Source organism: Pangasianodon hypophthalmus, chromosome 16 (genome assembly GCF_027358585.1).
Source record: "Pangasianodon hypophthalmus isolate fPanHyp1 chromosome 16, fPanHyp1.pri, whole genome shotgun sequence".
In the NCBI taxonomy this organism is placed as follows: domain Eukaryota; kingdom Metazoa; phylum Chordata; class Actinopteri; order Siluriformes; family Pangasiidae; genus Pangasianodon; species Pangasianodon hypophthalmus.
This window is the reverse complement of record NC_069725.1, coordinates 15,670,347-15,938,504: the sequence shown is the minus strand read 5'-3', so window position 1 is coordinate 15,938,504 and position 268,158 is coordinate 15,670,347. Positions and strand designations below refer to the sequence as shown.

Below are 268,158 nucleotides of genomic sequence, written 5' to 3'. Positions count from 1 at the left end.
AAAAAAAAAAGCACCTCCCCAACAGAGTTTTGGACTGATGGTATTCCTAGTTTGTGACCTAGCGAGCCAATATCAGAATGTATTTTTGATAGACTTCAAAGTACTATTGTAAGTCACTTTGGATAAGGGCATCTGCCAAATGCCATAAATGTAAATGTAAATGGGATGTTGGGAAATAGTTCCATGTTGAAGCCTATTTTTGGCGGTACATCAGAAAGGACAAAGTTGTTCTTATTTTTATATTGCTTACTGGGACCATCTGACCAAAAGTGCACAGTGGAGCAGCTCTGAAAGATTCCCACTGTGCAAGTTAAGTTTCATGTTGAAGCTGATCCCATTAGCCATTTCTTCTTGTACTCTCTCCCACTGCCTCCATTCAGCATGGATTCCACCTTGTTCTGGGGTCAGAACAGTGTGTTTGTTTAAGCACCGTAAACATGTGTGAAGGAGGCAGACCTCACTTGCTGCAGAGCAACAAATAAAATTGAAAGCTGTCCTCTAGTTTAGTGAACGTCACAACACTCGATGATCTAAGAACCTGAAACATTAAGCATGCAATTTCATCATAGTGACACAGACATGCCTTCCTATCAGATATCTTTGGTGCTTCCTGATTTTCTCTATCAAAGCTTTTACTTCCCTCAAATGCCTTTTCCTATTTTTTCCTCCTCTCCCTCTCACTTGCAAGCTCCCGTCTGCTCATAGTTGACTGTTCGATACTGTGGTCTAGTGGATTATCAGTGGGGGGTCTACTTGCTGCTGCACTGCCCTGCACTGTCTGGACCTTTTCTGAGCATCCTTCCAATACCTTCTCCGATACCTCTGCTCCCTAGCGTCCAATTCAATGATTTGTCTCACTTTTTTGTCTTGAACCCTCTTCTTTGTGTTTCCTTCTCTAGAATCTCCCTTCTGCTTTCTGGATCTCTGTTTAATTTCTCTCTTCTCTTTCTTTGATACTCCCTATTTCTCCTTCTTTGCTCCTCCACTGATAGTTTTCCTTCTATTCATTCCTTCTAGTCATTCTTGCCTATTGTACAAATCAATAAATATGAAATCTTATTAAAAATCTAGAAAAGCTCACTCTGAAACTATACAGCCCAGTGTGTGTGTGTGCGTGTTTGCATGTATGCAGTAGATGTAAAGATGTTATGTATACAACTTATGTAAATCAGGCCAAATATACATGTAATTAAGATCATGAAACAAAATTAGAATATTTCCCCAGATTCAAAATGATATTATATCACTATATAAAGAGTTTTTGTGAGCACTTGACAACTCTGCCAGCTTGCAAGTCAACTCCAACAGAAATAAAACCTGACGGAGTTGACATCTGACGGAGTTGACAAAATTGAACATTTTTCCATCTTAACCATGTGTTGTACAGTGGAGCCATTTTGTTTTTTTTCCTCAGTTGCAGCTGCCTCAATAAACCTAACTAAGATAACACGCCAAAATGTATCCCACAGTTACTGACAGAACCTATCAAAATGGGAAGACTGTGTTGACGTTAAAGATGTAACCGCAGAGACTTAAATATTGTTTGTTTAAAATATAAAAAAATAATCAAACTTACCAAACATGTGTTACATCCACCATGAACAGGTAGTGGGAAAGGGGTCCTCAAAGTTATAGCTAACCATGACATTGCCTGATTTATTCAGGATTATAAAAAAAATATGTCTGAGATTAAGCTAAGTGATGACACAATTCATAGGCAGTATTTTTAAATGGAAAATATAATTTAAGATTTACTTTATGTGTTGTTTTATATCTCTGCCTTTCATTTTTATGAATTTGTTGCATTTTTAAACACTTTGGCAGTTTGACATTGTGACCTCCTGCCAAGAACAGGTTAAATTGCATGTGTTTTCCAAGTACAGAGCATGCATTTAAAAGAATTCTAAAGAAATTATTTAAAAATATAAGCAATGAATGCCCTGAGTATATAGATTTCCTTTGGATTTAACTTTTAAAGTATTCTTATTTTTTATGAATTTCTTAATTTTTGACATAAAAAGGACTTTTGTATGTAGGACATGTTTTGTCCCCTATCTCAAGAATCAGTAACATACTATAATGGAATATTTACTCTTAAGTTAACATCACAAAATATTAGCCTTTTTTATATGGAGGATTAGAGTCTATTTTGGTCCTACATGTTTGTGTTGCAGGTAAGATCTCCAATGCTTTTAGTATTAACCCTAATATTGTTACCTTCTACTTTGATTCTACCCCTCTGTTGCTTGTTAGGCAGCCTTAGCATAAGGCATGAAGGTGACACTGCGGTTCTCTTTAACTATTAAAGTGTTTGAAGAAATAAAAAATAATCAAAGCTTCAAAACAAATGCAGCATGGATTGTAATTTATGTTGTCCAGTCCTTCTAGCTTTTAAGGTTATTGGTAATTATACCATCATTGTATTGAAGTACCATCCACGGCTGCTTTGGGTGTCAGCCCCCTTGAGTGTGATGATGAATGCACAATGGCAGTGCAAGACACATGTAAATGATTATGGTATGTAGTTCAATGACTATATTTAAATTTTCACCAAAATGGTTTGTGTGATGTTTAGCACTGATATTAGAGAGTAATATCTCTGGGCACAAATATTTGCTGGATGAGCTGGAAAACTCATCCAGACCTTGTTGTAGCCTATGCCCACTGTATAGTATAGCCCTAATTTCCTAATTGAGCTTGCCAAATCAGTCGCACACATGAATAGTCACATTCCACTCTGCTGCTTTATTTTTCCAAACTTCTCCCAAACAATAGCTTTCCCCTGTCATGCCCCCTGCCTAGGTGATGTTATTATTTCAACTTAAAAGAACATATCCCAACATATGACATTCCCCCATTACTTAGACACAAGCTGATGATTACATAAACAAATGACAAAAAAAGACTGTATCTTTGTCCAAGTTACATAAGCAAACTTAAAATCCTCAAGGCTTTGCATCATTTCCTAACCTTTCTTTACTAAATTAAACAGGTTCAATTTCAAATAGCTTTCCATTACCATTGAATTGCATACCTAACAGATGAACATATATCTCAACAAATCAAAGTCCTTTAGCCTTTGAGGTAGTTTTTTCTGCGTTTGTGGCCTTATTAAAAATTTTGTCAAATTTCTGTAGCCAAGCTGTGGCGCACAGCTTTCTGAGCAGTTTATGGGTGTTTGTGTTGGAGTGTGTCTCCTGACATACGTCAGCATTGTCTCTGATCTCAAGTTCCAGTTTGTCTGTCTTTTCCTCTGTACAGTCTTTCTTGACCAAAGTTGTGTTGTGGGTGTATTGAATGCCTGTGCAAGATTCAATTGTCACTTTGTTCCCAGTTCTGTCCACTACTGTGTGGTGTTTTGTTGAACAATGTTGTGAATTTGTCTGGTCTCCAATAGCCACATCAGAGTATTCAACTTTGCAATGTTCATCTGCATACAGTTTGTATTTCCCTCTCTGTTCTGCATCCTTGTCATGCACCTCCAAATCCACATGTTCAGGTACAGTGGATATAAAAAGTCTACATACCCCTGTTAAAATGGCAGGTTTTTGTGAAGTAGTAGAATGAAACTAAAATAAATCATGTCAGATCTTTTCCCACCTTTAATGTGAAATAGCAAAGTATACAAATAAAGTGAAAAACAATCAACTTTTTTAGGAAAAAAGGAAAAAATAAAAAACTTTGTTGAAGTACTTTTTGATTTTATTACATCACTCAGTCTTTTTGGGTAAGAGTCTATCGCCGTGACACATCTTGACTTGGCAATATTTTCCCACTATATTTTGCAAAAATATTCTAGATCCATCTAGATCCCACTGTTCAGGTCACCCCACAGATTTTTAGTTGGATTCATGTCTGGGCTCTGGCTAGATCATTGAAAAACATTGATCTTCCTTTTGGTTAAACCATTCCTTTGTTGATTTGGATGTATGCTTTGGGTCATTGTCATACTGAAAGGTGAAATTCCTTTTCAGGAATTCTTCAGCTTACTAGCAGACACCTGAAGTGTTTGTACTAAAATCGACTGTTATTTGTAGGTATTCATGATTCCCTCCACCTTGACAAAAGCCCCAGTTCTGGCTGAAGAAAAGCAACCCTAAAGCGTGATGCTGCCACCACCATTCTGCATCGTGGTTATGGTGTTCTTTTGGTGATCTTTTGGTGCTTTAGTTTTTTTTTTCCCACTAAACATACCTTTTGGAATTCTGGAATTATTATACGTTTTGGAATAGGTCTTATCGGACCATAACACATTTTGCATGGCTTGGGGTGATTTAGTTGAGCGTGGATGTTTTTTTTGTGAGAAAGGGCTTATAAATTTTGAAGGGATGTCCTGTTCTTGGTGATGTCACTGGGGTGCTCCATTTTCTTTATTTGATGATGGTGGTGTTTATGGTGTTCCATGGTATATCTAATGTTTTGGAAATTCTTTTATACCCATCTCCTGATTGATACCTTTCAACAAGTGAGATACTATGCATGCTTTGTAAGCTGTTTGCGGACCATGGCTTCACCAGTCGGATGAACCCAAGAAGATGTAAAGAAAATCCTACAAAAACAGCTGATGTTTGGGGTTAATCAGAATAATTTCACTGATGACATCTGTATGATAATTACGTTTCAACATAAGATTGAATGTGATTGGTTCATTCTGAACACAGCAGTATACCCAATTATTATGTAACTTTTAAATTTTTCTTATTTTTCCCTAAAATGTTTCTGATTGTTTTCCCCTTGATTTCTATATGTTTTAATTTCACATTGAGACTGGAAAAAGTTCTGACATGAACATTCAGATTTTTTTACATCACAAAAACTTGCCATTTTAACAGGGATGTGTAGACTTTTTATATTCATTGTGTAAGCTTTGGTAGCCTGCCTCTGATCCTTTGGTTGAACAGCTACTCAGTAGGACTCCTACCTGTGGTGTTGTGCATGATTCCTCTGTACACTGTGACATACTTCCTGAATTCCTTTTGTCAGTCAAGCCCTGCGGATGGTACTATCTGTATACCTTTCATGATTGAAGCATTCTGGTGCTCCACTTTGCCATTGGCTTGAGCCCGCTTTGGTGTGGTCCTCAGATGTCTGATTCCATTTTCAGCACAAAAGTCTCTGAACTCATCTGATCTAAACTGAGGCCCCTTGTCGAATTTAAATGTGACTGGAAGCCTGTGTCTGTAAATACTGACAACAGACTGTTAATCACTTTTGTTGCAGTTATAGATGTGAACACATCATATTTATAATATCTGCTGTAGTAATCAACCACAACTAGAATGGAATGTTTTGAGGACAAAGGCCCCAGTAATCCTACAGCTGGATCCTGCCAAGGTCCATCTGCCAATGGTTTTGGCCACAGAGGTTCTGGTACTTCTGAGCATAACACAATCTGATAACCATGACAGGTTTTGCAATGTCTGCCCTGTCCAAACCAATTCACCATAGTTCACCATAACTCCTAAGTGTCCCTCATGAGCCAATGTGAGTGCTCTTGCCTGTAATGCTTTTGGCAGTACAGTGTACTAAGTACTATGTATACATATCTCACAGGCTATGGGTCCATATGCCATGCACTTTTCAAAATGTCCCCTGTCAGTGGATTTTCTCACCTCAGTCAGTTCTGGATCTGCCTTTGATCCTCTTCTAACTCATGGTTAAAGATTTAGGGGTAGCACTGACAGCAACAAACCTCACATTCTTCTGAGCCATGTCTGTGTTTTATCTCCACTGCAGCCATGACAGTGAGTTAGCAATGTTCACTTTTCCTGCTACATGTGGAAATTGTATGGTTGTAGGCGCAATATCCCCCACTCGATACAGGGACAGGATTTCAAGCATGGATTATATATGGATAACAATGGTTTATGGTCAGTTATTAGGTCGAACTGTCTGCCATACACATAGGGATGTACTCTCTCACAAGCCCACACGAGAGTTAAAGCCTCTCTTTCTGTTTGGGAGTATCTCCTCTCACAGTCTGTCAAGTTCCTACTGACATAGCACACAGGAAATGTCTTGCCTTGTTGATGCAGAACTAGCACAGCTCCTAGACTGACTTGCATCGGCAGTCACTTGTGTTTGGGCATCCTTCTCAAAAGTAAGCTAGTGTTCCAGCCTTCACCAGTCCATCTTCCCACAATGGCATCCCAATGTTATCAGTGTCCTCTGCAAACAGACAGTCTCCAGCATCTTGTCTGAGCCTCGTAGCGAACTGTTGCACAGGATATGTGGATATGTCCAATGATGTAATATGCTTTGGCCCCATCCCAATGCGGCGTGGCGATGTAGCTTACAGCAGGTTATGGTCACTGTCCAGGTGGTGCTCTGAAAACAACATTTGGCAAGGCTGGCCTGTTAGGGCGGGACGGTATCCATCCCACTTGGGAAGGTGCTGCTCTCATTTCTTGCAGCATAGCACATAGTCTCAGAACAGGCCTAGTTAATCGGTGATAATCCAGGGCCAAGGCCAGGGAGCAGACAAGCAGGCTAAACCGACCGTCTGCTAGCTGCCTTGAGTCTTCAATCAGCTTCCACAATATTGAGATTGTGTCTGTTCCCCGAGCTAAACAAAATTATAGACATACTCAGACGGTTTGTTTTAGTAACCTAATTAACATAAAATTGAATCAAACCGAATGCATAGCCAGCACCCTTGATCTGAAGCTAGGACTGTTGAATATTAGATCTCTTACGTCTAAAGCGCTTATTATTAATGAAACCATTACTGATCAGGAGTTTGATGTGCTGTGTTTAACAGAAACGTGGATTAAACCAAACGACTTTGTAGCATTAAATGAACCTAGGCATCGCAGTCATCTATAATGATAATCTAGGCATCACACAAAAACCTAGTCAGAAGTTCAACACATTTGAAGCTCTTTATACTAACATAACATACGTAGCCACTAAAAATAAGTCTACCCAGGTGATTCCAGTAATTATTATTTACAGACCCCCAGGGCCATATTCGGAATTCCTATGTGAATTTGCGGATTTCATCTCTAACCTTGTTGTTTCTTTAGACAAAGCATTAATTGTTGGAGACTTTAATATTCATTTTGATAATCCAGATGACCCTCTAAGAACAGCAGTTGTGTCCATTCTTGATTCAGTAGGGGTTAATCAGAATGCAGTAGGACCCACTAATAGTGGTGGTCACACTCTTGATTTAATACTAACATTCGGATTAAATATAGAAAATATAGTCTTATTTCCACAGTCTGAAGCTATCTCAGATCATTACCTCATCTCATTTAAAATGTGTCTTAATCATAATATATGCACCTTGCCACGTCACCATGTCAAACGTACATTCACGTCAACAACTGCACAGAGTTTTTATCAGTAATCTCCCAGATTTACTAACTATGATTAGATCACTGTCTGATCCCAGAGAACTTGACCAGGTAACTGAATGCTTAGAATCAACGTTCTGCAACTCGCTAGATAAGGTAGCTCCACTTAAAAGAAAAATAATTAGGGAGAAAAAGTTAGCACCCTGGTATAGCGATCACACAGGAACTTTAAAACAGACCACTCGAAAACTAGAACATAAATGGCGTCAAACTAAATCGGTAGTATTTCAAATAGCATGGAAGGAGAGCCCTTTGAGCTATAGGAAATATAATATATCTCTATAATATAATGTATCTCTCTACCCTAATTGAAGATAACAGAAATAATCCTAGATTCTTATTTAATACTGTAGCAAAATTAACTAGGAATAAGACCACAATAGAAACACGCACACAATCATTATATAGCAGTGATGACTTCATGAATTTTTTCAATGGTAAAATTGAAAATATCAGGCAAGAAATTCAGACTATTAATATAAAACCGGACAGTTTTATAACTAACCCTGTAGACGATAATATAATAATATCAGATCAACAATTACAATGTTTTACTCCCCTTGAAGAGACAGAACTAATTTCACTAATTTCATCATCAACCTGTATACTAGATCCTTTACCTACTTGTTTCCTCAAACAGATAATTCCTGAAACAATTAAACCTCTTTTAAAGATAATCAATTCTTCCCTTAGCATTGGCTATGTACCTAAATCTTTTAAATTAGCAGTTATCAAGCCCTTGATTAAAAAACCTGACCTTGACCCCTTTCAGCTGTCTAACTATAGACCAATATCAAACCTCCCCTTTATCTCCAAGGTCCTAGAAAAGGTTGCAGCACAGCAACTATGCTCATACTTACATAGGAATAACATTCAAGAAATGTATCAGTCAGGATTTAGGCCTCATCATAGCATAGAGACAGCACTGGTTAAAGTTGTAAATGACTTACTGCTGGGAATGAGAATCAGGGTTGTGTCTCCTTGCTTGTGCTGCTTGACCTTAGTGCAGCTTTTGATACCATTGATCATGGGGCAGTCGTGGCCTAACGGATAGAGAGTCGGACTTGCAACCCGAAGGTGAACCTGAAGGTTGTGGGTTAGAGTCTCGGGTCCGGCAGGGATTGTAGGTGGGGGAGTGAATGACCAGTGCTCTCTCCCACCCTCAATACCACGACTGAGGTGAGACCCTTGAGCAACGCACTGTACCCCCAATTGCTCCCCGGGCGCTGCAGCAAAAAGGCTGCCCACTGCTCCTGGTGTGTGTTCACGGTGTGTGTGTGTTCACTACTGTGTGTGTGTGCACTTGGATGGGTTAAATGCAGAGCACATATTCTGAATATGGGTCACCATACTTGGCCACAAGTCACTTCACTTCACTATTCTCCTCGATAGACTGGAAAATGTAGTAGGCATTAAGAGAACTCATGTAGATAAGATCACTAGGATTGCTTTCTTTCATCTCAGAAATATTGCTAAAATAAGAAATATATTGTCACTACACGATGCAGAAAAATTAGTTCATGCTTTTGTTACCTCTAGGTTGGATTATTGTAATGCCTTACTGTCTGGATGCTCCAGTAGATGCATAAACAAGCTCCACTTAGTCCAGAATGCAGCAGCAAGAATCCTTACTAGAATCAGAAGATATAACCACATCACCCCTATCTTATCCACACAGCATTGGCTCCCAATCAAATTTTGTATTGATTATAAAATACTACTATTGACCTATAAAGCACTAAATGGTCTTGCGCCACAGTACCTGAGTGAACTTTTGGTCTTTTATGATCCGCCACGCCTACTCAGATCAAAAGGTGCAGGCTATTTGTTGGTACCTCGAATAGTGCATGCTACAGCTGGGGGTAGAGCTTTCTCTTACAAAGCCCCACAGTTATGGAACAGCCTTCAACTTAGTGTCCGTGGCTCAGACACAGTCTCAGTGTTTAAGTATAGGCTGAAAACATATTTGTTTAGTCAAGCCTTTAGTGAATAGTTTTTTCTTAGGTACAGGGGCAGGTCTGGAGGGTTCACAGGCATAGAGTGTTGTGGTGACCTGGGATGTTTGGATGCTGTCGCCCCCCACACTCACGCGTTCACTCAGGTTTGTCGACGGTGGAGTGGCTGGCTGCCTTATGTCCCAGGGTGCCCTCATGTCTTTGTTAGCTTCTGGCTCTCCCTCTTAGTTATGCTGTCATAGCTAGTCTTGCCGGAGTCCCTGCTTGCACTCTGCACGCAAAGTACATTGTCCTTAACCATTAGAAGACAAAAGCTTACCTAACAATCTCTCCCTCTCTCTCCATCTCTCTCTCTTCCTCACTCTCTGTCGAGCTACACATGCTACTTCTGAGATGCCAGTGATCCTGACCCCTTCTGCTCCTCCTCGCTGCCTGACCCATCCTGATGCACCTTCTGCTCTTCCTGCTCCTCCTCGCTGCTTGGCCCATCCTGATGCCCTACTTCTGGTTGGAGTTCACATCGGATGAGTTCCCTCGCTGCTGCTGGGGGTGGCCCCATATGGATGGCCTGAAGAACCATTTGGTTTGCTGGGGATAGTGCCACCTGGGGGCTGTGGAGTTGGCTTGGGGATCACATATGGGAAGCCGTACTGTAATGGCTTGGGACTGCGATTGCTCTAGTGGCTTTGGGGCTGCGGTTGCCACGAGCACCTTCGTACTCAGGACTCCATCAGTGGACAGCGGATAGATTTTAACCAATCTGACTTCTCACAAAAACTGTGATGAATTTATTGGTTGCACAATTGCACTGTTTGTCCATATAGTACACAATAATAGAAGGGATTTATTTATAATTACACTATCCGTTAGGGATAAATTCACAGGGATAAATTCACATATTTACTGTATAATATATTTACTACTGGCTGCACAAAATAGTTTACAACAACAGAGAAATTATGGATGCCTTTCCAGTGGAGGACCATGCCAGTGATCTAAAGGATCTTGATTTTAGTGCTGATACTTTACCTGTTCAGTGCAGTCTTCCCTTCAGGAACTTCAACATTTTCTCCTGTTCTGAGGCCAAACTTAGAGAGCTTTGTGTATTTGCGTAAACTTCTGTCCAGGCAATAGCTGCTGTTGCCTACTTGAAGGTCCATCTGGAGACTATATCACTCAGGTTTCATCCTGGGTAAAGCAAAGCTGGCTTCATGCCAAAAACTCACTATTCCACGGCTAGAGCTTTGTGCTGATGTGCTAGCTGTTGACAATGTGGAATTCATCACAGAGATTGACACAAATAGCTTCTTTACGGTTAGTAAAGTAGTCTTGGGATACATCTTCGATGAAAAGAGAAGATCCTTTGTCTTTGTCAGCAATCGAGTCCAACGAATACCCACTGTGCACAGCCCAGCTGACATGGCTCACTAGGCCTGCATTCTTAGGACAGCCTAAGAAGTTCACATATGACTCGTCCTTAAGTAGGAACATTTAGTACTACAATTAGAAGTGATCAAACTGGATCTAAATGATTCAAGCATTTCTCCAGCTGGAGGTCTCTGAAGCGTGCTATAGCATGCCTTGTCCATATTGTCTGTCTGTTCAAGAAAGGGGCAGACGATCATCAAGGTCATTGCAAAGGCTGGCATCTCTGTCATATCAAGCTCATTTAATGTTCACACAAGAGCGGAGATAGTCATCATCCGAAGAGCACAAGAAGGAGCCATTGCAAAGAAGCTTCACTATATCAGAGAGGAAAGAAGCCTTCCAGAAGACAGTCCTCTCAAGCTGTTTAATTCTTTCATCAATAAGGATGGCTTAATAAGGGTAGGAAGCCATATCGGTGAATCAGATGTTGGATGGCATGATGAGACCCCACCACATTGCAACATTCCTTGTCCTCCATTTCCATGAAAAATCACATCAAGGGCATCACATCAGTGACAGTGCCATCTTCACAGCAAGTTTTTGATCCTGGGTGCCAAGAGGTGTGTAAACAGCTTTATCTTCAAATGTGTTACCTGCCATAAACTCCGCAACCAATCCTCCAATCACACATTTTGGCTTAGACGTGTTTGGGCCTTGGACTGTGTCCTCACACTGTACATGAGTTGGTCTTGCAAGAGGTGGGCAGTTTATTGAGCAGTGGCAGCCATGGTGTCCATGAACACCTCAAGCTTTATAAATGCCTTGATAAGATTTTTTTTGCTGTATGTGGGCCAGTCAAGACCATTAGGTTAAGGAACAAATTTTGTTGGAGCCTGTCACGAATAGAAAATTCCTTCCAACCCTGGGGACAAAGCAATAGAGAGATTTCCTCTTGGGGCAGGGCTGCTCATGGATTTTCAGTCCTCCCCATGCTTCATATATGGGTAGAATGTTCGAGAGGATGATAGGAGTTACGCTGAGAATTCTGGACACCCTTTTCTTAAAATGTCGATGTCATTTACGCAGTACTCAGCCATCTCTTTCAAGAAAGACTTCACTAGACACTGTTCTGTACCACTTGAAAAATTCTTCCTTGTTTTTTGCCATTATGTTGTCTACACTGTAATATTTGGGGTTGGGATATTGACCTACATAGTTCTGATGTTCTGCTGTGTTCCAGAAATGGGGGAAATAGCCTTTCTTTTGTTCCATGAGTTTAATTGGTAGAAACGAAAGACTGTCAGTGTAGGACTGATCAGAATCAGTAAAGCACAAAATACCTTGTACTGCGATATCAAGCACAATCCCTTCCTTCACTAAATAATTTAACAAAACGTATGAATCATAACCTCTTGAATTATGCGTGATGAACATGTAACCGTAATATTTATTACGGCGGTGCTTCTTGAAAAAAGCACTGATGGAAGTTTCACTTACACATATATGCTCAGAGAGATAACCAATCAAATCACAGAGGAGGTGGAGTCCAAGATATTAGCATTAGCTTAGGTAGCATCATAACAGCTCTTCTCACCACGGAACGTGTTGGGTTCCAGCTGACTGAAGCACCGACACAAGTTTAGATGATAATGACTTAAATCTGAGGGAGTGAAGTCGAGCGACTGGTGCTGGAGTGACAGAAAGCCGAAATCGAATGTGTTCTGTGGTGTGTATAGCTGTTAGCTGTAGCTGAAACACTGTTTTGCTTAGTTTTTCTGCAAAGAAAACAGTTTTGCGAATATTATTAATTCCAATGGGTAGCATTAATTTGATGTAGGGTCTTGGGGCAAGAACACTGTTCTGGGAGCATTATTATTTCCAGTGGTTAGTGTTAGTGGTGTAGGGTAATATAGCTGCTCTTGGGGCAGGAAAACTGTTCTGTGAGCATTATTATTCCCAGTGGTCAGTATTAGTGTGGTGTAATGTAATGCTGCTCTTGGGGCAGGACAGCTTATTATATTTTAATATTTGATGCTTTTCTAAGATTGTTACCAATGTTATTTTCAATGTTATTTTCAATGTTATATTTTCACACATATGTGTGTGTGTGTGTGCGTGTGTGTGTGTGTGTGTGTGTGTGTATATATATATAGGAGGCAAGGGAGGCAGTGTCTCCTCAAAAAATTGGATGAGAAAATAATCGATATTGCAAAAAAAAAAAAAAACGACGCAAATATTACTAAAAATAACATTAAAAGTATAAAAGTCACTCGTTTTTATAAAGTAACACTGTCCAACAGCGACACCCGCAGGTAAAGTTACAGCGGAGGCTTGCCTCCCCTCAGCCCATTGACTTATAACAGAGACCCCATAACGTGTCGTGGGTTTAGTGGGGGGTAATTGAGAATGAATGGGGGAAGTCACGTGAGAGGAGGCCATCGCGCTATAATTGGATATGATCGGTTATGATTGGATGTGATAGGTTCGTTCGATAAATCCTGCCTCTTGTTTTCGTGCGAGCTCTCGGCCTGAATGGACAAAATGATGGCGTTACTGACTAATTATAAAGTAAGTAAACAACTCACCCGCTTAGATATCACTGCTTTGTGTCACGTCAAAAATGAAAACTTGAAATGGCCTGAAAACGTGATGACTTAGTTTTTAGTGAGCATTCAGCTTGATGAAATGAAAGATATATCTTCGTGACTGTGTTTGTGTTTACAGAGCTTTTATGACGATGACCCGAAAATAAGTTGACTATTAAAAAAACAGCTGAACATCAGTTCACAAATAAAAAAATATTAGTAACACTTTACAATAAGGTGTCATTTGTTAACATTAGTTAATGTGTTAACTAACATGAACAAACAACGAACATTTATTACAGTACTTATTAATCTTTGTTAACGTTAGTTAATAAAAATACAGCTGTTCATTGTTAGTTCATGTTAGTTCACAGTGCATTAACTAATGTTAACAAACACGTTTGATTTTAATAATGCATTAGTAAATGCTGAAAATAATATTAAATAAGATTAATAAATGCTGTAGAAGTATTGTTCATTCTTAGTTCATGTTAACGAAAGTAGATAACTAATGTTAACTAATGAAACCTTATTGTAAAGTGTTCGTTACCCATGCAGTCTTACAAACTATGAAGTCTGGAGGACTGCAAAGAAGGCATACCAAAATTGGAAGCATTGGACCCTATCCACCGTACAGGGAAAGTTTTGAATCCCTTGTAGAAAGCAACAAAATATCTGATGTGGTAAGTTCTTTGGATAAAATTGTCAGAGAAATACAAATGTAAGGCATCCGGAACTCCAGCCTACATTTTCAGTGTTCTTCCCTCTTTTCACAGTTCACCATTGCTCCTCAAAAAACACGCTTTTCGAAAGCCTGACCTGACCTCACAACATTCTTATCTGCCCATATAAGTTTACTCGCATGCCACTCTCACTTTTAGTATGGGTATTTCAATGCTTTTTCCAGACTGTTTTTTTCTTTGTTCTTTGGATGATGCCTCCTCAGATCATGGATGCCTTGCTCCATGATGTATGGTATGGCAATAGATTTTTAACTAAACTACTATGAACATTTTCTATATAAAGGGAAGACAACCATCTTCCTCGAGTGCTGTCATCCTATATAGATCTGTGGTAACACAAATCTAACACCTCTGAGTGTAGGCGTTGTCAATATGACAACATTTTATCATTATCATGATATCATATATCATGAAAATGTCTTCAGGTATTGTGATATATTTTTGCTATGTAGTCCACTCCCTATCTAGGAGTTCTCTACTTGAGCATGACATTCAGAGAGACTGTGGTATTGTAATGAGCTGCAATAGGCTTGTCACTGTTTAATAAGCAGAAAAGCCTGCATGCCCTGTGCACTCCAGGAGGAGGGTTGCCTACTTTCTTTACTAGCTCACACACATTTGTTTCATGTGCACTTGTTTAATAGATTTGGAAGCCCTGTAGTAATGATTTGGAAAAATATTGTAGTTTGGAATAACTACACCCTTTTGTTGTCTTTCGTTTAGAGGTGACCAGATATTGTGGCAATTAATACCCATACCCTGACTCATATTGTAGGAGGGTGAGCAAGGGCAAGGAGCCATTATTTTATCAAGGTAAGAATTACCCCAACAAAACTTTATTTGCCAGTACTTACCAGTGTTATAGGTAGAACCAATATAGGCAAATATTCCTTGTTGCTCTCACAATAGTTGTTAGTTTGCTCATACTAAATTAAAGAAATTACATATAGTTTACTTTTACATTCATAATTTTTTCTCTCCTTAAGAGGAACATCTTTGAAAATAAAAGGGAGATTGTTGGTCCCTATTTGGAGAGCGGGAATCATTGGACTTTTTTTGTAAGTCACTCACTTATATTTTTGTGGATTTTCATGGACTGAAAACCTGAAAAAATTCTGCCATGAGTAACTGTGTGCATGATATAAAAATTTCAAGCATATTGGCTCCCACTGTAATGTATCATGCATATATCTTACCTTATTCATATTTGCTGTCGATATGTAATAAAATATCTTTTTGTTTGTTTGTTTGTTTGTTTTATTCTAGCACTGCAGTATTGTGAGTATAATGTACCTAAAATATAAACGTACCTTGAGGAACAGGACGAGCAGTATTATAAAATAGTAGAAAACTGGAGGTAGGGACAAGGTTTTTTTTTTAATATGTTTTTTGTCTTTCTATACAAGCTTAGTTTTGTACATCTACTTTACACATATTTAAATCTTTACCTACATTTCAGCACATTTGTTGCATCAAAAAGCTATCATGGACCATGGAACAGGACAAAGAGGATCCATACCCTTCAGTATGACAATATTTCCTGTGGTGTTTTCACAGGAGTGGTAAAATACTACTTCTTCTTCTTCTTCTTCTTCTTCTTGTTGTTGTTGTTGTTGTTGTTGTTATTATTATTATTATTCAGCAGAAAAGACAAATCATTGTCATTTTTGAGGGTCATGACACTGTTGTGCAATTTCTAATGATATTGTAGATTCCATATGGTCAGTTGTTTTTATGGATTTAAGATAGTATGGTCTTTTCAATCTACCACAAAATTCTGGTTGATTATGGAAGTGAAGGCACTCAATACACTTTTGTAAGTGAGGCTAAACTAAAGTAATTTTGCTGATGTGACATTGAATTGATCATTGAATTCAAAGGAATTCAAACTAAAGGTTTTTGGAACTTTAGTTTGCTGAGATCTTCCTAGAAGGCAGATATGTCTCTCAAAAGATGGTGTCTAGGAAGAACAAGGCAAGTGATGCAAATGAGATTTAAAAAATTTAAATCTACAATTAAAGAGGCATTCTACAATTAAACAGAAGATTCTCCAATTCCAGTCCTGTAAACTCTGCCAGTTTTGTGCTTTTTTTTTTTCTTTTTTTTTTTGCCTTTCAAGACTGGAATTGAATAACTTTAACTTAACCATTTCTCCTGCAATCTAGGAAAAATGCTCAACTTGTTTAGCAAATATCCATACAAAATAACCATCTGGGAATCAAAGAGGGTAAATTTTTATTTATTTTTTGCCAAAGGTAGTGAATTTTGGAATGAATGGCCCTTGTGCAACATTGCAATATAATTATTCTAACTTTCTTATATTTTTCTTTGGAAAGTGAGCTTGTATGAGAACGTCTAATTCGGCACACATTCATAACATCCAAAAACTGTAAATGATCTGCATAAACATGAATGGTGTATGTTCCTAAATGAGTGAGCATTAATGATGATTTTGAATTATAACTGCAGCTCCAAAAATGACATAATGATAGTGTTCCATAAATGGTTCCACATGCCATTCATGACCTTCACATGACCTTTTTTTTCTTTTCTTTTCTTTTTTTTTAAAATCACAATAGCATTCAGGCCTAGAACTGAGTTGTGCATGATCACACTGGATGTTGACATATGTACAGTTAAACCTTCCAATATTGCATAATTTAATGTCATTTTATACTTTGAGAGACTGATACTTTTATAGAATGGCACTAACAGACAGTCTGTTAATATTATTTCTAAATAAATGAATTCTGGGAGAAGACAGCTCAGGAGAAAGTAAACAAGATAACAAAGGAATTGAGGGAGAAGACAGTTCAAGAGAAAGTAACCGAAACAACACAGGAATTGAGGGAGAAGACAGATCAGGAGAAAGTAACCGAAACAACACAGGAATTGAGGGAGAAGATAGCTCAGGAGAAAGTGACTGAGACAACACAGGAAACAACAGCGTAAGACAAAGTACTAAAGAATATGCAGGAGTTCAAGGAAAAAACAGCTTAGGACACAGCCAGGAAGATCAGACTGGAAAATGTTTAAATAAGATCTTAGAACAAATACACTAACTTGTCTAAAAGTTTGCAGACACCTTATTATCCTACATGTAAATTTCATTTTGAAATCAAGAGTCTTAACAGTGAGTTAATCTGCCCTTTGCAGGTGCTATATAACAACTTTCACCTCTGGAAAGTATTTGCAAAAGATGTTAGCACATTTCTGTAGGAATTTGCTTCTATTCCGCTATAAGAGCAGTAGTGAGTTCAACCACTGATATTAGGTGATCTAGTCTAGCATGCAATTGGTCATCCAATTTCCTTATCTTAACCATGTTCTTTTTGTGTAAAGCAGTCTTTATATTTGGTGTTGACTGATGTTGTGTACTGTATGTCTCTGTGCTTTTTCTTTATATAGACATATAGACACTTACAGTGTCTTACTTCAGTAATTGGAACATTGTAAAAATGGTCATTCTACTGATCAGAGCTTTAAGTGCTTTAAATAAATTCTAGCTGATATTTTTAGTATCAGAAATGAAATTTGACAAAATATATATATTTCATTTGTTTGCCTAGTAAAGCCAGTTGTCACTGAAACACACTGTATTGAATCAGGACGAAGACAATTCATGAAACTATAGATGAGGAGGCTAAGGAGAGCACAATGCATTGAACAGTCTTGATCAATAGACATAGTAATTAATTTTCATCTAAATTAATGCATACTATGCTTTTCCGATTGGTACTTTTACTATTTTAGTTCCACCCTTGCAGGGGGATTCCTGGTGGAAATCCCCACCAAGCAAAGAGGTAAGAACAACAATATTTAATGAAATGAGTTTGAAATAATGGCAAATTATGCTGTAGATCAGTAGCTGCTTGGGATTTTTCAGTCCCATTATATTTTGAAAAGAAAATTATTAAATTATCTTATTGCCATGGTTCATGTCATGCTTAATTCTCTACATCTTTGCATCTAAAGATGGTTTTTAAGATTATAACATGCCATTTTATAAAGCGTCTCAGCCTTTTCAAGATCATTATAATGTACAGATATTATGCATTGATATTTCAGATACCTGGTCACTTCAGATGAACCACGGAGGAGATGGACTCTACTGGAGAGCTACCCTGCAAACGCTGTAGTGGCTTATCTACAGAAGGCCAAGGGACAAAAAAGACAAATTGTAGAGAAGTTGGAAGAGTTGGAAGTGAAGCCCTCAAAGTGAACAAAGTTAACTTCACAGTGGTCCAAAATTTGTGAAGGTAATAATGGAATAGGAGTAGGAGTAGTAGAAACTATAAAAGGAATAATGACACCAGTGTCCTTGTTTTGTGGTTTTGTATCATAAAATTGTCATAATACACCATATATTTGCATTATTTTCAAATACTTTTTTTTGTTTGTTTGTTTAAGTACACTGTTCACCAGTACAAGAAAAATAAAGAGATGACAAAGAATTTCATGGTTTATTTTGATCTGCTTACAGTTACAGATGCTTGAAACCTCACTACACATACTTAGAGCTTGCTTATTGCATTTTTTTCCCTAGGGCTGCAAAAAAATTATTCTTTTTATCCAGTTGTTCATGTGAATTAATTTGCAAATCAATTAAACAATTAAATCAATTAAGCTTATCTCTGAAACAGCTTTTCAGCTAAATAAAACAAAACTGATACACAAAAAGCTTACTTTCCTTACAATGGACACCATGGTGCTATTCAAACCTTAATGATATAAGCTTGTCACAATTTCAAGTTGTTTTCAAAATCATTAAATGCATTCTTCAGTTCTACACATCACATACTTGACATTTTTAACAGAGAGAGACTCATTACAACTTGCAACAAGTAAAAAAAAGCAACAAGTAGTTCATTTATAGATTTCATTATCATATAAGAAATTTTTGCTTCTTTTTATATGCCATTTATGACTAGCAGATGCCAAGGACAATTTACATTGTGAAAATGTTTAGCCTTTTTTAAATACTATCTACTTAGATACAAAGCTTCTGTAATTTCTGACTATGGTATTTATTAGCTTACTACAGCTTAAACCAAATGAAATTGATGCTTTGTGTAGAACTCAGTTGCTAAAGTTTCAGTAAAGCCTCACTCACAGTTAAGAATTCAGAAAGGTTTGAACTGTGACACTACGTACTGCATTCGATTCAGTACCTTACTGTACTTTCCAGTATGAGCAGTAGGTACTGAGCAGTACTCAGTACCTACTGCTCATACTGGAAAGTACAGTGGCTTAGGGGTTGGCACTGCAGCCTCTGTTGCCCTGTTCTTGCAGAGTTTGCATGTCCTCTCCATGATTCAGGAGTTTCCTCTGGGTACTTTCCTCCCCCAGTCCAAAGATAAGAGCTGTAGGCTGACTGACATTTCTGAATTGTCTGTAGTGGGAGAATGTGTGTGCTTGTGCCCTGCGATGGGTTGGCACTCCATCCAGGGTTTCCCCTGCCTTGTGCCCCGAGTCCCCTGGGATAGACTCCAGGCTACCCCGCGACCCTGTGTACGGAAAATAGATGGATGGAATACACACACCCACACACAGGCCTTCTAAAAAAAAAAAAGGAAAAAAGGACATGAAAGTAAACACTGCCCTCTTCTGGGCCTGCTGTAGCAACGTCGTCACCATCATTCACTGTAATACACTCTTATACACTGTAATATCACTTTCATGCAACATTAAAACCAAAGATGTGCATCAGAATGTTAGTCACTTCAAAAAAAAAACAAAAGAAAAACAATGACAAACTCCAAAAACCAGACAACACAACAAGCCTACTACAATGACAAACTCAAAAACAAGCAGGGTTGGGAGGGTTACTTTAAAAATGTATTCTGTTACAGTTACACACTATCACTGCTAATCGCTTTTGAATTACTTCAAGGTCACATATGTAAATAAAGTCAAGAGAAAAGCAATTTGAACATCAGCAACATCACAAAAGCATTTCAGAGAACAACTTTTGAGTTTCAGCTGAAGTTATGATGGAAATGAGAAGTAACAGTGGACCACATATCTGCAATGGCAGTGACCAATTGAAAATTTGAAGATTTAAAATATTATTAATACTCATAATTTTTCAACATGATCTTAGAGGCTTTGTTATATAGTATGTTCTTACTAAACATGTTTGTATTTGTATGTTTGCATTATTTGTTTAAAAGTTTGATTCAGCAAAAAAATCCAGTTCTTTGTACATTTTTTGTACATTTTGTTCTTATACATTCAAATTTCTTTAACTAATGTTAACAAGGGGGGTTGGCAGGAGTTCCCCTTACTGGGTTTGACAGTAGGCATCCCGTGTACCAGGAACGGATGGAGCTGGGTGATCGTGCGGGAGAGTCATGTTAATTTCTACCAAAATACAGGATGTTCCCAGCTAATTCAGCATAGCTGGCAACCTTACCCACAACTGTAATCATGCAAACCAAGGAATCTCAAAGCACTAACTAACACTAAATAATTTTAGATAACCTAGCTAACATGATTTCCATGCTTCAATGAGTCCTTTGATAAAGACAGCATCTTCACAGCTGGAAGGCATAGTTTGCGCTGTACTGTGATGATGATGTTTCCATTTTCTCCTTCATAGATAAAATAATTTTGAAATTTCCATGACTGTAATGAATTTTTTCCAGTGGGCATCATCGTGATAAACAGTCATTTCAACTTGCCTCTAGCGCAGAATTATTAGAGACAGAAGTTAATTGCGCATGCACAGGTAGGTTGCTCACATGAGTCACAAGTGGCAAGAGAGAACCAGTACTATAATCAAGCAGCTGTCTATATTGCGTTATGTCAAAAGATTAATTTCTTTGGTTTTAAATGAGAAAATTGTAATCCTGAAAGTTTTCCCATTTTTTTTAACAAAATGGACCTGTAATCTGATTACATTGTTTTTTTGATGTAACTGTAACAGATTACAGTTACATTGTATCCTGATTACATAACACTGTTACATATCTCCCCAAGCCTGAAACCAAGACGACTCAACAAACACAATACAATGACAAACTCAAAAACAAGTCAACACAGTGACAAACAATAGGCCTTTTATGCAGACAATATAAATTCTGCCCACTGAGCGAAACCCGTATAAAGACTTTTCTGGAGTAGAAACTATTGAACTGCACACGGGTGTTCTGATGTCAGGAATTTTAAACACCTGGGTCCACTCAGGAAGTGAGGCTATTTATCACTCCTGTTCCTCACCTCTGCCTACAGACAATGAACCTATTTTACAACACCATCTGCTTACCTTTGTCTTATCAACATAAACAACACAACAAAATACAAACACACAACAAAATACAAACACAAACCCTTTATGCAGACAATATGAATTCTACCCATTGTGTTTAACCACCTGTGTCTACTCAGGTAGTGAAGCTATTTATCACTCCTGCTCCTCACCACTGTGCACCGTTTGTGCACCTTTGTTTTTTATCAGCACAAACAACACAACAAAATACCAACACAAACACACACAAACATGAGGCCTTTACGCAGACAATATAAATTCTACCAACTCAGCGAAACCTTTATAAAGCCTTTCCTGGAGTAGCACAATGCATAAAATTATGCATCATATGTGTGTATATATACTGTATATATACACACACACACACACACATACGTGTGTGTGTGTGTGTGTGTATAGTCAGTAGAAAGTAGGTCCATCCATGGCCCTATCCATTAACAACAACACAGTTTTCATGGTGAGGAGTCTTTTTAATGTAATTGAGCTTAATTATGGGCCACTATGCCATAGTCTTATAGCAAGGTGGTCCAATCTACCACCATTTTTAAATTGCCTAAGAGGTAGACATAAAATATTTAGACATAAAATTAAAGTTGGCCAACTTTTAAGAAAGTTTAAAAAATTAAGTTCCTAGTTTGAACACTGAGGGTCACTATCATGCAAGAACAAATATGAAATTATGGCTACATTAAGCTACTGGCAGTACCACAGACACAAAAGAATAGAAAGCAAATCCAAAAGACTTCAGGCACCCTGGCAAAATTGATATTTTTCACTGAATTCTGAGGGAGGTTTGTTTAGTTTGTCAGCAACCAGTTGCTGTAATGAAGGAGTATAATGTTAAGAGAAGTGGTAGCTCAGTGGTTAAGACATTGGCCTTCTGATTGGAAGGTTGTGCGTTTGAATCCCAGCACCACCAAGCTGCCACTGCTGGGCCCTTGAGCCTCAACTGCTCAGTTGTATAAATGAGATAATTGTAAGTCGCTCTGGATAAGGGCGTCTGCCAAATGCTATAAATGTAAGAGACATTATGAAATCCACAGTTTAAGTCATACACTGGAACTGAACAAGAACAGAAGGTGAAATAACTGCAGCTAGCCTCTTAGCTCAAGTTTGGCTCCACATATACGCAAGCAAACATTTTTTACAGCAATTGCTCACTCCCAAACAAACAACACTTGACAGCAATTGCTCACTCCCAGGCACGTCACTGCTTCCATTAGATTTATTACTTTGTGAGTGATACCTTTATTTACACAACTCTGTCAAGCTTTCACCATAAAGTGCACAAAACCCACCTACTGAGGTGAACAGAAATTCAAAGTTATCTGCAAAAGGCCGGTGTGGCAAAGGTTTTTATGGCAGGTGTACTCCTGTTGGAATGTAATGAACACCTTCAGCCACACAGATAAGATTTGATTCCCCTGATCAAGATTATCCACACAGTAGTGATATTAATATAACTGCAGAACCCATAATGAAACCCATCCCACATTACTTTATCCATCAGTCTAGAAATAGCTCAACACAACCTGTAAAATTATAAACAATAACTAAGACATGGAATACATAAATAGGTGTGTAATGATACACAAAACTGAATACATTTCCAATTTTCCCATTTTCCCCATATAGAAACGTACTCAGTTACTAACGTAACCTCGGTTCCCTGAGATACGGGAACGAGTACTGCGTCACTAGACGCTATGGGGAAAACTCCTTTTTCTCCGATGACTGAAGCCTTTACAATCACTTACAATTTACTATGGCAAGGAAGCCTGCCGGGATAGGCGGAGCCATCTGGCTATATAAACGAGCATAGCGCCATAGGATCTCAGGTCAAATCGACTGAAGCGACGACTCTGAGCTGTGCAATGTCATGGCACGGCCTGCAACGCAGTACTTGTTCCCGTATCTCAGGGAACTGAGGTTACATTAGTAAACAAGTACATTCCCTTTCGATAGTACACTCGTACAGCGTCGCTATGAGGAACCAATACAATCACGCCGTGCCATGAAAGTGGAACAATTGGCATGAACCGGCCTTGAGCAATAAGGCTCAGAGGGACCAGCTTAAGAAAGGTTAAAACCACAGGAGGGCTGAACTCCCCGAGGACAGCCCAGCCTAAGATAATCGTTCCAAAATAATCCTGTGTTGTCTCAGCACTTTTTAGAAAGGGCCAAGAATGCACAAGGAATACGCCTGTCATGAACAGGCGCGTGCCCCTCAGGCAGATAGGATCCGAGCCTGGCAGATAGGATCCGAGCCTGCAAGGCCAAAATGTCCAGGCTATAGAACTTGGCGAACGTGGACGGTGAGGCCCAGCCAGCTGCCGCATGAATGTCTGCCATGGACACCCAGCTAGACCATGCCCTAGCATGCCCTAGCAAACGCCGCGGGTTTCAGAGGCAGGAAGCGCACTCTGAGTGGCCGTCGTCAGCGTGCAGGGCGGTTCTGCACGAGCTGCAACAGTGGCGCGACATTTGTAACAATGCTGCTTTGCTCTTTTAGAGGAAAAAAGGCTCTTTTAGCTCTTTTAGCTCACCGGATGGTGGCAGGGGACGAGCTGCTATCTGTGCTGGACGCTGACGGCGGCTCGAAGCTCGGCGGGAACAGCGGGACGGCGCAGGCGAGTAGCTCTTGTCCGCAGCGAGGCGTGTCAATGGCGAGCGGCTTCAAGTCTCGTAGCTCAGCGGAGAGAAGATCTTCGTCGCTGAAGGAGAATTGATCTGAGATCCTATGGCGCAATGTCCGCTTATATAGCCAGATGGCTCCGCCCATCCTGGCGGGCTTCCTTGCCATAGGAGCGTGCAGTTCTGCTGACGAGCCATTGGTTTGCTTTATTGCACTGCACGAACCAATGGCCATGCAGTTTCACTGAGTGATTGTAATCTTCAGTCATCGGAGAAAAGGGAGTTTTCCCCATAGAGTCTAGCGAAGCAGTACGAGTGTAGTATCGAAAGGGAACTTGGCAGTAACTGGACTGGCTAATTTAAATTGGCATAGGTGTGTGAATGTGTGTACAGTGCCCTGTGAGGGACTGGCATCCCATCCAGAATGAAACCACTGTTACACATGCGTACACATTTTATTATGTTTTACATTTACCCGGTCTGTACTGAACATGTGCATCATTTCACCACCTTACAGCACATTTTGAGTGGTCATCGGGTGCATGTCCCCTACCCGATTTCCTCCGCACATGCATTAATGGTGTATGGCTCATTTCAATCAGCAAAAACATCACATTATGAAACTTGAGTGTCAAGGTTATAACGTACAAATGCAAACCCCACAATAAGAACTTTTATCATAATGTAAAAGGCATAATGTTAAAAAACTGTTATTATAAATAGGATTGAGTATGGTGGTATAAACTTCTGCCATTTTGCTTCCTTGAAATACATTTAAGATTAACTGAGAGAATTTTCATCTAGCTCTTACTTCATATGGAATATTATTTATAATTTTGTATTCAAAGTGAGGGGTCTCCAATCTTTTCATTAGGTAATTACAACATATCCAAACTACAAATTAAGTAATTAACTAATTATCTAATTTCCATATACGAACATTTTATTTTTATTCAGATTTTTTAAAAATCAGTACAATATTCCAATCACTAAAAGAGACTTTGCTGTAGTAATTGATGCTGTTAATATTACAGATAAAAATATAATGACAGAGCTAATATATTTTTATGTACCGTGTACCGAGTTATTTCGAAATGTCACAAACTGTGCTGTAGTGTCGTGAAATGCAAACAGTTGGTGGGTGGAGTGAGTAGTATAGCATAAAAAAAAATGAGTGTGCATGAACAAACTGGTCAGGGAACATGTCTCGGATGACCATACACAAAGTTTTTCTTCACTGTGATCACTCAAAGGTACAAAAACATGCTATTTTTGTTTTAAATACTATTTTAGCAGTGGTAACAGGTAGGACAAGTACTGTTTATGGTTGCATAAATAAAATTAACATAATATATTGGCTAGCAAGTTAGCATTGACATTAATTGGCCATATATACTAATGATATGGTATAATATTTAGTGGTGCTTTTAAACATTTAGTTAAACCAGATCCCCTAGAAATGGTAAAAAAAAAAATCCTCAGTATAATATGGCTATGTGAAATGACTAGCAAAGATTATCTAAGCAAAATATGGATTACAGCCATGTTTGATATTAATTTGTAAAGTAGGTTCTGTTTAATTTAAGCACCTGTAAAGTAAGCCAGCTACAGAATGGCTTAAAGTAAGCCAGCTACAGTATATCCCATGACAGATTTCATTATTATAATTGGATTAATAGAGTTTCCCAAGTTAGCTTACATGATTAAATGAATCCCAGGGCACTCATACCTGACATTGCCATGGCTACAGCAACTTCATTTAGCGCAGTGCAACATTCACTGACTAGTTGTGATGTCCCATTTTCCTGGGACAATCCTGTATTTCAACCTGTATCCCAGTGTCCCAACTTATTTTTAAAGGACGTACATTTGTCACATATGTCAAAGGCAATGACAAACTGATTTGTGGGAAAAAAAAAAAAAACGCTGCCGAAGACGCTTGCATTCATGCAATGAAGGGATACACCAATTATGCATATAGGTTGTCTGTGTACACATCTAACCATGACATGGCCAATCACGTTTGCTGATTTTGCAAAATGCCTAATATAATTCAGCCAGTTATCAGCCACCATACATTGGTATGACTAACTAGATTTAGCCTCACTCTGTATTAGAAAGAAAATGTCATCAGAAAAGGTGTACCATGCTAAGTTTGCTTGCGCTTGCACCAACTCTGAGGCCATTGTCTGCAATGGGCTAGCTCTGTTGTTGGAGGAAGAAGTTCATAGTGATTTACAAAAGTGCTCATCACTATAAGTGTTGATGCATCAAACCACAAAACCATTAAACTCTTCCCCATATTAGTGCATTATTTTCTACCATCAAGTGGAGTAAACACTAAAATTATAGAATTTGCTTCTTTGCCTGGAGGCACTGGATTCGCAAGTGGAATATCTGCCAACACTGATCGAGAAACATTCTCTCAGTGAAAAGATTGTTGGACAGACAGCACAAATACAAATTCTGGCCGGAATGATGTGGACAGTTTTACACTGAAAGTTTACAAGTACTTCCACGACTACACAGTGTGCAATGAGGAGCTAAAAGACTTTTGGATTTTGCTCAGGTTGAGTAAGCTAACCTTTTACAACATTGCAGCACAAGCTTTCTCTCTTTTCTTTTTAGGGCCTGCTCTTAAGAGAATTTTACTGCTGTTTGATGGACTAAAGGCATAATTAATCTCACAAGTATTCCGCTATGTTAAGACAGTTTTTCACTGATCTATGCACAAAGTTGTGGATTTCTTTTGCTATACAGCAGACAGCTACACTTAAGCATACTGGATGTATTATTGAGAGGAACAACATCTCTGTCACTGAGGTTTCACAACACATTTGTAATCTCAAATGCATGTTAATTGAAAAATTGAATTTTTAATTAAATAATAAAAAAATTGTCACAACTGACATTCAGACACAGTTGGGCAGTTTGGTTGAGGTTGGCAACATCAGAGCAGAAGACTTCTTCAGTCCTGTTAACACATTTTATTCAACTGTTCTCGAGTACCTGGACCATTGGACCGGATTATTGGAATGCAATGAGAAGCTGGAGTGGGCCTTGCTTGGGAGCACCCACTGTGGAGCAAGATTCAGTAGAGCCTTTCCTACTTCAGTTCAAGAATACCAGCTCTGTGTGATTGATGAAAATGCAGCTTCTGATGAATATACCAATGCAAAAGAAGTGATCAGATGAAGCATTCCTGAGTGGAATAAACAAAATACTGCCATCTCTGACAGATGGGAAGAGATTTTGTGCAAAATGGACAAGGATAGCTTTGGCTACTGCACTCTGTCTAAAGCCGTGCAGTTCTTTTTTTTTTTTAACACCTGGAATGTCAGCTCCAGTATTAAAAAGTGTAGCAAATTCTATGAGAAGTTTCTAAAGGATAAACGCACCCTGTGAATGATTACTTTGAACGAAAAATGCCTCAAGTCTGACAGCCTGGCTGCTTCATAAAAAGAATAACCAGCACTTTCAGCTAACTGTAAGTAAGAAACAAGCTAATGTATTTGAACAACTACAGTGAATGTTGTCTGATTCTTATGTACCTTAGTCAGCCAGCTAATGTATTTCACAGTACTGACCATAAATGATTATACAACTGTTATAAAGTAAAATTATACCATGAGGGAAAATGGCGCTAACAAACTTATTAAGATAACTAAAAAAGAAACTAGCTATCAAACAAAAATGCCCATGGCCCTTTACGGGCAAGGTGTGGGCAGTGTGGGCAAGGGGTAACCCATACGAATCCCAAAATGGCCCAATTTGTGTTGTCTGTGGGCCATCCCATGCAGGACCACTGTGGGCTAGGCCATATTGGGCCAATACCTATTTTACCCACATTGGCCCAACATGAGTTTTCTGTCAGCAGCCGACACTTTGGCATACCCACAAAAATCCCATTGTGGACCACTGCGGGCTAGCCTGCATTGGGCCAATACCTATTTTGCCCACATTAAGTGAAAGTGGGTTTTCTGTGGGCAGCCTGCACTTTCTTCTTATAGGATTCACTCAAGGCAGAAAAAATATACAGCCTCCTAAACATAACTCACAACATTGTTGGAGATCACAGCATATGAGGCGATGGATTAGGTCTGGGCCTGTTCCCAGCAATTTTTTGGAAAAAGCCCCCCATGCAAGAGTTAATCCAAAAAAAAAAAAAAATCCCACACCTTAAGAATTTGTTCATAACCGATGCAATTTATAATCTTCTATTTATACATATCTTTTTATCTATGTATACAGTATATTATTAGTCTAATCTGGTTCAATGCAAAATATTGCTTAATTTAAAGATAATCTGCTGTTTTTTTTTTAAATAAATATTTATTTTGTTTATTTGGTAAGTGTACCCATTAAGCCCACCAAAATCTATTTTCAGATATCTTTATATTGGTTCGATTTTTTATGACATACATACTGTTAATGTAAAAAAAACTGTGTCTTACTTAAAGTTTTATAAATTAATTCACACACCTTTTAAAATATAAAATATAAAAATACTGAAATTTGTCTGACACGGGCTTGAATGGTACAAAATGCACCACAAACATGAACATCAATCCATTCATTCTGATGGTCCAACCCCAATCAAGCCAACGGTAAAAACATTAGTAAGAAAAAGATTTTAGCTTGTACCAAACTCAACCAGAAATAGATTTTGTTTTGTGTCATTTTTAACTTCATTCTTTTCACTGTTTTCAGTCGATTTCACAGTTTTCAGTTTGTAAGGCCTTCACTTGGATAAAAAAAAAGTACAGTACTTGCAGAGAATGAACCTCCTTTTCTCATCTTCTGCATTTTTGTCAAAGATTTTGTGAACACAGTCCCTTTCCACAGTCCCTTTGGCCACTACAGTCCTGCATTACGGACTCTTATTTTCTGTTTTTTTTTGTTTGTTTGTTTTGTTTTGTTTTTGTTAATTTGAGTGACCTTTATGTTCAGCAAATCTCAACAAATCGCAACTTTTGTTTTTTGCAGGCTACCTGCAGATAGTCTAAAAATTTCCTCTTTATAGCTAAACTTATCACACCTCGCACGGCACCACGATCCTCTAGCACTGCTCGACTGGTCCCACCATTCCTCAGCATGCATCGAGACTCTTCTCTGTTCTGGCACCAAGGTGGTGGAATGAACTTCCCCTAGATGTCCGAACAGCTGAGTCACTGGCAGTCTTCAAATGACGTCTAAAGACTTACCTCTTCATAAAGTACTTAAGTTAGTGCTTACCCCCCGCCAAAAAAAATAAAGATAAAGGCGTCTGCCAAATGCCACAAATGTAAATGTAAATAACCTCACACTAGTACAAATTGGCTATGGTCCAAGAATACCATAAAGGCATAACTGTCATGTAAATCCCCCTTCACCATGCGCTATGGTTTTTAGCACATGCTGCGTGGCTTCCAGCGTGATTCAGCACTTCTGTGTTTTGTTCCTTGTGAGTTTTGTTTTGATTGTAGTCATGTTTCAGCCCTGTCTTTTGATTTTTTTGAGTTTTATTGCCCTAGTGTGTCATTACTGTTCACTTGTTTCCAGTTAGCTACCTTCTAATTAGTTCATCTATTTAAACCTGTCTGTTTCTTTGCCTCATTTGCCAAGTTTCGATCCACTTTATTCACGTTTCTGTTATCGACAAAGTGAAATTTGCTGTCTCATGCCTGTTTCCATCCAATTGGCATTTTACTGATAAAATGGTGTGCGCGGTGATGTCATCCTAAAAAAACTGTCGCGCAAGTTTTGGTGTATCATAAAAATAATCTGCCCTTGAGCCGTTTCCATACATAATTTTGTGGATATCGCAAATTGTGTACCTTTTGTGTTCCGCATGTCCTCAAATATTTGTAAAATGGAGAGAGTTTCGAGACAATTAAATGAAATTTGCCAGTTTAATTTTACACAATTTTACAAATAATTGCAGTTGTACGAACTATCAGAAGACGACATCAGAATGGAGCAGTTGCTCGGCTGATAGGGCTCCAAGTAACTGCCCTTATGCAATGAAGCCCATGGGTCTGGGAGGTAGTGGTGGAGAGCTGTGCCCATCGAAGGTTGCCACCAACCACTGGCTCCGACTGGCTCTGAAAGGGGATTGCCATTGCCCTGCTCAAGCTGGCAACCTGCACCGAGCACAGAGTAGTGGGGGAAACTTTCAGGGTTAGTAAAATGACCGTCCATCGATGTGCTTATGCTGTGTGCACAGCTATTAAAGAAAAATTATTGCGGCGTTATATTGGGCTGCTGAGTGTAGCAGAGGCCAATGAAACTGCATACTTTAATTCCTTGGCGCATCTTGTGCCACAGGTTTACAGTGTGCTGGATGGAACGCACATTTTTTTTGCGAATGCCATTTTTCTCAACAAAAACTGTTTCCAAACTATTTTTTCTCAACATTTGAAGTATCGACTACACGAAAAAAGATAATGTCGACACATGAAATTTTTCGCAAAAAAATCCTTGGATGGAAACATAGCTATTGTGAAGTCTTTTTCCCTCATGTTATTAATTTGTGGCCGTGATTTAATGATCTTGATCCCACGACTGTAAATCCTGGCCAACTCATAGGCATACAGTCCCCTCCAAAAGTATTGGAACCTTTGGATTTGAGATCAAAAGACGAAGATGAGATGATAGATAAAGATTTCAGCTTTCATTTCATGATATTTACATCTAGATATGTTAAACAACTTAGAACATGGCACCTTTTGTTTAAACTCACCCATTTTTCAAGTGATCAAAAATTAGTGTAACATTTGACTGACAGATGTTTCTTGTTGCCCAGGTGTGCCCTGTTACATTGATTCTTTAATAGCTCTGAATAGCTCTGAATGTCTACTCTTGGGTAGTGTCATGGCATGGACTTGCATGGCTTCTTCTGGAATGGGCTCACTAATATTTTTGATGAACTCATGATGCTAAAAGCAGAAACCTTCTGTCTGCCAATTTACAGAGAAATGTATTCAGTCTAATTGGGAGGAACTTCATCATGCAGCAAGACAATGAACCAAAACACACTGCCAACACAACAAAGAACTTCAGCAGGGGAAAAAAATGGAAAGTGTTAGACTGGCCAAGTCAATCAGCAGACCTTAACCCTCTCTTTTAGTTATGCTGTCACATCTAGTCTTGCCAGAGTCCCTGCTTGCACTCTATACATATTATTTAACCATTATGTGACACTTAGCATACCTAACAATCTATCTCTCTCCCTCCCTCACTCTCTCTGTCCCACCAGATAACAGTGATCCTGACCCCTTCTGCTCTCCAGATGTGCCTGGTCCATACTGATGCCCTACTTCTGGTTGGATTTCTCATCATTTGGAAACCTGTGCTGCTGAGGATGGCCCTACATGGACAGACCACTTAGAAACAATGAAGATGGCTTTGGACTTCAACTGATATGAACAGTTTTGCTATGATGGCTTAGGACTATAATTGCTTTGGTAGCTTTAGGACTGCAATTCCCACGAACAAGTTTTGCACTCGAGTCTCCATCAGTGTACAGTTGATAACTTCAACAAAACAGACTTCATTTGTAAACTATAATGAACTTTTTTGGTTACACAATTTCACTTTTTTTTTTGAACAAGGTTTTTTATTTGTTTTCAAATTATACAGAAAGAACAAAGGTATACAAAACTGAACTCCCCTATCCCCCAAACACCAGACATAGCATAAGGATACTATACATGATCAGATGTCCATAAACAAAGAAAATAATAATAATAATAATAATAATAATAATAATAAATAAACAATATGAAGTAAATATGAATAATATTCCCCCACCCTCTTTCTTTTACAGTACCATATTGCCTGCTTTCATTTCTTCAACAAAAGTTAAGAAAGGTTGTCAGATTTTATAAAATGCCCCAGCAGACCCTCTAACTGTATACCTAATTTTCTACAGCTTAAGATGGTACATGACTTCCCTTGTCCAGTGGCTGAATGTCGATGGAATAGGGTCTTTCCATTTAATCAGTATCAGTTTCCTAGCCAGAAGGGAACAGATGGCCAATATTTTAATTTTCCTTTTACTAAAACTAATATTTTCCGGGGCCACACCAAACAATGCGATAAATGGGGATGGCTCTACTACCTCTCCAAATAGCCCAGAGAAGGTCTCAAAGATATTGGTCCAGAACATGTAAATTCTTGGACGTGTCCAAAATATATGCAGCAGAGTTGCAGGAGCCTGCCTGCATCTATCACATGTGGGATCTATATCAGCTTTAATCTTAGAAAGTCTGACTTTAGACCAATGTAAACGGTGTACAATTTTAAATTGTATTACAGCATGTCTGAGGCAAATGGATGATGAGAAAATACCCTGTATTATTTTGTGCTAGACTTCCACTGAAATTAGTTCACCTAAATCTGTCTCCCAATTATTTTTGATTAGATCTAAAGGAGTTGAATCATACATGCTGAGTAATTCATAGATCCTGCTTATAGCCTGTTTTTGGACTGATTTACATTCAAAAATTGACTCTAATAAAGAAATTGGAGGGCATGATGGAAAATAATTAGAATTCAATGCTACATGTGCTATGGTTTTTGCAAATACCTATAAAAATGTGATGTGGGAATGTCAAATTTCTGTACCAACTGTTTGAAGGACGCAAGAGTTCCATCAACATAAAGTTCAGACAGTGAGACCAAACCCTTTCTAGCCCAAACCTCAAAGGCATTGTCCATCATTGATGGAACAAACGTAATTTCTAGCAATTGGTGCAGCCTGTGATACCTCTTTAAGGGAGATCGATCGTCTAATCGTTCCAGATTTTAACTGAATGTACAACAACTGGATTAGAAGTCAAGCTAGAGATTGGTTGAGTGAATGGTATTTCAGAAAACAGTAAAGCTACTAGAGAGGTGGACCCAACCGAAGCCCCCTCCAGAACTGTCCAAACAGGGGTAGTGATGTCATTCTTTAACCAGAACATCAATGCTCTTATGTTGGCTGCCCAGTAATAATACATGAAATTTGGAAGTGCCATGTCTCCATTTGAACGAGGTCTCTGCAGTGTACTTCTTTTGATTCTTGGCATTTTTTTGTTCCAAATAAAGGTCGATATCTGATTATTTAATTTGGAGAAGAAAGATTTTGTCAAAAAAAAACGGAAGGCACTGAAAGATATACAAAAACTTGGGCAGTACACTCATCTTTACTGTATTAATTCTTCCACCCAGTGAGAGATGGAGGTGGTCCCAGCACTCAAAGTCTTGTTTTAGATTAAATAAGAGAGGTGGACAGTTGGCCCCATATAAATCTTTATGATCATGTGTGACCCAAACCCCAAGGTATTTGAATTTTTTTTAGGGCTAATTTTAAAGGGAATTGAGCTTGAAGATAACAGACTGACCCTATCACCAACAGGCATTAGTTCACTTTTCTGAATATTGACTTTATAGCCAGATATTTTGCCGAATTCTGTATAAGGTATAAGGTATAATAACATGTTGTCCGCATAAAGCGAAACCTTATGTTCCAATCCTGCCCGCTGAATGCCTTTGATATCGGCTCTTTGTCTCAGAGCTAAAGCAAGTGGTTCCATTGCAACTGCAAATAGAAGTGGGGACAAAGGACATCCCTGCCTCGTGCCGCATTGAAGCTCAAAATAAGCAGATATATTATTATTAGTGCGCACAGCAGCCATCGGAGACGTATATAAAAGTTTGATCCATGATATAAGCTTATGACCAAATCCAAACCTCTCCAGTGTATTAAAAAGATAGTCCCACTCCACCCGGTCAAATGCCTTTTCTGCATCCAGTGAAAGCACTACCTCCTGCCTGCCGGGTAGAGAGGGGCTATAAAGAATATTCAAAAGTTGTCTAATGTTAAAGAAAGAATAACGATTCTTAATAAAACCTGTTTGGTCAGGTGATATGAGTGCTTAGCAAGCACTTTAGCATCAGTATTAAGAAGGGAGATTGGACGGAATCAGCTGCACTCGAGAGGGTTCTTGTCTTTTTTGAGGATTAATGGGATAACTGCCTGACGCATGGTTGGTGGCAGGGATTTTGATGAAAGTGACTCTTCAAAAACTGATAACAATAAAGGGGAAAGCTGTGACTGGTAAAAATTTTTGAAACATGAACTAATTTTTAAGCTGTCAGTATTTTTTAATCCCTGCTCATCATTGATTACAGGAATGGACTGATTGGCAATCCTTTGCCTCAGCTGATGAGCAAGTATTCGCCCAATCTTGTCCCCATGCTCATAGCACACATGCCGTGATTTAGAAATGAGATACTCAGCCTGCCATGTTGACAGGAGATCAAACTCAGTCTGCAATAGTATACGCTTTTTCATTGTATCTGCAGAGGGCAAATGACTATATAGCCTATCTAGTTCCAGTATATCATCCGCCACCTCTTTAAGACGTGCAGTGTTGCTTTTATTTTTATTTGCGCAATATGAAATTATCTGGCCTTGTAAATAAGCCTTAAGTGACAATTGAAGAAGACACCCCTGGTGTTTGGTTGATCTCAAGAAATTATGTAATCTCAGAGGAGATGAATTTAGTAAAAGTTTCCTCTGATAGAAGCAGAGAGTTAAGTCTCCAGGAACGGTAACTGGACTGTGTATTAGGAATACACATTTTCATAATTAGGGGACCACAATCAGATATAACTATAGCTCCATAATCACACTCAGTAATGAGAGGAAGAAGTCTTTCTTCAGAAAAAAATGATCTATACGGGAATAGGCCTTATGGACTGAGGAGAAGAAAGAATATTCCTTGGAAGTAGGGTTGCGAAACCGCCAGATATCAGCTATGCCATATGATTTAAGAAAAAGTTTAATTGACCGCGCCAATTTAGGCAGGGGAGCTTTTTTGAGCGAGCTACGGTCTGAGACAGGGGAGAGTGTACAATTCGTGTCACCACCAAGAATAAGGTGGTGTGATGTCATATTTGGTAACCGAGAAATTTTTTTTTGAAAAAAACACAGGGTTATCCCAGTTTGGCCAGGATGACTGGAAAAGAATAAAGCTGCCCCACCACAATAACATATCGCCCTAAGGAATCGGCCTCTACATTAGACATAGTAAATGGCGTATTTTTCTTGATAAGTATGGCTACACCTCTAGCCTTTGAATGAAAATTGGAGTGATATATCTGTCCTGCCCAACTCCCTCTAAGTCGAACATGATCCATTGTACGTAGATGGGTCTCCTGAAGGAATGCAATATCTACATTAAGTTGCTTTAAATGTGCAAATATATTTTTACGTTTCACTGGATGGTTAAGTGACTTAACGTTCCAACTCATAAAGTTGACTGAACAACCATCTAACCCTTTGGAAGTATTAATGACAGTTATATTAAGGGGAAGTAATTGTATATACGAAATCTCACAATTTCACTTTTTGACCATATAGTATACAGTTTAGAAGGGAATTATTTATAACCACACTATCTGGTGTCACCCAGATGATGATGGGTTCCTTTTTGGGTCTGGTTCTTTTCAAGGTTTCTTTCTCATATCGTCTCAGGGAGTTTTTTCTTGCCACCGTCACCTCTGGCATGCTCATTAGGGATAAATTCATAAATTTAAAATTTATATTCTGAATTTATATATTTCTGTAAAGCTGCTTTGCGACAATGTCCATCGTTAAAAGCACTATACAAATAAAATTGAAATTTCCATGTTCTATGTTGTTTAACACATCTAGATGTAAATATCAATAAATGAAACCTGAAATTCCGATCTATCGTCTCATACTCATCTTCTGATCTCAAACCCAAATCTTCAGTGTGTAGCAAAAACAAAAGAATTGGCCTTGCCATTTCAATACTTCCAGGGGACTGTATGTCTCAGCTGCAGTTCAAACTGAAACACTCTAATGCTAAATTAATTTTGTGTGTGTGAATCATTTTCGATGTGTGGAATCGAGTTTTAGTTTTCAATGCTTGGAATCAGTCAATCGACTTCTTGGGTTCGACTTCATTGTGAACTTAAGTCAGGATGGAGACTTAACATTTAAAAAATTTTTAAAAATATGTATAATGTACAATGATATTGGGACACACAAAATTGCATTCAGTGGTCATGTAGGTACAGTGTGTCCCTGTTTTATTTTGCGTGTGGCTTGAGTTGCAAGCATCAAAGAAAAAGTCACCCGAAACCGATTTAAACTTCATTTATGGATGTGTACAGGACTTTCAGATTTAATTGCTTGCTGGCAAAACATTTATTTCAACTAAGGTAGCTATGTAGTGAACGTTTACCTCCTGACTACATTTTCTTCAGGCCTTTAGACATTAAATAGATGCATAACCAACAGAACAATTGGAACTGAACTCAAATATATAAATGTAATTAAGTTTGCCAGCTGATAGTGCAGGTATTCATGCATTATTCAGACATCAGTACTTATTGTTTTTATAGTGGTCACTTCAGGTTATTTAAATGTCTTCTTTACCTCTTTTCTGTCTTCCAAGTAACTGAGTATAGGAAACAACATTGGAGAGCTGCTGTATCTTCTGATTTGTTTTGGAGTCCTTGTGCTCTTCTAGATACCTGCTTGCAAAGTATTCTGCTGCATTTTCATTCAAATATTAATAACAGAAGACAAACATTTCACATATTTAGTTTAATTCAGAGCACTTGCTCAAACATCTCATTGAGATATAAGGAGACTCTCAAATCACTCACCCTCAGTTTTGGTGTATAGCATAGAAACATATTGCTTTTTGCAATTTATTATGAACATATGTTTGACAAGGTTCCTTTTCTTTTGCAACTGTAATGATTTTCTGTTATTTTATCATGATGCCTCCGTGTATTTGGCTCATTCAATACTACCACACAGAGGTAAAATCTTTTTCAATTGTATTGTGCTGAAAGTGTGCAAGTGATTGACTCATGGTGTCTTGCTATTTATCAGAAAGTAAAAAGAAAAAAATAATAATTTGTAGTCAAACCCCCTTAAACATAATAGAATAAAAGGTACTCTATCTATTGTGCTCTAGCTGTAACTGTCAGTCTATGGTTTGATCCTTGCATATACTCAGATTACTTTGCCAGAACATCTCTGCCAATTACAACCTGAAATATCCAATAACACTGTTTTATCTATATGTTTTGTATGTATGACCAAAGAAACATATTGAGCTGATTATGGTTGGTGAAAGAAACAGAGATGCTATTTTTCATCTCATTTATAGGTCACGTGTTTAACAATTTACCCATTAGGTCAGGCATACAGTCATCCCATACCGAAGAAAACATTTTTCATTTAGAACTGAAGGTATTAACGATATTATAAATATCGTTATGTGTTGCCTTGAAGGTCATTTCATTTTTATAATAAGGCTTCTGGGCACAATACTTTAGAACAGTGATTAATTCTGTGTCGTAGTGCTGCATGCTTTAGCAACTTTATAATAAGTTCAGATATGAAGTAACAAAGTGCAGGTGTGTGTCTCGCGCAGACGATTCCATTCAGTGCCGTGGAACACAGGAAGACATACACGAGTCGGGCTGAAGTCGATCACCAGCTTCAAACTGATGCTGTGTGTCACTGGGTCAGAGTGTGACTTCCTGCCAGCTCTGTGCCGAACTCGCTGTGTGATAACGACTCCGAGCAGAGTCCTGCACATCTGAAAACTTTGTTGTTGTTGGCGATTTGGGTGGGTCCAACATTTGATTTTTTTCCCCCTTAAACCCGTCCCAACTCCCGCCCTTGTCCACAAAGTTCTGCCACAGGACCTGCAGTGGGTGGTAAAGTTCAGCTAGATTTACCAAGTTCAACTATCATAAGGATTAGTATTATCATCATTAGGCACAGCAAAAGAATAAGGAACTGTGAAGCTGTCTCTATACAACAGACAACTTTAATTACTTATGCTTTACATTTTACCCAGCACACAGTTCTTATATAGAATTAGCTGATAAAGCCAGAAGCATACCCAACTAGTTAGTTGGAGGAATGTTAGCATTTTAGCCTATTATGATTAATGACTATTAGATTTCACTTATCTTGAGTGACATAACGCTACACAGGTACTCTGCTTGTTACAGCAACTAGCGTCGGAGCTCTGTGTCTCCATGGCTAATTTTAACATGTAGCTTTGGCCCATTTTGACATTCAAGTGCTTGAAAGCCAGGTTATAGCACTAAAACATATGAAATTCAGCTCTGTATGATTAATGATGATTAAATTTTCATACCCTGAATAACTTATGTTACACAGGTACTATGCTTGTTACATCAGCTAGAATAGGAGCTCTGTGTCTCCAGTGTGCTGAGTGGATGATGCTAGCATTTTAAAATTTTACTTTTTTTTGCCCATTTGGCCATTCAGCCATAAAAGTTGTAGCACTAGAAATAAGTGAACTCATACTGATTTATGAGGATGATTAAGAGTGCCTCTTAATGTTGATAATTTGATAACTTCTCAGTGATTTTCAGCTGAAAATATTAGCATTATTATCACTATTACTACTATTGTTAGCATAGCTACATGATTATCTAACATTACATACATTGCATTGTGGTTATCTAGCATATGTTAGCATCTCCTTATCCAGCTCTCTAAATGATAAAACCTTATTTACTGAATTTATTATGTAAAGAAGGCCACTGAAACAATTCAAAGCTTTATACTGATTGCATTTACAGACCTGTCCAGGAGCAACATTGCTAATTCCCTATGTCCAGCTTCATTCCTTCATTGGTAATAAAAAATACTCCATATTGGAAAGACACTGCCAGCAAGCTGTAGGGGGACGGAGTGAAGGGACATTGGGGAGAGTCTATAAAATGACTGACACAAGGTCCAGCCAAACAATTATACTTCTGGATTGAAGTGTATTTGCATTTTTATAAATGTTTTTTCTTTCTTTCTTTTTTTTTTCCAGCCACATAATACACTCGTGCTTATGCCATGGCTTAAACCATTATTATTATTATTATTATTATTATTATTATTAGTAGTAGTAGTAGTAGTTTACATATACTTCATGTTATTGTTCATTAGAAAAAATCTGTTGCTCCTTTAAGCTACAGTGACGCTGGTGCTTGTCCAGTCACTGTAGTTTCATTTTGACTTGGGACTGCCCTGCACTGTCACATGTAATGTGTCCCGTCATAACAAAACAATGAGGAAATGCAACATCAGGCATTTCTAACCCACATCAAAATAAAAGTAACCAACTCATAAAAAACATTACTTATGATATTTAAAATTCAGATTAAAGTATAGGTTTTAAAAATACAGGTAGTAAGTAGACTTATAACTACTGTAAAGTAGTGGTTATCAGGCTGGTCCTCAGAAACATGACTGGACAATTCTTCAATAGCATTCTGGTAATGTAAATACAATTATCTGTCTCCATATTCAGAAGATTCACCCGACTCACTTCCGTCATACTGATCAACAGGTCTTTCATTGTTTAGATTGTGGCTTTGTCATCTCTATGTGGTTTGTGCTCAGGTCATGGGTTTATGGGGTGATTTTCTCTTCTCTTGTGATTTGTCCTCTCACAGCTCCACCTCTATCATCAAGTTTGCTAATGACATAGTGGTTATGGGCCTCATCAACAACAATGAGGCCACCTACCTTGATGAGGTGGGGAAACTAGTAGCTTGGTGCCAGGCTAACTATCGCTCTCTGAATGTCAGCAAAAACGAGGAGCTGGTTGTAGACTTCAAGAAGAGGCAGCAGCAAAACTACACCCCACTCAAGATTGGCAGAACCCCCGTGGAGAGAGTGAGCAGCTTCAGGTACCATGGAGTACACATCTCTGAGGACCTGACCTGGACTCAATAATTCCTAGATTATGTGGTCTGCGCCATTGGATTTATTAGATTATGTTTTGAGCAAATAATGATCAAGTGATGTAACGCCAATGACAAAAAACATAGATAGATAGACAGATAGATAGATAGACCTTTATTGTCATTGTAATGCACATGTACAGTACAATGAAATTGGATGGCTATCCTTAGCCAGTGCAAATAGCTTAAAAATACTGTTAAAAATAAATAAATAAATAAATAAATAAAAATAAAATGCAACCAAGCTAAAACACTATAAAACTAAGATAAAAATACACCCACACTTAAAATACTCAGATAATACACATCCACATCCAAAATACACATCCATATTAATGCACAGTTATTGCCGTTCAAGTTCAAGTGTTCATGTTTATTGCCATGATGGCTCTTGCATAAAAACTGTTTTGTCTGTTGGTTCTGGATTTTATTGTCCTGAATCGCCTTCCAGAGGGCAACAGTTCAAAAAAGTGATGACCAGGATGTGTGATGTCCTTGAGGATGCTGCAAGCTCTTTTGAGACAGCGTGATCTGTAAATATCCTCAAGGGAGGGGAGAGAGTGGCCAGTTAGTTTTTCCGCAGTGGAGATGACCCTTTGGAGTGCTTTCTTCTGAGTTGCTCAGCAGCTGAAGAACCAAGCAATAATGCAGTAGCTCAGTACACTTTCAATAGAGCACTGTTAGAACGTCACCAGGAATCTGTCATCCAAGTTGTTCTTCTTCAGTAACCTCAGAAAATGGAGACGCTGCTGTGCCCTCTTTACCAGTGCCGTGGTGTTAGTGTTCCAGGAAAGGTCATCATCCACATGCACACCCAGGAGCCTGAAGTTCGAAACCCTCTCCACGCAGACTCCATTTATGTATAGGGGGTGTGGATCAGCTTTTTTCTTCCTGTAATCAATGATAAGTTCTTTAGTTTTTGAAGTGTTCAGCACCATGCCGCTAGCCTCTGGACCTCATCTCTGTATGCAGTCTCATCTCCTCCAGAGATGAGACCCACCACAGTTGTATCATCAGCAAACTTAATAATAGCATTACTGGGATGTGTGGCTGCACAGTCATAGGAATAGAGAGTATAAAGAGGGGGCTCAGCACACAGCCCTGAGCAGAGCCAGTACTGAGTCTAAGAGCTGTGGAGAGGCCTACTCTGACTCTCTGTGTGAGATTTGACAGGAAGTCACTAATTCAGGAGCAGATGGAGTGTGGCAGTCCTAAGTCCAATAATTTGTTAACCAGTGTGCTTGTAATGATTGAATTAAATGCAGAGCTAAAGTCGAGGAAGAGCAGCCTTGCATAGCTCCCCTAATGTTCCAGATGGGTCAGTGCTATGTGGAGAGCGGTGACAATAGCGTCTTCTGTCGATCTATTTGCTCTGTATGCGAACTGGTATGGGTAACAAATGACATATTTGTTATAAAAAATTAAAATAATAAAATAAAGAACAAAAATCAATTTGCCCCATATGATTAAAAATAATGTCAAGATGTTAATAAAATCTTACCATGAACTTTTATGGGTAAAACGTGAATTGAGTAATTTGTAGTGTCAGAAAATCACACTATTTTGAGAAGGACCCACATATAGGTCAAGAGCTCCAGCTAATGTTGCGATGCTTTTCGGCTCACCACTGCTGTAAAAAGTGATTATATGAGTTTCTAGATCCTAGCTCGAAACAACCTAGCCATTTTCCTCTGATGTCTCTTATCAACAAGGCATTTCCACCCAGAGATCTGTTGCTGTTTTTTGTTTGTTTGTTTTTCGCATCAGTCTGTATAAATTCTAGAGACTGTGTGTGAAAATCCCTGGAGAACAGCAGTAGCCGAAATACTCAAACCTGCCCTTCTGGTACCAAACAAGCACACACATACACACACACACACACACACACATATATATATATATATATATATATATATATATATATACACACGCACGCACACACACACACACACACATTATGTCTGCAGACGTACACAGGACTGACGGTGTCCACCAGTACAACCTGATTATGTTGGTGTAGCCAGCTAGCTGGTCACACATTAGCCTAGCCCTTTTCGTCATGAGCAGACGGCATTACGTCGAGCCGCATCAAACGCCTCCATTCAGAGCAGGCTTTTATTATGCAGAAACACGAGTTTTTTATTTTTCCCGATACAATACGACCGAACAATAATAACGCAAGAGTTTATAAGTTACCTCCAGTTTTGCAGCTTCAACTTCCAAAAGGTGGAGCGGATAAGCGCATGAGCCAGCAGCTGTACGGTAGGCTCGTACAGTACGCGGCTACCAAGAGAATACCCGTAGAAAAACAGGCACAATCCTGAGGTAAGGAAGCGCACACGGCACCTTTGCCATCGTGTGCCATCGCTTTAACGTATTTAACCCTCGCTAGCACTCACGCAGATGCAGAACATTACCGGAATAAAACCTCTTTTTATGTTTGCCTTTCGCTACAGCGCGAGCTTTTTTTCCCCTTTACTCATCCGACGTATTCGCCATTTTGCTTCACTGCCTATAAAAGCTTTATGCATTGTAATATTTTCCCTGAAGTGTAAGAGACGTCTGTTGATCTGCTTGTCGTTTTTTCACCCGTCTTAAATTCGGTTTTTAAAAGGGGAGGGGGGTGTTAAGCGGGGTTAACATGTTTCTTTTAACATGTTAAGAGAAACGTAGGGTGGCCCATAAGCTGAATGCGTTCTGGTCGGTTAACTTGCGTTTGCTTTTCCGCCTCTCCCTCCTTATTCTTCATCCCTGCTGCTCATTCTTTTATTCCTCGTTACTGGACTGGGGCTAGCTAGCCGCACAAGACCAACGGAAAACTCATGTGCGACTGCCATGGTAACCCAGACAGGAAACGCGTGACCCCCGCCCCCTTACTTACTTACTTACTTATACACACACACACACACACACACACACACAGCGCGTGCAAGGTGATAGGGATCACAAGCTTTCTTAACACGCTGGTGAAATGAAACATATACAATTAACATAAATATATAAATTGCAGGATAAAGAGGCTTTCAAAAAGGAAAGCAAGGTAAATCATGTCATATCTTGTTCCACCTATAATGTGATATAGCAACCAACAAAGTGAAAAACAAATAGAAACGCTTTAGGAAAAAAAAGAAGAAAATTGACAATAACCTGGTTGCATAAGTGTGCACACTGTGTAAACAGCCAAAATTACTGCTGAGTACCTTTAAGAAGTGCTTATGTCATATACGTAATGTATTGTGTATGACGTCGCCTGCAGACGATGATATATGACGGGAATAGGGCAACACAGATGAAAACACTGGATCCAGCTCTGTTATACCTGGTCGATGTAGCTAATAAACAAACCATTTGGAATACTGTCAGTCAAGTGTGCCCAGCTTGTTCTCATCCACCATGTGCTACGTACTTAACTTGGCCCCCCAAGGCCTGACACTGTCCAGGTCTAAGCATGTTTAGCACCAAAGCTGCATTACAGTTGGTGCCCAAACATTTGTGTACCAGTCTCATTTGTGGAGTTAGAAAATGTGCCCAATTTTTTTTTTTTTTAATTGTCCAATCTGCCGCATCACCGTTGGCTCCCTGCCATTGACCTTAACTTTTATGAACCAAAGTGGAATTGGACCCATGCGGGAACTAACTTTTTGTTTTCTATTGACTGGGTTTTTTTTGTGTGAAGCTGAAAATTGCAGCAGATTTAGGGCCGGACTGAACACTCCAATGCATTTGTGGATAAACTGAACTTCTCATCGGATTTGCAGATGAAACAGAATGGACATCTGAGCAAAAAGAATGGACTCTGTGTGGCGATTGCGAATGATCAGAATTCTCGATCGAGCTTGTGGATTAACTGAATAGCAGCAGCCTTGGGGTTAAACTGAATTTTTCTCTGGATTATCAGGTGACCTGAACAGCACATTACAGTATGCAGGATTCACAGGACTTAAAAAAAGGTACTGAAGATATAATCTTGGGTTATTGCTCTTGCTACTGATATTTGTGATATTTGATTGTACCACTGCATTGACAGACCATATTGTGGGTTTTTCTCAGCTAATGTTACTGGTGGTAATTTTGTTTCTATTAAATCTCTAGGTTTTTGCTAAATTGCAGTTCTTTGATCTATATTAATGTGCAGAATCGGTGCTTTGGGGTTTGCATTTATACGGCAACTTTTGAAAGTTGTTGAGCATACTGATTGCAGTGTGTTGCTCCAGTAAGTGTCCATTAATAGCCCATTACAGTGATACTGTTTTACATGCAAAATGGTGGCACATCCAGGCTTATGGACTTATTTCTCTGACTTGAACATTGATTTTAAGATTGTGCCTAGATGTAGATAATTGCAGCAGGCTGCTGTAGGACTAGAAGCACAAGTTCAAGTCCTAAAAATGAACTGGCTATATTAAAAGATTGTGTCTATGAAAACCCTTGATTTTGCAATCTCAGTACATGTTCCTTCTACTACTAATAATACATGCACTACTCCAGTAGCTACATGCATTCTGCACTGTCTTACCTGATATAACAAAGCACATGTCCCCCTCCCATCCCCGCCCCCCCCCCAAAAAAAAACAGCACAGGCAGTAATGGGGATCCTCATAGCACAGCCACCCTCCGTCCACATTGTTCAGTGGAACTAAGCCACAATGCAAGGGCCCTTACAGCAGTCCCTCACCAGACTAAGCTTGAGCCCCTGTGTTTGGTAGTGATGGTAAGGTACAGCCTGATAAGCAGTTCCAGTTGGTAAACATCTATAAGTCCTCCCTTGACTTGACTGATGCTCAGATACTCCTTGAGCTTCCTCATTTCCTTCCTAAAGAACAAGGGGTAGGTGATATTGCCAAAAACCAAAAAATTTAGTTTTTTTTTTTTTCTTCAAATTAATGAATAATTCTCCATTACAGTTTTGATTTGTTTAGTTCTTACATGATCCAATTGAAAAATAACACAATTTATTTCAAAGTTTTTTTTTTTTTTTATTAGAACGGACTTGGAAAATGCACATGTGCAACAATATGTAATAACACCACCATCTATAGCAACTAGTGCAAACAATGGTTATTTTAAATTAAGGATATTTAAATGAAGGATATTTAAAATAACCATTATTTGCAATATTTTCTACAGATGGTGCTGTTACTATTTTTGCACAACTTAATGAACCCTTCTTTGTCAACAGAGTAAATGGTCACCATGTCTTTCACGATGTGAAATGCCACCACATCAATAATTTCTTTCTCCTCTTGTCATATGGACCACCACTAGAAAATGTCTCAACTTGTAAATTCCAGACTCGAACCAGTAAAAGCCAAAGAAAACACCCCCCCAACTTTAAATTCCTACTTGTCAGCTTGGGGTGGTCTTCTCAGCTACGAGTTCCTTACACATTTATGGAGTGATGTCAAATCAACATAGCTGCTCAGAGCATCAGAAGTAAACAAAGTAGCACTTCTTATCTTTAAATGAGTTATGCTGTATATACATGTATTTGCTTTAGAGCAATGTACAAACATATTCGCTATCTAAAACTTTGACAATAAAGTTCGCTAGTTGAGGAGGATAATATACATCACTCATCATAGTTAGTTGGCTAACTTGTTGCTAACAAAAGACACACAAGGAGGTGTCCACTTTTTCCACTTCTGTCAAACATGCCGAGGTCTAAAAGGACATAATTCCAACCAGCGAATTACCACTTACAAGGTAAGTCTAATATACCATTATCTCTTACAATTGTTCACTGTTCTATGAAATTGTCTCTGTAGTTATATTTCCACCTTTATTTGCTATGAGCTCATTCCTCAGTGAACTGCTGCCTGTTTATATTGGCAGTGTTTTTTTTTGTCTACTTGCGTGCATTGTTTGGGAGTATCGCAGGCTGTAGGATAGGTTTATCAAGTTAAGAAGGCTGTGTTTTTGCTTCATATTGGTTTAAAATTTTGAATAGCATTTATAGATTTTTTAAATTAAAACATTTATATGTATATACAGTCAGGTCCGGAAGTATTTGGATAATGACAGAGTTTTTGTCATTTTGTCTTTTTATGCACCACCACAATGGATTTGAAATAAAACAATCAAGATGTGACCGAAGTATAGACTTTCAGCTTTGTTTTAAGAGGTTCCACAAAAATTTGGCATAATTGTAAATATAACCATAATTTTTAATATAATATAAATATAGCCATAATTTAATCCATCAAATTAATGGATGAAAATCCTTTGCAGTCAATGACTGCCTGAAGTCTGGAGCTCATGTTCTCAAAACTCAAATTATGAGTTTTCTCCCTGGAGATGCTTTGCCAGGCCTTCACTGCAGCCACATTCAGTTACTGCTTGTTTGTGGGTCTTTCTGCCTTCAGTCTTGTCTTCAGTAAGTGAAAAGTATGCTCTGTTGGGTTGAGATCAGTTGACTGACTTGGCCATCGAAGAATATTCCATTTCTTTGCCTTCAGAAAGTCTTGAGTTGCTTTCGCAGTATGTTTAGGGTCATTATCCACCTGCACTGTGAAGCGGCGTCCTACCAGTTTTGTAGCATTTGGCTGAATGTGAGCAGAATTCATCTTGCTACTTGTGTCAGCAGTCACATAATCAATAAACACCAGTGAGCCCGTTCCATTGGCAGCCATACATGCCCATGCCATAACACTGCTTCCACCATGTTTGACACATGATGTGGTATACTTTGGATCATGAGACGCTCCTTTCTTTCACCATACTTTTCTCTTCCCATCATTCTGGTACAAGTTAATCTTGGTTTTGTCAGTCCAAAGAATCTTATTCCAGAACATGGGAGGCTTTTTTAGATGTTTTCTGGCAAAGTCTAATCTGGCTTTCCTGTTCTTGAATGTTACCAGTTGCACCTTGTTGTAAACCCTCTGTATTTACATTCATGAAGGCGTCTCTTGATTGTAGATTTTGACAATGATATGCCTACCTTCTCCAGAGTATTCTTGACTTCTGTTGATGTTGTGAAGGGGTTTTTCTTCACCAAGGAAAGAATTCTGTGATCATCCACTTTAGTTATCTTCCGTGGTCTTCCAGGCCTTTCAATGTTGTTGAGCTCACCAGTGCTTTCTTTCGTTTTAAGAATGTACTCAACTGTTAATTTGGCCACACCTAAGGTTTTTGCTATCTCTCTTATAGATTTATGTTGTTTTTTCAGCGTAATGATGGCCTCCTTCACTTGCATTGAGATCTCCTTGGACTTCATATTGGTAGCTCCAGTCGAACAGCTGCCAAATGCCAACTCAATACCTGATATCAACTCCAGACCTTTTATCTGCTTCATTTGTCTTGAAGTAACGAGGGAATGGACCACACCTGGTCAATTAACTTCTTGTCAGTCAATTGTCCAAATACTTTTGAGCCCCTGAAAATGGAAGTACTTTGCTTAAAATGGCTGTAATTCCTAAATGGTAAATGCCATATTTTTGTGGAACCTCTTAAAATAAAGTTAAAAGTCTACACTTTGATCACATTTTGATTGTTTTATTTCAAATCCATTGTGGCGGTGTATAAAGGCAAAAATCATAAAAACTCCAAATTGTCCAAATACTTCCGGACCTGACTGTATATGTAAACAAGCCAAGTCAAGTGGAGTTTATTGTTATTTCAACCATTTACAGCCAGTTAGTACATAGTGAAATGAAACAACCAAGGACCAAGGTGCTACATAAGAAAAAACACAGAACAACACAGAACTACAAGGGACTACATAAATTTATACATAAAGTGCACAAGTGCAAACGTGCAGACAGCACAAGACAGTACAATGACTACTGGGATAGACAATGGGCAGAGTAAGTCCCAATGCAGCGCCGACCAGTACACAGTTCTGTTAGAAAGTGAATCCAGTGACAATAGTGCAAAGACTACAAATAAGTTGTTGGACAATCTCAATAGTAATAAAACATTAATTTGAATTAACCAAATTAATTGTAAAGAACCAAGAAAATTGTTCACTGTGCTCAACACATCTCACTGCACACCGGTTCATCTCACTGCACACCGTTAATCCCCCACAGAGAGTTCTCATTGCCACCAATGGGGCAGTCCTCCAGTCTCAGATGTGGTAATGCTTGGGAGGAGAAAAGGAACAAACAATCAAGCAGACAGACAGGAAACTTCAGGGAAGTTTCACAGACGCAATCGTCCCTCCAGAAACTAAATGTGCCTTACCCAGTTATTGAACCTCCACATGACCAGCACATTCTTGGTCCTGTTGAAGACCACACTTCTAATTCATTATGGAACACCCCATTCAGAGTAAAAGCTAACCTCAATGCTAAAGGCAACACTGGACACTAGGGCTGGGTGATATAACATCGTTCACAATAGTACCGGTATATTATTAAATTTGATACTATTTTGGCATATCGCAACGTATCATGACATAAGCAAGTGCATGTCAATTACATTCATGGTACGTAACAGTACACAAATGTCCAACAACGTATAGAGCAGTATAAGAGCCAACACTGAGGACAAATTAGTTCCTAAAAGGGGACCTACCTCAGCAGTGTGGAATTTTTTTCAGATACAGAAGGTCAGACTCCAAACAACAATAATTTGCAAATCGTGCAAAAATACTGTGACTACACTGAGTATTATGAGTATCGGACATGGCATGAGTCTGAGGATTTAAATGGCTTGTTCAGAAGATAGTCCCATATTACAACATCCCAGGAAGGAAATTTTACCTGCAAAAAGCTTTGCCGCAAATTTAGTAGAATTTGTACTTAATATTGGCGAATTACCTGCAAAATAAAATGTTTTAAAATGAACTTAATTTCTAGAGCATTTTTTAAATATATATCACTAGTGAATATCGTTATCACAGATATCCACAAATATCATGATATTATTTGAAAGCCAAATCTCCCACCCCCACAGGACACAGGTGCTTCGCTATCAGCGGTGAGAGCAGATCTCATTCATCAGAGTAACGCAAAGACTCAGCTGTGGTTTCCCCCACCCATATAAATGCTGCCTGCGACCCTACAGGTGTGACATGGTTAGCTATTGGCTTTAGCTATTGGGAAGTGTTTCTACCACCGCTTATCACTATCCCCACTCTCTCTGCTGCATTGAGCTTGTTATGTTATGTGTCTCAGTCACCCAGACCTGTAGTACTGACTGATAGGCTTCCATAGGCTTTGATGAAGATGAGTATGACAACTGTGCAGTGAATGAGTTTGAGGGTAAGAGTCTAATGTTACTTGAGGTCCCATTAATGGCCATAGGTGACAAGGTAGACAGTACCTGTCAGACAGAGGAAAAAAGGCAACTGTTGAACTGCTTGAAAAAATTTGGAGATCTGTTTATTGGTCAACTAGGCCATACATCCCTTGCATGTCATTGACACAGCTGATGCTAAACCTGCCAACCTGGCACCCTGTTGAACCCCACTTGCAAGATCGACCAGATCAAAAAAATGTTACAGGAACATATTGAGCCAGCAACAGGACTAAGGTATGCTTCTGTGGTAATTGTGAAAAAGCCTTGTAGTGAGGTTTTGTGTGGACTTTCGTGGTCTTAACCAGCTTACAGTTAAGACTCATATCCTCTTGCCAGAGTTGATGAATCCCTAGATTTCCTAGCCTGGGGGAAGTTTATCACAACTTTGGACCTAGCCCATGGCTACTGGCAGGTTTCTTTAGAGAAATATTATAAACCTGAGACAGGTTTTATCACCCATCGAGGCCTTTTCCAGTTCAATGTTCTCCCTTTTGGCCTCTGTAATGTGCCTGCAACATTTCAAAAGCTCATGAACACTGTACAGGCTGGTCTAAATTAAAAGTGCTGTGCAGTATACCTAGATGACATTCCTAGATGGTGGCATTGTGGCCGACATCTGAACAACATTTAGCTGACCTGAAGTTTTGACCAGGCTTAAGTCAGCTGGTCCTTTCCTCAAATTGAAAAAATGGCAATTCTGCCTCAATGAGCTCACCTTCCTTGGCTACTGTTTCACTCCCTTAGACATCCTATGATGTGGTTGACTTTGAAATGCCCAACAGTGTGAGGCAGGTAAGTTTTTGGGACTGACAAGCTATTACTTCATGCATGAATATGCCTGTCATGCTAACTCCCTCTTCACACTCACAAGAAAGGACACAACATTCATGGGGTTGACAAATGCCAAGCTGCTATGGAATTCCTGAGGTGCTGCTTGATGTCAGCACCTATTCTGAGGTTCACAGAGTTTAATCATCCATTGTTCATTCACACTGATGCATGTGATGTAGGTCTTAAGGATTAAGCATTAATTCAGTGGAATGATGATGGCAGAGATGTTGCTATTGCTTATGCGAGTTGGGCCATACACAAAGCTGAAACGCCATACTCCACCCCTGAGAATGAATGTTTGGCTATTATTTGTGCTCTGGAGTAATTTCAGGCTCATGGAACCATCTTCACCAACCACAGCAGTCTCAAGTGACTGGTGTCTCGGCCTAATCTGTCAGCTAGGCTAGCAAGTTGACCTCCGGGACTTTGATTTCAGTGTAGTCCAACTGGAGCCCAAAACAAGGTAGCTGATGCTCTGTTCTGTAACCTACTGACTAGTAAGGGATATACTCCCTGATGCAGTCATTCAATTCCTAGATACACTATATTGCCAAAAGTGTTGGGACATCTGCCTTTACATGCACATGAACTTTAATGACATTCCATTCTTAATCCGTAGGGTTTAATATGGAGTTAGCCCACCCTTTGCAGCTATAACAGCTTCAACTCTTCTGGGAAGGCTTTCCACAAGGTTCAGGAGTGTGTTTATGGGAATTTTTGACCATTCTTCTAGAAGTGCATTTGTGAGGTCAGGCACTGGTGTTGGACGAGAAGGCCTGGCTCACAGTCTCTGCTCTAATTCATCTCAAATGTGTTCTATTGGGTTGAGGTCAGGACTTTGTGCAGGCCAGTCAAGTTCCTCCACATCAAACTCGCTCATCCGTGTCTTTATGGACCTTGCTTTGTGCACTGGTGTGCAATCATATTGGAACAGGAAGGGGCCATCCCCAAACTGTTCACACAAAGTTGGGAGCATGAAATTGTCCAAAATGTCTTGGTATGCTGAAGCATTAAGAGTTCCTTTCACTGGAACTTTCAGTCCAACCCCTGAAAAACAACCCCACACCAAGAAACGTGATTGGTCACTCCAGAGAACAAGTCTCCACTGCTCTAGAGTCCAGTGGTGGCGTGCTTTACACCACTGCATCCGACGCTTTGCATTGCACTTGGTGATGTAAAGCTTGGATGCAGCTGCTTGGCCATGGAAAACCATTCCATGAAGCTCTCTATGCACTGTTCTTGAGCTAATCTGAAGGCCACACAAAGTTTGGAGGTCTGTAGCTATTGACTCTGCAGAAAGTTCTGCAGATAAACGACTTCTGCGCACTGTGCGCCTCAGCATGTGCTGACCCTGCTCTGTGATTTTATCTGGCCTACCACTTCGTGGCTGAATTGCTGTTGTTCTCAATTGCTTTCACATTGTTATAATACCACTAACAGTTGACCATGGAATATTTAGTAGTGAGGAAATTTCACGAATAGACTTATTGCACAGGTGGCAACCTATCACGGTACCACGCTTGAATTCACTGAGCTCCTGAGAGCAACCCATTCTTTCACAAATGTTTGTAGAAGCAGTCTGCATGCCTAGGTGCTTGATTTTATACACCTGTGGCCATGGAAGTGATTGGAACACCTGAATTCAATGATTTGGAGGGGTGTCCCAATATTTTTGCAATATAGTGTATCTATGCTATACCTCCAGTCATACTCCTGGGTCAAGCTCACCTAAGGCAGCTACAGCTGGAAGACCCAGTGACTGACAAGTTGCTGAATGACATTGAGAAAATTCTCAATGAGAAAAGTGACAACCAAAAATACTGTGTCCATGGTGGCCTTCTTTACCTTAACGACCCAAAAGCAAACAGGACCCTTCACCCAATGAAACAGCTGAAGCTTTTTGCTCCTTCTGCCTTAAGGAGTACACTAATTAAATATTACCATGGTCACCCACTCACAGGACACTTGGGTGTCACAGAAACACAGGCAATGCCTTTGTCTCAGATTTTTTGTTTGGCCAAAAATGGCCTCAGACATCAAAAAGAATGTTGTTCCCTACACAGTTTGTCAGCTCACAAAGTTTTTTAGAGTTTTTAATGTAGTTAATATGCAGCTATTCTACATGTGGGAGACAGCCACTTCCAGCCAACATACTGAACCCTCACATGAGGAAACAGGGCCTGTACACTCAGAGGGACTGGAAGACAGTTTCTCCCACTACAGAGTGAGACCTAGACATTTTCCTAGGATTACTTCAGGGTGGACAGTATGGACTAACCCTTATCACACACACACAAAAAATTTTTCGATTTTTGAGTGCCCAGATAAATGCTTTTTGGGAAGATAAAGAAAAACTGTTAAACTGAAAAAACTGTGCATTAAAGATTTATTTAAATAAGCTGAGACATTTATGTTTTGACTTAGGGTCAGAAAAAGTTTTTGGAATGTTTGGTTATATACGACCAAAAATTCCTCCTCAGTCTCAGTAGACCATAAAACATTTTGTCACATGTTTTGGCACTTGCTGATCCTAGCTTTAATAGTGTTCCTTGATACATTTAATGTTTTGGAAATTCTTTTGTACCCCTCTCCTGTTCAGTAAATTTCACACTGAGGTCCTGTACATGCTTTGTAAGTTGTTTGCAGACTGTGGCTTCAGCAGTTGTTTGAAACCAGGAAGATGCCACAAAAATCCTACAGAAACAGCTAATCTTTATTTGGGGTTATTCAGAATCACTTACTTGATGACAGGTGTATGATAATTACTTTTTTGAGTATAAATGTGATTGGTTAATTCTGAACACAGTCACATGTCCCATTATAAAAGGGTGTGCACACTTATGCAACCAGGTTATGGTAAGTTTTTCTTTTTGTTCCTTAAAACATTTCTATTTGTTTTTCACTTGAATTTTGTTGGTTGCTATCATATTAAGGGTGAAAAACAATCTGACATGATTTATATTTCATATTTTACATCCTGAAAACCTGCAATTTTAACAGGGGTGTGGATAATTTTTATATCCACTGTACCTAATCATGTAATATAACTTCCATTATACTGAAATGTGTGTTTGGGGTGTACCTTTACAGGCATGGACCCCTCCAGTGTTTCCCGTTTGGTTAAGCCATCCTCAGGCATGTTCAAAGGACGCCCACCCAAACAGTCTCACCCCTCGGAGACAGTACAGATGGACCGTACTGAAAATGACAATCATGGTGAATATAAAGTGTACTGCATGGCTTTTGAAACCTGATTCATAACTGATCTAGTGCCAAGCAGACACACACAATAATTCAGGTTATAAGTCTAACAATGTATTTAATACCCAACTCAAAATGTCTTTAAACATGTCTTTTCTTTTTTTGACCCATAAAATTTCCAGCTCAGTATTTTGTTATCCATCTTATAATATATTTTGTTAATACTTTAATTATTTAATGAAACCTATACTCACAAGAGTGAGGAATTCAAGTCTGAACTGGCTAATTAATTCTGATTGGTTCTTCAGCTAGTGTTTTTATGTGATGATTGAAAAGCAAAGCAAGTGGGCTTCTTACAGGAACAAGTAAATGTAATTAAAGAAATCAAGTGATTTATTTTATAATTGCTGTACACCAGTTATTGCGTAATATGTTTAAAAGCTCTGTAATTGGCTTTAAATATAATAATTAGTTAGCCCTGCAATGAACTGGTGTCCCATCCAGAGTGTATTCCCTCCTCACTCCCAGTGTTCTAAATCCACTATCCTGAGCAGGATAAAGCAGTTACTGAAAATGAGTGAGTGAATATTTAGCCTAATTGTAACAGTCTGATCTGTAATACAATATTCCATGTCTTTTGTGCATTGAAAGTCTACATATGTTAGATATTAATCAATGCTTAAGTTTTAAGTCACCTGCATTGACAGAAAATTTAGAGGTGCCAACATCTTTAGCCATAGCATTTATGAATACTATGCTTTTCTGCTTTTTCAGCTAAAGACCAAATGTGTTCTGGAAAAGGAAAAAAAAAATAGTGAATCTGTTTAAATTAAACTGTAATTGCCTTATTTTTAATTAAATCTATTGTGGCAGTGGCCATAACATTTTTATGTTTAGTAAAACTTTTGATGTCTTTCCAAATGTTGTCAGGTTTTTCTAGTGTCAGTGAAAAACATTCCTCTTTATAAATTAACACATGCTGCATATGTAAGGACAGGCTCTGCAGTAAATGTAAATGCTTTTAGTGTAGCTCTTTCACAAACAGTGTGGAGTCATTTAGCTCAACTGATTTTGCACTAACTTAGATAAAGAAAGAACGTTATCAGAATTACCTTTTCAAGAACAGCTGTCATCATTTGGACTTAATGATAATATGTATCAAAATAAAAAATGAAAACATTTATCAATCTTTTAGTAAAGTTGTGTGTAAATGTTTGCATAAGCCAAACCGTATTAAAAATTCCGCTGGATTTACAAAAGTTTCAGAAATGCTGATTTTCTTCATACTTGTGTGCATATATTGATGAATACCAAACACCTGTAAATTACCAGGCCAGAAATCCCTTGCACCCTCCCTGATGCCCTCTGGAAAAGCAGGAAGCGGATAGTCCACAGCACACTAGGGAATATATGGCACATTGCAGCTTGAAACATACCAGATCGGGGATTTGTGTCTTAGTGCTGGCTCTAATAAAGCATTAAAAGAAGATGCTGTGGCAAACAGCTGTAACTTATACACCGCCTGATCCAATGCAGCCTATGCTCCTTTTATACAGCACCATTTCTTCCTTATTGAATGACTGGTCTTATTTTCCTTAATTCTTGGATTTGTGTTGGCTTACTTTATTTAATTTTTTTTCATATTTAAAATGTATATAGTTAATGCAGTTCATATAAAATGACTGGATTTCACAAAATATTTATTAAATTTGTGTGTATAGTTGAAATACATGAGCTATTTGAACTTGACTGCATAATTCAGTAACTCATCACAAATTACACCGATCAGCCATAACATTAAAACCACTTGCCTAATATTGTGTAGGTCCCCCTTGTGCTGCCAGACCAGCTCTGACCCATTGTGGCATAGACTCCACAAGAGCTCTGAAGGTGTGCTGTGGTATATGGCACCAAGACGTTAGCAGCAGATCCTTTAAGTCCTGTAAGTTGCGAGGTGGGGCCTCCACGTCTCCATGTCCAGACTTGTTTGTACAGCATATCCCACAGGTGCTCGATCGGATTGAGATCTGGGGAATTTGGAGGCCAAGTCAGCACCTTGAACTCTTTGTCATGTTCCTCAAACCACTTCTGAACAATTTTTGCAGTGTGGCAGGACGCATTGTCCTGCTGAAGGAGGCCACTGCTATTAAGGAATACCATTGCCATGAAGGGGTGTACTTGGTCTGCAACAATGTTTAGGTAGGTGGTACGTGTCAAAGTAGCCAAGGTTTCCCAGCAGAACATTACCCAGAGCATCACACTGCCTACTCCGGCTTGCCTTCTTCCCATAGTACATCCTGGTGCCATCTCTTCCTCAGGTAAGTGACACACATGCATCCGGCCATCACATGATGTAAAAGAAAATGGGATTTATCAGACCAGGCCACCTTCTTGCTCCATGGTCCAGTTCTGATGCTCATGTGCCCATTGTAGGTGCTTTTGGCGGTGGACAGGGGTCAGCATAGGCTGACTGGTCTGCGGCTACGCAGCCCCTTACACAGCAAGCTGTGACGCAGCGTGTGTTCTGACACCCTTCTATCATAGCCAGCATTAACTTTTTCAACAATTTGTTCTATAGTAGCTCTTCGGTGGTATAGGACCAGACGGGCTAGCCTTCGCTCCCCATGCGCATCAGTGAGCCTTAGGCTCCCATAGCCCTATTGCGGTTCACCGGTTGTCTTTCCTTGGATCGCTTTTGGTAGGTACTAACCACTGCATACTGGGAACACCCCACAAGACCTCCCTTTTTGGAGATGCTCTGACCCAGTTGTCTAGCCATCACAATTTGGCCCTTGAAAGAGTCACTCAGAACCTTATGCTTGCCCATTTTTCCTGCTTCCAACACATCAACTTTGAGAACTGACTGCTCAGTTGCTGCTTAATATCCCACCCCTTCACAGGTGCCATTGTAACAAGGTAATCAATGTTGTTCACGTCACCTGTCAGTGGTTTTAATATTATGGCTTATCGATGTATATGATTTGAAGCCAATCAGTTGAAGTTTACTTTAGTTAGTCTTCTAATGTGAATATTTACACACACTTAGGAGCATGAGTAGAACATTTTTCCGAAATTATGGGATTTTCATGGATATGCTCATATGAACGATTTATGAATAAACCTGTTCATATCCAGCTTGATAAATGTTGGAACATATTTATTGGTTGGAGGAATTTGTGAATTTATTCTGCAGACTTGATTTGGGGTTTAATAGATGGAATCAGAAATTCGGTTTGGGCAGATGGTGAGTGCAGAAACTCAGTCATGAGAAATGAATGGAAGAGATGGCAATTTATAGTAGGGGTGTAACGGAATGCCATTGTCTGTATCTGTTTAGTGCTCAAAATATTTGTAACTGTTTTCGTGCTCGGATTTAAACCAGAGGGATTTTTTTATGTGTGAACCCTACCACTATGCCCTGGAAACAGTGGAAAACACTGAAAAAAGAGGACTGCTGGAAAAAAAAGTTATTTTTCTTTTATGAATTATAACAACAAATAGCAATTTCTTGAACTAGATTCCTTTGGGAAATTTCTGACAGGCTTTCTATTTTCTATCTAATCTGACTATGTAACAAAAGGCTAACTATGTTTCAGAGCAATTATGTCTTTCCCAATTTCAGAAACTGTTATTTACTAATATATTTATCCAATTTACTTCAGTTTTTGTGTTTGTTACATTCCAGAAAGATGAGAAATGTTTGCTAGACATGCTAACAGAATCCACTATAAAGCTGGGAAGCACTTGCAGTGTTGCTGTGAGTCAAAATATGGTTGTTTAAGCAGCATTGCATTACAATATCTGTATAGTATTCCAGGATCTGTATAGTATTCCAGGATGATGAAATATGGTTGTTTAAGCAGCATTGCATTACAATATCTGTATAGTATTCCAGGATCTGTATAGTATTTCAGGATGATTTTCTTTTAATAATGATGGAGAATGTTCATTTAAAGATGACAAAAACATGCACAATTACTATACAAGTTAATATTTTAAATATTTGAATGATATTTCAGAGAACCGATGCCCTGTACACAGCTCGCAATCTGTGTGAGCTATATGGAAAGTGACAGATCTACACTATATTACCAAAAGTATTCGGTCACCCATCCAAATGATCAGAATCAGGTGTCCTAATCACTTGGCCTGGCCACAGGTGTATAAAATCAAGCACTTAGGCATGCAGACTGTTTTTACAAACATTTGTGAAAGAATGGGCCGCTCTCAGGAGCTCAGTGAATTCCAGCGTGGAACTGTCATAGGATGCCACCTGTGCAACAAATCCAGTCGTGAAATTTCCTCGCTCCTAAATATTCCACAGTCAACTGTCAGCTTTATCATAACAAAATGGAAGAGTTTGGGAACAACAGCAACTCAGCCACGAAGTGGTAGGCCACGTAAACTGACGGAGAGGGGTCAGCGGATGCTGAAGCGCATAGTGCAAAGAGGTCGTCGACTTTCTTCACAGTCAATTGCTACAGAGCTCCAAACTTCACGTGACCTTCAGATTAGCCCAAGTACAGTACGCAGAGAGCTTCATGGAATGGGTTTCCATGGCCGAGCAGCTGCATCCAAGCCACACATCACCAAGTGCAATGCAAAGCGTCGGATGCAGTGGTGTAAAGCACGCCGCCACTGGACTCTAGAGCAGTGGAGACGCGTTCTCTGGAGTGATGAATCGCGCTTTTCCATCTGGCAATCTGATGGACGAGTCTGGGTTTGGAGGTTGCCAGGAGAACGGTACATTTCGGACTGCATTGTGCCGAGTGTGAAATTTGGTGGAGGAGGAATTATGGTGTGGGGTTGTTTTTCAGGAGTTGGGCTTGGCCCCTTAGTTCCAGTGAAAGGAACTTTGAATGCTTCAGGATACCAAAACATTTTGGACAATTCCATGCTCCCAACCTTGTGGGAACAGTTTGGAGCGGGCCCCTTCCTCTTCCAACATGACTGTGCACCAGAGCACAAAGCAAGGTCCATAAAGACATGGATGACAGAGTCTGGTGTGGATGAACTTGACTGGCCTGCACAGAGTCCTGACCTGAACCCGATAGAACACCTTTGGGATGAATTAGAGCGGAGACTGAGAGCCAGGCCTTCTCGACCAACATCAGTGTGTGACCTCACCAATGCGCTATTGGAAGAATGGTCAAAAATTCCTATAAACACACTCCTCAACCTTGTGGACAAGCAGAGGAAACCTGGCTGGGGACACTGTGATGAGAAAATGTTTCTGGATGCAGGCACTGGAGTAATGTAGGCAGAAGAAAGAAATAGCTGGAGGTGGAACTTTGTCCAGCAAAGCAGAGACTTCCCAATGCTGAGGCTGTGATGTGTGGTGGCATAGTCGAGCTGTTATTTATATTTCTTCTAGTTCTATTTTATGAAAATATTGCAAGGTCCACTGACATTTATGGAGAAACTAATGCAATTCAAAGAAATGAGCTTAATTTGGAAGTCACCACATCCAACATGGCAGTGGATGTAGGGATTTTTGGTCCAATGAGTGTCTGCTGCTTGGTGGGTTTGAGTTGGAAATAAAAGAGCAGCTCTGAAATGTTGGAAGTTGGCAGTTTGAGAGCACGGTTGCCTGACTGGGTGTGCGTAGTTGGGAAAGAGTAGTTTACCACACGGTATGGTGTTGTTGTGCCTCTGCCACTAGGCATTGGAGGCATTATTGGCTTGTCCATGCTTCCGTCTACCTGTCCATTCATGCATCCGTCTGTCCGTGCATCTGTCCAAGATTAAACCTAATTGTCATAAAAAAAAAGTGAGTCGAATTTTGCATATTGTTTGGCTTTCAAACTGCTTAATGGCCAGGTGGACAAAAGTTAAATGCTAAAATGCTAACATCAGCCAGTCCACATACTGGAGGCTTTGATGCTTGCTGCATTGACAGGCAGAATACTTGTCTAACATGACTACACAATAAATTATTCAGGATAAGTGAAATGTAATGGCTATTAGTCAGCAAAGACAATAAATCAGCACCTACAAAAAGCCAGTTATGTAGTTATTACAAATGCTTGTAATGATAGCTAACTTCCATGAAGCTATGCTACACTATACGGCCAAAAGTATGTGGACACCTGACCATCACACCTATATATGGGCCCTCTCCAACCTGTTGCCACAAATTTGATAGCACACAATTGTCCAGAATGTCTTTGTATGTGGTAGCGTTAAGATTTTCCTTCACTGGAATTGGGGCCTAGCCCAAACCTGTTCTAGCATGACAATGCTCCTGTGCACAAAGCGAGGTCAATGAAGACATGGTTTGTCAAGGTTGGTATGCAAGAACTCAAGTGGCCTGCGCAGAGACCTGACCTCAACCCAACTGAACGCCTTTGGGATGAACTGAAATGCCGACTGTGCACCAGGCCTTCTCACCCAACATCAGCACCTGACCTCACTAATGCTCTTGTGGTTGAATGGGCAGAAATTCACACAGCCACACTCTAAAATCTAGTGGAAAGAATTCCCCAGAGAGTGGAGGCTGTTACAGCAGCAAAGGGGGACCAACTTTGGAATGGAATGTTCATCAAGCACATATGGGCGTGACTGGTCAGGTGTCCATATACTTTTGGCCATATAGTGTAATAATGTTAAGGACTAGGTTCAGCTGAAAATTCACTCACATCTTATTAAAAAATACAGGGCAATGAAGGCACTTCTGACCATCCTCATAAATGATTATGAATCAGATTTTGTGCATTTCTAGTGATTCTAGGAGCTCTGATGCTTGCTACTGTAACAAACAAAGTACTTTTGTAACACGAGTAGATGATAAGTCACTCAGGAAAAGTGAAATCTAATGCTTATTAATCAACAAATGCAATAAATCAGCACCTGCTGAGGGTTATTTGAGATTTCTGAAAGCTAAGCACAGCCATCCTTTATAAACTAGTCTATAACCATGCTATTCACTGCTGTGACCAGACAGTGAAATTGTTGTTTTAGCTATAAAAAAGGACCACATGTGTAGCATTGTCCATCATTGAGGCGTCAAGTGGAACAGATTGTATGTGCTAAATCAAGTACTATTTTTTAAGCTGCCAAATACTGTGGATGGACACCATATTTGCAGTAATTAAAGTGATGATTACAACTCGGACTACTCATCTAGCAATATATTGGCAATATGCTAGACTCCTCTTAGATTTTTATTTCAACACTTGCCATCTTATCAATCATATATCATTATATTAGACTTTTCATATTTTTAAATTCTCTCTTGCTCTACAGCCCCTGGCAAAAATTATGGAATCACCGGTCTTGGAGGATGTTCATTCAGTTGTTTAATTTTGTAGAAAAAAGGCAGGTCACAGACATGACACAAAACTAAAGTCATTTCAAATGTCAACTTTCTGGCTTTAAGAAACACTAAAAGAAATCAAGAAAACAAATGTGGTAGTCAGTAACAGTTACTTTTTTTAGACCAAGCAGAGGAAAAAAAATATGGAATCACTCAATTCCAAGGAAAAAATTATGGAATCATGAAAAACAAACAAACAAAACAACACTTCAACACACCACTAGTACTTTGTTGCACCACAATTTTACATTGTATTAGTGGGGTTCACACAATTCCTTGAAGTACATAAAAGTGATTGAATGTACCTTTTTTGAAAAGAATTTTTCATTCAAAAGTGATGAAATGATGTAATGAAAAGCTAATATAAATTTACATTTTACATGCTCTGTGTGCAACTTTAAATACTCAACAAACTTTAATGACAATTTTTTTCAGTGGGTTCTCATAACCACATTTAAGGTGACTGAAATCTTAACTAGCTACATAACAACTCATAAACAATTGCCTAGCAACAGTCAAGGTAAATTTCCCCACATGATTTTGATGTAACTTTTGGATGTAACTTTTAGTCACCAACACTGAATATAGCCCAATATGTGTTATTCAGTTCTACTCAATTTTATTTGTACAGTGCTTTGAACAACAGACATTGTCACAAAGCAGCTTTACAGAAATAAATAAATTCCAGATATAAATTTTAAATTTATGAATTTATCCCTAATCCCAGAGGTGACGGTGGCAAGGAAAAACTCCCTGAGACGATATGAGGAAGAAACCTTGAGAGGAACCTCAAAAAGGAACCCATCCTCATCTGGGTGACACTGGATTGTACAATTATAAATAAGGGATAATTATAAATAGAAGGGGGCAGGGGGGAAAGAAACAGCGAGAGAGAGATTGTTAGGTATGCTTATTGTCACGTAATGGTTAAAGAATATGTACATTGTGTGCAGAATGCAAGCAGGGACTCTGGCAAGACTAGCTATGACAGCTTAACTAAAAGGGAGGGCCAGAAGTTAACATAGACATCAGGGTGCCCTTCCAGCCACTCCACCATCAGCATGCAAACATCCCAGTTCACCACAACACACTATGCCTGTGAACCCTCCAGATCTGCTCCTTTACCTAGAAAAAACTATTCACAAAAGGCTTGACTAAACAAATATGTTTTCAGCCTAGACTTAAACATTGAGACTGTGTCTGGGTCCCGAACCTTAATTGGAAGGCTGTTCCATAACTGTAGGGCTTTGTAAGAGAAAGTTCTGCCCCCTGCTGTAACCTTCACTGTTCGAGGTACCAACAAGTAGCCTGCACCTTTTGATCCAAGTAGGCGTAGTGGACCATAAAAGACCATTAGTCGTTCAGGTACTGCAGCGCAAAAATATTCAGTTCTTTATAGGTCAAAAGTAGTATATTATAATCAGTGCCAAATTTGATTGGGTGCCAATGCAATGTGGATAAGATAGAACTGATGTGGTCATATCTTCTGGTTCTAGTGAGGACTAGCTGCTGCATTCTGGACTAACTGGAGCTTGTTTTAAGCACCTACTTGAACATCCAGATAGTAAGGCATTACAATAGTCCAACCTAGAGGTAACAAAAGCATGAACTACTTTTTCTGCGTGTAATGACATTACATTTCTTATCTTAGCAATATTACTGAGATGAAAGAAGGCTATTCTAGTAATGTTATCTACATGACCTTCAAATGAATGACTGGAGTTAGAAGGAAGTTAATAAGCATCCAAGTTCTTTACATATTCCTCAACTTTATTAAGCTGGGGTATCTCATCTGACTTTGCTGAAACATACAACTGTGTGTCATCAGCATAACAGAGGAAACTAATACCATGTTTACGAATAATTTTGCCCAGAGGTATCATACATGAAAAAAGAGGAGTGGGCCTAAAACTAAACTTTGCGGCGCACCAAACTTTACCTTAGTATGCAAAGAGAAGTCACCATTTATATGGAACAAGAACTGATAGGGCCGTTCCCTTAACAGCAACAACATTTTCTAATCTATCAAGGAGAATAGTATGACCAATGGTGACAAAAGCTGCACTAAGTTAAAGCAACACAAGCAAGGAGACAACTATGATCAGAGGCCAGTAGTAGGTCATTTACCACTTTAAAAAGTGCTGTCTCTGTGCTATGATGAGGCCTAAATCCTGACTGATACATTTCATGAATGTTATTCCTATGTATGAGCATAGCAACTGCTGCGCTACAACCTTTTCTAGCATCTTGGAGATTAAGGGGAGGTTTGATATTGGCCTACTGTTGGGCAACTGATGGGGTCAAGGTCAGGTTTTTTTAATCAAGGGTGTGATAACTGCTAGTTTAAAAGATTTAGGTACATAGCCAATGCTATAGGAAGAATTGATTATTTTTAGAACAGGTTCAATTGCTTCTGGAAATATCGTTTTGGAGAAAAATGTAGTTAAGGGATCTAGTATACAAGTTGCTGATTTTGCTGAGGAAATTAGTGAAATTAGTTCAGTCTCTCAAATGAGAGTAAAACATTCTATTCGCTGACCTGTTATGAAAACATTATTATCTACAGGGTTAGTTATCAAATTGTCTGGTTTAAAATGAATAGTCTGAACTTTTCTGTCTGATGTTTTCAATTTTATCATTGAAAAAATTCATGAAGTCATCACTGCTACATATTGATGGTGTGCATGTTTCTGTGGTGGGCTTATTTCTAGTTTATTTTGCTACAGTATTAAATAAGAGTCTAGGATTATTTTTTGTTATTTTCTATTAGGGTGGAGAGATACATTGATCTAGCGGCACTAAGAGCTTTTCTATAGATCAGGAGCTCTCCCTCCATGCTGTTTGAAATACTACCAATTTAGTTTGATGCCATTTACGTTCTAATTTTCGAGTGGTCTGTTTTGAGGTGCATGTGTGATTATTATACCAGGGTGGTATTTTTTTCCCTCTATAATTATCTTTTGTTTAAGTGGAGCAACATTGTCTATCGTGTAGCGAAACATTGACTCTAAGCATTCAGTCGCCTGATCAAGTTCTGTGGGGTCAGACGGTGATCCAATCATAGTTGATAACTCTGGGAGATTATTAATAAAACTCTGTGCAGTAGCTGAAGTGTATGTACGTTTGACAAGGTAGCGTGGCAAGATGCATATATTATGACTAAGACACATTTTAAATGAGATGAGGTAATGATCTGTGATAGCTACAGACTGTGGATATGTGACTATATTTTCTATATTTACTCTGAATATTAGTATTAGATCAAGAGTGTGACCACCATTATGAGTAGGTCCTATTACGTTCTGATTAACTCACTGAATCTAGAATGGACACAACCACTGTTCTCAGAGGGTCTTCTGGATTATCAAAATGAACATTAAAGTCTCCAACAGTTAAAGCTTTGTCTAAAGAAACCACCAGGTTTGAGTTGAAATCCAGAAAATTCACAAAGGAGTTCAGCCTTGGCCTTGGCGGTCTGTAAATAATAATTAGTGGAATTGACTAGGTAGACTTATTTTTGTGGGTAGCGGAATTGACTGGGTAGACTTATTATTCGAGCATGTTGAATTTATGACTAGGTTTTTGTGTGATGACTAGATTATCATTATAAATAACTGAGACACCTCCTCCTCTACCAGTTAGACAAGGTTGATGTATATAATTGTATCCGGGAGGAGTAGGCTAACGTTAATGCTATATACTGATTTGGTTTAATCCATGTTTCTGTCAAACACAGCACATTAAACTACTGATCAGTAACAGTTTAATTAACAATAAGCGCTATAGATGTAAGAGATCTAATATTTAACGGTCCTAGCTTTGGTTCAAATGTGCTGGGTGTGCATTCAGTATGATTTAATTTTATGTTGATTAGATTACTAAAACAAACTTTCTGAGTATTTCTACATTTTTGTTTAGCTCAGGGAACAGACACAGTCTCAATATAGTGGAACCTAAGTGACGACTCAGTGCAGCTAGTAAATGGTCAGTTTAGCCTATTCGTCTGCTCCCTCCTTGGCTCTGGATTGTCACCAATTAACTAGGCCTGTTCTGAGACTATGTGCTATGCTGCAGGAAATAAGAGCAGCACCTTCCTGAGTGGGATGGATACCATTTACACACCTCTACAATGTTACTCTTAGTAACCTCTGATGGACAAAGGTGTATATCATTAGCTCCTACATGAATAACTATCTTTGAAAACCTATGCTTGCCTAAGACCGTAAGATTACCTGCTATGTCTGGTGCCCTGGCTCCTGGTATACACCTAACTAAAGCTTCTGGTGCCCCTAAAGGCCTAGCTAATTTCATGTGCCTTAAGATAGAGTCTCCTATAACTAGAGCTCTTTCAGGTTTGTTAGTGGGTGCTTCACTAAGTAGAGCAAACCTGTTAGACACGTGAGGTGGAGATAAGTGATGCTCCCTTGGGCGAACGTTAGCGTTAGCTTTGGCTTTGCGATCATGTCGCTGAGTCATCACCCATTTGCCCCGCTGTGAGGGCTCTAATGCTCTAATGGAGTTGGGGGATTGCTAAGTCCACCTAAGGCATCCAGACTTTCCCCTACACAAGGTACATTGCTCTCACTCTGATCGGATGGAAGCTGACTTCCACCCTGGTGTTATGTTAAGCAATCCAGCTAACATAGGCTCAGTATTGATCACTGCACTGTAGGAGCAGCGCGGGAACCAACTTGTCCATGCTAATGGTGTTTTGCGCCCACTACTCTGGAGTCAACAGAGTATGGGGAACACACAGTGGGAGGACCCAACCTGGCAAAGAAAGTGAAGGGCGAATTGCAGGAAACCCAACTCCAGGCCAAGTGCTTTGTATTAGGGGATCTAACCAACAAAGCAGATTCAGTAGCGATTCAGTAGTGTGTGGTACAATGAAGGAAAGCTACTTGACCATGTTAGCAGCATAGCCCCACAGTCCGGCCACTTGGTTAGAAAATAGCAGGTGGTGTAGAAAATACTATGAGCTAATAATGACAAGGAAGTACCCAACCTGGCATTGAGATAAACATAGAATAAAGGGAACTCCAGCCCCAGCTACCTTAGTAGGCACAGGGAGAAGGCAAGAGAGTCCATCTGAACCATGCTAGAAGCAAGTATGCACAAGCAAGTATGCACAAGTGAAGCACCCTAATCCTGGATGTCTGAAGAGATGCATATCCTCATTATAGCAGCTTAGTTGTGTCTGGGATGAATGTGCAACACTCCTTACCAATAATTGCAGTTCCCCATTTTTCTGTCATTTCACAAACTGCTGCGAATTCTGAAGATACACTATATTACCAAAAGTATTCGGTCACCCATCCAAATGATCAGAATCAGGTGTCCTAATCACTTGGCCTGGCCACAGGTGTATAAAATCAAGCACTTAGGCATGCAGACTGTTTTTACAAACATTTGTGAAAGAATGGGCCGCTCTCAGGAGCTCAGTGAATTCCAGCGTGGAACTGTCATAGGATGCCACCCGTGAAATTTCCTCGCTCCTAAATATTCCACAGTCAACTGTCAGCTTTATCATAACAAAATGGAAGAGTTTGGGAACAACAGCAACTCAGCCACGAAGTGGTAGGCCACGTAAACTGACGGAGAGGGGTCAGCGGATGCTGAAGCGCATAGTGCAAAGAGGTCGTCGACTTTCTTCACAGTCAATTGCTACAGAGCTCCAAACTTCACGTGACCTTCAGATTAGCCCAAGTACAGTACGCAGAGAGCTTCATGGAATGGGTTTCCATGGCCGAGCAGCTGCATCCAAGCCACACATCACCAAGTGCAATGCAAAGCGTCGGATGCAGTGGTGTAAAGCACGCCGCCACTGGACTCTAGAGCAGTGGAGACGCGTTCTGAATCACGCTTTTCCATCTGGCAATCTGATGGACGAGTCTGGGTTTGGAGGTTGCCAGGAGAACGGTACATTTCGGACTGCATTGTGCCGAGTGTGAAATTTGGTGGAGGAGGAATTATGGTGTGGGGTTGTTTTTCAGGAGTTGGGCTTGGCCCCTTAGTTCCAGTGAAAGGAACTTTGAATTCTTCAGGATACCAAAACATTTTGGACAATTCCATGCTCCCAACCTTGTGGGAACAGTTTGGAGCGGGCCCCTTCCTCTTCCAACATGACTGTGCACCAGAGCACAAAGCAAGGTCCATAAAGACATGGATGACAGAGTCTGGTGTGGATGAACTTGACTGGCCTGCACAGAGTCCTGACCTGAACCCGAAAGAACACCTTTGGGATGAATTAGAGCGGAGACTGAGAGCCAGGCCTTCTCGACCAACATCAGTGTGTGACCTCACCAATGCGCTATTGGAAGAATGGTCAAAAATTCCTATAAACACACTCCTCAACCTTGTGGACAGCCTTCCCAGAAGAGTTGAAGCTGTAATAGCTGCAAAAGGTGGACTGACATCATATTGAACCCTATGGGTTAGGAATGGGATGGCACTTAAGTTCATATGTGAGTCAAGGCAGGTGACCGAATACTTTTGGTAATATAGTGTAACTACACAAGGGACTTAGCAGTGTCATTACCAATATGCTCCATAGTATGAACAATTTTTCGAATCTCATCAAGGGCTACTGTTACACTTCAGAATGATCTTGGTTGCTCATACTATGAGTAAGAATAATAGGAGGAATAATAGGGATCTCATTGTCTCATGTCTATGTTAACTCTTGAGTAACTTTGTAATTTATCTTATCATTATTGTCTCTTCGAAAGCACTCACCACACTCAGAAATGTTACTGTATACTTTCACTTTCTGCATGCAAATGTAAAACTTAGAAAATACACAAATAATCCATCCATTTTCTGTACTGCTTATCCTACACAGGGTTGCAGGGGAGCCTATCCCAGGGAACTCAGGGCACGAGACACCCTGGGCGGGGTGCCAACCCATCCCAGGGCACAATCGCGCACACATTCACACACTCTGGACAATTTGGAAATGCCAATCGGCCTACAACGCATGTCTTTGGATTGGGGGAGGAAACCGGAGTACCCGGAGGAAACCCCAGAAGCATGGGAGAACATGCAAACTCCATGCACACAGGGCAGAGGCGGGATTCAAACCCCCAACCTCGGAGGTGCGAGGCAAACGAGCTGACCACTAAGTCACTGTGCCCCCCTACGCAAAGAATTGCACATAATATTGGATATTCTTCCATTAGAAACATTCAAAAACACCCTTATGTGATTATTCTAATAGAAACAACTTCTACAGGACTATGCAATATAAGTGTTTCTACACAACACCCTATAACTCTAAGACTACATGAAAAATAAGAATGGATTAAATGTTGTGATAGTGTTACTCAGTCTCTGAAAATTCTGAGTCCTCTTTCTTCTGGCCTGTTTATGACTTTGCGTGTAGAACAAGCATGCATAGGCCAATCAGGAAAGGTCACCAGTACTTCACCTGTTTGACTTGTTGTCTTGTTGCTTCTTCTTTTCAGCTGGTTCATCAACCAACTTCACTTGTGTGGCATGAATCCACCTTGGGTTCCCTTCAGTGACAAGGATAATCTGATACGGTCCCTCAAACTTTGGCTCTAATGGTGTTTGCAAGTGCTGTGGCTTGGTGACAAGAACCCACTGTCCTGGAACCAAGCTGTGACCACCAGGTCCAGGTGAAATCAAAGCATCAATCATTTGCTCACTGTTTGAATTGAGACTGTAAGTTGAGACCAGTACGTTAGCAATGCATCACTAGTCAAGTGGACATCAGCAGTATGCAAGTCACTCGTTCCTGGCAATGATATTGGTTGGCCAGTGTTGTTTTGTGGGTACTGCATAACACAATGTGAAATGCTTCTGGAGGTGATGCATTTTGGCCAGTCTCTCTTTGATGGTTCGGTTCATTCGCTCCGCCATTCCCAATTACTGAGGATGATTTCCATTCCACACCCATCATTTTGCACACTTCCTTGCAGACTCCTCCTGTAAAGTGTGACCCCTTGTCTGAGACTATGACCTCTGGTATGCTCCAATGAGGAATAATGTCTTTGACCAGCACTTTTGCAGTATGAGTAGCTGTGCCTCTTCTTGTTGGAAATGCTTCCACCCACCTTGTGAATATGTCAGCCATGACTAAGACTTCTGGGCAGCTGTGTATTTATGTCATGGTTATGTAGGCTGCTTTCAAATGCTGGAACGGGCCTGGAGGTACTGGAGTTTTTGTCCCAGGAGTTTTGGGTCTCCTCCTGGATTGTTTTTTTAGACAGATATCACACTGTCCAGTCACACTTTCAGCTTCTTTCCTGAATGCTAGGTTCCACCATGTAGACCATCTTTTCCACTCCAATGTGACCCTGAGAATGTATCTGTGTGGCCAACTTAAGAGGACCTGTCTGTACACAAAACAAATTTTGGGTTGTGCAGAGGTTCTTCCTTGAGCTATCTTTGCTCTTCTATCATCTGAACAATTTCGACACAGTTGTGATTGTCCTCTTCAGTCTGTGGTTCTGGTAACAATGTTGCTGGGTTCACAGGACATGCTTTCTCTTGCTAATGACAGATGACATCCCTGGAGCTTCTCTCAGAAGATGGTGGAGTGCCATGTGATAAACTGTGGGACTGTTGTGAAGACATTGAGGTAATCTCGTAAAGGTATACTGTTCTTCATTCATTGTGAATGACAGCCATGGCCGTACTTCCTCAGCCAATGGCACAGACCAGAAACCATTTGCCATTTCAATCACAGTAAACCACTGATGTTCTGGCTTGAGAACATTGAACAATGTCAGTGTTTGCTTGTCAGTGTGCTGATTTACAACATGGTAATTCACCATTAATCTCCATTTGCCTGAAGCTTTTTTCACTGGGAAAATGGAACTGTTAGACATGCAGTGTGTCTTTATCAGAATGCCTCTTTCTTCCAGCTGCTGAATGATGGGAAGAATTCCATCCATTGCTGTCTTCCTGAGGGAATTTTTTTTTTGTGTTAGGAGGAACCCAGCCTGTGAACGTCACTGGTTCCATTTGTAAGTTTCCACAATCATCTTTATCTGTGGATCAGATTGGATGATTTTCTAACTGTGACTTTTCCAATTGTCCCAGTTTAAAGACAACCTTGCCTTGTTTGAAGTCCAGGCTGCCTTTGAGTTATAGCAGAACATCCCGGCCTAAGCGTGGCTCTGTGACACCACCCATCCTGATGGATTGTGAAGTAATTTTTTGATTTTCCCCTCAATAAAGATGCAAGCAGGCACAAATTGGAGAAGAGGAATAGTTTTTATTGACACTTACTGTACATACACACAGGTCATATCTCTTCAATTTTCAGTCCTCAACTAACCACATACACATACCAAAGAGCTCTTTTCCAAAACATCTTAATAGGCTGCTAACCCAAGGTCAGCACACAGACAAAACTGTCTCCAAGGCCCTGCAAACACATTCCTGTTCACAATATATGATCAGTGAGAAGGTTTTCATTAGCAAATGAATCTTGACAAATCTTTACCATGCTCCAGTAAGTCTGACAATTACATACTATGTTGATAGTATCATAAGGCAAGAAGAGCTATAATGAAAAACCATAACTATTCTTCAATCCACACTGGAACACTGATGAATCTCGGCCCAAATGACAAGTTCATTGGTTCACTTTCTTGGAAAAAAAGATGTAATCTCCTTCTGCCCTAACAGCTTGATTTCTTCTTGCTGTTAGTGGAATTCTTGCCAGCTTTGTGGGAATGCATGTTAGCTCTTCTCTTGTGTCCAATAAAAAGTCAGGTTCTTTTTGTCCATTCACATTAGCGCACACATATAGGCCATCTGCTCAATAGTTACGTTTCCATTCAAAAAAGGTTCAGTGCATTGAAATATGTAGCTGATGGAAATGCAAATTATCGATAAAATTTCACAAATGTCAATGTAATCTTTTTTTGTTTAACTTCAGTGCATAAATACCATGTTGATACTTCAGATGCTGTGAAAAAATCATTTGAAAACAGTTTTTGTCAAGAAAAATGACATTCATGCAAAAATAATGTGTCATATGGCAGAATTTATAATAGATGGCCACAACAGATTAATGTAATCGCAGTAGCCATTTGTTGGGGGAAGAACAGGGATGTGCATGCCACAAAAAGTTTCCCCCACTACTCTGTGGGCAGGGTGCCAGCTTGAACAGGGTAATGGCAGTCCGCTTTTGGGTCGGGACCAGCGGTCGGTGGCAGCCTGCGATGGACGCAACATCAGAACCAATTAATTGGCAGAGCATCATAATTTGGTGCAGTAAATATGGGCTGTGACATTTTAAAATGTTGCAGCCAGAGACTTTCTGTGAAGTGTCTCTCCACTACCTCCCAGAACACCCTTTTGAGTGGTCTCTCCCAGACTCATGGGCTTCGTCGCATAAGAGCAGTTACTTGATATTTGATATGTTGTACAATTGCAATTATTTGTGAAATTAAAATGACAGTAAGCTGGCGAATTATAATTAATTGGATCAATACTCTCTCCATTTTACAAAGATTTGAGGACGTGTGGGATGAAAAAGGTACACAATTTGCGATATACACAAAATTATATATGGAAACAGCTCAAGAGCAGGCGTTTGTGAGCTTATAAGCATTGATAATTTGGTTGTGGTTCCATTCAGAAGAGCTTGTTTCAATGCTCCTGAATTGCCGTTGTCCATATTGTCAGCTCTGATTTTATTAGTGCCTATATAATTCAACAAAATTTCTTTGAAGTCTGCTTCATATATTGCAAATGATTTGTTTGCATTCTGAACACAGCTTATGATTTTCTCCCAGCAGCCATGGGCATTTGCTTGATTGGGAATTCACTCCTCTAGTGCAGCCCATGCAGCATCAGTTTTTTTTTTGTCTTCACCTATGGCTTCAGGCAAGGTTCTTGTGAGTGTAGCTTGTTCTCATGAGGTCATTAAAGCATTCAGAATCATCACTCCATCATATGGAGGTAGATTGTAGACCCCTTTGATTCAATATAGTTCATGCCATGTTTTCAACTCATCTTCTCTAGGATGTCTTGTGTCTTTGCTCCACTTATCAAAGTCAGCTGGCCCAGAAGCTTGATGTTAATGAATCATTGCTCCACCGCTGACCCTTGTTTTCAGAGGTCTCAGCTGCATCAATTCAACTCAATTAAATGTTATTTGTATAGCACTTTTAACAATGGACATTGTCACATAGCAGCTTATAAATATATAAATTCAGGATATAAATTGTAAAATTATAAATTTATCCCTAATGAGCAAACCAGAGGCGATGGTGGCAAGGAAAAACTCCAAGACACGGTATGAGGAAGAAACCTTGAGAGGAACCAGACTCACAAGGGAACCCATCCTCATCTGGGTGACAAAGGATAGTGCAATTATAAATAATTCTCTTCTATAACTGTACTACATGGTCAAAAAGTGCAATTGTGTAAAAAGGAAATTCATAGTTTTTACATGGCGTCTGTTTTGTTGAAGTTATCAACTGTTCACTGATGATGACTTGAGTCCAGAACTGTTCGTGGCAATTACAGTCCTAAAGCTATCATAGCAATTGTAGTCCTAATCCATTATAGCAAAACTGTTCATAATTGTTCATCAATTGCAGTCGAAAGCCATCTTTATGGTTTTAAGTGGTACCATCCACAGAAATCTCATGTATCTTTTGGCTGTCTGTGTGGGGCAATCCTCAGCAGCAGTGAGTGATTTCCACTTCCTCTTGTTCTGATTCACTGAAACTTTCACTCTCATCCATCTCTGGTCCAGAGTAATGTGCCATCTCAGACAGCAGGTTACAACCTTATTCTATTTTTACTTTTTCCCCAAGATTATTGCAGTTTGCCAGTTTTGCCTCTCCAGGGTGACTTTGGTGTGGCCTCACCTAAGAGTAAGGCAAGGCATTAGGACTGGCATAAGGAAAGGCACTCAGGAGAGTGGGGAGGCTCATAGAAGCAAAACCAATGTTTTCTGAATTTTGACTCAAGCTGTTGCCCAAGTTGCTGTTCCAAACTCACTTGGGACTTAAATTGGTTTTCAATTTGTAATTCCAAACTCACTTGGCACTTGAACTGGTGTTCTAGTTGTAATTCCAGGCTTGCTTTGGACTTGAGCTGTTGTTTAAAATGCTGTTCAAGGTTTGCATTTAACTCAGTTTCTACATAAACAGCCTTCTCAGTGCCCTCGTGCATGCTCCTCTCATTTTTGCCATCACTCAAAGCAGACAAACGGCCTTCGTCATCTTTGATTCTTTTGTCCATCTCAGACTTTGTCTGTATGTCTTTGTGTCAGCATATATCCGATAGAACTACCATTGCTCTCTTGATCTTTTTCTGCTTATTGCCAGTGGCTTTTGTTTATCGTATGTATTCTTGATTTCCTCCATGTTCCATAATTATTTTCTAGCTATGACAGCTCCTCTTTAGCTCACATCAACTGAGTTGCATCTTTGATAATGTTATTTATCCTAATTAGCATTAGGATTTTCTTCTGCCATATCTCTTATTCAGGTAGCCAGTTCACACACGTTCACAGAGCTACCTCACACACCTCAGACGTCTTCACTCACACACAGTTGAAACATAAAACAGAACAGAGACATAGACATAAACATGTCAACACACTTTTTATACACCTGCAGAAATTCACTTTCAAGGCCTTTCTGTTGTAGAAGCACCCCAGCAATATCTGGGCAAAAGCATGAGTGTAACGTAGGGGGGTCGACAACGGAGTTGGGGATCCAAATGCAAGGCTTTATTTACTAGCGTGGTCAAAACAGGCAGGGTCGAGCACCAGCAAACAGTATAATCCAAGGCAGAAGCAAAAGAGTAATCCAGAACACAGGCAATGGTCAGGGCAGGCAGCAAACAATCAAAAACATGGAAAACAGTCCAAGGGTCAAAAACACAGGTGAACTAGGAAACACAAACTCGGAAACTCGGAAACTATAACAATCACAAACACAAAACAACAATCAGCAACCTAGGAGCATGGGTGAGCAACTTTTATATAGAACAGGGAGAACACATGACAAAACCAACCAGTGAAAACATGACACATGAAACAAAGGAACCAATCAGAACATGACACACAAACAAGGGTAGCACATGACACAGGTGGGGCAAGGAACACATGGGAAATGGAGCCCTGAGGACAATGGCAAGAGTCCGGGGTGGAGTGCCCTCTAGTGGAGTTCGTGGGCACTCCAGCTGGTGATCGTAACAATGAGTAAACTGACTGTTTTTGTTAATAAGCCGAATAGAGCCTTGTATAGCTCAACTCAATAAATATGAAGGTTCTTCTGTCAAGTCAAGGGGTTTGTAATGCAATGTGCTTTATTGTCTGCAAGCACTTCCTCCCTTTCCCCAGAGATGTTGATAAAATCAGATAGGTACTCTCATTGCTCACTTGAACAGCACTCACCTGGGTAACCACTAAGTTTGACCAAACAATGCTATATCAAACCATCACAAATTAAAGAAGGAGTTTTGTGAGTTTTTGTGCTTGCATCTGAGGTATTTGATCACCCTATATTTGCAAAAGACTGAGGGGAGACGCTACTAGCACTTTAACAAGGAAAACACTCTCGCTGCAAAAACCATGTGGAATGAACAGGCTCTAAAATCTGTTTTCCACCAGGGTCTCACTGAGGTGCTTCCAAACTGAGCTTGCATGTCATGACAACACTCCCTTTCACACAGATCTTTCAACTAACCATCCATACCGATAACCTGATTAGAGTATGACAGCCAAGCGCCTCATCCAGAACACCATCAGAACACGTCCACAGAACCAGTTTCATCTGAAGTCACACAAGAAATGGGAACCCATGGAAGTAAGACATGTCAGTCTCTTGTATGAGAAAAATGTGCCACAGACAAGGGGGGCTGTGCTTATATTAGGCTAGACCTGGCCGAGGACTTCAGCAAAACTGCCAAAGCTGCCAAACTACCTCCTCACCATCATTGGGACTGTGCTATTGACCTCCTGTCCAGTTCCTCTCCCTGCAGAAGCAGAGCATATTCCCCCCAGAAGCAGAGAATACCCCCTCTCCATTCCAAACTAAAAAAGCCAAAGCCTTGAATCCAAAGACATGGAGAGGTACATCAGGGAAGCACTTGAACAGGGGTACATCTGTCCTTCAACTTCTCCCTCAGCAGCAAGTTTCTTCTTTGTGGAGAAAAAAGATGGAGGCCTTCAGCTGTGCATAGATTACCAGGTCCTGAATTCCATCACCAGTAAGTACAGATATCCTCTCTCTTGTACCATCAACCCTGGAACATGTAAGAGGAGTGAAGATTTTTGAAGTTCTTCCGCATCAAAGGGTTTGATAAATGTAGAACTGCATTCATCATGATGTCAGGCCACTATGAATATTTTATCATGCAATATGGGCTAGTGTAGAACTTGGTGTGTGAGGGTGAATTCCACCTGAATCGGGAGGCAGGTGGAATTTTAGCAGAGCTCCGGGCTAGCTTTTATTCAGTCCATGCTTTTCAGCACACTTTCAAAAAAAAGGGTCCATCACGGACTTGTGTCTTTCGCTCCGTCCAGTTCAAGTTCACACTGCTTGGCATGTATATAAGTGTGTGTGTGTGTGTGTGTGTGCATACATGCGTGTCTCGCATACTCCGCTAGCTATAGCACACACACTCTTTCTCTCTTGCCGGTTACGGGGGTCACTGAAAGCACAAAGTAATAGAAATAAGAAGATTGTTGATAATAAGATACAGATGAGAATCATCATATGTCACCTGCCAGTTCAACCTGCCTCCTCTCTGTCTGCATTTGACTCTTAGCCATGTCCCTGCTGCCACACACCCCCACCACCCAATTCAGGCCAGGGAGCCATCTACAGCTGACTCCCCCTCCTGGCATGAGAGGTAATCCGCCACCACCATCTGTGCTCCCGGCCTGTGGACCACCTAGAATTAAATGGCTGAAGTGCCGGGTACCAACGAATGATCCACACATTGGTATCCTTTATGCTGAACAAAAGGGAGAGTAAAGTCAGGAGAATGCAACAGCGGGCCCCCGCACAAAACTGCTTTTACCTGGCAGAAAGCCCGCTCACACGGCTCCGTTCACTGGACCGGATCCGGCACACCAAAGTGGAAGCCCAGATACCATACTTCCACCCATCCAATTGCACACTTCTTTGGGTTTGCTGTGATTTCTGCACTTCTCACAGATTTCAGAACAGCTCTTAGATGTTGTAAATGCTGCTGCCAAAATGATTATAAATGATAAGAATGATTAGAAATGATTGTCATCTAAATACACAGTGGCATATGCATTGTGTGGGCAGAGTATTTAACCCATGAGATGTTGAAACATTGCTGGGGCTTCAGACAAACCAAATGGAAGGGTTACAAATTGGTGTAACCCAATCAGAGTGGAAAAGGCCGTATTTTCTCGAGATATTGGAGGCCAGAGAATCTGCCAGTACCCTTTGGTTAAGTCCACTGTTGAATAATAGAGTGCCACGCTTACCTGATCAAGCGGTTCATCAATGCGAGGCATTGGGTATGCATCAAATTTAGACACAGCATTGACTTTTCTGAAGTCCACACAAAAACAGACTGACCATTCGGCCTTGGGCACCAAGACCACTGGCTACTCCAATCACTGTGGGACACTTCAATTGCTCCCATGCCTAGCATAGCCTTGAGTTCATTCCGAACCACATTTTCAGGAAACTGGTATGGATGGCTGCGTACAACCAAACCTGGAGGAGCCTCAGTGTGGTACTCTATGAGGTCTGTGCAACCAGGTTGAGGTGAAAACACATCAGAAAATTCCCTTTGCAACCTGCCAACCTGTGCTCTCTGGGATGGAGAGAGGTGGTCTCCACAGGGGACTGAGATGAATTGGGCCACACTTTTTAGACTTCCCTCAGGTCCCAGCTCCTCCCTCTCTGGAACCACCATCGCCAGAGCCACAGGAACTGCCTCTGTCCACGGTTTCATGAGGTTGAGGTCTCATATTTGAAGTGCATCGTCTTTATCCGTTCTCGGGTCCAGAACATACTGAATTTAATTTTTGCTGTTAGAAGGTTCCTCCTCACAATTTTCTCTGATGGCGTCTAAGATGCCACCAAGCTTGCGCACGTACAGTAATTCAAATGGAGAGAACCCTATGGAGGCTTGCGGGACCTCTCATACTGCAAATAACATGAGCTTGAACCACTTATCCCAGTTTTGTGCATCCTTGTGAACGAACTTAGGAGTCATGTTTTTTTAACATCTGATTAAACCGCTCTACCAGGCCATCTGTTTCCAGATGGTAAACACTGGTGCGAATAGATTTAATCCCTAATAATTTGTAAAGTTTGCGTAGTTTCCGTGATATAAACGTAGTGCCCTGGTCACTCAGAATCTCTTTTGGGATCCTGACTCAGGAGATTACACAGAAGAGTGTGTCCGCAACACTGCATGCTGAGATGTTGCACAGAGGCACTGCTTCCGGATATTGCATTGCATAATCCATCAGTATTAACACAAAGCAATATCCTCACATGCTAATGGCCCGATGAGGTCCATGCCAATTCTTTTGAAGAATGCCTGGCCAATAAAAATGAACCATTAAACAATTGAGTGCTTTATCCTGCCTAGATGCCCTGCTATGTGATTATAATGAACCACCATTTCCCAACGGCTCTTTGGTACCAACAATTGGATCATTTCTTCAAGTGTCACGTGTCCAGTGTCACTCAATATAAGCTTTACGCTGTCTTTAATAACTAAAAAGTAGGGGTAGGTGAGTGCAAGTTCTGGCTGGCTTATTTGACCATTGATTATTTTCACTTGGTCAGAGGCATGGCAAAGAGACTCTTCACATGCCTTCCAAGGGGAAATCCCCAAGGGGAGCCGTCCCCCCTCCAAGTCGTCATGACGCAGCCATGGCCTCAGCATCTCCTCCCCGGCCAGAGCTGCACACACCCCACACTTGGCTACGCTGTGGCAGGAGCCATCCACCATCATAATTTCTGACATCTTCTTAAACCTCAGCCAATTTGTTCCCAAAATAAGTGGATGAGTGAGGCATGGACTAACTGCCACCCCCACATTAGACGTTTGGCCACAGAAATTTATTAATACAGGCACCAGCTAATATTCATGATATCCCCATGCATATCCCCATGCACACACCTCACCTTCACCAAATGTGCACTTCCCAAAGCCTTGCATTAAATCAGGCTTGGTGGACTGAGGTCTGATTACACACCGAGTCCACCACGGCCTGATGTGTATTCCCTTGTATACTCATCGGTATGTGGTATGTTCCTGCTCAATCAGGGGAGGCCTGAGGTGCATCAGGGATCCGCAGTGTCCTGCCTACATGTGGGAAACACTGATCCCAGAAATATTAGGCTTCCCTGCAGTGCCAACGCACCCACTCGGGCTTTGCCCCAGCTCTCCAGCTCTGGTGGGCACGGGATGTTCCCCATGTGGAGAGAGAGACAGAACATGGGGAGAAGTTATAGAGGCAGGGGAGAAAAAGTGAGGTGGAAACCAGGTGTCTGTTTTGGTGCACTGGCACCTCTGTTCTGGGGAGCTGGAACCGGGGAATAAGAGGAGAGAGAAGAGAGAGAGTGAGAGAGACTAGGGACACCTCGACTAGGAACCGGATGCACAGCTTCGTCCAGGGATGCAACCAGGTGGCACTGGACCCACGCCACTGTTCCTTTCAGGATTTCAGTGGCAAATTGATCCAGTACCAGCAGCTCAATGATCTGTTCCGCATCCCTCTCCTCTGCCATCAACCATCAGCGACAGGAGTCCTGCAGCTGCTGCATGTCCGTTAAGGGGCGGCTGACCTTGAGGAGCTGCAGCGTCCAGAAGCATTGAGGTTGCTCCTCCTGACATGCTGTCTGGCTGACGTGCTGCAGGACCGCCCTCTTTCAGTGTTCCAGCCATTTGTGAATGAGAGTCTAAGAAGTCCTGAATCAGTTTATTATTTTGTACATCAGTTTGTTATTTTGTACAGTTGGATGCTGTGACATCTGGCCACAACTCTGAACCATGAAAGAACTACAAAGATTCCTGAGGTTCACCAATTTCTATTTATGCATAGGTTAAGCTTCTTGGCTGCCCCTTTAACATCCCTCCCTAAAGTGAAGCTAAAAACTCGCAAGTGGACAGAGGAAGCCATCTGCACCTTCAAAAGTTTAAAGAAACATTTCACAAGTATTCCCATCCTTCACCACCCAGACCCCCTCACTCCCATTCATGGTCAAAGTGGATGCTTCCAAGAGTGGTATTGGGGCAATATTAAGCAATATTATGATGGTGGAAATTGAAAACTGCTGACGATCAAAGCTGCACTGGGGGAATGGCGACATGGGCTGGAGGGGGCTGAATAGCCCCCTATTGCTCCTGTGATCTGTAATATCTTCACAGATCACAGGAACTTAGAATATATCAAATCATCCAAAAGTTTGAATCCCTGTCAAGCCAGATGAGCCCTGTTTTTTATGCTTCAAATTTATTCTAACCAATAAACCTAGATCTAAAAACCCTAAAGCTGATTCCTTGTCTCACTTCCATGAGGGCACAAAAGCAGAAAGTCTCCTCAATGCATTGTCACTCCAAGCAGCTGGCTGATCATGGATGACAACAAGAGGACACAATGAGGACCCATTCCCACCAGAATACTTATGTGCCTCAGAACATATGAGAGATTGCTGTCCAGTTCTGGACATCCTGGCATTCAATATACTAGAAGGTTAGTTCAAAACAAGTTCTGGTGGTGGTCCATAGCAAAAGACATCACAAAGTTTGTCAAAGCTTGTACTCTCTGTGCACAATCTCACACCACAAGACAACTACACATAGTCCTCCTGGAACCTCTACCTATCCCATGCGCACACATCACAGTAGATTTCATCTGATGTCTCCCAAAGTAATAATACAATCTAACAATCAATCAATCAATCAGTTCTCTAACGTCTGCCGTTTGATTCCTTTACCCAAGCTTCCCACAGCCATAGAGACAGCTGAACTAATCTTCAAGGAAGTATTCAGACATTATGGTATCCCAGAGGACATTCTATCAATTTAAAAATCAATGTCAATCTTTCCTCAGAGTACCATCTGTAATCCACCAGCCAGGTGGAAAGCCTAAATAAGAAAATCAGGAGGTTCTGTGAACCTACTGTAGCAACAACCAACACAATTGGAGCTGCTATTTCCCATGTGCCAGGTATGCACAGAATGTACTAATGCACTGATCCACAGGACACATTCTATTTCAGTGTGTGCTCGGTTACCAAACACCATTTTTTCCATGGTCTAGAGAACCCTCAGAAGTCCCAGCAATCAAGGCGTGGACAAGAAGCAGCAAGTAAATCTAGGAAACAATGCACGTTATAAAATATCACCACCTTCATCCACAACTACAACCTGGACAAATGGTCTGGCTCTCTACTCGAGACCTGAATCTATCACATCCACACAGGGCATTTCACTCTGATCCAAATTCTAGGAGCACTTCTTCAGTTGTCATGCTCACTTTATGGTCCTCAGAATATATAAAGCACATGGAAACTCATGCGGATTGTGAAACCTCGCTATTTGTTACTATTCATGTAAGTTCTGAGCCATTATTCAGTATTCTTCCTTGATGTTTGTGTATGACCATTGCATATTCCCCTGTTTTTCCCCTGGCCAAGTGCATTTACTAATTTAGGTCCTTTCCTGGCATTATTTGGCATACAAGTTAATATACCATACAGGCTAAGATTATGCAACGATGCATTGAAAAAAACACAAGGTGATTCCAGGAGAACCACCTGGATGCTGGGTGTTCCAGGTGAAACAGACAACTGCATATTTCTTCACATGACTGTGCCCAAAGAATTTAATGCACTTTTAGACTAATCAAGGTAAAAATCATTTGTCACTCGCAAAACCAGCAGTTCGTTTTCAATAGTTGTCAAAGATCAAAGTGGGAAAGATCATTCAACTTGATAAAATACTATATAGCAAAAATGGTAAGGATGTACTTGGGTGTTGTTTAGCTAGACAGTTTAAAACTTTGTGTCACTCATTGGCTGCACACAGGGGACAGACTGTTTTCACTTAAACTAGTCAAAACTTTGAATCATGCAAAACAGTGATTCCAGAGTGGAATCTGGAATTGACACTAAGCAGCTTCTGCAAATTGACATATGATTTAATGGAAGATGCAGACATATTGTTGTATTTACTTACAACAGTTTTTTACTGGCCAGATGAGTAGATGAATTGCATGCATTATCAGGTTTATGTTTATGTCTATGTCTTATTTTAGGTCTTTAGGTATGGCTTTTGGGAAGCATCATAGAAGGGATCTGCTGTTTATAGACAAATTAGCCCATTGGGCAAAGGAAGTTATTACACTAGCATACTTGGAAGCAGGTGAAGAAGGGCAATTTTTCCAGGTTTCTGTCAGGAATACTATGGCTACCTTCTGAGTGGCACTAAGAGAAATAGGTATGCCTACATCAAATATACTGTACTATGCAAAATTCTTAGGCACCCTATTTTTTTTAGTACAAATTTCTACATTATCAAGTCAGTACAAAAACATTTTAGATTTCCAAACATTAGTTTTTCACCACAAAATTAAATGTTACAGAAAAAATGTTTGCATGTCAGTAAAGAAAGCACCATATTAAGAGACCACTTGTCAGACAAAAAAACATAATGAAGGCTGCTGGGTTATGCATGCAAAAATTTGAAGCAAGTGCGACAGTCAAAGTGTCCAGAAAAACGTTCTGCAAAATGCTTAATAAAGTTGATTTCCTTATAAAACTGCACAAACTATACCTGAGACTAATTTTTTAAAGTGCTTATTTTAAGTTTCATTCATTACTGTTTACTGCTCTTTATAGTATTTAATGTAGAAACATTTAGTTTCATTATTTTTGAAGGCATCATTGCTCTACAGCATTTCTTTGCATGTGCCTAAGACTTTTGCACAGTACTGTACAGACTGAATGTTGCTTTGTCAGAACCCATGTGCTCTGTGGTGATTCTTACCCTCAGTAGAATACAGAATTAAGACTCTGAGTGATTCTTGTCCTCAAAAGAGTACTAAAACAGCATCTGAATAATTTTCCCTGTCAGTAGGGAGTAGTATCATAATGTTGAAACTGTTATTCTTATCTTCAGTAAAGAATAGTTGCATGCTTAGGAGAAAATAGAAAAAACAGGGCTGCTGGAAAAAGAAGTCATTTTTTATTCACAAATTATAACAACAAATAGCAATTTGGAGATCATCGCTTCATTCAACTCTTGAACCAGACATAATGTGAAACTTTGTGGCAAGCTTTCTATATCTATCTAATGTGAGTAAGCAAGCTATCTATGTTTCTAAGCAGTCATGTCTTTCCCAAACCAAGAAACTGTTATTTACATTTGACAACAATGTCAATCTAATAATATTTTTTCAGTTTTACTTTAGGTCTTGGGATTGTTACATTTCAAAAACATCAGAAAAGTTTGGTGGAGACACAATCAGAATCTACTATAAAGCTGGTACACTCGTGGTCCTTCTGCGAGTCAAACTGGGGCCCTTTAAGTGGCATTTCATTATAATGACTCAATATGGACTCAGTTCTTTTGAGGATAATAATGTATTCTCTTAAGGAGAATGGAATGACGATTTGTGGACAAGTCTCAGCGTGTTGGGGTCACAAATCCAACATTGCTCTCTTCTCACTCTCTTCTTGTGCAAAGCCACGAGCAGCTCTTAGGAATGTATTGTCTACCGCTAATTCAGCGTGCTCCTCATACACTTCAAAATGACCTTGACTGCTAAACACTATGAACAAGAGAACAATTAGGGATCTCATTGAAATGTCAAATATGATGACTCTTAATTAAATATGTGATTTATCTTACCGTTTATAGTTTCTCCAACAGCACTCACCACACTCAACAGTGTCAGTGTACACCTACAGGTCTTCTCTTCCTGTATCTTTTTAAACTCAGAAAGTGCACAATTAATAACACATAAACACTCAAATTAAAACAACAGTTATAAGCGATATAATGGATTAGCATAACATCTAAGACTACATGAATAATGTGGATTATATGTTGTGATAGTGTTACTCAGTCCCTAGAAACACTGTGAATCTTCTTTCTTCTGGCCTGTTTATGACTTTACGTGATGTAGAACAAGCATGCGTAGGCCAATCAGGGATAGGTCACCAGTACTTCACCTGATAGACTTGCCGTCTTGTTGGAAATGCTTCTTGAGAATTTGTCCAGAATGACTAAGACTTTGGAGTAGCCGTGTGACTTTGGCATGGTTATATAGTCAACTTGCAAATGTCAGAAAGGGCATGGAGGTGCTGGAGTTTTCATCCCAGGAGTTTTTGTTCTTCCCTCTAGGTTGATTTTTAGACAGATGACATACCTTCCAGTCACACTCCAGGCTGCTTTCCTGAACCCTGGGTTCCACCATGTGGTTCTGAATCTGTAGACCATCTTTTCCACTTCAGTGTGACCCAGAGAATGTATCTGTGTAGCCAGATATGGTAGCCAGATAACTTTGCAGGAGCATCCAGGACCATTTCTCCTCTTGACTACTTCCTTCTTGTAGTTCTTTGATGTCAGTCAAAGTTCGTGCTTGTAGAGCTTTCAGGTTTGTTTTTGTCTCAGTCATTTGATCATCTGCCGCTTTATTAACCCCTTCCTTGGCGGCTAACTTTGCGGCCCCGTCTGCTAGCACATTTCCTTTTGCTTCTTCCATGTTTTGTTTCATGTGTGCTTTGACTTTAATGATGGACACTTCTTTTGCTAGATCCATTATGATGGTCAGTGCTGCCTCTACAGCCTGTCGTGTGGCTTGAATTGCTCTTAGACATGGCCCCATCCTTGTGTCACTTCATCCAGCTTTGCTCAAGAGTACAAGACTGGCCTGTTCATCTCTCCATGTTCTTGGGTCAAGACAGCTGTCATGTACCCATCATACAGGACAAAGGGTCGATTGGTGTCTGGAATTCGAAGGGCTTGTGCTTGGCACAATGCTTGCTTGAGGTTCTTAAATGCTTCCATTTGCTCATTGTTCAACTGTAACTTTTCTTTGGAGTCTTTTCTTCCCTTCAGCATGTCATTCAGTGGTTGGGCCACGATTGTGTATGAATCAACCCATGCTCTAAATTACAAAGTCCAAGGAATTATCATATCTCATGAACTGTAGTGGGTGGTTTGGCTTCACAGGTTGCCTTTGTTTGATCAACAGTCATATGTTGTTTCCCTTGTTCCATTTTTCCCTTTTCTCCAAGATTATTGCAGTTCACCATTTTCATCTCTAGAGGGTCTGAACTCATCTCAGAGAAGGAGGGGCACTGGGTGGTGCACTGGGAGAGCGGGGATGCTCGCAAAAGTGACACCAGTGCTTTTCAGCTTTTTCTTTGTTTTCTTTGACAATTTCTGCTCCAACTTGGCCACTCTATTATTTAACCCCAAAAGCGGTTGATCTGAACTCACTTTCACATCAAGCTGTTTTATGAGGCTTTAACCTGATTTCTGCATAAACAGCCTTCACAGGGCCCTCTCCCATGTTCCTCTCATTTCTGACAATCACCACTCAATGCAGACAAGCGACCTTCATAATCTTTGAATCTTCTTTCCGTTTCAGAATGTGCACCTGCGAATATGCGACAAAACCACCGTGGCTTTAATTCTCTCATATGCATTCTTGATTTCCTCCCTGTTCCACAAAGATTTACAAGCTGTGCCACATTTAAAAAATTTTTTTTTATTTAACATATCAGCTCAGCTGCACTCTCCATAATGTCACAGAGTTCACTTGCCATATCAGGATTTTCTTCTGCCATGACTCTTAGTCACTTGGTCAATTCACAATAGTTCACAATTCTCACCTTAGACGTCCTCACTCACACACAGTTGAAACATAAAACAGAACAGAGATGTAGACATCAAACGTAGACAGAAACATTCAGATTAGCATCCTCTCTGTCTGACATGGTGGTCAGTAACAGAGAAGCACCTCAGGGGACTGTCCTGTCTCCATTTTTGTTCACTTTGTACACCTCAGACTTTCAGTACAACTCTGAATCATGCCACCTGCAGAAGTTTTCTGACGACTCTGCAGTGGTGGGGTGTATTAGTGATGGACAGGAGTCGGAGTACAGGGGACTACTGGATAACTTTGTGGACTGGTGCACTAAGAATGACCTACTCCTAAATGTGACAAAGACCAAGGAGATGGTGGTGGACTTTAGGAGGACTAAAATTTTGATTAAGCCCATAACCATCATGGGTGAGGAAGTTGGAAATGTTAATAACTACAAGTATTTGTGTGTACACTTAAATGACAGACTGGACTGGAGGACCAACACTGATGCTGTGTACAAGAAGGGAATAAGCAGACTCAACTTTCTGAGGAAGCTCAGATCTTTCAATGTATGCAACAAGATGCTGGAGTTCTTCTACCAGTCTGTGGTGGCGAGTGCCATTTACTGTGCTGTGGTCTGCTGGGGGGGGCAGCATCAGTGCCAGGGATACCAGCAGGATTAACAAGCTTATTCGCAAGGAGTCAGTGAGGAACAGGAGGTCACTATACAAACTGCTCTCCATCATAGACAATCCATCTCACCCACTCTACAACACACTACGGAGACACTACACTAGACAGCGGAGCTCATTCTCCAAAACACTCATTCAAATTCGTTGTCGCAGAGAACGTTACAGGAGTTAACTTACCATTCGCAATAACATTGTACAACAGCTCACCTGTGTGTGACAGATGATTTCATCTTTCAAGATTCAAGATTCAAAGATTCAAGATTCAAAGCGTTTATTGTCATGTGCACAGTGAGGAAACCAAGTTTCCCTGCACAATGAAATTCTTTCTTTGCTGTCCACATTGAATGCCAAGATAAATGCAAACTATTTTAAAAATTTTTTAAAAAATAAATAAAAACAGACATACACATACATACAAACAAAGTGTAGCTATGTTGCAGAAGTAGAAATATAGATTGTGTATATAGAAATATAGACTATGTACATCTGTATGTGTGTGTGCAATGTTAACTTGTGCAAAACAGTAGTACAGTAACGTGCAATATTGACTTGTGCAAAACAATATTACAGTACATGTAGTAACAGTAATGTGTTCACATGTAGCAGTCATATGAAGTATATCTCTATGTGCAATATTGACTTATGTACAAAACAATAACACTAACAAATACAAAAACAATAGTACAGTAGCCTGTAGCAAATTGAGTGCAACTACACAATAACAATAGCAGCTGTCACATTTAACAATATGCAAATCAAAATGAAGCTACTTGATAAGAAATAGCAGCAGTAACATTTACAAATGTGCAAATTGAGCTGTAGCAGTTCAGTCCACTTATTCTATGAGATATGTGAGACTAGTTTGTGTCCTTAAGGATGGACGCAGCTCTCCTGTGGACTCTGCAGTGGTAAATAGTCTGCAGAGAGGGCAGTGGAGTCCTGATGATCTTCTCAGCAGTCTTTACCACTCTCTGCAGTCTTTACCACTCTCTGCAGACATTTGCGATCCCTCATTGTAGTGCTGCCATACCACACAGTGATGCAGCTGGTCAAGACCATCTCAACAACACAGCTGTAGAAGTTGTTGAGGATCTTAGGTGGTCTTAGGTGAATCTTGTTCACATTACACTACTACAAGAAAGCTATCATTTAGAAAGCTGTCATTATATTCTACATTCTCAAGGTTCTTCATATTCATTATTCACTGCCAGTTTTCACAAGTGTACTTATGTAAATACTGATGTAAATCTGGTTAAATCTACAACTGTGTTCCATATCTGCACTACTACATTTAATTTAACTTATTATATTTTATATTTTATATTTTGTACGTGTTGTATCTTGCTACTGACCATGCTGCTGTAACACAAGAATTTCCCTCAAGGGGTCAATAAAGTCTGTCTATCTATCTATCTATCTATCTATCTATCTATCTATCTATCTATCTATCTATCTATCTGTCTATCTGTCTATCTATCTATCCCATTCTACCCATCTATCGTGCACATATATCATCCAATATATGTCTTTTGCAGTGTCACTTGCAATCACAGCTCTCTCCACATCACACCAATTCAACATTCAGCAATCCAACATTCGCCACTACCGAATCCAGATTCATTCACTGAATCTTCACCAGGAAAGCGTTCTCATTTAAGATTTTTCCAATGCACACAGTATAACATCCACCCAAAACTTGCTTGCAAACTTTACTTGGCTTTACTTCACGTCACAGGTTACTCTGATATGGCCTGAGGCATTAAATGTTCGACAGCAGGAAATAAGGAGGATTGACGTCTTACCTCCGTAATGTGCGTACTTTGTTGTTTCATGTTGAAAAACACTCACTGGATCTGAGTCATATCCTGCCGACAACGCCACTTGTTGGACTGTGATTTTCTGATCTTCTTTTTAATAAAGATGCAAGCAGGCACAAAACCGAAGCTTCATGTACATACACAGGTGTTGTCCCTCCAAGGTTCATTCCTCAGCCAGGTGTTGTCCCTTCAATGTTCAGTCCTCAACTCACTTCCCTACATACAAAAGCCCTTTCTTAAAACATCTTACCCAGGCTGCTCACCCAAGGTCAGCACACATATAACGCACACAGATAAAACTGTCTCCTAGGCCCTTGAGAACACATGCTCTGTGAGGAGGTTGTCATTAACACATGAATCTTGAGAAGTGATTAACATGCTCCAGTAAGTCTGAAAATTACATACCATGCTGTTAATATGAACAGTATGAAGAGCTATAATGAAAAACCGTAACTATTCTTCAGTAACATATGTATGTGGTTCTATCTTTGTATTTATGTGGTTCTACAATTGAGTGGGGGACCACCAGGGCCACCTGTGACACTCTGGTTGATGAGAATGGCCAGAAGATGAGCTTGATATAATTGGGGCCTTCATAGGCAAGGCGATGACCTTGCTTTAGTACTTGTCAAAGAAAAGTGCAAACAGGAAAACTCCATTACTTCTGAAGGTAACAGCCCTAGTAGTCCTCTTCTCAGTTGTATTAACATGATAACATCCATAACCTTCTGTTTTTCTGTCCCATTATCACAACCCAATTTTACATAGTAATGTGCAAAATTATATTTATAAAATAACATTTTAACATGCATGTTTCACCATGTTTTGCCATCAAAAATCGTCAATAATTTTAACTCTTTACTACGAGACATGACAAATCTTAAATGTCCAGTGTTTCAAATACATAGAAGTTTATCTGCATTGATAAATATGACACCAAATTGACAAAGTTTTGTGGGAGAAAAAACATTTTCTTTTTTTTTTCTTTTTCTTTTTTTTCTAATAAATTTTTATTCATAAGAAAATATGGGGTATAATAAAACAAAAAAATCATTACAAGACTTGGGTGGGGTGGTCATTTCAGAATTTTGAGGAAGGGCAGAGTAATACAGGTACAACACATAATAAATATAACAGATCAGGCCAATGGTTTAGATTAGTCTAAAGGTTGTAACAACTGAATGTTACTTTGTCTAATGCCACACAATGAAAGACACAGCACATTTGTGACTACACACTTTCTACAAACTCTAAATTTTAAAGGCCATTGCAGAAAGCATCATAAGTATAACATGAAAGAGACTTGAATGAACACGAAAAGGATAGAATTGAAGTCTGGTCTGTCACCAGGGGGTCTGGTGATTGACTTGGCCAGCCTAAAGCCTTTGACTTTTTTGCCCTGCTGTAGTCCTTTGCTGTGTTGGCAGTGTGTTTTGGTTCACTGTCTTGCTGCATGATGATGTTCCTCCCAATTAGATTGGATGCATTTCTCTGTAAATTGGCAGACAGGATGTTTCACCATTGTGCTGCTACCGTCATCAGTATCGACATCAATAAAGGTTAGTGAGCCTATTCCAGAAGCAGTGGATATAAAAAGTCTACACGCCCCTGTTAAAATGGCAGGTTTTTGTGACATAAAAAAAATTAAACCAAGGTAAATCGTGTCAGAATCACGTTCCATCCTCAATGGGAAATTACAACATATAAAAATTAAGTGAAAAACTATCAAACATTTTACGGAAAATAGGAAAAATAAAAAACTTACAATAACCTGGTTGCTTAAGCGTGCACACCCCTAAACTAATACACTGTTGAAGCACCTTTTGATTATATTACACCACTCAGTCTTTTTGGCTAAGAGTCTATCAGTGTGGCAGATCTTGCAATATTTGGCAATATTTTCTCACTCTTTCTTGCAAAAACATTCAAGATCCATTAAAATATAATGGCATCTCCTGTGCACATCATGCTTCAGGTCACCCCACAGATTTTTAGTTGGATTCAGGTCTGGGCTCTGGCTAGGCCATTCAAAAACAGTGATCTTTTGGTTGAGCAATTTGTTTGTTGATTTGGATGTATGCTTTGGGTCATTGTTGTGCTACAAGAGGAAATTCCTTTTCATCTTCAGCTTACTAGCAGACACTTGAAGGTTTTGCACTAAAATCGACTGGTATTTGTAACTATTCATGATTCACTCCACCTTGATAAAAGCCCCAGTTCTGGCTGAAGAAAAGCAGCCCTAAAGAATGATGCTGCCACCCACCATGCTTCACCACGGGTATGGTGTTCTTTTGGTGATGTGCTTTTTTATACACCAAACATAACTTTTGGAATTATGGAATTATTCTACCTTTTGGAATTGATCTCATCAGACCATAACACATTTTGCCACATAGTTTGAGTTTAGTTGATTTAGTTGAGCTTGGATGTTTTTTGTGAGAAAGGGCTTCCATCTAGCCACCCTACCCCATAGCCCAGACATGTGAAGAATATGAGAGATTGTTGTCACATGCAGAGAGTAATCAGTACTTGTCAGATATTCCTGCAGCTCCTTTAAGGTTGCCATAGGTCTCTTGGCAGCCTTCCTGTTACGTTTTTGTCTTGTCCTTTTATGAATTTTTGAGAGACATCCTGTACTTGGTGATGTCACTGTGGTGGTCCATTTTCTCCACTTGTTGATGATGACCTTCACGGTGTTCCATGGTACATGTACCTGGTACAATCCTATAGAAACAGCTGATCTTTATTTGGGGTTAATCAGAATAATTTAATTGATGACAGCCACATGATAATTACTTTTGAACATGAGATCATGGTGTCATTCTGAACACAGACACATCCCCAGTTATAAAAGGGTATGCACACTTATGCAACTAGGTTGTTGTAAGTTTTTATTTTTCCTATTTATCCCTAAAATGTTTCTGATTGTTTTTCACTTAATTTTCATACATTGTAATTTCACATTGAGGGTAGAAAAAGTTCTAATATAATTTATCTCGGTTTCATTTTTTACATGACAAAAACCTGCCATTTTAACAGGGGTACGAAGACTTTTTATATCCACTGTATGCAAGCCCAAGCCATGGCACTACCTCCACCATGCTTGACTGATGAGATCATATGTTTTGGATCATGAGCAGATCCCTTTTTTCCCACACTTTGGATTTTCCATCACTTTAGTAGTTGAGGTTAATCTCAGTTTCAAAACTTTTGTGGCTCATCTTTATTTTTTTGCAAATTCAAATCTGGCCTTCCAATTCTTACTACTGATGATGTGGTTTGCATCTTATGGTATGGCCTCTATATTTCTGCTCTCAAAGTTCTCTTTTCAATTCAATTCAATTCAATTTTATTTGTATAGCACTTTTAACAATGGACATTGTCACAAAGCAGCTTTACAGAAATAAATACATTCAAATTAAATTAAATCAAAATAAATTGTAAATTTATCCATAATGAGCAAGCCAGAGGCGCCGGTGGCAAGGAAAAACTCTCTGAGACGATATGATGAAGAAACCTTGAGAGGAACCAGACTCAGAAGGGAACCCATCCTCATCTGGGAGATAATAGTGCAATTATAAATAAATCCCTTCTATAACTGTGTACTACATGGACAAATAGTGCAGTTGTGCAACCAGTAAATTCATTACAGTTTTCAAATGAAGTCCATTTTGTCGAACCTAACAACTGTCCGCTGATGGAGACCTGAGTGCAAAACTGCTCGCAGCAACCGCATCCCCAAAGCCACTACAGCAAATGCAGTCCCAAGCCATCACAGTACAACTTCCCATATGAGATCCCCAAGCCATCTCCAGAGCCCCCAAGTGACATCATCCCCAACAATCCCAATGATCATCAGGCTGTCCATGTGGGGCCACCCCCAGAAGCAGTGAGCGATCTTCAACCGATGAGAACTCCAACCAGAAGTAGGGCTGGTTCAGGATGGATTAGGCAGGTCCGGAGAGCAGAAGGGGTCAGGATCACTGGTATCTTAGGAGTAGCATGTGTGGCTCGACAGAGAGAGAGAGAGAGAGAGAGAGATTGTTAGGTAAGCTCTTTCAAATGGTGGCTTGTGATACCTTCATCCCTGCGCTGTTGAAGTTGTTGTTGATGTTACTGAATGTTGTGTTTGCGTTTTTCCTCACAGCTTTGACAATGTTTCTGCCATCAACTGTTGGTTTCCTTGGCCGACCTGTTTGTTGTCTGGTTGTTAGTACACCAGTGGTTTCTTTCTTTTTCAGGACATTCCAAATTGTTGTATTGGCTATGCCCAATGCTTGTGCAATGTCTCTGATCGATTTTCCTCTTTTCTTAGCTTCAAAAGTCTTGCTTTTCTCCCATAGACGGCTCTCTTTCCTTCATGTTGGTTTATCCTTTTTAACAACAAATGCAGTCTTCACAGGTGAAACCCAGGGCTCAAACCAAGAGTAGCCATTCACAGCTATTAATTGTTTAAACTAGCAATCTAACTGGGCATGCTTGGGCAACAAGGAACACCTGTCAGTCACATGTTACAATATTTTTGATCACTTGAAAAATGGGTGGGTTCATACAAAAGGTGCCATGTTCTAAGTTGTTTACCATACCTAGATATCTAGTAAATATTGAGAAATGAAAGTGGAAGTTTTGATCTATTGTGTCATATTCATCTTTTGATCTTAAACCCAAATGACTTCAGTGTATAGCAAAAAAAAAAAAAAAAAAAGAATTGGCCTTGCTGTTCCAATACTTTTTTTACAGAAAACCAAGATGGCGGGGTGGTCAGACGCAGACTTCATCTCCAAATAATCTCACTTTACTGCTAATTCATAAGAAAAAAACTTCAAAACTCATCTATGATCGCCAAAGCCTTTTGGAAATCGGCAGTGCGTACAAACACCAACTCTCGCCGGCAGCTACTGAGAAGCTACGAGGCCTTTGTCTACTGCTGAAGCCTGACCTCGAAACCGCAGCCTCGTCCACTGTCGCTACCTGCACAAGGCGGCGTCGAAAGAGGTGTGAGGGAGGATGGAAAAGCGGTAAGCGCGGAGGTATACGAGCTAGGCTAAGGGCTAACCCCACAAGACCGGCTCTTCCAACACTTATGCTCTCAAATGCTGTCTTGCTGGAAAATAAACTGGACTTAATTCAACTCGGTCTACCCAGCGAGAGACAAGGGATTGCTGTGTTTTTATCTTCACTGAAACATGGCTAAACAACAACATCCCGGACTCCGCCATTCAGCTGCACAGACTAACCTGCTACCGAGCGGACAGAGATTCATCATTGACTGGTAAGGCTCACGGAGGAGGCTTGTGTGTGTGTATCAACAAAGATTGGTGTAACAATGCTGCGGTAGTATCAAAACACTGTTCATCGCTGGTGGAGTTTATGTTTGTGAAGTGTTCACAGCGATCGTCATTGTTGCTGTTTACATTCCCCTGTGTGCAAACGCTAAGGACGTGCTTCGCGAACTGTACAGCGCTATCAGCGAGCAACAAACAAACAACTCTGATGGCTTTTTCATTATAGCTGGTGACGAAGTTCTACCAGCATGTGAACAAAGGGGGCAACAAGGGGAAACAACACACTGGACCTTGTTTATACAACAGAGAAAAATGCATACAAGGCTGCACCCTGCCCCCACCTCGGATACTCAGACCACATGTCTGTATGGCCAGACGATGCTACCTCAGCACTGCAGGACTGCTTCCAGGACACAGACTGGAGCATGTTCAGAGAGGCAGCCACCTACAACAATCACACAGACTTACAAGAGTACACCTAAACAGTGACTGCTTACATCAAAAAGTGCATAGATGATGTGACAGTCACCAAGACCATCACCACACGGGTCAACCAGAAGCCATGGATGACAGCTGAGGTGAGGCATTCAGATCAGGAGATAAGCCAGCTCTCAAAACAGCAAGAGCCAATCTGTCTCATGGCATCAAGAAGGCAAAACATCAATATGCTCAAAAAATCAACAATAACTTCAGTGACAGTAAAGACACCCGGACCCTGTGGCAAGCCATTCAGAGCATCACTGGCTACAAGCCCTTGCCACAGGCCAGTGACAATGACACATCCCTACCGGATGCACTCAACCACTTCTACTCACGATTTGAGATACAGAACGGCACACCTGCACAAAAACTACACACGACCAGTCTCTCTCTAGCCGACTATGTCTTTCTCCAGCTGACGTAAGAAAGACCCTGTCCAGGATCAACCCATGTAAGGCTGCGGGCCCTGACAACATACCTGGCCGTGTACTAAGAGATTGTGCTGCACAGCTGACGGATGTGCTAACAGATATCTTCAACACCTCGCTGAGCCAGGCAGTCATCCCCACGTGTCTCAAATCCACCACCATAATTACAGTACCAAAGAAGTCACCTGTGTCCTGCCTGAATGACTATCATCCCATAGCACTGACCCCAATATAATGAAGTGCTTTGAGAGGATAGTCATGCATCACATCAAGTCCAGTCTCCCAAACACGCTGGACCCATTCCGGTTTGCATACCGTCCAAACCGTTCCACGGACGATGCAATATCCTCCACTCTCCACCTAGCTCTTACTCACCTGGAACAGAAAGACTCTTATGTTAGAATGCTGTTCATCGAATTCAGCTCAGCATTCAACACAATGATCCCTCAGCAGCTTATCAACAAACTAAACTTGCTGGGCCTCAACTTACCCCTCTGTAATTGGATCCTGGACTTTTTAACTGACAGACCTCAGTCAGTCCATGTCAGCCGCAACACCTCCAGCACTACCACGCTGAGCACAGGTGCCCCACAGGGCTGTGTGCTCAGTCTGCTGCTCCACACACTGCTCTTCACGCTGCTGACTCACGACTGCATTGCCAAGTTCAGCTCCAACCGCATCAAGTTTGCTGATGGCACAACTGTGGTAGGCCTCATCAGAAACAATGATGAAACACACTACAGAGAGGAAGTGGCACAGCTGGCTGAATGGTGCGGTGTCAACAACCTGTCCCTCAATGTGAGTTAGACAAAGTTGGTTGTGATGGACTTCAGGAGAAACTCTGTTGACCACCCCCCACTGACGGCTCGGCCGTGGAGAGAGTCAGCAGCACTAAATTCCTGGGAGTGCACATTACAGAGGATCTCACCTGGACCACCTGGATTTGATGTCTACTTACTGTAGTACAGTGCAAGTATTCACCCTTATGATCTGAGTTACTGTCCTGAGCCCATTTTCTTAACTGGTTTGGCTTTTGAATAAGAGCACCAACTCAAAAATTTGTCAATCTCAAAAATATCTGATCCTCAATAATTATCAAGAACATGGCCACCACATACTAATCAATTCTTGAATGGTGAAACTTATTTACTCATTCAGCTATCACATGACATTTTAAATGGACTCTAAAAATATGTGTAAGGCGGGGGAGACGGTGACAGTTGCAAGTTAATACTCTTTATTAGACCAAAGGCAAACAAATCCAAAATGTTAAGCAGATTCAAGGTCAAGGAACAGGCAGATGTCAGGCAATGTACAAAGAAAGATACTCGGGAAAGAGATAAAGACATAAACAAGTAACTTAGTCGTAACCATAAACACTGTAGCATAGAATCAAAGGCTTGGTATCGACAGGTACAGGACACTGAGCATATGTTTCACAATGTGTGAGTGAACTGAGAGTCCTTAAGTACTGTGTGGCTGTGATAGTGTGATTGACTCCAGGCATGTGTGATCAGCATGAATGTGAATATGAACGTGATAGAGTGTTGTAGTGGGTGTTGTAGTCCTCGTTGTTCATGGCTGTAGGTCACTCTGTAGTCTGGGAGTTGTAGCCGATGGCCATGTTTGTAGGCCTCTCGATGTTACCTGTTATGGAAAGCAATGCTGTTTCCAGCATTGACAGGACAGAACCCCTCCCTTAAGAGCTCATTCTGGGAGAAGGGTTCGTTCTGGGTCTCCCAGTGGGGCATGGAGCTGGTTCGTCAGGGTGTTTGGCATGTTCTTGGCAAAGTAGTGGGTCAAGAACATCCTGGGCTGGGACCCAGCACCTTTCCTCAGGTCCATATCACTCCCAGTCACTGAGACATTGTAGTCTAGAGTCTAGAATCTCCTTGACAATGTAGGGCAGCTGTCCGTCAATGTCCAGAGGAGCTAGGGGGTGTGGAGGGGGGATGTTTTTGGCTAGGGGACCTGGGGTGAATTTTGAAGGGGCCAATTTAGCAGTGCGTTAGTTTCCTGCATCCATGTGTGACTCGGATGTCTTTCATTAAGAGTCATACTCTATCCCCAGTTTTGTGGTTTGGCATTTTGACGTCTGTCTGCAAATTCCATGTTCCTCTTGGTTGTATGTTCCAGGTGTTGATGTGCAACCTCCCACACTTGTTCACTCCTCTTGAAACATTCTTTGATTGCAGGGGACTCAGATGGGTTGGCGTTCCATGGGAACAGGGGATGTTGGTAACCTTGAACACACTACAACTTAGTTGCTTGGCTGAGTGATGGAGTCCTGGGTGTATTCTGCCCATAAAACTTCAGGAATCCCATAGTGTCTGAATACATGGGTGAAGGTGAGATTGGCAGTTTTGAAGGCCGAGGGGAGACGAGGTAGGGGAAGCAGACAGCGGGACTTCATTAAGCTAGTGTCTCTCATCTGGCTTTGCTGAAACATACAACTGTGTGTCATCAGCCAAACAGTGAAAGCTAATACCATTTTTACGAATAATTTTATCCAGAGGGAGCATCTACAGAGAAAAAAGCAATGGCCCTAAAACAGAACCTTGTGGAGCACCAAACCTTACCTTAATATGTATAGTTAATATGTAAGTCACCATTTACATCTAATGTACACTTATTACATATAAAGCTAGTACAATGGAGGAAGAATGACTAACTATCCTGCACGACACACTGAGCAAGCTAAATGTTTGCCATGTTGAATGTTCAATGTACCTTACTGGAAGCTTTCTGGTAAAGTTTTTAGGCAGATCCGACATGGATGGCCTCCATTTGCTGCCTTTAAAAAACCAAACAAAAAGCATTCTTCAAAAAACTGAGAAGCAGCAAAAAAGGGAAAGTGAAAAATACAGCAGATGAAAACAAAAGCACTGAAATTAATGATAATAAAATGTTTAGTTTAAACGCCAACGCAAACGATTGGAAAACAGGAACTACATCAAGGAGACATACTGGCAGCACCCAGCTCAGCCAGGTGAGAGGTGAAAGGAAGAGTTTGTAATGTTAGTAAAGTTAATAAGCATTTAATTTGTTAATTCATATTTGACATTCAGGAGTAAGTATGCTTCGTTTGTTGAAACTAACATACATTGCACATATTATCCATCAGTAAAGCAGATACACCGATCAGCCATAACATTATGACCACCTGCCTAATATTGTGTTGGTCCCCTTTTGCTGCCAAAACAGCCCTGACCTGTCGAGGCATGGACTCCACTAGATTCCTGAAAGTGTGCTGTGGTATCTGGCAAAAAGATGTTAACAGCAGATCCTTTAAATCCTGTAAGTTGCGAGGTGAGGATTGGATTGAGATCTGGGGAATTTGGAGGCCAAGTCAACATCTTGAACTCTTTGTCATGTTCCTTGAACCATTCCTGAACAATTTTTCCATTAGGGAATACTGTTGCCACAAAGGGATGTACCTGGTCTGCAACAATGTTTAGGTAGGTGGTATAAGTCAAAATGGCACCCACATGAATGCCAGGACCCAAAGTTTCCCAGCAGAACATTGCCCAGAGCATCACACTGACTCCGCCAGCTTGCATTCTTCCCATAGTGCATGCTGGTGCCATCTCTTCCCCAGGTAAACGATGCACACGCACCCGGCCTTCCACATGATGTAAAAGAAAATGTGATTTATTGGACCAGGCCACCTTCTTCCATTGCTCTGTGGTCCAGTTCTGATGCTCACCTGTCCATTGTAGGCACTTTTGGCAGTGGACAGAGGTCAGCATGGGCACTCTGACAGGTCTGTGGCTACACAGCCCCATATGCAGCAAGCTGCGATGCACTGTGTGTTCTAACACCTTTCTATCATAGCCATAACTTTTAATCAATTTGTGCTACAATAGCTCTTCTGTGGGATCAGACCAGACGGACTAGCCTTCACTCCCCACGCGCATCAGTGAGCCTTGGGCGCCCATTACCCTGTTGCTAGTTCACCGGTTGTCCTTCCTTGGACCACTTTTGGTAGGTACTAACCACTGCATACCGGGAACACCCCACAAGGCCTGCCGTTTTAAAGATGCTCTGACTCAGTCATCTAACCATCACAATTTGGCCGTAGTCAAAGTCTCTCTAATCGTTACGCTTGCCCATTTTTCCTGTTTCCAACACATCAACTTTGAGAACCGACTGGTCACTTGCTGCCTAATATATCTCAACCCTTGACAGGTGCTATTGTAATGAGATAATCAATATTATTCACTTCACCTGTCAGTGGTCATAATGTTATGATTGATGTATGTTATGTATGTTATGGCATAATGTATATAATGCCTTTACTCATCTTCTAATGTTGCTAATATTAAAGACCACTGAATAACGGCACAAGAATGAATGGATTTATCAACATTTGTTCCTCCTTGTTTTAATGTTTCAACATCCTCACTAAATGGCTGACAAAAACACTGAACTTTACTGAGTTCAGTCCATGTCCTCATTTTCAGAATATTAGTTTGATGCCCATTGCATCACAAATCCAACTTCACAAAAAATCTCTCAGATGAACTGTGTTCTTATATCACCATTTTATTGTAGAAGGAGTGCATTGTAATTAAAATACAAATGTGCAGAACACAAACACTGATTGCAATTTTGAAAGTTATTTGATTTAAAGGATTATTAAAAGAATATTAACTCACTTTGTTCAAACAGATAAAAATTTCATTCAGATTGGCCTCAACTGCTTTACTCTATACTGATTGATTACATTTACATGTAGCCTAATAATCTGTTAAATAGAATAATAATAACCATGTAAAGTAGGCATGGGGGAATTTCGTTGTCTTGAATTTCATAATACAAAATACTGGTGAGATGAATTTAGCTTCTCTGAGGTGCATCGCAATATTTTAATTTAATATTCATTATTCGCTCTACCTCTTGTTAAACACTAGGCAGCACCACCAGAGGTAGTCACATATAGAGCACAAAGCTTGTGAGTGTAAACCAAAATGCCTCAAAGTATGCTTACTTAATAGTCCAAAAAGTTAAACTAATCAGAAGGAAGCTTAATATATATTACAGTGTGCGTATAACATATACAGTCAGGTCCAGAAGTATTTGGACAATGACAGAGTTTTTGTGATTTTTCCTTTATATACCACCACAATGGATTTGATATAAAACAATCAAGATGTGATCGAAGTGTAGACTTTTAACTTTATTTTAAGAGGTTCCACAAAAATATGGCATTTACCATTTAGGAATTACAGCCATTTTAAGCAAAGTACTTCCATTTTCAGGGGCTCAAAGGTATTTGGACAATTGACTGACAAGAAGTTAACTGACCAGGTGTGGTCCATTCCCTTGTTACTTCAAGACAAATGAAGCAGATAAAAGGTCTGGAGTTGATATCAGGTATTGAGTTGGCATTTGGCAGCTGTTTGACTGGAGCTACCAATATGAAGTCCAAGGAGATCTCAATGCAAGTGAAGGAGGCCATCATTACGCTGAAAAAACAACATAAATCTATAAGAGAGATAGCAAAATCGTTAAGTGTGGCCAAATCATCAGTTGGGTACATTCTTAAAAAGAAAGAAAGCACTGGTGAGCTCAACAACATCGAAAGGCCTGGAAGACCATGGAAGACAACTAAAGTGAATGATCACAGAATCCTTTCCTTGGTGAAGAAAAACCCCTTCACAACATCAACAGAAGTCAAGAATACTCTGGAAAAGGTAGGCTTATCATTGTCAAAATCTACAATCAAGAGACACCTTCATGGATGTAAATACAGAGGGTTTACAACAAGGTGCAAACCACTGGTAACATTCAAGAACAGGAAAGCCAGATTAGACTTTGCCAGAAAACATCTAAAAAAGCCTCCCATGTTCTGGAATAAGATTCTTTGGACTGACGAAACCAAGATTAACTTGTACCAGAATGATGGGAAGAGAAAAATATGGTGAAAGAAAGGAGCAGCTCATGATCCAAAGTATACCACATCATGTGTCATACATGGTGGAGGCAGTGTTTTGGCATGGGCATGTATGGCTGCCAATGGAACGGGCTCACTGGTGTTTATTGATGACTAAGTAATTACTGAGGTTGAAGCTTTGCTGAGTAATGTGACACCAGCATTGTGAAGATATAGCAAAAATCTTTGGACAAATTCTCAAAAGCAGATTTTGCATATTAAGCAAATTATCATAAATTAGGCTCTGCCTCACTAGACTTGATTCCCATGTTGTGGCCATTTTTTTTTAAAAATGTGGCCATGGTTTTAAGAATTATTGAAGGGCAAACTACCCTGAGTAGTATGCCACCAATTGTGTGACGCTAGGACAAAAATCTAGGTTAGGACAAATTCTCAAAAGTAGATTTTGCGTATTAATTTATGCAAATTTGCTATAAATCTAAGTGGGCAGAGGTAAATGGTTCTGGAGACTTATTTAGAGAGAACCCAAGGAATAAGTGGCAAAATGAAATTTCTCTGTATGATTTTTCTGAGATTTTATCTGAGCCAAAATGTAAAACACTCTGCTATAGTGCCAGCATTAGGCTAATTAACCTCATCTGTCATGCCTGAGTAGCAGGAAGGAGTACTACCTACTGACCAAATCTCACATTTGTAAGAACTACTGTTTGGTCTCCATGATCTGTTTTAATGGAAAACAATAATAAATTAATAAATAAATAATAAAAATAGACACAAGTGGTGATCTCCGGGGACCAAGCACTCCCCATTGGCCAGTTCTTGCCAAGATACAAAGAACAAAAGAGCCTATACGTGGAGCATACTTGTCAAAAACCTTGAGAGGAACCAGACTCAAAAGGAAACCCATCCTCATCTGCGTGAGTGGTATTCTGGTGATAAGAACTCTAACCAGAAGTAAGGCATCAAGATGGATCAGGCAGGTCCGGAGAGCAGAAGGGACAAGATCACTGATATCTGAGGATTAGCATGTATAATTCAACAGAGAGAGAGAGACACAGATTATTAGGTATGCTCATTGTCACATAAGACAGTGTACAGTGTGGTCAGAGTGTGTGTGTGTGTGTGTGTGTGTGTGTGGGGGGGGGGGGGGGGGGGGGGGTTTGGTTGACAGCATCCATACATCCCAGTTCACCAAAACACTCTATGCCCATGAACCCTTCAGATCTGCTCCTTTACCTAAGAAAAAAATATCTTCATATCTTCTGGCTCTAGTAAGGACTCTCACTGCTGCATTCTGGACTAACTGGAGCTTGTTTATGCACCTACTGGAACATCCAGCCAGCAAGGCATTGCAATAATACAACCTAGAGGTATCAAAAGCATGAACTATTTTTTCTGCATAATGTAGTGACATTACATTTCTTATCTTAGCAATAAGAAAAAGACTATCCTAGGAATATTATCTACATGAGCTTCAAATGAAAGACTGTAGTCAATAATCACAACCTATTTATTGTATCATTAGATGCAGACAAGCATTTCATAGAGTTGAGTGGAACAATTTATTCACAGGATACAAATTATTTCAGAGGATAATAGTGTTTCTGGTTATGTTAAATGGTTATATTAAATTAATCTGTCCAAATCTCTGGCACTTCCTCTTAATATATTCTCTTTAGCTTCTGTACTACACTCCTACACTCGTTAGAAAAAGAAAGTACACCTTTATATCTCTGAGCATTAAACGGTCTAAGCTTGGACTGAATTTGCTGGGACACCTACTCTTGGACAGATTGGCAACCTGTCTTGAAGGCTCAAAATTTGTAAACAGTCCTTCTCACTGTAGAATTATATGGTTCAATTTGTTTTGAGATGGCCTTATAACCCTTCCCAGATTGATGAACAGCAACAGTTGTGCCTCTGAGATCATGGCTGATGTCCTGTTTCTTGGCATGATGTAGTTGGGTGTACTGGTGCTCCAGAACACCAAACTGTCAAAAGTTCTGCTTTTATAGTCACACTTCCTGATGGTTAACTAATATTGTTCATTTCATTAGTAACACCTGGCTGCTAATTACTCTCATAATGATTATGGAAGTAGGAAGGGTGTACTTTTTCCCACCTGGTTTCTAATTGTTGGTTTACTTTTTGGGGAAAAATTACTACATATTGAAATCCGATATGTTTTATTGTTGTCATCTGAGATTAATGTTGTTCTTTAGACCTTGATAAATAAAAACTTAGAACTGAAGGAGGGTGTACTTTTTCCCCCATGACAGTATATTCACATTTAGGTTAGCTGTAGACGGTTTTAAGTATTTGGGCATTTTTAGAACTCCCCCGCTTTTTGCAATCTGTTAATGTAAACTATTTTACCTTAATTAAGAAGATAAGGGAAGAATTGAATGTGTGGTGCTCACTCCCTCTCTCGTTTTTCAGCAGAATAAGTGGGTCATTAATGCTGAGGTGGATATTTAGGAATCCAATCACCACAGGTGCTGGAACCCTATTCTAATTGTTAAGATCTTTCTTTCTTTCTTTCGTGCTTGCTTGCTTGCTTATTTCATCATCATTAATAGGGGTCCAAGCACAGAATAGGGTTCTGAGCTGGAACACTATTGTTTTTGTGTGGATTTTTCTTATCTGAGCTGTTTGTATCCCTATTGGAATTGTTAGGATTTTTCTTATTATTCTTATTCTGATTCCTTGTTAAAACGCGATGGGCAGCCTAATTCTCAAATCATAGAGACATGTAACTTGGATAATAGATAGTACTCCTTCCCAATACTCAGGCAAGCGAGATGGTCCCAATCGACCAAATGGTGGTACTATAGTGCAAGCGTTTACATTTAATGTAAATGTAATGTCCAATATGTCAAGAACCATAAGTCCGTAAGTCAAACTACTCAACAGGTTATGAATCTCAATAATTATTAAAAACATTTTGTTTATATATTTATTAACAATATGGCCACCACAGAGCAATCAATTTTACTCAAGCAGCTATAATTCATGAGTGCGTAAGTGTATTCACATGAAACTCAAAAGGCATATAGAGGAAATGATTCTGAGGTCATCTGCAAAGTTTGGGGCATGCTCCTGCAAAGGGGGTGGATCTAAAGTCAGATATCTCTTTGGCAGGAACCGAAAGTCAGTTTGAGCAGAAATTTGGTAGCTTGCATATATGTGCTAAACTGCAAGTGGATTTTATATGATGACCTGTTTACATAAAAAATATGGCCAACATTGGACAATCAGTTTTCAACAGAGATTTGACTGGGTTGCCATTGAGCTATCATCACAAAACTTGAGTGGCAGGTTTGGGTAGGGACCCCCTACTATCTGATGCAATCTCATGCAAATTGAATACTGGGGGGTACTATTCATATTTGTGCACACAAAAACATGCATTTTTGAGGTTAATTTTTTCCTCACACTCTAAAGAAATCCATTTTAAGACACTTAGTGCTGCCCAATTAACCCTGTGATAATTTGCATAAAATTTGCAAATTAGTCCTAGGATTTTGGATCATCTTCACAATTTTGGTGGGAAACTACTAAGCATACTATGATTCTCAATAATTGTCAAAAACATGTTGAGATTTGTAAACAATATGACCACCATATGTCAATCAATTCTTCTTCTTCTTCTTCTTCTTCTTATTATTATTATAAATATTATTATTAGGGGGCCAAGCACATAGTGCTTTGAACCCTGTTGTTCTAGTTAGGATTTATCTTCTTCTACTTCTCATTATGTATCTTCTCAGTATGTTCTCAATTTGTTCAGTATGTAGTGCTCCCTGCCCCTACTCAGCCAGTAAGTAGTGAGCTATTGTTGCAAAACTAGGAAGTGTGGTCCCTCTAAGGACCCTCTAATTGCTGATATAGTCTTACTCTATTTGGCCTCTGGAGGGGCGCTATTAATGTTTTGCACTCTTTTGTAAAATAAGGTTAACTTTGTTTTCCCCATGCTCCTTACTCTATAACAATTTGCCATTTGGAACATTTAGTTCTGTCCAGTCAGTTTTTTAAATAATTTGCTTAATATGCAAAACATACTTTTGAGAACTTGTCCTAGGATTTTGTGGTCAAACTACTCAGCAGAATGTGACCCTCAGTAATGGTTAAAAACTTTTTGACAATTATAAACAATATGGCCACCACCTGTCAATCAATTCTTTCAAGTTGGAGGCTAATTTAATTAAACAGCTATAAGACAGGGTTATCATTGACAAATACCCACCAAATTTGGTACTTGCATCCCACTCCCTACTCAGCCAAATAAAATAAGAAATATCAACCTGAATATAGGGGGTGCTATAATAAATGAATTTACCTTTTGGTTGATATATTTACAACAATATGGAATGGACTAAAACTTCAGCAGAATTTAATAACTTTCTGCCATATTAAATTTTCTTAGAAAACCCTTCTTTTTTAAACTAGTCCTAGGCTGTTCATCCTATCAGCATAAAATATGAAATCTAACAATTAGAGAGTCTGCTGACAAAAATATACTAAAGTAATTTTATATATTTATAGGTCTATGAAATTTTAGGCCATTGCATGTATGTACTAAAAGAGCCATATCTTCTGTATGCAAAGTCTGGATGCCATATCTTCTGTATGCAAAGTCAAATTTCTATGAACATTACAATACATAGTCAGTAGGACACTCTCTGGCCATCCCTCAAATTTCATAAGAATTGGCCAATATGGGGCGCTTTATCACAAAAAATGCATATATCTCCTCAACCCGCTATTTCTGAGATATTTTAATGGGACCAATGCCATATTGTTTGGTCTGGTTGGGAAAGGGGTGCTTGTATACAGCTTTTTAATTGGTCATGCGGTTCCATTCGAAGTCATTTTTTTCTTTTATGAATGAATGGAAAAAATATTTTGAAGGACATGCAGACCAAAATGTTTGTGCTATAGACATGAAGCTTGGCAAGTATTGTATTATTCACTCCCTCTACTCAGGCAAGAGAGAAGAATCCGATCAGCCTAATGGTGATGCTAAAGAGCAGCATAGCACCACATTTTAGTTTTTTGGCCATGTCTCAAGTACTGTGAGGGCTAGAGACAAAATTCTTTTCTTTACTGATTCCTTCGCTACTTCTGAACAAATTTGCAATTTGAACCACTTAGCTCCCCCACTTCGATTTTTTGCTAATTTGCAAAGCCTAATTTTGGGAACTAGAATTTTTGTCCCATCTTCACAAAGTTGGGGTCAAATGAGTTTCTCTCTCCATACTGGTTAAAAGCATGTTGAGATTTATGCCATCTATCAATCAATTCTAATGGGGCAGAGTCTAATTCACTGAAACAGCCGTAACTTATGATTCTTTGTATGCACTTGAACAAATCTTGACAGGCTCCTTCAGGAGCCTGCGTTTTGGATGTGATTATCAATTGGGTGGAATTAAGTTCAGAAATGTTTCTTAGGAACCATAAGTCCAATTGAGCTGAAACTGGATATTCTACATCTTTATCCTAATTGGTAGTACTGTTAATGACAACCTGGTCACTAAGAAAACATGGCCAGCGTTGACCAATCAGCTGTTGATGGTGTTAAATCATTATGAAACTTGAATGGTAAGTCTCTCTCTAGCAAACCAGAAAAATAAGGTGGACAGGGAATATTCTTTTTTCTTTTGATTCAGTCACTTATGCAACAAAAATGTGCTTTCTGGAACATTTAGCCCTGCCCACTAAGATTTTTTTCTAATTTGCATAATATGAAAAACCTACTTTTGAGAACTAGTCCTAGAATTTTTGTCCCATCTTCACAAACCTGATGTCAAATGGCTCAGGTGAGGTTCTCCATCCACAGTGGTCAAAAACATGAGATTTATGAACAATATGGCCACTCCCTATCAAGCAATTCTAATGGGGCAGAGTCTAATTCACTCAAACAACTTTGTGTTCTTTGTATGCACTTGAATCTTTGTATTCACTTGAACAAAACTTGAAAGGCCCCTTCATGACAAAGTCATGAGGAAGTCTGCTGAGTTTTGGGTGTGTTCATCAATAGGGACGGAGTTAAGTTCAGAAAACTGTTTCTCGGGAACTCTTTGATGGCAATCAATTCTAATGAGACAGAGCATAACTTACTTAAACAGCTCTAACTCATGACATTTTGCATGGATTTGCACAAAACTTGAAACGTATATATATACAGGACAAGATTGTGAGTTCATTTGCAAAGTTTGGGGTGTGGTCATGCAAAAGAGGCAGAGCTACAGTCAGATAATGGTTTCTCAACAACCGTAACCATTACAGTAACCGTTCTTTGCCACACTTTGTGACTGTTCATTAAAGTACATCTGGCTTGGAGAGATGTTTCTTAATAGCCCCTCTATTTTAACTTTAGGCTCATTAGTTCTAGGTTGAACAACACCTTGACCACCATGAAGAGGAGCTAGATAATGTGTGGGCAATGAGTCCATATGAAATGGCATTTGCCATTGGTAAAGCTGTAAATGCTGTTGGACATACTCACTTGTGCTATGGGCTGCACTCAGAAGCGCCTCTTGGGCTTGTGGCTCCCTAGAGAATTCACCACTTTTGATGTTCTCTGCTTCTTCATAAACAGCTGCCTCTGCATTGGCAGCAGCAACAGCTTTTTGGCTGTGGATAAGATGTAAAGCTTTCTCTCTCATCACTGTGGATTTTCCTGTTCAGCAAAGGACAGCTGAGCTTGAGCTGCCTCTGCCTTCTCACGAGCTCTTATTGCAGCAGAACTTGTTGATGACTGTTTGCTATTTCTTGATAATCTAGAATGCATGGATTCATTGTCAGTACTATGTGGTTGTTTACTTTCATCTGACTCTTCCATTCTTTGTTCTGTAATCACCATCCTCTTGTAGTGTCTGTGATGTGAGTTGATACTGTTTTCCTGAGTGAAGACTCATGGTTGGTTGGTATATTCTCTTGTGCTTGCAGTAGCCCACTGTGATCTTGTCTTTTTACTATGCTGCCCTCCCAGTCCGTTTCTATGCTGCACAGCTAGTGAACAACTTCTCATTCCCCAATAAAGACCAAGGCATGACTTTTTTAATTTTACAGAAACAATGATTTAGTTGTAAAATGAAAAATACAAACAGAATACAAATACACATCAATATACATGACATTTGTTTAGACTAAACTGATAACTGACATGAGAATCAGCTTATGCTAACATGCTAACTCGCATATGCTAATGTTCTCTTAGCCTACTGTATTTTACCAAAGATGACAGTTTTACAGCAACATTCTACCTTGTTATTTATCTTATTCTTTGTCTGCAATTTATATAATTGACAATAGTTATATAATATATTATATAATAGTCTCCAAGGCTCTGCATATAAGAATATATCACCAAGACAGCAACATTTGTGTTAGCCAACAATTGTTATGAACTGAATGTAAACAATGAACGTCTCTTACTATACAGGCAGCAGTACCAAAAAGCACCAGTAGTCAGCAGTATAACACTAGAAATAACAAGTCAAAATTACTCCATATCATGGGAAAGGCATCACAAAGACTGCATGGGAATCCAGGCTTCCCCTAAAACTTCATTAAAATGCAGCAATGAAATGTTTTCCAAAGTGTCTACAATATTCATCAATCTTGGTCGAATTCAATATTTTAGTGAATAAAATGATCAAATAGCTCACAGCAATATTGCACTGTTCAGTCATTAAACTCGGGAATGTATGACTGACATGTCAAACGTAAACATATCTGTCCCAGATGCAATCGCTTAGAGCCTGCTGTAGGTGTAATTTGTAAATATCCTAAATAAACTGTAAGTATAAAGTTCTGTTTGATTATATGCACTATTTTTTGTTTATAAATCTAGCTAGTAAGCTGTCACCTCCTTCTTCAGCTAGCAGCTTAGCTGCTTTTTTCTGGATGAAATGGCAGACTATGGCTGCTAATGTTGCCTTATTTTAGAAAAGTTTTTGATGGTTATACTTATGAGGAGAGATGGAAAATTAAAGAAGAGGGTAGATCAGTGAACAAAATTTTAATTCAGAAGGGTCCTATTAACAATCTTGGTACAGTAAGATCGACCGGCTGTGTTTATTGTTAGTCTTAGATTCCAAATACCTATGAATGAGTGATAACCTATCATTCATGTTACATATATATATTATATAATATGATCATGTGGGTTGGGAGCTATAGTCCATGAAGGCCATTTCTGTAGGCCATGAAGTGTGGGAACTGTGGCTCTTGGCAGCCATGTATGTAGGCTGTGATGCCTCTTGAGGGTTGCAGTGTAACATCGATTCCAGCATTGATGTGACAACAATAATAATAATAAGTATGAGGAACACTTCTGGAGTACAAAATACAGTGCTTTTCAAGCACTGTAATAATAATAATAATAATAATAATAATAATGATAATAATAATAATAATAATAATAATATGTTATATAAATTGCATAACAATAGTTAGTACTCAGTGGGGTATACATCAGGCCTTGATGGATTCAGGCAGTGTGCCGATCCTGATCTACCAAACCTGATTCAAGACAAGGCATTGGAGAGGTGAAGGTCAGGTACATACTCAGAGATGTGCACAAATATTCTATGATGCTGGTCAAAATTGAATATAAGGGACAAACATATAGCATAAAGGTGGCATTTATTCCCCATCTTTCCCACCCAGTAATTTAGGAAACCTAATAGCTTAGTCAGTTAGCTGCACATTTAGGACTGAGTGGGTTCAGGCAATTGGGTCCTGGCAATTAAAGCAGTGTAATGTCTGCCATGCCTTGGCTACTGACACTCTTCTGGGTACATCGCATGACACTAACTAGGTGGGGGTGAGTGGTGAGACAGTGGGACCTCCAGCAGTTTGAGGTACCACCTCCTCTAGCCATTTGTCTTGCCATTTGTCACAGAGACTCACAGAGACAAAGTTGACTCCAAAGTAATATGTTTATTCCCATCACAGCTGGGGAGAAGAACTCGAAAGACCAAAGTGTTATATGCAAAATAGTATATATTTGTATGTGTGTGTATACATATATATATATATATATATATATATATATATATATATATATATATATATAGTACCCGTCAAAAGTTTGGACACACCTTCTCCTTCAGTGTTTTTTTTTTTTTTTTTTTTTTTTCAACATTGTACATTAATACTGAAGACATCCAAATGAAAGAACACGTATGTAATTATGTAGTAAACAAAAAAAGTGTTAAACAACCCAGAATATGTTTTATATATTGTCCAAAGTAACTACATTTAGCTTTGATGACAGCTTGGCACCCTTCTCTCATCAGTTAAGTAACGAGAAAAGACAGTCCATCATTACTTTAAGAAAGGAAGGTCAGTCAATCTGAAAAATCTCAAGAACTTTGAATGTATCCCCAAGTGCTGTCGCCAAAACCATCAAACACTATGATGAAACTGGCTCTCATGAGGACCGTCCCAGGAAAGGAAGACCAAGAGCTACATCTGCTGCAGAGGATAAGTTTATTAGAATTACCAGCCTCGCAAACCGCCGATTTACAGCACCTCAGATTACAGCCCACATAAATACTTTTAGGAGTTCAAATGGCAGACATATTTCAACATCCACTGTTTAGAGGAGACTGCATGAGTCAGGCCTTCATGGTCGAATTGCGGCAAAGAAACCATTACCTTGGAAGAACAACAAGAAGAAGAGACTTGCTTGGGCCAAGAAACACAAGGAATGGATGTTAGATCAGTGGAAAACTGTCCTTTGGTTTGATGAGTCCAAATTTGAGATTTTAGGTTCTAACCGCCGTGTCTTTGTTAGACGTAGAGAGGGTGAACGGACGGTTCCTGAATGTGTGGTTCCCACTGTGAAGCATGGAAGATGAGGTGTCACGGTGTGGGGGTGCTTTGCTGGTGAAACTGTTGGTGATTTAGTCAAAATTGAGGGCATACTTAACCAGCATGGCTACCACAGCATTTTGCAGAGACATGCCATCCCATCTGGTTTGCACTTAGTGGGGCCAACAGGACAATGACCCCAAACACACCTCTAGGTTATGTAAGAGCTATTTGTCCAAGAAGGAGAGTGATGGACTGCTGCATCAGATGACCTGGCCTCCACAATCACCCGATCTAAATCCAATTGAGATGATTTGGCGTGACTTGGACCGGAGAGTGAAGGAAAAGCAGCCAACAAATCAACACCTCTGGACACTCCTTCAAGATTGTTGAAAAACCATTTCAGGTGACTACCTCATGAGGCTGACTGAGAGAATGCCAAGAGTGTGCAAAGCTGTCATCAAAGCAAAAGGTGGCTACTTTGAAGAATCGAAAATATAAAACATATTCTGGGTTATTTAACGTGTTTTTGTTTACTACATAATTCCATACATGTTCTTTCATAGTTTGGATGTCTTCAGTGTTAATATACAATGTTGAAAACAATAAAAATAAAGAAAGACCATTGAATAAGAAGGTGTGTCCAAACTTTTGACTGGTACTGTACATATATGTATATATATATATATATATATATATATATATATATATATATATATATATATATATACACTATATTACCAAAAGTATTCGGTCACCCATCCAAATGATCAGAATCAGGTGTCCTAATCACTTGGCCTTGCCACAGGTGTATAAAATCAAGCACTTAGGCATGCAGATTGTTTTTACGAACATTTGTGAAAGAATGGGCCGCTCTCAGGAGCTCAGTGAATTCCAGCGTGGAACTGTCATAGGATGCCACCTGTGCAACAAATCCAGTCGTGAAATTTCCTCGCTCCTAAATATTCCATAGTCAACTGTCAGCTTTATCATAACAAAATGGAAGAGTTTGGGAACAACAGCAACTCAGCCACGAAGTGGTAGGCCACGTAAACTGACGGAGAGGGGTCAGCGGATGCTGAAGCGCATAGTGCAAAGAGGGCGTCGACTTTCTTCACAGTCAATTGCTACAGAGCTCCAAACTTCATGTGACCTTCAGATTAGCCCAAGTACAGTACGCAGAGAGCTTCATGGAATGGGTTTCCATGGCCGAGCAGCTGCATCCAAGCCACACATCACCAAGTGCAATGCAAAGCGTCGGATGCAGTGGTGTAAAGCACACCGCCACTGGACTCTAGAGCAGTGGAGACGCGTTCTCTGGAGTGATGAATCACGCTTTTCCATCTGGCAATCTGATGGACGAGTCTGGGTTTGGAGGTTGCCAGGAGAACGGTACATTTCGGACTGCATTGTGCCGAGTGTGAAATTTGGTGGAGGAGGAATTATGGTGTGGGGTTGTTTTTCAGGAGTTGGGCTTGGCCCCTTAGTTCCAGTGAAAGGAACTTTGAATGCTTCAGGATACCAAAACATTTTCATACCAAAACAATTCCATGCTCCCAACTTTGTGGGAACAGTTTGGAGCGGGCCCCTTCCTCTTCCAACATGACTGTGCACCAGAGCACAAAGCAAGGTCCATAAAGACATGGATGACAGAGTCTGGTGTGGATGAACTTGACTGGCCTGCACAGAGTCCTGACCTGAACCCGATAGAACACCTTTGGGATGAATTAGAGCGGAGACTGAGAGCCAGGCCTTCTCGACCAACATCAGTGTGTGACCTCACCAATGCGCTTTTGGAAGAATGGTCAAAAATTCCTATAAACACACTCCTCAACCTTGTGGACAGCCTTCCCAGAAGAGTTGAAGCTGTAATAGCTGCAAAAGGTGGACCGACATCATATTGAACCCTATGGGTTAGGAATGGGATGGCACTTAAGTTCATATGTGAGTCAAGGCAGGTGACCGAATACTTTTGGTAATATAGTGTATATATATATATATATATATATATATATATACACAGTCAGGTCCATAAATATTGGGACAGTGACACAGTTTTGGTAATTTTGCCTCTGTACACCACCACAGTGGATTTGAAATGAAGCAGTCAAGATGTGACTGAAGCGTAGACTTTCAGCTTTAATTCAAGGGGTTTAACAAAAATATTGCATTAACCATTTAGGAATTACAGCCATTTTTTACAGAGTTCCTCCATTTTCACAGGCTCAAAAGTAATGGGACAATTGACTGATAAGCAGTTTCATGGCCAGCTGTGGCCTGTTTCCTCCTTATATCATGATAAATTAAGGAGATAAAAGGTCTGGAGCTGATTCCAAGTGTTGAATTTGCATTTGGTAGCTGTTCATGGGAACTCTCAATATGCCGTCCAAAGAGGTGTTGATGCAAGTGAAGGAGGCCATCGCTAGGCTGAAAAAACAAAACAGACCTATCAGAGAGATAGCAGAAACTTTAGGAGGGCCAAATCAACAATTTGGTACATTCTTAAAAAGAAGGAATGCACTGGTGAGCTCAGCAACACCAAAAGGCCTGGGAGACCACAGAAAACAACTAAAGTGGATGATTGCAGAATTCTTTTCTTATTGAAGAACAACCCCTTCACAACATCTAGCCAAGTCAGGAACACTCTGGAGGAGGTAGGCCTATCATTGTCAAAGTCTACAATCAAGAGCCACCTTCATGAATGTAAATACAGACGGTTTACCTCAAGATGCAAACCGCTGGTAACACTCAAGAACACAAAGGCCAGATTAGACTTTGCTAAAAACCTCTAAAAAAAGCCTGACCAGTTCTGATGCAAGATTAACTTGTACCAGAATGATGGGAAGAGAAAAGTATGGAGAAGGAAAGGAAGGGCTCATGATCCAAAGCATACCACATCATCCGTCAAACATGTGGAGGCAGTGTTATGGCATGGGCATGTTTGGCTGCCAATGGAACTGGGTCACTGGGGTTTATTGATAATGTGGCTGTTGATAGAAGTAGCAGGATGAATTCTGAAGTGTACAGAGCTATACTTTCTGCTCAGATTCAGTCAAATGCTGCAAAACTGATAGGACAGCGCTTCACAGTACAGATGGATAACAACCCAAAACATACTGTGAAAGCAGCCCAAGAGCTTGGAAATTAAATGTTCTTAAATGGCCGAGTCAGTCACCTGACCTCAACCCAACTGAGCTGCTTTTCACTTACTGAAGACAAATCTGAAGGCAGAATGACCCACAAACAAGCAGCAACTGAAGATGGCTGCAGTAAAGACCTGGCAAATCATCTCAAGGGAGGAAACTCAGCATTTGGTGATGTCCATGGGGTCCAGACTTCAGGTAGTCATTGACTGCAAAGGATTTACCTCCAAGTAATAAAAATATTCCTAATATTTATGATTATATTAGTTTGTCCCATTACTTTGAGCCTGTGAAAATGGAGGAATTCCTAAACGGTTAATGCAATATTTTTGTTAAACCCCTTGAATTAAAGCTGAAAGTCTACGCTTCAGTCACATCTTGACTGCTTCATTTCAAATCCACTGTGGTGGTGTACAGAGGCAAAATTACCAAAACTGTGTCACTGTCCCAATATTTATGGACCTATATATATATATATATATATATATATATAATATATATATATATATAAATTTAGCATATTCCCTCTTTTGGACATATCCACACATTTAATTTCATACTTATTTGGTCTGTGTTTGTATTCTAAATTCTGGGCTAGGTCCCACCTTGTTTGCAAAAGATGTTAAACAATGATATCAACTGGTCCTGTATGTTCAATCTTTGTTTTTGCCCCTTTTTACCATGATTTCTTCGTGGCATAGGAAAGGAAACTAAAAATAATTTATTAAACCAATTAAATAGAATTGAAATTGGTCTGCATTTAGATGTATTGGTTAACTTATTCTTTTTCCTGCTACAATTATAATATTCAGTCTAACAGTTCATAGGAACATCAAACAAATGAGCAAGGAAAATAATACATATGGATATGCAGTGAAATTTAGGTAGACAAATTCTTCTTTTTTAGCTGCAATGTTGGTCCCCCTCGGTTCGGGGATGCTCTTGCGCTTTACTCCCTTGTTGGTTCCCCTCAGTGCGGGAACGCTCTTGAGCTTTCACTCATTGTTTTCGGTTACACAAGATGGAGCAACCTTCCTGCAGTGTGAGGCATGAATCCATGTCACTCTCTCAGCATCACAAACAGCAGACGTGGTTGTCAGCATCACTTGCCAGGCTCAGTCCCACCTTGATTTATGCCACACCTTCCTGCGATGACTCTTGACCACAATCCAGTCATCAACCTTTAGAGAGTGTAGAGGACCCTCAGCACCTGTTGGCAATGCTGCCTTGACCTGTGAACGGCTAGACTGCAAGCTTTGCACAATCCACTTGTATTTTATCATGCAGTCATCTATTTGCTGCAGAGACCCTTCACCATGCCTATAAGAAGAAAGGATAGGAATCCGAAGTGCAAAACCACACACTACTTCTATTGGGCTTAATCCTGTTTGGCAGTTTTGTCTGCCCCTGATATACACAAAGACAGTTGGCAGTGCTTGCACCCAGTTTAGACCTGTGTCTGCTGTTACCTTTGATAATTTTTGCTTAATGGTCTCATTCAAATGTTCTACTGCCCCTGCAGGACGCCAGATTGAGGGATCAATTCCCTGAGCAAACTCTTTGCTATGGCTTATGCATCCTGTTTCCTACATGGCAAACATTCTGGGTATTTACTGAACATATCAATCACAGTTAGACACTATCAATAACTCTGACAGGGTGTCAATTCCATGAAATCCAACATATGTTTAAATGGAAAGTCTGAAGTGGGATGTGCTAATTGTACTCCCTGTGGTCTTTTACCTATGTTTGCCAAATACAAATTACAAAGGATCTGCAAAAATGGTCAGCAGATACTGAGAAGTCAGGTGCAAACCAAATTCTGCCAGCATGCCCTCCTTTGATACATGGTCTGACCCACGCATCAATTTTGCCAAAAAGGGAAAGCACGTAGATGGAAGTACTGGATGTCTATCAGAATCACACCAAGAACCTGTGGAGGTATCTTTAACACAGTTAGATTTCCAACATTGCAGTTCTTTAGCCATTGCACATTGCTGTAATTTAACGAGATTGTCAGGGTTAGTCAGCGAAAAAGATCACAGATAACATGGTTGGGATCTGTGGACTTGGACATCTGCAGTGCTGGTAGGAAAGCATGCAATGCTGTGTCCTTCACCACTGAATCAGCATGGGCGTTACCTACAGAAACAGGAGTTATTAGTGTGAGCCATACATTTACAAACAGCAAAAAAGACAGGAGTGTAATTGCATCCAATAAATTGGAAATCAATGTGGAATGAGTGGTTGGTTTTTCTGAAGATGTCAAAAAACCTCTGTGTTTCCAAAGTTTGCCTGTAACAGAGAACCCATAAGTGCTATCAGTGTAGACGGTGAGAGAATGGCCCTCTGAATGCTCTCGTGAATGCAAATAATTTAGCTGCTTGTGCTGAGAGATGTGAAGGAGTTTGTAAGACTCAACCACACCAAAATCACCAACAATTGCATATGCAGTAGAAAGAGTACCATCTGCTAGCCACAAGAATCACCTGTCCGCATAAAACACAAAGTCAGCATTCAGGTCAGGTTGACCAGTTAAGTCTGAACGTGGTTTAGATATAATGTCCAAAACAGTCAAATAGTCAACACCGATGTGGTACAGAAATTTGTGCACTGCTACAACATCAGAACTAGACAGGATGGCTTCGGCCATAGCTGCCAATGATCTCACACATGGAGGGTGATCTCAAATCACTGGATCTAAATGCTTACAATAATATGCAACAGGCTTGTTTTTTCTCCGTGGTTTGTGTCAATACAGCAGACTTGAACCTATTATTTTCATTATAATTTGGATTATTCAGACATGGAGTGGACTGTTTTTAGTAGTTCAAAAGCAGTGCCGGCCTCTGCTGACCATTGGAAATGGTCATTCAATGCCAAATTATGGCTTGTAACGGCTGGAAAATTGTTGCGAAATCAATAATCCAAGGTTGGCAATAATTAAGCATGCCGAGCCAACTGATCATCTGTCATTTTGTTGTGGGCTTTGGTGAATTGAGAATGTTAGCAATCCTATCTGAGTCACTTTGTCACCCTTCAGGTGTTAGGACATGTCCAAAATATTTTACTTTAGGTTGGACCAACTGCAGTTTAGATTTGGAACATTTATGGCCATTCTCAGCTAAGAACGTTAACAGCGTTTTGGTGTCCATTTCACATTGTTCCCTAGTCTCAGAACAAAGGAGCACATCATCTATATAAATTATGAGAGTGCTGCCACCTGGTGGCTGAAATGATTCTAAATTTTTTCGAAGCTCTTGAGAGAAAAAAGTTGGAGAGTTACAGAAACCCTGCAGCATAAAACACCACTGATAGCTTTTGTCCTTAAATTGTCAAAGCAAACCAATACTGGCTGTCCTTGTGCACAGGGATATTGAAAAATTAATTTGCCAAATTGATAACAGAGAAAAAGTTGGAATTTGAAGGCATATTTGACAAAATATTAGAGGGATTTGGAACAATTGGAGCTGTCGGATGTACAGCAGAATTTACTCCCCTTAAGTCTTGCACGAGATGCCAGCAAAAGTTTGATTTTCTGATCGCAAGACGTTGACTTTGGATGTATATCTAATGGTTTAGCATTTTTCATACAGCCAGCTCGAAATGGTCAAAAGGATGACTTTGGATGTATATCTAATAGTTTAGCATTTTTCACACAGACAAAGTCATACTGTGATTTAGCCCACAAAGGGTCAGGAATGTCCTTACGCAAAGGATGCTCTTCTGCTATTCTGAGCTCACGTCTTTACCTTATACTTTATACTTAGCTTGATGTCTAGTTCTCACCACAGAGGAAAGATGACAGAAAGGAATGCAATAGAAGGGGGGCATGGTTTCTTAGTGGTTAGCACATTTGCCTTGCACCTCCTGGGTTGGGGGTTCAAATGCTGCATCTGCCCTGTGTGTGTGGAGTTTGCATGTTCTTCCCATGCTTCGGGGGTTTCCTCCAGGTACTCACAGTGGGCCCCCAAGAATGAAGCTGAAACACCTGCTGAGTGCGATATTGGGAGTGCTGCTCGTTATGTGGTGGAAGATATTACCTTCTGAAGCCAAATAAATAGTTAAACTCACAAAGACTCAAAGTAATAGGTTTATTGTCATCATGGCCAGGGAGAGGATCTCCAAAGACCAAAGTGTTACATGCAATTAAATAGTTCAATATACAGGTCTAGTGTTTCCTGGTAGACAAAGGACTTCATGCTTATTGGTCAAACAAAGATAAAATTAACATGAATTACAATAAATGACTATACGATTAACAGGAAAGGAAATACGGTGAAAGTCTAATATAACACTAGGACTGCGAGAATTCCTTTATTTCTTCAAGGTCCCAGGCCTATTATATTCATCATGCATAGGAAGACATGACCGCAACTTCATTTCTCACGGGTGTCTTAAATCAGATGGAGTAGGCCTCCCTCTATGCCTTAAATCAGGCCTCCTGCTTTCTCACACACAAGCCTAAATAACAAGAAGCAAATGTCCTAGACTGATTACCAACATAAATGTGTAACTACAGAAAATAATGAAGGATTAACTAATATTAAAGAATTAACTAATGGATAAATTATTAACATATTAATAAAGATATGAAATTAAATCATTTACCATACATACAATATGCAAACTTAATGAATGGTGGAGAATTAAAGCAAACCAAATAACATCACCCTCAAATCGATGGGTTAGTGGAGAGATTCAATGAGACACTTAATAACATGATTTATGAGTTTGTGCATGAGGATAGTTGCATTTGGGATAAATGGAAGCCATTGTGGAAGCCACAGTAGTATTTTCCCAATTTTAGATATTGTATGGGGGCTTAGTGGTTAGCACTGTAGCCTCACACCTCCGGAGTTGGGGGTTCGATTCCCTCTTCTGCCCTGTGTGCCCGGAGTTTGCATGTTCTCCCCATGCTTCAGGGGTTTCCTCCGGGTACACCAATTTCCTCCCCCAATCCAAAGACATGCACTGTAGGCTGATTGGCATCTTTAAATTGCAGTTGTGCCCTGCAATGGGTTGGCACCCCATCCCCTGCCTTATGCCCCGAATCCCCGGGATAGGCTCCAGGCTCCCTGAGACCCTGTGTAGGATAAGCGGTACAGAAAATGGATGGATGTTGTATGGGTGGAAGCTCTGGCGTATGTTGAACACAATTATAGAAAACTGTGAGGATGGTCCAGCACACAATAAATAATAAATGATGTTTAGTACATTCTGAACCTGGGAACAAAGCTACACACTCACTTATCATAGGAGTGTTTGCTCCAGGCTCAGAAGAGGCAACAGCTCTATAATAGCTGCTCCCAACTAAGGCAGTTTCCACTGGGAGGAGTCCTCACACATCTAGCTCTAAATTACTTGCCAGGTGGCAAGTCCCCTTTGAGGTCACATTGAAAATCTGGGTTTTTTTTTTTTTCATTTAAATTGATAATAAACAGAATGTTTTAGAATTTTGAAATATTTTAAGCAAAGAAAGTAAATGTTCAACATCTTGAATATTCTGCACTATTTTTGGTCCCCTTTTAATATAACAAATTTGTGATATCCATGCCAGCCCAAGTGCACACTGTCATTAAAGCAAAAAGAGGACATACCAAGTACTAAGAAACTCTGAAATTCATGTCAATATTTCAGAGTCTACTTTTCACTCTTTCAACTTTTCAAAGTTGTTGTCAGTAATATTATAATTTGTAATGAGAATTGTTGTATTAGATTAGAAAAGAATGCAAAATAGAATCATTTTGACCTGTGGTCTCAGACTTTTGGACCCCATAGTATACACACACGCACGCACATGCACACACACAAATTTACATTGTGGATGCCATCACACTCACATGTCCTTATGTGGGAATTCCCCAAACTGTTGCCACAAAGCACACAAATCTATACAATTTCTTTGTATGCTGTAGCATTAGAATTAGCCCTTCACTGGAACGAAGGGATCAAGGCCAAACATGTTCCAGCATGTCAAAGCGTCTGTGCACAAAGCGGGGTCCATGAAGACATGATTCACTAAAGTTGCACAATCCTCCTTTTGCACTGAGATGTTAGTTGCTTGGCTATAGTCATGACGGTAAATTTGCAGCAAAAGAAATGTAATTCTGAAGAAGAATCCAGGAAGTATCTGCAGTTTACTTCTGTACAAATGGTGAATGTAGTAAAAATTAAGCATAGTACTAATTAAGCCTTTTGTCAGAAGTCCAAGCATAGTGCGCCGATGTTGTAAGAGGTTGATTAACCATTAGATATTCAAAATGGTTGAGGATGCAACAGCTGTTGTCAAAATATGACATTCATTCCATGGGGTTCCAAAGCTTTGAGAGTGCAGATGAGATCACTGTTGAAGTTTAATGCCAGTGGAAATGAGAAATACTTTATTCTTATGGTTCAAGTGTGCTCCACAAAATGGTCAGCTAGTCTCCTCTTGGTTTCTCCAATGTACAACTGGAAATTGAAAAATAATTAAAGGTGTCCAGGAAGATTTAGTTATATTTAGAGTTAACAGGGTTAGCCTTAACTTCAGGAAATCTGGATTGTGTATTATGGCTATTTCTACTAAAATGAGCAGGAACGATGAAAAAATCTTTACTGTTAATTGCAGTGAATTCATTGGGGATGGGTCTGGTATATATTAAAGCCTTTGGATAACATAAATCACTCTGTAAAAGGCGATTCTGTATCTCTGGAAAAGGTGACAACATTTTGATGACTTGCAAAGGCAGGTGAATATTGCAAGGGCAGGTAACTATATTTTTGTATAGTTGTGTATATAAGTACTCTTGAGAGCAGCAAGTTTCTTGTTTTTACTATTTTCTATAAGCAGAAAAATGTCCGAATTAATCTGGTGGATGAAGCCATGGCATTTGAAAAGGAGATCATGGTCAGCACACTGTCCATGTTTCAATTCGGTTTTTAGATGGTCTATTTCTTCATTGAGCATGCAGATTCTACAAATATAGCTGCTAACATTTTTTTCTGCTTCACTCACATATATTGGATTGTACTGAACTGTAGTAGTGGGTATTGTATTTCTTAGGATAGACATTGGGGAAAAAATCTTCAGTTTTTGCACATTTTAATGTGATATATATTTAATTTAAAATGAAATTTTTTCCCCCTTTAATCTACACACAATAACCCGTAATGACATAGCAAACATATATTTTAGATATTAAGGAGAAATTCTGATGGTATATATGTGCTCAATAAAAGTCTTGTCCTGGTTTCTCCAATATACAGCTGATCTCTTAGCGCAACGACAATAAACAATGCCTGCAGTGATGCATGAGGAGTGATGATTTAGGGCCTGTGATTTTAGTGGCTATATTAATAATTTTTCATATGGAACATCTAGAATGGTTGCATGCAGGAGTGCTGCAGGTTCCATTAGGCTGATCATCTAATTCATTCCTGAGAAACATGTCCTAAAATGTAGGAGATGAGAGGAGGTTCCTTAAAAAGGGAAGCTACCTCAGGATTGTCCTGGAGAATTTTGAAGTTTTTAAATATAATTACTGCCACTGATTTTTTTTAGTGCAAAGGTATGTGAGCACCAAAGGAATTTGATGGCACAATCTATGATGTCACACCTTTAGTGCTTAAAGTGTTCTTTCTCAATACAAATATGTTTGAGTCGCATTAGCGCTGAATAAGTAATGAAATTTAAGCAGTGCTTGGGATGTGAGGAGTTGTGTTATTGGTTTGGTCAATCAGTGGTCTATCATGTATCATCTTCTAATCTATGAGTATTTTTATGTTTATTTGACATGGCGAGTTATCACTCCAATTCAGAAAAAACCTGCTGTCCCTGAGCCCCTAGAGATTTCTGAAAAATCATCAAGCTGTGTTACATTCAAAAACAGTAGAAAGGAGAAAAGTGAATTGTGGGTTTTTTTTCCATTGCACTGGAATAAACTGTCCTATACTTTTTTCCTTAAAGGGAAACTTACTATTCCAATGTGTACTCTCCCTCAGGTCCCTCCTGCAATGAGAGAACAGACAACAAGAAGAAAGGGCACTGCCATGTGGAGGTGCCGGACCTTTGCACAATCCCTGTGAGTCCAAACAATAAGAAATGCTACTTATTTTTAATTCTCACAGCTTCAGGGTATCATTTCAGCAAAAACAGATGGAACTGCTTTTTTTTATTGGGTATTACACGGATAAGTCAATGTCTTTTCCTTCCAGCTCTTTTTTTGAGAAAAGTCTTGGACAAGTATGTGTTTCAGGGGCGTTTCCTCCGAGGAGGCAACAGAGGCAGTGTCTCCTCAAAAAATTGGATGAGAAAATAATCGATATTGCAAAAATAAAACGACGCAAATATTGACATTAAAAGTATAAAAGTCACTCGTTTTTATAAAGTAACACTGTCCAACAGCGACACGCGCAGGTAAAGTTACAGCGGAGGCTTGCCTCCCCTCAGCCCATTGACTTATAACAGAGACCCCATAACGTGTCGTGGGTTTAGTGGGGGATAATTGAGAATGAATGGGGGAAGTCACGTGAGAGGAGGCAATGCCTCCATCGCGCTATAATTGGATATGATCGGTTATGATTGGATGTGATAGGTTCGTTCGATAAATCCTGCCTCTTGTTTTCGTGCGAGCTCTCGGCCTGAATGGACAAAATGATGGCGTTACTGACTAATTATAAAGTAAGTAAACAACTCACCCGCTTAGATATCACTGCTTTGTGTCACGTCAAAAATGAAAACTTGAAATGGCGTGATGACTGTTAGTTTTTAGTGAGCATTCAGCTTGATGAAATGAAAGATATATCTTCGTGACTGTGTTTGTGTTTACAGAGCTTTTATGACGATGACCCGTAAATAAGTTGACTGTTAAAAAGAATAGCTGAACATCAGTTCACAAATAAAAAAATATTAGTAACACTTTACAATAAGGTGTCATTTGTTAACATTAGTTAATGTGTTAACTAACATCAACAAACAATGAACATTTATTACAGTATTTATTAATCTTTGTTAACGTTAGTTAATAAAAATACAGTTGTTCATTGTGAGTTCTTGTTAGTTCACAGTGCATTAACTAATGTTAGCAAACACGTTTGATTTTAATAATGCGTTAATAAATGTTGAAAATAATATTAAATAAGATTAAAAAATGCTGTAGAAGTATTGTTCATTCTAAGTTCATGTTAACTAAAGTAGTTAACTAATGTTAACTAATGAAACCTTATTGTAAAGTGTTTCCAAAATATTATTCAAATTGTTACTGCAATAATTGTTACTTTAGTTATTATTTTGGAATAAATGTAAAAATGCATAAAAACACTATGAAATGTATAATTAGTATTAAAAATATTAAATAAAATAAAATAATAATAATAAAATACAAAATAGAATTATATTTGTTCTTTCTTTTTTATGTAATGTATATATATACATACTGCCTCCTCATTTTAAAACACCACCTCACGCCACTGATGTGTTTACTAGGAAGTTTGTGGTGTTTGCTTTATCTGTGTAAAGTTCCATGCTAGTATCTAGTAATCTCTTTAGGGTGGGGTAGGCCCATATGATGGCTCAGTTAATAGAGGAATTTAACAGTTGTTAAAGTGAAGTATAGGCTGCTGGCTGAAGTTCCCAAATATTTATGGAATTAAATATCATTATTAGTGATATCAAGGGGTAAGACCTGGCCCCATAAAGCACTTGTTAATAAGTAATACAGTCGACCCTCTACATTTGTGAGTTTAACGTTCGAGGATTTGATTATTTGCGAGTTTGCCATCAGTAATTAAATGGGAATTTTTTTCTGCAAAGTTTTGCAAAGTTTAGTAAGTCTTAAATGCATAGAATATGTATTATTAATCTATTTATCAATTAACAGTACAAATTAACAGTACATATTAGTATAATAACATGAAATAATAACAATAAAAAAGAAATTTATTTCCATAGTGAAGATACGAAGATTCAAATAACTTTATCATATGCACAAGGTTCCTTGCAGATTCTTGGTTTTAGCACTCTCATGGGTGCTACAATAGAGAATAATAAAGAAAATAATAACAAAGAAATATAATTAAGTAAATAAAATTAGACTTTTGGAAATATACTGGAAAAGGGGGGCCTGTCATGTGGGGGCCAATGAGAGTCCAGGGAGGTGGATGCAAATGCAGAAATTCTTTAATGAAAAACACAATTGAGGCACAAACTAGGACCTGGAAAGAACCAAAAACTAAAAAAACAAAGGGCTAACCTAATGCTAGACACAGCAAGGCAAGGAAAACTAGAAACCAAAAGCTATTCACAGTGCAGACAGTCACCAAAATCTAACATGCAAGCAAATACAGACATCAGCATAATGCTCCAACTACCAAAGAGGGAAAACACGGAACTTCAATAGGGTGACTAACAGGGAAATACAAAACAGGTGTGCAAACTCAAGAAAGGAAATGGAGCAGATAACAAAAGAAGAGATTCAATTGGGACATGTGTGTTTGTGTGTCTGTGTGTGTGTGTTGTTTGTTTTGGAGGGTTTTTCCCATTAGTCTCGTCTTCAGGAGGTGAAATGCTTGCTGAATTGAGTTAAGGTCTGGTGATTGATTTGGCCAGTCTAAAACCTTATCCCCTGATGAAGTCCTTTGTTGTGCTGGCAGTGTGTTTTGGGTCATTGTCTTGCTGCATGATGAATTTCCTCCCAGTTAGATTGGATGCATTTCTCTGTAAATTGGCAGACCGAATGTTTCTGTGGACTTCTGAATTCATTCTGCAGCTACCGTCATGAGTTACATCATCAATAAAGATTATTGAGCCTGACTTTGGCCTTACCATAGCTTTGGCAGAGGTCTTGGTTCCAGAAATTTTGTGGCTTACTTCTACTCCTTTGGAGGTTGTTGGTGAGTTTTTCCTTCACATCTCTTTGTTTCAATGTTTCTTTCATCAACTTCTGTTTTTTAACTTGGCCAACCTGTTTGATGTGTGGCTGTTAGTATACCAGTGGTTTCTTTCTTTTTCAGGACATTCCAAATTGTTGTAATGCTTTTGCAATGGCTCTGATGGATTTTCCCTCTTTTCTCAGCTTCAAAATGGCTTGCTTTTCTCCCATAGACAGCTCTCTGGTCTTCATGTTGGTTTATCCTTTTTAACAACAAGTCTTCACAGGCGAAACTCAGGGCTCAAACCAAGAGCAGCTGTTCAGACCTATTAAATGTATATATATATATATATATATATATATATATATATATATATATATATATATATATATATGTACATATATGAGTGAAAATCGCTAACCAACCCATTTCTTCAAGCAGATTTTGAGCTGATTTTCTGCTGATGATCTGAGCATTGACAATCAATCACTGCTCCGGGGATTTTTTACTCATAGCCTTGTCAGGCCTCCTTGACTGCATATGATACCCAGCTGTGGCAGCAGGGGGGTGTGGTCAAGCATCAGCTGCAGACGGAGAGGAGGCGGGTTGAACCAGCAGGTAGCATGTGATGGAGTCAGGTAGCTGGTGGAGAGTATATAATATCCAAAGTAATATCCAAACACTGTGAATAAGGCTTGGCGTGTTAGAAACAAAAACACTAAATGATACTTTGCATTGGAGTGGGCACCCAGCATCGTTCTTCTGGGCCATAACCCTCCATGTCAATGAGGTACTGGAGATTACCCGTCTTACGATGTGAGTCAAGGATCTGCTTGACGATGTAAGCTGTTTGCTCCTCAATGTTGAAAGGTGCTGGGAGTGTTGTAGGTGGAACATTGGGTGCTAGTGGTTGTAGCTAGGTGGAGCAATTCCAAATTGTAGTTCACTTCATCAATTCTTGTTAGTGAAGTGGGGGATGCTACTATGAGCCTGAAGTTGCAGGGGAATTGTTGAAAGAAATTTGCAAAGCTGAGGAAGGTTCTTCACTGTGATGGGTGTGGGCCATTCTCTGATGGCGGTTACCTTGTTTGTCTCCATAAGGACCCTCTCAGCACTGATAACCCAGGAATTAAATTTTAGACTTGTGGAACTCACATTTCACCTTTAATATACAGCTGGTTCTGTAGCAGTCTTTTTAGCACTTGTTTGGCATAGTCAACGTGAGTCTCTAGAGTTTGGGAATAGATTAATAGATCATTGTTGTAGGTGATCATAAACTTGCTCAACATGTCTCGATGGACATTGTTAATGAGGCACTGGAACACTGAAGGCCATAAGACTTTAGCACCACTAGAGGCGGTGCTAAAGGCTGTTTTCCATTCATCGCTCTCTCTGATGCTGTTGAGTTTATATTCACTTCGCAAGTTCAACTTGGTGAATACGTGTGCCTCTCTGAGTTGCTCTAGGGCCGATGGAACCAGTGGAAACAGTACATAATGGTAACTTAATTTAATCCCTGATAGTCAGTGCATGGCCTGAGTCCACTCATTTTCTTCTCCACAAAAAAGATTCTCCCTAATTTCTTTTACCATGGGGGACTGATCAAACACTCATTGAAAGCATTCATAAGATGAGACAGACTCATCTCCTTGAGACCAAACAGCCATTGCCCAGGTGAGTGCTGTGCCCATGTTGCTTCGCTCAGAAACTCCCTCCTGCTCTATAAAATACAGGGAACATTGTAAAAGAAACCCTTACTGGATCATGTAACAGAAATTGATTAAAAGCTAATTCTTTCACTAACAAGGATTCAGAAATGCTCAAGGAAATATTTTTTATTAAGCTTAATTTATCATGAGCCCAGGAAGCCACTCTTTAGAAAATACCAATACCTTGTCTACCTTGGAGTGCTTCAAGTTCACAGTAGGAAAATATAGCATGCATATTGCTTACACATTTGCATACAGCTGTTTTCATTGGATGGCTGATAAAAAAAAACACCTTTTGATTTGTTATACAGCAATTTACTCCAGCATTTTATTTCTGCATTTTATATCATCCCATAATAATTGTTTTTCCAAATTAACACAATGCTCCCTCTTTGTTCCTTCCAGAGTGGTAGTGGTCAGTGTGGTCAGTGTGATAATCAACTAAGCCTCCCATTCAGACAATTGTTCTGATGGAGTGGAAAAAAAATAGCTCCCATATCAAAAAACAGAACACTCTGTTCCAATCTGAATTACAGTAATAAGTATACATCAACACACTGCATTGATCAAAATAATGCTACTATCATTATAAAAACTTAATCAGCATAAACAAAACATGAAACTCTTTTAGGTTTCCACATTCCACCCTTTGGAAACATCCATGTCCACACATGAAAATCTCATGTGGAAATATTTACACAGCTTTGGTGGGTGTAATGGGAAGGATCTCTCCACACACTGATCATGAAAACCTCACCAGAAGGCAAAATCTTAAACATGATCCCCCTGGGGATTGTAATCCCTGGTGTAGAGAAATAAGTCAGGGTTGTCTTCATTAGTGTAATGCCCTTCATCATCTTGAGCTAACTGAATATATTGAGTTCTAACTATAGATTCTAGCATATGTTGAAAATACATTTGAAAACATAAACATGGTACACAGCAAATAAGTAATAATAAGATGATAATAATGGTAATAATGATACTATCCAAGACATTCAAGAACCAAACCAGTTCTTTAACCAAGCAAATGGGTTCCAATCATCAGGAGGGGGATTTGGCGCTATACTGCGCAAATGTGAGGTTATATTGTTGTTATGGTAAGGTATGTGGAAGCAGCAACAAGTATCAAAATCTTACACATGCCACCTTCTTTCGCTGTGAGAATGTCTAATACAATACAGTTTTGGATTACCACTTTTCTAACTGCTGTGAGGTCATGCAGTGGTGTTGGCTAGGTTCTGTAGAGCATAGGTTAAGTAGTTAATTTTTTGGAGAGCTATTATCACCCCTCCAGAAGGGAAGAGGCCCCATCCAACTGTGCAGCTTTAGTGGTGAATAGGTCTACTAGATGGTACCCATTCCATATGTATTTACCTGTTGCGGTCCTGTCCAAGGTGGCTGTAAGATAAGCAAGATGATTTGCCCAAACTAGAATTACCCATAGATGAACATACACAGACATCATCTCTTCTAGGAGGTTCAGAATATTCCTTTAAGTCAGGCTGCCAGTAGGGGAGAATCGAACAGATAGAGATTATATGGATATCTACATAGAAGGGTAGAACGGTTGAACCCCTCTGTTCAGTTAGCCTGCATCATTTCACCCAGTTTCAAAATTTGTGAGTATTTAAAGAGAGTAAGCAATTTTCATGGTTCTTATTCATCCCGAGGCTGACACAATAGATAAGGGACTGGTTTACCCAATTTGAATAAATTGCATGACATATCCAACAATTCCCTTAACCTTCAGTAAAATTGAGAGCAATTTGTAAAGGAAAAAAAGTGCAAGCAGTGTTTCCACCACAGTCCTTCAGAGCCTTATGTACTGTTTTATAATCTCCCAATTTAAAAATACACCAAAAAATGGTTAAGAAAACACACAGGTGTGCCATTCTCACTCACCCCCAGAGTGCGTCTTACACACTATCTAGCTGATATGACAAGAGCCTATGTACCCTTTCTCTTTAACACCGTCTTTCATGTTCATGTAGAAAAGATTATAGTTTTCTTATATATTTCTGTACCTTTCTGCAGTGGTAGCAATGAATCCACATTTCCCTTTCAGCCACGTGGACAGTGGAGAGAGTGGTTAGGATCCAAACCTTCCTCTTGATGTCCTTCACTACCAACCAGTTGCCAATTTCCAGATGATGCAGTCTTTTGCCTGTGGCTGGAAGCAATGCTGCTGGTACCTGTGAGCGCACAGACTGAACATTTCTGCACAAACCAGCCATATACTTAATCATACTGTTGTCCACCTGTTGAAGGGAGCCCTCTGCTGAGTGGAATCTATAAGGCCATGTTTCTGTCATTCTCATAGGTAGTGAGAACCTCATATGGGCTAAGGTTTGTTTGCAGATTTGCCCTGCCCCTGATGTACATTAGCACTAGGGGTAAAGCCTGAACCCAATGTAACCCAGTATCCATGAGGACTTTAGCCAATTTCTATTTGATGGTCTGGTTTAACCATTCCACAGCACCACCAGATTGTGGATGGTAAGCAGAATGTGTGTTTCCAGCTCAATGGGTTATGGCTCTGTTTACAAAATGTGATCCATTATCTGAGGAAATCTGGGTCTGATTCTGACCCCTTCTGACCTCTTCTGCTCTCCGGACCTGCCTGATCCATCCTGATGGTGTACTTCTGGTTGGAGTTCTCATTGGTTGGAGATCGCTTGCTGCTGTTGGGGGTGGCCCCACATGGACGGCCTGAAGATCATTGGGATTGCTGGGGATGGTGCCGCTTGGGGACCGTGGAGATGGCTTTGGACTGCGGTTCATACGGGCAGTTGTACTGTGATGGCTTGGGACTGCGATTGCTGTGGTGGCTTTGGGGCTGCAGTTGCCGCGAGCAGTTTTGCACTCAGGTCTCCATCAGTGGACGGTGGATAGTTTCAACAAAACAGACTTGATGTCAAAACTGTAATCAATTTCCTGGTTACACAATTGCACTATTTGTCCATGTAGTACACAGTTATAGAATGGATTTATTTATAATTGCACTATTTGCTGTCACCTTTTGAGTGTAGTTCCTCTCAAGCTTTCTTCCTCATATCAGATTAGGGAGTTTTTTCTTGCCACTATCACCTCTGGCTTGCTCGTTAAGGATAAATTCATACATTTACAATTTAAATCCTAAATGTATTTATTTCTGTGAAGCTGCTTTGTGACAATGTCCATTGTTAACAGTGCTATACAAATAAAATTGAATTGATTTGACTATTTAGAAAATATGTCCACTATTACCAACCAGTAACTGTATCCCTGTGCTGGGATTAATTTGATAAAATTAATCAATGTTCAAACACTGATTCAGGAGCTGGGTGAGAACTCTGCTCTGGGAGTTTTGTTTGAAACCAATGTTCATTTGTAGGCAAGGGATGCATTTTTCACAATTTTTTTTTTGTAAATGTTGAAAATCCAGGTGCATCCCAGTGTCTATTGAATAGGTTAAGCTATTTAGTTTAGTCAACACCCTTAGACACATTAGCAAAGAATGGAAAAACAGATTTAGGAATGGCAGGTCTGCACTGTTTGTAAATTCCAAGTACCAGTGTGTGGATCAGATGTGCAGTGTGCTCACCAATCAGTGAGTTCTGCCTCTGTAGCAGACTGCTGTAAAACAGGAAGATCATTTTTATCTGAGAGAGAGAGAGATCAGTGTCTTGCAACATCTGTAATACATGTGAGTCACTGGAACGAGCTGTGGTTATACACACCCTTGTCAATGTAACGATTTCAGCAGTCTGAGCAGAAAGCAAGCTGGGCAAATGAGCTTCAACCACAGAATATTCAGTGACCACAGTATATGCAGTAGAGGGTATGCCATCATCAAGTCTTAGGCTAGAACCATCAACAAACAAAACCATATCTGCATTCAGGTAAGGCTGTTCAGACAGGTTAGGTCGTGGTTTAGAAATAACATCCAAAATAGTCAAACTGTCGTGAGGAATGCCATCCTCAGAGCTAGGAAAAAGAGTAGCTGGATTTTGCATGTTAGAGTGATGTATTATGATGTTTTGGAAGGTCAATAATTTGGCACTAGAGAGATGCATGGTACATATGGAAGTAATGATCTTATTCACATCACTGGGTACACAGATGTGTAATTCATGCATGGCAACTAAATCAGATGAACTCAGCCTGGCTTCAGCTGTGGCAGCGAGAGAACGCACACAGGGAGGGTGACCACGCATGACTGGATCCAAACATTTAGAATAATAAGCTGGTGTCCTTCAGCTGAAATCAAATGACCTAAGTATTTAATTTGTTTTATGAGCTGCAGCTTGTGCTTAGCACATTTGTGCCCATTTTCTACCAAGAATTGAAGTAAAGTTTCAGTGTCTGTTTCACAAATCTATTTTGTAGTGCTGGACAGCATCAACTCATAACATAGCTAATCAGGGTGCTCCCTTAGGGGGGCACGAATGCTACTAGATTATGCTGTAATTGGGTGGAGAAAATATTAGGAGAATCAGTAAAGCCATGTGGCATTACTGTCCAGGTATACCTTTTGTTCTTAAACATGAATGCAAACCAATATTGGCTTTCAGCTGCTACAGGAATAGAAAAGAGCATATTTGCAAAGTCAACTAGTGAGAACCTATCTGAACCAGCTGGTATGTGGGCAAAATTGTTGAGAGGTTTTGCACAATTGGGGTGGTGGATGTACAGCTGCATTTACCATTTTAAGGTCCTGAACACGACAAAATTTACCATTCTTTTTTCGGACTGCTAGAAGGGGTGAATTCACTGGAGAATATTGACATGGAACAATAGCTCTTTTTCTAGCAGCGAGTCAATGATCTTCCCCATGTCTTCTCAGCGTCTCAAGACATGGGATATTGTGTTTTGCATGGTCTGTGAATGGATTTAGGTGTCACTTGGACTGGGAGCACTCCACTCATTTTACCAATATCAAAACCATCTTTGGCCCGTAAACATTCAGGAATATTAGCAACAAATTCAGACATATTAACATCACCAGGATTAGAGAAGTCAAGCTTTACCCATATGTCATATCTGGAGTGTGTGACTGCACTCTGAACAAAGAATGGAATCTTATACACCTTCATTTTGGAAGTGTGGAGACATGACCAGAGCAAAAGGCAGGAGACACTGCTTGCATTCAATATAAAATATTTATTGACTCCAAAACTTGCATTCACAAACAAAAATCAACAAAACAAAAAAATCCCATTAACTCTGAGCCTCCTCACGGAGAGGCCTCTCCAGAACTGCCTTCAAACAGACAAAATGCACCCTTTCTATCTCAGGGGTCAAACCAATTCACATGCATAGGGTACTCATAGGGAAATCATATATACATAAATAAATATAAAAATAACCTTAACAGTTGACACTAAAATTCAAAATAAATGTTCACATCAATATTACCAAAAAACAAATACCAGAAATAATAAAACCATACATCTTCATAAACTATATTCAAAATAAACACAAAATAAAACAATGACCCCCCTACTCACACAGGCTTGATAGACTAGGCCTACATGACCCATAATTCTTCAGGATAGCATAAAATGGGGAACAGGAAGACCACACATCCTCTTAAACCCCACCCCTAGAACCATGCTTCAGCCATGAACCCAGAGAAGAAAGGTAAGAAAAGGGAATTGATATAAACTCTAAATAAAACAAAGAAAACTCTTGGTGTCTTTTCTTCAGTCTAATGTGCACCTTAGACTAGAAAAAATAACCACAATCATTTTCAAGCAAACAAACAAAGGAAAACAAACATTTATACAAATAATATAAACCAAACACAGCACATATAAACACTAAGGGTAACTTATCGTCACAGGAAGAAAACATGACAGAGCCCTCATTTATCCAGCCCTTACATGCAACTTCTTTCATCCATTTACCTACATCTTTCCATGAACCAGAGGTTTTGGCTATAGAGATATAAGGTGTACTATCTTCCACCTTGAACATTTTATGTTGGTTGTGAGTGTACTTCCATGCTGCAGAAAGTGTCATTGTAAAATATGGTATATACAGTATATAGTCCTGAAAACCACAAATTCTTAAAACTGTGTTCTGGGCCATCTTGAGAGAACAAACTAAGTCAGGAAGTCAGGGTTTTTCCACCTGGCAGTAGTAAAATCTGAGAACAGCAATTGATAAATGGAGTTGTCAGTGACGTCCCAAGAATAGAACTCTGGTCCGCCCTTTAGGTTAAACAAAACAATTGAGGATTTTGGAGCAGAAAAACCAGATGACAAGCAGGAAATACTAATCTCAAAGATTCCTGACAAGTTTCATCCTAATTAAGTAACTGGATAGTATTTTGACACTAGGAAACAGTGTTTGAGTGTTCTTAGGCCCAATTTTGTTGTTAGATGGGTGCTATATGGCTCAGTTATGGGTAGCCCAGAGGCTCTCACAGTTATAATTGTGTCAGTGCTCAGACTAACATTTGGGATTTCTCCCTCTTTTTAGACTAAACATGTAGCCCCTGTGTCTACCAAAAAGGGAACTAATTTGCCATTTACTGATAGCATGATTATTGGATCTGAATTTGATTCAGCTGTTAACTTAATGTACTGTCCAGTCAATTCTCCTGCCTCATCTTATTTCCTAAAATTTTGTTGCTGTGGATCTCCTAACTGCTCACCCAGTCTAGCTGGCCATAAATAAAACACGTCCCATCATTGGGCCTACCTTGTCCCTGGCCTTGCCCACGTCCATGTGTAGGTTCCCTATGCCATGCACCCCAGCCCTTCTTGCTGTAGTGTTCCTCTTGTTGTGGTGGTGGACTGCCTTGGTAAAACATCAATTATGCTTTATGTAGGTTCTCAGTTTCTCTCAATTTTGTCATTCAGACACTTCTCAGCATGTTTAGCATGGTCCACCAGTTCAGAATAAGGCTTTCTTTCCCCGCAAGTGTTGCTCCAGTGTTTTGCCATTCTTGCAATGTTCTGCGATCTTCAGGAGAATGTTATTCCTGCTGTCTTCATTGTCAATTCCACTGTGATCTTCAGTCAGTTTGATTAGTCTGTCCACAAAGTCATCCACAGATTTGTCTTCTTTGTTTGATGTTATTTACTTTGTCCCAATCCTTTGAATAGAGTAGGCTACATGAATTTGCCCAAAATGTTGTCCTATCCAGTGGGCCTGGTGTTCAGATTTCTGTCTGCATTCATGTTCCAAGCATTCACCCCTTGTCCTTGTATCTCTCTCCATTTGAGGCCAAAAAGCCTGATGAAAATTTTAGTCCACTCAGCACTGGATTGTTTGCACATTTCTTCCAGCACTTCCTTGTCATGAATGCATCTCTTCTTCTTTCACTCCGCTGTCTCTTTCATCATCCTTGTCAGAGTGCTGCTTCGTGAGACGTCTTTGTGCGGGCAACACACGGGTTGTGCGGGTTGCTGGGAGAGATCTGAAATCCCCTTCTGCAGATGTTGCTGATTGTTCCTTGAGAGCAGCCCTGGTCTACTTTAACTGCATCTAGTCTGCGGTGAGTTCATCTTTCTTCCTTTCGATCAGTGGAGTCTGTGGTTCCAGGCTGGTAGTAGCTTCTATGTGAGGAGGATCTGTGTATGGAGGTGGAGTGGTTGGGACCTGGGGATATACAGAACTTAGAAGAAATCATTATCTAGCTGTGCATTTCTTTTTGCATATAAGCCCTTTGGATCTTTCTTTTTCCATCCTCCCTCTACTTTCTTTAACCTATGTTCTACTGCCTGTTCCCATTTTTGGAATTCATCCCAATTTACTTTGTCTTTTTTTTTAAAAAAACTTTTTATTTAAAAAAAAATTCAAGTTTTTTTTTTTTTTTTTTTTACTTTTCTAGTTCTGATAAAGAACCACCTTTTGATTTGTTATAAAGCAATTTACTCCAGCATTTTATTTCTGCATTTTATATCATCCCGTAATATTTGTTTTTCCAAACAATGCTCCCTCTTTCATCCTTCCAGAGTGGAATGTTGGATAAGGTCAGTGTGATAAGCAACTAAGCCTCCCAGTCAGACACCTGTTCTGAGGGAATAAGAAAAACAGCACCCATACCAAAATATCAATCTGAAATACAGCAATAAGTATATACTGTAAAAAAAAAATTTTCATACTGATAATAGTGCTAATATCAGTATGAAAATTTAAAAACTTAATCAGTCAGCATAAAAAAAACAAGAAAATCTTTTGTGTTTCCACAATCACCAGTGTATTTCTCTGGGTATGTGATGAGAGGCAGAGCTTGATAAGCATGTGCCGCTTGTGGGGCTGGCTGAGAACAGTGTGCTGCTTAGCTGCCTGAGCATAGTGCTTGATGTTCTCCCACTAACCTGCCTTGAGATGCAATTGCCTGCTGCCAATCGAGTATACTTGCTGCATCCATAAAAGAGGTGAAGTATTCTATCATGCAGCAGAAGCAGATGAAGTTGCAAAAACATGCAGTTATTTACTGATATGCAGGTAGCACACAATCCAAAAATGTAGGACAAAAACACTGAATCATACCTCGCATCAGAGTGGTGTTTGGTGTGTGTATGTCCAGGTGTGTGTAGTCAGTAGTTGGGTGACTGTGAACATGACAATGAGAGTGTGCACTGTTAACTGGCGTTCATGGCGGCCATGGTTGTAGTTTGGGAAGCATTCTGTGAGTAGGAGTTCCTCACCGATTCCAGCATAGACATGACACTCGGCAAGTCTGCTGGATAGTTGCATCATAGATGGTGGTTCATCATCTGAATCCCCATGGCAAGATCCTGGAGAATTCTTGGATTACACTTGTGGCAGCGGGGGAATGGTCAAGCGTCACATGGATGGAGAGGAGGGGAGTCGAACTGGCAGGTAACATGTGGTGATTCTCGCCTGTGTCTTATTACCAACAGTCTACTTATTGATCTCTCTTTGTGCTTTCAGTGACTCCCATAACTGCCAAGAGACGTACAGTGTGATATGGCTGGCAGAGCTTGCGAGACACGCATGCATGTACACACACACACATACAGCAGAGCATGAACTTGAAATTGACATAGTGAAAGCTGAGAGTCTGGGATGGACCCATTTTCTGTTGTTGTCCTGTTTTTGTTGAGTTTTAAAAGTGCGCTGAAAAGCGTGGTTCAAATAAATGCAAGCCAGGAGCTCAGCTAAAATTCCGCCTGCCTCCCGAGACTTCCTCCACACCCTCACACACAGTTCTACAGTGGTGCTGAAACCCGGTATCAGGGAAGACTCCGACACCACCATGGAAGCCTCCCCACTTGGCGAGATCATCAGGTCCCTCACCATCCTGCATGCGGCAGATGCGTGGGAATGACCGGAGGAGGAATGGGCTCTGCGAATCCTCTCCTTGCTATCGGGGGAAGCTTGCCACCCAGCATTTGCCACCACGGACACAGCTGGAGTATTCCAGCGTCAATAGGGCAATCCTTCTGTTCGGATGGCAGAGGGAAGCAGGATGGGTCATCAAGCTGGTGGTACTGGAGCATTTCGGTGCTTGACTCCCAACAGGAATTGCGAAGTGGGTCCAGTGCTACTGGCCTGCATCCCTGGACAAAGCCATGCAGCTAGCGGAGGATTACTTGGTGGCGGTTCCTGGTCCAGGCGACCCTGGACACTGAAACCTACACCCCGGACCCAGATTCCTCCCCGCTTTTATAGCAATTTTTAAAAAATGACTTTTAATGATAAGCAAATTACTTAGTGGATAAGTAAGGTCAAGATATGATAAAAGGAATAGAAATAATGTTTGAAATGAATCATGACATGAGTGTGTCATTTCACCTGGCTCTCCATGACTATTTTTTGGCAAGTACTATTTTGATTGTGATCTGGTTGTACCTCATCTCACTCACTCACTCTCTACACCTTCACCAGCAGCAATAGGACCCGAGTTATGTTCATTTGTTTGATTGCCTAGTTTACCCACTCTAAATAAACTTGGTCATTTGAATTTGTTTTCTTGACTCTTATATTGCTTCTCTTGAGCCAGGGCTGTAATGCAATCGGGGCTCGTCCAATTATCCCCAAATTTACCTTGTAATTTGGGTTTGTTTGGTGGCTTGCAGTTTGTTGCTGGGCCAGTCACCTCCATTTTAGCAGAGTTTTTGCTTTGTCATTTTGCAATTGTTTTGAGCACCTTGGTTAGGTAGGGTGAGTGTTCCAGCTGGACTTGAGAAATTGTTCCAACCTGAGGTTCACACTGTTATTTTTCCTTTATTATTTTTGAGGTAATCCTGGGTGAAGGCTTGATTCTCTGTTGGGAGTAAGCATTCAGAACTGTGTATTTTGGTTAAAGTGTTTGCTTTTAAGGCTTCCCTCACCAAGCCTTAGAATATAGATAGACTTCAGTAAAATTAGGCAGGTATCTGGGGGTTTCTTGCTTACTTCTTTAATTATTTGCCTTTCATTTCATTGTGATATAAACACAGCACTCAGCAACAGTACTCAATGCCTGTAGGGATATTGGAGTGTGATGGGATAATTGTTAAATAAGTTGAGTTAGTTAGTGTGTTATTTATTAGCTATTTATTAGGGTCCATGATCCTGAGTTTAGTGTGTTAGCAGTTTGTGTAGTTGTTTGGAGCACTGTACCCACAGTTTCTTCTGCAGTTTGAGGCAGCTTCTTTTTGTGATTGACTAGCTTTGTCCCTACACAGCAAATTTGCCAGTGTGGAATCAATACTGTGCATGTTAAATTTAACACTTTCTCAGTGTGTATATAGGTCCATAATACATAGTTAATTTTACACTTTATTGAGCAATAGTATCTTGCACTACTTTCAGTGATGAAATTTTAACACAGTCAGTGTTTTCACACTGCTCAAGTGCTGCAATTTTACACCAAACAGTGGATATCGTTCATAGCACTGGAACCTCCAACTTGGAACAACATGGTTACCATGAACTCCAACTCCCAGTTCACATGCTCAAGTTCACCTGATTACCGGACTCAATTGCACACACCTGGATTCAATCACCACTACATAAGCATGCTCCCAACTCCGACACTTTGCGAAGTGTTCGTTCAGCTCTGTTCACCCATCTGACATAACAAGCCTTTGTTTCATGTTTGAATATACTGGCTTTGACCCTTTTCTTGCTAACTGATCTTAATCTCTTCCTCTGTCAGTACATTGCCTGTACATTACCTGTCTATACATCACCTGACCCTTTGCATGTTCCTGGATTTTGACACTGATATTAGGATTCAAATTTGTGTTGCCAGCCTTTATTTTTAATAAAAGCATTCACTGCAACTGTCGAGAATGTTCAACTGGCAACAGGCAATGGTGGCTCAAGGCAGTCTAGTCATGGAGCAACAGTACCAGATAGGTCTGCTCAATGTCAAGGTTGCCCAGCTGTCTGCTACACCAACAGCACCAAGATGGTGGCACCCTATCCCTCAGTTCCCCTCTCATTGCTTGCCCTGAGAAGTATACAGGTAACCCCACTCAGTGTCAGGGGTTCCTACTCCAATGCTCTCTCTGTTCGGAGAAGTAGAGGGAGTTTCTGATCAATGAAAGGTGGGCAATTCATCAACCTTCTCATTGGTAAAGCTTTAACCTGGGCGACAGAACCAAGGAGGGGAGCACACCTTGTCATACGTGTGGTTCATTAAGCTATTCCGCCATGTCTTTGACCATGCTCCAGAAGGAAAAGAAATCGGTGAACAACTTCTGACAGTAACCCAAGGAAAGCTAGGAGTGCAAAATATGCCCTGGAGTTCAGAACATTGATGGAATGGATAGAATGAACCAGCTCTTAAGGCTGCCTGTCGCCGTAGGCTGAACCAAAACTTCATCACAGAGCTTGCCTGTCATGATGAACTGAAGTCCCTAGATTCCTTGATCGATCTTTCTATCAGTCTTGACCACCGACTGCACAAATGCAAAAATTCTCGAGAATGATGCTTGATATTCAATGTACCAAATGCTTTAGATAGACAGTCAGGCCTTCTGTGAGACAAGGGCAAAACACTATGTTGATTATTTGTAGTAAAAGTAGGAGCAAATGCCAATTTGGATTTCCTGAAGGGATTAGATCACCAAATCAACACTTCTAACGAGACAGGTCTCAATTCTGTGCAAACCCTATGCTGTTATTAGAAGACTCTAAATTTTGTAGGGCGATTTTTCCTCTCTCTTTACCCATAGACATAGGAATAGATTCTGAACAGATCATGTTTTGAAATTACATTTGACAGATAGTCAAAGAACAGCTTTAACTCACACTGTGTTACTTCCTCAAGAATATCATGCATTATGTGAACAGAGTAATTATGACAAACATGGAAAAACTAAGCTCTTAAGAGTGGAAATTCTTCAAATACCACATGCTGAAGATGGGGGCATTTCTGATTGCAATTGCTTATAGTGCACTTCAAATGTTTCTTCGTCACGGAGGATGACCTTTGGATTGTCCACACTGTTTACGCTATGAACATCTGCTTTCTCAATTCTTTGGAAATAAATTCCACAAAAGAACTCAGTTCTTTGGAAATAAATTCCATCCTAAAAATCTTTCAATACATCTGACCTTTGCACATTATATTGTTTATGTATATGTAGTTTACACACATCAGAATTATGACACATTAAACTTTTAAATTTCCAATATGGGAACATGTACAAATTTGTCAGTGACAGAGACTTGATGGTATGTGCCTGTCCTTTTATTGAGCAGAATATTGTATTGTGGCAGTAGGAATGGTCAAGTGTCAGCTGTGAACGGAAAGGATGCAGGTTGGAACCGGCACATAATGTGTGCTGATTCTCACTGGTGTCTTGTTACCGCCAGTCTACATATGTGTCTCTCTGTGCTTTCAGTGACTGGTGTAATGAGAGGGAGTGGCATAGTTGGCAAAGCTTGCCACACACACACACACACACACCACGGAGCATGAAGATGAACTGTGAACTTGGTGGAGCAAAAGCCATGAATCTGTGACAGACCCTTTTCTGTTGATTTGTCCTTTTTCGTTAAATTTTGAAAGTGCGCTGAAAAACACAGCCTTAATAAATGTGAGCCCAGAGCTCTGTTAAAATTCCACCTGCCTCTGGAATCTTCCACACCCTCACACACTGGGGTTCTACATGTATCTAATACCAAGGACTTGTCCTGTGGGCTCAACAACTGCCCATTTTGCAGTCAATTATTTAATTCTTTTTGTTTCAATGTCAAAATCGAACTGGCTGCTCGGCAATTGGAACAGAATTGGTGATAGACTCCATTTCTCATGCTGCAACATGGCCTACAACTTCCAGCTGAGTGGGTTAGGGTCCCATGACCTCTGATTGTACACATCTGATTCCAATCACCACCCATGCTATATAAACTGACTCCAAACTTCCACTCACTGTGAAGTACCGTTCAGTTTCCATTTTCCTGATGTGCCAAGCCTTAATCATTGTGATTTCTATGCCCGTATTTTTTCCAATTACACTTTTTTTGTATAGTACTTTTAACAGTGGACATTGTCACAAAGCAGCTTTACAGAAGTATATAAATTCAGGATATAAATTTTAATTTTAAATTTATGAATTTATCCCTAATGAGCAAGCCAGAGGCGATGGTGGCAAGGAAAAACTCCCTGAGACGATATGAGGAAGAAACCTTGAGAGGAACCAGACTTGAAAGTGAACTCATCCTCATCTAGGTGACACTGGATAGTGCACTTATAAATAATTCCCTTTCTCAAGTCACCATTTACATCTACAAACTGATAATGATCAGTCAAATAAGACCTGAGTCAGGAGAGTGCATTTCCCTTAACACCAACAACATTTTCTAGTCTATCAAGGAAAATAGTATGATCAGTGGTTTCAAACGCTGCACTAAGGTCAAGCAACACAAGCAAGGAGACAACCCTGATCAGGGGCCAGTAATAGGCAATTTACCACTTTAACCAGCACCGTCTCTGTGCTATGATAAGGCCTAAATCCTGACTGATACATTTCATGAAATGTTATTCCTATGTAGGTACATAGGTCCCTCACGATTCCTTTCTTACCCAGTTTTCATCACAAGAGAACAGATAAGACACTGAGAATGTTTCCCCATCGTTTCAGCATTGAATGAATCCAGTGCTGAGGGCAACTTAACTGACCAGCCTTTAGTGGAGGAACTCCATCTCAACACCCAACCTCTCCAGTCTCCCCTCCAAATCCAAGCCCTTGATGGAAGACTCATTGGAAGTGGCTCCATTACCCAATGGACAGAGCCCATTGTCCTACAAATCAGTGCCATGCACCAAGAGCACATGTCCCTCCTTATCATCATGACCAAGAAATTCCTCATCATCCCCAGTTTCCCATGGTTGCAAACCCACAATCCACAAATCTCCTGGGTAGACATGCTACAGCCTCTGGCCACCTCCACCTCCATAGAGAGTCCTCAAACATCCAGTCAGGTGGAGATTAGAGCCTGCTACCAAGAATTCAAAGAAGCTTTCAGCAAGGTCAAAGCAAGCGTCTTACCCCCCCTCACAGACCTTATGACGGCATCATTGAGCTTGTGGCAGGCACAACACCACCACATAACTGTATCTGTATCATAACTGTATCTATCCCGTAACAGCCACTGAGAATCAGGCCATGGAGAAATACATTGAGGAGGTGCTAAAGCAAGGCTATATTCCACCCTCCCCATCACCAGCAGGATTCTTCTTTGTGGAGAAAAAAAGGGGCAGACTGAGACTGTGCATTGATTATAAAGGACTGAACCAGATCACTATAAAATATTGTTACCCCTTTCCACTTGTTCCTTCTGCCCTCAAACAGCTCATGTGGGCATTTTACAACATCAGCATTGTGGCAGCACTGCTCACTTCCTTGCTCAAAAGAGGTCTGAGAAATTCAAGTGGACCCCAGATGCAGGTCAAGCCTTTTCTCACTTCAAAGAGGCATTTATCATTGCCCCCACCCTCAAACACCTAGACCCCACCAAGCAATTCATTGGAGAAGTTGACGCCTTAGAAATAGGAGGTAAATTTGGGGGTAAAGCCCAAATTTCATCCAGTCACCGCCTTTTCCCGAAAAATCTCACCTGCAGAAATGAACCATGACTTTGGTAACCAAGAACTGCTTGCTGGAGGGGACTGCTTAATGGAGGGGACTGAACATTCTTTTATTGTCTATACTGACCACAAAAAAACTTTAGTACATCAAGACTGCAACATGTCTAGACTCTTGAGAAGCAAGTAGGCCCTGTTCTTCTCCAGGTTCCACTTTTCTCTCTTCTATAGGCCTGGATCCAAGAACACCACTATCACGGCTCTATTTTGCACCTCCCAGTCAAACCAATGAGGAGGAATTATTTTTCCTCCTGTTATGTTTTCTGGATGCTATTTCATGGGACAATGACTGAGAAATACAGCTCAATCCCAAGGAAAGATGCATGTGACAAACTAATCACCTGGGCCCACACATCCCCTGCTGCCAGACATCCAGGAGTTCATAAGACATATCAACTCCTCTACAATAAGAACTGGTGGCCCAACATGCTCACTCACATCAGGTTTGCATGCTTATGCCCAAAGTGCACCCAGGCAAAAATCCCCAGAACACTGTCTGCCTTTAAACTAATGCCAGTGCCAATTCCCCAGTGACCAGGGTCCCACCTAGCTATTGACTTCGAGACAGATCTTCCTGTGTCAGGAAGGGGACTCTTATCATAATGGCCATTATTGGATGGTTCTCAAAATCTCTGCACCTCATTCCATTGCCCAACCTACATCTGCCTTTGAGAGAGCTGAGGGCCTCTTCTTGAATGTGTTTAAATACACACCAGCCAATGACGTTCTCGACCCCCTCCTTTGCAATGAATTCCACACCCGTCACCCTGAACACCCAGTCCCTCGAGCTCAAGGTAGACTCAAGAAAAAATCTGCTCACAGATTTTGTAATTTTGCCTCTGTACACCACAATGGATTTGAAATAAAAATATCGAGATGTGATTGAAGTGTAGACTTTTTTTTTTCCCCACAAAGTGGAATTTTCACTACCTATACAACCTATATTTTCACTGGCTCAAAAGTAATTGGACAATTGACTGAAAAGCAGTTTCATGGTGAGGTGTGGCTTGTTTCCTTGTTATTTCATGACAGATTAAAGAGATAAAAGGTCTGTAGTTGATGCCAAGTGTTGAATTTGCATTTGGTAGCTGTTCATGGGAACTCTCAATATTCAGTCCAAAGAGGTGTTGATGCAAGTGAAGGAGGCCATCATTAGGCTGAAAAAACAAAACAAACCTATCAGAGAGATAGCAGAAGCCTTAGGAGTAGCCAAATCAACAATTTGGTACATTCCTAAAAAGAAGGAATGAACTGGGGACCTCATCAACACCAAAAGGCCTGGAAGACCATGGAAGACAACTAAAGTTGTTGAATGCAGAATTCTTTCCTTAGTGAAGAAAACCCCCTTCACAACATTTAGCCAAGTCAAGAACACTCTCAAGGAGGTAGGCATATCAATGTCAAAGTCTACAATGTAGAAATGCCTTCATGAATGTAAATACAGACTGTTTACCTCAAGATGCAAACCACTGGTAACACTCAGGAACAGAAAGGCCAGATTAGACTTACTAAAAAACTTCTAAAAAAGGCTGCACAGTTATGATACAAGATTAACTTGCACCAGAATGATGGGAAGAGAAGAGAGTGGAGACAGAAAGGAATATCATTACCATATCATCTGTCAAACATGGTGGAGGCAGTATATGGCATGGGCATGTATGGCTGCCAATGGAACTGGGTCCTTGGTGTTTATTGATTGTGACTGCTGATTATGGGAAGTAGCTGATAGAATTCTGAAGCATATAGAACTATACCTTCTGCTCAGATTCAGTCAAATGATTATGCAAAACTGAATCTGCAAAACTGATAGTACGGCACTTCACAGTTCAGAAAGATAATGACCCAAAACATACCATGAAAGCAACCTAAAGGCTTCTTAAGGCAAAGAAATTAAATGTTCTTAAATGTCTGATGACCTCAACCCAGTTGAGCATGCTTTTCACTTACTGAAGACAAAACTTGAAGGCAGAAAGACCCACAAACAAGCAGCAACTGAAGGCAGCTGCAGTAAAGGCCTGGCAAAGCACCTCAAGGGAGGAAACTCTGCATTTGGTGATGTCCATGGATTCCAGATTTCAGTCAGACATTGACTGCAAAAGATTTGCATCCAAGTATTAAAAATATTTGGTTGTTAGTTTGTCCAGTTACTTCTGAGCCTGTGAAAATAGAGGGACTCCATTGTAATTCCTAAATGGTTAATGCAATATTTTTGTTAAACCCCTTGAATGAAAGCTGAACATCTACACTCCAATCACTTCTTTTTTGCTTCATTTCAAATCCATTGTGGTGTACAGAGGCAAAATTACAAAAATTGTGTCACTGTCCAAATAGTTATGGACCCTACTCCATGGTTGCCGATTCTCTCGTGCTTCAAGATGTTAATCAAAGCTGTAGCAAGACTGAAGCACAGCAAACTAATATAAGACTCTAGACAGAGACACTAGTAAAAAAGTTGTGTACAAATCTGTCCACAGGCGCAATGGGACATATTTTATTCTTCCTGCATCCAAATGGTGGTGGGAGGCGATGGCGGAGAAGCAAAACAGAGGCCATGTACACATCCTAGTCTAAGCACAAAGGAAAACAAATGAATAAAGACATTAACACAAAGCCTGTGTTTACGCATTTTGGCCTTATGTTTGTTGCTTTAAAAAAGCAGAAAAATATAGACTTAGTAGACTTACTGATTTCCTCATCACTCTCATCACATCAGTTTTTCAGTAGACTTCAAAAGATGTCTCAGACCAGCTGAAGAAGAAAAAGTCTTTGCCTCTTTAATGACCTTGGGCTTGATGTCCCATTTCTTTAGCAGCTTAGAAGAGGTTTCATTACCAAAGAGCAGCTTCAAATTTTGTTTTACCTAAGAGGAGAAACTTTTGTGCCCTGTATAATTACCTTTTAAGATAAAGCTTTGTTTGTGGTCTAACATACTCTCCTCTTTTCCTGCAAGGTCCTGATTAATTTTTGCTAAAGGATTACAAGGAAAAATAAATTTCACTATTAACCTTTTCCAGAGATATACTTGTTTTTCATGTGGAGAAACCATGAATAGTGCCCCCCAGTGGCCAATTTAAGTGAGTTGCATGGGTTATGAGTCCTATATAAGCCTTCCAAGTTTTGTGTGAAGCCAGGCAAGCAATCATAAGATAGAGATGTATAAGTAAATTAGGTTTTTGATTAAAAAACCTGATCTTGACCCCTGTCAGCTGTCTAACTATAGACCACTATCAAACCTCCCCTTTATCTATAAGATCCTAGAAAAGGTAGCACAGCAGCTATGCTCATACTTACGTAGGAATAACATTCATGAAATGTATCAGTCAGGATTTAGGCCTCATCATAGCACAGAGACAGCACTGGTTAAAGTGGTAAATGACTTACTTCTGGCCTCTGATCAGGGTTGTGTCTCCTTGCTTGTGTTGCTTGACCTTAGTGCAGCTTTTAGTACCATTGATCATGCTATTCTCCTCGATAGACTAGAAAATGTAGTAGGCATTAAGGGAACGGCTCTTTCTTGGCTCAGGTCTTATTTGACTGATCGTTATCAGTTTGTAGATGTAAATGGTGACTTCTCTTTGCATACTAAGGTAAAGTTTGGTGTCCCGCAAGGCTGTGTTTTAGGCCCACTGCTCTTTTCTTTATATATGCTACCTCTGGGCAAAATTATTTGTAAACATGGTATTAGCTTCCACTGTTATGCTGATGACACACAGTTGTATGTCTCAGCAAAGCCAGATGACAGACACCAGCTTAATAAAGTTGAGGAATGTGTAAAAGACATTAGAAACTGGAAGTTTATTAACTTTCTCTTACTTAATTCTGACAAGACAGAGGTACTTGTACTAGGACCACATGCAGCTAGAAGTAAGCTTTCTGATTACATAATAACTCTGGATGGCCTTTCTGTTTCATCATGTGTAGCAGTAAAGGACCTTGGTGTGATTATTGACTCTAGTCTTTCTTTTGAAGCTCATATAGATAATATCACTAGGATCACTTTCTTTCATCTCAGAAATATTGCTAAAATAAGAAATATATTGTCACTACATGATGCAGAAAAATTAGTTCATGCTTTTGTTACCTCTATGTTGGATTATTGTAATGTCTTACTGTCTGGATATTCCAGTAGATGCATAAACAAGCTCCAGTTAGTCCAGAATGCAGCAGCGAGAGTCCTTACTAGAACCAGAAGATATGACCACATCACCCCTTATCCACACTGCATTGGCTCCCAATCAAATTTTGTATTGATTATAAAATACTACTATTGACCTATAAAGCACTAAATGGTCTCACGCCACAGTACTTGAGCGAACTTTTGGTCTTTTATGTTATAGATCCGTAACGCCTACTTCGATCAAAAGGTGCAGGCTATTTGTTGGTACCTCGAATAGTGCGGGCAATGGGGCGGGGGGGGGGGGGGTGTACTGTGAGCTGTACTGTGATGGCTTGGGACCATGATTGCTGTAGTGGCTTTGGGGCTGCAGTTGCCACGAGCAACTTCGTACTCAGGACTCCATCAGTGGACGGTGGATAGATTTTAACCAACCGGACTTCTTGTCTGTGATGAATCTACTGGTTGCACAATAGCACTATTTGTCCATATAGTGTACAATAATAGAAGGGATTTATTTATAATTGCACTATCCTTTGCACCCAGATGATGATGAGTTCCCTTTTGAGCCTGGTTCCTCTCAAGGTTTCTTCCTCATATCGTCTCAGGGAGTTTTTCCTGGCCACTGTCGCCTCTGGCTTGCTCATTAGGGATAAATTCACATATATATATATATATATATATATATATATATATATATATATATATATTGATATCCATTTATTTCTGTAAAGCTGCTTTGTCCATTGTTAAAAGTGCTATACAAATAAAATTGAATTGAATTGAAGTTTAGAAGTCTCAACAAATACCTGAGTATTTTGACATCCAGATTGTGAAGACTGGCCAAAAAAAATCCTAGGACCAATTTGCAAAAGAATGATTTGGATATTAAGCAAATTATCACAAATTTGCTTAGGCCAGGCTAAATTGTGGTTCTTTTGGCTCCTCCCTTTAGGGGTTGCCACAGCGTATCATTGGTCCGCGTATTTGATTTGGCATAGTTTTTATGCCGGAGCAGAACTAAATGGTCCAAAAGAGAAAAAGAAACAATCTTCATTTTATAGAATTTTCACTGTACACCTTATGTTTCAAGAGATACAGTGGATATAAAAAGTCTACACACCCCTGTTAAAATGGCAGGTTTTTGTGATGTAAAAAAAGAATGAAACCTATTTTATGTCTTGTCTCTCTTTTCTCAGTTGCTGAAGGAATTGTCCCTACAGCACTGTATCTCATCTGAATATCATCCTGAATCTCAGGGAATGTTAGAAAGATTTCACCAAGCTCTCAAGTCAATGCTCAGAGCCGAATCCAAGGAGTTTGAGAAAGATTGAGATGATAGTGTTTGTTTACTCCTCTTTGCAATTAGAGACATGACACAGGAATCACTTGGTTTTCAACCCAACTGAGCTTGTGTTTGACCATACTGTGAGAGGTCCTCTGAAATTGTAGAAAGAGAAATGTTTGGATGTCAAACTTTCTCCTCCTGCTAACCTGATGTTAGTAAATTTCAGTTGAAGTGTAAGAGAGCTTGTGAACTGACCAAGGAAAACTTGGAGGCAGCTCAGGAAAAAAAATTAAAGACTGGTATGACAGGAAAGCCAATTTCCTGAGTATATAACCCAGGAGATTCAATACTTATCTTTTTTGGCCCTTTCTGGTTCTGCCTTGCAGGTTTAGTACAGTGGACCATATGTGATTGATCATCGGATTGGTGATACTATTTGACTCCAGATTGTAAACATAAGATTAATTTATTCCGTGTTAATCTTTTGAAGCCTGACTTAAGTTTGTTTAGCTCTGAGGGCAAAGAGGGAATTTTGATACCTAAATATGTAATGTATTCAGTGGCGATGGGTAGAGTCTTGACTGCAGTGTCTGTAATTTCATGTTGAGTGGGAAGATAGTGGAGTCAGACCTGTTTATAGAGTAATTGGAGATTATGGAGTATTTTTCAACTGTATGGATAATTTCTTGTATTAACCCTATAGGATTTTTTTAGGAAGAATAAAATGTCAGTGTATAGTCAGATTTTATGTTGCATGGTTGATGTCTGGATACCATTGATGTTTATATTTTGCCATATACCTGCAACTAATGGTTAGATAAAAATGGCAAATAGGGTAGGGGAGAACGAGCATCCTTGCCTGGGACCTCTGTGCAGTGTGGTTACCACATTAGTGGTAACTATGGCTTTAGGTGAAATATAGAGAATCTTAATCAACTGAATAAATGATTTCCCAAAGCCTAATTTATTTAATGTGTCAGATAGGAATTTCTAACTCACTTTGTTGAAGACCTTTTCTTTGTCAAGTGTTACTACTGCTGATTCTATTTTTTTATGTAATTAAAAAATGTATCAGGTGGTGAGGTCTGCACATGTTGGTAGTTGGTTTGTGATCAGTTGGATCAATGACAGAATAACAGTTTTTATTCTGGTAGCTAGGGTTTGCTTATATTTTTTGTGTTGGTGTCGATGAGTTATAATGTATGACAACGAGAGGTAAGGTGGGTCTTTGTTGGGTTTTAATATAATAAACAGTTGTTCTAGTACAGTCCAAAAGTGCTTACAGAATTCAGCAGGAAAGGCATCAGAACCTGGTGCTTTGTTACTAGTGCTTTGTTATTATTATTGTATGGTCTTTCTTGCTGTGCTCTTAATGACAGGGTTTTTTGTTTTTCATTTAATGAGGTTATCTAGAAATTTTTTATTTATTATTATATTCAAAGTTTTCATGTCTGAGTCTTTGTAGTCCCTAGGTGTAAATGAGTGTGTGAATGTGTGCACATGATGACCTATGACTCATTCAGGGTGTGTCCCCACCGCATGTCCAGTGTTCCTGGTCCAGATCCACCATAACCCTGATTAGGATAAAGTGGTGTTGAAGAAGAATGGTATTGAAGAAGAATGAATGAACATTTTACAACCAGTGATGTCACCCAGCAGCCCATTAATTTGCAGATCCAGTTTACCAAAAGTGTCTGAGTCATTTGTGCTACTTGCATTTGTGCAGGTTGAGAAACAAAAAAATACAAATGTTTCTTTTGACAGCTGAAATGCAGCATGAATGCAGCAGACTGTTTTGTGTGACTTTACACAAAATGGCTGTCTGACTGACATCCCAGGTCTATAAAAAGTAGTTTCTGTTTGAAATTATTTAGTAATAGTTTGAGAAATGTGCACATCAAGTAGACTACATAAAAACAATGAGTAAACATTGACAGAACTTTTACTATCTGTGTCTGTGTGTACTAATGTGTATCAGGAAACTGCGGCAGAGAAGTTCAGTTATGGCTGTCCATACTGCGAGGCTGTGTTTGCCACAAAAGTGCACCTGCAGCAGCACAAGCTGTGGAATCATTCAGAGAGGGTCAACATGGAGAGCAAGATAGCAGTGACCCTGGAGCCAGTGGCTGAGCTGAAAGCCAAGTCCAAACTGCAAAAAAAACCTGTAAAGGAAAATTCCAGAAAGAGGTGAGAGAAACACTATAACAGCCCAACATTTCACCTTTGATGCTGCTAATTTTTAAACCAACTCTCTTCTAAAATATTTGGATACCTGACAAAATTGACATTGGCTCATACAAATATCTACTCATTTAGCTTGACTTACAGGATGTAAATGCTTCAGGAGAGCTGCAAGAGATGATTACTTGTGTGCCTAACATTTCTCTGTTTACAAGGATTTAGAGGTATTAGTCACAGGTAGCTGTAATATAGTACATGCATTATTTTTTAGCACAATGGGTTTTGCTGTTAGAATGTAGGTGTAATAATATGGACTTGCTTGATATCATGCCATGGAAAAATTTTGTGAACAGCTAATATAAAGCCAATAGAGAGAAATAGAGGTAGATTTTCATTAGCTATTAATTTACTTAGTTTTGACTCATTCAGTCTCATTAATCAGTCACACAGATTAAAAATTAAAATTACCCACCTTTTAAATATGTCAAAAGAGAACTGAGAACAATAATAATCAATGACGGTTTCTGAAGGCTTAGTTCTGAAGATTTTAGATCTTAGATTTGCTTCTCGCAATGTCAAATTAATAACCACAACAAAACAATAACGTGTTCAGTAATATAGCATTTATTGAAATAGAAAAGAATAAACACCAATTAAGTACTTTACTATGATCCTAATTCTAAATAGGGACCGGCAAAGAAAAGTTGTGTGAGAGAGAGGCGGCGTTTGGAGGAAGGAATATGTGCGTGTGCGCACGAAGCAAAAAGAGAGCACGCGTGTCTGTGTGCTCGTTGTCTCTTAGCTTATATAAAATGAATTACCACAAACCACGTGAGAAACAAGGAGGACAATAAGGAATATAAATATGGCAGGGACTTTAAAAGACTTGCACGTGGTGGATGGCTAACGATAAAAACTATAAAAATATTTCCAATGACAAAATAGGTTCCAAAGCGCAGTAACGGTAATGGGAATAGCCCTATAGAGATTGGATCTTATTTTCCCCTCATATAAACAGAGATCACTGACTGAGTGATCGTGTTAGTAAGCAGAGAGATAGATCACATGCAAAGATAAGAGAGATCAAAGAACGAAGGAAGGAGTTTCTTCGCAGTGCGCGCGATTATCTCTATTTAAAAGAATGCTGATTTTCGCGAACTGTTGGCAGCTTCAAATTACTCAACACAGTAAAATTGTGAAAGAAATAATGGTGAATATCTCTTCCTGCCCAGTCTTGGAGTTTTTTTTGAGCTCGTCGCGAGCACGAGAAGAATGCGGCAGAAGCGTTTGAAGCGTCTAGTTGTGAATGAGTGCGAGGCGGCCTTTGAAGGAGTGCAGTGTTTGGTGCTGTTGAGTGGCGATGCAGCATGCTTTAGTTTGTCTTCACGTGCATTTTGCACGTTGGTCCATCCGTGGATTCACTTCTTGACAATGTTCAGTCGGCTTCTTAACATGAGGATGTCTGGCCGTCCAAAGTAGTAGCAGCTGTTTGCATATGAAAGTAAACTCTCACCAAAAAAAGACAAAAACATGTGCGCCGGTTCATTTACGCCATAGAGAGAGGTGAGCATTTCTCTCTTTACGATGAGTGAAGAGTAGGCCTCATCCTTTCAGCCAGATTGCGGATGGCGATCAACCTGAGATCGATGATTGATTGATTGATTGATTGATTGATTGATTGATTGATTGATTTTACGGGCCATCTCAGATACTCGTTGGACCTATAAAGAGGGAACAAAGACTGGTGACGTTCTTTTGATGGATATAGTCAACTTACGTATTTCTGGTTGCTGTAAAAGTACTTTAATAGAGGTGTGCCCCCTGTCTATGCATGCTTGGTACCTATGTCATTATCATTGACCTTTTGACAGGTCAATGATGTTTCTGAAGTTCCGTTTTAAGGATGTAATGTTCAACATGTGGTAGTAATTAGTCATCTGTGGTTATAGCTGAATTATCCTAAATAGTCTAATTAATGATGCAGACATAGGATTTGGAAACAATTAGTACACACACACACACACACACACACACACATAATGGCACTGACATATTCTGATACAAATTTTAAGTTAATGATTATTTTCCTTTATTTATTTATTATTTTTTTTAATAATGACGTGTCAAATTATCTGACTAAATGATGATTGGAAGTTCTGTTTTAAAGAAGCAATAATATAATATGTTTATAGCTGAATTATCCTAAATTGTCTGTCTATAGTTACCGACAAATGCAGACTCAGCATTCTAAATCAATTAGTGAGCACACACAAGTAATTTTTCACAATTAATTGCTATAATCAATCAGAATAAAGAAATTTGTACATACGCCCAAACATTTTCCCTTCAAATACTTTACTTCTTTAGATTAAGAATACCATTGATTCTGAGTGCTCAACTATGGCTGCTTGTCCAGATGCACCAAAAAAGCCAAATTCTACTTTGGAAAGATTTTAAAATATTTCAGAGCATGATAACAGTCAATATTAGCGATTACTAACCACTTGCACAGCTGGATTTTTTTCAGTAACAAAAAGGGACTGTTGTGCTTTTCACTGTGTCTATGCCTGGCCGTATTCACTGGAACAGTGCTACTAAGACTGTAACTTTTGATCAACATGACTGGAAAAAAATCTGAATCCGGACGATGACTGCAGACAACATTTATTGTTAATAAAGTCTGGAAACATGTGTTTGGAGCTTAGATTTCGGCAAGCTCTTCCGAGACCAGTGTGATCTAATTGTGTTTGTTAATTACGTATGTATATTTTGAAAGTATTCTTCAAATAAACATTTGTAGAAACATACTAATCGTTTACCAGTAAAATATGGATACCAGAGAACTTATGGAAGTTATGAGAAGCTTTTATTTTTAGTTATTTACAGCATAGGGGCCAGCGATGAGCTACACGCAAACACGGTGAGAAACAGTTTCTCGCCTTGCTCATCATGAATACACAACCAAGACACATGCTAGGCAAACACTGGCTAGCTTTATGCCTATGGATGAAACAACCAGAGTTTTTTTTTTCCATTCATAAGGAAACCTATCAGACTACAAACTATTTTTTCACCCCATTCATTCTTTTTGAAAATGAAAATAGAACTCCATACAAGTAAAAAATTTTAAGTCATTTTGCTGTGGGCAACACGTGTCTTTCGGTGTGTGACAAAGCTAAGGGATTATTGTTTATCTGTGTTTTATCCGTGTATGGTGATGATTTTAAAAATTATGATATGGTTGTGTCTTTTGTTAAAACATGCACCAAAGAGTAAATAAAAAGCAAACATTTAGAATGCGTGATATGTTTAAATTGTCTGCATAACCTACGGAATATTAAAGTACAATGGTTCACAAGATAATGTTCAATGTAAAGTTGTTTTATTTAAATAAATTGTAAACAAAATTACAAATCAAGTCTTTCTTGTTTCATTTCAAAAATCAAACCAGACAGAACTGGAGATTTAAAAACAAGTTCATGGGTAGGGTAATCATAAACAATGTTTTTAGAGGGTGGAAGGGGGATAATAAGTTGGGGAGTCGAAGTATAAGGACCTTTAGATCTTTTTATGTCAGATATTTTAAGTCAAATGCCAGTGTCAGGAATTGTTGAAAAGGGCACGTTTAGGCTAGCTGCAGCCTGTAATAATTCATGTAATAATTCATTCCATTCTAAAGGTCTTTGCTCATCAGATACTTTATGTGGGGCTGTGAGATTCTTAGACAAATCCATCATGTGAGACCCTTTAATAGTTTTTCCTTTATAAGCGAATTCATCGTTATCATTCAATGAAGCAACATCACCTAATTTTGACATTTTTTCTATAATATACGAAGCATTTTTTCCAGGACCTTACAGAAATGTTACGGAGCACCTTTTCTAAGATTTCATCTCTGGATGGTCGCAGACCTTCAGCCACCAATGGCTCTGTCTGGCTGTCGGATAATTTAGGAAAGGACTAGGTCAGGTGATCCGTTTCCTGGTCCAAGTTTAAAAACCTCTGCAGGACTGATGCGTAGAGTTTTGTCTTATCATAAACCTTCAGGTCAGTCCTAGCCAATATGCGCTGTATCGCCTTGTCCAAGTTGTTTTCTGCAGTCTTTCTTAAGCTTTCATTACACATCGTAACATTTTTAAGTTTTATCAACTGGTGTTGAGGGACATTTTCTCTGTTGTCTCCATGTTAACTGTTATGTGAAGCTATGCAACTGCTTATAAAAGGGATGGCTAAGCTAAGTAAGGGTAGAAGAAATCCTCTGAATCGGTTAATAATTTCTCTTTTTGTTTCTACAGATGCTGTTCTTTCTTCAAAAAGTTTAATGAATTTTTTTTAAACCCAGTATACTGCTTTGTCATCAGTGGAGTGTTCCGTCTGAGCACATTTAAAGCTAATTCGCATAAGCACAGTATGGTCCCGTTCACACCTAGCATGCATCCTGGGTGATCGAATGGTAAGTGGACAGCACTAAGTACAGGTGTGAATGGGATCAAATGCGTCTTGAAGATGCATTGTGATCGGCTCACTGAAACCACATTCGGAGGTGGTCTGGGACACATATGGTCACATCACATTCGTAGTGTGATTGCGAATGCGTCTAGATATGTCCCGGACAGCAACACAGGACCAACTAATCGACTGTGTCATTGCCTCTAGCCCGAAAATATGAGACTGTTTGGAAATCACATTAAATGGTAGAGCTCTCTGCTACTAAGCTAATGGATAAAGATGAAGCCATAAAAGCAGAGATGAAAGCAGCTGCTTTTCATAGTTTCTTGCTTTTCAAACCAACAGAAATGGTTTAAAACAAAACGGAAATGTTTCAGAGGGATGTGGGATGGAAACACCCAGGGGATCAATCGAAAAAGAAGCAGTAGCCTACTGGTCACTTTAATGCTGTGGTTAAGCCAGCCACTCTTCCTGAAACCATGGTTAATCTATCTGCATGTAAAATTTTTGGGGTGCGACTTTTAGGCACCTAGCGGTAATAGTGCTGAAAGTGGAAAGCATGATTTCAGAGGCTGGCTTATCCGCAGTGTTAAGTCAGTCCTGCTTCTGTTTTTCGATCAGTCCGCCGGGTGTTTCCGTCACGCGTCCCTTGGAACATTTCCATTTTATTGTAAACCATTTCCACTGTGTGTTCAGCTTATTGCAGCATTTCTGTATTTGTATATGTTTACCACATTTGAATGTATTTTCTGTATTTGCAACGCGCTGGCCTCTTTCGGTACAGTTTGTATTTCGCCAGTTTGATGCATCCATTTTCGGCATCCGCATGTGTTTTCTCTATTTGCTTGTGTTATCTGTAGTTGCATGTGTTTTCTGCATTTGCAGCGCGTTGGCCCCTGTCAGCCACCGTATCCAAGCATCATTTTGAATGCTAATTCAAATTTCCGACTATTGCTAGGTCCACATACTATGCATGAAAAGGGTAGCTACAGTCTAGTTGGATTGAAAACAGGCACATTAATGTACAGACAGAGTCGTAGAATCCGTAAGGCAGAGTTGAGAAATCATGTAACAAAACATGCTTATCATACACAACCCTGAACCTTTTCAATTGTGTTTCTCAAGTTAAACTTTTTTTTTTTTTTATAAATCTCAAATGATTTGGTTGTGTGAAGTTATTATTTCAATGGTTTGATCTGGATTTTTCACACTGTGATGACCCAAGTGTGCCAATGATTTTAAATTGACAGTTTTAGAATTTGTGTAATTCAATGCCTTTAGCTTTCATAGTGGTTTTGCCTTTTAAAGTCCTATACCCATGGATTTCGGTCCTGTACTGACAAATTCAACTATTTGATCATCAACATCAAGTTCGCTTGTAAGACTCCCAAGTAATCGCTCAGAGGAGGCATCCAATAACCTTCTTGCCTATGAAAACATTAGCATTAGCCAGTGTAATCATTTTCTTGTCCTTGTAATTCCACTGCATGATCGCCACATCGTCATTTAAGTAAAGTCACTCACGTTATGCAAACCAAAAACATGAACTGTAAAAACAATTTTGAGTCATATTTGATCTTTCCAGTCTTTAACACATTTTACCACACAAAGAATTCAGCACGAGTTTTGCCACAGACTTTTGGCTTGATTAATGAATATACAGTGCTGATCAAGCTTGATGCCCTCAATGTTCTTGTAGTTCTGACTCTTTTTGGCTTCATCATCCTTTGTCATTCTTCATCATGGTTATCCTGAACTTTACTGTTTAGTTTTCCAAAATATTTTAATATAGTCTGTAAATAGATTATCCGACTTATTAGAAAAATGCCACACTGCAAATATTTTGATTATTTTACAATTATTTTCTGACTGCTTTTCCAGTTTCTCCAGTGTTAGAGCTCTCTCCTGATCCATATGATTGCATCTGCTTTGTTGTTGTTGCTTGGTGCAAGTTCTATATAAAAGAAAAGAAACAGTTTGCTTTTAATGCATTTCGGCACAACTGATACCCACAGACCCATAGGCGGCAATACTTTTACCCTAGCAATGCCAAAGTCATTTTCCAGAGGCACAAAATCACAGAAAATGATGGGGTGACCGATCGGCTTATTGATATATGGGTAGAAGGAGGTAAAACTGTAGTAGCCTGAAACAGTCTGGAGCTATATAATGCAAAGCATTTGTTTGACCACCAAAAATCTTGTGTGTTCATGCACTCAGGAAATCACTTTCTTTAACCCTTTAATTTATAAACTATTAGAAATGTTATCTGGGTTTTTAAAAATGAATTTTATTACTCAGTTCTACATAAAGTCATAGGAATTTTTATTTTACCTCAAAATCTTGTTTCTAAGCATGTTTGTGTCATTCATTAAGATGTAACATTAAATAACAAATATTTAATGCAAATAATTTTTAACTCTAAACTTATTTTTATTCTTCAAAAAACATTTTAATAGCATTGCAAAACTTTTTCAAATTCATGAAGCTTCATCCTCTTTCTATTAAAACAAGGAATGTATGTTTGATTTTGTTGATCAGTACTTCAGATATTCCTGCAGCTCCTTTAATGTTGCCGTTGGTATCTTGGCTGCCTCCCTGGTAAGTTTTTTCTTGTCCTTTTGTAAATTTTGGAGAGACATTCTGCTCTTGGTAATATCACTGTGGTGCTCCATTTTCTCCACTTGTTGATGATGGCCTTCACGGTCCGTCTTCGCAGTAACCATCTAAAAAAAGTTGCATATGATTTCTGTCTGTTGATGTAATTATCGAGTGGCAAGATAACCAAGGCGTTTTTAGGCAGGAACTTGGTTTGAGAGATTTTCATACAGACAGACGTGATGGTAATGCATTTAAAAGGATTGACATTTGTGCTTTGCAGTATTTCATTTCTAAAGGCTAAACACCCTTTTCTTAAAATGTTGAGGTTGTTTATGAAGTACTCAGCCATCTCTTTCTTGAAGTCAAAAACTTCGCCAGAGAGTGTTATGTACCACTTAAAAATTCTTCCCTCTCTTTCGCCATCATGCTCTCTACACTGTAATGTTTAGCGTCAGGATACGGACATGTGTAGTTCTGATATTCTGCCCTTTTCCAGAAATGAGTGATGTAGCCTTTCTTTTGTTCTGTGAGTATGGCTTTGGGGAGGTTGTGGAGTTTCATTGGTAGAAACGAAAGACTGTCAGTGTAGGATTGATTGAAGTCAGGATCTGTAAACCACACATTCAAGTTATGAATCCTAACCTCTTGCATTATGTACAATGAACGTGTATTTATTACGGCGGAACTACTTGGGGAAAAAAAAGCACTCACGCAACAATCCCCTTTGGCCACCCACTCATTTCCAAGAAAATCAATGCAAGATATACAATTTGCTATATGCATCTCTTTTTCCTATCTAGCTTCAAAATAATAGAATACATATTTCTGCTTTCTCTTCCTTCAACGGCTGTATAAAGCATTCATGTTCTGTGTCGTAATCGACTTTCATAGCACAAGTTATAAGACCCCTGGTGAGAACACGTGCTCTTGGGGTTCAAAGGGGCTCTTTTTTCCACGTGTTTACAACCAGGGCAGTAGAAAGCCACCTGACACAGTGAATAGGTTTCTCCGTCTCTCTAACAAAGCTTTGCATTATGTCTGTCAAAACAGTATTGCGACTTACAAAATCTTTACATTTCAGGCATTGAATTACATGTAGATGATGTCTGTAACATCCGATGTGGAGGCAAACATTGCAGGGAAATTCACATTTGTGATTCCGTAGATCATGATAGCCTATGTCAGGTGACAGAAACTGCAGATGTAAACAGATCCGAAAAGACCACCTTTAAATACCTTTAACTCCGTTCTCATGTAAAAACAAATAAATTATTTTATCATGGGGAGTCTCAGTAGTGTGAAAAAAAAGAAATTTCTCGGTTTGTTTGTGCAACAGAACACAACTACAATTTTACAGTTCAAACATTGTTTGAACTTTTCAACATCGGCAAACGTTGCGAATTGTTCATAGATAAACCCACAACTTGCTGGATCTATTTAGCAATTTGTTCTATTTCAAAATCGTTTTTACAGTGTTCAGCAATCTGGCAACGCACAAGAAAAAGCACAGATTAGCCTTGTTATGGATAACATACAGATGCTTCAGTATTTTCTGAACTAATTCTGAACTGAAAATGCTGCTGACGTTTTCCCCACCCGGTGGGGAAAAAACAAACAAAAAAATTAATTGCACATTAAAAATGAAGCTAAGAATTCTGTGCTGATTATACAAATTTAATTAAACCATTAAAAAATAAATTTAATTGCACAGTAAAAATGAAGCTAAAAATGCTGTTCTGTTTGTAAGGATCAAATGGCTCTTAATTTATGTCACTTCGAAATATAAACACGCCCCGTAGTATAGCCCCACCCCTAACACTGACTGACAGGATTCTGTGCAAGGCATCGGAAATGCAAATGCAAAGGGAATTGCTATTCCATTTGAATTTTGGTAGGCTCCCCACGCGACGCCGAGGAAGTGAAATAACAAACGGGGTAATTGCTATTGCTATTTCGATATGATAGGGTCATAACTCGTAAAACACGGGAAATGCAACTGCAGATGGACTTTGCTTTTCTTTTTGAAATTTGGCAGACATTGTACATTTTCGTGTAAACGAAAATGCAAACAGTAACATGCGATTTGCATTTTCATTTGAACTATGTCAGTTTGTGTCCACAAACAGAAAACGCAATTGCAAATGCAGTTTGCAATTACCTTTGAAATTTGTCCGGAAAACACTTCCATATACACGCCTTGAAAAAAAAAAAAAAAAAAGAAGAAAAAACAAGAAAGTAAACAGCGCCCTCTACTGGGCTTGTTGGCGCATCACTGATCAGGAAATGCAGAACTCGTTACACACACCCGCACAGGGCCCCGTCATTCACTGTCGTACACTCTTACAAACCCGCTAATGTTTTCATGCAACATTCATACCAAAAATGCGCATCAGACTTTTGGTCACTTCAAAAAATAATTACAGAAATAAAAAACAAAAAGACAACACAAACACAATACAAACTTCAAAAACAAGTCAACAAAACAAACATAATACAGTGATAAACTCAAAAACAAGACAACTCAGCGCCATCTGCTCACCTTTATCTTTTATCAACACAAATAACCAACAAAATACAAACACATGAGCACAAGTCCTTTATGCAGACAATATGAATTCTACCCACTGAGCAAAACTACCGTGTAAACCCTTTCCTGGAGTAGAAACTTTTGAACTGCACACTGACGTAGGGACTTTTAACCTGGGTCCAGGCAGTGAGGCTGTTTATCACTTCTGCTCTTCACCTCTGCCCACAATAAGCCTATTTTACAGCATCTGCTCACCTTTGTCTTCTCTCAACATCGGTTCATTGCTTATCCTCCCCGTGTTACATGTGAACCGAGTCACTGCTACTAATGCAGAATTTGATAAACCCGGTTCTGCTTACCTTTTTCCCTATGGTGGCCAGCAGTTCTCCCCCTGTCCAGGCAGTCCACTCCGTCCCACTCCTCGGGATTTTTGCCCTCCTGGCTGGCTCACCCAAATTTGTCGTGGGGAATTCTTCCCATTCGCCCATGTAGGTTCAAGGTTAAGCAAGGAAACAAAAAAAAACTTAAAAGAATCAGCAAGAAACTTTATTACAAAGGTAAACCTAAGCAATAAAGGAGGTCTGTCTTGACAGCGAACACTAAAGAGGTGACCATAGTGCATAATCGCCCAAGGGTGGGACATATTTGCTACCTTTATTTGGCTAATTCCAATTTATCTTACTCAGTCTAACTCTTTACCACCACTAGATGTCTCCCCATCCCTTTATATCACCTATTTACCTTTTATGTTATTTAAGCAACCAAAGACCGCACTGCAACTTCCCTCCTTATCAATATTTGACGCACATACCTCCTGCATGCGTACTGTTAGTTACATTCTGGTACAAACTAAATTTATTAGACAGACTTATTCGAATCTACCTAGGTGATGAAATGTTTGTTCTACTCTTCTTCTGATAGTGCTGTGCATGCTCTGCTCTAAGTCCTAGGAATTAAGGCCATCTGATAATAATGAACTTGTTTTTCTCATGTCAAGTTGCCCTTTGCACATAGACCACAGTTCAGCATCCCTTCCCAAGTTACATAAAGACCAACATTATAAAATGGATTATATGAAATATAAAATAGGTGATATGAAAATATAAAATGTATTTTCACATAATTATTTTCCACAGGAACCACCGTCAGGACGGTGAACTGCTTGGATGACAATTTCCAACATTTCATCCATAAAGATTTCACATTTAGTCTGGATGGCATTAAAAGTTAATAAATCGCGGACACCATTGTTTAACTGAATGCATGATGAAACGTTAAGCGTATCACCTTGATTTCAATCGTGACAACATCCCTGGGGCCTATTCGATCATCCACTACATCTATCATCCTGTTTAAAAACTCCAGAACATAATTAAAAAATTTGGCAAAACTACTGATATCACAGACTGAGGTAAAATTTACTCTCCTACTAATCTTGGCATTACTGAATGTAACACGATTAGTTATCCTATTTTCAGGATCTAACCCGCTATCAACCTGTTCATTTTCATTAGTAGACGATGGAGACATGTCAAATGGGTTTTCAGATGAAGGAAACATGTCAAATGGGTTATCAGACAATGGAGAGATGTCAGAGTGGTTATTAGGTCAAAAGCATTTGACGTTGAGGGGTCATGTTCATTATTTTGTGAATTGGCGATGGAGGGTTCGGGTTAAATTATTATTGTGTTAGTGTGCTGTAGAATAAGTTTCATTAGCTATGTTTCCAACAAAGGATTTTTTTTTGCAAAAAAGGTTTAGTGCATTGTAATGTTTACTGATATAACTGATAGAAATGCAAAATATTGATAAACTTTAACAAATGTCGACATAATCTTTTTTCATAAATAATAAAGTTAAAATTTCGTAAATACTAAAAATAAAGTTACTTGATGGGTTTTCATGTGCATGTTCTAGACGTCTAATGGTATCATCTTCAGTCTATCTTTAGTTTGAAGAAATCATTCAACATGTATCTGAACTCCCTTTTGTCAAAGTCCCAGTCTCGCCAGCGGATGTAACATTCCTCATGAGCTCCTGTCCTTGTTCATAAAAGATCGCTGTCAGAGTTTTCTTGATCGTGTGCGTGTGTGTGTGTGTGTGTGTGTGTGTGTGTGTGTGTGTGTGTATGTTTGTGTGAGAGTGAGTGTGCTAAAGCCATAGTTGGACATAATTATATTATTGCTTGCTTAAAACTGAATTTCCAAACATTTAATCAATCATTATTTACCTAGATGATTGACACTTTTTTCTAGATAAATCAGCTATTTTACTTAGATGACTAATTATTACCACATGCTGAAAATAATTACTTCCTTAAAATTGAACTTCTGACCTGTCAGTAATGATAATTATGATTGATGACCTGTCAAAACTAATCAAAATTTTGACAGCTAATGAAAATCCACCTCTGTTTCTCTTTGATGATGTGACTGCCTTAAGAATGTGCGGCCCTTGTCTCAGGCCTATGGAGAACAGCCCCTCCTCGCCAGTCTTTTTAAAGGTAAAGAAGACCCAGGAAACGTCCCAGCCCTCACGGAATGGCGAGTGCACTGATCAGAGGACAGAGAAAAAACAACAGCACAGCTCCCAGCAGCATAAAGAAAAGGGAATTCTCTTGGATGCTGGGGGCAGTGAAAGCGAGGGAAGCAGTCTACCTCCAACTTTTCCTGAGGAAGACCCAGAAAGGATGAAACATAGTAAGGTTACCCCACTCCTAACCTAGAGCTATGCCTTAAGTGGCATGCAGTTTTTGGCTATGCATTTAAATGCTAATTACTATTTAGATATTCAAAGCTTTATGTTCACAAAAAAAAAACAACTGAGAAAAGAAGTTGAGTATCTCTAGTGGAGACCATCATTTCAGTGTCATTAGCCATTTGAGGTCATTAAGCCACTTTGTGGATGTTGTTCCCTGTGCTACAGCACATGCACAGATAACATGTATATGTACATGTGGCTTCATCAGTTACTTAAAATTTTAACAGTAACAGGCTTTTATGCTATATATATGATGTTCATTTGACAGGCTTTTGTGCTATATATATGATGTTCATTTGATTTGTACAATTTGGAAGTTAATTACTAACTATTCCCATGTATGAAGCCATGTACATGAATCTGACCTGTTGCTGTTCTCTATTCACCACTGAGCTAGGGAGGAAACAGAAAACTCCAAAGAAGTTCACTGGGGAGCAGCCCTCCATCTCTGGAACATTTGGCCTGAAAGGTTGTACACATAGATACATACATGCATTTTATTTCTCTCTTTCTCACTCTCTTTCTTGCATTATGTTTGGTTATGCTTCAAGTTGCCTAATAGTGTAGGTAGGAGCGTCCTTGCCATTGGCTATAATTTTTCTGCTCCTTGCTCTGTTCCTTGTAATTGACCCTCATTGCATTAATACCACTATTAGAGAAATATTTTATATCTTTTTCAAACTGGTACATGCTTATGTTTTTCTCACAACCCTCTGCTGCCAGAAGAAAAAGCGCATTACAGTAAGACAAGGGTGCACAGCTTCTTTTGAAGGAGGGTCAATTTCGCATAAATACAATCGTGGACAAATTTGTTGGTACCCTTCCATGAAAAAGAAGAACCCACAACTATCTCTGAAATAATTTGAAACTGACAAACATTAATGGCATCAATCACTGTTACTTTTGATTTTCGATTAAACTGAATATTTTACAAAATGAAAAAAAATGAAAATGACATGCACAAAAAAAGATGGTACCCTTAACTTAATATTTTGTTGCAGCAATCACTGCCAACAAGCGATCATGGTAGTTTACAAAGAGACTTCTGTATCAGGTAACAGGTATTTTGGACCACTCTTCCTGAACAAACTGCTCTAACTGTCTGATGTTTGAAGGGTGCCTTCTGTACACTGCATTTTTCAGATCTTTCCACAGATGTATAATAGGATTAAGATCAGGGCTCATAGAGGGTCATTTAAGAATAGTCCAATGTTTTTTTTCCCAGCCATTATGAGTGCTTTTAGCTGTGTGTTTTGGGTCATTATCCTGTTGGAGGACCCATTACCTGCGACTGAGGGAGAGCTTTCTGACACTGGACAGTATGTTTCGCTCCAGGATGCCTTGTCTTGAGCCTTCATTGTGCCCTGCACAGATTCAAGGCCCCCTGTGCCAGACGAAGCAAAGCAGCCCCAAAACATGACTGAGCCCCCTCTAATATTTCACAGTAGGTATGGTGTTCTTTTCTTTGAAAGCTTCATTTTTCTGTCTGTGAACATACAGCTGGTGTGACTTGCCAAAAAGCTCTAGTTTTGTTTTGTCAGTCCAAAGTACATTCTCCCAGAAACTGTGGCTTGTTAACATGCATTTTAGCAAATTCCAGTCTGGATTTTTTTTATGTTTTTCTTTCAATAATGGTGTTCTCCTAGGTCTTCTTCCATGGAGCCCATCATTGTTTAAAATGTGACAGATGGTGCGATCAGATAGTGATGTACCTTGGAGTTCAGCTTGAATGGCTTTGCATGTTTTCCTTGGCTCTTTGTCTACCATCCGCACAATCCTTATGATCAACCTGGGGTTGCATTTCTTTGTGCGGCCACGTCCTGGGCGGTTGGCTACAATCCCATGGACCTTATACTTTTTAATAATATTTGCAAGTGTAGTCACAGGAACATCAAACTGCTTGGAGATGGTCTTATAGCCTTTATCTTTAAGATGGCTATCTACAATTTTCTTTCTGAGCTCCTCAGACAACTCTCTCCTTTGCTTTCTCTGGTCCATGTTCAGTATGGTGCACACAATGATACCAGCCTACACAGCGGCATGATTTCTCTTTTTAAATAGGCTGATTGGCTGTTACATAGATTGAAGATACCTGTGACACTAATTCAGGTTAAGCAATTAGTTTGAAACATCATTAGAATGCAATGATTTCTAATTTTTTAGGGGTACCAAGAAATCTGTCCAGGCTGTTTTAGATTATCTTGGTAAAATAAACAATAAGTCATTTCTCTTCACAATTTTATTGGTTTAATCTATCAAAGACTATGGGCAGGCAGGTATATACAGTTGAGGTCAAAAGTTTACATATCATTCTGTTCAAAAGTTTTCACCCTCTTAATGCATGTTTTTTCCTTCTGGAGCATCTGTGAGCGTTTGAGCCTTCTGTAATAGTTGCATATGAGTCCCTCAGTTGTCCTCAGTGTGAAAAGATCTCAAAATCATACAGTCATTGCTGGAAAGGGTTCAAATAGACAAAAAATGCTGGAAAACCAAAGAATTTGTGGGACCTGAAGGATTTTTCTGAAGAACAGCAGGCAGTTTAACTCTTCAGGACAAACAAGGGACTCTTGAACAACTGTCACTAAACAAAAAAAAACACAGCTGTGGATCATTTAGGTAACAACACAGTATTAAGAATCAAGGGGATGTAAACTTTTGAACGGGGTCATTTTTATAAATTCAACTATTATTTTCTCTTGTGGACTATATGTAAACATCTTTTATGTGAAATATCTTATTCAGGTCAGCACTAAATAAACAATAACATGCATTTTGTATGCTCCCTCTTATTTTGGTAAAATAATAAACATTTTGCAGATTCTGAAAGGGGTATGTAAACTTTTGACCTCAACTGTAAAAGATATATTCAAAGAACTGTAAGGGAACCAACAAATTTGTCCACATCTGTATCTATACCAAAGGGCCACAGATTTTTATTGTAAAAATATCTTGTTCTATACCATATTAATTAGTTACATGGTAAGCTACTATATTACTACATAATGTTATGCACTTCCAGAAATGTCTTTGTCAGTGAGAGATTTTGCAGCGTTTCTCTGTCACCAGCTGATTAATGTCTGGCTCTAGTGAGGTGGTTGCCTGTCTAAGCACTGCCTGCAGGTTCTCATCCTTCAGCTTTGTTCGCAGAGGAGACTTATTCAGCTTCATTAAAGAGAACATTTGTTGACAAATTTATGCTTCCAAATTTGGAGATCTACTTCAGTGTTTTCCATGACTGAAGTGTCCTTTCCTCTCTGCTGTAAAAACATCTTGGTTTCACTTCACAGAGCAAAAAATCTTTTCAAAACATTACCACGGCTCAGTCACCTCATGTCCGTATGATGGATAACATCCCTGCAAACTGTACTGATGTCCTCAAGAAAAGACTGAAATTCTCTGTGATTTAGGGATCTTGCACTAATAAAGTTAACAGCAGGTACCACAAAGTCCACATTATATCATTAAATTGTAAATGTTTTCCACAAAATGCTTCCTAGTGAATTATGCAATGGTTTTGTGCAGTGTTGCAAAGGGCACAATGTTTTAATTGTGCCACAAAGTCAGTTTCTAAATGCCTCTTCAGATATCTGACAAAGCTGTTTGTCTCAACGATCACTGAGCATGCATCGTCGTTCGTCATGGCTACTAACTTACTCCAGGGGTGAGGCCAGAAATGTTCAAGGGGGTGGGCAAAGTGTAGTGTATGAAAACCAAATGCCAAACTGCTAACAAAAAATACAACGCAGCACAAAGCTTCAAAACGGCAAATAACAAAACAACCTATAAACAACAAAAAAGCTGGTGACACACACAATAAAATGGCTCTTCCTGTTTTCTATAAAGTATAAAAACAGTATAAACATTATATGAATTACTGCTTAGATTTTTTTAAACTGTAAACATTGAGAAAATGTTTGTACTTGCTTCTACATGTCCTCCTACAATATTAGTTTGAGATGACAGGGCTTCTGGTTAAACATAGAGATGATCTCATCATAATCAAGTGTCTGTCAGTTCACGTTCAAAGGAGAGCAGAGATTAATTGCTTAGCGAAGAGTAAGCATCAAGGACCGTAGATATATTTTTATATGTTGGCTCATCCAGATTGGACAGGTCAGGTGGCGGGGTTCCAGAGTCATGTGACATTGATGCTGTTGGTTCATTAGCAGATGTCACATGTTTAATTGATGGCGATGGCCCAGGCTCATTAGCAAGTGGTTCAGGTTAATTAGCAGTCGCAGGTGGTCTGGTTTCATTTGTAGACAGTCCGGATTCATTGCTAGACTTAGTTTCTTGCAGCTGTACAGTTTGGAAATCCAATTTAGGCTTTTAAAAATATTGACTGATTGATATTTGCTTTGCTATTTTCAAATTCAATGTGCAAAACTTACTACAATTACATCCTCACATCATAAAGATAACATTGTGGGATAACAAACTGACGAATTGTATCATAGGGAGAGGGAAAACTAGGAAAGTGCATGCAATAGACCATGAAAACTTGCATTTAATCATTCTTTTTTAACAATTATATAAAGTTATAGTGTAATAAGATGATTATTATTATTGTTTATTAAATTATTTTGTACATCTGTTGGAATATTACCAACTTCTGATTGTGTGGGCCACAATTCAAAGTGGGTAGGCCCATGCCCACCTGGGCCCACCCATAGCTTCACCACTGACTTACTCAATAGTAAATTTAGGTCTTCCACTCCTTTTCTGAAAGCACCGAATATTTCTGACCCAGTTGTTCTATTATGCAATAGAACTGATGCAAGTTCTTGATAGACTTGGCATGTATCAGTGATAAATAAATATTTAGAGCTCTACTGTATCGGAGTTGTCTGTGCTGTCATCCAAAGTAACAGAAATATGTGACGTCACTTATTTTGCTTTTTAAGTGTCAGTATGGATTATTGGCCAAATCAAAAATGCAACGCTGAATTGTTGTTCTTGAAAGACTGATGTTTTTAAAGGTATCTTTGGACTCCGGGTATAGTACTTTGCATACCTTCATCATACAATCTTTCACAAACTCACCATCAACAAAGGGACAAACACAAACACACAAGGCATGAGACAATGCAGGGATTTGATTCGTTAAAAAAAGTACTTGGATATCCATTCTGGGTTAAATTTCCTATGTTCAAGATCAACTTTCCTTTTTTTTTAGTCGTACTTTTGACAAAGACATACTGCCACTGAAATAATCGCCAGTTTACCTCAGTTTTTGCCAGTGCAGTACTAAAGGAAAATGTGAAATCGCACGCTCATTAGGCGACCATTGGTGATGACTATAAGCTGAGGGGCGAGCGATTAATGATCATTAAGGTCACCACTAGATGGCAGTGTATCTCATCTCATGAAGTTGCAAGTATATTTATTTAAAAATACTTCATTTGGTATGTTCTTTGGCAGGCCAGACAGAGAGTGTTTCTGGACTGCGTCTGGCCCACGGGCTGTCTGTTGTGCATCCTTGCAATAAGAGATTCATCTTCATATCTCCTCTAGATAAGAGATTTTAAAATTATCATCTTGAGTCTATTTTAGATGTTTTAGCTGTTTTTCTGTTGATTCATTCTTTTGCCAGCATCTCCTTGCTCTATTTTTTGGCATTATATCAGCTTATTTTGTGTCACATCTTGTGTTGTGTTACTTTGTATTCTGTGATGTGTGCAGGGATGAATAAGGTGGATGAAAAGCTGAAGATTGGTAGAACAAAGCGACCAGAGGGGCCACCATTCAATGAGGGGTCCCAGAAGAAACAACTGACCCTGATTCCAGCCAAAAGGGAACCACCCTGCCATAGTCAAGGTAAGCAAATTTCTCCTTCTGTCTCTCTGGCTCTCGTTCTCCCACAATATCTCCTGTACATTGGATTCAGTTCTCAGACATGTTTTGTCCTTTTTAGCACCAGCTCTTGATTCTGAGGCGCAGGATGCCATTTTGGAGCACAGTGAGGTGTCCTGCTCCACTTGCTCCATTGTCACCTACAAGATTTGTCCTGGCTTCAAAAAGCACTTGAAGATCTGTCAAAAGGTCAGAGGTCCAGCTAACTGACAATTGAACTAATATTCTGGAGTTCTCTTGCTAATATCTGAGTCTAACTGCTAGTCAGAGAAAAAGCCTCATCATTTTATGTGACAGCTAAAAATCATTGGGCAAATGTCTCTATAACTCCCACTCTAATTAACATTTGCCCCTTATTTAGTGCTGTCCCAAACTATATATAAACAGATGCAATACGTTCTCTGCATGAGAGATTTGCTTCTTTTTCTTGTTAAGTCTAACAGGTACAGCCAGAACATACTTGTATCTAGCATCTACAGTATACTATCTCATATGCAACCTTATACAATCACCAGCACAAGAACTGTGTACAGGTTAGTAGGTATGTTTATGTGCATTCTAATTATCTGTTAATAATCTGTCTCATAGCTCAATTGGAATAAAAAATCCTTTATGTGTACATAGAAGAGGTGAATAATCTGTTTGATAATCTATAAAAAAAAAAAAAGAAGAAGAAATATCCACTGTATATTTGCATAAGTATGCAAACTGACACTGCTTCTCTGAGAAAACCAAGTTCACGTTACAGGTTTTAGAGAACATTTAAGTGATAGTGAGACTGGACAGGAGGCAGTTCGGGATTCCAAGTAACATTTCAGAATATGTTGTGCAGGGTATCTGAAAGTTTGGGAAAATTAGATTGAAGACTTTTTAAGACTTTTTAATTCCACTCAGAAGAAAAATCAAGACTACTTTCACAATAACAAAATGGCAAAAAGCACACAACAACCAATTCCACGTTTGCAGACTTTACTGTAGGCATGCAATGCCTCTGACAGGGTTTTCCCTCCCTCACCCTCACGCGCATAACATCCCTTCGCACATGCTTCCGCATTTTCATGTATGTTTATATTGTCATATGTGTTTATATTGCCACGTGTGTTTTGTTTTTGTTTGTGTCCTGTCTCCTCCCCTGTATAGTCATTGGTTGTTTCTCTCACTTGTCCTTATTGCCCGCACTTGTTTTGAGTTTTACCGTTGATTAGTTAGTATATTTAAACCCCCGTGTGTCTTTGTCCTGGGCAAAGTTTTGTTCAGCGTCTACCCCGGCTGTCATTTCTGTGTTCCGTGTTCTGTTTCCCCGGTTCTCGATATTGTTTTGTTTCCTCGTTTACGGTCTTTGTATTGCCTAGTCTTTGTTTGTAGATCGCATGACCTTTGCCTTTTTTCGGTTCACGAGTTTGATTCACGTTTTGGATCATCTGCCTGGTCTTTAATAAAACGCTTAACTCGAAACAAACATTTCAAATGAAAATTATTATTTGTATGGTTTGGCACAAACAAAATTATGGTAATAATTGTAATGTCTGTAAATATGGGGTCTCTCCTCTCTCACATGTGTATGGAAGATTGACAGCAGTTTTTGCAAGTCCACCTGCTCTGAACATTCCTGAGGAAGGAATGATGTAGTAAGTGTATAGCATGTTGGGTTGGGTGATGTGGTTGAAATCACTATCAAGAATAATCGTAATGATTTTTCTTTCCAGAACAGATATACACACTGTCCACTTTAATAGGAACACCTGTACACCTGCTCATTTATGCTGTTATCTAATCAGCTAATCATGGGGCAGCAGCACAATGCATAAAATTACACAGACACAGGTCAAGAGCGTCAGGTAATGTTCACATCAAACAGAATGAAAAAGTGTGATCTCTGTGGCATAGATGTTGCTACCAGATGGGCTGGTTTGAAAATTTCAGAAACTTCTGATCTCTTGGGAATTTCACACAACAGTCTCTAGAGTTTACACAGAATGGTGGTACAAACAAAGTGAGTGACAGTTCTGTGGGTGGAAACAACTTGTTGATAAGAGAGGTCAGAGAAAAATGGCCAGATTGGTTCAATCTGCCAGGAATGATAATAGTAATTCAGACACACTCTACAACTGTGATGAGCAGAAAAGCATCTCAGAATGCACCATACATCAAACCTTGAGGTGGATGGGACCACATCAGATTCCACTTCTGTCAGCCAAGAGTAATAATCTGAGGCTAATATGGGTACAAACTAACTGAAACTGCACAGTGGAAGACTGGAAAAAGACCAGGTGATTTTTTTTTTCTAAGCTTCAACTGTCCATTTTGGGTGAGTCTGTGCCCTTGATAGCCTCAGATTCCTGTTGGACAGGAGCTGACAGGAGTGGAACCCAGTGTGGTCTTCTGCTTTTGTAGACTATCCACCTCAACGTTTTGTGCATGCTAAGATGATTTTCTACTCATTATCATTTAGTAAAAGCCAAAGCTGATGGCAGCAGATAATGAATGGAAGTGAATAGGACTCTTCACTTGCCCTAGTGCCAAATAAACACTCATAACTTGAAAAATATATTTTAAAATAATTAGATATGTAGAGGTTTTTGAAAGAGGGAGTAGCTCAATGATTTAAATGAAAATGTTTTGTTGAAACAGTGAATTCAGACAATTTACTCTCAATGAAAGAGTGGTGATGACATCACCCACCTTAGCTTTCCTCTATTAAAATGAGTGGGGGAAGAAACAAGAAAGAGAAGGATAAGTGCAATCTGTCTGTAATATTGCCTGACGGGTTCTGGTGTACCCAGCTTTGACCATGCGAATTTTGCTGGTTGTAGACTGAGAATCGAACTAATTCAAACAGTTTAAATAATTTTTCAATGTATTCCTATGGGGAAAAAAATGCAGTTTGGAGCATTGCTATGTGGCAACTGTAATTCCAGTCCTTTCTAAAAGCACAAGCACACTATTCCTATATAGGATCTACAATTTGTGGCTTTTTATAATGCAAAGCAAGTCTTAACATTTCAGGATGAAATTCTGATTCTTTATTAGTGAGTAAAGAATAATTGTTAATTTCTCTCCTAGTACAATATTCTTATCTGATAGGAAAACAAGTCACACCCAAGGCTCAAACCAAAGCTGTTGTTGGACTGTTGACTGTGTTCCATTTTGGAACTATTTTTATGATGAATCTTCCACAGTATTTAAATCATGTGTTATTTAATGATTCCAAATAACCAACAGAGAAATCCTTTTTTTAAACTCTACATAGATTATACACAGTGTCAGTTACTCCAATACACTAAAGAAACATGTTCATCAATATTAAACACTGTTTTTTCCAGTTGCAGAAAAGGACCAGATACTAAAGACAACTAACAATCAATCTGTGTGACTTGCATCTACATGTAAGTAGGTGAAAGTCACACAGATGTAAAGTATGTAAATGCAAGTCACACAGATGTAAGGAAAATAGCTACAGCTTAAAGGGTACTGAACTATGTACACTGTACTCTCTGAAAAGGTCCTCTTCCTTCTCTCGAAGATAAACCACAAGGCAGCAAATAGCACCTTCTCTCAGTCTATCAGCTGTGCTGATCAGGGGTTCAAAAAAAAAATCTGATCCACAAGTATCCCAATGTATAGCATTTTAACTGAACAATTATGAAGAAATGCTATACATAATATGCAATTCAAAAGCAATTCAATTCTAACCCAAGAAGCATGTAATAATCAGAAGTATGATCGTCAGATCTGCAGCTCCTCTCTTTATTGGGGTAAGGCCATCAGTTTCAGGGTGCACTGGACATGCTTAGCCATAAAAGTTAATTCAAGGCAAACCGTTGTTAGCCTCTTGAATGTCTCTTTTATCTTCAGGGCATACAAAAGAGACATGGTTTGAGAGAGCTATCTCTAGTGGACATTTATCTACACAGTTTAAAAAAAAAAAAAAAAAAAAAAAACAGAAAAAACTTTTTTAATGTTACTATAGTCTCACCTCTGCTGCATCAAATAGAGCAGGCCATCGCTTCGTGAAGTCACTGATGGCAGGGGAATCATTAATTATTTCCTGCTTGCAAAGAGAGAACATCTTGACAATTTTCTCAGCAACCACTGTGGAGTTTTCACTTTTCATCACTTCAGTTATGAGCTCCACTCTCTCTTTTTCCAAACTTGTAGTAGTTTCACCTAAAGTGTGAGGGGTAGGTAATTTACTTCTGCCTCTGCTACTTGACATATCTGCAGACTTGAAGGATAAACAATGTACTCAAAAAAAAAGTCTCTGCTAGTTTTCCAAGAATGTTCATACACTGTAACAGGAGTTTCAGATGGTAATGCCACTTTATGAAAATCATGATCCACAAGGATCACTCATATTTGGGCCGGTTGTGACATTAGATAATCTGTAAGAAAAATATGCTTTTTAGTTTTAGTGAAATGGTTGTGAATGTGCACTATATGCAATTTTATCTGATGAGAAGAGGTATGAAAACTTGGTAAAGCGACTCCTCACTACAGAGAGTATTTCCACCCTCCAAAAGTGCACATCACCATATTGATGCCAGCATAGGACAAATTTTGCTAAGCTTGTGCCTGCAGGCTTATGGCTAAGCTTAAATAAATGTGGCTTGTTTCATGTTTCTTATCAGGTTCCCTTTCTGACACAGGATGTGGCCTTATTTGGCTACGTGCCACCTTTAATCTCAGTTGTTGCTCCCACTTTTGCTATTGAAAAGGCAGGGATGGGAGATGAGAGCACTTCTTTTAAACAATAGGGGAAGCAGCTGGAGGAGATTTAGTCTGGCACAGAAACAAACTTTGGAGGGAGTGAGAAACTGCTTAAGAACAGCAGCAAGACTGCCCGATGCCAGTTTATATAATTTAATCTAAGTCTACACAAAGCTCACATCATTTTCAGGATTGCTACAGGATTGGTTCTGAAATCACATAGGATAGGTCTACACTACAATGATTCATACAAAAATAAGATATCCATCTATGGAACATAAATGTAGTGCTTAAGAGTCATAATGCTTTTTCCAACAAACATATAAGATGTTAAAGGGCACAGCTGACTCTAGGAAGTGCACAGCTCCTCAGGTACTCAGCTGTTCAAGCATCTTCACAGTGAATCCAACTGTACCTTTCACAACCACAATTTGGATCAACTCCCCACAATCTGGTAGACCACTTGTGGAACCATTAGCCAAGATCATTCCAGTGATCACAGCTGTGATTTTGTTTATTTTCCTGGATCTACGAAGAGGATTGTATATCTCAAAGTCATCCACATAGAGAACGAGAGCAATGGTAAGGTCATCTCCTGAAAATAACTCATTGGTTTTGTAATAAGTGCCATTATGAAACGACTTATACAGAGTACTTTGAACTTCATCCTCATGGAAGATAAAATCCTGGATATCGTTCTTGCTCAAAACCTGAAGTAATGACTTTTGAATAGGGACATACTGGAAGCTGTTTCTCTCCTTACTGAGGATTACTTTTTCTCTCCTTACTCAATGGATTCAACCAGAGAAAAATGCTCCTTAAAATATTCTCGACTTTTGTAGACAGAGGAAAAGATGACTGCCAATACCCAGGGCAGAGCTAATGGGGTTAGCACCACAACGGTCCTTCACCACTTCTGACACAATGACCTCATCAATTTCACAGTTCTGTCTCATCAATCAAGACTGTAATATGTCTTTCATGATGGGAATAGAGGCTAAATAAGAGGTAAAATGCAACTCCTCTACAACATCAGTGCAAATTTTTGGGTACATTATAGATACTCTCTAGTTACAAGAAGTGAGCCAAGCTTTTTCAACTTTGACAATTCTCTCACATTATCATTTTCTCCAGTGTCAACAATATTGACTAACTTAACTAATTAACTGGATCACCACAATCATCTATATTTGAAGGGCTTATATTTATATTTAGCAGTTCTTCTTTGAATCTATCCAATGAATGAGGAGTATTCTTGCATATTCTGTGGGCAGCAAACATACCATAGATGTTAGTTTTGAAATTGCAATTTTTGAAAACAAAGCTGACAGTTTCCTTTTTTTCCAAATGTCAACCAAAATATTCAAGATGTATTCTCTTTCGGCTGAGACTGTGGCTACACTGCAGCACTGGCAACAAAAACTGAATATTTCAGAAGATTTTCGTGACAGTGATCTGAAGCTATCCAATGTTTTAAATGAACTAAAACAATTCAGGTGAGGCAGATGATGGCCACAATGGCTGTGAAGCTATTACTGTAGTTACTGTACAAACTATTTGTTTCCATTTTTGTTCTACTGCTAAAAAAAGGAACGACAAGCAGGATGAAAGCCTCGTTGGGCTCACTGTTACAGCTGTCTGATCCAACCTAGCTAAAATGAAGTGAGATTAATGATGACGCATTAACCCAAACTATACCATGAAAATAAACATCTAACAGTGAACTCTTCACTATCCCACTCTCTCCATTTGGGGACTCCCCCCCGCAATGGTGGTAGAGTTATAAGAGTTATAAGTTTTTTTAAAAAAAAGTTTTTTAAAAAAAAAATGAGGTTAAAAATAAGGCGACACATGAATATGCCAATTAAACATGCATTTTCCCATTTTCTGTTTTTGATTGGAATAGAAGATGGGAATACAGCAATGATGGATTTTTAACTTTAGAAAAAAGCAATGAAAAATGAAAACTAAAAATGAAAAACACAATTCAAAATTATAATGTAACAAATCTGAGGTGGCAGATGCAAGTGCAAACATTCTTTATTAAATAAACAACCAAAAGGCAGGAAAAGGACCAAAAACTAGAAAAACTATAACAACAGTTCGGGGTGGGGCAAGGCAAGGCAAGCTCAACATAAATGCAAGTTATTCATTATACAAACACAACAACATAATAGTAAAAATACACACACAATGCTCAGCCCCAAGGGAGACAAACAGCAGAACTTATATAGGGGAGCTAATTAAGGGGGAAAAAAAAGGTGCACGCAAACACAGGAAGTAATGAAGACATTCAAAAACGTGAGTGAGAGTGCCCTCTGGTGGTCTTGGGGGAATTATCCATGAAGAATGTGACATGGCGCCCCCCTTAAGGTGCAGCTCTTGAAACACCCAAAACTTAGGAGGGCCTGTACCCCTGGGCAGAATCAGAGTGACGTCCTGAACTGAGCAGGGAGGCAGAGTGACATCCTCAGCTGAGCACGGAGACAGGGCTATGTCCTCAGTTGATCAGGGAGGCAGAGCTACCTCCTCAGTAGAGCAAAGTGGCGGAGTGATGTCCCCCGCGGAGCAGGGTGGTGGAGCAACATCTTCAGTGGAACAGGGTGGCGGAGTGATGTCATCAGCAGGGTATGAAAGCAGAGTGACATCCCTATCTAGGCAGGGTGGGGGGGAAGGTGATGCTATCAGCTGGGCAGGAAGGCAGAGCAACATTCTCAGTAGTGCAGGGAGGGGGCGCAACAACGAGATTCTGGATCTGAGCTTGTGCCCTCTCCCCCGAACATTTATTCAGGTACAGAAGGGCAGTGATTTCCTTCTGCTTGCCGGCTAGTTTTTCAAGTTGCTGCTGGTGCTGCCTCAGGAGAAGGACCCGCATTGCCAGCTCCAGCCCTAGCACCCCAAGTCTCCTGCATCCATATTAAGGCTGAGTGTTCTGTAACAATCCAAGACGGGAGATGCAAGTGCAGATTTTTACATTAACAAATAAAACTATGGCAATGAAAGGAGCAAAACTACCAAAATAACAAAGAAATAGACTAAGGCAGGGCAGTGAGTGCAAGGCTAGGCTAGGCAAGACTAGGCTAGAAAAAATAAAGACAACATAATAACAACAATAACATAACACAATAAACTAAATTCTCAACAACAAGAGAGACAAATGACAAAACTTCTATGGGGGAACTAATTAGGGGGGACACAAAACAGGAATTGATACAGACAGCAGAAGAAGACATTCAATAATGTGAGTGAAGATGCCCTCTGGCAGCCTGGGCTGGAACTGTCCATGATGAATGTGACAGATAAGCATTCCATGGACTAAGGTCACAAATAAGAGTAGCGTCATTTTAAACAAAGACCATATTGTTGTAGGACACGCTACGAGATTTACCAAATTGTAATTCCAATTTAAGATTCAAATTAATTACATAGTATTAAGTACCATGACTAGATATGTTTGCTGTGCAATAATGTTAACTAAACTTGTCTAGTTAACATTAAATATGTCTGATTATAAGAATTATATTTAAGGCTATGTGAACGTGGAGCGCAAAATGAAGGGAAGCTACATGGTGCACTGAACCTTGCTATGGTACTTAACTGACATAGTCTATGACCAAAACAGATTATTTGCTTTGCAAAAAAGAGTAATGTTTTTCATAATACAGTGCACAAATCTGATATGTTTAAATTAATGGTCGTTAAAACATCCACTCCGATATGCTCCGTAAATCATTAATGTTAACTAAGTTGGTGGTTGTCTTGTTCTCCTTGTGCTACAGCAACATTGCAGGGTAGACTTGCCAGAAGTCATAGCAAATAATTTTAAAAATAAAATTACCCATTTTCACTCAGCATTAGATGTAGACCACCTGCTGGTCTGTCTGTCTGTGGCAGACTTACAAAAATCTAGGTAATTATCAAGTGTAAACACCAACATTCAACACAGCTGCAAAACAAGCAGAGTAATCATATCACAGTCAAAAGCAAAAATACCCACATCGTTTGGGTCATAACGAAAATATGTTTTTAACTTTAACAACACGGTGAGTGTTATTAAAGTTAAAAACATATTTCGTTATGACCCAAATGATGTGGGTATTTTATAAAAATATGTGCTCTGCTATTTGCCCTCAGTCACCTGTGCAGGTTTGAACCATGAAAACTTGTCCAGGCGTGGGAAGTGGGTGGAGGAATTAAAACGCATGTGGACAGACATTAAGTCTTGACATGATGGTGTGTTGAAGCAACAGTTATAATTTGTGTGTCATCAGAACTCAGTAAAATAACAATTGAAAAAAAAATTGGATAGTATCGTAGAACATGATTTTGCACCTGATTTGCAACAATATGTACATTTAAGTGTTGGGTAAACGTCATCTGAATTAGTTTTTAGAGTATACTTTGTGTGATTGCATAGTAGTTAGTTTAATTATACGTGGCTCCTTTAAGAGCACTGAGGGGAGGGGAGGCGTGGATGAGGCATGTGTGTGAGACTGGCCCTCTGTAACATTCTGGAACTCTTAACTGATAAACTGTAAGTTTGTGTACTATTATTGGCTGCATATTACAAAATTCTTACAGCAGGCTGAGTTTTCTCACCTCAAACAAATGCTCAAAACTCAGAAAATACTCACTTGGCCAGTTCTTGCCAAGATACATATAACAATAAAAAAGACCATAGACAAGTTTTGTGATGATAGACCAATGCAAGCTGTGTGGAATGGCTGCTGAAACCTGATTGGCCCAAGGCAGCCAAGTTTTTGAAGTAATTAAGTGATGATTAAAAATACAGTAGAATGATGCAGCACACCAAATTTCAGCCCAAAAAGACTGTTAATCCCACCCCAATCGATAACCATGCCCCAACCATGCCCCAATCATTGCCGACGTCCTCAGATCCTTGTACTGAACATGTCTTTCAAGTTTGGTTCAGCTTCAATAGAATTGATTGATGTATGGTGGCCATAATACGTACAAATGTCAACATCGTTTTGATAATTCCTGAGTTTCATACATTGTAGAGTAATTTGACACCACAATTGTGAAGATGGACCAAAAATTCTAGGACTAGGTTTCACATATTATGTATGTGATGCAGTAGACTTTTGGAAGGGTCTACTGTGAGCGTGTTAAAGTCCAAAAGGAGGGAAAAAAAATGATGGCTCACCCCGCAAGTACTCTTTAGAGTATGGTGATGTTTATTTACAGGTGCACCGAAAGTCCAATAGTCCAACCGTGAGAAAAGAGGAAAAAAAACTAAAACAAACAAACAAAAAATTTACAAGTGAACTGTCCCGGAAAAATACAAAGTACCAAAGCAACCAAAAATAAATAAATTAATAAATCAAAGATACAGAATAATTAATATACAAATATATACACAAAATCACAAGTATCCATACTATACAAGAGGTTTTCAGCTCATGGAACCGGAGTAGCAAGTTTGCTTTGACTTGGTGAACAAGCACCCAACTGGAGTCTGGACGAGGCTTACAAAGGCCAGACTCCGACCCTTTTTGGGCACACCAAAAGGTATGTTTTTATTTATGTTTTCTGGGTACATTGTCTTCTACATTAAGATAATTCATAATAATGTAACCCTTAAAATCCAACAAACATTATACAAACAAACTGCATTAAATATAACCATAATAAAACCAACATCAATAACGCAATCTAACTCTTTTGCAGGTTAGAACTCTGATACCCCTACATAAAGACAAGACATGGTCCATTGCGCCTGCGCCACACAATCTGATGACGCCTTAAGGGTTCGCCTCCATGGGCTCGTGTTTGCCTGGCACAGCTCCAAGGAACCCGGTTATACCAACAAATAACACAGACGATTAACAATAAAACATAAAACAAATGAAAAATGAGTATGTGTGATATGTCCAGAGGGAATAATGGAAGGAGAGTATGAAATGTGGATGAATGACCAATCAGATTGAGTGTGCACCCGCTTTCCGAACAGCATTACAAGGTAACGGATGGGTGCGTGTGGTGAATGAATGTGTGTGAGTGTGTACATATGAGCGCCAGTGCTGCCGCTTGCAGTGGTGAAGGAGGTCACTTCTTCTCAATGTAAATTAGCAAAAAATCTAAGTGGGCAGAGCTAAATAATTCTTGCTTCTACATGGCTGCTATGTGTCCATCTATTTTCTAATCAATACATTTGGGGAAGAAATAAAGCTTACCAAAAACTGCATAGTCAGAAAATGACAGACTTTTGGACCCTGGGGTACGTGTGTGTGTGTGTGTGTGTGTTTGTGACCATTACCAGAAAAAGAGAGAGATGGGAGTCTGTTTGTTTTCAGCAGAGATAATCACCAAACGTGCTTCACTGTGCCTATTGTCACGTTTTAATAATTATTGTACTTCCTTGCACTGTTTGCACACATTTGGAAAACAAATATATTTTTAAAATATTAGCATAAGAAATGTTATCACCTAATAGTTCATAGAGAATAGGCATATGGTGGTGGGTGCGTAGTCAAGCGCCGGTTTGTGAATGGGGGTGGAGCCGGAGACAGTGAGTGGTGAAGATTACACACCTGTGTGGAATTTGGCGAACAAGTGTTCTGTGCTTCAGTGATCGGCGGCAAGGACAAAGAGGGGAGAGAATGGAGCTTCAAGAGAGTGAGAGAGCTGAGAGGGAGGGAGAAAGGAGGGGCTTGCCTGCCCCGTATATGCCACCAAGTGGTCCTCTGCCAGCTGGACTGCCTCGTCTAGCGATGCCAAATGGTGGCACTGGACCATTCTGCCATCCCCTCCAGTAGTTGGGCGATGAACTGCTCCAGCATCACGAGGTCGACTACTTCTTTGCTGCTGTGCTCCTCTTCGACATGTGTCTGAGTGCTGTTGGGCGAATGCAAATGGGCGACTGAGCGCATTGAGCATCAGTGAGTGGAAGTGCTGATGATGCTATTTGGGGGTGCGGCCAACCCAATACAATACTCCAGCAAGTTCGCAACCGGAAGCTGTTGGACCACGAGCTGGGCTTAACTCGACAGTAGTGGCAGCAAGTGGACCGCCCACTGTGAGTCAGGCCAGCCCCACATTTCCGTGGCATGCTCGAACAGTTCGGCGAACGCTTCCAGGTCATCCTGCGGTCCCATCTTTGACAGCGTGATGTGGGGCATGGCTGCAGCAGCCGCTGGGGCTGCTGGAGTGACTACCTGCTTACTGGACCAGCCTCCAGAGCACCTGCCGGTCCTCTGCCTGGGCTTGGAGCAGGGCCTGGAAGTGCTGCTCCTGCTCAGTGTTCAGCTCAAGGAAGACCTGATGTTGAGTCTGGTGGATGCCAGCACGGGACTTGAAGATCTCCACTAGTGGCAAGGACTCCATGACGGCAGATCTTCCTCACTCCCAGGTTTCAGCACCAGTGTCACATTTCTCCTGGTTCGGAGGGAAATGAGGAGATGGGAGGAAGGCTTGGGACAACTCAAAAAGGGCTCTTTATTGGCCGTTAATACTTTGGTCACTTTTCAGCAGTTTTCTTTCACTCTGCATAGACCCAAATGCATGGCTTTATGCAGCTCATCTCCCTCACTCTTTCGAGGCTCTCATCTCTCCCTTCTTTATCCTTGCTGCTGCTCACTGAAACATAGAACACTAGTTAGCCAAACTCTGGACAGGAATGTAATCCTTACCACTCACTTTCTCCGGCTCCACCCCCCATTCACAAACCGGTGCTCGACCATGCCCCTGCCCCCCAAAGCATTATGAGCTATTTAAAAATATCTTTAAAGAAAGAATAACCTTAATATGGCCCCTCAAAAGATCACAAACATGCTGATGTGGTCTGGAATTTTTTAAATAATCAATTCAACAAAGGTTTATTTGCCATGTAAACATTTGCATCAAATTCTTTTCACAGTCCCAATCAGCATGTGTGTTTGAGTCATGATGCACTCCTACAATATGATGGTTTTTTTAGAGCCAATTTAGATTCACAAAACTTGATAAGTAATTTTGGACATTTTATTGTTATTGTTATTATTAAATATTGTTTCTGTTGTAATTTGGTAAGAACTGGCCACTGGAGAGTGAGATTTGCTAAAGGTGCCTGTACCCCGATTGCTGCTTGCAGCTATATTTAGGGTTCCAAGCACAAAGTGCTTGTAATGCTGTTGTTTCTGTTAGGATTTTTATTATTAGGGGTCCAGGTATGAAGATTTTCTTCTTCTTCTTCTTCTTCTTCTTCTCTCCATTAAAATTGATTGTGCAGACCATACCATAGGTCCTCCAGACATGAAACTTGGTCAGTACATAGTACTCCCACTACTCAAGCTGGAGAGATGAGCCCTATCGGCCTAATGATGGCACTATAGTGTTTTACGTTTTGTATATCTGGAATACTCTAAGTTCTACAAGTGGGTAAACCCACCATAAGTGGGTTCTCCTGAACAAAAAAGCCTCTGGAATCATTTTGCATAATATGAAAATATCCCTACTTTTGCAAACTAGTCCTACAATCCTGTTAAATTGTGACATATTTGGTGTCAAATTACTCAGTAGAGTGTGAAACTTAATAATTATCAAAAACATGTTGAAAATTGTAAAGGGTATGGCCGCCACATGCCAATCAACCCAAGTGGGATGCAGCTGGTTTACTGAGACAGCTGTACTTCATAAATGCCTGCACAGAATTACCCAAAATTTGTAATGCATGTATGGCAAAGGATTCTGAGGTGATATCCAAAGTTTGGACCATAACCATTGAAAAGGGCAGGATTAAGTTAAGATCGCTACTTATCAGAAACTGAAAGTCTGATCATGCTGAAATTTGGCGAGCTACATAAATCTGTTCTAATCTGTAATTGGATTTTTAATCATCACTGAATTACTTCAAAAACATGGCCACCTTCAGCCAATCAGCTTTCAGTAGGCATTTCACACAACTAGCATTGCGCTTTTTTCAGAAAACTTCATGTTCATGTGTTGTCTCTTTATTGTTCTCTGTACATTGGCCACTGGAGGCAATGTTTGCTAAGACTGCTTAGAACCCAACAGATCAATGCCCTTGGCTATATTTATAATAATAATAATATTAATAATAATAATAATAATAATAATGATAATTATTATTATTATTATTATGGCAGACCAAATCATAAGTCCTAGAGATCTGAAACTTTGAGGGTTTGTAGTACTAACTCTGTCTACAACTGCGCAAAGTCTCATCCTGATTGGCCAGACGGTGGTGCTACAGTGATCAAAACAAAATAATTACAAAAATGGCCATAACTTCTGAACAGTTTGTCACAGACAATCCGTATCCTTGGCTCAAGATGAACAAAACATATATTTCTGATTTCTTTCCTGCCCTGAAAAGTTTTCCACCATATTAAATTTTTTGCAAAAACCAAAAGTTTGCAATAGTCTTATGCCGTTCATTTGATTGGAACTAAACCAGTGCAGAACATTCTCTGGAGTTATCAGTAATTATCCAAAAATGTTGAACTTTTGATTTAACCTCTTGACGGCATGTCAAAACGTTTAAAGTGGGCGTAGCCACTTTTACTTAAATGGCTAAAACTCTTGAACGGAATATTCTCACCAATATTGGGCCCATACATAAGTGTGTCAATCTGAGAAAACGTAAAAAATTACTGAGCGTGACCAGTTGGTGGCACTATAACAGGAAAAAACATGAAATTGGCTATAACTAAGGACAGTCGCATGTCTCAAAAAACATGTCTGCTATCAGTCAATTAATTTTCAGCAGCTATTAGACAAGGTTAACAAAGGCCAATCAAAACGAAACTTGGTGAACTTGCTTGACTCTTGGCTCCAGAGGTCTGTGAGCAGCATAGCAGATCTAGTCCGCCAAGAACAAACCTACTTACACTTCATTCCTATCAATAAACGCTGTTAATTTCATTCCAAGTGTTGCCATGACTGAAATGAGGTTTTTCGCTCACCCAAAATAAAACCAGTGCAGGACAAAATTTAACTTTTGATTCATTGCCATGACGGCAGGCAAAAAATTGGCCACTTTTACTGAAATGGCTATAACTTTTGAACGGAATGAGTTTTTTCACCAAACTTGGCAGACTTATGTATGGGCTCAATCTGAGGTCAGATGCACAAAATGGGGGAGCCTGGCCTCGTGATGGTGGTGTAACAGGATAAAACATGAAATTGGCACCACTGGAACCATTGGTCCAAATGACTTGAAATCGTACACAAAGTGTCTTTGTACAAGTTCTCATCAGTTCTCATCATTATTTTAAAAACCCACTTTTTTTCATTTCCTTCATGAAAAAAAAATCTGCCATTTTGAATTTTTTTTGAAAAACCTACTTTTGAAAACTCCTTCTAGACCATTTGTCAGAACTTCACCAAATTTTGCTCAGATCATCTTCAGCCAATGAAGACCAAATTTTTTCAAAGATTTTTGATAGACCAAACCGTTCACGTATAAGTCGTCAACGAAAATGACTGTGATCATGCTTAAATGAACGTGAGGTTATATCTCTGCAACGATTTGGCGTATTGATACCAAACTTGGTGTATTTTATAACAGCTATGACTTGGGGGTATATGAGCAGTTTCAGAACAGTGCCACCTCTTGGTCACGGGATATGGAATTGTTATTTTTGCTTATAACTTCTGTATAATTTGTCCTAGTGGTATCTTTAGATTAAGTGAGGCATACTGAGTTGAATGAAACACAATTTTACTGTCAGCCATTTTGGGCATTGGCCATGTTGAATTATGTGTTAAGATGCTGTATTTTACAAACGCGGAGGCGTATCATTGCTAAACTTGGTACATGTCATCGACCCCATGCCCTGAAGGTACTCAAAAAGTTTGGAGGCAGAGCCACCTTGTGGTCAAAAATGTAAGAAGGTTTCTAAAAACGCTAATAACTTTTCATTTCTTCTTCACAACATCTAGCCAAATCAAGAACGCTCTGGAGAAGGTAGGCATATCATTGTCAAAGTCTACAATCAAGAGACACCTTCACGAATGTAAATACAGACGGTTTACTTCAAGATGCAAACCATGGGTAACACTCAAGAACAGAAAGGCCAGATTAGACTTTGCTTAAAAAAAAAGCCACACCAGTTCTGATGCAAGATTAACTTATACCAGAATGATGGGAAGAGAAAAGTATGGAGAAGGAAAGGAAGGGCTCATGATTGTGAACACGTACCACATCATCTGTCAAACATGTGGAGGCGGCGTTATGGCATAGGCATGTATGGCTACCAGTAGAAGTAGCAGGATGAATTCTGAAGTGTCTAGAGTTATACTTTCTGCTCAGATTCAGTCAAATGCTGATAGGATGGTGCTTCATTGTAAGGATGGATAATGACAAAAAACGTACTGCGAAAGCAACCCAAGAGCTTCTTAAGGCAAAGAAATTAAATGTTTTTAAATGTCTGATGACCTCAACCCAACTGAGCATGCTTTTCACTTACTGAAGGCAAAAGTGAAGGTAGAAAGACCCCATAACAATCAGCAACTGTGAGGCAGTGGTTTCACAGACTCCAGAATACCCCCAGAATGATGGCAATACTCGCCGAGATGTTATAGTGCAAGGTGATGATTTATTTACAGTGTTCATGAGGTGATCCAGTACGGGGGGGGAAAAAAAACCAAAGCTATATACAAAGTTACAAACAAATAAACAAACAAATAAACAAACAAACAAACAAACACTTTAGCTCTATATACAATAATTTAACCTCTAACAAATATTGCTCACGGCACCACAGTTGCACGCTCACTCAAAAACAACAACCAACCTACCAAACAACCCACCCATAGTGGTTTGGGGCTCTCTTTTAAACTCTAAGCCCTGCCCCTCTTTGGATTAAACCAACTAGTAAGGAAGGTGCAGGGTAAATAGGCACATATTTTACAATAATGTACGCATATCATACATTTAAGATATCATCTACTACATAATATATTTCTTTATACTATGAAATAAAGCATTATACACCATAATAGCAGATACAGACATAACGTAAATATAAAAACATTTCGCGATTTCCCCATGGGACACACAGTAGACTAGTCTATTTCCGGTTGCTTCGCGCCAATTCTGGCAGTATATAGCCAGGCCACCGGGTGGCGCCCAGGTTTGGCCGGCCTATGGGGGAAACGCCGCACGAAGAACCCACTACACAGACAATACCAAGCACAAACCACCTGTGTGTATTTAAAACATGAAACAAAGAAAAATTAAGCAAAACACCGTAAACCATTAACTCAAATATATGTATGCGTGTTTGTGTTGTCATGCGCAGCGTGAATTAATGTCAGGGGATGAAACAGAGTGGATATGTTTGTGTGTATGAAAGTCCAGTATGCTAATAGCGTGTGTGTGCACCCACATCGCCTCAGCAGGGATTTACGGAGGAAGAATGAGGTACGTTGAGGTGTGTGTGTGTGTGTGTGCGCCAACAGGGCCAGGTCACTTCCTCACAGCAACTGAACGCCGCTGCAGTAAAAGCCTGGCAAAGCATCTCAATGGAGGAAACTCAGCATTTGATGACGTCCATGGGTTCCAGACTTCAGGCAATCATTGACTGAAAAGGATTTGCATCCAAATATTAAAAATAATACTTATGATTGTTAGTTTGTCCAATTACTTTTGAGCCTGTGAAAATATAGGGACTCCAAAATGGCTGTAATTCCTAAAAGGTTAATGCATTTTTTTTTTAAACCCCTTGAATTAAAGCTGAAAATCTACACTTCAGTCACATCTTGATTGCTTCATTTCAAATTTATTGTTGTGGTGTACAGAGGCAAAATCACAAAAATTGTGTCACTGTCCAAATACTTATGGACCTGAGTGTATCTGGTATGATGATCTTCCAGGGTACTGCCCCCTATCTGTGGAAGCATGGTACCTTCACTGTGGATGGGCATAGGAGATTGTTAGGCAAGATAGGTTGGATCTTTGCAGTACCATGATTTAAATAGTTCCGTATCCCACAAGTCTTTCCAAGAGATCAGCCTTTATGCACCTTGTTGCCTGCCTGCAGGTTTTTCCAAGAGATGATGTTCTTCTCTACTGCCTCCCATCTCATCCATTGCCCCTGCCTTTCCTGGGTGACAGCATGCACCTTTTCTCTTTTTATTGTATTGTACCTGTTACTAAGGAGATACTAGTGATCCTGACTCCTTCTGCCCTCCTTCTGATCAAGCTTTTAGGAGGATGGTGTGCCCCACCCTAGCCTCATGGAGGATGTTGTTCCCAGCGCTACAGCATAACACATGCTGACAACATATTCTGACACTTGTTTACATTCAGTGTTGTATCTGCACACTGTATTGTCATGTTCAGGTGTTTTTCATTCAATTCAATATAATATTATTTATATAGAATGTCACAAAGCAGCTTTACAGAAATCCAGTTATAGATTAACACCCCTATTGAGCTAGCCAGAGGTGACAGTATCAAGAAAAAACTCCCTGAGACAACACAAGGAAGAAACCTTGAGAGGAACCAGACCTGAAAAGGAAGCCATCCTCTTCATTAGAAATCATTATTCTTCTACAACTGTATGTTTGTTTAGTATTAAGTGTGTTGAAATGATCTTCATTGTGAGTCTTTTTATATTTCAGTAGAGTTTGTAGCTTTAGCTAGGAAGAGATTTGGGCATAAACTGTTTTCAGTAAGTGCAATATTAATGCTATCCAAATGAAACCTTCCACAGCAATCTTTAGGGTATCCATGTGGTACCATCAACAAATATCTCACAGCAATCATTAGCCCATTTGTTCAGAGGCAAAATAGGGTAATTTCATGCTGTTTTACTAATTCAATGTAAGTCTTACTTTCCCAAAATTTAAGAACTGCACACCAATGACAGAAAGCTCAAATTTCATATGCAGATAGACAATTTATTACTTTGAAAGATTACATGCAGCTTTTGTTGATTTGTTGTCACTATTTTCTTTATACAAAAGCTATTTTTGCAGTGTTCAGACTGTAGGCACTGGTGTCTACATCACTAGGGGGCCTGAACAAACAAGCTACGGTATCCATGTGGGGTCATCCTCAGCATCAGTGAGTGATTCTCGGTGAAGAAATCTCCAAGCAGAAGTACAGCATCAGGATGGGGCAGGCAAGTCCAGAGGGCAGTAGGAGTCAGGGTCAGGAACCGGTATCCTCTCAAGCAGCAGGATTAACGTTTCACTTGACAAAGAATGAGTGAAAAAGAGAGGGAGAAGAAATGATTAGGTATGCCTTTCTCTTATAATGGTACATTGTAAGCAAACAGGCACTCCAGCAAGACTAACTATGACAGCATAACTAAAATGGAGAGCCAGAAAGTAACACAGGCACTAGGGCACCCTGGGACATAAAGTGGTCATCAACAAACCACTCCATTGTCAACAAACCTATGTAAATACGTGAGAGTGGGAGGCAACATCATCAAAACATCGGAGTTTACCTCGATCGAAGTCTCACTGCCAATGAAACCCGGATCTGTGCCTCTACCTAAGAGAAAAGCTACTAACAAAAGCCTTGATGAAACAAATAGGTTTTCAGCCTTGACTTAAAACCTATGACTGTGTCTGAGTTCCAAAAACTAATTGGAAGGCTGTTCAATAACTGGGCAGCTCTGCTGCCTGCTGTAGCTCTGCCCACTGCTATCCTATTTATTATTCTAGGGACTATTAAAGAGACTGCACCATTTGATCAAAGCAGGTACTGTGGTGCAAGAACATTCAGTGCTTTATACAGTGCCACTAGAAAGTTTGTGAACCCATTACAATTTTCTGTTTTTTTGCATAAATTTGAACTAAAATGTCATCAGATCTTCAAGTTCTAAAACTAGATAAAGACAACCCAATTACACAAATGACACAATTTTTTTTTATTTTTTACATTTATTTACTGAGCAAAATTATCCAACATTAAATATCTTTGTCAGAAAAAGTACATGAACTTTTGCTTTCAGTAACTAGTGTGACCTCCTTGAGCAGCTATAACTTCACCCAAATGTTTCCAGTAACTGGTGATCAATCGTGCACCACGGCTTGGAGGAATTTTGGCCAATTCCTCCTTACAAAACTGCTTCAACTCAGTGATGTTGGTTGGGCTTAAGGTCTGGACTTTGACTTGGCCATTCCAAAATGTTAAATTTCTTCTGCTTTAACCATTTCTTTGTAGACTTCCTTGTGTGCTTAAGGTCATTCTCTTGCTGCATAATCCACTTACAGTTAAGCTTCAGTTCACGGACAGATACTCTGATATTCTCCTGTTGAATTTGCTGGTACAATCCTAAATTCAGAGGTCCATAAATAATGCCAAGCCGTCCTGGACCTGAGGTACCAAAGCAGCCCCAAACCATGATATTCCCATCCCCATGCTGCATGGTTGGGATGATCTTAAGTGAAAATGCAGTGTTTGGTTTTCCCACAAAATAATGCTTTTCATTTAAACCAAAAGCGTAATCTATTCACAGAACATTTTTCCATTTGACTTCTGGCTTATCCACATGGTCTTGAGCAAACTTCACATGGGCAGCAGTGGGTTGTTTTTTTTTTTTTTTTTTGAGAGTAGTGGCTTCCTCCTTGATAGCCATACACACCGTTCTCGTTCAATGTTTGCCTGGTGGTGAACTCATGAACATTGACATTACTCTATGCAGGAGTGGCCTGTAGGTCCTTAGGTGTTACCCTGGGATTCTTTGTTACTTCCCATAATATTATTTGCTGTGATCTTGGACTGATATTTGCTAGACAACAGTCGTGCTGAATTTCCTCCATTTGTATATCATCTGAACTAGTTTTTCTGCATCACGTAGTGACATTTTTGCATCGTGTGCAACGTATTTCTTATCTTAGCAATATTACTCTAGTAATATTACAGTATCTACATGAACATCAAATGAGAGACTAGAGTCAGTAATCACACCAAGGTATTCCACTGCTGCACATGATGTAGCTGACAGGCCATCCAGAGTAACTACATGAATAACTACATGTGGAGCATTTTCAAAGTGTACAGTAGCTGATGTGATTGTACACTTTTTTGGTTTTCTATATTTAATACAAATGCCACTTTTAAATTAAGGCTGTAATGAGTTAAAATAGGCACAAATTCAGCATATCAGAATGAATATTCTCCAACAAATTTCCAGTAATTCCTGCTTTTTGTTTTTTTAAACCGAAACAACCAGGTTCAAGAGAAAATCTGTAAATTCCAGTAGCAATTCAGAATGTATCTCTGGTGGTCTGTAAATAGTAATTAGTGGAAATGACAAAGTTTTTCTTGCTATGTACATGTAGTAGTAATAATAGCATTGGTACAAAGTACTTCAAATAATTTAAATTATTCTGATTTCTGAGTATCACTTCAGTACATATGTGCTGGCTGTGTGTTCAGTATGAAATAATTTTATGCTAATTAGATCAGTAAAACTTTCTGTATATTTTTGCTTTTCTGTTTAGTCTTTTTCTTCTTAGGTGTTATTTTGTGTTCCACTTTTGATTGGTTTGTCATTATATTACCTCTTGAGTCTTTATGTCTTGCAAAGTGTTGAACTGAGCTTTTAGATCTTCTATATCACTTTTTTGTATGGTGCCAAGTTTCTCATTTTGCTCTAACTCTGGTTGTGTGTTTGATTTGGTTTTGTTTTGTTTTCAATCAAATCCCTTGCACATGGACCTACAAACACCTAATTGTTAAAGACACATTTTAAATTAAATGAAATAGTGATCATAGATAATTTCAGACTGGGATAGTGTGACTAAATATATCATCTATATTTATGCCAAATTTCAGCATTAATTCAAGGGTGTGTCTGCTGTAATGAGTGGGTTATATTCTGACTGACCTCTACTGAGTTTAAAATATACATAAATCATTAAGTAGACTTCTATTTTGAGGGTACATGTGTTATGTTAATAAAAAATACTTTGAGTTAAATTAATATCCAGATTCCTGTGTAACGCCTAAAGTATCATTATAAATAATTGCAATGCTTCCTCCATGGCCAATTATACTGTAACAAAGGGCTCTCAGGCAGGTTTTAGGGATCCATATGCAGAAGGTTTATTAAGACAAAAGGCAGGGTCAGAACATTCCAGGTCAAATACTAGTTAATCTAAGAGAATATTCAGTCCAAAACACAATCCAAAACATGGTCAGAAAGGCAGGCAGGGTCAATAATCCAATAATCAAACATAACATCAAATCCAAGAGTTGGAACAAAGGCAGAGATGAGACAAGACAAGGCAGGGTCACAAACAGTAATTGATCACAATACAAACAGCTCTGAACTTCCACAGCTGACAGGGCAATCTATAAGGCTTCACACTGATGCTAAAGTTCATGTGCTTTATATAGATGGTTAGGGTGGTATGGTGGGGTGCAAAAAAAGATGGAGGTCTTCATCCTTGCATAGATTACCAGGGCCTCAACATAGAGGCCCTGGTATGGTGACTATCAAAAACTGCTACTCCACTCATGTCCACTGCTTTTGAGCTACTGCAAGGATCCACTGTGTACACAGAATTGAACCTCAGGAATGTCTACCACCTGGTCCACATCAAGGATGGACATGCATGCATTCAACACCCCAACAGGTCACTATGAGTACCTGGTCATGCCGTTCAGGCTGATGAATGCCCCAGTGGTCTTCCAGACCCTCATCAATACATGCCCAAACACTTTGTCTTTGTTTATTTAGAGGTCATGAAAACAAAAACAAACTGGCCTTGGGGGAATCGAGGCACTGGTTGAAGGGGGCCCAACAGCCATACACTGTGTGAACTGACCACAAGAATCTTAAATATATTCAGCAGGCCAAGAGACTAAACCTCTGCCAGGTTGACAATGTTTTTCAACAGATTTCAGTTTACACTTTCCTACCATCCTGGTTTCAAGAATCTCAAACCATGTCCCCTTTCCAGACTGTTTCAACCACCAGAGCTAACCTGAGACCCCTGACCCATTGTCCCTAATTCCATCATTGTAGTCCCAGTTCGGTGGGAAATTGAGACTGCGGTCCGTCAGGCCCAGTGGGGAGAGCCAGAGCCAGGACACACCCAGGTACTGCAATGGGGCATGGTTCACACCTTGCTGGTCACCCAGGTACAACGCGGACCCTGGACTTTATCAAGAGTTGCTTTTGGTGACCCAGCATAGAAGCAGATACGTGGGATTTTGTGACTGCTTGTACCACCTTTGCCCAGAGCAGAGATCCCTGACAACATCTCCAGGTACTACTCCTTCCACTACCCATCCCCAAATGACTGTGGTCCCCCATGGACCATGGCTGCTAGACTTCATGACTACTACACACCTCTCTAAGTAATTCAGTCATTCTAGTGATAATTGATGTGAAAAGGCATGACGTTTGATCCCCATACCTAAACATCCCCTCTGCTCAAGTTACTGCTGAACTATTGTGTATGCATGTGTTCTGAGTCTATGGTCTCCCATTTGCCCTGGTGTCTGACTGGGGGCTACAGTCTACCTCCCAGTTCTGGAAGGCATTCTTTCAGCTGATTGGGGCATCAGCCAGCTTCTCCTCTGGTTTCCATCCTGAGTCCAATGGCCAGAAAAGGTTGAACCACGAACCTGGAGACAACTCTGTGCTGCCTGGCATCCACTAACCCAAGATCCTTGAGCAACTACCTCCTGTGAGCAGAATATGCACACCACTCTATGCTGCTCTTCTACCGCTATTCCCGGAGCAGAAGCCTGAGGGTCCCTTCAGCTTCAGAGGTTCATCTGTTGCTGTCGGCACACCTGCACGAAGGTGCAGTGGGTTCTGCATTGGGCCTCTCAATGCCAGCAGCTTCAGACCAAGCTCTCCACCCAGGACCTTCTCCTGCAGGTAGAGTCTCATAAACTGGCTCCCCAGTTTGTCGGCCCTTTCAAGGTGCTGCATAGGGTCAATCCAGTGGCATACCATCTCTTTCTTCCCTGGTCCATGTGGATCAATCTCACCTTCCATGTTTCCCATTTTAAATCTGTCATCAGCCCCTTTTCCCCTGCAACCCACCCTCCTCCTCGCCCATGTCTCATTGAGGGCAAGCCTGCCTTCAGTATCCGCTGCCTGCTGGACTCTCATTCAGTCCATGGGCACATCCAGTACTTGGTGGACTGGGAGGGTTATGGCCCAGAAGAACACCTCTGGATTCCTACCTGGAACATTCTCTACCCAGACTTAATTTTGAATTTCCAATGACGCCGTCCTGATCATCCCCAGAGGAAAGTCAGGAGCTGTTCATTGGAGGGGTGGTCCTGTTAGGGTTTTGAATTACATAGACTTTGGACACTAGATAGACATTCTGTCTTTGTGTTTTTTCTTTTGACTTGCCTTGTTAACCTTCTTTATTGTTTTCATCTTTCTCTGATTTGCTAGGCTATTTAAACCCTCCCTTTTCTTTGTTCTTTGCTGAGTCCTCGTGTTCATGTGAGTACCAAGCCACTGTCTGTGCCTTTTTTTTAGTGCTTTATCTTTTGCTGCCTGTCTTTTTGACTTTTCAGTTCTTTTATGATTTTTGCCTTTTTGGTCTTTTTCGTGATTTTCTTTTCCTTTTTTTTTATTATTTTGTTATTTTTGGCCTCTTTGGATGATAATAATAATAATAATAATAATAATAATAATAATAATAACGATAATAATAATGATACATTTATTTTATATAGTCCCTTTCTCAGACCCATGGTCACTCATGGTCACAAAGAATAAAATAAAATAAGCATAAAACTACATACACAAAATAAATAAAAATACAATATAAAAACAGCCAATAAACAAAAGAAATTAATAGATGTGACAGCCAGTCTACAGGAAACCAGGATATCTTGCCCAATAGAAAAAGATAAAGCTAAGCTAAAATGCAAATAAAACAGGTAAAGATAAAAGAAAGAGGAACTGAGGGTTTACCAAGGTCTGGCAGGATGGTAGTGTAGTGTGAATAGGTAGGTCTTGAGTTTAGATTTAAACAATGGAAGAGTTGAACATTCCAGAGTTTAGGAGCAGCTGCCCTAAATGAATGGTCACCCATGGAAGACATGGATGTGCAAGTGGTACAGAACCAGGATTATGTGAGCAGATTTTTTTAGTGAGGGTCAGTAACCGGGCTGCTGAATTTTGAACATGCTGTAGCTTATTTAAAGAATGTGATGGAAGACCAATAAATAGAGAAGTAAACTAAACAGTGAGGTAATGAAAGCATGGACCAGGGTTACAGGAGCACAAAAGCTAAGGGAGGAACGGAGGAGCAATATTGCAAAGTTGAAAGAAGGCAGTTTTGGTGACAGATGAAATATGACAATTAAAGTTCAGTGATGAGTCTAATACAATGCCAAGGTTACGAGCTGTCTCAGAAGGAAATATGTCAGTGCCGTCAATGGTCAGGCAGAGGTCATTAAACTTACATAAAGCAGCCTTTGTTCCAGTAATAAGGATTTCTGTCTTTGCACTGTTTATTTTTAAAAAGTTAGCTGACATCCAGTGTTTAATATCACAAAGGTAGTTTATTAAGGAAGAAGGAGGAAGTGAAGTAGAGAGTTTGGAGCAGAGATAGATCTGGGTGTCATCTGCATAAAAAAGAAATTGAAGGCCATGGTGACAAATAATGTAGCCAAGTGGAAGCGTATAGATAGTAAATAAGAGTGGGCCTAAAATAGAACCTTGGTGAACTCCCTGAGAGACATTAACAGTGCGAGATTTGAATTTGCCAATAGAGATGAAATGCAGTCTATTTGTGAGATATGATGTGAACCAGGCCAAAGCTGTATCACAAATGTCTAATTGAGACCGAAGACGGGAGAGCAGTACGCTGTGATTGACAGTATCAAAAGCAGCAGTAAGGTCCAAAAGTATGAGAATGTTAATGGAACCAGAGTCAGCTAAATGAAGAAGGTCATTAACTACCCTGAGTAGGGCAGTGTCTGTACTGTGTGTACTGGGAGTGAAAGCCAGATTGAAAAGGTTCATACAGTCTATTGCTGGAAAAATGAGACTGAAGTTGTGAAACAGCAACATTCTCCAGGAGCTTAGATAAAAGTGGAAGGTTGGAGATGGGTCTGCTAAGGACTTCTGGGACCAAAGAGGGTTTTTAAGGATGTGAGTAACTGTGGCAGTGTTAATGGAGATGGGAAACAGAACCTGTGGCAAGACAAGTGTTTATGATATTAGAAATGGGACCTGAGACAGTGAGTAAACATGCCTTGAGAAGTGGAGTAGGAGATGGGTCAAAGGAGCATGTGGAGGTGCTGGATTTAGCAAAAAGGTCACTTATGTCTGATGGATCAAATGGGGTGAAACAGTGAAAAGGACTAAGATTGGGGAGGGGGAGTAAGTAAGCTGACTCTCAGATGAAGGATGAGGGGAAAGTTCATAAATGTCAAAAAGTTAGGAAAATCATTTCAAAGCCTAACAGAACCTGTTAGAGTGGGGGAGGGTGGCCGAAGTATTTTATTTACAATTTTGAAAAGGCAGTTTAGTTTGCTACTGCCTGCATTAATGAAGAAAGATAAGTAGGCTGATTATTGTTGTAAATAGCACCTCTGTACTGTTTCATGTGTTTGGTGTAGGCTAGGGAGTGAACATTGAGGCCAGTTTTTTGTAAAGCCACTCAAAATGCGATCCAGCAGCTTTCATGGTTATAAGTTCTGAAATGTACCATGGAGAGGTATGGGTGGAAGGGACAGACCTAGTAACTTGGGGGCCAAAAGTGTTAACAGTGTTTGAAGTGAGAAGATTGTAGTTGGACACCAGTTCATTACATGACCAGGAAGAAGTAAGAAATGAGGAGACGTCAACTGTGTTGGAAAAAGACAGTGGGTTAATGGAGTTGCATTTGCGATAACATATAACAGATGTTTTGTTATGTTTATGTATAGAGGTTTAAATGCTAAACTCAATAAGCTTGTGATCAGAAATACCTAGAAGGGTGCCACAGGGGTGAGAGATGTCTAAGCCAGTAGTGCAAACAATATTTAAAATAAGACCCTTAGTGTGAGTAGGGAAGTCAACATGTTGCATAAATTCAAAGCAATCAAGGACAGACAAATATTCAAAGATCAGAGCACATGAAAGTTAGTCTAAATGAATGTTAATGTCTCTCAAAAGGAGAATTTTACAGCAAACAGAGGAGGCAATTGTGAGCAGTTCATTAACATCTGACAGAAACTGTGGTGCTGGCTTGGGTGGTTGGTAAATCAAAATCATTAGCATAGGGACAGTATTCAAAAATTGTCTAGAAATTCAAATGATGTAACTTCAATGAGTTCAACAATTTTAAAAGGCAGTCCATTTTTTAAAATAACACCAAGCCCACCACCCCTTCCATGGAGCAACATAGCTATAATCAGGTGTGTTTTCATTTTGATAAGTGTCTCAAAATCTGGTTGAGATTGCGGACAAAGCAACTCTCAGATCATGTTGAATGTCCAGTTGGTTTCAGTATTTGCTTTTGATTTGTGTCATTGTAGAGAACCCACTTTCACAAAGGTAGGTTGTAGTGAAAGGCAGTGTTACCTTAATGGCATGACTGGCAAGTTCTGGATACTCATCAGTAACACTACACCAGAACAGGGGGAGCATCATCTTGGTGAAATTCTGTTTCAATGTGCGGTCACATGAGAGCTCCACCAGCTCACTTTCCTTGTTACTTGGCAGCGCAATGCTCTCCGTGATCCCATATCCATGTGCCTTGCCTGTTCATCTCTGGGAAATAGTAGGCAAACATTGTTGTAAATTTTCCAAGGTGCTCCAGCATCACTTTCCTAAATGCATCACTATCTGAAGTACTCATGTTTGATTCCCTATAGCGGACAATGTGAAATGTATCAAGTCTACCCCTAAAAATGTGTTTGCCCCACAATTTCAGTTTCTTTTTAAAAGTTTTGACTATCTGCATGTTCAAATGAATTGTGTCCTCTTCCATGCATAGATGCATTTAATGTTTTGAGATGGTCAAAAATATCTTCAAGATAAGCCACGTGTGCAAGCCACACATCACTGTTGCTCACCTTAGTAGTGTTGTTTTCTGAGAGGAAAACTGCAATTTCTGTTCTGAGTTCATAAACATGATACAGTACTCTCCCCCTCAAATGTCAATGGACTTCTGCATGGTAAAGCATCTGTAGATGCTCGCTGCCCATCGCCCTTTGATAATATCTTTCAGTGTCTTGTGGAACACTGGTACAAGATCTTTGGCTGCGAGTGCTTCTTTGTGCAGGAAACAGTGGTTTCATATAGCACTAGGTGCCCTGGCCATGATCTGCTGCACAACCCCCAATTTCTTTGCTGCCATAGAGGCAGCCCCATTGATTGTAACTCCAACACACTGAAATAAAGATCGACTGTGTTGAATATGGCTTCTGTAGTTGTGCTTGTCGGTAGCTCTGCACTGAACAGAAACTGCTCCTGAAAATCTCGATCCCATACATGCCTAACATAAACTAACAGGATGGCATGATTGGATACATTGGTTGATTCATGTAGTTGGAGTGCATAATAGTCATTTGCCTTAATGCACGATCCCGCTGCTTTATGTCTTAGGACATATCTTGTATTTTCCTCCCTATGGTGGCAGTGAGATTTTTTTCAAATGATTTGCAGGAGATTCACTGAGAAGCTCTCTGGTTATGTTTACTGCAGTGGGTCAGAACATCAGAATGGGGAAAAAGTGTGATCTCTGTGACTTAACCATGGCATGAATGTTGGTGCCAGATGGGCTGGTTTGAGTATTTCAGAAACTGCTGATCTCTTGAGATTTTCACATAAAACAGTCTCTACACAGAATGGTGTGAAAAACAAAAACACTGAGTGAGTGACAGTTCTGTGGGTGGAAATGCCCTGTTGATAAGAGAGGTGAGAGGAAAATGGCCAGATTTGTTTGAACCTCCAGGAAGGATATAGTAACTCAAATAACCACTCATTACAACCATGATGAACAGAAAAGCATCTCAGCATGCACAAAACATCAAACCTTGAGGTGGATGGGCTACAAGAGCAGAAGACCACATTGGGGTTCCACTCTTGTCAGCCAAGAAAAGGAACCTGAGGCTATCATGGTCACAGGCTTACCCAAACTGGATAGTTGAAGGTTTAGGAAAAAATCACCGGGTCTTTTTCCAGTCTTCAACTGTTCAGTTTTGGTGAGTAAAGTGGATTATGTGTGTGTGTTGGTTGTCTAGAAATCTATTATCTATAATTATGACAATATTTACTTGTTACTCATACATGTTATTTAAGAGTAGTTTCAGAGGAGGAAGAGGCAAATTTATAAAGTGAATGATTATTGTTTTGTTAAAACAAACTCCCCAAACTAAAACCTCAAACGTTTGTAACCTTTGGAACTAAAGCCTTTGTAAATATGTGGCAATCAGACCAACCATTCTAAAACTATTGACAATTAAGCACACTTAAATTGAACATAAATTCCTCTTTCCAGGCCCCCATCAGTGAAGAAAGTGAGTTGGATTGTGTGAAGGAGGAAGAAAAAGAGCAGTCTCCCACTGACAAGACAAAATCAGATCTAGCCCATATGAAAATAAAGAAAAGAAGAGAAGAGAAGATGGAGAATAAAAAGGATGCCAGTGTGGAGGCCGAGGAGGAGTTGTTGGACCTAGAGCGCACTCCCAGTGGCCGGGTGAGGAGGCGCTCAGCCCAGGTAGCTGTATTCCACCTGCAAGAGATTGCAGAGGATGAACTGGCCAAGGACTGGGGAACCAAACGCCGCATCAAAGATGACCTTGTCCCCGACATTAAGAGGGTGAGGAAGGAGAAGGCTGTTCTTTTTTAACTTACACTTAAGTTTCAGAGAACTATTCACAAACACATAATGGCCATAGGGTGTTCTATGCTTCTGCCAACTACTTGACCACTAGATAAACTATGCTTTCAAATATATTTATTTAGCCACTATTACCATTATTATAAAACATGATTTTATTAATCCTCTTATAGCATTATTTTATTGTCACATAACAAGTCTATGTTTGTTCTCATTTTTTGAATATTAGTTAACATGTATTAATTTGAGCTCTGCAACTCAGATGGTTATATATACTATGTGGCCAAATGTTTGTGGACACCTGACCATCACACCCATATGTGGGCTTTCCACAAAGTTGGAAGCACGCAATTCTATAGAATGCCTTAGAATACTGTAGCATTACAGTTTCCCTTCATTGGAACTAAGGGGCCTAGCCCAAACATGCTCCAGCATGACAATGCCCCTGTGCATAAAGTGATGCCCATGAAGACATGGTTTGTCAAGTAGAAGTACCTGAGTGGCTAGCACAAACCCTGACCTCAACCCCACTGAACACCTTTGGGATGAACAGAAACACCAACTGTGCACCAAGACTTCTCGCCCAAAATCAGTGCTTGACCTCACTAATGCTTTTTTGGCTAAATGGGCAAATCCTAACAGCCACTTTCCAAAATCTAGTGGAAAGCCTTCTCAGAAGAGTGGAGGTTATTATAACAGCAAAGGGGGTCTAAATCTGAAATGATACATTCAGAAAGCACATATTGATGTGATGGTCAGGTGTTTGGTCAAATATTCTGTGTAACTATGGTTCTATGAGTGAGTGAAGCATTGCCAGGTCAGTTTCCTTTGGAACTAGTGGAGTTTCCTTGTTTGATCATGTCTTTATTCATCTCCTAACTCATCTACTAATAGCATATAGTCGTCACCTTGTGATGATGACTCGTGTAGCTTATAAAAAGTCCCCTTTTTTTCCTCAGGCCATTCTCATCAATTCAAGTAGCCCAGGTGACACAACTTGTCAGACAACATTTATATCTACATTTATTGATATTTATTCAATTTGGCATATGCCCTTATCCAGAGTGACTTAGAGAAGTGCTTTTTAGTCTCGATCAAAACATATCCTCATGCTAGTTTACTAGGTCAGAACCTAGGTACCTAAGAGTACCATCAGGCTAAAATCCCTATTAGGGAGGTCAGTACTGTATGAACAAAAACAAGACATATATAATTTCAGTGCTTCCATGATTCCCTATCTATCTATCTATCTATCTATCTATCGGAAATGTGAAGAAAATGAGAGCTTATACCTGTACTTGCCAAATATTCCTGCAGCTCATTTAATGTTGCTTTAGGTCTCTTGGCAGCCTCCCTGATAAGTTTTCATTTTGTCCTTTTGTGAATTTTGGAGAGATGTCTTGTTCTGTTTTCGTGTCACTGTGGTGTCCCATTTTCTTCACTTGTTGATGTTGGCATTCAGGGTGTTCAATGGTACAGCTAATGTTTTGGAAAAACTTTTGTACTCCTCTATTGATTGATACCTTTTAAACAAAGCGATCCTGTACATGCTTTGTAAGCTCTTTGCAGACCATGGCTTTAGCAGTAAGATGAAATCAAGAAGAAAATCCTACAGCTGATCTTTTGGGGGGTTAATCATAATAACTTTATTGATAAAGTACATGATCATTTCTTTTGAACATGAGTTTGAATGTGATTGGTTAATTCCAAGCACAGTAACATACCCATTATAAAACGGTGTGCACACTTGTGCAATCAGGTTATTATAAGTTTTTTCTCTTTTTCATTTTTTTCCTATAATGTTTCCATTTGTTTTTCACTTGAATTTTGTTGGTTGCTATACCACAGTAAAGGAAAAAGATCTGACATCATTTATCTTGGTTTCTCTTTACATCACAAAACCTGAAACTTTAATAGGGGTGTGTAGACCTTTATATCCATTGTATACTTTAGGGTTATTGAACTGAATTGAAGCAATTAAGTCAATTCAATCTGCTGAACAGACTCAAGAAATCCAATTGTAGTGGTAGCAGACAATAGCTCCTAAAGGTATCCTACTGTCTCAAAATGTCAGACGGAATGAGGTGATGATCTAGCAGCTCCTAGGCTTGTATTCCAGAGCCTGCGTGTTAGATAGCAGCATGTGTATCTTATCTGTATAAAAAATTCCAGTTTACAGTCACGTTTCCCGTTCTTTTTGTGTTTAGGATTTCTGTACCCTTTGCACCTGCAGTTATGGGCATTACCTCATCAAGGGCCAAGAACAACTGTGCCCCTTGATAGGGATAAAACTTGCATCTGCTGTAGCATTATGCACTTTGATACCATCGAGTATGCTCCTTTATATTCAGCAACAAGCTGCGTGGATGTACATGCAGGTCTTCATCAGCTTGTACCACTAGTAAGCCCAATAATCTCACTGATAATCAGACTTCTCTGGTCATGGGCTACCAGCACTCTCCAGCAAACTAGGCCTCAAGCTTTGAGAAAGAAATGCAGCCCCTGAAAGTACCTCAGGGTCTGTCTATAAATGCAAGGCAGCTGTAGGCTACAAAACTCCTCCAGGCGCTATTCTTCAATATGTTGTTGCATTGTCACTAACAGTTCTTGCATGTTAGTACTCTAGTTCTGTACTCTGCATTACAATGCAGTAAAAGTAATCACACCTCTTCCATGGGGCTGACTAGCAAATTGTTCTACCTGCTTCTGTTCCTGAAACTGCAACATGGCAAAGGTGCTTTTTCTTCCCAGGGGACTCTGTTGCTATAGTCCTGCTTTCTCAACTGTCCAGACGCATCACCTATTGCTCTGGTCGCTCTTTCTTATTTTCTTTCCTATCTTTCCTTGATTTCTTCATTTCAATCATGAAAGTGCAATGCAAGTTGTAACTTGCTTTTAGTTCATTTCATTTCATTACAGTTTTTTTTAACCCATTTTCAATGTCACCAGCACATCACCACCATCTACCAGTTGTTTGGGAGGCCACAGGCTATCGCAAATAATAGCTGAAATTCAGGAAAGAATTTCCGCTTTACGTTCCATTCAGAAGGATGAGGAATGATTGGACTTGATGCTCGCTACTCAACCAGCCAAGACAATAGCAGCTGCTGACATAACTGTCCCAGGAACAGAGACATTTTGCTAATTAACTGCTGGGATACATTGGGAGCACAGCCAAAGTTAAATCTAGCCTCTACCCCCGGGCTGGCGAATAACAGTACTTGGATTCTTGTTCAGGGAAAGAAAAACAGGGAGTAATAATGGTAGCAAGGAGCCTTCCCCATCCAAACAGGACATTATACTTGAAAACAGGTACAAAGTTCATTCTTCACCAGAATCAACTCCAGCCAGGTGGGTTAACCCTAAAGCATAGCATACTCCCTCATGGAATAGGGTTAAGCAGCCTATGCAGCCTGGGAGAACCAACACTCGAGCCATTGCTTTCAAGGAGACTGGTACTCGCCATGTGAACCGTTTTAGCCGGCAAAGAGCTAACAACACTCACTGCATTATTGTGTGTCCATACAACAAATATAACCAAAGAAAACTACATTCTGATCACCAAGCAGCACCTCCTTACCCCAAAACATTGTTCATAGGGGATGCAGTCATCAGGGATGTAAGGAGTAAGTTTTTAAAAAACTTTCAGCTTTTCTCACATTAGTGTCTGTGATATTTACACAAAAATACTGCAGATTTGTATGACTCATCTCACCACAGAAAAAATAACTGTGCATGTTGGATCTCACAACATTTGCAGACAAAAGTCTGAAATACTGAATCGGGATTTTAATCACCTGCTAGATTTTCTGGTCTTCTCCTGTACCCAAGTGTTCATCAACAATACCAGCAGTGCATAGGGGGATTGGCCATTACAGCAGACTGTTGTCATTAAACACCTGGCTCACCTCTGCATGTGCACATCACAAAAAGAATTTCATGACATTTTCAATATCTTCTGGAACCGTGGACCAGAACATCACTGGAACTGGAATGGCTGGCAGCAAACCTGTTTCACTGCATGACACATCCTCAGAACACACGCAGAAGCAACAGAAACATTGACAAGCTGCAGAACAGAACTATGGAGACAGGCAAGCTGCTGAACAAACTGAACAGTCAGCACATATCACTTGAGCATGCAGCTAACACCACTTGGATCTGATCTGCTGGAAACCATGCTGCTTTTCAGAACATTCCAGTCATCAAGAACTAACACATCATCAGATCCTTAAAGCTGCTGTACTGAATGTCCACTCACTGACAAACAAGCCTTTTATTGTTGCTCAGCTAATTGAAAATTACAGTATTGATCTTCTTTGTCTGACAGAGACATGACTTGATAGTAACAGTATTCAAATATTTAATAAAGCCTCTCCTCCCCATTTCTTCTACATTTGAATATATGGCAGTGATCACCCCATTCTCATACTTGTTATCTACCATCCACCTAGGCATCATGCAGATATTCTTGATGAGTTTGGAGGAAATGCTTTCTAGGATTTTAACTGTTTTAATTAATACTGAAGATTTTAATATTCACATGGATGTGCCCATAGATCTTATGACTGCTGAGTTTGTTAGAACTCTTTTGTTCGTGTACAACATGTCAGGTCCCACTCACAAGCATGGGCATAATTTAGACTTATTTCTTAACTTGATCTATATTCAGGAAAATAATACAAAGTTCTTCTTCGCTACCATAGATTGGCTGGCGAATCCCACCCCCCATATCTCATCTGAATTTCTCTTGGATGACATGTATTGAATTTTTAGTGAAAAGGTTACTGGAATAAGGATGAACATTGCTAGCATTCACACCATTGGACTGACTACCTTGCCAGCAGTCAGCTTTAGTAATATCATGTATGGTGAGTTGAGAGATGGATACAAATGCAGTTTAAGCATTTATTAGAGAGGCAGGCATACAAATCCAAAATGTGAGTGAAAATTGAGAATGAGAAACAGGCAGAAGTCAGGCGATGTACAAACAGCAATAGCTAGGGTTAATCCAAAATATACAGAACAGTGAACAAAACAAGCTCGACAACTGGAGAATAAGAACATAAAATGAAAGGCTTGGTAAAGTCAGATGGCAAACACTGGACATTACTTCGCGAAGTACAAGGACACACAGGGGGTTTAAATATACTAACTAATCAAGGGCAAACTAAACACAGGTAAGAATGATCATGACACATGATGAATGCAAGGGAGACAACCAATGACAAGACAGTGGAGGAGACAGGACATGAATGAAAACAAAAACACACATGGCCAAATAAACAAAGACATGAAAACAAGTGAGCACAGTGCCACTTCTTGCTGTTATGCGAGCTGAGGTCTTCTGCATGCAGTTCTCAGTGCGAGGGGGAAATTTCTGACAGACCTTCCTCAAACATTCCTCCCTGGGCAACCCCCAAGGTCCTGAGGCAGGCATTGTCCATCATGGTGACCTTTCCCAGAGGAGCCGGGGAGCAGTCATGGGGCTGTGACAGGCTCGCCGGGGTCGTCCTTCCTTTGTTCTTTGCATCCAATAATGATAACGTCTATCTTCTCTTTATTGAACTGTAGAAAATTTATCTATGTTGAGCATAGCCTTGAGTTCATCCCAAACTACATTTTTCTTTTGCTCAGGTAAATGTTAGGGGCAGCCACGTACCACCACACTTGGGGGAGTCTCACTTGGTGGTCTATGAGTTTTGTGTGAGGCGAAAACACATTGGAAAATTCCCTTTGCAACATGGCAACCTGTGCTCTCTGGAACAGAGAGATGGTCTCCACATGGGACCAGGGTGGAATGAGGTGAGTTTTTTAAAGGCACCTCCAGTCCCAGCTACTCCCCTCTCCAGAACTACTGTCACCAGAGCCACAGGAACCACCTCTCTCCATGTTCACCTGGCATCATCGTTGGCTTCCCCAACTCCCCTTGTGACCTCAAAGGGCCCTTGGCACTTTGCAAGTAATTTAGAGCTCGATATGGGAAGTAATACGAGGTGAGAACTTTTGCTCTCAGGTCCAGAAGTATTGAATTTTTTTGCATTTCTTTTTACTGAGTGAAAGTCCCTCCTCCCAGTTTTCTCAAATGACCTCTAAGATGGAGTGGGGCTTGCACCTGTATATTAATTCAAATGGAGAGAATGCAGTGAAGGCTTGTGGGACTTCTCGTACTGCAAATAACAGGAGTTCTAGCCACTTATCCCAATTCCATGTTTTTTAGCGTTTGATTAATCTGCCTTACGAGGCCATCTTTTTTAGGATGGTAAATGCTAGTGCAAATCAATTTAATCCCTAATAATTCATAAAGCTCACACTGTGTTCATGACATAAACGTAGTGCCCTGGTGAATCAGAATCTCTCTTGGGATTCCAACTTGGGAGATTACTAGGAAGACTGCTTCTGTGCTGAGATGTTGCATAGAGGCACTGATACCTGATATTGCATTGCATAATCCACACAAAGTAAGTATGCATTGCATAATCCACACAAAGAACTAACACAAAGTGATACCCTTGCAAGCACTTCTCCAATGGCCCAAAAGGTATATTCCAATTCTTTTGAAGGGGACCCCGATTAAGGATAATGGGTGCAATGGCATTTTTGGGGTGGCTAGCAGGTTCAGTAGGTGGTATTCTCAGCTTCCCGCACACCACCTGTGTACATCACCATGAATGCCTGGCCAATAGAAACAAGCTATTAGAGTTTTATCCTGTCCTAGATGCCCCATCATGGGATTATAATGAGCTGCATGGAAAAGCATTTTCCTGGGGCTTTTCGGGACCAATAATTGAGTGGTCTCTTCCATTGTGTGAGTGTCCTGTGTCACTCGATATAACCTATACTTGATAATTTAAATATATGGGTAATATAGGTGAATTTCTGGCTGGATTATTTGACCATCTATTGCTCTCACTTGGTCAAAAGCATGGTGAAGAGACTCGCTATGCATCTGTTCCAAAGAGAAGTCCCCAAGGGGAAGACCACCCTCAGAATCATCAGTGCTGCACAGATCCCACACCACGCTACACTGTGGCAGAACCCATCCACCATCATAATGTTTTAACATTTTCCTAAACCCTGGCCAATTTGTCGAGTGAACGGGTGAGGCTGGAACTAACCACCACCTCCACCATATGTGTTTGGCCCCAGAAATTTATTAATATGGGCATCAGGGGATATTTGTGAATATCCCCATGGGCACACCTAAACTTCACAAATCGTGCATTTCTCAATGCCTTGCCTTGAATCAGGCTTTGGTGGACAGAGGTCTGATTACACCCTGAGTCCCCCAAGGGACCTGATGTGTACTTCCTTGGCCAGTTTCTGCTCAATTGGGGGAAGCCTGAGGCACATCGGGGATCAGGATCAAGGTTCCCAACTCCATGAGGGAACACTGATCCTGGAAATGCCCTGATTCCCCGCAGCACCAACAAACCTGCCCGGGCTTTGCCCTAGTTCTGGTGGGCACAGGATGTTCCCCCTGTGGACAGAGAGATGGAGCATGGTGAGACATTAGAGAGGTAGGGGAAGGAAGGGAGGAAAAGAGGGGTGAAAACCAGGTCTGAGGTGTCGGTTTCAGGCCCCCAGCACCTCAGATCCAGGGAAAGAGAAGGGAGAGAAGAGAGAGCAGGTGAAAAACAGAGAAGCCTGGACCAGGAACCACCACCAGGTGATCCTCCACCAATTGAATGGCTTCATCCAGGGACATGGTCCGGTGGCACTGGACCCACTCTGGTGTTCCCGTTGGTACTTGAGCGATGATGCTCCAGTAACATCAGCTCAGTGGTCTGTGTCCCGCTCCTCTGCCAGCAACCACCAATGACAGGAGTCCTTCAGCTGCTGCACATAGGCAAAGGATTGGCCGACCTCAGTGAGCTGCAGTTACTGGAAGCAATAGCAGCTGCAAGACCACCAGCAGGTAGTCTCCAGATACTCCAGCTGTATTCAGGGCAGCAGCTGCTGGCCAGTTTCTGGAGAGCAGATATGCTCCTGAGAGAGGGCTTCAAAATGCAGCTGCTACTCATTGCACAGGTCGAGAAGAGCTTGGTGTTGGATTTGGTGGAGGCTGGCAGGGGAATTTCTGAGTCCTCCTTCTGAGTCTGAGTCCTCCTTGATCCTGAGATTTCGGCAACACTGTAGAACCTGGTGTGTATGGGTGTGGAGGAAGACTCGGGAGGCAGGTGGAATTTTAGTAGAGCTTTGGGTTCACTTTTTTTTCACGCATTACCTGCCGGTTTAACCCACCTCCTCTCATAGCTGACACTTGACCATGCTCCCACTGCCACAATTCATTAATCATATATCTTTTAATGTTCTAATGTTCTATCAAAGCTTTTCTTGTATTAAGTGCTATATCCATTACCATTTAATGTTTTACTGTTTTATATAATTGTCATTTTGTAAAGCACTTTGAACTGCTTTTAATATGAAAGGTGCCACTAGCTCTGAGGAAATGAGCTGAATAAAAGAAAATGGAACCACTACTACCACTTAGGTGTTATCAGGTAACTTCTCCAGGATCTTGCCATTGTTCTCCCTTTTTGTCTTTTAGCTGAATTACACACGACCAGGCCTTCCCACCTATAACCCTGAAACCCTGGATACTTGGAAAAATGAAGTAAAGGAGAAAGGTTTCATCTGTTGTCCCAATAGTGTAAGTAGTATACTTTTTCTAACAAACCAATTCACTCCTTTATAGAAATAAAAATACTGACCATATATACTTGAGATACAATAACATCTCAACTGCAATAGTTTTTTGTTTGCTTGTGGTCCCCTGTGCAATAACTAGCTTATTTCCCTTGACAGAGCTGTGAGGCCATTTATTCAAGTGTATCAGGACTCAAAGCTCACCTTACCAGCTGCATCAAGGTACAAAGCTGACTTCTGTTGTCTATGAACATTTACATGTACAAAATGATCTGATAAATGCAAAAGATTTGGGAAATCATAGTCAGAAATTAAATAATCTGGTAATAAATCTGGTAAGAACATGAGTCAGTGATTACTTTATTAGTGTTGCTAATGACCTAATATTGCTTGTTGCTAATATTTTTTACTATTATTACTATTACAAACAGTGAGTAAATTGTTATTGTTGAAATAATGTAATCAAACCAAGTGTATCTTGCACTCAAGAAATAAGCACCTGAAAAAAATGCAATTCTATGATGGACTCCAATTGTGCGTACACTCCTGTTAGTTATGTTAGAGACACAGGCTCATCTTCACTGCTCAGAAGTGCAGACATTTTGGAATTCAGTGCTAAATAGCCAGTGTCACCAGGGATTTCTGTTATGGGAATAAACACAAAACCATTTCTGTCATCTCTGTTAGTATTTCACATGTATATAGCTGGCCAAGTAAATTAAGACAGTTCAGCAGTGTTCTCCCTGGGCATTCCAGAATGAATCTTTCATTAACAAATTAATGTTTCATGATTTGTTAATATTAGTAGCCTATTAAGACATTCTGTTTTTGTATTTGTCAGATCATGCTGTCTTCACACCAAAATCAATGCACAGAGAATTTTTAAAACATTTAAATTGCTGTTCCTCATCTCAGAGTTTTTGAAACAGGTAAAATTTGAAAGGAAACTAGATATCCATATTGATATGATGCACCTTTTCTGAACTGTTTCACTGTCTCAGTTTAATTCTACTTCCAAACAGGGAGGGGTCATTGTGGGGAAGTATACATGCTTACTGTGCCAGAAGGAATTCAGCTCTGAGAGTGGGGTGAAATACCACATTTGTAAGACACACTCTCAGGTGAGCCATAGAACATACATAAAAACACTCTCAAGCACCCACACTCAAATACATGCACACACTTTGTCAAATACATAATATTTACCCACACAGACACACACATGCACATCCCTACACACATAATTTATTTGACTTTCCCTTGTCACAAGACTAGTGCACCAGTGTCAGCTGCTCTCACCTCCTCTTTCTGCACACCCTGCTGTCCCCTCATTTTAATTCAGAATTGGTTTCGAGCAACAGGCCACGTGTCTAACAGCAAGAACAAAGATTCACAGAGCAACAACCTGCAGAAAGACATGAAAAATGGAGTGCCCTGGAAGAAAAGGGGTCGGAAACCCAAAGAACGTCTGGCTGAAACAGCATCCACCCGAGAAAAGACTCTGAGTAGTAGCAATGGACCTTCCATGAATCACCAGACCCCACATCCAAACACAAGCCCAACACCAATACAAACATCAAGCCAGAACCCAGCCTGCACCACCCCTAACAATATCCCAACACCAACAGATGATATAAATCTAACCCACAATAGAGATTTGCAGCCTCCTGTTAAGAAGAGAGGCAAGCCTAAGAAAGCACCACTCACAGAGTAACATGGCTTTCACCACTTCAGTACCAGACAGGATGCTGTTAGCAATACGCCAGTAAACAAACAAAACAATACTTCATCTGTAAGTCATCACCCCTGCAATTAAATATTACACAGAAAATGGAGCTGATACAGAATAACACATGGTGGAGCAGATGAGAAAGTGTCAACAATTAGCTCTTGCATTAGTTTATTTTTAAACCCGATATATACATAAAACTGAAAATATTGGAATGGCAAGGACAATTCTTTTGTTTTTGCTATACACTGAAGACATTTGGGTTTGAAATCAAAAGATGAATATGAGACGGTAGATCAGAATTTCAGCTTTCATTTCCTGATATTTACATCTAGATTAGAACATGGCACCTACACATCTAAATGTAAATATCAGGAAATGAAAGCTGAAATTCTGATCTACTGTCTCAGAGTCATCTTTTAATCTCAAACCCAAGTGTCTTCGGTGTATAGCAAAAACAAAATAACTGGCCTTGCTGTTCCAATACTTTCGTAGGAGAATGTATACATAAAATGTGTCTACTGGTACACTATACAAAAATCATTTTTTTTCGTTCCATTTCAAAGTTAATTTCAGTAATTAAGCTAAAAAGGTGTAAAAAAAAAAAAAAAAAAGCTTATATAGCTTCAATATTTATATACGTGTGCATATACACTTACACATTAAAACATTATTAGAAACAAAGAAACATTTCTCACAAATAAAACGATTTCAAGATATTCAGTTAGCTTGTAGTGCTAATTTACTGCTAATTTACAGCTGGTGTTTTATCACACATACACACACACACACACACACATATATATATATATATATATATATATATATATATATATATATATATATATATATATATATATATATATATACACACAGTATTATGTATATCTATATCCATATATGAATGCTATACAGACCACCTTTTCCCAAAAGGTTGGTAAATATATTTTATTTTCTTTCTTGGTCAATGTTTCATTTGGTCAATATTTTAGTTAAAGGCACCTAAATGTTGGGTTAGATAGCTGTTGAAAGAGTCTGCTTCCTGTGCAGTGTTGTTTTTGTGGTTTGTGTCCAGTCTCTTGGAATCTGCTTGGTATTTTGCTTCAAATCTTAAGAGGACTAAGCTTGTACCCATGTATGACTGCCTTCCTATTTCTAGTAGCTAGTACTGTACAGCAGTTGGTTTTAGGTTATCCCTCAGGTGCTAGGAAAAAAATAGGTTATTTTAATAATTTGTGCTCTCATTTCATCAGAAAATAACCATGTAGCATAGGTCAAATACATAGGTTCAGTTAAGACATAAAGAAGATGTCAAGCAGAAAACTAATCCCTTCATGAATTCAAACAAGAACAAGTGAAGCTTGTCCAGTTCTCTGTATGAAATTGTTTACCTAGTATTACATACACTTACTGTAGCTTATAATTAATATCTAATCATGCAAATTTCTTTCTGATAAAAAAAAATAATTTTTCTAAAGCTATTGTAATCAACCGTGCCAATTTGCTAACTTGTCCACTGAAGGAGTCCCTCTCTTTTTTCCCATGCCATTCATTCAAGCGTCTCTCCAAACACCTCTCCAAAGCCCTGCCCTCCAAGGACAAGCATATGCACAGTTCATGTGTCAGTGTGGATGCAGGTGTGCAAGGAGTGCAACTGCTATGCTGGATCAAAAGTCTGCACCCACTAGTCTGGTGCTTTTGTAAGCTACATCTACAAAAATAACACTGTCAGCTAAACTCTGTCAGAACAGTTAAGTTTTGTTTTCTTTTGTTTTTTAGTCTAGCTAAGCTCTGCATATTATAATTTTACTGTTTGTGAAGATGAAAAATTTATACCAGAACCAAGCAAACTAATCTCTGAATCAGTTTTCAATCCCTTCCGCTCTGTCTTTCCAATGCTGAAAAAAACACACCACTGTTCACTCTTCTTCTTCTTTTTCTTTCTTTCTGGATGCTATTAGAACTTTTGGTCAAATGTCAGTCTTCTCTACCATTGATTTCGTACGTCAGTAATCTTAGAATAAACTCCTATTCCATCAAGCTAGTGCTTCACTGCTGTTCATTTATAGCTTACCCTTGTAAGAGGTGCCTGAGCTCATGCTGACAAACAGCGAGATGTTTCTTGTAAAGACATTACCTAATTAATTAATTAACTGGAACATGTTGACATTTTTAGTTGCTGATTACAGGACCCAGGAGGGAGAGAGAGATTTTTCTCAGATCATCTATTTTAATTTATCCAAAGTGTTCTTATAATCAATCACAGCAGCTGTAACTAAGTTAAATGTATATAGAGCTAAGTAAACAATTTTATTTAAAAATCTAAATTCATAACCCTGAGTTGGTTTGTGTAGGGCTTTTGATTCAGTTTGAGTCAGTTTGATTGGAGAGTCCTTGATACTGCTTTAATTCATTTGAGGCATGGAGCATTTTCATAATGCTTAAGCAATGCAGAGGCTACACATAGAGGCTTCAGTGTGACTATATGCAATGGTGGTAGTGTTTTACCCAATGGACAGAAATGGGACGTTATGCATTGAATTCATAAAGGAGGCTTAGAAACAAATTTTTTAAAATAAAAAAGACAAACTAAAGGTCTATTTCTTTATTGTTTGATGTAGGTTGATAATCCTGCACATAATGTTTCCCAATATTTTGTTCAAGGCACATTTGAAGAGAAAAAAACACTTGCACTTTCTTGCACTTTATTCTCCTCTCCCCTATATCCTCCTTAACTTGCAACCTCCTCCTGCCCCATTCTCTCCAGTGTAATGCAGTGGATAGGTTTAGAGTGTTCTTTCATGGTCATCTTCTTTTAATCATAATCTTACCTACTACAAGGGCAGCAGCAAGGCTGGATCTGCAAAAATGGTTATTAAACCATAAAGTTGATAATGTAATGTCTTATTTGGACGAAGAATATTTTAGCATATGACTGTGTATTCCCAAAACCTGTTATCAAGCATTGTTCCACGGTGCTGGGATCACACTGTGGTTCCATATTGCAATCCTGGTACAATATATACAGTTGACCCTTGTGTGGTTATGTTAGGATTCAGTTAAATGTAGGAATCCAACAATACCATTTTTCCCCCAAAACATGTATTTTAGTGCCCATTGATGCAGATACTGACACAGAAATGAGAAATCTACTTAGTTTTAAGCAATCAGGGTCATAATGGAACGTTATATTTAGCTCTGTTTATGTTGGTTGCTGCCATGTGCTGTTAGTAATGAACTTTTCGTCCTGAGTTTTAAGTTTAAGAAGTTATGGCATTTAAACAGTATGTTTAATATGGTGAGGGAGGCTGAGCTGAGCATGTAGAGCAGTATCAGTGAACATGGTCATTAAAAATGAATTGCATCTTCACTTGTGAGCAAAGTCTAGATGCTGGTGAGCAAGGGGAAAAGCATGTGTGCCTCACTGCTCAATGTTTGCAGAACTGAAGTGCTTTCAAGTATGGTTTCTCTGCATGCTTGCTTCAGTGCTTCCATGTTTGCAAATATAGTGCCTCAAGAAAGTATTCACCCACAGTGATTATTTCTCTTTTTGCTGTATTGCAACATCAAATTTAAGCATATCAGAATGTGAATTTTTTCTGCTCATTTGAAGTGACTCTCTATAAAATTAAATAAATATTTGGATGTCCTCAGAAAAATTTGAAAATAAAAAAATCTAAAAACTGCTTAAGTGATCAGCATACACCCCCTCAGTGTGAATTGACCTTTTGCCACAATTACAGATTTGAGTTGTCTCAGATGGTTCTTTATGAGTTTTGCACATTTTAATTTTGGCATTTTCTTACATTCCTTAATGCACATTTTCTCCAACTCTGCCAAATTAGATGGAGAATGTTGGTGGACAGCAATTTTCAGGTCATGCCACAGTTGTTCAATTGGACTTAAGTCTGGGCTTTGACTCGGCCATTCCAAAACAAAAACCTTTTTTTTTGCTCAAGCCATTTGTTCGTAGTTTTTGCCCTGTCGATCGGCTCATTGAGCTGTTGGAACATATATTTTCACTCTACATGTAGATGTTTGGCTGATTGGAACAGGTTCTCCTCAACAGTTTGCTTATACTGTAAGGTTGTCCTTCTTTGGACCACTTCCATGGTGCATTATGATGGCAAAAAGCTTTCCAGTTCCTCCTTCTGAAAAACGACCCTCGAATGTGATGCTACCACCAATGTGCTTGATCATAGGAATGGTGTTACCTGGGCGTTGGGCTGTATTTGGTTTGCACCAAACATTATGCTTTGCTTTATACCAGATGGCTGAACTTTATTAAAATAATAATAATGTTCATATTCTCTCTCATATTTTCCTCACATGCCCTTTCTAACCCTAGGCTTCCTTCTGGCCACTCTCACATAGATCTGTGAAGAGCTGAGGATATTTTTGAGGTCTGCCCAGGTTCTCCCATTTCAGCCAATGAGCTCTGTAACCCCTCCAGTGTTGTCACTGGTCTCTCGGACATTTCTCTGACAATTACACTTCTTGCACCAGCACTCAGTTTAGCCTGAGCTTGGTAGTGTCTTGGTTACACCATATTTTATCTACATTGTTATAATGGATTTCACAGTGCTCCTAAGGAGGTTCAAAACTTTGCTGATATTTTAATAACCTTCTTCATCTTTTTTCCTCCTAAGAGCTTCAGCTCGAAGATTCACAGACAGTTCCTTGGTCTTCATAACAGCAGGACTGATCTGATCTGCCATTTTAGCTGTGAGACCTCACAAAGTCAGATATATTTAGTGGACACAAGTGGATTTACAATTAACATAGGTGCACCATGTTTAACCTATTTAGTGTGAGCTCTTGAAAAATAAATCCTAATCCTAATTTAGATTGCTAAAAGAAAGGAAGGTGAATACTTATCAATTATGCAGTTTTTAGACTTTAAAAAAAAAAAAAATCTTAAATGCTTCATTTAATTTTATTTCTGTAAAGATACACTTCAAAATGAGCAGAAAAAAAAATCCACCTAAGGTTTTGAACTTGTGTCTTGCCAAATGATCCTTTTGCAACATCACACAGTACTGTTTATTTGGTCTCTAATACTGAATAAACTAAAGAGTGCTGTATCAATTTTTGTAGAGATACTCTTGTAATTAGTTCAACAATATGTCTTCCTAGTCTGCCATGTACACATATGCTGTAGTTTGGACTTAGAATACTGCAACAAATTTCATTTGAATTGACAGCAATACGACAAAACCCCTAATGAGTATTATCTTGCAGTTGTATGCACTGCTTAGAATATTTAGAATTTCCAAAGTGCAATGTAAATTGTATTTCTCTTTTTCTTCATGTTTGCTACTAGGCCATGAAATAGGCTTGAATTTGATGTGTTGGAGTGATGATAGATATTTTATTATCTTGCCTGTGTAGTGTGGCTTTTGTACCTTAGGGAGTGTTTAGATAATTTATTAACAAGGGTTTCCTTTTCTTTACCTATTTAAAACTAAATATTCAACCAACACACAAAACTCTGTCAAGAAATTTATGTAATATTTTATGACTGGAACTGAAGAATAAATGAAATGTGGTTTATTGAAACAGTTATAAAGACTTATTATAAAGATTTAACATATATAATGATGGGGCTAACAGTCTAGAAATGTTTTATTTCTCCAATTAAGTTTTTTAAATCTAGTTTACCAACAGCTCAAAACCCTTTGTTGTCTATTTTCCCAACACTGTATTGAGTGTGAATTAGTAACCCGCAAATGTTTAATAAAACATTGTTGACTAAAGACTGCCTCGTTGTTGTTTCCACAGTGGCTCGGTCTGTCTTTTGACTGCATATTTGTTCACCTAGTTTTGTCATCGCCATATATGACTATAGCCATTTGTCGATCTAAAAGAGAATACCTAGTTGGAAAAGAGCATCTTGGGAGTTGAAGTGCACATGAGTTCAAGTAGCGCACAGAGATGCTCTGATGAAACTATATATCCCAGGAAGCACCACGGCGGGGTGACGCCTGCTGAATCCAACAGCATCTACCCGTGCGCAGACCAGGAAGGCTTTCAGCGATGGAGTGCGGTGAAAAATCATCAGAGCGATCTTCAAGGTACATTACAAACAATCTTGGCTATAGTGTTTAACTTTTATTTCCATATTAGGTATAGCCAGTACAGCCATTTTAAATACTCAAACCCTCAGCTGTAGTACCGTGGTGGTGGACCTCTATGGTGCAAGCATGTTTGCATCAGTGTTCATGAAATCGCTAATGCTATTAATATTGAGCAGCAACCAGTTGAACCGTTGCTTTTGCAAATGCGCCGTGTTGTAATCTTTAGAAACTGCTTTAAACACTATATACGTCGGTTATGGCATCGTATATATTATCGTATATATTATATCATATTACATACATGTATGTGTGGGTGTGTGTGTAATATATATATATATAGACACACACGCGCGCACACACACACCGTGAAGCCATAACATTTAAAACCACCTGCCGAATATTGCGTAGGTCCCACTTGTGCCGCTAAAACAGCTCTGACCTGTCAAGGCATGGACTCCACAAGACCTCTGAAGGTGTGCTGTGGTATCTGGCACCAAAACATTAGCAGCAGATCTTTTAAGTCCTGTAAGTTGCAAGTTAGGGCCTCGATGGATCGGACCTGTTTGTCCAGCACATCCCACAGATTCTCGATCGGTTTGAGATCTGGGGAATTTGGAGGCCAAGTCAACACCTTGAACAGTTTTTCATGTTCCTCGAACCATTCCTGAACAATTTTTGCAGTGTGGCAGAACACATTATCCTGCTGAAAGAGGCCACTGTCATTAGGAAATCCTGTTGCCATGAAGGGGTGTACTTGGTCTGCAACAATGTTAGATGGTAGGTGGTACGTGTTAAAGTAACATCCACATGAATGCCAGGACCCAAGGTTTCCCAGCAGAGCATTGCACAGAGCATCACACTGACTCCGAAGAAGGTTTGCCTGCTTCCCGTAGTGTATCCTGCTGCCATCTCTTCCTCAGGTACACACACACACCTGGCTGTCCACATGATGTAAAAGAAAATGTGATTCATCAGACCAGGCCACCTTCTTCCATTGTTCCATGGTTCAGTTCTCATGCTCACGTGCACGTTGTAGGCGCTTTCGGGAGTGGACAGGGGTCAGCATAGGCACTCTGACTGGGCTGCGGCTGCGCAGCAATCTGCAATGCACTGTGTGTTCTGACACCTTTCTATTATAGCCAGCATTAACTTTTTTTCGCAATTTGTGCTACAGTAGCTCTTCTATGGAATTGGACTAGATGGTCTAGCCTTCACTCCCCATGCACATCAATGAGCCATGGGCTCCCAGGACCCTGTCACTGGTTCACTGGTTGTCCTTAGACCACTTTTGGTAGGTACTAACCACTGCATACCGTGAACACCCCACAAGGCCTGCCATTTTGGGGATGCTCTGACCAAGTCTTCTAGCCTTCATAATTTGGCCCTAATCAAAGTCACTCAGATCCTTATGCTTCCCCCTTTTTCCTGTTTCCAACACATGAACTTCGATAACTGTTCACTTGCTGCCTAATATATCCCACCCTTTTTACAGGTGCCATTGTAACAAGATAATCAGTGTTATTTACAGTTGTGTTCAAATAAGTAGCAGTGCATTAATAAAAGTGAATAAAGTGCAAATATTTTTTAATAGTTTTTATTTCCATGTTTCAAATGTACTGGAAATATTACACATTCAATTCCAAATCAAAGCATTAACAAATTTTATCAAGTCTGTGTTATTCTTTTACAGGAAGCAAAGAAAAGGAATATCAGTCAGTTAAAAAAAATAGCAGTGTTGACATTTTTCTCTTCAAACTCTAAATTTTTTAAGATTAAACTTCACTTTAAATTACTGTACTAATATTTGGTTGCATAGCCCTTGTATTTGATGACTGCTGCGCATCTGTGTTGCATCGAGTCAACCAACTTCTGGCACCTAGAAACAGGTATTTCAGCCCAGGATGAGCAAACTACATTCCACAGTTCCTGTGAATTTTTGGGTTTTGCTTCAGAAACTGTATTTTTAATGTTACCCCACAAGTTTTCAATGGGGTTGAGGTCAGGGGACTGAGCAGGCCACTCCATTACCTTAATCCTTTTTGTCTGGAACCAAGATGTCGTTTATTCGTATGTTTGGGGTTGTTGTCTTGTTGAAAGACCCATTTCAGGGGCATTTTCTCTTCGGCATAGGGCAACATAATCTCTTCAAGTATTTTGATGTATTCAAACTGATCCATGATCCCTGGTATGCGATAAATAGGCCCAGCACCATAGTATGAAAAACATCCCCATACCATAATTTTTGCACCACCATGCTTCACTGTCTTCACAGTGTACTGTGGCTTGAATTCAGTACCCAGGGGTCGCCTGACGTACTGTCAATGACCACTAGACCCGAAAAGAACAGTCAATTGATGTGTTCCTTGGCAAATTTTAATCGATTCTGTACATGCCGTTTTTTTCACCAATGGTGCTTTACAGGGGCTTCTTGCTCTTAGCTTAGCTTCAATCAAACGTCTTCTGACAGTAACAGTACTTAAAGGTAATTTTAAATCATCTTTGATCTTTCTAGAGGGGATGATTTGCTGAATCTTTGCCATTCTGACTATTCTTTGATCCGTTTTAACAGTAGTTGCTCGTTTTCTTCCACATGTTTCAGGTTTTTGTTGCCATTTTAAAGCATTTGAGATCATTTTAACTGAGCATCCTATAATTTGCACCTCTGTATACGTTTTCCCCTCTCCAATCAACTTTGTAATCAAATTGCGTTGTTCCTCTTCACAATGTTTGGAACAGCCCATTTTACTTAGCAATTCAGAAGGAAATATATTTTATAACAATGTGTGAAACATTTGCTTCCCTTCTTCCTTAATAATTAATGACACCTGTTTTTTCACAGAATTGTTGAATTATCTAATTAAACTCCACACTGCTATTGTTTTGAACATGCCCCTTTCAATGAATGAGTCAGTTACTCAAAACAAGCAGAGTGCATGTCATGACAGTCTGTTGTTTTTCTATTACACTACTACATCTACAAGTAAATTATTTGATATGCAGAAATATCACTACTAATAATAACAGTGGTTCATCAGATTACTGATGCTGTACTGCTATTTTTTTTTAACACAACTGTACGTCACCTGTCAGTGGTTTTAATGTTATGGCTGATTGGTGCATATATTAGGGTTGCCAACTTTGGATTCCTGGCTGGAGATTTATGAATCAAATTGCCTTTTTCGCTTTGCGGAAATGAGAGTTGGGGTAAAATGTGCGTAACAATGAAAACAGTGTAAATGTAAATACACAATTTATGCTTTTCTTTATTTTTGAAGTAAAATATTACAGACATTTTCCTGACATGTTTTATGAGCCTGTTTTTTTATGTTTTTGTTGAATGCAGAGGCTGCAGACTTTGAGTTTTTAATCATCTGCACAGGTGGCTCATTTTTGTAGCCTGGTTCCATCTGGGTCATCTTGGTGCACATTACAGAGGACAGTGTATCCTCTAGTGATAATTTATTTCTTGTTGCAGTTTTGTTGAGGCCTATCACAGAGAAGGTTCTCTCAGATTCTGCATTTGAGTGTGATAGGCAGAGCACAAGCTGTGCCACTTTCACAAATCTTTGGAGCCTGGGTGCACCTATGAAATGGCTCTTCATGGCACTCAGGTTTGCCCATATGATGTCCATTCGGTGGAATTCTTTCTCCCCATCCTTATTGACAGTTTTCCAGACCCCTTCTGGGATGTCGGTGTCTTCTAGCATTTGAAATCCAGGAGCTCCTCACCCATGCTGTCCTGTTCTCTGGCATCGTCAAATGGCAGAAGGTGAAAAAAAGTTTAAAAAAAATAAATAAATAAAAAAGCTCAAATGTCATCACTAGTTTTCTTCAATATTATGAAATTCTGTAAATAAAATTGCAACTAATTCATCACCACCAACTTAGCCAAACAAGACAAAAAAACAAAACACATTTTAATTACAAAATCCCTCTCTCTCCCTGTTTAACACCTCAGAAGTATCCTCTCTTACCCATTACAGCAGCTGGTGGAGTCAGCCACCACTCCAAATCACTCACACTCACTTTTTTCATTAAAAAAAAAATTAACATATTTAGTTAATTATTCACCTGGCAGTTGGTTTTCTTGTCCTGGAAGGTCAACATTTTCTAAACTAAAAGTTACAGGCTTCAGGAACTTTGACATCAGCTTTTGTATGAAACTCTTTATCTGAAATACAGAGATATTAACCTCCCAAAAACAACTGTACAAACCAGTTAACTGACATCATGAATACACTAACTGAAATGGTGAAATCACATACCTGCCCATGAAGGAGATAGAAACATGGATCTTGTCTCTGGAATAACAGATTAAACTCAGTAAATGTAGGTAGATGTACGTAGATGTACTTGATATCAGAGGAGAACTTCAGTGGTTGGATCCTCAAAATGGGTACGGAGTCGCACAAATCTGGGTTGCCTTTCATCTACAAAACAAGTACAGCCACCTGATGCTTAAATGCAGTACCTCCATGTACTTTGTGTCACAAAACACACAGAACACTATTCTCAAAGTACAATAAATGCATTAAGCAAGGATAACTTGTCATTAAGCATGTCCTATCTCTTTCTAATTTAATGCAAAAAATGTAGAAATTATATTGTCAGCAATAACTTGAGGGAAATGTAAAAACTTAGAAATACACTGCTCAAAAAAATAAGGGAACACTCAATCATTACAGTATAACACCAAGTTAGCTGAACTTCAGGGATATCAATCTGTCCAGTTAGGACGCATAAGTAATTGTGAATCAGTTTGACCTGCTTTGGTGCAACTGAAAGTGACAACAGGTGCACTGGAGAGGCAACAGTAGGACAACCCCCAAAAAGGGAATGGTTTTGCAGGTGGTGGCCACAGACAATTGCTCTCTCCTTATCCTTCCTGACTGATTTGTCTCTAGTTTTGTGTTTTGTTAGGGTCCTTAGAACTACTTGTGTCATGAGGCAGTACCTGCACCCCCGTCAGTTTGCACGGGTAGTCCAACTCTTCCAGGATGGCACATCCATACATGCCGTCGCAAGGGGGTTTGGTGTGTCCCCCAATACAATTTCAAGAGCATGGAGGAGATACTGGAAGACAGGCCATTACACGAGGAGAGCTGGACAGGGCCGTAGAAGGGCAAGAACCCTGCAGCAGGACCGGTATCTGCTCCTTATTGCGAGGAGGAACAGGAGGATCACTGCCAGAGCCGTACAAAATGACCTCCAGCAGGCTACTGGTGTGCATGTTTCTGACCAAACTGTCAGTAACAGACTCCATGAGGGTGGCATGAGGGCCCGATGTCCTCTAGTGGGACCTGTGCTCACAGCCCTGCACCGTGCCGCTCAACTGGCATTTGCCAGAGAACACCAGAATTGGCAGGTCTGCCATTGGCACCCCGTTCTCTTCACGGATGAGAGCAGGTTCACACTGAGCATATGTGACAGACGTGAGTCTGGAGATGCCGTAGGGAACATTATGCTGCCTGCAGCATCATCCAGCATGACCGGTTTGGCGGTGGGTCAGTGATATCTGGGGAGGAATATCCTTGGAGGGTCGCACAGACCTCGGTAGCTAGCCAACGGTACCCTTATTGCTGTTAGGTACCGGGATGAAATCCTCAGAGCCATTGTCAGACCTTACGCTGGTGCATGACAATGCCCGGCCTCGTGTGGCCTGAATGTGTAGGCAGTTTCTGGATGACGAAGGCATTGATGCCATTGACTGGCCCTCACTTTCCCCAGACCTGAATCCAATTGAGAACCTCTGGGAGGTTATGTATCGGAGCATCCAAAGCCATCAGTTAGCACCACAGACTGTCCAGGAGCTCACTGATGCCCTGATGTAGGTCTGGGAGGAGGTCTTCCAGGACACCATCTGCCATCTCATCAGGAGCGTGCCCAGATGTTGTCGGGAGTGCATACAGGCACGTGGGGGCCATACACGCTACTGACTTACATTATGAATTGCCATGATGAAATTAATCAATTTTTTACTTTGATTTTCGGTGTATTTTTGAATCCAGCCCTCAATGTGCTGAAGACTTTGGCTTCCATTAGCCATTGTGACATCACTTTGTTCTCAACAAATTACAAGTGTATATAAGTAAAGATTTTCAACTTGAATGTTTTGTTCATCGAGATCCAGTGTGTGATTTAAGTGTTCCCTTAATTTTTTTTTGAACAGTGTATTTTCATGGATTTCAGAAACTCTAGTAATTGCTATGCCCCCCTTTAACAGCATTCACTCAAGCTGGCATAGACCTCACAAATTTATGTAAAACCCGACGATCCATGTTAAATCCATTTCACTGTTATCTGAACATGCGCTTCAGTGACAAGGACAAGACTCAGGGAAAATCTGGCCTTTTGTACAAAGGTACATGGTCAATATCACAATCAAAAATTTATTTAAAGTATCAATACCAATAGTGCTATTGTTTTAAATAGTGTTATTGTTAGAAATAGTGCAGTATATTGAATATCCAAGATATTGATCATTTTCCTTTCTTTGGTTAAAAATCTTTTACATTCTAAAACTTTTTCTAGTTTTAAATGGAAAAAAAATATCCCAGATTTTCAATGTGGTCCCAGGCTTTTAGACCTCACAGTATGTGTATATACACTCACTATCCACTTTATTAAGAATATCTGTACACCTGCACATTCATGCAGTTATCTAATCAGCCAGTCATGTTGCAGCAGCACAATGCAAAAAAAAAAAAATCATACAGATACAGGTCAAGAGCTTCAGGTAATGTTCTCATCAAACATCAGAATGAAGAAAAAGTATGATCTCTGTGGCTTTGATCGTGGCATATTTGTAAGCATTCAGACTGTGCAGAGGGGTTTCCTGTTGGTGTTTTGATATGTTTGAGTATTTCATATTGAGTATTTCATAATTTAAAAAGTATTTCTTAAACTCTGTTAGTCTCTGTTTACCTGACTTGAACACTGTTTCCAATAGTAATTATTTTTTAGTACAGCTACCTGCTCAACCCATAGGTGCACAATGTAGAGCCTTAAACAGCTGACAGATGGCGTGCTACTTCTTATACTTACTGCAAGGAAGTAAAGCAGACTAACTTTTGCAGACAAAACTGGCTATCTAACTTGGTTACTCTCGTAACTTTAACACTGAGTGCTAATACTGATGAAGTTCTCCACATTCTGTTATAAAACGTCTTTGAGGACAAACTAAAACTCAAAAAAAGAAAACAAAAAACAATGTTGCCAACTAACATCCATCCAGTCAGCACAGCTGTGGTACTTGCCTGTCAGTCATGTGTCATGAACATATGCATGCATGGATTTTGGGGTGTGGCTCAACAATATGTCTTCCTAGTCTGTCATGTACACATACGCAGTAGTTTGAACTTGATGTTTGTAATACAGCAAAATCCCTAATGAGTATTATCTTGCATGTATGCACTGCTTAGAATATTTAGAATTTCCAAAGTGCAATGTAAGTTGTATTTCTCTTTTCTTCTTGTTTGCTCCTTGTGCCCATGAATTTGTTTGAAGTACATATTAAAAATGTCATGTGTGGGTGCATGTGCGTGCATGCATGTGAATGTGGAGTTTATGCATTTAATGCACTTACTAGGTCATGAAATAGGCTTGAGTTTGAAATATTGGAGTGGTAAAAGGTATTTTATCTTTCCTGTGCAGTGTGGCTTTTGTAGCTTAGGGAGTGTTTAGATAAGTTTTTAAAAAAGGGTTTCCTTTTATGTACCTATTTGGCTTTATAATAAACGTTTAGGTTTGTTTCTTATTGTTACTAAGTGATCTCATATCGCTAAGTAGAGAATGATGTCATCAGTTATTTATGTGTCTGAAAACCTCTCTGTGTTTTGAAATCTTGCCTTTTTGCCAGAACAATTCTCATGAATTGTCATTCACTTAAGGCAGCATAATTCGTGTTTTAATGCATTTGTGTACCAGTTGTGTATCTAGTGGGAGAACACAGGCACAGCAGTATGGCTGTAGCACATGTATCACTTCATACTCTCTCTCCCTCTCCCTGTCCCTCTCTCCCTCTCTCCCTATCCCCTGCCTCTCTCTCTCTCTCTCTCTCTCTCTTCATAGTGGCCTTTTTGAGTACTGACATCACAGAGCCCTGTAATATGAAAATGAGCACTTTAACAAACCACAGTTTTTTATTTGTAAGCATTCAGACCGTCCAGTGAAGTTTCCTGTTGGTGTTTTGATATGGCATTTTGAATGGCAGTGAATGTGTAGACATAAATATTACAGTGTGTAGTAACATTGTGATTTAATTGTGAAAGATGCTCCTGTTTTTGCTTGTCTGTGTGGATATGCAGACAAGGTCGAGAGGGAGCGATTGATTGATGGGGTGAGGGTGACGCAGGTGAGGGCAGGTTTAAGTCTCAATAGGTACAGATGTATGTCTGTTTCTTCCCAGTCTCTTTCTTGTATCCTTCACCCTCTGCTCTTATCTCTTTTGTGTTTACTCCAGCCACGCCCCCCTCTTTTTCTGCTCTGCATGATGGAGCCGCTTGATTTGTTTGTTTCTACAGTTGGCCCCAAAAAGGAAAATGATGATAATTTTCTGTCCCACTACCTCTAACCTCATTTTGTGAGAGGCAGCAGGCAGTAACAGGAGTCTCTCCTTCATTGCTCAATTGCGATACCAAGTGCCACTGCCAGATGCCCAGTGCTGTTAGAGGCCTGTGTAGGGTGCTGTGTGCTACTGACAGGAGGAGGGCTCCAACCTGCAGCTATTAATACCACCACCAATAGAATCTTTGGGGAGAGCTTATCCTCTTACGTTGGCTGGATAGTACAGGAGGGAGGGGAGAGATAGAGGCAGTGAGACACAGAGAGCAGCAGGAGCTCTGACGCAGTTTCATTTCTGAAGAATTCTCCTTTACAATATAAAAAGAAGAACAAAACAAATGTGTAACTCATAGTTTTGTTTCTTTTCTCTTTCCTTTTGTCTCTCTCTCTCTCTCTCTCTCTGTCTCTCTTGCTTGCTCCTTTCTCTTCATCTCTCTCTGTCTCTATCAGTTTCCTTTTTACACTCTCTCGCTTGGCACCACATACTTACTTGCCAGAGGGCATGTAATGCTATTAGCTTTGTACCCATATGTTTTTATGTGACCCTGTCTACGTACATGCTGGCTCCAGGGCAGCAAGCTGATATATAAGCACAGTCCTCAGTTAGGAACCTTTTTCTCTTGCTTGCTCACCATGAACACACTGCCAGGCTTGTTTGGAGCCAGGATCTCAGGCTGCTGGGCTTTAAGGGCAGACAGAAGGTAAGCCTGAGTTACTTAGTTTATTTGTTTCTATCTCTCTCTCTTTCTGTCTCTCTCTCTCACACACATGCACACACACACTTAAATTTGTGATCATTTGGTTTTAAGCTGCATCTGCCGGTCATTCTGTGAAATATTCATATCACAATAATTGCCTAAACTTTTATCTTGCTTTACAAACATATATATAATGTGTGTGTGTGTGTGTGTGTGTGTGTGTGTGTGTGTGTGTGTGTGTGTATATACACACACACTGTGGAATGTGTGTGTGTGTATACACACACTGTGGAAAAGTCCTAAAAGATAAATACTACACTGTGCAGTAAGCAGTAATAAACTAAACAAATTCAATATTTGTTGTGACAGCCCTTTGCTTTTTTTTTTTCTTAAATAGTAGTCCCAGGTACAGTTTGTGCTTTTTTTTGAAAGGAAATTAGCTGCTAAGCTTTCCTGTGCATCTTGGAGAATCTGCCACAGTTTTTCTGGAGACTTTGACTGTTGCAGTTGCTTCATTATGTTTTTTTTGTCTGAAAAGTGGTCTCATATAATATTTCGCTTTCTTTAATGACGTACAAATATTTTCCTGTAACATTTATTATTATTATTATTATTATTATTATTATTATTATTATTATTATTTAGAAAAGTAGTATTTGGAGTGGAGTGGTTTTTGTACTAAATCAATAATGCAGAATTCCTAAAATAAATATCTATAACAATTTGTACTAAAAATAAAAACAAAATAGGGTACCTAAGACTTTTGCACAGTACTATATGTGTGTATATATACATGCCCCTCTGAAAGTATTGGAATGGCAAGGCCAGTTCTTTTGTTTTTGCTATATACTAAAGACATTTTGGTTGGAGATCAAAAGATGAAGGAAACAATGGATCAGAATTTCAGCTTTCATTTCCTGATATTTACATCTAGATGTGTTAAATAATTTAGAACATGGCACCTTTTGTTTGAACCCACCCATTTGTTCAAGTGATCAAAAATATTGGAACATGTGATTGACAGGTGTTTCTTGTTGCCTAGGTGTGCCCTGTTAGATTAATTGTTTAAATAGTTAATAGCTCTGAATGTGTACTCTTCGTATGAGCTCTGGGTTTTGCCTGTGAAGACTGCATTTGTTGTTAAAAAGGATAAGCCAACCTGAAGATAAGAGAGCTGTCTATGGGAGAAAAGCAAGCCATTTTGAAGCTGAGAAAATAGAGAAAATCCATTAGAGCCATTGCACAAGCAATGGGCATACAATAATTTGGAATGTCCTGAAAAAGAAAGAAACCACTGGTGTACCAACAACCAGCCATCAAATAGATTGGCCAAGGAAAACGACAGCAGTTGCTGACAGAAACATTGTGAGAGCTGTGATGAAAAACCCAAAAACAACAGTCAGTGGCATCACCAACAGCCTCCACAGGCAGAAATGAAAGTATCACAATCCACCATTTAAATAAGACTTCAAGAGCAGAAATATAGATGCCATGCCAAAGGTTGCAAAACATTCATTAGCAGAAAGAATCAGAAGGTCTGATATGAATTCTCAAAGAAATACAGAGATGATCCAGAAAGGTTTTGGAACCAAAATTAACCTCTACCAAAGTAATGGAAAGGCCAGAGTGTGGAGAAAGAAAGGATCTACTCTTGATCCAAACATATGAGCTCATTGGTCAAGCACAATGTAGGTTGTGTCATGGCTTGGGCTTGCAAAGCTTCTTCTGGAATGGGCTCACTAATCTTTATTGATGTAACTCATGATAGTAAAAGCAGAATGAATTCAGAAATCTGCAGAAACATTAGTCTGCCAGTTTACAGAGAAATGCATCCAGTCTAATTGGTAGGAACTGCCAATACAAAAAAGGACTTCATCAGGGGAAAAAAGTGGAAAGTTTTAGATTGGCCAAGTCAATCCTCAGACCTTAACCCAATTGAGCATGCATTTCACCTGTTGGAGAGGAGACTGAAGGGAGGAGCCCCCAAAACAAACAACAACTGAAAGAAGCTGTGGTAGAAGCCTGGAAGAGCATCACAAAAGGAGAATGCAACAGTTTGGTGATGTTAGTGGGTCGCCGACTTGGTGCAGTGGCTGCAAGTAAGGGATATGCAACTACATATTAAGTGTTATTTACTTTAAGACTATCTGTTCCAGTACATTTGCACATTTAAAAATTGTGTGGTCTGGTAAAAAAAAGGTGGCATGTTCTAAGTTGTTTAACACATCTAGATGTGAATACGAGGAAATGAAAGCTGAAATTCTGATTTATTGTCTCATATTTATCTTTTGACCTCAAACCTAAATGTCTTCGGTGTATATCAGGCCTTACCGTACCAATACTTTCAGAGGGAACTGTGCGTATATGTATGCGTGTGTGTGTGTGCGCGTGTGTGTCATTATATATATTTATTTATATATATATATATATATATATATATATATATATATATATATATATATATATATATATGACAGGTGAAGTGAAAAACATTGATTATTTCATTACAATGGCACCTGTCAAGGTGTGGGATATATTAGGCAGCAAGTGAACAGTCAGTTCTCCAAGATAATGGGTCAGAGCTGTTTTGTCAGCACAAGTATGACCTATACAAGATTATCCAGGTGGTTTTAATGGTGTGGTTGATCGATGTGTCAGAGTAACATCCACATGAATGCCAGGAACCAAGGTTTCCCAGCGGAACATTTCCCAGGCCAATCTGGCCTTCCAATTCTTACTGCTGTTGAGTGGTTTGCATCTTGTGGTATGGCCTCTTTATTTCTGCTCTTGAAGTCTTCTTCAAACAGTCGATTGTGATACCTTCACCCCTGCCCTGTGGATATTGCTTGTAATGTGTTAAACAACAGTGTTAAACAACAAACAGGGTTTCACCTGCAAAGACGTCATTTGTTGTTTCAAAGGATAAACCAACATAAAGACTAGATGGTACCTGAGAGTATTTACAGTTGGGTCCATAAGTATTTGGACAGTGACACATTTTTCATACTTTTGCCTCTACACACCACCACACTGGGTTTAAAATGAAGCAATCAAGATGTGATTGAAGTGTAGATTTTCAATTTTAATTCAAGGGGTTTTAACAGAAATATTGCATTAACCTTTAGGTACTACAGGCACTGTTTACATAGTCCTTCCATTTTCACAGGCTGAAAAGAAATTGGACAAACTAAATTCATTATTCCATTCCCAGTTCTGGAACAAGATTATTTGGACAGATGAATCCAAGATTAATGAATCAAGGAAAGCGTGAAGAGTATGGAGAAGGACAGGTAGGGCTCTTGATCCACACCATACCACATCATCTGTCAAAACATGGTGGAGGCAGTGTATGGCTGCAAATGGAACTGGGTCACTGGTGTTTATTGATGTCACTGCTGACAGAAGTAGCAGGATGAAGTCACAGTGTATAGAGCTATACTTTCTGCTCAGAGTCAGTCAAATGCTGCAAAACTGATAGGACGGTGCTTCACAGTACAGATGGATAATGACCAAAAACATACCACGAAAGCAACCCACGAGCTTCGCCCCTTCCCAATCTTCCCAATCCTGTAAAATTAGCCAAAAGGCATACCCAAAATTAGATTTAAAGCTGTTCTTGAACCTTTTGAAGTACATGCATGGTTTTGGTCTCTTTTGAAAGGTAGGATATCTGCGGGTCATTAAAAAGTTTTGGAAGGTAATAAATAAATTTGTCATAAATTATGGTCATTAAAAAGTATTAAGTATTCTTGAGGTATTATTTTATATATATATATATATATATATTATGATTTAAACATGTCCCTGCTTAAGTCATAAGTTTGAATGAAATTGTTTATTCCGAGATCTCTGTTGTGCAAGGTGAATTTGTGTGTCCAGAGCCAATAGAATCACGTTGTAATTTGACGTCATTTTTGGCACCACGACAATGGGCCTGGACCAGGGGCTGCTGGACTCTTCAATGATGCCTCCTTGATAGCATTACGACGGGCCTCTGGGACATGATAGGGACGCTGGCGGACCACAACTCCCGTTGGGATCTTGATGTCATGGTGGACCAGATGGGGGTCAGGGCAGTGGTGGAGGAGAAGACGTCGGCAAACTGGTCCACCACCTCCGAGAGCTGGCTCTGGGCTGGGGTGAGCTCACCTCCTCGGTGGACCAAGGCACGCTCAGGCAGATCTTTGGGGGGACTCGCGAACACAGACACCACAGGGGCTGGGCCAGTCCTTTCTTTAAAAGGTTAATATGGTAAATTTGGGTGTCTTACCGCTTACCTGGTTGCTGCAAGCAGTAGTTTATAGTACCCACCCTTTTGAGGGCCGTGTACGGGCCTTGCCAGCGAGCCAGGAATTTGCAGGAGGTACTGGGAAGGAGGAGGAGGCCCTGGTCTCCAGGCTGAAACTCCCGGGGCTAGGCTGGACAGTTGTAGGTCCTCCTCTGCTCTTGCTGGGCTCTTGGACGATGGGTGCCACATGGCGATTTGCTCCTGCATTTCTTGCACATAGTTGATTAGAGGAGGGCTGCTCCACCCAGGCCTCCCAGGCCACTTCCAACAGTCCCCGAGGTCGCAGTCTGTAGAGGAGCTCAAAGGGGGTGAAGCTGGTGGACTCTTGAGAAGTCTCCTGGATGATGGAGAGGATGTAAGGGAGGAGCAGGTCCCAGTTCCTCCCCTCTTTGTCTACCACCCTCTGAAGCATCCTCTTCAAGGTTTGGTTGAATCTCTTCACCAGCCCATCTGTTTGAGAGTGGTAGATGGACATCCTCAGGTGCTTCACCTGCAACAACCGATACAGATCCGCCATTACTTTGAACATGAAGGGTGTACCTTGGCCGGTGAGGATGTCCTTGGGGATTCTGACCTGGCTGAAGAGGAGGAGGAGCTCTCGGACGATATTCTGGGTGGTGGCCTTCCAAAGAGGCACTGCCTCAGGGTATCGGTTGGCGTAGTCCATGATGACCAGGATGTTCTTGTGGCCCTGGGCAGACTTCGGCAGCGGCCCCATGAGATCCATACCTGTCCAGGACACCTATAATGGGTAGAGAAATTAAGGGTGTAGGAGGCTGACATGGGACGGTCCATTGGCATTGGGGGCACCGCTGGCCTTTACGTCCGCATCCATCTCCAGCTAGAGGAAACGGTCCAGCAGCTTCTCCAAAGTGTTGCGGGCCCTCCGGTGACTGCCCAGAGGATGGGAGTATGCCAGGTGCAGGAGGGATCGCGTTCTGGAGCAAGGGACCACCAGGAGGTCACAGGGCTGACCTTGTCCACTCTGGAGGTGGCGGCGGCGGGGTTCGGCTTGACAGGCATGGGCTTGTCAGGGCGTGTCCCATAATATGGGCGATTGATGGGCCTCCTCTCCCTGTGGCCTGGCAGATCTGGGCACCAGAGAAGCAGTGGCCCTAGGTATGTCGCGCTGATCACCCCTGCCAATCTCCAGGGTTGCTAAGGCACATTGCAGAGCCTCCAGCCTCTCTCGGGGGTTCCAAGACCTTTGCATGCCCATGACCTTCCTTTCTTCAGGTGACAGAGTCCACAGGAAGCGGTCCATTACCACCCAATCGACGACCTCTGTGGCGGTGCACAACTAAAGCTGGAGCCAACTCTTGGCAGAGGGCAACAGGCAGTCCATTTGACCGCGAGGGTTGGCCTTGGATTTGTAGGCCCAGTGGTGAAACTCTGCTGCCGTGCTGGTCAATGAGAGGCTGCAGCGCACCAGGATCTCGCTTTTCAGCTGGTCGTAGTGTGCGGCCTCAGAGGGGATCATGGCGTGGTAGGCCAGCTGGGCCTCCCCTGAGAGGAAGGGTGCTAGGATGCCGGTCCAGTCCTCCTCTGGCCAACCTTCATGGAATGCAGTGCACTCAAAGGTGTGGAGGTAGGCTTCGACGTTGTTGTCCCAAGTCATCTTGTTGAGGAGGCGCTGGGCATTAGCATATGCGGAGGTCTGAGCATGAACCACAGGAGAGGAAAGTAAGGTGCACAAGTGACTTTTTATTTACAAGTGCGGGAAGTGGGGTGATGGGTGGTAGTGCAGGCTTGATGCTAGGTGAAGGGGTCACCATGCAGGAGAGGTTGCAGTGCAGTGGCAGGACCCAAGGGGCTCTGCGGTTGGCAGGCAGACAGGTTGGCACTGCCGTGGGTGAATGGTCCTTCTTGTTGTCTGCAAGATATAGAGAGAACAGTGTTAGTGTGGGGCATACATAATTACTGCCTCTTTCTCTACTATTATGTTAGTACATATGCATATCTCTTTATTTATACAGCTGTATATAGAGTAAATAATGCACAAATCTGTACATTATTATTATTATTATTATTTTTATTGTTAAGTCTTACTATTTAAATGTTTTCTGTTTTCATGTAAGATATGTATATATGTATGTAACAAGGAGCACCTTAAAAAACCACAACAAATTCCTTGTGTGTCTGCGCACACACTTGGCGAATAAAGCTAATTCTGATTCTGATTCTGATAAACCCGAGTCTCTCTCCCTTACCCATACCGCAGGCCCCTTTTATACTCCCCCTTCTTCTCAAGGAGGGTAGGGAGCTGCCGCAGCCCTCATTGGTTGCCAGCTATGCCTGATTACCCCGCCCCTGGCAGCCACGCGTTCCTGTGCTTTCCACAACGGGTGGTGTTGAAGTGGTGCTGTCCTTTCAGCACCATAGCGGGAAGGAAAAGTGAGGAGCACTTGTCGGTTTGTGTGTGCGGGCTGCCAGCCCATCATCACAACATTTTGTACAAAATGTACAGTACAATCATTTTTCCTTATTGTCAAAACAACAAAACACCACTTTGTAATGTTACTGTAAACATTTTTAAAACAACCAAGCAGAAACAGAGAAAAAAAAAATGCACATTTGACTGCTCAAACTTTAAACAATCTTGCAAGTTGGTTCAACCCTAGAGTACAGTTCATGGAAGTGCTTTCAACTCCATTAGCTTCTCACCTATTTGACACTCCACACTTTCTAGAGCCTGCTCTTTTTCTTTAGCAGCGCTTCAAAGTCCATTCGAATTTGAAATCAAGCTGAGTTTTCCAAGTTTCTCTGCCTTCTCTGCACTATGATCAGCAGAGGTGCAGAGAACCTGAATATCCTTGGTTATCCTCTTTTTCTTTCCTTTTAGTTTTCTGTCTCCTCCATCAGTCCTTTTCTTTTTCATTTCTTTTTCCTTTTCATATTCAAAATTCAAGCACATTTTAAACCTTGAAATTACCCCAATTAAAATCAAGCATTTTCCAAAATTTCAAGACTCTGTATGAACCCTGTTTAGAGGAGAGTGCAGGAGATTCTCATAGTTGGCTTCACATGGACTCTCTGTGAACAGGAGCTCTCTCCCGGCTTTACTGCTTTCTAATTTGAATGCTTCTTTAAAATGCATTACTAACAATTTTGTAGTTCATTTTTAGTTCAATTTTGTAGGTCTTTTTTAGGGTACTGAAACAAATTAAGTATCATTTTGGGTATCACACAGCCCATTTGTGAGAATGATCATTTTCCACCAGCTTTGAGTGATAGCACTTGTTTAATATGGAGTAACAGTGGTCTTTGTACACTTAAGGAGTTATACGCAGATGGTCACTTTTCTTCTTTTGATCACTTGCTTGGTAGATTTGGTCTTTCTCAGTCTAAATTTTTTTTCCACTACTTGCAGATTCAGCATTATGTCAAGCAGGCTTTTTCTGTCTACAGGATCCAGCCAAAAGAGCACTGTTTCTATACTCTAGTGCGATAATCACCAGATACTAGGCATATGGTTTCACAATTTGTTTCCTTGTTCTCTTTGTAGTTGAATACATCCTCAGATCATCTTAAGATAGCCTGAGAAAGTGATTCTGGCATCAATCTATCTGTTGTTTTTTGGTTCAGAATCTTGCGCAGAATATATAGCTGTTGCATCAATGCAAGACTCCAGTTAATACAGTTTAAAATTATATACAGTCTGTATTATTCTAAAGCCAAACTCCGCAAGATCTACCCAGGTGTGTCATCAATTTGTGAACGTTGCAAGGGTGCAGCGGGAACCCCATCTCATTCTTTTTGGTTCTGCCCACAGCGCCATGGTTTATGGCAAGATATATTTTCATGGTATTCTGTTCCGTGATTGGGATATCCCACCAGAAATGAAATTGGCCATCTTTGTGTGTTCTAACACAGTTACTTCTCTGCCTTATTATTTGCAGTTGTTGCTAATGATGGGCATGATTGTGGCTAAGAGAATCATACTGAGGGATTGGCTTGCTGATATGGTCTCAGTCTTACATCTTGAAATAATATGTTTTAATGAAGCAAAGTCCTGTAAAAAAACTTTCCAAAGTCTGGGGCCGCTTCCTCCAACATTTAAATGGCAGCAGAATTTAAACATTTTTACATATTTTTGATAGTATGATATTTTGTTGTGCCCTGTCTCCTTGTTTACGTGATTTATGTCCCACCCGTGGACTCCATGTAGGCATTTATGTCATTTGAAATGTGGTCTGGCTTGTGTTGGTTTTTTTATGTTGTATAGTTTCTGTTGTTGTTCATATAAAAATTAATAATTTTGAAAGAAAATTAATTATTTTTTACACACTCATACATCAAACAATTCCCACTCAATCTACATGTTTTTGGCATCAAAACGATCGTGTGAATCTCCTGAACCAAACCATGTCTTTCAGCTACATGATAAATGTTTTGAGCTTTTGTTTCCTGCTATGTTTCCCAGTCTTTTTTTTTTATATCGGCTGTTTAAAAGAGACTTTCCACTGTCTCACTGGCTGCTCTTGCGTCTTTTAAACTCTCATAAATTGAACAGTTTTCACATTCTACACATTTCGGCATCAAATCGATCAACCATCCACCCTTCACACTTGAATTAGTAAAGCGACTTGGTGAATATTTTCAAGTTTTGAAGGTTTGTTTAGCTATATTGTGGAGTCTGTAAAGTTGTCTTCTAATTTCACTCTTATTTATGGGATCATAAATCTAAAAAATTTCAGTTGAAGCTCACATATTGCGCATCAAACCGACCATGTGGACATCCTCCTTTCTTTCCCCTTTCATTTTAATAGGGGAAGGCTAGAGTGGGTGAAGTCATCACCACTCTACTGTTTGAGCATTTGTTTGGGACTGTCAGATTTGGCTTTTACTAATTTTTCGTGTTTTTAAACAGAGCCAAAAGCCTAAAATAAATACACATGCAAATTGTGATTGCCTGAAACCCAAATATAATTGCTAGTGTGACCTCTAATTGCCTCAAACCAAAATTTAAATATTCCCCTGCCTGCATATTGACCCAACAGTAAAAAAAATAAATACACCAGTGACCTCTAATTTCCCTAAACCCAAATATAAATACCCTCCTGATTGCTCCAGTTTGCCCCTGAATTGCCCCAAAAGCCCCCCCCCCCCCCAAAAAAAAAAACACCTTGTAAATTGGAAAAGCCCCAAACCTGAATATAAATACGCAAACCCAAATATTAAAAATATATGTGAAGTATTATGATGTGCGTGTAACAATTGACCAATGTGTCACAACACACTCGCAGTTTCTGCAGGAACTGCACTATCTAGTTATTAGGGGGGGCCAAGCACCAAAGATGCATAGGCACCCTATTGATATGTTTTCTTCTTCTTCTGGCTAGTGTGTCTATGGCAGCCCATAGAACTGTCTGGTAAAAAGTTGTGAAATTTGGCACACTGATTGGGGAGGGTCTAAGGAACATTCTGACCAAATTTGGGCCAAGTGCTGCCAATGCTGTAGTGCCACCTTTGGGTTAAATTTGGGCCTAATTCGAAAGTACAATTATGTTCATAACTTTTGAACCATGTGTCCAAAATATTAAAGCCAAGAATCCATGGATTCTCTGGGTGGAGACGAGTTCAGTGCACCCTATTACGTCAGTTTCTGCCTAATTAGATTTTCCGCCATCTTGGATTTTGTCAAAAACAAAAACAATATAAATTAATTTTGTCCAATTATCACCAAATTTGGCACACATCATCTTCAGAGTAAACGTCACAAAAGTTAACAAAAGAATTTTGAATAGTCTAAAGGGTTTACCCATAATAGGCCAATAAATCTGAAGGCAAAGCCGCCAAACAGGAAGTGAGGCTGTATATCAGCAGCGACTTTGCACACTGACAAAAAACTTGGTAGCCATCTTCAGGATCATGACCTGAGGCTATGCCACAAAGTTTGTGATAGCACCACATACTGGTCAAAAGTTACAATAACACGCCAAAAATGCTTACATCTAATTACCATTTTGGCTACTCCTTCACCAGTGTTGGCTCAAATCATCTTGACACCTGTCTAAACAATGCTGCAGCAATGCCACCCTGATGCCCATTTGTTCATCTAGACCTTTCCTCCTACAGCCAGAGAATTCCACCACTGTCCGTGGTCAAAACATACACATCATGAGTGAAACTACAAATCACTCTTGAATCCCTTTGCCTAAAGTTTTGGCTTGGCTTTCCTGTGATTGCTTAGGCAACAATTGTAGCATGTCTGTGAATATGTGGCTCACCGAGTTTGAGTGCTTGGCCTGAAAATGCAGCTTTAATTATTATTTTTCCACCTGATTTTCTGCACATACTCCTCCTATAGTTTTTGAGATACTGACACCAAACCTACAGTAAAATGTTGCGTCTGGCCCGGAGCAGTGTGCTTGTATACAGCTTTTTGATCGGTCAGGCGAATCCCACATAGCAGCCATACAAAGCGCCTTTTTTTCCCCCATATAAACGAATGGAAAAAAATTTTGAAGGTCATACAAACCAAACACTGCATGCTACAGACATGAAAGTTGGCCATTCTGTAGTACAGGTAGGAGTGATTACCCCATTTTGCGTAAAGATGCCGAAATATGCAGTTTGGACCATTTAGCTCCTAATCCTTACTAATCCTACTCAGACCAAAAGTATATTATTCAGCGCTATTAATTGTCCAATCAGTTAGTTTACAGGGTACAACTGGGTAACAAGAAACACTTGTCAGACACATGTTCCAATATTTTTGAACACTTGAAAAATGGGTTGGTTCAACAAGAGGTGTCACGTTCTAAGTAGTTTAACACATCTAGATGTAAATATCAGGATAATGAATGCTGAAATTCTGATCTATCATCTCATATTCATTTTTTGATTTCTAACCCAAATATCTTCAGTGTATAGAAAAATAAGTGGCTTTGCTGTTCCAATATTTTCGTGGGGACTGTAGCTATTCTAAAAGAAGTGGTTAACAGAAACCAAAGGCACAGCAGTGATAGAGAAATCAAGTTAGTTTTGTGTAGAAGGGAAACAGTTTGTGAATATGTGTGTCTTGAAGTTTGATTTAAATAAGGCAAGACTTGTGCAGTCTCTGAGATACAGAGGGAGTGCATTCCAAAATTTGGGTGCTGTGGCACTGAAGGATCTGCGTCCAACTGCAGAGAGTTGGCCTGCATAGAGCCCTGACCTCAACCTCACTGAACTCCTTTCGGATCAACTGGACACTGACTGCACCCCGGTCTTCTCATCCAACATCAGTGCCCTACCTCACTAATGCTCTTGTGGCTGAATGGGCAAATCCCCACAGCCACATTCCAAAAGCTATATGGATTGGAATATATCTGGAATGGGATGTTCAAAAAGCACATATAAGTATGATGGGCAGGTGTCCATAAACTTTCGGCCAAATAGTATAAAAAGGGGCGAGTCCGTGTGCTTTAAGTAAAAAGTGCTTTACATGGTATAAACATAATTTTGAATTGGATGTGGGCTCTAACCAGTAGCCAGTGTAATTGCTGTAGAACAGGAGTGATAAGGGCAGATTTCTTTGTATATGTGAGTAATCTAGTAATTTGGATATATAATTTGGATATGTTTAGAGAAGTCCACATTTTGACAAAAATCGAAACACATTAGTATAGACATGAATTCAGCTGTCATAGGGCATTGAGGAGAATAAGCTTAAATGTAAATTCAAATTAAAATGTAAATTCTTGAATGCTGGCACTAGCAGCTGACAAGTTTTGCTGTAAAATAAGAGAAGGACTATGTTTTTCTCACAAATACTTTTGATTATGGCAAGGTAGCTTTCTTTGTAAGTGACCAGCAATTAAATTGACTTTCTTTGTCACTGAGTTCAAATGAGTTTTTTTGTTTGTTTTTTTTTACTAGCTGGCACAAATGTTGTACATTTACCCTCTTTTTATTGGTGGGTAATGGCGGTTTATTCGTTCATCAAACCAGATTGAAGTGATAGATCTACACACATAAGCATTACTCTAAAGTCCATGAACTTTATAGCAAAAGCCCTGGTGGATTGAGTTAAGTTGCAGCAGTTCAGATAATGAACAGAAGTAAGCCATAACACAGTGGCTGTATGTGGAATCACCCTGTTCCAGAGGATAGAAGAGACAGTTTATGAGTGGGAGCATCACACCGAGACACCTCTTAGCTATCATGGTCACCTCTCTTACAGGCGCTTGTTGAACAGGATAACATCCTAGCAGCAGTGGAGCTGGACTGCAGAGTGTCACAGGCTGCAATATATTCTGTCTGTGAGGTCCTGGGGTTTGCAGAGTTTTGAGGTGGTTCTGTAGAGTTGACCACCTTGCACCAACCTGCGTCCATTCTTCCTAGCATCCTAAGAGCAAAACCTTCTGCACAATAACTGCACAATACCCAGCCTAATCCAGATCTACCTTATCTCTCTCCACTGTTCCTCCATCAGTCCTGCCTGCCAATGCATGCTTCTTTAGTCCTCCTCCAATTCCCTCCAACCTCTATTCACAAATATTCCGAAAGTTTGGATGTTAACCTCTTATCTCTGCTGTGCCCCTCAACTGGCCCAAATTTGCCCTGGTCTTCTCCATGTACCATGATATAATCTGCTTCCCACATCCAGATGACAGAAACTTGCTGACTACCTAGCCGTGGTATTAGATCTAGCTGTTTGCTTTAATGGGACAAGCATCTATGAATGCCAGAGCTTATTATTAGCCTGTGCTACCAATTGTCTGAAACAGAGGAACAGTTCAACTTTCTGGATCTAGAACTAATCTTCTGCATATTTGCAGGTTGTACTGCGGACAGGACATGGTATTGCAGGACAGGGTGATGTAATCAGTTATCATATTTTTCTTTACAAAAACAAATGACACTCGCTGTTGTGCCAGTAAAATGTGTCAAAAGTCATAATTTGTCAAAAAGACATAACTATTTAAAGTTTGTAAAGAGAATGAAACAGGAAGTGATTGTGACATTTTTTGTTTGTCTTATTTTTGGCTTCACAGTGGGGGAGGTGAAGGCTCTCTGGACAGGCTTCTCCCATCTGTCAACACAGGTCTGTCACCACGCAAACGAACCACCAGCCAATGCAAATCAGAGCCCCCCCTGCTGCGCACAAGCAAGAGAACCATCTATACAGCGGGTCGTCCACCCTGGTACAACGAACATGGCACCCAGTCCAAAGAAGCATTTGTCATTGGTGAGTAGATTAAGACAGTGGTTGTCTACTACATTTAAATGCATACAATTTTATTAGATTTGGCTGAACCAGATTTATAAATAAAACAATAAATTGATAAAATGTAAAATTACTAAATAGAGAGGCTTACTTGGACTCTAGCACTCTCTCAAGCAGTCTCTCTCTCTCTCAAACACTTACAGTTTATTTATTCTTTGTTACAGGTCTTTCATTCTCCTAATTACTCCAGTCTGATTATCTTAAGAATATTATGATAAAAGTTATTCCTTTAACACATTCAGAAACATCTTTCTTCAAAGTTGCTTCTTGAGAAGCAAAAAACAAAGGGCATTGTACAGAATTCGTGAGGTTGAACTTGATAAAACTTGAACTCCAATTTCACATGGCTCTTCCCACAGGTCTTTGTGGAGGAAGTGCTTCTGGTAAAACAACAGTAGCCCGGAAGATAATTGAAGCTTTGGATGTTCCTTGGGTTGTGCTCCTTTCAATGGACTCCTTTTACAAAGTGAGATACTGTGATTTGTTGTGGATCTCTATTGTTGCATGGATACATATTGTAGCATGCATTGTTGGCTAACAATTCATCCATAATTGTATAGAAACATACACCTATAACTAAAAACATCATACATTTATACACCGAATAGCCATAATATTAAAACCACCTGCCTAATATTGTGTAGGTCAAGCTCTACAGCTCTGACTTGTCACGGCATGGACTCCACAAGACCTCTGAAGGTGTGCTGTGGTATCTGGCACCAAGAGGTTCTTCAGCAGATCCTTTCCTGTAAGCTGCCAGGTGGGGTCTCCATGGATCAGACCTGTTTGTCCTGCACATCCCACAGATGCTCGATCGGATTGAGATCTGGGGAATTTGGTGGCCAAGTCAACACTGAACCTGAACTCTTTGTCATGTTCCTCAGTGCATTCCTGAACAATTTTTGCAGTGTGGTAGAGCACATTATCCTGCTGAAAGAAGCCACTGCCATTAGGGAATACCATTGCAATGAAGGGGTGTACTTGGGCTGCAACAATGTTTAGGTAGGTGGTACATGTCAGAGTAATGCCAAAGTAAAGAATGCCAGGACCCAAGCAGAACACTGCCCAGAGCATCACACTGCCTCTGCAGGCTTGTGCATCCTTCTGCATCCTGGTGCCATCTCTGCCCCAGGTAACCGACGCACACACACCCGACCGTCCACACGATGTAAAAGAACACGTGATTCATCAGACCAGGCCACATTCTTCCACTGCTCCATGGTCCAGTTCTGATGCTCATGTGCCCGGACAGGGTCAGCATGGGCACTTTGGGCGGTCTGCGGCTACGCAGCCCCATACACAGCAAGCTGTGATGCACTGTGTATTCTAACACCTTTCTGTCATAGGCTACATTAACTTCTTCATCAATTTGTGCTGTAGTAGCTGTTCTGTGGAATTGGACAATATGTGCTAGCCTTTGCTCCCCACATGCATCAGTGAGCGTTGGGTGCCCATGACCCTGTTGCCAGTATGCATATGTAAAAATCTTGTGACCACACAGACACTGCATTGTTCTCAGAGATGAACAAACTTTGGTCGAAAAGGTTCAACTGAACCCTAAGACAACAACAAAAGAACTGGTGAAGGAGTTGGAGGCATCAGGTCCAAACTATGTACATCCACCATTAAGAGAGTTGTACATCGCCATGACCTGAAAGGCTGTCATGCAAGGAAGAAGCCCATATGCTAATACTGGCATAAAAAACCCAGACTGAAGTTTCCACGTGGTGAGTCTTTTGGAGGAGTGTTCTCTGCTCAGATTAAACAAAAATTGAACTGTTTGGCCCTAATGGTTGGCACTACGTGTGGACGAAAAAGAGTGAAGCTTTTAATCCAAAGAATGCTATCCCAACTGTAAAGCATTAGGGGGTAGCAGCATCATGTTGTGGGGGTCTTTTTTTGGAAGAGGGACTGGTGCACTTGAGAAAATGGATGGCATCATGAGGAAGGAGGATTATGTAGAACAACTTCAGCAGACAGCAGATTCAAGTTTAAAAGACCACCAAAATGGCACCAAATACTAACAAAGTGTATGTGAATTTTTTTTAACCCACTAAAAATCAGTTATAGTAAATAAAAGCTGAAACAAATCTGTTTTTAAGCTATTATTTTGAAATTATCTCTTGTGGAACTAACATAGATATCCTAATTGACTTAACAAAGGAGATGTTTGGTAACATGAAATGTGAGTGTATAGCGTAGGTGTATGTAAACTTTTGGCCTCAACTGTATGTAACAATAGAGAAAAGGATGCAATATGTGAAGTAGGGAGAGGAGGAAGTGGAATACACTGTGCAAATTGTAGAGGTGTGCAATGAGCTTAGTGCAGAATAGAAAGGAGGTGGTAGAGCAGGTGGTAGAGCAGTTGCCTTGCTTTCTTGGTTGTGTTTTGAATATGGAGTGACCAGGAGAGGTATTTGATATTTGAAGTTGGCCACGCTTGCCACAGGAGTCCTGTCGATACACTATATGGCCAAAACTATGTGGACATCTTACCATCAAACTCGTTTTTGTGATGGTCAGGTGTCCACATACTTTTGGCCATATAGTGTATATAGAGGTGTTTGACTGCTGTCTCCTGAAGTCCATCTGTTTGGTCTTACTGATGTTCAGCACAAGGTTATTGGCCAGGCACCACTGAGCTAGATCATCCACCTGCTTCGAGTAGGCCTGTTCTTCACCGTTCATGATCAGGCTGATAAAGAACAGCAGGGGGTTGAGGGTGAGTGAACTGGACGAGTGGCCACCCTGCTTAACCACCTGCGGTTGGCTGGTGAGGAAGTTTTGAACCTATTTGCAGAGCAAGTTCAGCCCTTTGTTCATCTTTGTGGCAAGGATAGGGGGAACAAAGGTATTGTAAGCTGAACTTAATAGTCAATGAATAGCAGTCCCACATATTTCCCTCTCCTCTTGTGTAGGTGTGATAAGTTGGAGTCCTGTGGGTGGGAGATGGTAATTCTGTTGGGTCTGTAGGTGAACTGGAGCGGGTTAAAAGAGCTGGGAAGGGAGGAGCAGATGTAGTCCTTCGCTAGCCTTTTGAGTCATCACAGATGTCTACAGGGCCACAGGAAGGTAGTCGTTCAGGCACAACGGTTTGTTGTTCTTAAGCACAGGGACAATGGTGGACCGCTTGAAGCGAGTGGGAACCACAGACAGACCTAGAGATGTGTTGCAGATGGAGGTCAACACCATTGCTAGCTGGTCAGCACAATTTTTCAGGATGTAGCCAGAGATTCCTGCCATTTGTTCAGCTAGGGAGGAGTCAGCTCTCGAGAAGTCAACTCCTAAATGAGCGGGGTTTACTTTTTTATTTTTATATAGTTCTTTTTTATTTCGACAGCGCTTTTAACAATGGAAATTGTCACACAGCAGCTTTGCAGAAATACATTGAATTCTGGATATAAATTGTAAATTTATATCCGTTCCACACATGTCTAGGGTCGTGACTCCACCACGTCTCTGCGCTGCTTTGTACTCTATTACACCACTTGTCTTGAACCCTGTGTTGAAGGGCGCTGTTGGTTTGTTGCTTCTAATAAAGTGAGGGTAAACTGTACTATATGAGTGAGGGTATACTGTGTACTGCATGTACCTAATTAGATTGAAAAATTAAGGCCTTTACCAGTTAGATTTCTTAATTCATATATACATATTTATTCTTTTATCATTTTAAACTACTTAAATTTAGCCCTTAGTGACTGTATTATGACTGACTCAATGACTATAGTTGTTATTTAGCCAGAACTCTTCTCATGGTATCTGATTATTTTTGTTGTGTTCTGATCCTACTGTGTTGTGATCTGATTAGGTCCTTTCAGATGAAGAACAGTTGCTAGCTGCAAGCAATGACTATAACTTTGACCACCCGGATGCATTTGACTTTGACCTGCTTGTCTACACACTCCGAAAACTTAAACAGGGCAAGAGTGTGAAGATCCCAGTGTATGACTTCACTACACATGGCCGTCAGAAAGAGTGGGTAAGTACATCATACACACATGCATGTTTCTCAGTCAAACCTTCTCTTTCACAAACACAAACCATGCTGCATATACTGGAGATTTTTCTATTTATTCTCATTAAATAGTATGCTATCTATAACCATGTCTGAAAATTGTTATTGTAGTTTGTCTTATATGATTAATATATCATGTGATTTAAAGTCCTAGCACACTGACAGAATATACTGTGCTGTAATTATTTGTCTCTACTTCTAGAAAACTGTGTATGGTGCCAGTGTCATTATATTTGAAGGAATCATGTCCTTTGCAGATAAGGAGTTGTTGAAGGTATGACTCATTATAACATATCAGAACCAGAATGTTGTCTTTTGCCAAGTACAGGGTGTACAAGGGATTCTTTTTGGTGTGGTGTCACACACAGTACAGGACAGCACATCCAACTAAAGAGTACAGTACAATACAGTGCAATAAAATACAGGGCAATATATCTGTACAGGAAGACAATGCAAAAAGTTTAATGTGCTATGTAGACACTGCTGATACAGCAAAAATTTATGGGGTGTTATATAATTGTTATATTTCTACAACTGTAATTGAATTTCATAGAAATTGCAGGCACTTCTTGATGATTGTGTCTGTTACTGTCCCATCTGAGGTTCTGCTGAATGATGGTGCCCAGGAATTTGTGTGACTCTGCTCTGCTCACTGTTGAGCCATTATTGCTAAGAAGGTGTGGTGGATGCTTCTGAAGTCATCTCCACAATGATCATCTCCACATGTTCAGCTCTAAGTTGTTGTACCACACCATGCCACCAAACCATTCAGTTCTCTTTGATAGGTGGACTCATCATTGTTTGATCCGAGTCTCACCAAGGTGATATGATCTGCAAACTTGCTGAGCTTGATGTCGTCACTCTCAGAAGTACAGTCGTTGCTGTACAGCAAGTAGAGCGGGAAGAGAGCACACAATCTTGTGGAGCACTGGTGTTGAGATAGAGTGGGTCTGAAATGTAGTAACTCATTATTGACCTACTAGCGGCAGACAGATATGTTAATCTACCTCAGATGTGGCCGTACGTGTGAGAGCTGTCCAGATGCTGCAGGATATAGTGCAAAGCCAAATTTATGGCACTGTCCACAGACCTGTTAGCTCTATATGTGAACTGGAGGGGAAAAAGGAGTACACCCTTCCTATTTCCACAATCATTAAGAGAGTAATTAGCAGCCAGATGTTATTAATGAAATGCACAAGATTAGATAATCATCTAGAAGTGTGACTACCTCTTTTAAAGAGGAACTTTTGGCAGTTTGGTGTTCTGGAGCACTCAGGTGTGTGTCTACATCATGCCAAGAAGAAAGAAAGAAAGAATCTTCCAAGGAGTGGGGGTCCTAGCAAAATCATTCCAGTGTCAGACTGTTTAATGCTCAGAGATATAAAGCCTACCCCAAGAGCCTCACTATATGACCTATAAGCCTCTGTTAGCATATTAACTGTTTATGCCTCCTTGCCTGATATCAGTGCTTGAACTCACTGTAGCTTTTGTGGCTGAATGGGCGTGTATTGTTTCAAAATGTACTGGAAAGCCTTTGCAGAAGAGTGGAGATTATTCTAACAGCAAAGAATGGGATATTCAACAACATTTACATTTGTGGCATTTAGCAGATGCCCTTATCCAGAGCGGCTTACAATTATCTCTGCCTCTGGGCGCCATTCATCCTCTGCAACTGATTCAGAATGCAGCTGCACGATTGCTTTTCAACCTTCCTAAATTTTCTCACACCACTCCTTTGCAACGCTCCCTCCACTGGCTTCCTGTGGCTGCCCGCATCAGATTTAAAACACTGATGCTTGCCTACACAGCCAAAAATGGACCAGCACCCACTTAACTCAAAGCACTTATCACACCTCACACGGCACCACGCTCCCTCCGATCCTCTAACACTGCTCGACTGGTCCCACCATCTGTCAGGGTACAAGGAAGGCATGCATCGAGACTCTTCTCTGTTCTGGCACCAAGGTGGTGCTATGAACTTCCCCTAGATGTCCGAACAGCTGAGTCACTGGCAGTCTTCGAACGACGTCTAAAGACTTACCTCTTCCTAAAGTACTTAAGTTAGCACTTAGAAACCAAAAAAAAAAAAAAAAAAAAAAAACATATTGTCTGAGCACTTGTCTATTACCTCCCCAACAGAGTTTTGGACTGATGGTATTCCTAGTTTGTTGACCTAGTGAGCCAGTATCAGAATGTATTTTTGATGGACTTTTGTATGTTGCTCTGGATAAGGGCGTCTGCCAAATGCCATAAATGTACATGTAAATCTAATTTTTATAAAACTGAGCAATTGAGGGTTATAGGCCTTGCTCAAGGGCCCAGCAGTGGCAGCTTGGTGGTGCTGGGATTTGAACTCAAGACCTTCCGATCAGAAGTCTACCAGCTTAACCACTCAGCTACCACTTCCCAAACATATATGGGTGTGATTGGTCAGCTGTCCATATACTTATGGCCATATAGTGTATATTCAATGCATTATATGTTACTGGTTTGTTGAACAAATGCCAAAAATCATCATTGTAACTGCCTAATAGTACTGTGCATTGTTTATTTTTATGTTTCAGTTGTTGGACATGAAAATATTTGTGGATACAGATTCTGACATACGGCTGGTACGGAGGCTTAGGAGAGACATTTCTGAGCGTGGTCGAGACATTGAAGGAGTTATCAAACAGTACAACAAATATGTAAAGCCTGCGTTTGAACAATATATAGAGCCGACCATGAGACTAGCAGATATTGTTGTGCCACGAGGTAAGTGCTCAAGTTTTATCACCTTACAGATTGATAGAAATTACAACAAATTACAAATTTGAATTCGAATCTCAAATGGTAAGATAAGCTACATCACTGAAACCTAGACACAAATCTCCACACTTTCAAAACTTTCATAACCTGCCACAAAGCTTGCCACAAAACATGGATTATGTAGATCCTGTTGAATACATACCAAAATATTCTAATTCTCACATACACACCACTAAAACACACACACTGATTTTGTGTCTTGTCTCGTCATAGGGGGTGGGAACATGGTAGCTATTGATCTGATTGTTCAGCATGTGCACAGTCAGCTGGAAGAGGTAAGCCAAACCACCATTAAATTGCAGTCAGTTAGTCAGCTGTTGCAGTCATCTGGTCAGGTTTTTGCCCATCAAGTTAAAAATGCAAATTGAGAAGTGTATCTCAGCATGTCTTTCTTAATCATGTTCTGCATTCATTTTTCAGTCACATTTATAGATGTGTGGCTGTACTAACATTGCACTAAATAACAGAATCTGGAGCCTATCCTGGCCAGTAACTGAAACTTAGGCTTGAACTGGGGGCCTTTGATCTGTGAGATGTGGTGGCAGTGCTACCCACTGCACCACTGTGCTGCCCTATAGTATTTTGTTTAAATTATTAAGTTATATACCAATTTACATAACTTGATAATTTATGTAAATTATTAAGTTATGTAAATTGGTAGTTTTACATTAAAGTCTGTGTACTTACCTCTACATTTTATGATCTTTCATTTCCTAAAGTTGTTAATCTCTTGAATTTTTCACTGTGCACTTTATGCTGGGGGAAAAAAAACTCTCAGTAAGGTCCTGGGCAAGTCATCAGAACAGTATCAGTGCACTTTGGCTATAGATTCTACAAGTCTCTGAAACTGTACAGGAATAGAACGCCATTCTTCTGAAAGACATTCCCTCATATACCTCTGTGTTACAAAGTATTTGTATCTTGACAGAGAGAGTGGGTTTATGGGTATGTTTGGCATGCAGACACAGTTTTATGGTCTCACCTGCAGGCTTCCCACAAGCAATTATCAAAAAATCCAAGAAACAAGTGTTGCTCATGTTGGTTTCATGATGCTGTCATCCAGATTGTGAAATTGATATTGTGTCATCCAAATGAAGTCATGATTGTAATACAATTTGCACACAATTTTTGAGAAGTCGAAAAAACTGTTTTTGAAAAAATTAATGGTGGACATCATTGTATCCATTGATGACCCAACGGATGACCCAAAGAATCAGAAGCAACCCAGCACTTTACAAAACAAAGTTCTGCTTGTGTTGCCTGTTATTTATTATTTCAACAGTGAAACAGAGAGCTCCTTTGTTTTGGCTTCTGTTTTCTGTTTCCTGATGTCAGTCTTCTATAAATTCTGGTGTGGTTCATGAGAAACTGGCCCTTAGTGGACATTCTCATGTTATGTGCAGGTATGACACACCTTTATGCAAGCGCAGCGCACAATGTCCAGGAGCAGAAGTATAAATCATCCCTGACACATTGGACTGAAATCTGTCATAGCTGTTTATTAGGGTTGAGATCTGCTGTCTGCAAAACCCACAGTATTATTTAATTATTTGCATAATTTTTATACTCATCACAAACCATTCAGTGAGCCCCCAGATGTTTCTTTATTAAAAAGATGTTTCTTTATTAATAATTGTTGGTGTATACATTCCCCTCCAAAGATAATGGAATAACAAAGGTCAAATTTTTTTTTTTTTTTTTTTTTTTTTTTTTTTTTTTTTGCAATACCCTGAAGATATTTGGGTTTGGGATCAGAAGATGATGATGCAGATTTAATTTCCACATGTGTTAAACAACTTAGAACATGGCACCTTTGGTGGCAGACTTCCCAAATTTTTAGGTGAGCAGAAGTATTGAAAGACTTAAAGTAGATAACACTAAAGATTTGATTGTATATCCTTTGCTTGCACTAACATCACCAAACTATTGCATTCCTCTTTTGTGATGCTTTTCCAGGCTTGTACCGCAGCTTCTTTCAGCTGCTTCAGGAGGTAAAATGCATGCTCAATTGAATTAAGGTCTAGTGATTGACTTGGCCAGTCTAAAACTTTCCCCTTTTTCCCCTGATGAAGTCTTTTGTTGTTTTGGCAGTGTATTTTGGGTCATTGTCTTGCTGCATGATGAAGTTCCTCCCAATTTGATTGGATGCATTAATCTGTAAATTGGCAGAAGGAATGTTTCTGTAGACTTATGAATTCATTCTGCTGCTACCATCATGAGTTACATTATCTTAGTGAGCCCATTCCATTAGCAGCCATGCAAGACCAAGCCATGACACTACCTCCACTGTGCCTGACCAACGAGCTCATATGTTTTGGATCAAGAGTAGATCTTTCTTTCTCCAGACTTTGACCTTTCCTTCACTTTGGAGTTTAATCTTGCTTCCAGAACTTTTGTGGCTCATGTCTCTCTTTATTTGCAAATTCCAATCTTGCCTTCCGATTCTTAATGCTGATGAGTGGTTTGCATCTTGTGGTATGGCCTCTATATTTCTGCTCTCAAAGTCTTCTTCAAATGGTGGATTGTGCTACCTGCCCCCCCTGCCCTGTTTGTTTTTGGGAAACCCAGGGCTCAGACCAAGAGAAGACATTCAGAGCTATTAATTGTTTAAATTATCAGTCTAACAGGGCACACCTGGGCAACCACTGTCAGTAATCATATTCCAATATTTTTGATCACTTGAAAAATCGGTAGGTTCAAAAAAAAAAAAAAAAAAAAAAAAAGGTGCCATGTTTTAAATTGTTTAACACATGTAGATGTAAATATCAGGAAAAGAAAGCTGAAATTCTCATGTCATCTCATATTCATGTTTTGATTGCAAACCCAAATGTCTGTAAAAACAGAAGAATTGGCCTTGCCATTCCAATACTTTCAGAGGGGACTGTAAGTATAGTTAGTCATTATACTCATTGTAGTGCATTGCTTCATTCTCATATTTTTGGTGAAACTGTGATAAAACAGATAAAACGTTTGGCATACAGGAATGCAACAATTAGAAATAAATTTATTCAAATTTAATCCAAGTGAAGTTACAGTAACTAGATGCATTTGGGGTCCAGTAGCATTAACAAGGAAGAAAGATGTATGAGTATAATGGTAATTAATCGGATGTGTTGTGGGAATTTTTTCTTGTTAGACAGTGTGTTGGCATTGCCCACTTACTGCACTCGACTTGTTCTCTCTCTCTCTCCCCCTCCCTCTGATCTCCCCCTCTCTATCCCTCCTTGTATGCCTCTTCCCCTTGGCGGGGATGCAGCGCGAGCTCAGTGTCAGGTAGAGTAGCCCCAAACTTCACTCTCACACCGCCTGCCTTAGCAGGCAAAGGTACCCCAATAGTGCTGCTCTGAAATCAGCTCATCCATTTAAAAACAGTTTAACCAGTACATTAAAATCGAAAGATTTTCGAAAGATATTTGTTTGAAATGAACTTATTCACTCACCAGACAATTTGGCTACTAAAGTTACCGGCCATTCAGAACTTCTACTAGCCAGAAATAAATAAAATTATTTGTTTTGTGCTTTTTTAACGCATATGTCCGGCAGTCCTCACAGTACATTATCTGATTTGTGGAGTCATAGACGAGCCATTCGCGCCCAGTTTGCCACTTGGTATTAAAAGTTCTGCTTTTCTTTTCTTGGTCTCCTTCGTTGTTTGGGGCAACTTTCCTTTTTATGCTGGGGTTAGTAACCCCAGCCTAAGTATCGCCACATTATTACAGTATGTTCGAGTCCAGAGTTGTATCGAGAGCTGTATCGAGTCTAACGCGCCGTTATTTGTTGCATAGTGATTGGTGTGTTCAAGTAAGCCAGATATGCGCACATTCTGCGCCATAATGCTGTATTTAGTATACCATTATGGCTCACAATTTGAGTATTTGATTTGGCTTACATGAGCTTTACCAGGAAATTAACGAGTGAACATTATTTATAAAAAGTAACCCGCCCGATTGGCTAGTGATTTGACAACTTTACCTGCCACAGCTGATTTTTACCCGCATTTGGCGGGTTGGCGGGTATTAATTTCAAACCCTGGTTATAAACATTGTAAATATCAAAGGGTATGTTTTCAGTGATCATTTAACTTATCTGATTGCAGTAATTATCAATCAGAATAAGAATCATGTAATAGTTTTTGAATGTAAGTCATTACCTTATGTTGAGGGGGGTACATGAAGGTAGGGGTACAAACCATATTTTAATTCCAAACACAATTTGGTTTTTTTTGGATTCCACAGTTAATTACATGTAAATGACCGCAGAATCTGACTGCTTTGCTCATATTAGCAAAGCTGATTTTCTTGACTATCATTGACTTCATTTGTCTATTTTCTTTATATCTACCATTTAAAAGACACAGGTATTGTTACTAAAGAGTGGTATAATTATGATCCAAAGATGTACATATTTACAAGATTTATGTATTATGTATATGTGTAGGCTTATATCTGTATAATTGGTCGGATTCTGAGCAAATTTTGAGCTATTTTGACCAACTCTATGTGGTGGCTAGAGTTTAAAAGGTATTAGGTGTTCAAATTAGATATTTATTTGCAGGAAGTTAAATGAATATAAAGTCTAAAGCAATATTTGTATTTTAACCAAAACTGGCTTCAGACCAGCAGCAAGGGGAAAACAACTGTCCACATTTATCATCAATCTGTATCTGCTCACTTACTCCTGAGAATGCTGCACCTACACCACTGAACCAAGAGAGGGCGCTGTCTGTTTATATAAACCACATAGATACTTAGATTAGTACATCCTTTCCATCTTTACCAATGCAAATCACTCAAATAAACATGCATGAGAATGTAACAGCTCCCAAACAGAATTTTCATGGTTCTGGCCAAGGTGTGCAGCAGTCAGAAGCAAGTTCAGTGAAGACATCAGTCTCTTTCCATGCATTACTGTTTTGAAAGAGACCCCTCTTCTGCATTCTGTGTCTAAAATAAACAACTGTCTTCCCACGCTTGACCCCTCCCACCCTTTGTCTTACTGTCACTGTCTCTTGCTCCATTTTAGTCTAGCTTGTCTTTACCTATAGTTGAAGATCTTGCCCACAGAAATGTTTCCAGTGTCTACTACAAAGACTTGAGTTTTTCCATTGGGCAAGCTAACAGAGAGATAGAGAGGAAGTACAGCTCTTCTTTCTTATGACACAGGATGTGTCAGGCTTTTGCATTGCTGCACTATGTTGCCAGTGACATTCAGAGTGAGTAAGAGAGTGATAGCACTAGCAGACACCATACACAGTACAAACACATTTTTCAGAGAACACCCAGCACAAAGCTTACAACAGAAAACATGCAAAAAGGTGTTGAAAATTGGTGATCAAGTCTAATCATCCTCTGCCAGACCTTTCTGATCAAGTGCAAAGAGTACAAGTCACACTTCTGACTCCTCTCCCAAATTTCCTTTATCCCTTTATCATCTTTTGAATAATGTGTGATGTCTATCTTTTCTTTTCCCTCTCTACTTGTTGTCATTTCTGTTTTTGTTTTGTTTGTTTGTTTGTTCTCCATCCATAGAGGAAACTCCGCTGGGATATGTGAGATTTGCATGTTATTTTTATTTATCATTGCTTGCTTTTAATTATTGTAACGAGAGCATACCTGCAGCCAGAAGTGTGATTTTGATGTCAAGTCAAATGCTGCGAGTTGTATACAACTGGATGTGTGATTTCGTAAACAGTTAGTTGCATATAACATAGAGTAGGATGAATTCAGATATACTGGGACACACTGAATTTTCATATTGTCTAATTTTTCATGCTATTAATAAAATAAACACCCAACACATGATAAATCTCTAAAATCCTCAAAGTGTTGACTATATACATATGACGATAAAATGTTTATCATAATCTGAAGAAGCATGGCTTATGCTTTTGTCAAGACTGACTGAAGCTAATATTTTAATGGCTTCAGTAAATCACATTTCAGTAGCAGGATTTTTAAAAATCTTATCCAAATTCATCAACATATTCCAATATTTTATGAGCAATAAACAAGGTCAGATTGACTGCATACTAAGATGTTGGCCTAAGTAACATTCTGTAATTCAATAACAATAGTAATAGACTGTAGAAAATCTTCAACATTTTCCAAATTCATAATCAGTGTTTTCTAAAATTCAGTATGAACAGATTAAGTAATAATCACAGTAGAAAACCAAAGCTAAAAGGTAAGTAACATGCCTTCCCTTTTCCTCTTTCTTCACTTGACATCTGCACATGATTTGAACTAATTTTATTTTGTTACAGTAGAACATATGCATCATAAATATGTGGAATAAATTATTCATGACAATTTTATAACCTTATGAAGAAAAAAAAAAAAAAACTAGCCAAAGCATATGACATTTTTCCTGCCCCAGAATTTTTGGGATCACATTCCTGTTCGATGCTTACCAATACCCCCTTATATGATATCACATGAATTAATTAATGTTATTTCTATTAGGCATTTCCACAGCAAGGGCTAAGTAAAATACATTATAAGAAGTATGTGGACATCTGACCATCATGTCCATTTGTGGGTCTTCCCCACACTGTTGCCACAATGTTGGAAGCACACAGTTGTCTAAAAGGATTTTGTGTGCTTTAACATTAAGATTTCCCTTAACTGGAACTAGAAGACAAGATTCTAAGGTCATGTACAAACTTTTGGGTGAGATAACTTTCTCAGGAATTGTAAGTTTCATCGAGCTGCAAATTCAGTATGCTGCATCTATGTGCTAATGTGTAAGTGGATTTTTGATGATGCCCTTATGATTAATTAAAAAACATGGTTGCCATCAGCCAGTCAGATTTAAGCGGGCATTTTACAGAGTTATCATTGAGCTGACGTCAGAAAATTGAATGGTAGGTTCTGGGTGTTGCCCATGCAATCTCACAGAAATTGGCCACTGGGGGGTGACTATTCATGTTCGTGCATACAAAACCAAGTGTACTGTTAAACTGCTTTTTTAACTTGATTTGCTCAATCTGTTTATAAAATTGCATTTTGGACTGTTTAGCTTCGCCCACTCAAATTTACGATAATTGTATAATATTATCAGAAAGAAGTTGACATTTTTAAACAATATAGCCATCAAATGCAAATAAATTCTTATGAGGTGGGGCCTAATTTATTCAAACAGTTTTAACGCATGATTGGTTGCACACATTCGCATGAAACATATACATATGGCATATACAGGAAACCATTCTGAGGTCATATGCATAGGTTTTGGGCATTATCATACATGGGAGTGGGGCTAAGTTCAAACAACTGTTTCTCAGGAACTATAAGTCCTATTGAGCTGAAGTTTGGTAGAGTGCATATTCTAGCAGATACATTCCAGAATCTACTGGAAAGCCAACTCCAAATGAATTCCCAAGCTTTTGGAATGGGAAATTCAAGAAGTTCATAGGAGTGTGATGGTCAGGTGCCCACATACGTTTGGCCAAATAGTGTAAGTTTTTTGACTTTCATTTATCAGGCCAGAAAATAAAATGCTGTCCTAATTTACTTGCTGCCCCAATATACCTGAATTCACCTAACTTTTTATTTAATTGTGTGATTTGTATAAGCTTTTTAATGGAAACTTAGGTTTGGCTCTTTTGCTTAGACAAAATGCAATGTGCAATGTTTGACTGACTAACTTGGAATATATAATTAATGAGTGATTTAAATAATGTCACTGAAACTGACCTTTTCTAAATGGAAATAATGCTGGACATGTGTAGCCATGATCTGGCCAAGAACTGATGGCAAGGCATTTCTGTAATCAAATAATGCATAAACACTCAGGAACATTTGTCAGTTAGTTTGGTTGTAAGGGACCCTGTTAGGAGCGGTAGTGACTATATTTGCTGCTTCATTTGCACTTTTTTCCCGCAAGAAAGTAAATGTGCCCAGTAATGCTCTACATGATTTCCATTAACATGACTAATGTGTGTGTGTGTGTGTGTGTGTGTGTGTGTGAGAGAGAGAGAGCGAGAGAGCGAGAGGATGTAGACATGTCCATGTGTATTTGCATGTGCTGGTGGCCCAGTTTAAGTGTGACATTCCACTGACCACTTCCTGTCTCTCTCTGGTGGCCATGGTAACAGGGCGGCGCTGGCCTCTGCCCATCAAGCTCAGCCCCTACCCCAAACTCTCTGTGTTTTGGAGAGCACGCCGCAGGTCCGCGGTATGCACACCATTATCAGGTCAGACACACTCAAACAGACCCACAAACCTTCAGCGCTATGAATGACAATTGTGACCCACAGTCGGATGTTCTATTTTAATTTAAGATATCACAGTGCGATTAGACTTACCTATTATCCAGTGCTGCTGTTAAGATGTTAAACAAATCTGAAACAGTAGAATAAAATTATATGATGACAACACAAAAAGGACAACAATTATATAGTCAGGTCCATGAATATTTGGACATTCATAAAGTTATTGTTATTTTAGCTGTCTGCAACAATCTATTGGAGCTGAAATTAAATAATCAGTATGAGCTCAAAGTGCAGACTTTCCACTTTAATTTGAGGGTATTTACATCCAAATCCAGTGAACAGTCTAGGAATTACAGCAGGGACCAAAAGTATGCCTGCTTAGCTGTTCCATGGCTAACTGTGTGTTATTTCAGTAATAATTAAGCAGGTAAAAGGTGGCTGTTGTTATTACTACTTTCAATATGAAAATCCAAAGAGCTGTCACTGCCTGTGAAGCAAGCCATCTTCAGACTGATATATCAAAACAAACCCATCACAGAGATGGTGAAAAAATTAGGTAAGGCCAAATCATCTATTTGGTGCATTCTTAAAAGAAAGAATGCACTGGTAAGCTCAGGAACACCAAAAGGCCCAGAAGACCATGGAAAACAACTGTGGTGATTGACAGAAGAATTCTTTCTCTGGTGATGAAAAACCCCTTCACAACAGTTGGCCAGATCAAGAACACCCTCCAGGAGGTAGGGATATCTGTGTCAAAGTCAACAATCAAAAGAAGACTTCACCAGAGTAAATACAGAGGTTTTACCACAAGATTGGTAAACCACTGGTAAGACTCAAAAACAGAAAGATCAGATTAGTGTTTGACAAAAACATCTTCAAAAAAATCCTGTATATTTCTTTAGCATCCAATGGACAGGTGAGACAAAGACAACTTGTACCAGAATGATGGGAAGAGTATGAAGAATGGAAGGAACTGCTCATGATCCAAAGCATTCCACCACATCTTATGGTGTGGGCGTGAATGGCTGCTAATGGAACTGGTTCCCTTGAATTTATTAATGATGTGACTGCTGACAAAAGCAGCAGGACAAAATTCATTTGCTTTTTTTAATCTTCCAATATGTCATTTGCCAATTAACACCCACCAGCCAGCTCTCCCCTTTCTCAGCCGGGAAACTGGGGAGGGTGAAGGCTAGCATGTGCTTCCTCCGAGACACATGAAGCCAGTCATCACATCTTTTTAAACTGCTGCTCATCACAGGGCAATGAACATGTTCAGAGTTGAGAGTTGACAGTGTGATCGAGTTCAAAACAGGATTAAAATTATTTCTCCTCATGTGAATTCAAATTCTTTTGATAAAAAAAGATCACAAATGTAACATGTTAAATGGAAAAAAATAGCTACAAATGGATGTGATTTGTTCTCAGATAGATGAGCAGATAGCTGTTCTTTCAAGCTACATTTGTCAGGCTTCTTGTGTGTAGGGATAGTTTATTAAAACTGATTGGAAAAATCACTGTTAATACAATTCCACACTGTGTTGCAGCAGCAGCCTATAGCTATTCTTCATTCAATCTACACCTTTCTGCACCCACTACCAGGACAACTTCATTCGAAAAATCGAATGCACAAGTGCAGAGCCTTTCGGGGACAGCTGAAGTTGGCCCAGCTGTAATTACAACATACAATAAAAATGTGGCATGACATAGTGAGACAGCAAACAGAGTATGCATATATTTTCTGGTTATTCATGTGTATCATTACTGTGCAACTACTTATGAAACTAAGATGCAGAATCATGGCAGCTTTGGAGAGTAAAAATTTAAACAAAAATTATAATGTGTAGTAAATGTGATTCTCTGATGTTGGATTTGTATTGTGTTTAAGCTTCACTCACTCATGTAGAAGCAGCACTTCTAACAAGCACAGTGCAACATGTGGGCTCACATTTTATGCTCCTCTAACGCTCTAGATCTAAAACAGCTAGAGTGAAACAATTGTTAAATGGCCTGTAGATCTGTGATTTTGCTGAAGTTACATTTTTGTGTTCAGCTTGCATAAAAATATATTGTTTTCCTTGTGTCAAATGAATCTCTGTGTCTGCTGCTCACTTCTGAAGTTACAGTGCTTCCATCTTATTAAATTCACTGATTAAATCACGTTATTCCACTAACATAGAACATCCTCACAGTCTTGGGTTTCAACAAAAAATTTGCGATTATAATAAATGTGTTACAGGAATAAAGAAACAAGCAGAGATGAGTTCATCTTCTACTCCAAAAGGCTGATGAGACTCCTCATTGAGAGAGCACTCTCCTTCCTTCCATCTCAGGTGAGGAAAAAGTAGAGAAACAAAATTGTAATGGAGAAAAAAGTAGACTATATTTAATCATTGTTCTTTCTTCTTTGTTTTTGAGGCGGTGCCTTGTGTGTGGAAACTAAGGTTACATGTCCACCGCAGTGGAAAAAACAAGTAGCATAAGGCACAAAGAGGCAGCATATATTCGTAACTACTACAAAGTGTCACAAGAGAACCTATACAGTTAAAAATCTCTATCAAAGCTCAGCAGCTCTTCGGTGTCCTATTCTGCTCATTTTGCTTTTTAACATATTTTAAGGTTTTTTTTTTTTTTATAACACTGAGTTATAGACTTCACTCTTTGCAGTGAAATCAGTCCTTTTAATGTTGGTTATTCTTTGTTACTCTACAGCAGGAGCTGAAAATCACTTTGTATATACAATATTTCAGTTTTTAAATTCAGTATGGTAAATTGTGGTTCAATCTTATCTTTTCACCAGGTTCGTGTTGTTCACACCCCACAAGGCCAGGACTATGAAGGAAGGACCTTTCAAGGGAAGAGGGTTAGTAAGAAATATAGATCTGGCAGAGCTCACAGATGAGTCACATTTTCCTTGTTCGGGGTCAGATTGTCTGCCTGAATCCAGGTAGTGTGTTTGTAGTAATGACTGAAGCACATTGCTGCAGTTAATGGTTTTTGTATTTCTGGTTGAGCAGGTCACAGGGGTATCCATCCTCAGAGCAGGAGAAACCATGGAGCCTGCACTCAGAGCCGTCTGCAAAGATGTCCGTATTGGCAAGATTCTAATCCAGACCAATCAGGACACAGGAGAGCCTGAGGTACCATTCCAATTGCTACCAGCAGATTTTTAAAGGCCTAAGTACAACAAGATATTTGTTGCCATAGTTGCCAACTATGGTTAATTTGTTTGGTTTTAATGATGATTTAAGCTGCAGCTGAGCAACACCATTTCTACTTCATACATTTGTAGTTGCATTACTTGCGTCTGCCCAAAGATATCAGCGAGGACCATGTGATCCTTATGGACTGTACTGTGTCCACTGGTGCAGCGGCCATGATGGCAGTACGAGTCCTACTGGTGAGGATGAGTAAGGAGCCATACACACACATACACAAACACAGCATTTTTAAGCCTGTGTTTTATTTACTAGTGTATATGCTGTCATAAGGTCACCACTTTGATACAGTGAAAAAGTCCTCCAATATATTTGTAATTATTATTGTATATGAATAAAACAGTGCCTCTCCAATCTCTGTATTTTTTCTTTTGATGATAATAAGACAAAAGCAGAGCCATCCTGAAAACTTTCATATGGTGGAAAACATACCAACTCTTAGAAAGCACTGCCATCTGAGATTACTTCCATAAATGTTAAATAAATGTCTCTTTACTGAAAGCTTAATCATATCAACGGTTATGTTTTTCTTTGTTAAAGCACTGTCACCTGAGACTCCTTCCATAAATGTTAAATGAATGTCTCCTTACAGAAAGCCTCACCATATCAGTGTTTTTTTTTTTGTTGTTGTTGTTGTTGAATAACTTTTTTTTTTATTTGCACCCAGAACTACTGTCAGAGGCATGCTGTTATATAAAATTAATCAACACTTTCTGATCAGTCAGACTTGAGAATTCAACAGCACTGCGGTGTGTGTGTGTGTATGTGCGTGTGCGTGCATGCTTAGGACCATGATGTACAGGAGGATAAAATTCTGTTGGTGTCTCTGCTGATGGCTGAGATGGGGGTCCACTCAGTAGCCTATGCCTTTCCTCAGGTCAAAATAATCACCACTGCTGTTGACAAAAAGGTCAATGACCTTTTCCACATTATTCCTGGCATAGGTAAGCAGCTGGGCTTACATTGATGAACAGACATGTATCATTTAATATACTTACCATGCTGCAACAGATCTGGGAATATAAAGGACATATGGGTGTGAGGGTCAGGTGTCCAGAAATCTTTGGCCATATAGCGTATGTTAAAAAGCAGAACATACATTAATTTATTTTATTTAATTTTTCTAGGGCCGCAACTATTGTGATTACTAGTAGTCTATAAATTAATGATATTAAATTTGAATCATTTGTCTTATGTCTTCAACGTGAGGTATAAGCATTTTATTATTAACCTGTGTAAAGCAGTCTTAAAAATGAACTTTCATGAACGTCATCTCTACACCAGAGGATTGAGTAGTCTAACTATTGCAAAGGGGCCTTGGTTTTGTTAACATCTCGTTAGCAACTTAGAAAAAGCATGAGTAGTCGTGCATGGCTGTAATGTTTCTGTGACATGCAAATTCAGCATTCACTTACTGTTTCAACCTAAAGTGCTTCTGTTACTTGTGTATTTCAGAAGACATGAGTTATCCACCACTTTACAGATGTGTAGCCTCTCCCTTTCTTAATAAATTAATGTTGCTACCTTAATATGAACCTACCTAATCTATCAGTTATCTATAATTGATAACCCTATCCATTAAAGTGAATGCAAATATGTAGACATAGTGAATTCCAGATCAGTACTTTAAGAGACTTGATAATTACGAGCCAGAGAATACCTTTGAAACTTTAAACAGGAAAGCGCATTACTGTCTTTTTCTAGTTTTCTTTGATACAAAATGAACAAACCTAACACTGTAAACCTTTAAAGCATTATTATTATTATTTTATATATATATATATATATATATATATATATATATATATATATTTTTTTTTTTTTTTTTTTTTAATTATTATTGTAATTAAACACTGTCTGATAACATAGCATAACTCTTCTTTAACACTTTCTGGAGGCCTAAAATTTCCTAAAATTTGAAAAATAAAGTCGAAATATGAAACTGTATGAAGCTGCTGAACCTGTGTCTGTTCCTTGTATCTGAAGGGAACTTTGGAGATCGGTACTTTGGCACTGATGCACCGCCTGATTGGAGTGACGAAGACATGGATGAGCCCAGCTGGTAATAGCTACACTGATCCTGCTGATTTTGAGCCATGTGGACAGGACTTTACAATTAATGCACTACAGACCTAATGGGTCTGACTTTCAAAATATAGTTATATACCACAAGCAGTTGTCAAATATTTTATATAATTTTTAATGTCTTGGAAATATAGCATATTGAAGTTTTTAAAAATGTGAACATTTATTTAAAAAAATATTGAATTGTATATTAAAATGTCTGTGGTATTGTTCTATGACAATTTTACAATATTGTTTTATTGTCAAGTGAATGTGATTATTTATTTTTAGTAAGTTGCTTTTATGCTTCATTTTCTTTCTTTTGTTTGTTTCTGTTTAGAGTTACAGCTTTCTGTAAACACATTGAAAAACAGGTCTACCGCACAAACTGAGCTCTTGTAACGACCACTTCATCGGAAAATGTGTGTGGGCGTTGTTTCTTTAACTTGGTTTCCCCTCTACCTGCAAAAAATTGCTGACCAAACCATGATAGTCCGTTAATGTTGGGCTTGACCTTTTTAGAACAGTGAACTGAGTTTGTGGCCTACAAATATATATCTGCTTTATTTTTTATTTACAAACATGCCTAAATTTAGGTGAAAATGAGAACTGGTCCGTCCTCATCCTGCTGAGCATGATTTATCAGGGTGTTTTTTTTGTGTGTGTGTGTGTGTGTGTGTGTGTGTGTGTGTGTGTGTGTGTGTAAACCTTTGTAAACACTTCCTTATACAAGTCTGAAGTACAAGAATTGAATTTGGCACTTTCTAGAGCTGTGACACAATAGCAAGGCAAAATAGCAAAGCAAAATTTGTACTAGATATTTCGTCCAAAAAAAAAAAAAAAAAATGAGTGAATTATGTGGTGACTTTTTCAAGATATATTCTGTACATATACCTCATGTAAGGTATACATACAGAATGTATCTTGGAGTACAATTGTACAGATTTTTTTCATATATATATATATAATATATATATACACACACACTCACACTCACATACACACAATAAATACAAACACACTGATAAGGGGTTCCTCGACAGTTCTTTGGATGATTCTAACTTTACCCATAATGTAGACTTAATTAAGATCAACAACCTTCCTGTGAATATTTTGGTAAAGAAAGACCACGTGTGTTCTGTGTACAAGTGCAAGCATGTCTGACTTATCCTCAGCATTGAATAATTATCATAAATAGTACTGACTTTTTATATTATTAACTTATATATATATATATATATATATGTCAGTTATAATGTCAGTACTAAATAGCACTTTATATTATAACTGATTACATTATAACTGAGACAAAATTTGCTTGTCATTGTGTCACTTGCAAGATGCAAAAAAATTAACTAAAAAGCCAAAAGGAAGTTTAAATCTGGTGAAGTCCAGATCAGTTTTCTTGTTTTTATACAGGCTCATAGGTTTCATATTACTAAAAGACAGGAAAAGGCTTTTTACTCTGAAAGCGCCATATATTTTTCCATTATGGCATGTCCAATGATTATGTATACATATGTACATATTCCTGCCTTTTTTATATGTGATGCAGCGTTTCTTGAAAAGCATTTGCATATCAACAGGCTTATGTTAAATATGTAGCTTGGAATCGACCGTACATATTCAACCCAGTACAATATTCTTGTAACACACTTTTATTTTGAGTAATCTGAATAATAAAAATGTCATCTGTTTATAATAAAGCATTTATTAATTTATTTTTCATTTATTCAAATGAACTAAAACTATTAATGTGAAAAACTGTTAATGTGAGTGATTTGCTCTATGGTTATATAATTATGTAAATGAACCACATGGAAATGTAAGTTTTATTTTTAAAGTCTCCCTTCATATATGCAGAACACACCACCAAAAACCAGCCCTATTAATTACCTGACTTGCTGTAGATACAGGAGGAAGAAACTGTAAGTTCGTGTATGGAAGGTACATTAGGCTTTTTTCATCCTCTGGGTCAGAACAACATAACTTGGTGTTAATTTATCAGGTAAGAATGAGTTCATGCTTCAGAAATTTAGATTTCAAAATCAAACTATTTTTGTTAATATAAAGCTTGTGTTAGAAACTATAACTGTATATATAAAAAAAAAGATCTGTCTTAAATGTCTCCAAAGAGATTTATTTTTATTTTTTTCTTTATCTGCATCATATTGCTTGGGACTGTAAGATAAATGGAATTAAAGAGTTTAAATTTAACCTGTGTCTGTAGAAATTTGTGTATTTGATTGTTTAAAAAAAACCCACACATTTCATTATTGCATGTGTGACCATAAATAACTGTTAAGCTGCTGTCATGATGTACACTTTTATCTCTTTTAGTCATGGCATATGACATATATTATACACAGGTATATGATATATCTTTGTTTTAAACAAACATGCTGTGGATAGTAAGACAAGACATTAATGTTTCAAATACACAGGAAGGATACTGTGGTTGTCCTCTGCTCATGGAAACTAACCTAGCTATCTTTCAACAGTTTCCATAATTAAGTTCTTTCTGAACAACTATAACTGAAAAGTGATCATGCAGCTGAAAGTCATCTTAGTTAAAAAGGGCCAGTTGAGGGGATATTGGGTAAGATGTGTGAAGAAGTTACACTTCTAAGTAAAACAGAGCTTCTAATCTGCAAAAATAGAATGGTTAATGCTAAATGTAGCTATAAGGGCAAATGTGTAAAATCTGGTAATGTATGGTCCATTTTCTGTGTGAAGTTAGTAGATGACGCATAGTAGAGAACAATGAAGCTGTGGGAAATCTACATCTTGCCAGTTTTATACTGGATTTAAATGTCCTCTTCTATTAGGATATCTTATTGTTAACACAGATTTTTTTTTTAAAATAGATGTTATAAAGCACACTTTTAAGTTGGAAAGGCTGTGCTGAATGAATTTTTTCTCAAGGCCTTCAATATTAAGATGTCATGGAAAGTTTACCACAAGCTAGCTCATAGTGACAAACAGGAAGGAGGTGCCTGTTTGTATGTGGCAGCACTCACATCCCCAATAGCAGTGTCAGGCCCAGCAGGCCACAGATTGGTGATGTGTGAGTGAGTGTGTATATGTCTCTATGTATGGCCTGCATACTAAAGAGAGAAGAAAGGGCTGGCGTGTTCTGAATTCTGTCTCTCTTACTGTGGACCGATGTGCATGTCTCAGTGTTCTCTATAAATAACTGGTGAGTGTCTTACAACTACCCTTATAACAAGATTAAGTACTATATATTTTGCAAGTTCTTTTGTGAGGATTTAAGATCCTAAATAGCTCAGAAAACAAGTGCTCAGGTTTTGTTTTCAATTGAGATGTACACTGGGCACACTTGAATTATTAAGCTGACTTTTACTGCATCATGTTAGTCAAAGTATAATGCTTGTGAGGTGTGTTCATCCTGGATCAAACATGGTGAATAATTCATATGTGGAGAAATTCATGAGCATTAGCTAAAGTATAAAAAGAACTACAGTAGATGTTATGGTTAGCCTGGTGATGAAGAAACAAATATTACAGTGCCAACCAACAGATCCATGACACGTTTCATGCATTTTTCATGCGTGAAACACGTCATGGATAAAAGGCTTTTTCATTCAATGTTACCATGAGTCCATTAAGCGGTTAAGTGATGATAATACAATAATAGTACAGTACGCTGATCAATTATTTGTGTTAAGCAGTAATTTGTTTAAATCCACTGGTTTACTGTCCTCAAGGAGGAAATGTTATACAATGTATGAAATGTGTAGATAACACAATGCAATAAGAAAATAGCAAATGTCAGTTTATTAATTGTTAATATTCAGCATACTTATTTATAGTTCAAATTAATCATTTGTAATTAATTTCAAGAAGTGAAAAAGAAAAAAGCAAAGTATTTGTATACAATCACATTGTTGATGATGAAAATATTTTTAATAAATAAATTCAACCAATGGAAAACTGCAAGGTAATTATAATCTTATAATTTGTCACCTCTCCCACCAAAATCAGTGTTAAATTAAATAACTGTCCTCCATTGTATTTGATGTTGCAAATACTAAAAGGAATTAAAACAATATTATTAAGAAGAGCAGCTTTGTTATCATATGCATTTTATTGTTTTCTCACAGGTAGCAGGGTGTGGATCTCGTTGCTCATTTGTGTCAAAGCTCTTAAAGGTTTACTTTGGAAGTGGGGAGTGGCTTCGGTTCCTCACTGTGTCTGGGCAGCACTTTCAAGGACTGTCAAACCTGAGAATGCTGAAGTTTTGGGTCAATCTCAGGTTCGTCAGCCCATGAAAAGCTGTCTCCATCCAATCCTAGTAAGAGCAGTAAAGTTTTAGGGTTTTTTAATGTGTCATTTTTAGTGACCTGATTACTGATTTCAGAAAGGTTATGTTGTTTTATAGTCTGGACATATGAAACAGTGAATCATCTATCTATCTATCTATCTATCTAAAATTATTAATATACATTTTGCATTACAATATAGATGTCATATAATTAGACCTACTTTTCTTTTGTGTATGAATTTACTTGTTATGATTAATGTGCATGATGTTTTATTTTGTGACAATTATCACTTTGTACTATTTCTTAATGTTGAATGTTTATATTTTTGCTGCAAATGGAAAGATTTGTTTAATCAAGTTGTTTAAACTGTCCATTTCCATTATGAGTATGATGATATGGATAGGTATTAAACTGCCAAAATAAATTATGTATGCATTTTTCATCAGTTTATTTATTTAATCCATTTTTAAGGACAGCTTAATTGGGGTTTGTGGAGTATACAACCATTTAAAATCTTTTGAACATCATCTACTTTAACAAATGGTTCCTTGTTAATTCTTTGCATACTAAAAACTTGTAATTCATGCCCATAAAGTTACCAGAACAAACTTTTCTTCATGATACAGCAAGGTATACCCACTCAGGGTCACAGACCTTTAAGTTTGAGTAGCCCTGCTGTTTCACTGTGTATTGGCAGATTATCGATAGAAAAAGGTCCATTTCCTTACCGTAATGCAAAGGTATGACAATTTATGCCATGAAAGCATTCTGTTGTCATATTCCATACTATTCTATTTAATAAAATCACACAAAGATCACACAGTGTCAAGTTTTTTGGCTGTGTCATTAATGTAATAAAAAATAAATTTGAAATACTGGGCACATAAAACAGTCAATTCAATTTTATTTGTATAGCGCTTTTAACAATGGACATTGCCACAAAGTAGTTTTACAGAAATATATAAATTCAGGATATAAATTTTAAATTTATCCCTAATAAGCAAGCCAGAGGCAACGGTGGCAAGGAAAAAACTCCGTGAGACGATATGAAGAAGAAACCTTGAGAGGAACCAGACTCAAAAGGGAACCCATCCTCATCTGGGTGACAATGGATAGTGCAACTATAAATAAGTCCCTTCTATAACTGCGTAATACACGGACAAAAAGTGCAACTGTGTAACCAGGAAATTCATTATAGTTTTCACGTTATCAACTGTTCACTGATGGAGACTTGAGTGAAAAACTGCTTGTGTCAAATTGCAGTCCTAAAGCTACCATAGCAATTGTAGTCCTAAACCATCGTAGCATAACTGTTTGTATCAATTGCAGTCCAAAGCCAGCTTCTTGGTTTCTAAATGGTACAATCCACAATAATCTCATGTATCTTTAGGCTGCAAACCTGCTACATAACAGATTTTTTGTTTGTTGGGGGTGTGGGGGTTGTAGTTTTTTAAAATCCTTATTTAGAAGAATTACAGATGACTGTTATGTACTGTTATATTTGATATTCACAGAAATATTTATCATAATCATGATAATCATACCAGGAAACCAACATGTAAATGGGATAAAAATACATTTTTGCTATATGTACTGTAAAATCTTTAAAATAGCCATAAACAGTTGCCTTAAATTAATGTATGCATTTTACAGTTTTTAAATAAAAAGATTTCTCTGTAAATCAGTGTAAAACTGCATTGCCATTATTCATCATAAATTTTGTCACCATTATGCCATGCTGAAATTTACATTTTAGTGAAATTAAAGTGAAAGATCTCGGCTCCACTTGCTGTTCACATAAGCTGGAGCACAGAAAATGTAATATTGAATTGTTTGTGGTATTTAGTGGTACAGCCAAAGCAGTATTTCTTTGATGGTTGCTTGCAATTTGACAAAAAAATTTACCATTTCTGATCCAGGGGAATGTTTCACTAATTGAAATAAAATTAATAAATTTAAAGTTAATAGTTAATAATATTGCAGTAAATTCTCATGTACTGTATACAGTATCTGCGAACAATTTTGTAGGGAGGTGCTGCTACAGATCACCACTAGAGGGGCCATTGCCTATGTGAATGTGAAAGTTTTCACTAAAACACTTATGTGGACAAGACTGATAGGGAACAGATAAAGATGTGTAACACATAAGTGTAACATATTTTTTGCATGTGACTGGAGTTGAAAACAACATAGTATTTTATGGTGGTTTATACCACTATAGAGAGATGGATGTTTAAAAATTTCCAAAGACTTTCAATTAAACAGTGACTTACTCTTTTTGCCACAACTATAGATATACACTCACATGCAACTGCATACAATTTACCATTCATTTCATGCTCAGTAAAATCCATAACTGCCAGATGTTGACTTGGTCCTTTTAAAGTTGATGTTGTTCAGTAACTAGAATATAGAAACTGATTAATCCAAGGAAGATGAACTTAGCGGTTGGCACCACAAATCTCTGACACGCATGCTTGTGTGTGTGTGTGTGTGTGTGTGTGTGTGTGTGTGTGTGTGCAATGCATATTTGTATGTTTGTGTATGTATATGAGAGGGTGGATAATCAGGTTAATATGAGAACATTAGGTCTCATAAGAAGATTATTTGAGATGGTCAGACACTGAGGGTCAATTCTTTAAAACTATTATGTAAGAAGGAAGAACGGAAGATTGAGTAAGTGTGTGTGAGTCTGTGTTACATTACAGGCCTTGTCTTTTCACTGGAAAAGATCGGGTTTGATGATTCCAATAAAACGTTTGTCTACCTTGATCCAGTTGGGAAGAAATGAAAAAAGTCAATTATCGTTTTTTACACAGTACAGAGTGATATTAGAGTCAGTCATAAATTTTTTAATTCTTAAAGGTGCTTAGATGCTATCAAATGCCATTAATTGTGATATTGCTTCACTGGGACAGTGGTTCATTAGCCATGTTATATAAATAAATATGTTATTGATTTTATAAATGCTACTATGAAGTCAAATGTCAATAGCTGATTAATGCATTTAGGTATCACTTTAGGTGGAAAGAAAGTGTTTGACCCTTTGTTTTCCCTGTGGGGGCTGTGGTCCACAGGGGTTATAACCTTGATGACACGCTCCTTCCTCATTTCCCTCCCCCTTCTCTCATTTTCCACTCATTGTTTGACCCAATTTATATCAGTCCCAGCAGGCCATTCATAGCCATTGATGTGATTGGGGTCCCTACTTGAATTTCATTCTTTTTCTCTGGCTGTGTGAGCATAGTGTAAATGTATCAGTCGGGTTTGAGGTGTCTCTACACTTGCTTTATTGAAACAGCCTCACTGTGCATCCTTATCAGCTGCCCTGCCCTTTAATTACATCCCTCTCTCTTCCTCTCTCCGTCTTTTCTGTTCTTCTCATTTCTCCTGTAAAGACCTCACTCCCTCTCTTATTCCTGCGCAAGCATGCCAGACGAAGCATCCTACGCCTTCCTGTGATGCCACTGCCTCATTTTTTAAGTATCCTTGTGTAACCTATGTGTTTGTGTCGAATCAGCAGGGAGGACCTGGTTTCACAAGACCTGAAGCACACACACACACACACAAATATTTCACTGTCTACCCACCCATAGTAACCAAAGTAACATCCACATGAATGCCAGGACCCAAGGTTTCCCAGCAGAACATTGCCCAGAGCATCACACTGCCTTCTTCTCATAGTGCATCCTGGTTCCATCTCTTCCCCAGGTGAGTAACGCACCTAAAGTGATATATATATATATATATATATATATATATATATATATATATATATATATATATATATATATATATATATATATATATATATATATATATATATATATATATATATATATATACATACACACACACACACACACATATATATATAAGGCAGTGTGATGCTCTGGGCAATGTTCTGCTGGGAAACCTTGGGTCCTGGCATTCATGTGGATGTTACTTTGACACGTACAACCTACCTAAACCTTTGTTGTAGATCAAGTACACGCCTTCATGGCAACGGTATTCCCTAAAAGCAGTGACCTCTTTCAGCAGGATAATGCGGCTTGCCACACTGCAAAAATTGGTTTGAGGAACATGACGAAGAGTTCAAGGTGTTGACTTGGCCTCCAAATTCCCCAGATCTCAGTCTAATCGAGCATGTGTGGGATGTGCTGGACAAACAAGTCCGATCCATGGAGGCACCACCTCGCAACTTCCACGACTGAAAGGATCTGGTGCTAACGTCTTGGTGCCAGCTATCAAAGCACACCTTCAGAGGGCAGTGGAGTCCATGACTCGACGGGTGTGTGTGTGTGTGTGTGTATATATATATATATATATATATATATATATATATATATATATACACACACACACACACACACACACACACACACCCATCGAGTCATGGACTCCACTGCCCTCTGAAGGTGTGCTTTGATAGCTGGCACCAAGACGTTAGCACCAGATCCTTTCATTATTATATATATATATTACAAAGGTCTAGGTAGGTTGTACGTGTCAAAGTAACATCCACATGAATGCCAGGACCCAAGGTTTCCCAGCAGAACATTGCCCAGAGCATCACACTGCCTTCTTCTCATAGTGCATCCTGGTTCCATCTCTTCCCCAGGTAAGTAACGCACACGCACTCAGCCATTTGCATGATGTAATAGAAAACGTTAATTCATCAGACCAGGCAACCTTCTTCCATTGCTCCATGGTCCAGTTCTGCTGCTCACGTGTATTCATTGTAGGCACTTGTGGTGGTGGACAGAGGTCAGCGTGGCCACTCTGTGACTGGTCTGTGGCTACGAAGCCCCATACGCACCAAGCTGCGATGCACTGTGTGTTCAGACACCTTTCTATCATAGCCAGCATTATTGGTTATAGCAATTTGTGCTACAGTAACTCTTCTGTGAGATTGGACCAGACGGGCTAGCCTTCGCTCCCCACGAGCATCAAGGAGCTTTGGGCGACCATGACCCTGTCGCCAGTTCACTGGTTGTCTTCCCTTGGACCACATTTGGTAGTTACTAACCACTTCATACTGGAAACACCCCACAAGATCTCCCATTTTGGAGAAGCGCTGACCCATTCTTCTAGCCATCACCATTTGCCCCTTGTCAAAGTCGCTCAGATCCTTATGCTTGCCTATTTTTCCTGCTTCCAACACATCAACTTCAAGAACTGGCTGTTCTTGAAGTTGATCTGCCTAATATATCCTACCTCCTAACAGGCTGCATTTGCTGACCGTCAATTACTTTAACTTGGTTGAAGGCATGCCTCAGGGTCTCATTGCGCGACTGCTCCAAGGGGCAATCCCTGAGTGAAATCCCTGCCAAGGGTGGAGGGGTGGAGCCCTAACCACCCTCCGTGTCCCCCAGGCACAGAGCTGATGTTGATGGGCCCGGCACCGCCTCCACAGCCAACACTGCAGACATTCTACACCATGCCTCGCTACTGCAGGACCCAACCACAAACATTTCTTTCACTAATGCCTAAACTCTGGCCAATTTGTCCCAAGAACTAGTGGATGGGAGAGGTGAGGACTAACCACCGCCATCACTTTATGCTTTTGCCCCTGGAATTTAATAATGTCTGGCACCAGCAGATATTCGTAAACATCCTAAGCACAGACCTCACCTTCACCAACAGTGCATTTCCCAGAGCCCCTCATTGAAACAGGCCTTGATAGATGGTGGTCTGGTTCCACCCTGAGTCCACCAAGGCCTGATGTGTACTCACTTGTATACTCACTGACACGTGGTATGTTCCTGATCAATTGGGGGAGGCCTGCGGTGCATCAGGGATCCAGATCAATTCCCACTTCCATGAAGGAATGCTGATCCTGGAATTGCCCGGCTTCCCCACCATGACTGCAGACCTGCCCGCAGTCCTGGTGGGCACAGAAGGTTTTACCTGTGTAGAGAGAGAGGGAGTTAGAGGAGACATCAGAGGTGAAGGAGAGTGGGGAGAAACATTGGGGAGGAAACCAGGTTCGGGGGGCCGGGTTTGCACACTTCGGTTCTGGAGAGCTGCAACTGGGGGAGGAGTAGGATACAGAGGGAGAAGGTGAAGAAAAAGGGAGACACCTGGATCAGGAACCGCCACCAGGTGATCCACTGCCAGCTGCACAGCTTCATCAAGGGGCATGGGCTGGTAGCACTGGACCCACTCCGCCATTCCTGTCGCACTGCAGAACCACCCTCTTTATGCTGGATTACTCCAGCTGTGTCCGTGGCAGCTGCTGGGCGGCAAGCTGGGCTTCCCCCGATAGCAATGGAAGGAGTTGCAGAGCCCATCCCGCCTCTGGCCATCCCCACACAGCTGCTGCACAGCACGGTGGCAGGGGACACAGCTGGAAATGTGTTGGGCTGCAGCAGCTTCTGGAGTGCCTGCCGGCTCTCAGTCTGCTCTGGCATGAGTGCTTCAAAGATCCACTGCTGCTCGTGGTGCAGGTCGAGGAGCGCTTGGTGTTGAGTTTGGTGGAGGGTGGCAAGGAACTTGACGACCTCAGCCAGTGGGGAGTCTTCCCTAATCTCCGGTTTCAACACCACTGTAGAACACCAATGTGTGCGGGTGTGGAGGAAGACTTAGGAGACAGGCGCAATTTTAACTGAGACCAGGAAATGGGTCCGTCATGTATTCAGAGCTTTCACTCCATCAGGTTCAAATTCACTCTTCTTAGCGTGTGTATGTTTGTGTGTGCCAAGCAGTATCACACTCTGTCTCCCTCACTCTCTCTCTCTCGTGGTTACAGAAGTTACTGAAACCACAAAGAAACACAAATAAGTAAACTGGAGGTAATAAAACACAGGTGAGAATCATCAAGTGTTACCTGCCAGTTTGACCCACCTCCTCTCCATCCACAGCTGACACTCAACCACACCCCTGCCACCACAGTCACATGATGTAGCTCTTGCATTTTTCTTTATATCTCTGATCATTAAACAATCTGACCTTGGACTTAATTTGCTGGAACACCCACTCCTGGGAAGATTGGCAACTGTCTTAAAGGCTATCCATTTGTAAACAATCATTCTCAGGTTGATGAGCAGCAACAATTGCTTCTCTGAGGTCATGGCTGATGTTCTTTCTTCTTGGCATGATGTAGATACACACCTGAGTTCTCCAGAACACCAAACTGACAAAAGCTCTGCTTTTATAGAGGTAGTCACACTTCTTGATGATTAACTAATCTTGTGCATTTCTTTAGTAACATCTGGCATTATTTTCTTTATTCTCTTAATGCTTGTGGAAGTAAGAAAGGTGTATTTATTTTTTCCTGGTTTCCTCCTTATTTACCTGGTTTATGACTATTGCCTTAATTTTTGGGAAAAATAACTTACAATTACATATTGAAATCTGTTTTTTGTTGTCACCTGAGGCTATTTGTTTATAGAAGTTGGTGAGGACCACACAATTGTTATTTAAGCCCTGATAAAAAAAAAAAAAAAAAACATGAAATTGAAGGAGGGTGTACTTTCTTTTTCCCATGACTGTATATGTCATGACTAAGAATAATTAAAGGGCTGGTTTAGCAGCATCGTTTCCATTAGGGATCTAACTGAATACAAATACATTATTTGGATTAAACAGATGTTGCGTCCTAAATTAATACAAATACAAATAAGAATAATAGGCAAAGTATTTTTTTTTTTTGAGAAAGCTTACAGAAAGCTTTTGGCTAGGTGTGTGCATCAGGTTCCTGCAGGACAAAGTGAAATGCGAGTGAGAGGTTTTTACCTTTATATAAAAAGTTGTCGAGATCACAAGTTATTTTCCTCATGATACTGAAATGCATGATTATGCATATATGCTGTACAGGGTCCATTTTTACTTTAATCAGCTGAGGCAGGGGTAGGCCTTTCTCCTTTCAACACCAAAGTCATTGGTTTGACTCCCAATATTCTCTTGTGGATCAATAAATTACAGTACAGTACAGTCAATTAGCATATGAACAAAACATTTAAGTTCTACATTTACATTTAAGGTTTATATTTATATTTAATATTTACTTTTATATACAACATTTCCATTCACTGTCCACTTTATCCTGAACACCTGCACATTCATAGAAACTGCTGACATCCTGGGATTTTCACACAAAACAGTCTCTAGATTTTAAACAGAATGGTGTATAAACCTGCCAAATAAAGATATACAATAGAGGGCAACATAAGGTATAGGGAGGGAAAAAACATGGCTAAGGATGTGTTAGATCTTACACACCCGTCCACATAAAGTACAAAGCGTTTTTAACATGCATTGCACCTTTAATTAAACATTTTAAAAGAAAGTTTAATGTTAATGTTTTATCAAATATCTATGAGATTTCACACCTGGTTCATTGTGTATTGATCTTTTTTCAAAACATGTGTGGTGTTCTCATCATTTGGTGTGACTGCCCATCATGTGGCGTAACCAATATTGGCAACAACTGTATTAAAATTCTAAAACATCTAAGTTCTGTGGCTAAAATATCAATCGTTGATACAGTATGCACAAAGTGATTGGAAAAAGACCAGGTGTTTTTTTTTTTTTTATAATATTCAACTGTCCAGTTTGGGTGAGCCTGTGCCCATGATAGCCTCAGATTCCTGTTCTTGGCTGACAGGAGTAAAGCCCTGTGTGGTTTTCTGCTGTTATAGTTCTCAAGTTTTGATGTTTTGTGCATGCTTAGACGCTTTTCTGCTCACCACAGTTGTAAAGAGTAATTATTTGAGTTACTATATCCTTCTTGGCAGCTTGAACCAATCTGGCCATTTTCCACTGACCTCTCTTATCAACAAGGTATTTCCGCCCACAGAACTCTCACTCACTCAATGTTTTTGTTTTCCCCACCATTCTGTGTAAACTCTAGAGACTCCCAGAGATTCCCAGGAGATCAGCAGTTTCTGAAATACTCAAATCAGCCCATCTGGCACCAACAACCATGGTTAAGGTCACAGAGATCACATTTTCCCCCCATTCTGATGTTTGATGTGAACATTAACTGAAGCTCTTGACCTGTATCTGCATGATTTTAAGCATTGTGTTCCTGCCACATGATTGCCTATTAGATAACTACATGAATGTGCAGGTGTACAGGTGTTCCTAACAAAGTGGATGATAAGTGTATATGCTTGATTTTTATATTTTAAAATTTGCCCTTTCGAAATTATACGTCAGTAACCTTTATACGCCTACTAGTAGTGACGCCAACTTTGGTACCAGCTCTTCTACTCTTTGATGTGCAGGGCAGTAGGAAAAGAAAAGAGACAAATGAAAAAGTGTGTGTGTGTGTGTGTATGTGTGTCTGTGTGTGTGTGTGTGTGTGTGATGTTTAGGCTTTTTGCACTATGTGCAATTCAGATCCCACAATCTCTGAGGTGATTATGACAAAAACTGACACAAAAATGATACAACATAAGAAACAAAAAGAAATGAAAGAATGAAGAGAAAAAGAAAGAGAAAAAGAAAAGAAAGAGAGAAAGTGTGTGACAGACATGAAACAGGACAAGGAATGGGAGAGAGACAAAGCAAGCCTAAGGCTGATACACTGACAAGTGCACTGGATTGACCAGATGATGCCGTGTGTGAAGGGAAAATCTGGACCTGTGGGTGTTACCCTAATCTCCCCACATGTCACATGTGAATCAGTTGACAATGCAATAATTTTCTTTGATTTCTCTTATTTATCATTTCTTCTTTCACTTTACATCTCAACATATTTGTCTGTCATCACAATGTAGTGTACAGTCCATACAAAACACATTAGGAAACTACACATCATCTCCTCACCAAACACATTAGGAAACTATATGAAAGTTACAAATACAGATCAACA

At 39.7% G+C, this 268,158-nt stretch overlaps 2 protein-coding genes and 2 long non-coding RNA genes across 36 annotated transcripts; 3 read left to right on the top strand and 1 right to left on the bottom strand.

Annotated features, from left to right (window-relative positions):
• Positions 1–12,235: 12,235 nt before the first annotated feature.
• Positions 12,236–18,486, top strand: LOC128320539 (uncharacterized). 14 transcript variants are annotated; one of them, XR_008304075.1, is made up of 8 exons: positions 12,236–12,407; positions 13,825–13,949; positions 14,043–14,241; positions 14,733–14,822; positions 14,996–15,067; positions 15,276–15,366; positions 15,469–17,812; positions 18,078–18,486. It is a non-coding gene; the product is annotated as an uncharacterized LOC128320539 (long non-coding RNA). The 14 variants fall into 14 exon arrangements; XR_008304074.1 differs by having other exon boundaries at positions 12,236–13,249; XR_008304076.1 differs by lacking the exon at positions 14,043–14,241.
• An 18,019-nt stretch (positions 18,487–36,505) lies between these two features.
• LOC113530859 (uncharacterized) lies at positions 36,506–41,569 on the bottom strand. Its single transcript, XR_003403187.3, has 2 exons — positions 38,553–41,569; positions 36,506–37,638 (listed from the first exon to the last, which is right to left on the bottom strand). It is a non-coding gene; the product is annotated as an uncharacterized LOC113530859 (long non-coding RNA).
• Positions 41,570–41,652: 83 nt separating this feature from the next.
• Positions 41,653–205,187, top strand: znf512b (zinc finger protein 512B). Of its 14 annotated transcripts, XM_053240796.1 has the most exons (14): positions 52,869–52,995; positions 67,137–67,389; positions 67,759–67,932; positions 119,669–119,748; positions 146,675–146,883; positions 158,897–159,153; positions 159,612–159,683; positions 164,897–165,031; positions 165,129–165,256; positions 194,177–194,497; positions 203,070–203,171; positions 203,327–203,389; positions 204,190–204,288; positions 204,438–205,186. In XM_053240796.1, the coding sequence occupies exons 5-14, from the start codon at positions 146,786–146,788 to the stop codon at positions 204,879–204,881; spliced, it is 1,719 nt and encodes a 572-aa protein (XP_053096771.1). In that variant the 5' UTR covers positions 52,869–52,995; positions 67,137–67,389; positions 67,759–67,932; positions 119,669–119,748; positions 146,675–146,785; the 3' UTR covers positions 204,882–205,186. The 14 variants fall into 14 exon arrangements, 13 of the variants coding, with proteins under 13 accessions (XP_053096773.1, XP_053096770.1, XP_053096767.1 ...); XM_053240798.1 differs by lacking the exons at positions 52,869–52,995; positions 67,137–67,389; positions 67,759–67,932 and adding exons at positions 41,653–42,033; positions 131,592–131,734; XM_053240792.1 differs by lacking the exons at positions 67,137–67,389; positions 67,759–67,932 and adding an exon at positions 41,656–42,033 and having other exon boundaries at positions 52,870–52,995; positions 158,918–159,153; positions 204,438–205,183.
• Positions 205,188–205,790: 603 nt separating this feature from the next.
• On the top strand, positions 205,791–258,778 carry uckl1b (uridine-cytidine kinase 1-like 1b). 7 transcript variants are annotated; one of them, XR_008304347.1, is made up of 17 exons: positions 205,795–210,970; positions 233,287–233,323; positions 233,503–233,696; positions 234,095–234,201; positions 237,544–237,714; positions 237,953–238,024; positions 240,315–240,504; positions 240,772–240,833; positions 246,087–246,106; positions 248,654–248,752; positions 251,010–251,103; positions 251,571–251,633; positions 251,788–251,910; positions 252,063–252,170; positions 252,776–252,932; positions 253,975–257,251; positions 258,177–258,778. XR_008304347.1 is itself a non-coding variant. In XM_053241015.1 (16 exons), exons 1-16 carry the CDS (start codon positions 210,808–210,810, stop codon positions 254,052–254,054), a joined length of 1,740 nt encoding a protein of 579 aa, XP_053096990.1. In that variant the 5' UTR covers positions 205,795–210,807; the 3' UTR covers positions 254,055–258,778. The 7 variants fall into 7 exon arrangements, 6 of the variants coding, with proteins under 6 accessions (XP_053096993.1, XP_053096990.1, XP_053096991.1 ...); XM_053241015.1 differs by having other exon boundaries at positions 253,975–258,778; XM_053241016.1 differs by lacking the exon at positions 246,087–246,106 and adding an exon at positions 243,815–243,831 and having other exon boundaries at positions 253,975–258,778.
• Positions 258,779–268,158: the final 9,380 nt, after the last annotated feature.

Coding starts and splice junctions, on each gene's coding strand:
- znf512b (XM_026920961.3), top strand. CDS start 52,872: ATGGACCCCTCCAGTGTTTCCCGTTTGGTTAAGCCATCCTCAGGCATG. Junction 119,749..146,674: donor CGGACCTTTGCACAATCCCT/GTGAGTCCAAAC, acceptor AATGTGTATCAG/GAAACTGCGGCAGAGAAGTT. Junction 165,257..194,176: donor ACTTGAAGATCTGTCAAAAG/GTCAGAGGTCCA, acceptor TCCTCTTTCCAG/GCCCCCATCAGTGAAGAAAG.
- uckl1b (XM_053241015.1), top strand. CDS start 210,808: ATGAGTTCAAGTAGCGCACAGAGATGCTCTGATGAAACTATATATCCC. Junction 246,107..248,653: donor AGGAAACTCCGCTGGGATAT/GTGAGATTTGCA, acceptor CCATGGTAACAG/GGCGGCGCTGGCCTCTGCCC. Junction 251,911..252,062: donor AGGACACAGGAGAGCCTGAG/GTACCATTCCAA, acceptor ATACATTTGTAG/TTGCATTACTTGCGTCTGCC.